The sequence below is a fragment of the Triturus cristatus genome, chromosome 5_2, assembly GCF_964204655.1.
Source record: "Triturus cristatus chromosome 5_2, aTriCri1.1, whole genome shotgun sequence".
NCBI lineage: Eukaryota > Metazoa > Chordata > Amphibia > Caudata > Salamandridae > Triturus > Triturus cristatus.
In genome coordinates this window covers 1,002,228,321-1,002,516,678 of record NC_140588.1, presented here as the reverse complement: position 1 = coordinate 1,002,516,678, position 288,358 = coordinate 1,002,228,321, and the positions used below count along the sequence as shown (strand labels likewise).

Here is a 288,358-nt window from a genome sequence, read left to right as displayed (position 1 = left end):
CCGACAAGAAATGCCGCTACTCGGCCAAGTTGCTGAACTCTGACATTTTTAAGCACAGGCTCTATAGAGCGGAGTTAAATATTATTATGAGTGGGGATCAGGTTGTTGGTAGTGATTACAGACCTTCTGACATGCCACTTCTCCCCACTTTCAAGGGGAATAGTAGATGTAGCAATATAGATCAGGTGCTCTTGTCTTCTGACTTAGCCCCCTTTTTACTGGAATTTAATGTTTTAGCAATTTGCAGAAGTGATCATATTTCATTCAGAGATCTTTTTAACATTAACTTAAGGGGTGGAAATAATCAAGTGATAGTCAGGAGATTGAATACGAGCGGAATAAATGAGTTAAGGTTAAGTAGGAGAAATTAAATAAAGAAGATTTCTTGCAAGAGTTACTTAGAACATCACTGGTGGTGTACCTCGAAGCTCATATCTCTGTCCGACCGTCTTCACTGTATACATGACACTCCTGGCCATGATCGTCAGGAGCCATGGACTCAACAACATCCCCCACGCCGACAACACCCAATTAATCCTCTCCCTGACTAACTACCCAACGACCATCAAAGATCAATTCAAAAGATGCATGAAAGATGTGGCCGTGTGGATGAACAGCATCTGTCTCAAACTCAACACAGACAAGACAGATGTTTTAATCTTTGGAAAAGGCAAGGACATGCTTTGGAACAACAATTGGTGGTCATCTGAGGCGGACCAAACCCCCAAACCCACCGAACACACTGCAACCTCGGCAACAACCTCAACAGCCAGCTTTCCATGAAGACGTAGATCAGCGCCGTTTCCTCTGCTTGCTCCTCACCCTACATATGCTTAGGAAGGTCTTCAGATCGCTCCCACCCAGCACCAGGTGTACTGTCATGCAAGCTCTAATCCCCAGCAGACTAGTCTACGGCAACTCTCTCTACATTGGAACCACCGCCCAACTCATGAGGAAACTCCAGACAATCCAGAACACAGCAGCCAGAATCATCCCTGATCTCCCCAGACAGACGCACATCACCCCCCACCTCATGAAACTACATTGGCTACCAGTCGAAAAGAGATGCCAGTTTAAGCAGCTCACAAACGCTTGCAATGCACTACACAACGAAGGACAGGCCTACCTCAACAAATGAATGAATTTTTAACAAACTGCCAGAGAACTACATTCCAGCTCTCTCCCTAGCAGCTACCCAACACATTCACCGAGCAAACTGCGGAGGCCGCTCCTTCTCCCACCTGTTGGCCAAGGCCTGGACCTCAGAGCCTCACCTTCACTCCAGAAGTTCAGGAATAACCTCAAGATCTGGTTGTTCGACCAATAGTAACAGGCAGCGTGATCCCTCAGCATGATCCCACAGCACATCAAGACCCTCACGGGTAAAGCAGCTGAGCTTTACAAATTCTGATTGATTGATTGATTGATTAATTGATTGATTATGGAGAATCAGAATCTCTTCACTGTTCTGACGAAACACGAGGAAGAAGCGGCCACCATTTTAGTTGCTTTTATCCTATTATCTGCATCTATCTTCTCAAAATAGACTATAAAGAAGCAGGCTAAGAGCCAACCACCTCAAGGTTGGTTTAATCATGCATGTACTTCTGCGCATCAAGATCTTAAAGTGGCACTAGGAAAACACCTACAAGATCAGGCTGAGATTATCAGGGCAAGGTAAGATTTCAAGGCAGTCTTGGAGGGGAGGAAGTCGGAGATTAAAGTAAATGCATGAGCACACCTCAATTGGCAGGGAACCTTAAAGATAGTTCTGCCCTCTGGAAGGTAGTCAATAATTATTTTCTTTATGGACCACCACAGTCCTAAGATTGAGTGCCGTATTCCTATACAAAGGTGGGTTGAGCATTTTACAAAAAATGTTTGACCCTGATCATTCTGTCCCTTTGGCTAATGATTTGGATGAGGTGACTTTGTACTAGGGAGAAGCTCTTCTTTTTTGCAGTTTTATTAGCTCCGTGTGCCTGTAGTTAGGAGAAAACTGGGTAGGAAAGCCTCAGGCTCGTATGGAGTTCCTACGGACCTTTTTAAGGAGAATTTACCACTTCGGGCCCCTCTGATTGAAAACGTGATAAGAGCAGCAATTGTAGGCCCTTTTGTTCCATCTTGGAAAGAGGCCATTGAGGTTCCTATTTTTTTTTAAAGATGAATAAAATGTCCCAGGATGCTATCAGCCTATTTCTGGGAAGAATTTTAATTTCCAAGCTGGAAGATTGGGCAGTGGAAAATCGACTGTTGTCAGATGTACAGATTTGCCTTCGGCCAGGTATAGACACTGTCGAGGAGTGCCTTAACTTTCATCTGATAATCAGGAAGTAAGTCAAAGCCAGGGAAGGGAATATCCAAATGGGGTTTGTGGGCGATTATGGAAGGGATGGGTATTGACAAGACCTTGATACACTTGCTGCATCAGGTATATTGGGACAATTCAGCTAAAATTCACTTTGGCACAAAGCAAGAACTTTCCCACGTTATTAGAGCAACTCAGGGGTTTCGTCAGGGTTTCATGATAGCCCTTTTTTGTTTTTATTATACATAAAATCTTCGACCTCATCCATTACAATGAGATAGATATCATCATCCTCACTGAAACCTGGTTAAATCCCTCTTCCACTCCTTTCCTAGACCTCCTAGTGCCTCCTTCCCATGACATAATTTGTCTCAACAGCAAAGAAGCTGGGCAGTGGCCTAGCATGTATACATCAGAATATACTCTCGGTCTCTCTACGCCTTCCTCCAGTGAATACCTCTGTCTCAACATTTCAAGTAACCAGCTCCCGGTATGTAAACTGCATACATTCTATCACCCCCCAGGTGACAATCTCTCCTTCATCAAACAATTAATGGAAATACTCTCCTGCAATGTCCGTAGTGTCCCAAATCTTCCTCGGTTATTTCAACCTTCACTGGTCTAACCCCAATGACCAAGCTGTCACTTGCCTTAAATCTTTCCTAGATGATCACGAGCTGATTCAATACTGTGACTGGCCAACGCATAAAAAAGGAGAAATCCTGGATCTCATCATCTCCAAAAGAAATACCATCTCACTGGACAACATCTCCCCTTGTGACTGGTCCGACCATCACATCATCCTCTTTTATATTAACCGGGAGGTGTCCCTGAGGAAGGCTCAACCGAAGAAGTTAAAGATATGGAAAAGGAACCTTAGACATATCAACACAGCTGAACAAGCAACCCAATGTAAATCTGCCCTTTTCTCCCAAGCTGACTTGTCTGAGGTTCATGTACTTACAGACTTTTACAACTCTACAATCTCATGTATCATGGATTCCATGGCACCACTCCAAAAAAATAATGCCTCACCAAAAATCTCCAAACCATGGTTCAATGACAACCTAAATTCTGAACGACGCAACCTAAGGGCAATTGAACGATCTTGGAGGTCCAAACCATCCTTGGATCAGCTAAAAGTCCTTAGATCATTAAGGAGCTCCGATAAAAAATAAATCAAGAGAGCCAAGGCCGACTACTTCAGATCCCAAGTTAACCAAGCCGCTAATCGCCCCAAGAAACTTTTTGAAATTGTTAAAAAACAATTGGTGGATACACCCATTCGCTCTGACCCAGGTCTCAGCCCACCCTCATGTGATGCTCTGGCTGCTTTCTTTACCGAGAAAGCAAGACTCATCAATATCGAACTGGATTCTAAGAAAGCTTCTTTGCCATCCCATTTGCTTGTGCACCTTCTGTCCCTCTCTGAACAGCTTGAACCAGCTAGTCTGAGCACCAAGAACAATGCCTCATGGGGCACCTTTACTCCTTTCAGCGAAAGAGACATTAACAAGATTCTTGAGAGTATCAACCCATCCAATCATTTTAGCGACCCGTTACCACCCTCCGTCTTCAAAGAAATCAAGGAAGTCGTCACTCCTCTGTGGACAAAGATTATCAATGCCTCACTGTCTCAAGGCACGATCTGTAAAAGCAGCTCAGGTTTCACCTATTCTAAAAAAAAACTAATGCTGTTAGTGCCGACCTTAATAACTTCCGCCCTATCTCCAACATCACTACTCTGGCCAAACTCCTTGAAAAATGCGTCCACTCTCAACTCTGCGCTCACATTGAGAAATTTCCAACTCCTAGACCAAAACCAATCTGGCTTTCGGAGTGGACACAGCACGGAATCGGCCCTCATTCACGTTATCGATGACATTTTAAAAATGCTCAACCACAATGAATCTTGCCTTCTTATCCTGCTTGACCTTTCCTCTGCATTTGACACTGTAAATCACGACAACCTCTTGTCTATTTTGGAGCACAGGATGGGCCTCTCCGGTCTGGTATTGCAATGGTTCTCGTCCTTCCTCCACCACAGATCACAAAGAATAAAGGTGAATCACTCCCTATCCCAGCCCATGCCAGTATCCATGGGGTTTTCACAAGGGTCCGCCTTATCCCCCATAATATTCAACCTATTCTTGGAACCACTAGCTAATGCACTAAACTCAATTAACATTTTCTTCCATATATACGCGAATGGCACACAACTCTCCCTAAAACCTCCTCCCCGGAAAATCTTACAACACTCAACACTACCCTCATGAATACCCAAAACTGGCTAACCGAGAACCACCTCCTACTCAACACCTCCAAAACGAATTTCTGCTCATTTCCCCCCCTTATTATTGACTCTGCCAAATCTCTCGGAATCACCCTGTACAAACATTTAAATATGAAGAATCATATTAGCAAGGTGTGCAAGGGAGCGAATCACCAGATGAGATTACTCAGGTATCTCAAACCCTTCCTTCCACAAGCTGACTTCAAGCAGGTTGTCCAAGCGCTGGTTTTGCCGAGGCTAGACTATGGCAGTGCTACGCTCTGTGGCCTCCCTAAATATACCTTGGCCCCACTGAGGGCTACATTGAATGCTGCAGCCAGACTGACCACGGGCACAAAAAGAAATGCGCATGTTTTCCCAGTCTTAAAATCTCTAAATTGGCTGCCTTTTGAAGCAAGAATACAGCTAAAGGAGTGCCTGCCTGTCCCACAAAGCTCTCCATTTCCAAACCCCCAAGTATCTTGTCCAAAAGCTAGAATTATCTGGAGGTGGTAGACCCTCAAGAAGCGCTAACTCCTTCCTCCTGAAACCACAGATATCTCGCAAAAACAGAACTTGTCAAAGAGCTTTCTCCAGCTCTGCCCCGAGGATCTGGAACTCCCTCCCTCCTGAAGTTTGCAGACTCACCTCCACGGTTGCTTTCAAACTGGAAGTAAAACGATTCCTTATGAGCAAGTTCTTACCTTAATTGGTTTGATTCTTCTGCTAAACGATACTGGATGTATAACTTCATGTCTTGTATTGATTTTTTTTTATATCTATCTATATGTATATATATATATATATATATATATATATATATATATATATATATATATGCAGGAAACGATCTCTTCACGAAGAAAATATCGGAGGGACACACCAGGGAGGTCAGGAAACGACGTTTATTTCAGCAATGGCATGACGCGTTTCAGCGAGTATGCCTTTATCAAATGCCCTTGTGAACACGGTTTCTCCCATTGGTGGCAGTCCAGGTGGGGCGTGTTAGAAGTCCAATTAGCACTGCAGCCCACATCGGTGAACTACAGCTCCCAGCAGGCATCAGTAGCCAAATAGGTGAGTGATTGAAACATCCCCATATATCCCTTCATGGGCACTGGAAAATAGTTAGGAACTTGATGACTGCAGTCCTGATGACAGCACCATGTGCCTGCCGGAACAACTTTTCCTTCCCTGACCCCCTACGCTCAAGCCACAAAGTTCCTCTTCCAGCCAAGCTCTGGAACGTAGATACAATTATCGTGTCCCTCCGTGCAGTCACGGTCTGCGGTTGCAGTTATGCTGAGCCTTCAGGGGATGCGGCGGTCACGGAGTGCATTCAATACCTTGAATCATTCCACCAGTTGCCCTTGTTGACTCCGGACACTTGTTTGAGCGGGTCCCCCAAAGCGCACCAAGGGCCAGCGCGCTAAAATATGCAGGAAACGATCTCTTCACGAAGAAAATATCGGAGGGACACACCAAGGAGGTCAGGAAACGACGTTTATTTCAGCAATGGCATGACGCGTTTCGGCGAGTATGCCTTTATCAAATGCCCTTGTGAACACGGTCTCTCTCTTCAAAGCTGCATAAAGTAACCCTTATCGTTCTCCCATTGGTGGCAGTCCAGGTGGGGCGTGTTAGAAGTCCAATTAGCACTGCAGCCCACATCGGTGAACTACAGCTCCCAGCAGGCATCAGTAGCCAAATAGGTGAGTGATTGAAACATCCCCATATATCCCTTCATGGGCACTGGAAAATAGTTAGGAACGTGATGACTGCAGTCATGATGACAGCACCGTGTGTCTGCCGGAACAACTTTTCCTTCCCTGACCCCCAATGCTCAAGCCACAAAGTTCCTCTTCCAGCCAAGCTCTGGAACGTAGATACAATTATCGTGTCCCTCCATGCAGTCACGGTCTGCGGTTGCAGTTATGCTGAGCCTTCCGGGGATGCGGCGGTCACGGAGTGCATTCAATACCTTGAATCATTCCACCAGTTGCCCTTGTTGACTCCGGACACTTGTTTGAGCGGGTCCCCCAAAGCGCACCAAGGGCCAGCGCGCTAAAATATGCAGGAAACGATCTCTTCACGAAGAAAATATCGGAGGGACACACCAAGGAGGTCAGGAAACGACGTTTATTTCAGCAATGGCATGACGCGTTTTGGCGAGTATGCCTTTATCAAATGCCCTTGTGAACACGGTCTCTCTCTTCAAAGCTGCATAAAGTAACCCTTATCGTTCTCCCATTGGTGGCAGTCCAGGTGGGGCGTGTTAGAAGTCCAATTAGCACTGCAGCCCACATCGGTGAACTACAGCTCCCAGCAGGCATCAGTAGCCAAATAGGTGAGTGATTGAAACATCCCCATATATCCCTTCATGGGCACTGGAAAATAGTTAGGAACGTGATGACTGCAAGGTCTTTACATCAAGCGCTGGTCAGCAATATGCTACCCAGCAGTACTCAAAAGAAACCATCTGGCTCCTGGTTGAGTAGAAGGGATGGGTTTATCAAATGTCTTAAATGTAAGGCGTGTGTGTTCGGAAAAAACTCCACCTGTTTTCCAGCAGGCTTTTCTCATAAGTCTACACAACAAATTAAGGGCAGGGGAAGGCGGGTGTTGCTAGTGGCATAGATTTCACAGCAGTGGTACCTAACTGCCATCCTCATTTTTCCCAGGCTACAGTTGAGCCGTCTAATCAGCTAGCTGTGACTCAGTTTGTGTCTGTGCCATCGTCGACTGGGGGCACCCAGAGAGCGCCCATTCAGGATGACATAGAGGGAGGGGGGATTAACCTTGACACAACCACTTTGCTGGACAATAGGGAAAGTTCCAGCACTGATAAGCCTGTAACAAATTACACGCCACAAGTTGATCTGCCCCCCGAAGCTGTGCCCTTGGTGGTTGTTTTGACGGGGGTCCCACCTTTAACGGATAACAAAAGAGAAGGGTATACCGAGCTAAAAAATAAAACCATGTTCTGGCTTAGTAGTTATAGACCTATTGAGGAGAACATTAACGGTGAGATTTTACATGTGAGACGTCTCCCATGGCTGGGTGGTAAGATGAAAAACATCGTGGGAGACATCGTGGTAGTACATTTTAGAGACCCACGTGTAGTTAAGTATATTCTGGACTGGCCCCCTGAAATAGGTAGCAATGGCATTATTCCACGTGCGTTAACCTACTTTTACCCCAGATCAACGGTGTTCCCCCCCTCTGGTATAACTAAGCAAGCCTCACTGTTTTCCATTCCACCAGGTACATTTATACCCAACCATTTGTCACGCACCTCACACACCACCTATGCTGCTGACTCTATAAGGTGGAACTATATTCCTCCTAGACTTACTAGGAACTACAACAGAGGATGTGGCAATGTGAAGCCTTCCACTCCTTTAGTGACAATGAATCGGTTCGAAGCCCTCTCTAGCCTGGCTGACTGTGATTGAAGGTTAAAGTCTCCCCAGGGCCGAGGGGGGCGATTAGGTTCACTTAGTCCCAAGGATGCTACTCGTGAGAGGTGTTTGGAAGACCCCGGAGCTGCTCCTGTAATTACAGGACTACCTACTATAATCGGATCTGCTAGTGGCGGGATTGTATCCACCCTCCTTTCCGTTCCTCTGGACCATAGTGCTGTAGACCTCAGGATGACAGACCCCCCCAGTCCAATTAGAACCTATAGGTGCCCAAATCATGTTGAATTTGGATATGCACGCAGGGGACCCCCTCCGATCTGCATTTAATAGATAATAAAATCTTACACCTAGTTTCATGGAATGTGGCGGGTCTGCAAAGAAAGTTGGACTTACCTGAATGGAATCTCTTCATCGATCAATTCGATGTATGTTTATTCCAAGAAACATGGAGCGTTTCCCCACTATATAAATCAGGATACACCACTTTTTCCATATCAGCTCAGAGTAATGGCAGGGGTAGACCAGCCGGGGGTCTGCATGTATGGATCAAGACTGCCCTGAACTTACGACTCCGGGTGTTGTGACATCCAACATATTTCATTTGAGGGGGTAAACAGCAGGATAGATCTATTTAATGTTTACACAAGAGGGATTACAGGGGATTTAAATTCAAGTACTATATCTATTTTAGATCAGGCATTGGCTATCTGCCCCCCCTCCTCTAAAATTATAGTGGGAGGGGATTTTAACTGTACTTTCGAACCACTAGAAGGTGACGATCCCCTGGGTATAGAGGAGGTGGACTCTAGATGGTCAATTCCGACCTTGTCTTTGGCCCCAATCAAAAAATGGTCATCTAAGGTTATACAGATTAATTCCCTTACTGTGGAATATAACCTTAGAGCTCTTAATGGTAGGACTCTTTCTGACCCTGACGGTGCGATGACCTTTAATAGGTTAAGCAGCCCGTCAAGAATCGATTACATCTTATTAGATGTGACACTGTGGTGTGATTTAGTAGATATGGAGGTGACTCCTTCACAGGACAGTGATCACAACCCTTTATGCATGTCGATAAGATGGGGGCAGCGGAATAACATCCGGAGGTTATCACACCTGAGGTCCACTAAGGAGGTGACACCTTTTCAGGGAAACCGTAGACTGAAATGGGAGAAGGTTCAATCACAGGCTCACAACTTGACAAAGATCAGGGCGCATGTTGAAGACCTGAGTACAGAATTGGTGGTGCTTGATCAGGATCTAGCGTCTGTACAGGGTACGCTTTTCGCTCAGGCGTATAATAACTTAACAGAGAAAGAATTTTTTCTTTTAAAAGGAAACAATAAGGGCAAGAGAGGTGGTAGGGATAATAACACAGCTATAGCAAGTAACCCTTGGTACACGGCCCACTGTAAGGATATAAGAAATGAGATCAGAATTGCCTTGCGTCAAAAGAACCAATCCCGGGTTAGTGTAGCCAGGAAAGACTACGCAAGGGCTTTGGAGCAAGCAAAACGTGAGTGGGAAGAACAACGCTGGCAAGACCTCAAGACAGCTTCCAAAGGAAAGAATTCTTCGCTGTTTTGGGATCTGATTAACAAAGCCAGGTTGACTAGTTCTCGACCTTTAGATAGTCACATAACAGGCCAGCAATGGCAATCCCATTTTTCCTCCATTTATGGTGGGTCAGAAACGCCCCTCTCTCCTTCTGTTCATGCCCTCAGCGTCCCTCCCATGCTCCCGGTCAGGGAACCCTTTTTGCCCTCTGAGGTGGTGCTAGCCATCAGTCATCTCACCCCAAAGAAAGCAGCAGGCCCAGACGGGATCCCTGGAGACCTCCTTATGGAGGCCCCAGAGCTATGGGCCAAACTTATTGCAAAAATAATGAACCTCATTTCTCACGGATACCCCGTTCCAGACTCGTGGAAGGGAGCGGAGGTAATCACGGTCTTTAAGAAGGGTGCCAGAGACGACCCTGCCAACTATAGACCAATCAGTTTGATTGATGTGTTACAGAAGGTGGTTGGCAGGGTAATTATATCAAGGGTTGGCACCTGGATGGAAGAGATGCATGTGTTGTCCCATTTGCAAGCGGGGTTCCGCCAAAAGGTGGGTACGATGGACCAGGTCTTTCGCTTCTTTGCGATCTATTGGAAGTCGGTCACCATCAACAAAGGTAGCTTATACCTGGCTTTCATAGATCTCAGGATGGCCTTCGACCTGGTCCCACGTGAGAGGCTGTGGGAAGTTTTGGAGAACATGGGGTTCCCTGGTCCCCTCTTGAGTTTAATTGTGCATCTCCATGAGGGGAACTATGCCAGGATCAGGTGGGGTACTCAAGGTGAATTAACTGAGAAGATTCCCGTGAAGAGGGGGGTACGCCAGGGATGTGTTATGGCTCCAACGCTGTTCTCTCTTTTTGTGAACGGAGTGGTGGATTACTTGAGAGGAGAACCAGCTGATGCTCCATCCCTGGCAGGTGAAAAAATCCCCACACTCCTCTTCGCGGACGACACTATTTTGATCTCTAAGTCCCCGTCTGGCCTACAAAAGCTCTTGAATCGCTTTAGCGCATTTTGCACTGATAGAGGTCTTACCATCAACACTCTAAAAACTAAGCTCATGGCTTTAGCTCCATCACCCAGATTTAGAAATAATTTTTTACTTAATGGAGAGCCCTTGGAGTTGGTAGACTCCTATGACTATTTGGGCATTAGGGTTAATAATCGCATGAGCTGGAAGGATCACTTGGCTAAAATGATGTTAAATTATAAAAGAACTTCTGGGGCGGTTATGAGAGAACACCGGAAATCTAAGAGCAAGCCCCTTTTACCGCTCCTAACTATCTATGATGGCCAAGTTCTCCCATCTGCCCTATATGGCTCAGAATTATGGGGGTTTGAAAACACTGTAGAGCTGGACAGAGATGAAAATAAGTTTTTGAGAGATGCGGTAGCCCTTCCAGTCTCTACCCCCTTAATTCCTCTTCGGGCTGACATGGGTAGGCGCCCTCTCAAGGACCTAGTGCGCTTAGGCCCGTTACTTTTTTGGGTTCGCATGCGTAGGACAAGGGAGCTTCAGGATTATGCCGCCGCCCTAGACGAATTAATCCAGCTTAATTCCAATAATAAGATTAAGTGGCTGAGCAACCTGAAGCGGTTGGTAGTTCTCTTGGGTTTGAGTGACTCCTGGGAAAGCCAATCACCCCCACCCAAGATGGTGATTAAACAGCTATATTGGGATCTAGTCCAGCAGGAGACACTCTCTAGTAGTTCTGTGGGCTCCCTTACTGAGCGATTCTTGTCCTTCAAATGGATTAGGAGCTTTGAACCATTCTTGGACTACATCGATCTGCCTTTGGATAGAGCTCTTTACTTGAAGGTTAGGTTCGGGATCCTCCCAGTAAATGATTTCACCTCGGGGTGGGAAAAGCATGTCGGTAAAGTGAATCCATGTCCGGGCTGTGCAGCCCCTACAGAGTCCGTGGCACATTTCTTCTTTGCTTGCCCAGCTTATAGGGTTGCCAGGAGGATCTGGTTAAAGCCGTTATGCAGGAGTTTGGGCCTTAGATGTCATAAAATGGCCCTGCGGATACTCAGCACTGATACTTCCTCGATTGCTATGGTTTGTGGAGTTGCAAAATTTTTGGGCAGTGCTTGGCGATCCCGTATGAGGCATTGTAAAACCTACCCTGGTCCACCTACTAGTTAAAAGTACTTGGTTAGGATTTCCACTATGTTGATATGTGACTTGTGTTTATCTTTTAGTGGTGTATTGGTCAATTGTTGCTTTTATTTAAATTTATGTTTGGTATTTTATATTGTATTGTGCTGCTATATTGCTCTTTTATGATGAAATTTCATCGAATAAAGAATATTTGACAATTAAGGGCCAATACTCGTGTAAGACGGAGTATGCAGTTTACGTGCTACAGTGCCCATGTGGCCTAAAGTACGTAGGTTCCACCATTCTGCCTGTACATAAGAGAGTACTACAGCACCTACGTGCCATTAAAAATGGGGATAAATCTTACCCCGTGGCACGACATTTTGATAAATACCACAACAAAAAGGCTGAGGGTCTTCTTTATTTTGTTATTGATGCTATCCCAGTAAGCAGCCGGGGAGGCAACCGGGAAAAGAAATTACGTAAACTAGAATCATGCTACATTATTAGACTAAATACCAAAATCCCACATGGTCTTAACATGGAAGAAGATTTACATACCCATTTGTAGGTTCCTCTCGCTCTTTATCAATTCAGTTTTCTCTCAGGTTTTGTCTTAAGTTTTATTTTATAATTCTGTTTTGATTTTGTCACCTATTTGGACAATGAGTATTTACAGATGGACCGTTGCGCATACATTCCTGCTGTACACTTTGGCCCACTGGGGCAGTACCTGTTTGTTTGTTTGCTGCTTATTTTAGCCTATTTTGGCTAAAATTGCATTGAGTGTTTGATCACCTGATCAACCCAGTGTAATGCCTATGGTATTTAGGTCAACCACATATTTATTTGGCTGACAGTTACGGGCCATTGATGAAGGCGGCACCACTATGGTGGAAAGCCTACGTCATTTTGTTGTGAACAACAAACTTTACGCTAACGTGTACATGTTGAATTGAAGATTTAGAAAAGCAATTAATACTGTTTCATTTTGTAACAACTCTAATGAATTGTGCTTGTTAATAATGTGACATTGGTCTTTTATTCATATGTTTATGACGCACGATGTTAAACTACGAGTCTGTCGTCCATTTTTACCTTTGTAGTTCACCATGTGACCTGATCACATTCACAGTTTTAAATAGCCATGAAAACTTTATCAAACTGCTAGTGAACAAGCCTGCAGGTCAGGCGAAACGCGTCTAGCATTTTCAGCTGGCTTTAAACAATTCTGCACAGACACGGCGTCGATTGGTTTTTCTTGAAGAAGTTTGGTGAATATATATATATCTATATATTTTTCACCAAGAGAAGAAATACTCGCACTCCAGGAGATAAATCAAAAGCTTCTTTTACTTTTTTCAAATCAGCCCAAGCACCATCGAATTCCCTTAATTAACCAACGCGTTTCGACCACTCTGGTCTTGCTCACGGTTAGCTGTGTTCTACAAATAATGTCTTTATATATACAATTGCCCATATAGCCATTATGATGCATCATAGGACATGTAGTACAAATCGTGAAAAGGTAATTGATTTTTACAGTGTAATTTATATGATTATTTTACAATTTTGAATGATGAACCAATTCTTCTGTTATATATAGTATATACATATTTGTGTTGGCAATTCGGTAGTGGCTTAGTGCCCTAATCGTATGGTATAGTACCACATATATTTATATTTCATACATCGTTGCCAATTTGTACATGATTTTTTGCTTAGACTTTTGAGTCTCTTGTATTTCAGATGTCTCATGCATGAGCAGGTTATTTACAAGTGACAATGGAGTTCCTCATCACCATTTAGTCCTCTCGGCTGTTTAGTTTGAAATCTGATTATTATTTTTGATTCCAATTGTCTCAGTTTTTTTGTTCTATCTCCTCCTCTCTCATTGCAAGTCCCCAATAGTTCATTTGCTGCCAGCCATATTCATGATGTAATTTCATATGTTTTGTCATTGCATAGGTTTGGTCATCGTTTTGGATTGCGCGGATATGTTCTAGTATTCGCTTTTTTAGTAGACATATTGTACTCCCAATATATCTGCTTCCGCAATTGCATTTCAACATATATACAGCATATGTGCTTTCACAGTTGATTTTTTCTTTAATTATATATTCATTTCCTTTTGGACCCATGATTTCTTTTTTGTTTATTCCAATTTTGCAAGCCTGGCATTTTTCACATTTTTTAAAACCTCTTTGATGATCCGAAAGCCAGGTTTTCTTTTTTATTCCTGTAAAATGGCTATGCACAATTTTATCTTGAATTGATGGTGCTTTTTTATAGACTATATTCGGTTTTTCTTTGAGAATTTTTCTCATGTCTGGATCTCTCAATAAAATGTGCCAATGTTTGTTCATGATTTCTGAAATGGCATGATTTTCTTTGCTGTATGACAGGATCATTCTAATTTCTGATGTTTCATTTTTTTGTTGTTCATGCATGGCTTGTAAAGTGGATTCTCTTGGAATTTGTTCTGTCTTTGTTCTTCCCGGTCTTATATCTGTAGGTTTATAGCCTCTTTCTAAGCATTTATTCGTTGTTTCATCCATTTTTTGTTTTAGTTCATCCTCATCTGAGCAATTGCGTTTCATTCGTAGAAATTCCCCAAAGGGTATGCTTTTAATCAATGATTTTGGATGGAAGCTGGTTCCATGGAGTAGGCTGTTTGTGGCTGTAGGCTTTCGATATGTTGTGGTTTTTAATTGACCATTTTCCTGGTACACTTCAATATCCAAGAATTGGATTTTTGTTGTGTTTACATTGTGTGTAAACTGTAAGCCTTCCTTGTTGATGTTTAACATGTTTACATATGTGTTAAATTCTTCTGATGTTCCATTCCAGATAATAAACAGATCGTCTATAAATCTGAGCCACAACACAATTTTTTCCGTGTATATTTCCATGTCTTCATTCCATGCAATTGATTTTTCCCAAAATGAAACGCCCATGGCGGTACCGCACATTTGGCAGTAAATTTGTTGATCAAATATGAATATGTTGTTTCGTAAGCATATTTCCACCATCTCCAAAATCATTTTGGAATGTTCAAGATATTTGATGTCTTTGGCCTAGAAAGTATTTCAATGCTCTGAGTCCTGTATCATGATTTATCAATGTATAGAGTGACACTACATCTATTGTTGCTAGTAAGTAGTCTTCTTGCCAATGGATTTCATTCAGGATTCTTAGGGAGTCACCCGTGTCTTTGATATAAGAGCTTAATGTGGTTACCATGGGTGCCAAAAAAGAATCAATGTATTTTGAGAGGGGTTCATAGAGACTGTCACAGCTAGATATTATAGGTCTTCCGGGTGGATCTATTAAAGTTTTATGAATATTTGGTAGGAAGTACATCGTTGGTGTTGTAGGATTGTCCTTTCTCAGATATTTCACTTCATCAGTGGGTAATAGACCATTTTCTGACCATGTTATCAATTTGAGTTGTAATTCAATTGTCAACTGATTTATGGGATTTGTTTTTAACTTTTTATAATTTTTAGTCTCATTTAGTTGTCTTGTGGCCTCTTTTTTATATTGAGTTTTATCCATCACCACAATATTTCCCCCTTTATCTGCAGGTTTTATTTCAAGATTTTCATTTTCCATCAATTCTTTCAAAGCTTCTCTCTCTGTTTTTGTCAGATTTTCATTTTTCTTTGTTTGTTTGTTTGGTAAGTTTTCTAAATCTGCTATTACGAGATCATAGTAGAGGTCAATCTTGTTGCCTTGTGTGAGGATTGGACAGAATTTAGATTTAGGTTTGAAGGATGTTTTTTCTCTTCCAGATGTTTCAAAGCCTAATTGTTTTATAATCTCTAATTCTTGTAATTCTTCATCCCTTAAATTGTGTGTTAGGTCATATACTACTTTTATTTCAGGTATTTGATCTATTGCAATGTTGGGTAATGGGTTGGTTGTGTTACTTGTTTCTGTTGACATTGCAGCCTTTGGAAATTTTCAAAGTGTTTCGCCAATTTCAACTTTCGAACGAATTTGTAAGTTTCAATTTTAGTTCCCACTATATCATGATGAGTTTCTGGACAGAAATTTAGGCCTTTATTGAGTACTGAGCATTGATTTTTCGTAAGTTTGGGCTTTGACAGATTTACAATGAGGTTGTTTTCTGCTTCTAGATTATATTTGTTGTTTATTTCTTTGATTTGCTGCGTAATCGGTATTGATTTGTATTTCCTGAGGCTTCTCCTTGTTTTTCTATGCTTGATGATTCCATTGGGTTGCCTCTTCCACGTCCGCGTCCTCGATTCTGTGTCTGGCTCCTTCCTCTTCCTCGATTTTTTTTCCCGGCCTCTGGTCTATGTACATCAGTCTCATTTCGTCTAAAAAAGACGTTTTTTCTGGAATAAATTGATTTTCTCCTTCACTTGCTTCTACATCTGATTCACTCACAGTGGTATGTTTTTAACTGTTTTCTTATTTGTATGAACCGTTTAGCAAAAGTGAAGATCGTTCCCATTTGGTAATCTCTTTCATCTCTACGAAACTTCCTTTGTTTTCTTTCTTCAATCTCTTTTTCATATTTTTCTAGTATTGACTCCATTTCTATTCTGTAACGTCCACTTTCCTCTTGTTTTTTGAAAGATTGTATATCTTTTTCCAAATTTTCAATTGCTTTATGTAGTTCCTCCAGGTCTTTCTTATCATATTTAATGATTATCTCCATCATATTGCGGGAACATAACATGTTCTTTCTCCCCCATTCCTCAAGCATTTCTGGAATTGTTTCGGGATGATTTGGTAGAGTGAAAATCCTCAAACCCCTTGGTACTCTATCAACTTCCAGATATTTTTCCATCGTTATTATTTTCCATCCTTTTGATATTTCTTTTTTTAGGACTTTTTCTATTTTGAAAAAGGTATTTTTGAGGGTTTTTCCACTGTCCTCGTTTCCATTGGGTTCACATAATTCATTGGTGCTATATATATATATATATATATATATATATATATTCACTGAAAAAACCATAGGTTTCACACACGTTATAGTTAGGAATTAGCATTTAAAAAACCTTGCAAATTCACTGAAAAAACCATAGGTTTCACACATGTTATAGTTAGCGGAAATTTTACTGATAAAAAACCAATGAAATTCCCCCGTTATAGTTAGTGCAGGCAACTATAACTCACGCGACCGCAATCCTCTGCTGATGCTAATACTGTATTTAGACACTTATTTGCCCATGTCTTCTTCCATACATTTTTAGCTATACATATATTACAAATATTTTTTTTTCATAAACATATGTCATCAGCAGAAGATTGCGATCGCGTGAGTTATAGTTGCCTGCACTAACTATAACGGGGGAATTTCATTGGTTTTTTATCAGTAAAATTTCCGCTAACTATAACATGTGTGAAACCTATGGTTTTTTCAGTGAATTTGCAAGGTTTTTTAAATGCTAATTCCTAACTATAACGTGTGTGAAACCTATGGTTTTTTCAGTGAATTTGTACGTTTTTTTAAATGCTAAGTTACTTTACGCCATTCGTGGCGTGCGCGCCCACTTAACGCAGTTCGTTCCGTGCGCGCACGGTGCGCTTCGCGCACCGTGCGCGCACAGTGAGCACGCGGTGCGCTTCGCGCACCGCGTGCCCATTTTACGCAGTTAGTGCCGTGCACACACGGTGGGCACGCGGTGCGATGACAAAGCAAGAAAGCACGTCAACAAATCTGTTTCTGCTTTCCTCCGTGACTATGGTATGGGTGCCATTTACCACAACAACTTGCGTTATGACATGCAAGACATTTATAGAGGAGATGGTGTGCACTTCAATGATGAAGGGAACAGAGTCTTCCTCTTGAACCTTAGAGTCTGCATCGGTACTTACTTGTAGGTACCACTAAAAAATCATTTCATAAACACAACGGCTCTTTTTAGAGCCCCCTAATATCTAAACACTTAAATCTGATTTTCATTTTTTTTTTTTTTTTCGACCGTACGCTTACCGTAAGCTTACCGTACGCGTACCCCGTGATTTTTTTTAAAATCAATAAATGTTTTTTTTGTACTTTACAGTCCTTCTTTGACCCCCTCACAAATGTAAGGGGGTCTGTAACTCTCCTCATTGCCCCCTTTCCTTGTTTTCACTCTTTTTTTTCAGAGTGAAATACACAAAATGGCGGCCGCCGCTTCCTGGTTTCGGCCGATTCGAATGTTTACTAAGATCTAAGAGCCAATCAGAATCGCGCTCGCGCACGCCACCGTACGCTTACCGTAAGCGTACGGTAAGCGTACCGTAAGCGGGCTCAGATATATATATTGATTTAAAGGCTATTTTCTCAGAATCTACTGAACAGATTTACACCAAACCTACAAAAGGCACTTCCTTGACCTAGGGACTACCTCTCTGCCAAATTTTGAGTAATTCTGTTCAGCCGTTCGGGCTGTAGCTCGTTCTAAAGGTCCTATGGAAAAATGCATGGGAAAAACGCGTTTTGGGACCCCCCTTTTATCTCAGCCCCCGCTTGACGGATCCCCCCGAGACTTTCAGGGTAGGAGCGGAGCGTAGCGCCCCACCTATTTTGAGAAATTCGCGAGGATTCGTCGACCGGCGCCAAAGTTATTCAAAATAGAATGTTGAGGTTTTCCTATGGAAACGTGGTCCTAACTATAACTACCTACTACTGGCGACCGCCAGTAGGTAATATACATATATATATATATATATTTTTTTTTTACTTAATCTTTTCTTCCCCTCCCAGATCCGCTATTTTTAGCCACTGTGTTGCTTTCATGCACCCTTGTAACTGTCTTGTGGATTTGTATTTGACTCCTGTACATCCCTGATCAGCTGTAAATTGGCACCCTTTGTAACGGTCTAGTTGACTTGTATTTTACGTATGTAAATCCCTGATCATCTTTATTGAGAAGCGCTCTTATATCCCTTGGGATCTTGTTCGCGCTATATAGAACTTTATACATAAAATAAATAAATAAAAATAAATGGGCTAGACAAGTATTTATGCCAGAAGGGCAAGGATCTGTGAAATCTAGGAAAGTGTTCTAACCAAGTGCTTTTATATGCAGATGATGCAGTTTTAATAGCCAGAAAAGCAAATGGGTTGCATATTCTGTTGGATGCTTTTTGCTACTTTGTGAATGATCTGGGATTAAAAACAAATTTAAATAAGTCCTTTGTAATAAATTGCAGACCCAACAATGCTAAATGTAAGACTTTCTTAATAAATGGCACAGAGGTGATTAAGTTACACAAATTCAACTACCTTGGTATCCCATTTGATTCAGAAATAAGCTGAGACTCCTTACTCAAGCTCAGGGCTCAGTATATGTAAAGAGCAATTACATCTGTTTTTTGTTTTGCTTCCAGATTGGGCAACAAACCGATAAGGGAAATTCTGCATATTTATCAATGTAAATGTGTGCCAAGTGGCTCATATGGTGTTGGGGTATGGAAATATATTTAAAAAAAGCAGGGTTCAAAAAGTGGAAAATAAATTCTTGTGTAGGGTCATGGCTGTCCCCCAATCAACTTCTGCCTTTATTTGTCACAAAGAGGGCGGGCTGGAGTATGTAGAGGACAGTATTAAGCTTAGCCCATTGCTGCTCTGCTTAAGGGTCTGGACAACGCCAGAAGCAGAAATCACAAGGATGATTATCAGTGATTGTCTGTCCCTTGATAGGTCGGCCGCTATTTTTTGTCTGGTATACGTTAAGGCAGCTTTTACTAATCTGGGGCTCAGTGAGTTGTTTGATAGGTCCAAAAGCATATCATGAGAGTCTAAGGGGTTCCGCCCGCCACCATAACGGTATACGGGACCGACCGCCAGAGGTGCGGTGGTCCCGCTATGGCAATTAGGATGCGACCATTATTGGAAAAGGTGCCCTTCACTCGGGAAGAACCAGACCTATAGCACTCCTGAGCGACCCTCTTGCTTTTTACAAATTGCTTCACATAATTCTTGAATTTCAAAATGAATTCATTCTGTCGTTGTTCAGATCATAAAGTGTCGATTTTTTTTATATAACTTCATTACGATGTAACTCATATCATAAGTCCATCCTAGTGCATTGATGAGGAATATGTATTGACTGTTGTGACTTCACAGAAATTTTATATAGCCCCAATGCATTTCGGGACCATCCCTTCGTCAGATGGTAATCACTGGAAAAAACAAAAACTGGTGTAAATCCAAGAACTTTACGAATGCGAAAAAAGTGAAGGTGCTGTGCGCTTAGTGATAGAAAGCATGGAGAAAAGAAACGAGTGAAAGGAAAACCATTTATTCAACAACACCGGGTGCCGGGTTATGTACGTGCATGATGAACAAGGTACTCGTGTGGAGATGTTGGTTGATTTCTCTCTTGGCTGTAAAAAGTAGCTGTCTAGTGTTATATTGTACTGATCCTGTGCTTGAGGAGATGCATTCTGGTTCTTGGATTAATGAGTAAATCCGGTTTGTGTCATCCAGTGAAAAGCCGAATGTGTTGGCTTTGTTGCCCGTGAGATTAGCTATATCTTCGTATGACATGTTCCTTAGGTGGGGGCCGACTGGTTTGAACAGAGAGAGTATAATGTCAATATGGAGAAATTAGTCACACTCCTTTTTCTTTAGAGTGAATTAAACTGTTTATAAGAAAATTAATCTTGAGGTTTGGGTGCTACGGGTTGTCGCCTCTTGTCCTTGTGGCGAATACTCAATTATTGTTAAAGGAGCCCTTCACTCGGGAAGAGCCAGACCTATAGCACTCCTGAGCGAGCCTGTCGCATTGTACAAATTGCTACACATAATCCTTGAATTTCAAAATGAATTTATTTTTTCGTTGTTCGGATCAAGAAGTGTCCAAGTTTTTGATAAAACTTCATTACGATGTAACTCGTATCATAAGTACATCCTAGTGCATTAATGAGGCATATGTATTGACTGTTGTACCTTCACAGAAATTTTATATAGCCCCAATGCATTTTTGGGACCAGCCCTTCGTCAGGGGATAATCCCTGGAAAAAAACAAAACGGGTGTAAATCCAAGAACATTATGACTGCGAAAAGAGTGAGGGTGCTGTGTCCTTAGTGATGGAAAGCGTGGAGAAAAGAAACGAGTGAAAGGAAAACCATTTCCGGGTGCCGGGTGATGTACGTGCATGATGAACAATGTACTCGCGTGGAGACGTTGGTTGATTTCTCTCTTGGCTGTAAAAAGTAGCTGTCTAATGTTTGATTGTACTGATCATGTGCTTGAGGGGACGCATTCTGGTTCTTGATAGGTCCAAAAGCATATCATGTGAGTCTAAGAGGTCTATTACGAAGCTGCCCGCCGCCGTAATGGTACACGGGACCGACCGCCAAAGGTGCGGTGGTCCCGCTATGGCAATTAGGATGTGAACGCCACCCTGGCGGTCGCATCCCGCATTTCTCATATTGCGGCGGGCGGTGCTGTCAGCAGCACCCGCCGCAATGTAAGAAATGCATGTTGTGCATCGGCATGCACAATGTGATGGGCAGCGCGCGGTGCCTGCCACCTTATGCATGCCAATGTAGGGGGTACCATAGTTACCCCCCAAAAGCAGCCACCCAGCCCCCCACTCCCCTGGGGGCCCACAACGGGTCCCCACAGTTTCCACCGCATGCCTTTCCATGGCGGATGCCACCCGCAGGCATCATATTATGGATGGCGGTGGCACCGCCACCAAATTGCGTCCCTTTTTCCGACCAGTGGAAAAGCGGCGGATGGTCTTTCCATCCGCCGCATTGCCCCTCGCCATGCTAATATAGCTGGGGGTGAACCGGGGACATTTGGCGGGGGATCCACCCGATATTATAATGGGCCCCTAAGTCCCTAGTTCAAAATGCCTTTTTAAATCTCAAAAAGAGAATTGCATTATGGCATCATGTAAATGAAGATAAGAAGTCATTGGTCGATCAAAGCGATGCCTGGTTTAGAATTATATTTGACCCCAACCCTCACTTTAGATTTTGTTTGATTTTTTTTTCCGCTTTTATACATTTATGTTTTTTAATGGCCTTATCCTACACAAGATCTATGGTTTGCAGATTTACCAAAATGTCATTGTGACAATGTTTTTGATCAGACCACAACTCATTTTACTCTTTTTTGCACTTTATACTCGTTTTATTTGGAAAAGTTTTCTATTGCCGATTTTAAAAGTGGCCAACATCAGAGAGCATAAAGCAACTATGGCTCAGCTGCAACAATTAGGTTCAGCCAGAACTTGTCTAGGTATAATTAACTACTTTAGAGACCATTTATTGATGAGGAAGTTATATTGTCTGAATTGTTTAGGTCGTTTTATCAATTGTTTGTTGCAGACAACTGATTAATTAGTTTTATAGGAGGATCTCGTTAACCACCTGTGATATGAAATGAGTTTATTTTTACCTTTCTATGCTTTTATATTTAATTTTAAACCAAATAAAGCTAATTTGACTGACTGACTGACCAATTGACTGCATATGTATTGTGTGTACATTTCTTCACTCCTTAGCTGAAAAAGGTTCTACTTATTTCCAACTACAATTGTTCTACAGTTTATTGTGTAATACTTTTGGTTTATTGTTTTCCATAAGCAAGAGATTTTTTCGCCTTCTCTTTCAGAATTCAACACTTCACTGAAAGAACTTTCCTTCTCCCGAGATTTAGGGAATCATTTGACTTATTTAAAATATTTCATGAAGATTGCACACACTAATTTTAAAGTTATTAAGACTAAAAAGGGGCATGCATGTAGTCTGAGTGAAGAGGAACGGGAATTTGCTGTGGATTATAATGGGTGCAGAGTGAAAATCTTGATCAATTGAAAAGATACAAGTGAGATTAGAGAACAAATTGAAGCTGAAGAGCAATTTAGAAATTTGAATGTGCGTTTAACATTGGGAATGGAGAATGAAAGGTAGGAATGCTGTGTATGTTGTGACAAGGGTCAAAGGGAACTAGATTAATGGAAGTTGTGGGAGTGAGTAAGGGGTCGATTCCGATTCGGGTCGGACAGCCCTCCGAGAGCTGTTCGTAGCCTTACCTTGCGACCGACTCGTCCCGGGAGCCGGTCCGTCCGGGCAAAGAAGTACGATGCGCATAACTGACACAATTTCGTCCGACACGTAGGCTGCGATTCCAGCAGCATTTCCCGTACGAGCCGTACCTCTGAACACCAATTCGAGTCACCCGGAAGCAGTTCCCACAGCAGTTTCCGGCCGGACAAGTAAGATGCGCAAATCATACGCGCCGGAGGGGTCGCCATTAGCAGCACGTCACAGCATCCGGGAGAGCTGCATATCAGTTCCGATTCGCGCCACAACACAATCCATGGCTACGAGACGGACCAATTCTCAACGTGTACGAGACGGAGCAAAGAGCAGCAAGTACGAGATGAACCAACGATGAATCCCATCGCGCAGGTCATCCCAGTACTGTACATCTATGACCGGATCAGGAACAGACGTGCACAACACAGACGGTCAGTCAGACACCACCACAAATAAACGTCACGAACACGCGAAATGCTACACACACATAGGGGGGGTGACATCCCTTCCACCAGCAACAGCAAAACCACAGGGGTAGCATGGTCCCCACCACCAGCAGTCACTACATCTGGGGGGGTGCCCATCACCACTCCCCTCCCCACTCTTAGGGGGCTGTATGTCCTGCACTACTCCCCACAACTCATAGGCGGTTGTATGTCCTGCACTACTCCCCAAAACTCATAGGGGGCTGTATGCCCTGCACCACTCCCCACAACTCATAGGTGAATGTGTGCTCTGCACCACCACCCTCCCCACTCATAGGGGGCTGTATGTCCTGCACCACTACCCTCCCCACTCATAGGGGGATGTATGCCCTGCACCACTCCCCACAACTCATAGGGGGCTGTATGCCCTGCACCACCACCCTCCCCACTCGTAGGGAGCTGTATGCCCTGCACCACTACCCTCACCAATCATAGGGGGCTGTATGTCCTGCACCACTCCCCACAACTCATAGGGGGCTGAATGGCCTGCACCACTACCCTCCCCACTCATAGAGGGATGTATGACCTGCACCACTACCCTCCCCACTCATAGGGGTCTGTATGCCCTGCACCATCACGCTCCCCACTCATAGGGGCTGTATGCCCTGCACCACTACCCTCCCCACTCATAGGGGCATGTATGCCCTGCACCACTACCCTCCCCACTCATAGGGGGCTGTATGCCCTGCACCACTCCCCACAACTCATAGGGGGCTGTATGCCCTGCACCACTACCCTCCCCACTCATAGGGGGATGTATGCCCTGCACCACTACCCTCCCCACTCATAGGGGCTGTATGCCCTGCACCACCACCACCCTCCCCACTCATAGGGGGCTGTATACCCTGCATCACTACCCTCCCCACTCATAGGGGGATATATGCCCTGCACCACTCCCTACAACTCATAGGGGGGATGTATGCCCTGCACCACCACCCTCCCCACTCATAGGGAGCTGTATGTCCTGCACCACTACCCTCCCCACTCATAGGGGGATGTATGCCCTGCACCACTACCCTCCCCACTCATAGGGGGATGTATGCCCTGCACCACCACCCTTCCCACTAATAGGGGGCTGTATGTCCTACACCACTACCCTCCCCACTCATAGGGGGGTGTATGCCCTGCACCACCACCCTCCCCACAACTCCTAGGGGGATGTATGCCCTGCACCACCACCCTCCCCACTAATAGGGGGCTGTATGTCCTGCACCACTACCCTCCCCACTCATAGGGGGATGTATGCCCTGTACCACCACCCTCCCCATTCATAGGGGGCTATATGTCCTGCACCACTACCCTCCCCACTTATAGGGGGATATATGCCCTGCACCACCACCCTCCCCACTCATAGGGGGCTGTATGTCCCGCACCCTACCCTCCCTACTCATAGGCGGATGTATTTCCTGCACCACTACCCTCCCCACTCATAGGGGGCTGTATGCCCTGCACCACACCACTCCCCACTCATAGGGGGATGAATGCCCTGCACCACTCCCCACAACTCATAGGTGGATGTATGCCCTGCACCACCACCCTCCCCACTCAAAGGGGACTGTATGTCCTGCACCACTACCCTCCCCACTCATAAGGGGATGTGTGCCCTGCACCACTCCCCACAACTCATAGGGGACTGTATGCTCTGCACCACTACCCTCCCCACTCATAGAGGGATGTATGCCCTGCACCACTACCCTCCTCACTCACAGGGGGATGTATGCCCTGCACCACTACCCTCCCCACTCATAGGGGCTGTATGCCCTGCACCACTACCCTCCCCACTCATAGGGGGCTGTATATCCTGCACCACTCCCCACAACTCATAGGGGGCTGTATGCCCTGCACCACTACCCTCACCAATCATAGGGGGCTGTATGTCCTGCACCACTACCCTCCCCACTCATAGAGGGATGTATGCCCTGCACCACTACCCTCCCCACTCACAGGGGGATGTATGCCCTGCACCACTACCCTCCCCACTCATAGGGGCTGTATGCCCTGCACCACTACCCTCCCCACTCATTGGGGGATGTATGCCCTGCACCACCACCTTCCCCACTCATAGGGGGCTGTATGTCCTGCACCACTACCATCCCCACTCATAGGAAGATGTATGCCCTGCACCACTCCCCACAACTCATAGGGGGCTGTATGCCCTGCACCACCACCCTCCCCACTCATATGGAGCTGTATGCCCTGCACCACTACCCTCACCAATCATAGGGGGCTGTATGTCCTGCACCACTCCCCACAACTCATAGGGGGCTGTATGCCCTGCACCACTACCCTCCCCACTCATAGAGGGATGTATGCCCTGCACCACTACCCTCCCCACTCATAGGGAGATGTATGCCCTGCACCATCACGCTCCCCACTCATAGGGGCTGTATGCCCTGCACCACTACCCTCCCCACTCATAGGGGGATGTATGCCCGGCACCACTCCCCACAACTCATAGGGGGCTGTATGCCCTGCACCACAACCCTCCCCACTCATAGGGGGATGTATGCCCTGCACCACTACCCTCCCCACTCATAGGGGCTGTATGCCCTGCACCACCACCACCCTCCCCACTCATAGGGGGCTGTATACCCTGCATCACTACCCTCCCCACTCATAGGGGGATATATGCCCTGCACCACTCCCTACAACTCATAGGGGGGATGTATGCCCTGCACCACCACCCTCCCCACTCATAGGGGGCTGTATGTCCTGCACCACTACCCTCCCCACTCATAGGGGGATGTATGCCCTGCACCACTACCCTCCCCACTCATAGGGGGATGTATGCCCTGCACCACCACCCTTCCCACTAATAGGGGGCTGTATGTCCTACACCACTACCCTCCCCACTCATAGGGGGATGTATGCCCTGCACCACCACCCTCCCCACAACTCCTAGGGGGATGTATGCCCTGCACCACCACCCTCCCCACTAATAGGGGGCTGTATGTCCTGCACCACTACCCTCCCCACTCATAGGGGGATGTAAGCCCTTTACCACCACCCTCCCCATTCATAGGGGGCTATATGTCCTGCACCACTACCCTCCCCACTTATAGGGGGATATATGCCCTGCACCACCACCCTCCCCACTCATAGGGGGCTGTATGTCCTGCACCACTACCCTCCCCACTCATAGGGGGATGTATGCCCTGCACCACCACCCTCCCCACTCATAGGGGGATGTATGCCCTGCACCACCACCCTCCCCACTCATAGGGGGCTGTATGTCCCGCACCCTACCCTCCCTACTCATAGGCGGATGTATTTCCTGCACCACCACCCTCCCAACTCATAGGGGGCTGTATGCCCTGCACCACACCACTCCCCACTCATAGGGGGATGAATGCCCTGCACCACTCCCCACAACTCATAGGTGGATGTATGCCCTGCACCACCACCCTCCCCACTCAAAGGGGACTGTATGTCCTGCACCACTACCCTCCCCACTCATAAGGGGATGTGTGCCCTGCACCACTCCCAACAACTCATAGGGGCTGTATGCCCTGCACCACTACCCTCCCCACTCGTAGAGGGATGTATGCCCTGCACCACTACCCTCCTCACTCACAGGGGGATGTATGCCCTGCACCACTACCCTCCCCACTCATAGGGGCTGTATGCCCTGCACCACTACCCTCCCCACTCATAGGGGGCTGTATATCCTGCACCACTCCCCACAACTCATAGGGGGCTGTATGCCCTGCACCACTACCCTCACCAATCATAGGGGACTGTATGTCCTGCACCACTCCCCACAACTAATATGGGGCTGTATGCCCTGCACCACTACCCTCCCCACTCATAGAGGGATGTATGCCCTGCTCCACTACCCTCCCCACTCACAGGGGGATGTATGCCCTGCACCACTACCCTCCCCACTCATAGGGGCTGTATGCCCTGCACCACTACCCTCCCCACTCATTGGGGGATGTATGCCCTGCACCACCACCTTCCCCACTCATAGGGGGCTGTATGTCCTGCACCACTACCCTCCCCACTCATAGGGAGATGTATGCCCTGCACCACTCCCCACAACTCATAGGGGGCTGTATGCCCTGCACCACCACCCTCCCCACTCATATGGAGCTGTATGCCCTGCACCACTACCCTCACCAATCATAGGGGGCTGTATGTCCTGCACCACTCCCCACAACTCATAGGGGGCTGTATGCCCTGCACCACTACCCTCCCCACTCATAGAGGGATGTATGCCCTGCACCACTACCCTCCCCACTCATAGGGAGATGTATGCCCTGCACCATCACGCTCCCCACTCATAGGGGCTGTATGCCCTGCACCACTACCCTCCCCACTCATAGGGGGATGTATGCCCGGCACCACTCCCCACAACTCATAGGGGGCTGTATGCCCTACACCACCACCCTCCCCACTCATAGGGGGCTGTGTGCCCTCCATCACTACCCTCCCCACTCGTTGGGGGATGTATGCCCTGCACCACTCCCCACAACTCATAGGGGGCTGTATGCCCTGCACCGCTCCCCACAACTCATAGGGGGCTGTATGCCCTGCACCACTACCCTCCCCACTCATAGGGTGATGTATGCCCTGCACCACTACCCTCCCCACTCATAGGGGGCTGTATGTCCTGCACCACACCCCACAACTCATAGGGGGCTGTATGCCCTGCACCACTACCCTCCCCACTCATAGGGGGATGTATGCCCTGCACCACTGCCCTCCCCACTCATAGGGGGCTGTATGCCCTGCACCACCACCCTCCCCACTCATAGGGGTCTGTATGCCCTGCATCACTACCCTCCCCACTCATAGGGGGATATATGCCCTGCACCACTCCCTACAACTCATAGGTGGATGTATGCCCTGCACCACCACCCTCCCCACTCATAGGGGGCTGTATGTCCTGCACCACTACCCTCCCCACTCATAGGGGGATGTATCCTGCACCACTACCCTCCCCACTCATAGGGGGATGTATGCCCTGCACCACCACCCTCCCCACTCATAGGGGGCTGTATGTCCTACACCACTACCCTCCCCACTCATAGGGGGATGTATGCCCTGCACCACCACCCTCCCCACAACTCATAGGGGGATGTATGCCCTGCACCACCACCCTCCCCACTCATAGGGAGCTGTATGTCCTGCACCACTACCCTCCCCACTCATAGGGGGATGTATGTCCTGCACCACTCCCCACAACTCATAGGGGGCTGAATGGCCTGCACCACTACCCTCCCCACTCATAGAGGGATGTATGACCTGCACCACTACCCTCCCCACTCATAGGGGTCTGTATGCCCTGCACCATCACGCTCCCCACTCATAGGGGCTGTATGCCCTGCACCACTACCCTCCCCACTCATAGGGGCATGTATGCCCTGCACCACTACCCTCCCCACTCATAGGGGGCTGTATGCCCTGCACCACTCCCCACAACTCATAGGGGGCTGTATGCCCTGCACCACTACCCTCCCCACTCATAGGGGGATGTATGCCCTGCACCACTACCCTCCCCACTCATAGGGGCTGTATGCCCTGCACCACCACCACCCTCCCCACTCATAGGGGGCTGTATACCCTGCATCACTACCCTCCCCACTCATAGGGGGATATATGCCCTGCACCACTCCCTACAACTCATAGGGGGGATGTATGCCCTGCACCACCACCCTCCCCACTCATAGGGGGCTGTATGTCCTGCACCACTACCCTCCCCACTCATAGGGGGATGTATGCCCTGCACCACTACCCTCCCCACTCATAGGGGGATGTATGCCCTGCACCACCACCCTTCCCACTAATAGGGGGCTGTATGTCCTACACCACTACCCTCCCCACTCATAGGGGGATGTATGCCCTGCACCACCACCCTCCCCACAACTCCTAGGGGGATGTATGCCCTGCACCACCACCCTCCCCACTAATAGGGGGCTGTATGTCCTGCACCACTACCCTCCCCACTCATAGGGGGATGTAAGCCCTTTACCACCACCCTCCCCATTCATAGGGGGCTATATGTCCTGCACCACTACCCTCCCCACTTATAGGGGGATATATGCCCTGCACCACCACCCTCCCCACTCATAGGGGGCTGTATGTCCTGCACCACTACCCTCCCCACTCATAGGGGGATGTATGCCCTGCACCACCACCCTCCCCACTCATAGGGGGATGTATGCCCTGCACCACCACCCTCCCCACTCATAGGGGGCTGTATGTCCCGCACCCTACCCTCCCTACTCATAGGCGGATGTATTTCCTGCACCACCACCCTCCCAACTCATAGGGGGCTGTATGCCCTGCACCACACCACTCCCCACTCATAGGGGGATGAATGCCCTGCACCACTCCCCACAACTCATAGGTGGATGTATGCCCTGCACCACCACCCTCCCCACTCAAAGGGGACTGTATGTCCTGCACCACTACCCTCCCCACTCATAAGGGGATGTGTGCCCTGCACCACTCCCCACAACTCATAGGGGCTGTATGCCCTGCACCACTACCCTCCCCACTCGTAGAGGGATGTATGCCCTGCACCACTACCCTCCTCACTCACAGGGGGATGTATGCCCTGCACCACTACCCTCCCCACTCATAGGGGCTGTATGCCCTGCACCACTACCCTCCCCACTCATAGGGGGCTGTATATCCTGCACCACTCCCCACAACTCATAGGGGGCTGTATGCCCTGCACCACTACCCTCACCAATCATAGGGGACTGTATGTCCTGCACCACTCCCCACAACTAATATGGGGCTGTATGCCCTGCACCACTACCCTCCCCACTCATAGAGGGATGTATGCCCTGCTCCACTACCCTCCCCACTCACAGGGGGATGTATGCCCTGCACCACTACCCTCCCCACTCATAGGGGCTGTATGCCCTGCACCACTACCCTCCCCACTCATTGGGGGATGTATGCCCTGCACCACCACCTTCCCCACTCATAGGGGGCTGTATGTCCTGCACCACTACCCTCCCCACTCATAGGGAGATGTATGCCCTGCACCACTCCCCACAACTCATAGGGGGCTGTATGCCCTGCACCACCACCCTCCCCACTCATATGGAGCTGTATGCCCTGCACCACTACCCTCACCAATCATAGGGGGCTGTATGTCCTGCACCACTCCCCACAACTCATAGGGGGCTGTATGCCCTGCACCACTACCCTCCCCACTCATAGAGGGATGTATGCCCTGCACCACTACCCTCCCCACTCATAGGGAGATGTATGCCCTGCACCATCACGCTCCCCACTCATAGGGGCTGTATGCCCTGCACCACTACCCTCCCCACTCATAGGGGGATGTATGCCCGGCACCACTCCCCACAACTCATAGGGGGCTGTATGCCCTACACCACCACCCTCCCCACTCATAGGGGGCTGTGTGCCCTCCATCACTACCCTCCCCACTCGTTGGGGGATGTATGCCCTGCACCACTCCCCACAACTCATAGGGGGCTGTATGCCCTGCACCGCTCCCCACAACTCATAGGGGGCTGTATGCCCTGCACCACTACCCTCCCCACTCATAGGGTGATGTATGCCCTGCACCACTACCCTCCCCACTCATAGGGGGCTGTATGTCCTGCACCACACCCCACAACTCATAGGGGGCTGTATGCCCTGCACCACTACCCTCCCCACTCATAGGGGGATGTATGCCCTGCACCACTGCCCTCCCCACTCATAGGGGGCTGTATGCCCTGCACCACCACCCTCCCCACTCATAGGGGTCTGTATGCCCTGCATCACTACCCTCCCCACTCATAGGGGGATATATGCCCTGCACCACTCCCTACAACTCATAGGTGGATGTATGCCCTGCACCACCACCCTCCCCACTCATAGGGGGCTGTATGTCCTGCACCACTACCCTCCCCACTCATAGGGGGATGTATCCTGCACCACTACCCTCCCCACTCATAGGGGGATGTATGCCCTGCACCACCACCCTCCCCACTCATAGGGGGCTGTATGTCCTACACCACTACCCTCCCCACTCATAGGGGGATGTATGCCCTGCACCACCACCCTCCCCACAACTCATAGGGGGATGTATGCCCTGCACCACCACCCTCCCCACTCATAGGGAGCTGTATGTCCTGCACCACTACCCTCCCCACTCATAGGGGGATGTATGCCCTGTACCACCACCCTCCCCACTCATAGGGGGCTATATGTCCTGCACCACTACCCTCCCCACTCATAGGGGGATATATGCCCTGCACCACCACCCTCCCCACTCATAGGGGGATGTATGCCCTGCACCACCACCCTCCCCACTCATAGGGGGCTGAATGTCCTGCACCCTACCCTCCCTACTCATAGGCGGATGTATTTCCTGCACCACCACCCTCCCCACTCATCGGGGGCTGTATGTCCTGCACCACTACCCTCCCCACTCATAGGGGGATGTATGTCCTGCACCACTACCCACAACTCATAGGGGGCTGTATCACCAGACCAGCATCTGTGACTACTGCACCCAACACCACAACCAATGTAGTGGCAAAGTGGTGGTTGTGTCACTTACAAACATAGACATGAGAGGCAAAGAATGCTGTGTATCACAAGAACTCCCTCTGCCATATGCAGATAACCATTGGCTATGACCCCTTACAATGCCAACAGTGTACAATTAGACTGTGTGAAAAGTGAGCATCATGATGCATACACACATATCTCTACACACAGACACACAAACTGCGGAATCCTGTGGAGACTTTCGATGTTAGGTGACAAAGTCACATCCCATGGCAGCAATGGGACATACCAAACATGATCAATGTGCAGGATGATGACCTACAAGACGCGTGGACAATAGGGACAATCACACAAACAACATCCCCCCCAATGGAACGCTGAAGCCACACCAATGCAGAGGCACAGATGCACAAAAACAGACAGGCAGCCACACACTGCATATCATACACAACACATGTGTGTCACAGTGTCCCCAGGCTAATGCAGAACGCATGACGGTGGGCTAAACTACAATGACACTCATGTGTGCACTGTGCCATACAAAAGTAAGTATTTGACTGGGCACACCTGGGGGGGCAAGCAGGCATTGTCAGGTAAGCGGGATCACAAAGGATTCATGTGACACAAGGTGGGTGGAACAGTTACCAACACAGCAAGAGACAGACCCAACACAGCACTACCCTCTAGTACCCTATATTTGTGCTGACATTAGCCTGTACGCCAATCCCACTGTGATGACAAAGCTAGGTTTTCAACATACTGCGTAGCACAGTCAGATGTGCGTCCTGGGTCATGTGTCCAGGACCACAAAGTCACATCACACCTCCATAAACACAAATCATTGGCAATGGCTTGCAAACAATGGGCAAAAAGTAGTTATGGGCCTAGACATGAAACAACTCCCATTTTGCCCACATCAACACCCCACACCTTGATCTGCAACAATGTGCATCAGCTAGGCACACAGGGACCGGTGATATTGCTCATGCACACATGGCAATCCCAGGGGTGGTGGGGGCATCAAAGGTAGCCACAAATCCTCACACATGGGCTGACAACAACACCTGTGAAGGTCTGCCACACTGCACAGCATGCGGCACATCGACACTACGTGAAAACTACACAATTCATTCGGAACCCTGCAAGACACCTACACCAATGATGAACCACAGGAGAGCCACAACACACAAATGTCGACACCTTCCAACATAGCAGCAATGACCCTGATGATAGGGAGTCGTCATACACACACACATACACACACAAGTGAGCTTGTCAATGACAGATACCACATAGGGAAAACAACAGGATGCTGGTAACACATAAGTGCCAATGGTAATCCAGAATGTGTCCCACCTGCGTTGGACAACAACCCTGGAATTTACTAATGAAACAGCCAGGGATGAAAGCCTAATTACCAGTAGTGTGTCATGCACCTACATCCCAGAAAAGTCAGGGCAAAGAAGTTACATGAACACAGGCCAAGTCAGCAAGTCTACAAAAGAGGTACATCTGTCTGGAACACCGGCTGCGTCCAGAAAAGAGAAGGGAACACACACAGACATGCTCACACAACACACACCATGTGCCTAGGCAATGTCACGGAATGACACAATGCCATGAGGGGACTCCACTCCTGGGGAAGGTCAGCTGTGCCACATTTTGTCTGTGAAGGCTCCTGTCATGCCAGCACAAGACTTGCCCAGTGGTCCAACTATTACAACTCAAGAAAAGCAATGGTCAAAGAAGCTTGTGTACGGGAGTCCTCCCTCAGTCATCTGCACATATGCAATACACATGTAGACCAAGTTGGACTGGTGACACAGATGACTTGTGTAACATGGATGCACAAACATGACAGTCCAGTGGAGATTGTCCAAGTCAGGGAATCTTTCCATGTGCCCAAATGTAAGCACAACCTATGTGCAACTGTGTATGCCAAAGATGTCAAGTAGCAAACACAAAGATAAAATCCTGGTCACAACATTATGCCATCTTTACACCATGAAATTGCAGCTAAGGATGTCATAGATACATAGCAGAAAAGTATACATATCCCATAGACCACATGGAGTACATCACATCAACAACTCATTCTGTTATACCTTTAAAACACCTGTACAACAACAAGTCCATGACACTCATCATCAACATCATGTACATTTGAATCAACAACACCGGATAACAACAATTGGCTTTATTAAGCACATAACTCATTGAAACTGTTAAGTCCACAATGTCAAAAGACCAATGGCCAGTCCATGTCAGGAGTCCTCCCAGGGTGAAATGTGACAAGTTGTCACCCATTGCTTGCCTGCACTGCTACGGGCAGGGGACATCTTCCCTTGGAGGGGCATACACAGGGGCAGGCCAGGCACCGCAGGGACAGGATCAGGGGACAGCAGAATGGGGCAGGAGAGGGCTGGTGGGTGCAGGAGTGTCTGACACTGTTGTTGCCATCACCACGGCAGGACCCAAGTCCAATGGGGTATGTTCTGACATCAATGCAGGGCCCAAGTCAGACGGGGTTGTTACCGGCAGCACTGCAGTGGGCAGGTCAGATGGTTAAGACAGGGCCTCCACTGCAGTGCAAAACTCCAAGGGAGTGTCATGGGGCTCAGGTGAGGTTGGCAGGACATGGGGGGGCACGGTCCTTACATCAGTGGCAGGAACAGGCTGAGCATGTGAGGTAGGGGTGGAAGTGGATGTGGTAGGAGGGGATGGCCTAGTCATTTTGGTGATGCGGTATTGGTGTGTGGGGGAACCAGGAGCAGGGTGTGGCGGGTGACCTGTGGAGTGGTGGCCTGGGGGCTGAAGGAAGGAGATTGTGACTTTGACCTGCGGGATTGGGGGGGTCTTGCTCTTCCTGCTCCGGGGGACTTGCGGATGGGGGTCTCAGTGTCTGGGCGCCAGGGCTCCCCCACTGAGACCGCCACCCCCTGTGCGTGGTGACTTCCTCTTCCCCTTGTGCGTCTGAGCAGATGGATCAATGGGGAAGAGGCCAAGGTCACAGAGGAAGAGCTTCTTGGAAGGGGGGTTGGCAGGTGAGGCAGGGGAAGTGCTTTTGGAGGGAGAGGCATCTGAGGTCTGAGGAGTGCTCGTGGATGCCTGTTTGTGCATCTGTGACCCATCCCCTGTGTGTGTGTGCCATCAGTCCCTGGAGTGTGCGTGCCTGTGGATTTTATTTTGGACTTGCGTGATTGTGTGCTGCCTGGGTCTGTTGTGGTGCGTGCTGGTGCCGGTGTGTGTGTGCGTTGGTAAGGTAGGGTAGTGGGGACTGTGGGAGGTGCAGAGGTAGGAGGGGTGAGGGACTGTTGAAGGAGGGACACTGCTGCCGTCTGTGTGGAGGCCATGGACTGATTGGTCTGATGTAGGGCAGACAGGTTGGATGAAATGCCCTCCATGAAGGACACCAGTTGAGTTAATAGAGTGGTGTGGGAATGGAGGACACTCAGCCCTACATGGATCTGGTTCAGTAAGTCCACAGACTCCACACTGAGGGCAGCAGGGGAGACAGGGGCCGGGGGTGTGGTGCCTGGACCAAAGGAGACATGTTCCCTCACACGGGGGCCTCCACGGACATCTGGGATGGTGGCAGATGGGAGGGTGGAGATGGTGGTGGTGGCGGGGACAGACTCGCTAGGTGTTGTCTGGGGTCTACTGACACCCGCCTCCACAAGGGAGTCCTCACTGGAGATGCTATGTTCCTCAGCAGAGGTGTTCGTAGCTGAGGGCTCCTCTGTGTGGCTCCCCTCACCCTCTGTGCCACTGGGTCCCTCCAACTCCTCTGAAGCTGACCCAGTCTGGCTCTGCGGCTCCTCTTGGTCCGTGGAGCTGTCTCCTCCAGTAGCCGTTGATGTATCTGCAATCAATCGGGATAAACAGATCCACATCAGTCACCTGTTTCACCTGACACATCACAGTCAGTACAGCACATCCCGGAGTACGGCTTTGCATAAAGTGCCAGATATTGCGAAAAGTGGAGACATCATTTGAAAATGACACCTGTCAATCTGCCAGTAAACCATGCCCCTCATATCCTGCCCCTCCATGGACCCATCTGCCTGGGACATGTTGTCTGCCACTTCTCATATGTGTGCACAAGCACCACATAGACATATCTCAGAACTGCAGGACTCGTGATTTAAATCTGCCTGGACTAACACATGCCATCTCCTGCCACTGACTCAGTACATGTTTCATGAGTAGGGATGGCAAAAATCATTGTCAGTAAAATGGGTATGCTTCACTCACAAGACACCACGATGTGCACATGTCTTGATGGTCAATGCCACAATAGAGTGCATGCTGTACAACTCACATCACTGCGGGATACACATCAGCAAGTGGGATACCATGTTACGGCCCAGTATGGCTAAGCAGCCAGCACTGGCTTCAGTCTCAGGGGCAGTGCATCGAAAATTAAACATTCTGCACTGTGTCGCAACCATTAACATGTATGAGAATTTAAGCCCTGCACATGTCAAGTGCACAGGTACACCCAATGCTAACCACATCTTCAGGCATCTGATGATCACACGTAATAAAAATGCAACAGTTGACTGACTGACTGTACCAATCTGTAAGCATGATGGCATCACAGCATGATGGGAATGAATTTAGACTGCCTGCACTGTGATGTACAATACAACATTATGCACCGTCAAGTGATTCGACACCTATGCATGAACCCATTGTGGTGATCTATTTCCCACACCCCAGCTAGCTGCACAAACCAAAATAACCAACACCACAGGAGTCGAAGAGGCTAGGCCACCTCACAATGACACAGATGCAGACACCATTTAGCACACTTCACAATGCACTAATGTGAGGGTGATACCCAGGAGTAGAAGAACAGAGTGTACTTCGTGTCCGGAGTAGGGATACCTGTCCAGGAACATGTGCAACATGGGATTACCCTGGACACCAGACATGTGTCCATGCATGTGTGAAACACATGATGTACATTTTCCTGAGGCCCATAAATTCTCGTTGCTGCTACATGTCGGTGTGTCAAATACCCCTGGCACATACGGTGTGCCAAAACATCAATTGGAACACATATCACTTGCCCACACAGAGTACATGTCTTTTTTTCAGGCAATGTGCAGACACATGGAAATCATGTGCCTCACTCATGAAGACAAAACAATGCACCGGTCGCAGATGCTGTTCACAACGTTAAGTTTGTACAACAGCAGGGACACACAACCCACGTTACACAAGTCACAGCCTGAAAGGGGCACACCTGTGTATCAGACGAGGATGGGCCATGATGTAGTTTTGCCACATGACTCCTGTACAAGCAGACAGGAGATCTGTGGAAGTGTAACCAGGATGTGGGCGTGCAAAGAGCATGTGATACATTGGACACAGAGGATGCATGCACTTACCCCCTCCTTGCTGCTGTCTGGCCTTTAACCGCCCATTCAGGTCCGGGAAGACCACCGCCAGAATCCTGAGCATGTGGGGGTCAGTGTCCGTTATCCGCCCCTTCTGCGAGGAGGCGACAGCTTCAGCTGAACTCTGGCAATCCTCCGGGTCCAGCCACGAAGGTCCTGCCACCTTTTCTGGCAGTTGCGGATGCGGCGTCTGTGGCCCCCCACCGCACGAACAGCCCGGGCAATGGTCAGCCAGATCTCTTGCTTCTGGTGGGCATTAACCTGTGAAGATGACAAGGGTAGGAAAAGTCCTTTACCACACAAGCCACATGTTTGTGCATCACAGATTTGGATATACATGTCTTTCTCGCAAGGGAATATGATGGACACAGGTAGTGCAGATATGGTGATTGACAGTTGTCCTGATTTTTCAACAGGGAAATATTGCCTGAGTATTACAACCATGGGAAAATGCACTTTTCATGCACAGTACCTGTTCACTACAGGGACCTACACACCATGGGGGTATGAGCTACTCAGTGAGCATGCTAGACACTGTTGAACACAATTTCATTGGTGCCAGACAATATACACAATGAATAAGGGATGTGGAGTGCACACTCACCTGCTCCCCTGGTGTCCCATACAGCTTGCTGTACTGTGGAAGGAGGCTGTCCAGCAGGGTCTTGTTCTCCTCCTCTGTGAAGGCTGGGGCCCTCTCCACAGTACGTGCCATTCTTGGAGCCAGAGGATGCAGAGACAGCATCAGTGGTAGCAGAGATCTCAATCTTGATCATGTAGTGCAGGCAAGTGAGCTACCAGGTGAACAGACAGACTTATATCTGTGCTGCAGAGGCAGATTCAGTCCCATGTGTCAAAAGCGATCGGTCCGACACATTTGCATCCTATGAATCCGGTCAATCCATCGCATTGCACGCCTCGTACACGCCTTCCGCATCGTTTGAAATATTCAAAAGCATTGCAATGACGAGTCTGAAACATTGTTGCAGGCAGCCAATGGATTTTCAAGAAACCGATTCGTACCAGGCTCAAATCCCCGTCTGTTCCCATTGGAGACATTGTGCAAGGCGTGCGTGCGGCACGGTTCACCCGCATCAGTCCACATTGGTGACATTGTGCAAGGCGTGCGTGCGGCTCGGTCCACCCGCATCAGTCCACGTTGGTGACATTGTGCAAGGCGTGCGTGCGGCTCGGTCCACCCGCCTCAGTCCACATTGGTGACATTGTGCAAGGCATGCATGCAAGGCGTGCGTGCAAGGCGTGCGTGAGGCTTGGTCCACCTGCATCAGTCTACATTGGTGACATTGTGCAAGGCGTGCATGCGTGTGACTCGGTCCACCCGCGTCAGTCCACATTGGTGACATGGTGCAAGGCATGTGTGCGGATCGGTCCACCCGTGTCAGTTCACATTGGTAACATTGTGGAAGGCATGCGTGCAAGGCGTGTGTGCGGATTGGTCCACCCGCGCCAGTCCATATTGGTGATATTGTGCAAGGCATGCAGCTTGATCCACCCTCGTCAGTCTACATTGGTGACATTGTGCAAAGCGTGCGTGTGGATCGTTCCAACCGTGTCAGTCCACATTGGTGATATTGTGCAAGGCGTGTGTGCAAGGCGTGCGTGCGGCTCGGTCCACCCGTGTCAGTCCACATTGGTGACATTGTGCAAGGTGTGCGTGCAAGGCGTGCGTGCGGCTCCTTCCCTAGGTGTTTAACGCGTCTTTCACATTGGTCACCTGCGTCAGTCACCATAGAAGTAACTGTTTAAGGCGTGCAACACACCATAGCTTGCCGTTGACCCATGGGCACAACAACAATACAGTCTGTGACACAGTAATTCAAAGTGCATGTCAGGCTGCATTACCTGTGTGTGTATGTGGGTAAACATGTGCATTTGTATGTTTCACTTAGTGGCACCCACTCCCAGGCAGGGCAGGTTGTCATGGGGACAGATGCAATTGTTGGCTGGACACATAACTACTGTGATTGACAACAGTACATTTTAGTGCATGAGGCATGTACACAGTTCCCGGTGTAAATTGTGTATTTCATGTGACTTACACCCTGACTCTTCAGTGGAATGGTACGTGCCTCACAGGGTGTCACAGTGCCAAATATGTGAGCTTCATCCACAGTATGTGTGCATTTCCATGCAGAGATGATTCAGATTTCATGTGCTCAATGTCAAATGTTCACAACATCCCAGTCTAATGTCAATGTGAGTTAACATTGCGTCTGTGTGTCACAGAAATCCATGTGTGAGCTGGCATGAAATCAGGGGTCACTTCATGTGTGTGTCATGTGTGCATTGTGTTGTGCACATGGTACGCCACATGATGATGGTGTCCATGTACCGACACAAGGTCCTGTGTGTGTCTGTCACGAACCTGTGATGTGGGGTAGACGTCTGTCCTCACTAGTCACTGTGGTGTGTGTCTGGTATGTGACACTCGTACTGATGTACTGTGACGGAGCCCATTGATTGCTCACAGCACAACAGGGACCTTGTTGTGTGACCCTGTAGAGCTCAGATGTCAGATGATGGGCATGTATCTGATATGTGTGTCCATACCCAACAGCACACACATCATTTTCTTGTGTCCTGTAATGTGGTACCATGTGCTATTTGTCATGTACACTGGCACATAGATAGGGGGAATGACAAACTGTCTTTGCTCTCCTATGTACTGCAGGAGACCAAATGTCTACAGACCGTTCCGTGATCCGGAAACCATGGTTGAACGTGACTGTATGCAATGGTACCGCTTCACCAGGCCACTGATCGAAGAATTGGCGGAGCAGTTGGCTCCACATCTGCAACCTGGCCGGACATACCCTACAGCGCTGACTCCCAAGGTGAAGGTGATGGCAGCCCTACACTTTTTTGCCACAGGTACTTTCCAGCACACTGTTGCTACTGCTGGTGGGATGTCACAGACTATGTTCAGCCGTGTGCTTCTGGATGTGTTGGAGGCAATGTTGCAGTTCCTCGACCAGTACATCCATTTCCCCAAAGCACAACAGCTAGCTGACATCAAGGGGGACTTCTATGCCCTGGGCAGGATGCCACATGTCATTGGCTCCATCGATGGGACATATGTGGCTTTGGTACCACTGCAGGCACATGAGCAGACGTACCGGAACAGGAAGCATTTCCACTCTATAAATGCTCTTGTGGTTTGCTTGGCGGACATGACCATTTCCCATGTGTGTGCAAGGTTCCCGGGCTCAGCGCACGACACCTACATAATGAGGAGTAGTCGCATCCCAACGATGATGGCACAGATGCAGTACCAGCGTTCCTGGCTTGTTGGTGTGTACTGACTGCTTAGCATTGTGTGTGTTTGCTAAAGTTGATTTGCACCCTATTTTCATGCTCAACTAATGTGCAATTGTCTCCCTGTAGGTGACTCCGGATACCCCAACAAGCCGTGGTTGCTGATACCCCTCCGGAACCCTGTGACACCAGCAGAGATGTGCTACAATGAGGCACATGGTCAGACCAGGAGAGTGATTGAGCGGACATTTGGCCTCCTGAAAAGCAGATTCCGCTGCCTGGACAAGACAGGAGGGGCCCTCCCATATGCACCTGCGAAGGTGTGCAGGATCATCATTGTGTGCTGCATGCTACACAACCTGGCAGTGCGGAAGCGGTTGCCTCTCATCCAGGATGACGATGACCAACCTCCGCCAGCCGTGGAGGATCCTGGTATGGGGCATGATGCCAGTGATGGTGCTGGTGATGGTGATATCCGGAGCCAGCTGATCCAGAACTTCTTCTCATGAATGTCAGTATACAGGTATGTGTTGTCAAAGTATTGTGTTTGCATGTCCTATGTTGGTGGTGCACTGGTGCTGATTTAGTGTGGCTGTATGCTACTTGTCAGTATGCTTGCTGTGATGTGTCCTTTCTGGTAGTCTGTACTCTCAGTGTTTACCTGATTGTTAGGTTGTGTCTGGGTAGTTAGTGTTTTGTTTTGGGCATGTATATTGTTGTTGTTTGCTGTAAATCTGTGTTTTTTTTTTGTTTTGTTTTTTGTTTTTTTTGTTGAAAAACCTTTATTGACATTTCAACCAATAACAAGTATGGGCCTACAACCCCCGGGGCCGGCCGCTAAGCAGTCAAAGTAACAAAAATCAATATTTATCACAGGCAGCACCTCGGGGAGCAGAATCTCCATGCTGGTATCCTCTCGGCCACTAAACAGCCCAAGTAGGAGACCATGATACAAAAGGTTTTCATTTTATAATAAGGGAGAATGGAAGGATCAGGTGCCAAACAGTTTCCCGGCAGCAAGAAATGGCAGGCAGAATAATAAACGTCCACAATAAACAGCAATTTATCTAGTCAATGGCGCTGAAACAAGAAGTTCAGGATGTGGAGGAATATCACGGCCATTTACACCTGCAGTCCCCTGCCCTAAAACCCAGAAAACACCACGGAAATTGTGGCACACATGAAAGCGCAGCGATTAACGACGAAGGAGTTTTACCATGCTGATCCCAGAAAAGAAAGACAAAGAAGAATAAGAGAAGAAAAAGGAGGCCATGGAAAAAAGGAGGTTAAAGACTAAAAGATCCCCTCCCCCAACCCCCCACCCTGCACCTCTGCAGATGAGTACGGCCCCCCCCCCCCAGCAGCGTGCCTGTCGCCCCGGAACCAGACCCCGAAATATAGAAGAAACAGAGAAAGAGGAGTAGGAAAAGAAACCCCACCAGACGGGGGGTAGAGAGAATATTAATAAACTGGAGGAGGGCCTTCAAAACATGCCCCCGGCTTCTCCTTCCCGCACAATTTGTTTTCCTCTAAAGCAGACATTAAGCAACACAGAATCGACCAAATCAAAGAAGAATGGGGAGCATTATGCGCCTAATACACTAACAGTTATGCCGTGAGAGCACGCAACCCCTGAGCCCGCCCGCCTATTAGATGACTACCTCTGAAGGATCAGCCTTATCCTTGGCCACTCTTTGCGAATCTACCCATGCATACCCATCGACCCAGTGCCATGTCCAATGCTACAAAGAAGAGGAGCGTCCAAAGGAGAACAGGAAGCGACACACACAGGTAGGGTGGAAGTCTCTGATCACCGACACAGTCAGCAGTATGGAGAGTCATCTTTCCCAGTGCTGCCCCAGGATCTGCACCGCACACAAGGTCCAAGAAAGCGAAATCAGCCAGAGCAGGCGACCGTTGCTTGAATGTTGCCTGGGTTGCCGGAGGCCGCGCACGGGACAAGGCCACCACCCCCCACTCATGTCCAATACCTCCGGAACAGATCAGACCCACAGCCAGCCGATCACACGTTAAGATACTGTCCGGAGTTTCCAGCTGGTCACTATCCACAGGGGCGGCCACGACACTGTCCTCTTGTGTGCGGTGTAGGAATTCCCCGTGTACCTGGGGACAGGCAGGCAGCAACTGTTCCAACGCTGATGTCACCCAATCAAGCTTACTCCCCAATACCCAGGCGCCGTGAACCAAGATGGAATGGAGGGCACCGAGAGCCTCGAGAAGATCACCATACCCCAGCACAGCTCTCGGCGCTCGCACCGCGACGCTCCTCATAGTCGCACACTTCCAATCGTGCTGCGACCCAGTGTACAGGATAGTAGACTTCGTCCTGTCAAGATGGCCGCCGGGTAGGGCCAACCCAGATTGGGACCAGGACTCAGGGACAAGCGCCTCAGGTTCCATGTCACTGGAATCAGGGTTTCGGGGGCAGGCAAAAAATATATCCGGCGTGTGGTCACGGGCAACAGTCATCCCCTCCACGGACCTGCGCCCGCGAAAATCCGGGAGCAGTCCGCAAAAATCCGGGCGAGTTACGGGCGGCGGCCGGGCGGCTCACCGGCGAAGGCTGAGACAATCACCGGGGAATCTTGGATTAGTCACCTCGGGCATGCACTCGTTCCGCTACGCTTAGTGGTAGGAATGACCACGGCGAAATGTAGGTCGATATTCGCACCGCTCCGGCTAGGCCGACTCCACCCAGTCATCAAAGGCCGCTGTTGTTGAACTGCCGCCCGGCCATGTTGTCGACTCGAGGTCCCGGTTCCAGGGTTGCACAGGCCGCAAACTTCAACTGGACATTTCTCCGGCGATACCGCCGCCAGAAACTTCGGAGTCACACGATCGGTTGCCGCTATCATTCACCAACACGGACATATAGCGCAGGCTAAGGATCTCATGCAGGATATCTGTGCGGGACGCGGAGGTTCACAGAGCCGGGAGCCTACGCTGCCGTCCCGGTCGCCATCTTGGCTCCTCCCCCCTAAATCTGTGTTTTTGATTGTGTTTTCTGTATGTCCTTCACAGGGTACTTTGGATGCTGTGTGGTGCGGTCTGAACCACAAGACACAGATCCTTGTTCCAGAGTGCAAGTACTTGTTGTCCCAACCAATGATGTGCCACACACCCCTGGACTTTCATCGTTCACCACATGTTTAATTTTCTGCTCACTGTCACGTGAGGTTAACGTGCATCAGTTGTGGAATTCTCACAATTTGAATATTTAATAAAACTGCCCTTCACTTTGATATGTGCTCCATGTGTGTCCACACATCCAACAGTAATTCGCATCCTGTACCTGTGGGCTGCTTTCCAATGACCCAGGATGGGTGTTGTGTGTGCATTCCACTGTATTTCCTGTTGACATCAGTGTTGACGAGGAGTTAGGGGCCCTGGTGAGTATGTGTTGTGTTGTCCTAGTGGTGTGTCTCCCCTCATATGTGTCACATTCACATGATTCACATTACGGTGTTCACATTGCTGTATTAGTTTGCATGCACAGTGTTCCTTAGCACCTCATCATCGTCATGGCACAAAGCAAGTAGGAATCACGACAGAGGCAAGTATTGTGTGATTGTGAATTTATTTACAAACATGTGTAAGGATGGTGAACGGATTTTGCAGTGCTGTACAATGTGATGGTAATCCAAAGTTCACAGGTGAGTTGGTAGTCTTGGTAATTGAAATGTCCAGAGTAGAATCCACAGTCATTTGGTGCATTGTCACAACTTTGACCCTCCATTGCAAGTGGGTGATTTTGATGTAGGTCGACAAGGTCAACTGGTTTGCACACAAAGGACGTTAACAGGAGCGGTTTTGGGTGACTGGGGGATATGCATGGCCATCAGCATCTCAATTGCCCTTCTTCGGACGACCCCTCTTCTTTCTCGGGGAACGCTCATGTGCAGGCTGCTGCGTTGCCGAGGACTCTCCACCAGAGTCCTCCTCCCTCCCTGTGGCTGTTGCGGATGTTGTGGCAACAGATGTTGTGAGCGCACAGGGAGGTGTGGTCAGGTTGGTGCTGATCTGGCAGAGGCATGTCAGTATGTCCCTATGCACCGCTGTTAGTTCACCCAATTTGTCCCACTTGGACGCCACCCGGGCCATGTGGGAGTCCAAGCGGGCATGATGGGCAGCCTGCTGTTCTTTGAGTTCCTTGAGGATCCCCACGATCTGTCCAAACCTTCCGATGCTTTCCTGGTACGCATCTATGATGCGTTCCAGGTGTGGCACATCATGCAGTCCTTCCCCTCTGCAGGCCGTGTCCTCTGCCTGCCCACCCTCCCACCGGCCCGACCCACACGGGCATGCCCTGCCAAGGCTGGCCCAGCCGACACTGGGCCCCCTTGAGTGTTAGCGCTGGTGGTGTTGTCCCTTGCGTCCGGGGAGCCCTGTGTACCTGTTCCGTTGTTCTGGGGCATGGGCCTGTACGTGTCGGCATGAGGACTTTGTCTGGTGTCCGATGTGGCAGGAGTGGTTGAGGGAGGTGCTGATGTTACTGCTGCTGGGGCTGCATGATGGCTCATGCCGGAGGTGCCAGGTCGCTCAGGGTCCGCCAGAGTCTGGGACTGGGACTGTTCCTCAGGACCTGATGTGTCTCCAGCATCCCCTGTGTTTGGAGGAGACACACAATGTATGTTATGTTTCTACACACCTCAATGTTTCACACACATGATATTTGACACTGAACATCATTATGAGGGTCTGTACATTGCATTGTCCTAAGTTGTGACAGACAGAGGTTGATATTGTTGGAGCACTTTGTAATGGCAACCTGGAGCATTTCGATGTGCACGTCAAGCTGTGTGCATGACCAGCTCCTGTATTGATCAATTGTCTGTAGCTGCCCATTGCCACTCAGGTTCCATCACATGCCTGACACTGTTGTATTATCCCTGTCCACATTTGTGCTTCAACAATGACATACGTACAATTACACTTGGGGTATGTTGCGAAGTTAGGGCATGTGTTGTGTGATTCTTTTCTTTCCTCTGTGCGTCACATTTGTGTGTCTGTGCAACATGGTTGCAGTACGGTATGACTGAGATCCATTGTGAGATACTAATTTGTTGTCTGTGTTTCTAGTTCACATCTCTTCATACTAGTCATGGGGTTAGCATAGCTTATGAAGTTGGTGCTGAGTTTTGTATGTGCTAACGCCTTCTATCTTGTCAAATTCCTCCACACTGAGAGGGATTGGGCACAGAAGCTGTCTTGCTTTTCAATGCTCATTACAGTGATGGGCAGAGGTGTGTGTGTTACAGTTCAGCTTCTGTGAGTTGCATGCCTCCTCAGATGCAGTCCAGGTTAGTCATTGTGTTTGGGGTCTCCATGACAGTGAATGATGTGTTGTATGAATGATGCGTACAACGCAGACCGATGTGGGATTGAACTGCAGCTCACAACTGTACATTTTTAGGTTGACACCATGCTACAGTGTCAGCTATGTGTATGTACATTCTAGTCACCGTCAGGTGTCCACTGTCAATGATGTATGGGTGACATTGTGTGTGCTTGTTGCTATGTACTATGTCTACATCTCCCCAATTTTCATCTACAAGACACACCTTCACAGCCAGGTTAGGGGACACCACTGGGACACTGCATCTTCAGGAAGTGGGAGGATACCTACAGTTCCAATGGCTGTGAGTGTAGATGTGTTTGAGTTGGCCAGTGCATAGGTGTGACTTGTAGACAATTCATACATCATGACCATGTGTCATACATCTTACCAAGGCATTTACTTTTGGAGTGACTGGTCCCAAGGGTGCACTTTGGTCTGGCTGAGAAAGTGTGCTTTGAAGCGGCATTGATGGTATTTGGAGTCATTGCAGGACCTCCTTCACCCACAGAGGCCAGCGAATCCCCCATGTGTCATACTTCCATTGCAGGGAGTCATAATTTACGTTCAGGATGTCTGGCATTGGTGTCCTGTAGTCAGGTAGAGGCCAGGGCCCAGCATGGCCCTGTGCTCCCCACAGCAGGGCCTAGTGTCAGGCATCTTGGCAGTACTTTTGCACTCCCTGTGAGGTGAGCATGGTTCAGTGTGAGCTTGCAGGGAGTGGTGGCTGTGACTGCATCTCCCATCATGCTTTTGGCTCCACCCACCTTCCCACAATACCTGAGCTTCCTTCCTGTGGATCTTTTTCCCTATGTGGTGGTGTGCCTGTGCTGACAGTTTGGCAGGCAGTGGTGTCCTGGTGTTTGTTTGCACTCAAGTCCTGAAAGGCCCATGTCCTTCACACAGCAGTACCCAGTGTGGTCATTCATTGTGGGATATTCAAATGGATTCTGAGGGGATGCATTGGACAAGGTGGGTTGCGTGTAGTTTGTGTTGAGGTGTGTGTGTGTGTGTGTGTGTGTGTGTGTGTGCAAGTGCCTGCTGTTAGTTGTAGTCAGAGCTGGCAGTCCTCCTCCCCCATTCCAGACCTCCCACCATGCTGCATGCTTCCATTACAGGGAGTAGAAGTTATCTTTAAGGCTGTCAGGCATTGGTGTCTTGTTGTTTGTTTGAGCCCAATACCCAGCAGGGCCTTGTGCTCCCCACAGCAGGGCCTAGTGTCAGCCATCTTGGCAGTACTTTTGCACTCCCTGTGAGGTGAGCTTGGTTCAGTGTGAGCTTGCTGGGACATGTGGATGGGAGACTGTTGGCTGTGACTGCAACTCCCGTCATGCTTTTGGCTCCACCCACCTTCCCACAACACCTGAACTTCCTTCCTGTGACTCTGTGGCTCTACCCTGAGTATTTCATCAATCATGACTTCCAACTCACTATCTGTGAACTTTGGATTCTTCTTGGGGGGCATGGTGCTGGGTGCTTGTGGGGATTGATGGGAGGGGTGCATGTGAGTGTGGTGGGTGTGAGTTTGTCAGTGAATATGTGATTTAGTTTTTAAGTGGTGCAAATGGTGTAGTTGTTGTGTGTTGTGTGAGTTGTGGTGTGTCTCTGCAATGTGGTGGTGGTGTCTGCTGTCCTATGCCTGTAGTTTGCAAAGGATCATGGTAGGGCTTTCTTGCCATTATATAGGTGGAGTTGTGGGTGTGTCTTTGTTATTTTTTTTATTTTTTATTTATTGGCTTTGTCATTTGTTTTTTGGGCTTTTTTTCTGACTTTTCCTTTGCTTTTGTTGTGCATGATGGAGACGTTTGTTTGAGCGTGTCGGCCGCTGGATGTGGCTTGCGCAGGCTAACTCGAGTCTGTCACACTGCCATTCTGCTGTTTTTGATGTTGTCGTACGCGTCAGACGCAGAGGGGTCTGTTATTTGCTAGGCACTATTTGCTGTGCGTCTCGGTTTTCATGATCGTGCTCCATGCGAGCCGGTCTCAATTCAGACGTTTGGCATCGTACTGCGCGGCTCGTGCAACGCGGGTACGTTTCGGGCGTGGCAATTCCTGGTATGTGTCGGTCGGTACGATTCCCGGTCACTTTACGGGCGACTCACTGATTTTTGTACGGGTCGGTCGTTCGGCTCGTGTTCCGTGCGAGTGGGTTGTAATTCACACGCGTTGCATCGTACTGCACAGGTCGTACGGCGCCGGTCCGTGTTGGCCGGTCTCCGTCCCCAGTCCGTGTCGGTCAGTACGTTTTACGTCCGGAATCGGCCCCTATGTGTAAAAGGAGTTATGTTTTTGGTTGGGGAACAGCCATTATTTAGAGAAATTTATTATGTGTGTGGTTAGACAGATGTTTTTAACCTGCCATATAATTGGGTGGGTAGTTGCTACCTTGATTTAGTAATCCCAAGGGTTTATCATGTAAATGAGAGAACTAATGCTGTTGGTTTGAGGAGAGTGAAGAGTGGATTTGGACAAATTGTGTTAGATATGGTGAGCACTATGATTCCATCTATTGGTGTGGCTATGAATGATGTAAAAATTAGAAGCAATCAATCACAACAAGAGGGGACCAAGAGTGCATGAACGTCCAGCATACGTGCTCTGGGGTAAATATGTTAAATTAAGGTTATGCAGTTCCATGGAGGGAGGGTATGAGGTCAGACACATAGAAACCAAAGGTAGGGGGATGGTTCCTTTTGGGACTAGAGCCCTCACACACTCATGTAGTCAGAGCTTTTTTGTCCCAGTGCCATATGTGAAGTGCAAGTAGGCGAGCAGTCAAAATATTGATTTTTTTATATTGACCTACACTAATATTGAGTTTTTAATATCGTAGGGACAGAAAATTGATGTCAAGAATATGGGTGACCAGAATATCGACCTTAAGGTAAGAAGTATTGTTTTTTTTTATATCGAAGTAAGTAATATCGAAGTAAGTACTATCGTTAGCAAAAATATCGTTGTTAATAATATTGATATTTATATTAGTGTTATGTATTTTAGTATGTATTTTATATGTGGTTTTTTTTTGTAATGTATTTTTATTATTTTTAAATATATGTATTAAATGTTTAGAAATTAGTAATTGTTTTTAAGTAAATTTTGCGTTTCAGTATAAGAGCGGGTTGTGGGTTTATAAGGGAATAAGGTGGGAAGTAATTTAATTATAATTAATTAATTAAGATCTTTTTATTTATTGGTATTGATGATTAATTTATTGCTAATTAATTATTAATTGGTCATTATTTTTATTAATTGATTAACTTTTATTATATTAATTATCATAAATGTATTATTATTTTTAATTATTGTTAATTAATTTATTGTTAATTTATTATTTATTGGTAATTTGTATTAATTGATTAATTGACAATTACATTAATTGTGATCTTTTTTATGTGTAACGGTTTGTGTGTTTATGGGGGAATAGGGTGGAAAGTAATTTAATGTTTAAGTAAATATTAATTTAAGTTTATTGGTATTTAATATTAATTTTTTCGTTAATTAATTTTTAATATGTTATTTATTTTACCAAAATTATTTAATTAATAAGTATGTTAATTTAACCCGCATGCTATCCTACATTTTCCACACTGTTACATTCACTGGAGTTAGAAAAATAATTTTAACCCCTACGCTATCTAACACTTTCCCTACTGTTGCACTCACTGGAGTGGGAATAGTAATTTTTACCCCTACGCTATCCAACACTTTCCCTACTGTTGCACTTCCTGGAGTGGGAATAGAATTTTAACCCCTACGCTATCCAACACTTTCTCTACTGTTGCACTCACTGGAGTGGGAATAGTAACTTTTACCCCTACGATATCCAACACTTTCCCTACTGTTGCACTCCCTGGAGTGGGAATAGTAATTTTAACTTCTACGCTATCCAACACTTTCCCTACTGTTACACTCACTGGAGTGGGAATAGTAATTTTAACCCCTATGCTATCCAACACTTTCCCTACTGTTGCACTCACTGAAGTGGGAATAGTAATTTTTACCCCTACGCTAGCCAACACTTTCCCTACTGTTGCACTCCCTGGAGTGGGAATAGTAATTTTAACCCCTACGCTATCCAACACTTTCCCTACTGTTGCACTCGCTGGAGTGGGAATAGTAATTTTTACCCCTACGCTATCCAACACTTTCCCTACTGTTGCACTCACTGGAGTGGGAATAGTACTTTTTACCCCTATGCTATCCAACATTTTCCCCACTGTTGCACTGTTTGGAGTTGGAATAGTAATTTTATTACCTCTGCTGTCTAATATTTTTTGTATTATTTTAGTTAATGTAGTATATAATTAATATTAAAAATATATTTTTTTTAAATTTGTTATATATTTGATTTAATTTTAATTTATATTATTTTATTGTATAGATGCATTTATAATGTATGTGATTTTTTTATGATAAGTTATTAAAATAATTATTAAAAATTATTAGTAAGTATATATATTATATATTAATGTATATGTTTAATTTATTTTCCCTATATATATATACATATTATTTACAATTTTTAAACATTTAAAAATATTTTGAACTGTTTATTTTAATTATATGTATTATTTACTTTATTTTACATTATTTTTTTAACTTAAATAAAAAACAATATTTTTAATAACGATATTTTTGACATCGATATTTTTTCTCTCGATATTTTTGTACTTACCATAATGTAGCTAGGATGTTGATATTATTGACTTCGATATTCTTGCGTCTATATTTCTTTAGGTCGATATTCTGACCTTCGATATTCTGTCAGTGATTTGTGCAAGTATATGGCCCTGGGTGTAGATTGGTGAAAATAGGTTTAAGTGTATAGTGGGTAGTGAATTAAAATCACAAAGCAAATCTCTGAAAATGTTAATCAGTGAGTATGCTTTTCCAGTTATAAAGGTGGTTGCCGCCAGTAGAGACAATTATCCCTGGTGGTCAAAAAGAAAAGAGTTAAAAGGTCAACAAGTTTCTTGCCATCATGGAGTCAACAATGATCATGGGGAAATTCTTTAGGACCAGTTGAATCTCATCTACACAGCGTTTGGAACCAGTGGTGAAATATACGGAATCCAAACACTCCGTACCCTGCATCGGTGTACCTTGAAATAGATGCCTAAAGGCTGACCCAATTTGAGTAGTATCACTGCCTCCTCAAGTAAGCACTGAGGCCAAGCTACATTTTAGCGTGATAGTCCTGGTGAGAGTACACCAACGGCCTACCCCGTCTTAAGTGCCTAGTGAAGTTTAGAAGATCATCTACGCTTGAAGATCATCATGCTTCTAATAATGTTGGAGCATTAACCCAGATAAATACGAGTTAATATCTATGCGGTCTATGATTATGCAAAATTGTCTTGGGCTAGACATCCTTATCGCGAAGGAGGGTGGAGTCTGTTGAGTTTTGAAGGTAAGAGCATGCAGTGCCTTCATCCCAGATAACAGTAAGCTTATTATTGCCTTTGTTAATAATATGACCAATATTACTCATGAAGTCAAAGCTTTTGATGAATATGGTTGGTAGGAATCACTGGGTTTCTGGTTTGGTGATATTAGAAAGGGTTTTTAGAAATGTTGGTTATGGTTTGAGGGTTTGGCGGTGCATGATGGATGTTCTACTAACCTCTGTATTCACAGGGTTAATTTGTGCAATAGTTCCCTTCCTTTTGTTCAGATTCTCTAAACTAGTTACTTCTAAGATGATGTTAACCTGTGGGTGCAAAGAGAACAAGATGGTGATGTTCAAAAGAAACCACAGTGAGTTGGAGATGGAAGCTGTCAAAGAGCGAGCACTTAAGATGTTGAAAGAATTGAGATGAAAGAGACAGAAAGTGATGCATGCGATATTGTATATAGTTTGGGGTTTTGTGCATTGAATTAAAACGTGCAGTAATATTAGTTACTCTACACTTGAATTAACCCGAGAATATTGACTTGGAGCCAGTGCAATTGGAACAAAATCATTATGATGTGCTTATGTCTGTCTTTATGCTTTAAACTAACTAGGCCTCAACTAGGCCTCAAAGCCATTGTGCTTAAAATGGTCTTCATTCTGTGTTTATATTTGTTGTTTAGCACTACATGCAGCAAGACATAAACTGTTTATTTCTGTAAGACGTTTTTCTTTGAGAACTTGCTACAGCAGTGCTTCCTAATTTTTTAAAACCACAACCCAATTTTTTAATACGACACACTTTCGCAACTCACCTCTAATTGACATGAAGCGGCTGATTTTTTTATGTAACTAAAGCTTGTGTTCATGCCACTGGAGCATAACTTTTTTGACGCTCCGGTGGCACAGTGTGCTGGCCCATATTTACAAGGCCACGCAAAGCCACCCAGCGTGACTGTTTTTGGCCTTGTAAATATGGCCTCCTTTCATGCATTACTCTACGTGGAAGGGGCGTTCCATGAGTGTTGCTGTGGGTGTTCCCACGTAACACCTATGGATTCTGACGCATTCCCAGACTTACAAGGTTTTGTAAATCTGGGAATGCATCAGATTCTAACACCTCCCCAGGAGAGGCTTAAAAGTGGTGCACCAAGGAGAAATAACTTTATTTCTCCTTGTTTTTCCCACTCTCTAAGTGTGCTCCATGCTGCAGTACACATATAGAAGGAGGAAAACACAATCAATGATTGTTTGTGTGCAGGAAGGTGTCCCTTCCTGCACAAAAACAATCGTCCCTGCAAACCAGGCACCCTTGCACCATGGTGCAAGCGAGGCTGCTTTGGCGCTAGGTAGCCTATTGTGCGTCAGTGCAGAAAAAAGCAGAAGTATGTGTCATATTGTTGTAAATACGACTCATCCCGGCACTTTTCTATGAAGCAGCTCGGCACAGCAAAATGGCTTGCATTGCCGTGCCATTATCTTGTAAATATGCCCCATTGTGTGGTAGCACATTGTCATTTACAGCCAGCAAATTTTTCTACAACATGGCCACTAAATTTGAAAGTTTTACTGATGTAACTATATAGCGCACACACACACACACACATATATATATATATTTAATTAAAAAAAGATTTGAATTTCGTTGTGTGTTTCAAAAATTATATTCTACTCTCACACTCCCTGTACTACAGCAAGAGTTGTATATCATTCACTTTAAAAACTGGCAATGTTTGAGGTTTGCAGCGCATTGTAAGACAATGTTAGGGGATCCATGCAAGACATACACTACCCTGAACTCCCCTCTAAGTCTAGTTTTCAGAAATGTCAGGGTCTGGTGGGTTTCCCATGTGGCAACATACCTAAGCCTGAAAAGTGCAGCCACTCACCATAGCAAGTAGGACGATATTGGTATTTAGCCCCACTCTCCTGTAAAAACAACACCCAAAAGAGTCAAATGTGCTCTCCCTTGCCATAAGGATGGGATGTTTTAGTCCACAGGAGACCAGAAACACTGTTAAGGATTTAGAGGTGAGGGTGGGGCCTGAGGTCAGGATGGGCCAAACCCACCAAATTATTTTATCCTAAACAAATATTCCGACATTCAGTGGGCTTTCTGCCCCCACCAGAGACAAATTGGTGGCAACCCCTCTCTCTGCCCCACCGAGATGCCTTTTTGGGGTAGGAGTATGGGCCAATGCCAGAGTGAGACACCAGCACCCCTTCATTGCCCAAGTACAAAATCCCTGGGGGCTTATTTATAAGCCCCTTGCGCCGCCGGTGTATCACTTTTTGTGACGCTCTAGTGGCACCGGAGCCTTCTCCATATTTACCAGGTAGCACTGAGACACTTTTTTCCCTTTAACACAGTTTTCTGCGTCAAAGGGGTGTGCAATGGGTGTTGCTGGGGGCGTTTCCAGCAACCTAGATGGTGTTTTGACACCGCCCAGATTTTCGAGAAATCGTAACTCTGAAGCTGTGCCACAAACTCACGCCTCTTCAGGGGAGGCATATGCTTGAGATCTTTCAGCTTTTAATGGCGAAAAATATTCATATTATGCCAAGAACTTTTTCAAGCTATAGCTCGGCACAGCCCAGCTCTGTCTGATATCCAGCAGGGGCCCTACCGTGAAGAGCTGTGCTAGCACAGAGCTGAGTGCCTTTTTATGCGCATGGAGAGGTATATGCAGTGCTTAATTTGTGCCGGTGCTTTCCGGTGCTTAGCACCGGCACCTAATTATCAGGGCCGGGTCTACAGTACACACGCTGATGCTGGTGCACGTAATTGATTTAAATACAAGTAATTATTACTTGCTTCGCTATCGCTACGGGACTTGGCAGTGGCACAGACAGTGAGTGATGGTGTTACTGCTGTTGAACAACTTTCAAGTGTTACTTCTCGTCCGACTCCGGAGACACTATAATCACTTCACTTCTTCATCTCACTGACTGGGTGCTCGCGCGCGGCTCTAAATGTTGCAGTGTCGCCGCCGGGCGCCGGCCCAGTGGGTGGGACACTGTTGGGCAGGGCAGGTTGGATTTTGGTTCTCGGGGTTGGGGCTGAGCGCTGCGCAGATTTTAAAAGATTATTGTGGAGGATTGATTGCGCAAGCGCATTCTCCAATGAGCCACGCCCCAGCATACCCCACCTAGTCATCGTGGTGGTGGTTGAGGTTCGTTCAACGCCAAGGCCGTGCATTCACTTCACTCACTGGCTCCGCTCAATTAACCCGGCCGGACGACGTGAGCCTTGAGTTAGCCAGGGTGGCAACAGCTGCACCAGGTGAGACAGGGCCTCCTGGCAGGCCTAAGGCAAGCCCTAATCAATCAGACAGACACAGACAATTAGCTGCGCAGCCGCCAGCAGTGCACAGAGAGAGTCCCAGCCTGTCCCGAGTCCCATGGCCACCCACGTCCACTCAACTGGTCGCCGGCGTCACTGTACCCGGCGCCCGGCCGGCCCTTTCCACGGTCCCAGCTATCCCCATCCGATCCATCCACTCCCCAACCAGCCCAGTTCGCGAAGTGTGTTGCGGGCGCGGCTCTGAGCGAGTCTGTCTCTAGGCCCTGTACAGTAAATCCTTGGCAATCTGCGTAGGATGCGTTTCTTCTGGGTGCTGCTCGTCTCCAAGCACGTTTGTTCAGAACAGTGTTAAGTGAGTGACAAGTAAGCATATGCTCGATGAGCAGTGTTGTGCTTTAAAAGTTTTCTGGCGCACTCAAAAATGATTTTATTTGCACAGTGCATTAATATAAAGCTCGCCTTCATACGCTGTGCACTTGTGTTTCCTTGTCACTAATTTAACAATGTCCTCTACAAACGGGCGAGAATACTGGTAGCACCAGAAAGCTTAGCAAACTAAAGCGGTCAACCATGGATTTACAGCTCCTAGGCTCAGCCTGACTTGTCCCTGCCATGTGGAAGCTTTCGGTCCTACGCAGTGGCATGGGTGCAAGATGTGCTTGCAGGCAGGGCCACTGACAAAATTGGAAAAAATGGTTCCGTGTGTTTTTTTTCAGTCAAAATATCGACACATACATAGAATGAAAGCACACAAGGCCTCTCTGGAAGAAAAAAGTACATAGTTGTTATTTCCATTTAGTTGATAACTCCATCAATTAAGGTTAAATTCGTGGCTCCCCCTTACATTTTAGTGAGCTTTGAGGCAATGAATGATTCTCAGTGGAAACAGTGGAGCCAAAACCATCTTTGGCGACATTGTAAAAAAACGCAAGAGTCCATCAAAGTCCGGGATTTTTAGCCTTCGAAAATGAAGGTTAAGTTCCTCAAAAACTGAAACATTCCCTGTCTTTTCCTTAAAGAATCAGGGACCCACCTAGCTATCTGTGGTGCGGCTGGTGCAGAGGCACCGAGACATGGAGGTGGGTGAGGTGTGCCCATTCTGCCCTGCACCAGCTGAAGTTATTTTAAAGGCCTCCCGCTCAGATTTTCTTTTTTTTTTTTTTAACGCAGCCCGACTGTGGCCTTGTTAGTTCCGTGTTTACATTTCATTTCCAGGGGAAATGGAACCAGAGGAAAAACGAAAAATAGAGAAGAGAAAAGATGAAGGAAAATGAGGGGGTGAAATATAGAAACGAGAGGAGGAGCGGAATAAGTGACTGAATGGAAAAAGGAGATACTGGGTGGGAGGGATCAGAAGTATGATAAGGACGAGGAAAAGGGGCAAAGAACGACCAAGAGAATGAGTCCAGAAATAAGGATGTCATATTGAACGGAGATGAATGAGAACCTAGTAAGAGAGAGAGGAGGGAAGTGAGAGACGGAAAAAGAGGATAGGATGGAGAGAGTGAAAAGGAGGAAGAAGTTGAGAGGGTGGAGGTATAAAGATAGGCAGGAGAGAGGAAATGACGGGCAAAATGAGGACCTTGACAATCGATAAGCAGGGACACATCTGTTACATAATTTAACATGTGTATTTGTAAAGCGCACGCTCACCCAAGGGCATCTTGGAGCTGAATAACAGATGTTTATTGTTACCAACTCAATGGTACTCATTTTATCGACCTTGGAAGGATGAAAGGAGTGGGGTTTGAAGCTGTGGCCATGTGGTTGAACACAGGCCCCTATAGTGGACGCATTAGTCCACTAAGCTACCAGACCCGGCATTACTAGTGCACAGACACCTGGTCTAGGTGTGAGGGGCCCAATGCACATCAACTATGTCTGTTTTTTTTTTTATATCAAGCCGGCATCAGCAAGGGGTCCATTTCCTTACCTGTATTATATTCGGACAACATATTCTGTTACCATACCATAGTGTTCAGCTTCCCACTACGAACTCGCCGGGTGGTAGGCATGGACTATTAAAAAGGGCAAACCCTACCCAAGTATTGTCCTTTCCCCAAATCAGCACATAGAGCACTGGAATTATAGTCCCTTTTCAATGCATTAGTGATTTTATCTAATTTATTCCAAAATTGTGCTTTAAATGCACTTTTGATTTAATCTTTTTCAAAATGTTCACAGGGCAGGGGAACCTCCTATCAAAACCTTATTATGAGGAAGGCAGGCTCCCTTGCTGAAATTCATCTGACGTTTCACAGTGCCAGTTGAGTATGTGGGTGGAGCTAATAGAGGAAGTAGGTGGAGCCAGCGGAGGAAGTGGGTGGGCCAAAGGAAAGTAGGTGTGGCCTCCGACAAAGATTTGAGCACCTGCACTTCAAATTTTACAAATTAAGCACTGGGTATATGTATTAGAATTGTCATGCAGAGCAGTGCAGCAGGTCACGTTGCTGCGCTGTACTGCGTCACAGGTGAAGGACAGGAATACACCGCATTTAAAAGAATAGGATGCACAGCCCAGCTCTGTCTGATATCCAGCAGGGGCCCTACCGTGAAGAGCTGTGCTAGCACAGAGCTGAGTTCCTTTTTATGTGCATGGAGAGGTATATGTATTAGAATTGTCACGCAGAGCAGTGCAGCAGGTTACGTTGCTGCGCTGTACTGCGTGACAGGTGAAGGACAGGAATACACCGCATTTAAAAGAATAGGATGCATTCCTGCGTTTTCCTCCGTGTTGGCGCCATTTTGGCTGCCTAGCGCTCATGCGGGCCCCCTTGCACCATGGTGCAAGGGTACCTGCGTTGCATACAGGATTTTTTGGGGGGCAGAAGAGGCCCCTTTCTGCAAAAAAACAATCCTGAGAGGCATATTCCTCTATGTGTGCTGCACAATACAGCACACATAGAAAGAGGAAGTAACCAGGAGAAATAAGAATATTGTTCCTCGTTATGCTTCTCCTGAGGAGGCATATCTTATTGGCGCATTCTCAGGTTTACCAGTCCTGGTAAATCGGGTACTGCGTAAAAAATGATGGGAGTTGCAGGAGAACACCCATGCAACGGTCATGGAATGCCTCGCAATGCAGAGTAAGACAAGATAGCGATTTGCGCTGCGTTGCTTTTCTTGAGATTTATGAAGCCACTCGGGGTCATGCAAAGTGGCCTTGGGTGGCTTCATAAATCGCATTTTTCAGTTTTGTCATGCATGTATCATGTTGTCTGGTGCCAGTGTGACGCAACTGGGGTCATAGATATGGTCCGCAGTGCATAAATGAGTTCATGTAACCCCATGATTCTCTGGGAGCTTTATTTTGAGACAGTATACCTCAGAAACAGAAAGAGGCAAACCTTGTGCACTGTTTGTGAGCTGTGCTGTCTGGAAATTCACTACACGCACTGCAGGCGCATTGAAACAGGCGCTCGGCTCTGCGCCCGAGCAGCCCATCATGATAGAACCCCAGGAAGGCGTTGGTAAATTCAATATACTAGCACGAACGGCACAATATACTTAATATCACAACACGAAAACACAGTATATATGAAACAAATGCCACTTTATTCCAATCGTGCTTCAGAGCGCATCCGCCTTAGTCGAACATATACAAAATATAGCTAACGCTAAGTAATTCATCCAGTTGTGTATAATAAAACACATTTTAAATATAAGCGCAAAATCAATTTATACATACACCATTGTAATAAAAAACGCAGCCAAATTTACTTTCTCCTCGCAACATTTTCTATCTACACAATCGCAACTCTTTTAAAACTTATCTCTAAAACAAAGGATCTCTGGTCAACTTTTTCATTTTTTGAAGGTATGGTTGTATTTTTTTCTCCAATGCGTGAACTTTTTGTCTCTGCCGTGAACTTCTTTAGCCACTAGGTGCCCTCGTTGACCCATGTTTGCTCGGAGATTGTTTGCTGCGAGGCGCACGCACGACGCACGACGCTCCAGCCGTATGTAGGGAACACTTCCCGCCCGGAGCGCTCTCCTCTCCCGAGGAACGCTGCTGTGATGCCCCGCCAGCGCGTGCGACTGTGCGCGCATCCCTCCCAGAGTCCATGATGTAACTCATTTCCGTTAGCAATAGCAAGTGAATGAGATGCTGTGCGTCACTATGCAGTGGAATTTGCAAAAAAAATGCATAAGTCAACGCTGCAATGGTAGCTCAGAAGGTACGTGCACCGGTCGTAGAAATTCATTGCATAATGTTTCAACAGAAATATGTGTTGGGGGTCCAAAGATTTTTATGGGGGACAAGAACCACTGGAGCTGCTGACACCGCCTTCTAAGTTCTACCTTTCCACTCCAGCAGCCGGGCAGCATGCGTGGCACCAGCACCACTGGCTTTGTGGCTGGCGCTGAGTCACCCGTGCATGCAAGTGTCCAGAAGGGTGAGCCGGCCCGGCAGGGGAGATCGAAGCGGTACTTTGTATTTACATTTTTAGGTTGTAGTCCTGGGCCACCTTTAGCGCGGGTGGCGCCCTGTGCGACAATCTTTGTTTGCACCCTCGATTACCTCCGGAACGGATTCCTCCACGGGCACACCAGACAGTGCCCCTCCTCTCTCCATATCTCCTCACCCACATTTATTTAATTTGTCTTTTAGCGCTACTTATACCAGTATAGGGAGTCAGAGCACTTTACATATCACACGTTAAAAAGAGACAATGATTACTAGATTGTAAATCAGTACAGGGCCAGCTTTAGGGCGGTGCGACCAGTGCCACCGCACCGGGTGCTGGCTTCCTGGGGGCGCCGTGCTTCAAAGTTTATTATGCTTTTGAAGCACCTGCTGCAGCGTTTCTTTCCCCCAACAATTACCAGGCCTCACATAAATGTCACAATAACTCGTGATTAATTATCTTCCTGGAGAGAGATCAGCATTTTGCATACTTGATGATTTGACTTATGTGAAGTTAGTGCAGAGGGTTAATGTGCCTGCTGCAAAGAACGTGGACCAAGTAGATTACAGAGTGCGTATGATGTAAACAGATCAGCAGATTACTGCTTTCAAAAGAGACATCTTTTTGTTACTTGCAATTTATAACTTAAAGTCCTAATATAGAATAGTGAACTATTAACTTTCTTCCTAGAACTGCATACACAATGCAAAGTATATAGTAGAACATTGATTAATATTGCAAAAAGGATTAATTTGGCTAGAAATTGATTCTTATTATTAAAGAGAACTCCCAACTATGCTGTTTCTTTTTCAACTCTGAGTTTGTGCTTCTCCACACCAAGCACTCTTAAACTATACTGCCTACCAGTATGGATGATATGTGACTCCTGCACTTTTAGTCCTTTGGCTTGTGTAACATTTCCTATACACTGATTTACACACGTATTGTTGATTGTCTCTGTGTAATGTGTCTGTGATGTAAAGTGCTCGGACACCCTACACTGGTATGAGTGGCGCTATATAACTAATTCAATGCATCTGAGAGAGTGTGGTTATGGAGACTTCGTCACTGTTAAAGGGTGCTAGTGAGAGAATCCGTGGTGGAGGTAGTCATTGGGGGGCACCAACAAACATTGTCGCACAGGGCACCACCAGCACTAAAGCCGGCCCTGAATCAGTATATAGGAAATGTTCGATTGAGAACTACATACAAGGTTTAGTAGTCACAGGTCATATACTGGTAGAGAGTATTTTCTAAAGGATGCTTGGTCTGGGGGACAGCAGGGGCTCCTCGGTTAAGGTGATGGAGCGCTGCTCCACTGCTTTCCAGCAGTGAAAAAAAGAAAAATAACATGATAATAAAACAGGCTATTATCATTTTATTTTCCCTTGCTAGGCTGATTCAAGGGCGGGGCAGGCCGGGCCATCCTGGTTGTCACTGTGGGAGGAGGTGTGGTGGGCCCTGCTACAAGTGAATGAAGATAAGTAGTGAGGCACACAGGTAGACGAAAGTCAATCACGACGTTGTCAAGTTGTAATGTAGATTTGGGTGCAAGTGAGGTATATCCCTCTGACCGGAAGGGATTGAGTCAAAACTGATGTATAGCACAAGGATAGAGTGCCTGGCGTCCCTCAGATGCACTCCGTATAGGTCTGCGGAGGGCCTTAGGATTGTTTAAATGCATTTCACAATTCTTATAGGGTTGGTACCCAAAAACGCTTTGTTTATTTATGAAGTATTTATTCAATGTATCAATAAAGTAAATTTCATCCTTATTGGGTAGGGAACAATGAGTCTGTTGTTGAAAGTCACATAATAATCCCAATGCATTTCGAGTCTGAACGACTCTTCATCAGGGGATAATGATCCTAAAAATGAACGAATGAGTTATAATCATTATCAAGACACAAGACCAAGCGTTGCAAATAATATGTTAGTGAGACTTCATGTTGTGAAACAAAGTGTGACCAGATTTAATGTGCAGCCACGGAATAGAAAAGAACGTGTGGGGAAATATGGTGAAATCATGATGTTAGTGAATAAGATATGAAAAAAAGAGCGTGCAATTCGTATCACAGGAGAGAAAGCAAACCAGTGCATCGGTGATTAAGAGCCGTGCTCACGTGGAATCTTGAGCGTGCATACGAACATGTGAGACTAAATACACAAAGTGAATCAGAAGGGATCGTATCGCGGTGAGCAAATACTGCTGGTGGTTTATACTCCAGGTGAAATCATGGGCATGAATATTGCGTAAAAATTTTGAAAGACAAGTCAAGATAGCACGAAAAACCAATATAGGGGAGGGTGAAAACAAACCAGTGATACGGTAAATAGGAACCGTACATGCTACAGATAACATCAATATATCGGGAGTAACAAAATAACTCGTGTCCCGTTCAAATGGTAATCCCGATATTATGTACCCGGCGTGAAACCGTGGGGGTGACTATTTAGTGGGGCTTCAAAAAACGCCCTGCTACAAGTGCACATGTTGGTTTGGCCGTCCTGTGCACATGTCGGTTTGACCGTCCTGTGCACATGTCGGTTTGGCCGGCTGTCTTAGGACAGCCAAACTGACATGCGCACTTAGGTTTCTCCAACCTAACAGCCAGACGGAGAAATGGCACAGACTCCCTGTGCCCGAGCGTGCGTCAAACCAGCCCGTTCAGGCCATTCCCGGCGCTGCTCTCATGCCTGGTAATAGCATGAGAGCAGTGTCTGGACTGGTTGGAGAGTCTGTGTATGGACTTCCGTAGTCGAGAGGAGCAGAAGACCATCGAGGCAGCGGCCGCAGATAAGCACTATTTTGATTTTTGCTCCCCCACCACTCACTGCTCTCCCACTTTTCTTGCCCAGCAGCTACCACTGCTGGAGAAGCCCAGTGGTGTGGGTGGCTTTACTGAGAATAATGTATTATTAACCAAGAAACCCCTTTTTTAGGTCTCGGGACCATCCGGTCGGCAGACCGGAAGTCCGGAGATTTAATGACTTGGGAGAAGAGGGGCTTGAACCCGCCCCTCTTCTGCCCTGTTCTCCATTGGCTGGCCTCGTAAATGCTGGCCAGCCATTGGAGAAGAGGTCCCGTCACTCCAATCATGCCCCGTCCTTTTCGGATCGGGGGGCGTGTTTTTTGCGAAAAGTCTCAAGGAGGAGACAACAGCAAAACACGCCCCCGAATCCGAAAAGGAGGCTGCCTTTCTCCGAGGCATTTCTGCTCTGCCTCGGAGAAAGGCGGTGGTGTCCAGCATCAGGTTCGTGCAGCTCGCAGCTTCCTCCTTGTTTATAATCTGTCCCTTTCCTGGAAGAGGAGGGTTTATTGAAAAGGCTCTCTGGCAGCGAAGCTGCAGTGTCTCTCGGGTCTGGCAGTGATCTCAGCGCTCTCCCGTAATCCCAGCGCTCGCCGGTGATCTCAGGCAGTTCTCTGGTGCTTGGCATATGGTGTATATAATGACGAGTGCGTTAAGGGAAAATCAGATGTCTTTAAATGTAACAGCACTGTATTTTTCAGCTTCACGTGAACTTGTTTGTGCGCGTTTGGTAAACCACCAATTGTACAAACACACGCATACGTGCGCCTAAAATTCAAAAGCTTGCAGAGTTCACACTGAAAGGCTTGCTGAATTCACAGACAAGCCTCCACAAACAAATGTTAGGTTTTTAAAATGATAACCTCCTATTTATCATGAGTTATATGAATACCGTTTGGCATTGCCCGCTACAAGCAGCACAACCTCCTCGTGAGAGTTGAGGCGCCATTTGCAACGGTTTAAACAAGAGATGAACGTGCTGGTGATAGATGGTGGCAGTGGCAGCCCACTCCCCCCTCACAGCAGCCTGCTCGAGTCCAGCGGACAAGAGTACGTGAGAGGAGCGGAAAGCTAGCTACGGAAAGAAAACATTAGGAAACCACAATAAACCACTGTTTTTAAGAAGCTTCCCATAAGCGAGCTGCCTAGGCTCGACGTAAACATGACCCATGCAGTAAGATTTATGATAGAACTGTTAATTTCTTCAATACTAGAGAACATTGAAGAGAGCGACATTCCATATGAAAAATCAGCAATGATTTAATGCTGTGCTAAACGCACATTGTGCGCCCCATGTGTATTTTTTTTATTATGATGCTAGGGGGCCCGTTTATTTAATAAAGACGTTCATTGTAGTAAGAAAACAAAAAACTTTAGGATTATTTCTAAAGTAGCGAACAGCAGATGGGTGAATGTTAAAATTGGGAGAAGCACAGGTTTGACCAATGAGATTGGGTGTGGCACAGCCATCCCCTCCCTGCAGGGCTTCAGCAGCTGCAGAAGCAGAGGCTGGCAAACAACCGGTGCTCCGGAGCGGCCCAGACTAAGAGATAGATGTGCCCTGAGGCCACTGTAGAGTGGTTAGCAGCGCTTTACAACAACCCAGCATAAAACAATTTAAACTTAAATAAAGGGATGGGGAGATGAATGGTTGAATTGGCGCCCTCTTTAAAGCACTGCATATCTTCTGAAAAAACAGGATTAAGGTATAGAAAACCCAGTAAAATAGCAAGAGGCGCAATCAGAGCGATAGACAAAATATGTCGACAGTCAGGGAATTAAGTATACGGCAAGAAGAATGACTTATTTTAAAACGCAGTACAGGATACGTGTAGCCCTTAAATTGTGTATATTATTTTTATAAAGCGCTGACGCTACCCGGGACGCACATAAATCACTGAATTTTCAGCCTGTTACTCTGCTCCTCCACTCAGACTGAGTCCTGGTGAGGTGCCTCAGTTCAACGCCTTGAGGGCGTACACGCAGTGCATCAGAAATCAGTGGAGAAAAGTGGCAGGTTCCTTCAGAAAAGCGGAGACCCCCGTTTGCAGTCGAGAGATATACAGTAAAAAAGAAAGGTGGGTAGCCGCCATGAAGATCAAACGCGCCGTGCTGCACCGCAATAAAATATATATATATATATATATATATATATATTTTTTTTAAAGGGATTTGGGTGAGTCTCGCTATAAGAAAGTTGCGCGGCCAACATTATTCAAGCTCAAATGTAGCATGCCAGTCCGCTTCAAAAAGTTTGGTGAGCTGCGTGTAAGAAAAAAAAAATGCAGTGGCCGCCATGGTTAAAGGTGAAGCATGGCGTGACCCGCTGCTTTGCTTGGATAATGTAATTAGCAAAATAATGCTCACAAACTGTAAATAACAGATCCTGAGTAACAACACATGAAACAGAGGCAGTCTTTTTGGAAGGGTACAACAAGCATGCATGTTCACAAAAGGACTCTAGCACATTCTTTTCTTTGTTGTTTACTGATCTGAGTTGGATAGGGAAACAAAAAGAGAAAAACAAGCATTTACAATGCAACGGTCTCGGCATTGTTAAAGTTAGAGCTATTGGCATTGCTCATGACAATGCCGTTTCGTTAAATGTTTTAAAAACAAAAACATAAACAAAAATAATGTCATGAGCAATGCCAATAGCTCTAACTTTACCAATGCCGAGACCATTGCATTGTAAATGCTTGTTAATATTAAGATAATGAAAGACTGTGGAAAGAACATAAGGTTATAACCTATACCTTGCAGTCTGAAAGCAGCTTTTTGATGACCGTTCATAGCTCCCTGTGCCATATTAAGATTGTAACTTATGAACTGCAAGTAACTAAAGATGTCTGTATTAAAATCAGTAACTCACTGAGCTATCTAAAAAAATACAATCCTGTGATCTGCATATGTAGACGTTCTTTGCAGCAGGCATATTAACCCTCTGCGCTACTTTATTAGCAGTCAAAACAACCACCAGACAAAACTCCAAACTCTCCAGCAGGTACATTAGTCACCAGAGTTATCTTGGCATGTTTATTGTTGCCTAAAAATTGTTGGAGGGACAAGGAACTCCACAGTGGGTGCTTTTAAACATATAAGATATTTCAAAGCACAGCACCCTCTGCCCCCCAAGCTCCACGCCTAGTGCAATGGCACCGGCGCACCCCCCCCTAAAGTTGGCCCTGGTATAGTCTTAGGTGTGGTGCCACTGAATTGCAAGGGATTAAAAAAGCAAAAGCGTCCAGAAATCTTTGAAAGTGGTTATTTTCCAGAAACTGAAGCGGATTAGTTGAGGGAACTACTTCCTCAAGTGGGTTCAGATGGAGGCCCTTGAAGTGAGAGGAGAATCTCCCCCAAGAAAGATTTGGAAACAAGCATTGGCAAAGGCAGTAGGTGGTGATTTAACGTTCAAATGCATGCAACCTACATTTGTGCAGGGCTGTACTATCCTGCATTACCACAGTAAAGCAAACCTTTTGGCTTTGCCAATGCTTTTTTACTTTGAGCAGCACATACCCTTATATATGTATGTATGGAAACATGGGTGTGAATGTGACTAGGAGGGAATTCCTGTTTAAAACATTAAAAAAGTGTGTTTTGTTAATGTATTTCTCATTTCTAAAAATGTATTTCTTTCTGTATACAGTTCGACGATGTGATAAAGAATTTAGAAGCAGAATTACTATTGTTTCACGCAATGCAGCGTAGCAAGGGAATTTATTGCTCTGTGTTGCATGAAAGGGAGGGAGCAGAATGGCTCCATATTTAGTAACGTATGGAGCATTTCTGCTCCCTCCTTGTGCTGGCACACCGCAAGCTGTCTAACGCCAACGCTAATGCCTGTGTTATGGGCAGGATTGCTTTTCTGCACCTTCCTGCACAAAACAATCCTTAGGCTGACTGTGTAATGGTACAATAAAAAGGGTGTTATTTTAAGTAAGACATACTTACTGACTTTGTCGAAGGGTCACAACATCAAAATATGAAAAGTGGGCCTACTGGATATATCGAGGGGTCAGCATATCAATATATATTGTTAAGCAGACCTATCATCTTTGTCCAAAAAATCACCAATACCTATAATAATGTACATTTATATATTTCACAAAATGCAATGTATAATAGAAGTGACAGTCATAAAAATGTTTTAATAAAGTTTTATTAACTTTAACATGAGTGAGTATTTTTTTCATATTTTTCAGCCCACAAACTGCAGTCATAAAAACAACCATGCGAGGTGAAAAAATATAATAAGCTTACTGTTTTTTATGTTGCTGGGGGCTGCTGCACTTCTTGCAGCCCCCACAACGTTAAACTAAATGCTTGGGAGTGCCACTGCACCTTCTAGGGGCACCACCAGGATGAAACAATGTAAATACCAAACCTTTGCAGGGCCATATGGGTCGCTCCATGCTGGAGCAGTGAATAATAAATATTTTATTATTAATTTAGTTTATTTAAATTATTTTTTGGGGGTGTCCCGTGCCCACCTGAGACACCCATTTGTTCGTTGGGGGTTATGGGAAGAGCCCAGAGCCCCTTCGCCCCACCTGCTCCTTACAAGCAGCCCTATGGGATGCGCAGGAGCCAGCGAAAGGTTTTTAAAAATAAATAAATGAAACAAGTGGGATGGCTCGGTGCTCACCTAGGGCATACCACATCATTTTTCATATTGAGCACAGTGTGTGGAGCCCCAGTGCCTACGCGGCCCCTGTCGGCTCTCCGGTCAGCACCATACTGGGTGCTGGTGGGAGCAGGCCCCTTTACTTTGCTCCCACCCGGGTGGGAGCAGCATTTTTCACGGATCCCACCAGGACAGGAACAAAACTTTGCACCCTGCCTGGGTGAGTGCAGGCAAGGTATGCCCTCAATCTCCCCAGCAGGTAACTACAGTGTCCCACGGAATGAGGTCACAGGGTCTTATCATCTGCATGTGGAGTGAGGCTACACTCCCCTCTCCTTAATATTTTTTATTGCCCCCTAGGGATGCGGTTCACAGGGCCTCTTCAAGGCATGGGTAGAGGGCCATGTGCCCCCTTCTCCATTTTAATAATATTGGCCAGAGGGGATGAGGTCCACAGGGCCTCTTTAAGGCTCAGGAAGAGGGCCACATTCCCTCCGGCCCTAGGAAATGGTGTCCCCAGAGCATCTCAGAAGTTTGGCGAGGGGGTCCCTAGCCCCCCTCCACTTAATTTTAAATACAGCCCTGAGGGTACTGGGTCCCAGGGCACCTCTGAGGCTCATGGAGGGGGATTATGCGCCCTTTCCTCAAAAATCAGATTGCCCTGCCCGCGGTCCCTAGCCTACCTGGGGGGGGGGGATATTTTAAAAAGAGACTGGAGGCCTCCATTTTTTTATTGAAGTCACAGATGTGCAGGTCCCCCGTAGATCCACAGTCTTTTTGGCCGGGGGGGGTGCCATCTGCAATCCCTCCACCAGGGCTTGGGTGGTAGCGTATACCTCTCTTGCTGACATATATTTTTTAACTCACTTCCAGCACAGGGAACTCCGTCCCCAAGTCTTTAAATGGCATACATCACATTGTTTTTGTCTGTCAGCCTTACGGATCCACCGCAGCGCTACATAGCTATATATGTTTTTTAACCTTAATGTCTCAAAAAATACTGAGCGGATGTACACCAAATTACAAAAACCACACTTTCTGAACCAAGTTCTAGCTTTCTGCTTAATGTCTTGTAATTCTTTTGAGCAGTATTTGAAGTTACATTTTCCTATGGAAAAATTACTTGGGAAAACATATTCTGGGACCCCCCCCTTTTTTCCACTGCTTGACGGATCACCCCAAAACTTTACAGGAAAGAGCATCGGTAGAGGAGAGTTCTTTTGGAAAGTTTTGTGAAGTCGTCAAATGGCGCCAAAGATATAAGGAAACCAAAAAGATGCTTTTCCTCTGGAAATTTGGTTAAAGTAGCATTATAGTTAAGTTAGAAATTCACTGACAACTTAACATTTTAAACATACAAAGCAACTAAAATTCACCAGTTATAGATAACCATGTTAACTATAACTCGTGCCCTAAGGTAACAATTTCTCGCGCCTCCACAATGGACAGTTTTCCTATCAATAATTTCATTGCAAATGTTGCTGTGATATTATCAATGATGTCATGAGTGATGTAATATGTGTGGTAATTAGATGTGCATGGCGAGGGCACAAGTTATAGTTAGCTTAAGGCACGTTAATTAAACCCATAGATTTTTCACTGAATTTCTAGGGTTTTCTTTAACATAAAGTAATATTTTGTTACATAATGTAAAGCCAACCCCCGCCGCACACAGCTTTTGGCTGTGTGAGGCAGGGGTTTGGCCAGGCCATCTGGCCAACCCCACCACAGCCAGCCAACCCCATGCTGCATAGAACTAGGCATAAGGGGTTAAGCCACAGGTGCACACTGAGGCCATACACAGCAGGGGGTTGGCCACAGGCGCACACTGAGGCCATACACAGCAGGGGGTTGGCCTGAGGCCCAGCCCTGCGTTCAACCCACTGGAGGCAGCCAACCCCACTCTGCACACAGCTTTTGGCCGTGTGATGCAGGGGGTTGGCCAGATTTGGCCAACCCCTGCAGGCAGCCAACACCAAGCTGCACACAAACTTCAGTCATGCACATCAGGGGGTTGGCCACAGTATCTGGCCTGCGGCCAGCATGGTGGATAACCCCCTTGCAGGCAGTCACCCCCACACTGTGCACAGCCTTTGGCCATGCACAGCAATGGGTTGGCCGAAGGCACTGGCCTGACATCTGGCCCTGAATTCAACCTACAAACTACAAGTTGGGGGTTGCAGAGAGAGCACCAGGGCCCCGCTGCCCCAGCTGGCTCACCACATAGGGCGGGAGCCGGCATTGCTCCCACTTGCAAGGAGCAGCTCTTTCTGCATACTTCCTCCAGGCTGGAGCAATATCCGCATCGGTGCGAGCATCGAAACAGAAGTCTGCTCCCACCTTGTGGGAGCATATTTGAATCTCCTGCTGGTTGGGACCAGACATGCCTTCCCTGCCTGCGCTGCTGCATGCTGGGAAGGCATGTTTGCTCCCACGTGGCCTGAGATTTTAAAATGCTCCTGTCCAGTGGGTGCAAACATATGTTTTACTGCCCTCATTAATGCAGGCATGGAAACTACTTTGTACTGGGGTGGGCTACCTGGAACAGAGTAAATGAACAGGTCCCAGGTGTGGGGGACTCCGTGAGAAGCACCCGTATGGATTCAGCTCAGGAGGATGGGGTCCCTGGGGCCTTTAAAAAACCAGGAAGGGAGCCATGTGACCTCCCCTCCTGCTTTAAAATATGGAATTGGGAGGGGCGTGGCTAGCAGCCAGCGAGAATGGCTGCTGCCTAAGTGTGCTCCGGTTCCCCGCATGCGATCCTGCCCTATCCTGTGCCATCCAAGTCCCTAAACCAGCGGCGATTGTGCGGAGCTGAGCTTTCTACCTGGCGTGAGGGAAATTTAAACCGCTTTTGGGCCAGAAGTCGCGATCGTGCACCCTCCCCAGAGATGGAGCCGGAGTGGTAATGGCGGCGCTCCGAAGTCTGGAGGCGGGTAACGACGTAGAGAGATGATGGCAGCGGCGACATCGAGGTCCTGCGGCGCCCGCTGGGCTTCATTGGTGCCTTGGACTGTGAGCGGGACTCGACAGCCACGTACATGGTGACCACATCAGACCACACGAGACGTCGGAACCCGGGAGGTGAGAGCCCTGCGGCCGGCGCTCCTACTTGAGGTCCCAGCTCCGGGGCCTGTGAGCAAAAGACTGCCCCTGGCCTGCGAATACTCAGCGCTGGAGCGAGGGACACTGCGCCGACCGTGAACCCCTATGGTCCGGATGCGGTGGCGTGGGACGGGGCTAGGAGACACTGTACACTGGCCTGGTGTGCCTCCGGAGGCGGAGTGAGGCCGCAGCTGTGGGCCAGAGGCCAACCGCGAGAAAGGCGGTGGTCTTGTTTACTGGGGGCCCCGGCCTGAGACACTGATCAGGCCCAAGCGGTCGGACTACAACTGAGGGGTGCAGGCGGCACCTGGACTAGAGGTGAAGGTCTGGACACAACCAATGCCTATACACGCCGATGTCACCACTACCATATGAGTGACCTACGACCCCACACATTATGCACGAGATACCTGCTGGAGCTGGGGGTTGGGCAGAGTAAACCAAAAAAACACCCGGTGTCTGTCACTGTTTGGCCTGGCACTACCTGCCTGACTGACTCTGTGGGGCTGGTCACTGGCCTGCGCGCCCCGGAATCACGACACCTCAGCAGTGGCAGTAATACTTCAAGCCAACAGCGGGCAGCATATCTTACTATATGGCAAGAAAAACCCCACTGAGAGTACTGGGTAATAGACTGCTAATTTGTGCATGAAGCTTGGCCAGAGTAGAGACTGTAGAACTTAACTTGCCACGAGTGTTTGGGAGGTACCGCTGCGCAGCCCTTACCAGACGGTGAGCTACGTGTACAGGGGATGTGAGAATCAAGGGGCGCTGATCGGCAGGAGTCGTCGTTGTGGATGAAACTTTACCCCCGGTGTAAATTGGGCCAAAGGTGAGTCCCTACTGAGATCTCCTCCGATCACATAAGGCGAAAGAGACACCGCCTGGGCAGATCTCGTGTGTGGGTGTCCTGAACTCAGTAATGCTACAGGGAGCCGCAAGTTCCCACGGAAGGTTCTCTGAGTCAACGAGTCGGCGAAGACACCTCTGCCCTCCCTATAAGGGTGATAGATACCACCCCACATAGAATTGGATTCTCTCTTGACTCTGGAGGCAGCGCTCTGCACCCATGGCGACGGGAGGCAGGGGGACTAAGGCTAATGCACAGAAACAATTGGCTAAATTTGATTGGTCCAAGACAGGCGACATGACTGAGCCACTACCAATGGAGAAAGAACTGACACAAACTGCTTCCAAGCAGGGGACAGAGCCGACCCTACATGATGTTATGGCGGTGATCAATGGAGTGCGTGCTTCGCTAGACTCTGCAACAGTGGAAGTATCCGTCATTAGGACAGACCTTCGGAAGATGGATGAGAAGGTTCAAGAGCTTAAAATAGTGACTAGCGCTCTGCAAACAGACACGTCGGAGCTCCAAACGCAAATGGCCGAAATGCAAAAGAAACCAGAGCGGATGGCGCAACAACTTGATGACTATGAAGGGCGCGCACGTCACAATAATGTACGCATTTTGGGAGTTCCGGAGAGGGCGGAGGGGCCAGCGGCGGACCTCTACGTGGAGGAACTCATCACCAAGCACCTTAAACCCAAGGCCTTATCCAGTTACTTTTCAATTGAGAGAGCTCACAGAGTGCCCTGGGGTCAGACCAAACCTGGGGCTCCCCCGAGGCCGCTTATCGCCCGGGTATTTAACTACCACGATAGAGACATTATCCTACAGGTGGCCAGATCTAGTCCCCCACTGATAATAGGCAACATTGAAGTGGCCTTCTTCCCGGACTTCACGGCTAAGGTTCAGGCCCAGTGCCGCAGCTTTCAGGCAGTGAAAAAGGAACTTCGGGACCGGGAAATCACATACGCTATGCTATTCCCGGCGAAACTGAGAGTGGAATCGGGCGGGAAGCCATGGTTCTTTGAGTCTCCAGAGGAAGTGTGGGACTTGATGGAAGGATGGACCAGAGCTGGGAGCCAGAGACGAGATCGCAGTGGCAGATGGAGCCAACAGAATGGAGGCCGCCCGAAAGCACTTGTGAACAACTCCGCAGAGGTAGAAGGCCAGAAGAAGGAGTCGGGGTGACAAATCGTCAGCAGGACCCGAAGAGTGTGGGAACCCCGCCGGACACGCAAGTATGGTGGGGGGAAAAGAGATACAGAGCATTACTCTGCACAAGACATTGAAGTTGGATGCTGGTAATCTGGGTTACAAAGGCGGGCCTTGTAGATGGGAGTCCACCCGAGACTTGACCGTTACAGACAGTGGATGGCAGAACTCATACTAATGTGATATGAACATGCGGGAATGGAACTGACTAACCCAGTGCATTTTCCGCAACCTGGGGGGGGGGAGAGAGGCACTCTGCCATGTTTGGGAGTGGGTAGTTCTAAATCCACGGGCAGGGGGGCAGGGAGGGGGGAGGACAGTGGGGGGAGGGATCGAGGGGGGTGTTCACAGGTTCATGGGTTCATTGGTTTGCACTGTGATATTTCATCATTGGGTAGCTTCGCACAGAGGAGATGGCCGTTATGTGTTACCTATCCGTTTGAGCTGATCCATGGGCTGGGTAACCTAGCTACGGATGGACAGCTGCTATGTTTGGTGGGTTGCTGCTGTTTTGATCAAGGATTGCCACGTACCGAGTTTTTTGCTGCAGTGGGGTTCGAGGGGGACCGGAAGAGCGAGGTAGCGCTAGGACACTTCGTGCCAACTATACTACGCACACCGCTGTTGATCTGTTGGACTATGCCTTTCCACCTGTTCGATGATGGGGGATGACAGGGATGTATCGCTTTCTATCCTTACCTGGAATGTAAATGGGATGGGTGATAAATTCAAGCGTGGAGTTGTTCAGCAGTACTTGAAACGCCAATCTCCGGATATGGTGTTGCTACAAGAGACATTCAATTGGCACTACAATGGAAAATATGGGGCTTACGTATACTGATGCAGAGGTTGACGCTCTTTTAGCTGATTCCTCACTTTTTGCTGACTCCTCGATAGCGCAAACAATTTCACAGACGAGTGAGTGGGATAAACTGACTGAACAAAAACGATGCCGCATTCGTACCATCCTACATGGTACTATATTAACTGAGTACCTACGAAATAATGTGGCTCCTAAGGGTTTGTTGGTCACCAATGCTCCTCGTATTTTTCTTGAAGATCCAGTTTTTCGAAGGGACTGGGCCCAAATCACGTGGCACTGTACCCGCGATTGGCTTGTACTAATTATTAAAACAGCTCTTAGACTCTCAGAGGCGCTAATGGTTGAAATTCAATTAACAGAAACGCACTTTCGGACAACTTTGACTGGTTATAAAAATAAATTGGATGAGCTAAATAAAGAAATTAATGAATATAAAGACACCTTGACACAGTCTAAAGCTCAAAAATTTCAAAAAGATCTGAAACGTTTCTCGTTCATTAAAGTATACCCTTATGCAAACCCTGATTATGTTCCTCCAACTGATAATAATGATCAGGCGGATACCACAGATGAGAACGACTCCTTTTCCAGTGGCTCAAGTAATGAGAGTACGAAATCTAGACAGCGAGGTAGAGGCAGGAATAGATCCTATCAATACCAACCTAACTGGCAACCCTTTCCCAACCAAGTGAGTCTAGGTTACCATAACCAGTTCCAACCCCCTCAGTTCCCTATGATGGGCTGGAATCCTGGTTTTGTCCAGGTGCCTTCCTTTCAACACAATACGTTCCACCCTCCTTTTTTAGACAGAGGCCGGCGAGGACGGGGGCGAAGGAGAGGAAACAATCAAGTCCACTGGGAGCAGGAGGAAGGGATAGGGAACCACACACGCAGCAAGGCAGGAACCAGCAATCAGAGAGTCTAGTCCTTAACCTTTCTTCGGTCACTTTGACACAGACAGAAAGTGAAGTACTTGAAAGGGGACTAGGTTTTGTGCCTACTGCACGGTTGGATCGCTTCCGATTACACTGTGAACTTTCTGAATTTTTCAGAAAATTGAAACTAAAGTCCTTTTTTGAGAAAAATAAATCAGATGTCCCTGTAGATCAACCCAGTGACACCACCTTACGTTTAAAATCTACATTTACACCTCCCCCACATCTGGTTCCAGCAGAAATTACTGCATTTGAACAAGCAGTTTTTAATGATGTTGAAGCCTTTCAGGACCAAGGAGCTTACAAGAACATGAGTGCCCTTGAGTTTCAAGCTCTTCAATCATTACAAACCAATCCGTCAATTGTGATAAAACCAGCTGACAAAGGGGGAGGGATCGTCATCCAGAATGCCAGAGATTATGACTTGGAATGCAGACGTCTTTTAAACAACTTGAAGAACTACATTCCTCTAACTACCGATCCCTCTCCAATTTTGAAAACTACAATATGTAATCTTGTTGAACATGCTGAGAACAGTGGATTCATTAGCAAGCATGAAGCAGATTTTTTGACTAAGGGAAAAGGCATAATTCCATACTTTTATACATTGCCGAAAATTCACAAAAATAAGTCACCCCCTCCGGGCCGCCCAATAGTATCGGGCATAGGCTCCCTTTTAGAGCCTCTCTCTATTTTTTGTGATTTCTTTCTAAAACCCATAATTCAGGATACCCCTACCTACCTTAAAGATACCAAAAGTTTTTGGGCATCTTTACAAGAGCTTAGGGTAGATCATGACAACACTATCCTTGTTTCTCTGGGTATCAAGAGTCTTTATACGAGCATTCCCCAGGACGATACGATCAAGGTCATTGGGGAAGCTCTGGACTCCATAAACTGGTCTTTCCAAACACCGAAAGGATTTATCATTGATTGTGCTACTCTGGCACTCAAGAAGAATTTTTTTGAATATCAAGGCACACTGTAACTCCAGTCCACCGGTACTTCGATGGGCAGTACTTTTGCGCCCAGTGTGGCAGGACTTTATTTTTTTGATTTTGAACGAAAATTTATCTTGAGTCAAGTCAATCCCTTTTCCTCTTACCTCTCCTTTTGGAAGAGGTATATCGATGATATTTTTATCATCTGGCAGGGTCCCGAGAGTATTCTACTTGATTTTCTGGCATGGATCAATACTTGTGACCCTCATCTGCTATTTACCCATGCTTTCCACAACTATGAGATGATTTTCCTGGATGTAGTTGTTACTAAAATTGATGGTGTATTATCGACTAAAACACACTACAAACCTACAGCCAAAAACAATCTTTTGGCCTTTTCCAGCTTTCACCCTCGACCACTATGGGAAAATCTCCCCTATGGTCAGTATTTACGAATCAGACGGAATTACAGCAAAGTGGAGAATTTTCGTAAACAGTCTAAAGATCTTACACATAAACTGAAACAGAGGGGTTATCCTGACACTATTTTGGCCAAAAGTTGCAAACGAGCAAGAAACCAACCTAGAGAGGTCCTCTTACAAGATTCTCTAAGACAGTCCACAGACATCCCATTAACGTGTGTAACCACTTACAACGTTGCCTCCAATGCTATTTCAAAATCCATTAAAAAACATTGGCGAATTTTGGAGAGCAATAACATTAAATGGGAAAAACCTTTATTCTCTTATAAGAAAGCTATGAGTATCAAAGACTCGCTTGTTCATACGAGACCGAGGATCCGTAACAAGCGAACTGCAATCTCTATCCTTGACACCTGGGGCCTACCACCTATTCTTGGCCATTATCCTTGTGGGTCATGTAGTGTTTGCCACCTCACGTCCCCCACAAAAACTTTAACTTTGGAAACCGGTAAAACTTGGATTCAACGCAGTCACACGAATTGCAATACGATTGATGTGGTCTACCTAATCACTTGTCCATGTGATCTAAAATACGTGGGCATGACCACACGGAAGATCAAGTTACGCATCGGCGAACATCGGAGTAACGTCCGATGCAAAAGAAGTGCGACGAAACTGACTGAACATTTCGTACGTTTTAATCATACTGCGGATGATCTACAGTGGACCATCATTGAACAAGTGAAATCATCTTCACTGTTCGAAAAGGGACAGCGTTGGGTATATCGGTTATCAACACACTTGTTGGGTCTTAACAATAATATCCCTTGGGGAACAGATTTGAGGCGCGGAAACTAGTGTTCTCTGTTCTGTGGGGTTCCAATTTTGAGAAATACCCTCTACCTCTAAAACTGCTTATTATTAAGGTCTTTGATTGGCTTCACAAAAAATTCTTGGGTTCATAAATGTATAATATAGCTAGTTTTACATAACTTAAAACCCTTGTGTTCCCATTATTAATTTTTGTTTTCCGAGGCCTGTAATTAACATCTGGCCTTTGACTGCATCGGCCATTTGTGGTGGTTTGGAATTTTACCTACCTTTCCACCCCCACCCCCCCCCCTTCTTGGTAATGTTTGTGCTGGACAATACTCTTCAATAAAGTTTGGACGAAGAGAGTTTGAGGTTTCAGCTTTTTTCTGAGGGCCAGCGGCTTAGCCCTTTCTCTCTGCCTCTACTGACGATGTGCGCACAGACCGACAGATGAGTTGTTTTTTGGACTCTTTACGCTGGCCGCTTTCACTTAATGCTTTGTGCTGGACAATACTCCTCAATAAAGTTTTTATGAGAAAAGAGAGTTTGAAGTTTCAGCCTTCTTTTTGAATGGCCAGCGACTTAGTCCTTCCTCTCTGTCTCTGCGGATGATGCGCACGCAGACCGGCAGACGAGCTGACTTCCGGATTTTCAGCGTTTGGCTGTCTTCATTTAAACATGAATGTTTCACTCCTTGATTGACTCCGGCCTCGGCGGTCTTTCTAGGTGAAATCTCCTGGCTGAGGACTTGGACGACGTGAGTACCGCCCTTTAGAAAGACTTAATGTTTGTTCTATGCTGAACGGTACATCGTGGTATTTTTTGAATAACGGGCTGCATCACAGTGAAACTTTCCCGTTTTTCTTTCTTTGCCACAGTTGTTCTGTAGTCCCGCAACCCGCCTTCTTGCCTAAGGAGCACGTTTTTATCTACATATACGTAAGCTCTTAGTGTTTTTCATTGTTATTTCTTCTATCTCGGGCTAATCTGTTGCCCCATTGAAGACGTATATCATTTTAGAGTGCCTTTTCCTAACGTGATCCACACTTACTCTATAAGATCATTCCATGCCCGATTATTGATTAAATGGCTCAATTATCTTATTCATATAGATTTTGGCATGCTTGTAACATTAAAATTAAATACAGCTTTCTAACTTACACGGAAGCTGTTGGATATTACCATGGGTCATGTTAATTACAGGGACCTCATCGTTGAGTTTATTTTTGTGCTACGTTGGATACTCGATCTGTCTTTTGATGAATACAACTTAGTGAGTATTATGTATGCTGATTAAACACATGTATTTCTTCACAGATATACGAGGTTTCTTTCGGAATAGTGGAAGACCTTTACTGTAACCGTGAGTGTATCGGTTCATTGCACCTGAGGTTAGGGTAAGCCTTAGCGAGCTTATACCGCCAAGGTGCATTTCTTTTTTTCTTGATTAGGTCCTGATGAAAGCTTAGTGAATAACATTGATAAGCTGAAACATGTCGAACATTTGACCACTTATAGGATAAGTCTGAACAAGTTAAAGTCAGGAATAACTATCCTTCACTACCTTTTAACCTGTTCATGTCTCGTCACTATTAAAATGTTCTGATGTACGACACATAATTTTTAATCATTTTTGTAAATTTCACCCACTTATCACCTCACTTTTTCTAGTCTTAAGTTGCTGCTCCGCCCTAACATAAGCGTTGAAGCACACCGGAGGTGCACAAGGCACCCCTGGCTAAACCCCATGATGAAGCATGTCACCAACTATGTTGGTGAGTGAGGGTTTTATTTTACATCAGACTGATTTTGTCTCTCTGGCACTTCGTCCAATCACACAGAGAATCACCGGTCGTGTGACTCTCTCCCTCTTATCGCACTCTTTTGTTGTTATTACATTAAACTCTGTGGGACTAAGAGTGTGGATTAACCCTCTCTCTCTTGTTGTTTCTAGTGCTACAAGAGACACATCTAGCGGGGAATAAAAGTAAAGCCCTCACAATGTGGGGATATAAACTCTTAGTACACGCAGACTACACTACAGGCTCACGAGGAACCAGTATTTTGGTTAAGAAAAACTTGGCCCTTATTGCACACCGAACCTGGGCCGACCCCGGGGGAAGATTTGCTGTTTTGGAGGCTCAGTGGGAGGGAAGAGCGCTCAACATAATTTCATTATACTTGCCACCGGCACTAGGTAAAGAAGCCTTAGCGGACCTTGGCAAGATACTAACTGGCCTTCCCGTAGGCACGTTGGTTATGGGAGGGCACTATAACCTAACCATTGATGATACAATTGATAGGCACCCACAACGACCGGGGGCTAAGCCGAACGGGCTTATGGCAGAATTTACAATGGCTATGGGTCTCATGGATATAGGACGCGCAGTACACCTAAACACGCCGCAATTTACCTACTTTTCTAATGCACATAGGATCTCATCCCGCATTGATTACTTCCTGACTCATGCGGCCACAATAGGTGGTTTCAAACACCCCCGGGTTCTGCCGAGAGGGATCTCAGATCACTCATCGGTATGGATCGAATACACACACTGGGAGCAACAGCCTTGCACAACGATTGTGCTAGACCCGTGGTTGCTGAAAATACCGGATATTAAAGAGGAGCTGTGCACGCACACCAGGAACTACTTTGAAGATAATTTAGGGTTGGTTGATTCGGCGCTTACTATTTGGGAAGCATTTAAGGTGGTATTGAAGGGGCGGGCCCTGTCTCTAAAAACTGGCTATATACAGAATAAACGTCGAGTACTACTCCAGCTGGAGGATGAGCTTAAGCAATTGGAATTAGATAGTGCCAGCAGGCCAACAGACGACACACAGCACCATCTCATACTCAAACAAGAAGAGTACAAACTAAAAGCGAGGGAACATATGATGGCCAAACATCTTAATATGCAGCATAGGCTATAAGAATTGGTAGATAGGGCAGGGAAGACACTAGCGTGGTTAGAGAAAAGGGACCAAGAGGATAGATGGGTGCAACGGCTAGTACTGCCTGATGGTGCGACGGTCACACATCCCAAAGCTATAGCGGAGGCATTCGCAAGTTATTTCGAGAAAATCTATTCTCCCTTTACCACCTACACTGCAGAGGATTACCGCCAATTCCTCTCTGACAGTGACCTACCCACACTCTCCGAATCGGAAAGAGACACCCTTGATAGCGACCCCTCTGATGAGGAAATTCAGAAAGCCATTACTCAAATCCGATCGGGTAAGGCGATGGGGCCCAACGTCACCCCTATTGAGTTCCTGAAAGTGACGGCCTCCCAGGTCACCCCACACCTCCGGGCCATGTACAACGAAGGCTATGAGACCGGACGACTCCCACAAGATCAACGTCTAGCTACCATAGTAGTTATCCGCAAACCTGGAAAACCCGGGGATAACTGCGGGTCATATAGACCAATCTCCTTGATTAATGTAGAGGCTAAGGTATTGGCAAAAGTACTTGCCACTAGGCTGGTTGCAGTTATCTCCTCCTTAGTTCACCCGGACCAGTCGGGCTTTATGCCCGGTAAGAACACGATACTCAATATCCGTCGTCTACATAACGTACTGGCACGTAGAGTATATTTTGAGGAAGATGCAGTGGTCCTTTCACTGGATGCCTCTATGGCGTTTGACTCTATAGAATGCCCATACTTATTTGAGGTCCTCGCGAGGTTCGGGTTTGGTCTGAGGTTTCTGAGGTGGGTACAGCTGCTCTATACAGATATTGAGGGTCAAATACGAGTTAACAACTGTACGTCCCGTGCTTTTACGCTGAGAAGGGGTACCCGACAGGGTTGCCCACTGTCGCCACTGATATTTTCCCTCATGCTAGAGCCACTCGCGGCGTGGATACGGCGGAATACAATGGTGCGGGGGTTGAAATGGACACTGGACCAGGAGGATAGAATATCATTATACGCAGATGATATATTGCTCTATCTTGCCTCCCCCTATAAGTCCATCCGTGCTGTCCTGAACATCTTCACAAACTTTGGAAAGTATTCTGGCTATGCCATTAACTGGAACAAATCTGTACTGTTTATGCTTCGAGGGCAGGTTCCTCCCCTTCCGGCGAATTGCACATTAGAGGTGGCTAGGGATGGTTTTCCATATTTGGGGATATATGTCACAGCAGATCCGGCCCTGTTTCATAGCCATAATCTGGCCCCTCCACTGGCCCGGTTGCGAGCCGATGTGAAGCACTGGAGGTCTCTGCCGCTATCCCTGGTGGGCAAGCCGCCCTCTTTAAGATGCTTGCTCTCCCGAGGTTTCTATATATTCTCCAGAACCGTCCGAACCATGTTCCAGATACATATTTTGCGGCGGTGGAGAGTGAGGTCCGTACCTTGTTGTGGGATGGCGGGGCCCCTCGTGTATCACTGAAAAACTAACCAAGCGATGGTACGATGGTGGCATAGCCCTTCCAGACCTAAAATTATACTACTGGGCCCCGCAGCTGGTGGCGGTGAATCATTGGATATACCACCCTCCTAATGATCCGGCATATGTGCTGGACAGTTACCAAACTGGACGAGCCGGGTACCTGGGCGCACTCTATTCCAAAGTAAAAAAACAAAAGTTTATTGGGCCCACGTCTCACACGATAGACATCTGGCGCCAGGCGAACTCCCGGTTGGGTTGGGCAAACACCCTCACAAAAGCGACACCCTTTTGGCAGACCCAGAGACTAGGTACCCTATGTCACCAACCGGGGTTTGACAAATGGGACCTGATTGGAATCACAAAGGTTGGGGATTTGATCAAAAAAGGTTCCATTCTTAGCTTTGGGGAACTCAAAGAGACCTACTACATGGCACAAGGGGAATTGTTTAGCTTCTTGCAGATTAGACACGCCCTTCTGACTGCTTTCACTGACTTCAAAGACATACCAGAGTCGTCGCCACTAGAGGACCGGTTATTAGATGGGCCGATACACTCGAAGGCCATTTCCCTAACCTAAAAGAAGTTATGTAATAACCTACCCGACACTTTCGAGCCACTGTGAGAGAAGTGGTAAAGCGACATTGGACCCATTGAGGAAGAGGACTGGAGGGAGGCCCTGATGTCTCCTAGAGAGGCGGCTATTACCCTCCGCTTCCGGTTGATTCAACTCCTGATCCTACACCGGTCCTACACGACCGGGGTCGTCCTGGCTAAGATAGGTGCTAGAAAGGATGCGCTCTGTCTTAGGGGGTGCCAACAGGTGGCCCCTTTTTACCACATGATATGGGACTGCCCTGCTGTGAAACCGATATGGGAGGGAGCCACAACTAAACTTCAAACCGCACTGGGGAAAAAGTTAGTTCTTACGCCTCAGTTGGGTTTACTTAATATATGGGTAGCCACAGACCTCACGGAGATTGAGCAACAGACGGCAACACTAGGCTTTACCTTAGTTAAACGTGAAATAGCACGTCACTGGGGGACTGCAGACGCACCATCTGTACGGATATGGGTACAGGAGCTTGATAGATGTATGGTAGCAGAAAAGGAAGTGTTCATAATTCGTGGCTGCCCCAAGAAGTGGGATAAGAAATGAAAGGCATGGAATGTATATTGAGGAAATATATGGATATCACCGATGGTGGAATTGGGAATGAGAAAAAAATTAAGAGAAGTGCTGCAACAGTAACTGCAATTCAATATCCCTTACCTATGTATAATGTGGTCGACAAATATGCTAACAAAGAAGATACTCTGTGTGTGATTATTGTAAAATTTCAATAAAATGTTATAAAAAAAAAAAAAAAAGTCAAAATATGGAATTGGGCCCCTGGGAAGGGGATCCCCAGGGCCTCTTACAGGCTTGGGAACGGGGCCAAGTCCCCCTTCCGTTTTTAAACATAATGGCTCCAGGGGATGGGGTACCTATGGCTTTTTTAGGCTCATGAAGGAGGGCTCTCAGCCCCTAATGTCTTTTTTTGCATTTTATTAAGAATCAGGAGTAAGTCCTGAGTGCTAAGATGGCTGCTGCAACATCATTATTGATGTGGTGGCAGCCAATCAGATCTTTCCAAGAGATCTCTTTGCTCAGCAGATCCTAAGTGAAATATATAAACTTTTTTGCCTTAATTGCTCAAAAAATACTGAATGGATTTACACCAAATCACAAAAAGCACTCTTTCTGAGTGCTAAATGAAAAAAGGTTTTTTCAGTCACAAAAAACCCGCACATACCACAGTATTCTCTGGCACTGAAGGGCACTACTTAACAAGTCAATCAGTCTTGGAATTGGCTACAATCATCTTGCTTTTGGGAAAGAAAGAAAGTAATAAAAAAAGTCCAAAGCCAAGAATCAGGAAAAAATGAAGGAAAGAGAAAGAAAGAAATAAGGAAGGAAGGAAAGAAAGAGAAAGTTAGAAAAAAAGAAGGAAAGAAAGAAAGAGTAGGACAAGAAGGAAAAGGAAAAAGAGAAAGTAGGAAAGAAGACAGAAGGACACATAGAAGGGAAGAATGAAGGAACATAAGAAAGAAGGAAAAATAGGAGGAAAGAAAGTAAAGGAATGAAAGGAGGCAAAAATGAAAGAAGGCAAATGAAAGAAATACAGAAAGAAAGAGAAATAAATATGGCAAGATATAGAAAGAAAAAGAGGAGAGAAAGAAAGAAAGAAAAGTAAAAGAAAGAGAAAGGAAGAGAGGAGGAAAGAGAGAAAGACAAAGAAAAAAGAATGAAAGGAAGCAAGCATGAAAGAAAGAAAAAAAATGAACAGTACAACTTAATACAGAGGACCCGATTACGAGTCTGGCAGTCTGAAGATGGCCAAACTTGTGGTGGCACGGCAGTGGCCGGCCAGCCACAGCTGCACTGGCAGTCTGACCACCCAATTACAACTTGGGCATTTGGACCACCCTGGGATCGATGATGCCGTCAGGGAACCGCTGTTCCCTGGAGGTAGCACGGCAGTCCTGAGGCCGCAATATGTGGTCCCTCCAAGCATATAACAAGTGTCCTCTCTTCCAGGGCTTTCATGGCGATTACACCGTCATGAAAACCCTGGCAGAAAGGAAACAAAGGGAGGCCCTACAGAGCTGCTTGTGCCTCCATCGCATGTGGATGCACACAGGGGCATTACATGTGCCCCCCTGTGTGCATGCACATAGGTTCCTGTACGGCATGGACTTTCAAGTCCACGCCGTGCAGGAACCTTGTTGTGCAGTCCCATTGCGGTGGCACCGTCACCTTTGAAAGAGGCACCGCCGCGGGACAGCCATGCCGCCCGCCTGCCAGACCAATTAAAAGACTTAATCTGGCAGGCGGGCGGGCAGCGGCGACCTTCGGCAGAATGGTGGCACGGCGGTTTGCACCACCGCGCTACGTGTCCTCCAAAAGTCTTAATCAGGCCCAGAACAGTTTCAAATGGTCATAATCTGGCATGTTGTGTAATAGCGACAGTCAGAAAAGCAAAACACCCTAAAATGAATTTACAACAGCATTGGCAGGAGATGAGATCTGATAAAGATGGAATGTGCATCAGAGGTGTTCTGCTAACACTCATGCTCTAAACAGAGGCAATAAATACTAAAGCAATTGCATAGTAAAAACACTGACACTGAAGGGAACTAGCTTGTGTGCAGATGTGCTGCTTCTCAGAGAGCAAAATGTAATCACTCAAAGTGAAGTTAACAATCTAGGCTTACCCATTGCCCCATGCTATATACTGCAGTGGGTGGAAGCAAAATGTGAATGACACAACACAGACCAATGCATCAAGAAAGATGGCAGAAAGCCCTACATCTAAGTATATTGTACATATTTTATAAAAATCAAAAGGCCTTGACTAATGTCAGACCTAAAGAGAAGTAAAACAATTTCCTAAAAACGTTGGTGTCTTTAATGAATATGAATGAAATTAGGCAGGCTGTTGGCACATTAAACTCAGTTCCAGAATCTCAAGTTTAATGTGAATCTGACAGGGAGGGGGTAAAGTTAAATGTTGGTCGGTTGTTTTGAAAAATAATTTATTTGCTAATAAGTTTTGTGCCATTGTATGGATTTGCATAACACATGGCAGACATTGTGCCTGATTCACAAAAGTAAACTTAGACCAAAACTCTAAATTTAGACCTGAAGTTAAGTTTAGACCTAAAGTCTAACTTTACTACTACTAAAGTTAGACTTTTGGTCTAAGTTTAGACCAAAAGTCAAAGTTTAGACCTAAAGTCTAACTTTAGTAGTAGTAAAGTTAGACTTTTGGTCTAAACTTAGACTTCAGGTCTAAATCATGCCCACCATGTTTACCTTATTCTTGATATATTGAGCTTTAAGCATTCCGTCAAGGGGGGTGGGGGAAAGTACTTAATGGAGTGATACTAAAGCAACATTCCCCATTTTAACTTTGATAGAAATCTGTGGATGGATGTGCATAAAACTTGAGATTTCTGAACTGGGTTTAACTTGCTAACATCCTGTCAAAAATCATTCAGCTTCATTAACCATTTGCAAAGTTATTACCTCTCAGGCCCGACGGCCAACCTGTTAGACTTGGCATCTTTGGCCTGGTTTCCCCTGACTTTTTGCCTCTACCTCCTGTATTTTTGATGCTGGGCTGGATTTTGTTTTGGCTGGCTTAAATGCTTTCGGCACTTTGCCACTGCTGATCAGTGTCAAAGTGCAAGTGCTCCCTGTGTAAATTGTTGCTACAATTATTTCTCCCTGATTGGCATATTTGATTAACTGTGAAGTCCCTTGTAAAGTGCACTGAAGTGTGCCAGGGACTGTAAATCAAATGCTACTAGTGGGCCTGCAGCACTGATTGTCTCACCCACATGAGTAGCGTTGGAAAGGTATCTATAGTGCTTATCCACCTTAACCTTACTAGAAGCAAGGGTCCCTATTTGGACAAAGGTACTTACCTTTGCCAACTAGAGACCCCCACTTCTAACTCAACCCGTACTAGTCACGGCTGAAGGATGGCAGCTCAGTGCAGGTTGGCAGCTTATGCAGGTTTGCTGCAAAGCCTGGCCAAAGGCCAAGCCCTACACCCAAATTTCACTGTGCAGCCTTCATTGCCCTGGGTGTAACTCACCTACAGCCTTTCAAATACCATGCACTATCAATAACCAGCACCAAAGCTATTAGCAAACTAACACTTTATTGCCCCATTGTCTGTGCTCCTCTTTGATGGATTTGCATGCAACTTAATTTAATAACAGTAAGCTAATCATGCTATGAGTCTGCCAAATTTTGTATAGGTCCATGATTTGGTAGAAAACATATTCATTCAATTCTTTATTTCGGTTATAATAACCATAAAAGAGTACCGTACAATATAAAAACAATCATTATGACAAAGTGCAGCATTTCTAGTGGGTGCAAATAATCCATACATAAATACAATATACAATATAAATTTTTTTAAATATTAATTTATACACAATGTTGGTTTACCAACCTTTTAAAGTAAGAGTAAAAAATTTTAAAACATTTTTAAGAACCAGGCTTAGTGATGATACCATTACATTTGTTGACCATTCCTTTTCCTAATTATCGCAACATTAAATAAAAAACGACTCAGGCTAAATACTATCCTCTGTGATGTGTCGCCCTTAAATATTCTTTCCCCATCCTGGACACGACGAAGACCCAAGTTTAGACAAATAGGTTTGATCCATTTTATCCTTGGCCGCATATATGCAGGGCATATAAATAGGACATGGGTCTCATCCTCCTTTGCGTCCATATCGCACAATTTGCACAGGTCAGATTTATTATTATTATTATTGGGCACCCACTTAGATGTTCTAGAACTGAGTTGCAAAATACCATAGCGATACTTTAAATACAGTGATTTAGTCAAAGGGGGTTCAATTTCATCCATAAAATATTTGAATTTGCTTCCACATTTAAAATTCAAAAATTTAAGGGTCAATGGTCCAAGTTTGGGTTTATGTAATACAGAGTTATAAATATAATCCCAATATGTGTCCTTCAGCAATTTTTTGGAAGAATTGGTAAGTGAATCAGGATCTGTCCAAAAGTTGCGTAAGCCCAGCTTTGTGAACCAGTTTTCAATATACGCTAACCAAACCAACTGAGTAGCATTCTTTATTTGAATTATTTCCTTCAATGCATCTCTGTAGTCTGCAAGCTCATCAGTTGACCACAGGCGCACCCAGTACAGTAATGGGCGTAAATGAGCTTGATCGTCCAAGTGGCGTATATTCAAATCCCAAAATAACGGGACAAGAGGGGTACAGCCCGGGATCGCTAAGAGTTGTCTGAAAAAACTGTTTTCTTGGGCTGAAAAAGAATCTCGTGGTACATGGCCCCATAGTTCTGCCCCATATAGGGTAGCTGATTGAACTTTATATTTAAAAAGTTCAATAGCAGGTGATATTGCTTTAATAGGGCTACTTTTAAACTTCCTAATTATAGGGGCTTTATTTTGTATTAGTGTTAACCTCGATTTTTCTATTTGCGGTTTCCAGTTCATTTTAGTGTCGAGGGTGATACCCAAATATTTAAAATTATTCACTTGTTCAATCTTTTCCTTGTTTACATTAAAGACTTTGTTAAACCCTCTATGGGGGTTAATCGTCATAACTTTCGTTTTGGAAGCATTAATTTCAAGATTTTTATCCAAGCAGTAGGCCCGAAATTTATTCAAGAGATTTTGTAGTCCATTAGGTGTCTGGGAGATTAAAATCGTGTCATCCGCACATAATAGGGCCGGAACGGCTTGACCACACAACTTGGGAGAGTCATGCTCGCAGCCCAAGAGGGTGTCAGGGATGTCATTTACGTAGAGAGAGAAAAGGGTTGGTGCCAAAACGCAGCCTTGTCGGACACCTCTCTTTATATTTATTCTCTCCGATAGCTCTCCATTTGGCCCCCACCTTACTCTTGCATAGTTACCCTCGTGTAGCCTAATCAATTGTTGGCAGATGTCCCCAGGGGCGCCCATATCCCTCAACCTTTTCCATAACTGCCCCCTGGGAACCAAATCGAAGGCCGCTTTAAGGTCCACGAAGGCTACGTATAGATGGGATTTCCTTATATTGATGTATTTCCATGTTAAACATAAGAATCTAAAAACCTGGTCTACTGTACTAATTTTGGCTCTAAAACCTGCCTGGTATTTGGTAAAAATAGAGTGATCCTCAATCCACATATTCAATTTATTGAGAAGTTGACGCGCATAAATTTTTTGTAAGACATCTATCAAACTGATAGGTCTATAGTTTGATGGATTGGATCTATCCCCCTTCTTAAAAATGGTCACAATTTCTGCACCCTGCCAGGTTTCTGGAATTGGGGCACCTCTTGCAATGTCGTTGCTAAGTAGATTAATATAGGGTGCCCACAGATTGTTCTCGTGTTTCCAGAGGTCCCCAGGGATTTTGTCTGGTCCTGGGGCTTTACCTTGTTTAACTGAATTAATGGCTAGTATGGTATCTGCCAGGCTAAATATTAGCGTTGTATCACAAGTGTTTTGCCCTAGGTATTCATTTGTTATTACTTCCTCCTCCCCTTCACATGAGTATAATGTGGAGAAGTGTTTAACCCAGACCTTTTCTTCTAGAAACCTGTCTCTGGATTGCACACCTTCTTTGGTGCCCTTTGCTATAAGGTTCCAGAACAACGTTTGATCTTTTGATTTACAAGCTTGAAGTAAGTCTACCCAAACTTGTTCATCCCATGATCTTTTTGCAAATAAAATAGTGTTTTTATAAAATGTTCTTTTTTCTCTCAAAATATTTATTTGCTTCCCTTTTATAGCCTTTATTAGTTCTAATTTAGCCTGCCGGCAGGCTTTGTTATACCAAAGGCTCTCCTTAGGCCGGTTAATCCGACAGGCTTGGCCTTTGTTGACCTCTTTTGAGAGGATTTTCCTAAGTTGCTGCATCAGATTCCTATGTACTAATGATACCGAGTGTTCCTCAGTATTGATGTTATCTAAGGACGACATAAGTTTTACATAAAGTACATAGATTTCTCTAATTGTATCGACATTACCCATTACAGCAGGCCATTTTAAAGACCTGCAATTGTTGGACTCCAAGGGCTCATGAATGGAAATATAATCACTAGGTATCAATACCTTAGGGAACATAAACAATGAGCCAGTGATAGTCAAAGAAAGAGGAAAGTGGTCACTTTCAATACGGTTATCCACATTCAGATCTATGAGCATTGGCCATAGATTCAAGGAAACCAATATGTAATCAAGATGGCTAGTAGAACAACCTCTTTCAAAGGTCGGTTTACTTGGGCAATCAGAAGGGAGTCGACCATTACAGGAGCGTAGGCCATGTTCCATAATCAATCTTAATATCTGCAATGAACTATTTGTGCAAGGTGTTATATAATTTGCGTCAATGCTAGGGATATTATAGGCCTTGTCTTCTTCTCCATGGATATCATCTAACCCCGTAATGGGTTCAAAACTCCTATTAAGGTCTCCTCCTATAATCAGCATAGTTTTATGATCTAAACTGCGGATAAAACCATCTAGTTGGGCTATTGTATCTGATTCTTTATTTGACGGATGGGGTCTGTTGTAAATATTAATAATACAGATTGCCCGTCCTTTAGCGTCATTAAATTTTATAGCCAAAATATCAGGGCTATTAGAATCCACTTGTGTAAAGTCGATGCCCAGCGTGATTCTTGCCCAGATTATCAACCCACCAGATGGTCTACCTTTATTTAAGTGTGATGCTGCTATATGGAATGACCTGTAACCTACTTTAAAAGAGTGTTCTACTCCCCATGTTTCTTGGAACAAAATGAGGTCCGCTTTGCTGATATAATTATGCCATGCAGGATCAGACAGATTTTTCTTTATACCAGCAATATTCCAAGAAACTAATTTGACCACAGCTTCCTTAGTACTGTCAGATTGTCTCAAGTCTATATTTGTTACGTCACCAGTTCTTGTTATTGGTGGACTAATATTCCCCACTTCTGCTTGCAGGATTAGGTTATTATCCTGTTTGGCTGTGTCCCTAGTAATACATCCATCCATAGTTGCCTTAATGGGTTTGACAATTATATCATCCTCTTTATCATAACTTTCTTCAAGTCAATTTGCCTCGTCTAACCCATATAGCTCTGAAAAGCGATTATTTGTGGGTATCTGGAAAAAATTGTCGGGCCCCCACGGCATAACTTCATATGCCGTGTTTGCCCGGCATTTATATGTACGGGTAGCCTTCTCACTGTAGAAATAATTAAGATTTTTAATTCTATTCGGGCCCTTGTCATTATAATATTCATCATTACAAACTAGTGCCACTACATTTCTATCCCTGAAATTGACTATAATCGTGTCTCCTTGTATGTCTTTTACCTTCCTACCTATCCAGCCAACCCTTCTGACAAACAATATCTCCCCATTTAAGTATCTAGGGATCGGCCTGTTCATATTCAACCAGAATAACACTTTATTCTTTAACTCTTGGTAGGATTCTGCTTTCCCATTCTTCAGTTCAGGAACGCCAGTGAGTACAATTGTTTAGGGTAGTGAATCTGGTGGTAGGTCAATTGTTATCAAAGGAGTTTTTATACTTCCTTCGTGCTTATGTGTTGTTTTTTCTGTGCTTTGTGGTATAACAGCTTTTCCCTTCGTAAGCTTCCCTGCACTAGGTGTTGGACTTTTAGCACGTTTTTCTAACTTTTGTTGATTACAATTCAGACCTTTGCAATTTAGTACCTTTGTTGATTGTACTGTCAATCCTGCACTTACAGCACTTCCAGCACTTATGGTGCTTTCAGAATCAACATTGGATAGTGGTAAGTTCTCTGGTCTCCCTCTAACTTCTACCTTTATCAGGTTCTTTAGGGAAGTAAAATTATCCAGAGTTAACTGTTCCAATTTCTCCAGCTTTTCATCTACCAATTTGATCCTTTCAAGGACTGGCAAAATCATTGACCTAACAATGTGCTCTATATGTGCCAGTGACCCATAGACACCCTCATTAGAAGCAGGAGTTATGGTTCCAGTAGGACTACCTGTAGTGATGATTTGAGTAGAGTGCCCTTGGTTATCATTGGGCCTTACAGGTATCCTTTTTATGGAAGGTCTTTGCTTAGGGATTTCCAAATCTTGGGTTTTAAATAACTTTGGTTCCCTCCCTTTTTGTACTGCTTCTATTATTTTCCTCTTCGAAGCCCCACCAGTTCTTACTCGATTAGCAATACGTCTATTAGTTGTTTTGGACAGTGGGGTTTTGCTCGTTAAGGGTGGCTCTCTATATGGCCTCATGTCATTGTGATTAGGGTGACAGATATTCTCATTTGCTAGCAAGGGTTGTGGAAATATGGATTTTTCTGATCAGTTATGTCCCCTATCTTGGACCCCAACGGTTCCATGTATGAATCACAAGTACATGTATGTTCCCTCCAGTTCCAGTTATGAAGACGCAAATACATGTGCGTCCACCGTCAACATGTCCTCTGTCAGATCCGCCATGAATAGGCCGGATATTCCATTCCTAAGTATGAAAGGCCACCGGCTTTATATGGTTCACTTATGCCATTTTACAGTCCAGGCAAGTAGGCCCTGATTCTGTCATCAAACTCTTCTTGCCTTCTGCCTCTGAAAGCTCCAGTCTGAGCCTGCATCTGTGACCATGAACTTTGTCTCATTCTCTGCGCGGCTCACGAAGCCTGTCATCAGCCTGCTGCCTGCCAAAAACTGTATTTCACCTCCGAGTTATCTGTTTCGTTCTCTGCCCGATGCATTCCTGTCTAGCAGTTTAAGTAAACATTCTTCCAACTACCGAGCAAAGGCTCGGCTTCTCTGTCTTTATGAAAGTAATTCATAGCCCTGTTACCATGGAATATTCCTACCCCCTCGCATTTAGTGTAGACACTTAGACGCTTGTACACGCACTAATGGTCAGTATAGTCAGTATAGAATAAGATTCTACTCGAAGAGACCTCTCTTTTGGATAACTTAGTTCTTTAAACATAGGATGTTAGATATGATTTGGGATTAGGTTGACTTGACCCTCCAGACTTCTGTCGCCACATGTAGAGCTAAATGTCAAGTCCCCTTCACCCCCTAGTTGCACGTCAATGACACGTCATGCTGCTGCGCGCGCATCTATGCCAAGTATAATCTTATAGATCCACCTATATATGACGTCATAACCAATTATGTTCCTTTTTACTCCTCATTACGCCCATTTTCGGTTACGCATGTGAATTATTATCTTCCTTATCAATTGTTACGCCTCCCGCATTTGTTTCATTGTAATGTATGTTCTATAAAAACGATTTCTTGTCAATAATGTATGTACTTCACTTCCTGAACCTTCGTGGTGACGGAACTTGGAGCAACCGATTATAATCGACCATTGGAATAAAGTCCATTCCGAACCTCTAATACCACGGATTCTGCCTCTTATTTACTGAGCTATTTTATTATGTTTCTGTATCAAATTAAGTCCCGGTAATTAAATTATTTACCACATGAATGGCGCCCGAATAGGGACACTTTCTCATCTCACGCGCCGGCGGTGAGTTGCAGGCCCGGTCTCCTGCCACAGCTGGACGGACAATAACGCGTACCAGCAGGATTTCCTGTATCTCCCTCCGGTCAAGCGGGGGCGACTGAGGCTGCGATCAACACCCAGACGAGGCGGTGAGAAGTGCGAAGTATCCCGACCAGAGCCTAGCTGAGAGAGCAAGATCCGAGGTATACAGAGGCCCACCAGTTTCCGAAGTCCCAAGTCGAGTCCAGTCTCCGCAGTGTTCGAGTCGAGTCCAGTCCGGTTCAAGTTCAGTTCAGTTTCCGAGGCCTTCCGTTTCCGAGCTACCCGGTGAGTACCATTACTGGGGAGGCATTCTGACGTGCACATAGGTTGTGCCGGTCAAGACGGGTTTGGGTACACAAATCCGGTCTGCACTGTTTCAGCAGTGTATCTGTACTGTTTAGCAGTATATCAAGTATATAATTCAGAATGATTCAGTTAATGTCGAATATTATGTTTAGTGATTAAGTTTTCCTAAGATCGTCATCATCATCGTTGCTCAGTTAAATGTTAAATGTTAAATGTTTTAAGTACGTTCTGCATATTGTGGTGTGAATGACTGTTCATTATCGTGTTTACTGTATTAAGTTTGTTTAAAACCAAGTATCAGATCAGTTCTCAATATGCCGCTCTTCTCGAAATTAAGACAGATCACAACAAGAAAAGGGGTACTCGAAGAAGCCGTTCCTATTCCTCCTAGGGACACTCCAGGGTACTTCATGTATCATAAACATGGCTTAGACGCTATATTATTTCTTGATTTATGGGTAGACTACACCAAGGAATTACCAGAAAGTCAGAGGTGGCCCACAGCGGGGACCTGGGATGCAGAGTGCATCATGAAAGTCGAGGAAGAGTTATGGAAAAGGAAAGTCAGACAGTCACAGAAAGACGCCGTTGAGTTATGGCGTAAAGAATCTCATAGACGTACAGAAAAAGCACTCCGACAGGAAGAGAGAAATAGAGAGAATTCAAATAAAGTTCGAGAAAATCTATTAATTGAAGAAGGTACCCGAGTGAAATCAGAACAAGTAGACAGACAAAGAAATGCCCTTATGAATGGTATGTATCCCCTTCTGGCCGAAGGATTACCTAAGGCTACTCCAGAGATACCAAAAGACTTGCCACCCCCATTGTTTCCAATAAAGGTACATCCTAAGGGGCATCCTAGAACCGCAGAAGATGTTTTTCTTTCCTCATATTTAGATGACGCAGCTCCCGAGTATGCTAATTCCGCCCCACATAGACCGCCTGCCAGGGAGGTTCAACGCCAAGACCCAGTACCGGTATCTCTACAGCAACAAATTCCGGCAAGCACATCTGTTTCTGCATCTGTTCCTACAGCTACTTCTATAGCTGTGTCCACACCTATAGTTGCTGTGTCGCGTTCAACGAATCCTTTCACGCCCGATACCCCAGACGGGGCTACGGGAGGTGCTAGCAACATTTTTTCTACGCCACCCAGAATAAATAAACTTACCTTTCAAGAGTCAGCACATTCACGTACCCCCAAACTCATAAATGCCCGTACGCTTAAGGAACTTCTTGTAGATTGTAGATATGACCCTGTGCCCGGCAAAGAGGACGAAATGATCATGGCATCATTACGTATCAGACGAGCCGCGGTGTATTTAGGGAAATTACCAGGAATGACTGCACATCTAGATAATATATATCATTTTGTTCAAACAGGGCGAGATTCTGAAAGTATTAACAGAGCTATGGAATACCAGAAAGTGGAGATACAGGGGGAACTGTTACGTTTCCTCATAAATTGTGTGATCAGAAATCAAGACCGACCGGGGGTAGACCCGGAAGCAATGCAAATTCTTACCAGATGGAGCCAGAATATATCAGAAGGGAGACATGATAAGCAAAATTGTATAGTAGCCATGTGCCGAAAGATCCGTAAAGAAATAGAACGCCTACACGAAGAAAGATTAGCGGTAGACCAGTTCGAACAAAGCGAGGAAGAAGGATCAGGACTGTCCACAGGACAGTCAGACACCATAGCCTATGTAGGTAGAGGAAGATCTTGTAATAGTAATAGATGTCTTATTGACCCGATACGTCCGATATGTCCAGATAATAACAGGAATTTCCAAACACCTATAATTAATATAAGGTCTAACGAGCATTCATTCCAAGCAGCTGACAAATTACTCCGAGAACGAAGGGGTTATCATTTTCTCGATTCTATGGATGAACAAGATTTAGCCAGGTCAGCTGTCCATTGGGTTGACAGTCCCGGAAAGTATAGTGATGATACAGTAGCACGCACATTTTTGAATCTCACCCCAGATGAACAGCGTTTAGCTGGGATTTATATGATTCAACAACTCCTTATACTATATCAGAGTCAGCATTCGGACCCTGGTCCCTTACCTGACATATTGACTGAATTGCTCATGAATAGATGGAGAGGTTCAGGTACTAAATTAATTAAAGAAATTCTAGAATCAAGAAAGCAGTATATTCTTTTTGTATGTTCAGAACATGTCTCATTGCCCATCAAGGAAAGAACAACGTATTACATGGATAAACAGAATCCCTTACGAGAAGTGCACCCAATAAAAGGCGAGGACAATGAGTTTAAACGCGTATTTGTATATACGCCCATATCGAAAATAGAATTGTTAGAAATGAAGAAAGTGGTACCCAGTCATGACAAAGATCCAGCGGGTTTTCACCGAGAAATTAAAGACATGTTACTCATGGGAGAGTATACCTATCCCGACATTATGACAATATTAAAGGTATTAATGCCTGCTGGCATTTATGAGAAACTCAGGGAAAAAGAGTGGGAGGTAGGAGACCAAAAGATAGAATGGTCAGTATTAGAAGCAGAAGAAAAGGCCCGAACTGCAGGAGCAGGACTTGGGGATAAAACTAAGGCGCTACCAGGTTTATTAGTACAGGTACTGCCACGTTTATTAACTACGAAAAAGGAAGACTGGGGTACAATTTCAGCCTGTAAACAGAAGCAAGATGAAGACACTAGCGATTACTATGCCCGATTTGAAAAATGTTTTGGTATAAATAGTGGCATAAAAGCAAGTAGCGAATCATACCCACATCTGTTTGTAACAAAATTAGTAGAAAATGCCCTGCCTCAAGTGAAGAACAGAGTATTAAAATTCGAGAGTACCTGGCAAGGTAACACTCCATCACAAATGTTACAAATGTTACAGTACCATCACAATAGAATTAGAGAGGAACAAGAACATGAACACAGACGCATGAAAGACACGAAAATGAAAATGCTAGTTTCCCAGACAGTTCCAGCTGAAGGACATAAAAAGGGTACGACACATTCCAGTGATTCAACAGGACCTGTAAAAGGGACATGCAACTATTGTAAAAAGCCAGGTCATTACGTACACGATTGTCCAGTTTTGAAACATAATATCGCCATAGGTAATACAAAAGAAAGACCACGGCCACCTAGACAGGATCAGAATGAACAAGGAGCCCCGCAGCATGCACAGTCCATGCCAGCTCCACCACAGTCTATACAGTTTGTGCCAGCTGCACCAGCGCTGCCCGTTGCTGCCACACAAACCACGACACAACAACTGTACCAGACCGCACAGTACGACTATCCTGATTACCAGCGATACGCATGAACCAGCCTAGAGAGGGAAGTTGACTTACCCCTTATCGAGATCCCTGTAGATCAAGAAGGACCTTATGTACATAGTGAATTATTAGGCCAAGACAGAAAATTTTTACTCGATACAGGGGCAAGTCGAACAACCATAAAACGTAGTGAAGTTCCAGGGGCACCCCTCTCAGGCTCTCAGAATATTTCCCTTGGTTTTTCAGGAAAACCTATTGTTAATGAAGTGTCACAGCCTCTTCCACTTACGATAGGACCTTTGACCAGAACTACAGATTTATTGCTTACTAAATCATGTCCAGAAAACTTGTTAGGAATAAAAACACTGAAAGCTCTAGGAGCTATAATATGTTGCTCTCCGGAAGGAGTAAGATTGTTTTTACGTGATTTTAAAGGTCACTATGTGTCTAGAGACATGGATCCCCGACTGCAGACTTTACCTGCACATCTATGGGCACAAGGCCCTACGGATGTTGGTTGCATGAATATTACACCATATCGAGTCACACTAAAGGCAGGAGTGGTACTACCACGAATGCGACAATACAAGTTACCACCAGATGCTGTAGTGGCTTTACTACAAATCATTGACGAGCTCATTGCCCAAGGAGTGGTTGTGGAAACAGACTCCAATGTATGTAATTCACCGATAATTCCGATTCTTAAACGAACAGATCCAAAGGCCCCGCCAGTATATCGACTGGTTATTGATCTGCGCGAATTAAACAAATGCATTTTGCCACAATTCCCTGTGGTCCCAGATATCTCGTCATTACTGACAGCTATTGATTCCGAAGCAACATTCTTTACTGTAATTGATCTCAAGAATGCCTTTTTCAGCGTCCCAATAGATCCGGAAAGCCAATATTTGTTCGGATTTAGTTTAAATGGACGTAGCTTTAAATTCTCACGCGCACCTCAAGGATTTACGGAAAGCCCCAGCATCTATAGCCAAGCACTGAAACGAGAACTCGACAGTATCCACATGCCAGTTAACACTGCTCTGCTTCAATATGTCGATGATCTGCTGATCACCGCGAGAAGCGAACCCGAATGTGAGAAAGCATCACTGACAGTTTTACAATTTCTAGCCGAAAAGGGGCACAAGGTGTCCCCTTCTAAGCTGCAATTCTGTGTCCAGCGAGTTGTTTATCTTGGACACTCGCTGTCCAAGGAGGGAAGGCAGCTTACACCTGACCGCATTCAGTTAATAGCTAACATGCCAATACCCAAGACACAAAAGGAGGTACGGGCTTTCATAGGCCTCACTTCATATTGTAGGCAGTGGATCCCTCAGTATGCATTTCTAGCAAAACCACTCATTCAATTGACAACACAGGAGGCAGCCACATCGACTGTTCTCCCTTGGACACAGGAACATACACAAGCTTTTGAAAGCTTAAAGAAAGCTTTATGTCAAGCACCTGTTTTAGCAACGCCATGTTACAATAAACAGTTTACACTCTTTGTTACAGAACGCGAAGGTACTGCCTTGTCAGTACTCACACAGGAACAAGCAGGAGCACACAAACCATGTGCTTATTTTTCTAGTACATTAGATCCCGTAGCTCAGGCTTTGCCTGCGTGTCTGAAATCAGTGGCAGCGACAGCTTTAGCAATCAGACAAAGCGATGCCATAGTGTTAGGACATCCATTAACAGTTCAAGTACCACATGCAGTAGAGGTTCTTGTGAATAGAACACAAACACAACACTTGACTATTGCGCGACTCACTGGGTACGAACTGACATTGTTTCAGCCACATATAGAAATCAGACGTTGTAACACATTGAATCCTGCCACACTTTTACCTGTAATCGGAACAGACCCACTAGCCCATGACTGTATTGAAGTTATTACAATAACGACGAAACCCAGACAAGACTTAACCGATGTTCCATTGTCAGACCCAGACCTGACGTTGTATGTAGATGGTTCATGTATGAGAACTAGTACAGGAGAGTTAGTGGCCGCTTACGCAGTCACAACAGATACTGAAGTCATTGAAACTAATCGCATAAATACCTTGTCAGCTCAAGCCGCAGAGCTCATCGCTCTGACACAAGCCTGTATTCAAGCCACAAATAAAAAAGTCAACATATACACTGATTCACGTTATGCATTCGGAGTTGTACATGACTTCGGCGTGCTGTGGCGAGAGAGAGGTTATTTAACTTCCCACGGTGCCCACATTCAGCACGGATCCCTTATCCATGCCTTACTGGATGCGATACATCTACCCACTGCAATATCAATTATGAAATGTAAGGCTCATACGAAAGTTACTGATGTCATTTCTCAAGGCAATGATCTAGCCGACAGAACAGCTAAACAGACCGCTCAAACTCAAACATCCGACATGACAAAGACAATAGTTCCGACGCTGACACATTGTATGACAGTTAAAGATCCTACTCTTGACGTAATTGACATACAGACACATGCTACACCAGATGAAATAAAGAAATGGACCGAATTAGGAGGGATCCAAACGGACCAAGGATGGATGATGAAGGAAAAGTCTGTGTGGTTCCTTCCTGATTCAATGGTCCAAGTTATAATTAACACTATACATAGTCCAGCACATCTAGGAGAAAAAGCTATGCTAGACAGCATTCAACACATTTGGTTCAATAAACATTTGCGAGCAGCAGCCAAACAAAAAGTTTGTACCTGTATGATCTGTTGCCAGTTCAACCCAGGAAAAAGCGTTCCCGTAGAACAGGGTGGATTTCATCCTCCTGATCACCCTTTTGAAGTCCTCCAGATGGATTATATCCAGATGGAACGATGTCGAGGATTCAAATATGTTCTCGTAGTTGTTTGTGCTCTTTCCCGTTGGACGGAGGCATACCCGGTTTCAGATTACACTGCCCCGACTACTGCCAAACAGTTGGTTCGAGAATTCTTCCCACGATACGGTTTACCACGTGTTGTTCACTCAGATAACGGCCAGCCGTTCTCATCCGAATTAATGAAACATGTTTCACTTTTGTTAGGCTATCAGTGGAAGTTCCACTGTGTCCGACACCCCGAGGCAGCAGGTCTCGTAGAAAGACATAATCAGATACTGAAAATCAGATTGTCCAAAATATGCAGAGAGAAAGGTGTCGACTGGGTAGTAGCATTACCAGTTGCACTCTTTTACATGAGAATGGTAGCACATTCTCGAACAGGGCTATCCCCGTATGAAGTGATCTTCGGCAGACCACCAAATATGTGGGGGACGCCTATACCACGCAAAATAACGGATGTTGACTGTAATATGCTGACAGATTACTTGGCTTCCTTGATGTCTGCACTACAATCTTGTCGTTCACAGGTAGCTGCAGCTTTTCCTGACAACACTGAGGTGAAACCCCATGACGTGGTTCCGGGAGACTTGGTCCTCGTGAGGAACTTTGATCGAAAGACTCAGCTGGAACCTAGGTGGAGGTCACCTCAGCTGGTCTTGCTCACCACAAGAACAGCCGTGAAGATCGAGGGCAGAAAAGGATGGATTCATTCAAGTCATATCAAGAAATTTCATGGACTACCAGCAGATGTGAATACCCCACCTCGTGTGACTTCACCCATTGACTCAAAACTTCCTTTTGTTGAACAAAGTAATTCCGAACACTATAAACTAAAGCTTAGGCCCAATCAGTCAAGCAATTTGATTGTTTAAGTCCTCTCCAAGGTGAAGCGGTTGAATTGTCTCTGACATGTATCCCTTGGACCTGAGTAGAGAAAACACCCGGAAAATGTTGAAACGACAGGCGTACTGTAAATCACTGCGTAGTCATTGCATAGTGACATTATTAATCTTGTTTTTCTTAAGTCTTTTAATAATTACTGCAAGTATATTGCTGCACATATATTATCCTATTTCTAGACATGTTTACAATGTTACTGCTGAACATTCTTTTAGTGAATTACCTCCGCTTGAGTTGTCTTATAGAATTGCGCTGCGCAATAACACGTTTATCAGTATGTTACATCATTCCCATCAGGTTAGCAATGCTACAAATTGTTGGATATGTGGCCGACTCCCTCCCTATCAGAATTATAAAGGAATTCTACCTCTCTTTCCATACCCGTTCACACACAACGGCTCCTGTGGAGCATGGTTTAGTTTAATTAATTCTCTAGATTCGAATTCTGCAGTTTACCAAGATAACTGGGTATGGGGAAATTTGAACCTAGTTTTGCTTAAGGTCTGCTACCCTAACAAGGAGGGACTTCCCCAGAGAACAGGAACGGATCTAGAAAACGAAGTGTATGGATTAGGTAATTTTACACTTAATCTTATGATCCTAAATGTCGAGTCCGAAGCTACTCCAATCTTGCCCGCCATGTCCGTATTCCCAGTAAAAGGGGAATTATGTATAAGAAAGAATGGTTCCATACATATGGGCCATAGTAGATGCACCACTGTAGTAGAATTTAGTGATCAAGGCAAGTCTACATTTAGAGCTTCCCGCCATTCTTATTTCATATGTGGTCAGACGGCATATGTACGTTTACCTCTAGATTGGGATGGTACTTGCTATATTGGATTCCTTTTGCCACCTGTTTTTCTAGCTCCTCCTGATTATCACAGAAACACTCATTTAGTAAATAATAGAGTAAGGAGAGATCTCCCAATAGTCGATTACACTGAAACAGCATGGGAAAAATACACAGATTTCAATAAAGGCCTCTTCCCCTATATAGGTACCGTTACTAATAGTAAGCTGATACGTAGATTAACTAGAACCCTTGAAGCAGTAGTGAACGAAACTATTTCCGCCTTAGGCAATTTAACAGAAGAGCAGTCTGCTATGCGGATTGTTGTGCTTCAAAATCGTCTTGTCCTTGACGTCATCCTGGCCGATAGGGGCGGAGCTTGTAGGGTCATCGGATCAAGCTGTTGCATTTTCATACCAGAAAATTCGCCATCTGTATATAAAGCCATAACTCGCCTTCATAAGATTGTAAGCCAGATACATCAGAACCCAGGCACCTGGACTTGGTCCGGTTGGTTTTGGAGTGTATTATCTACCTTTGGATGGAAGGTCCTATCTTTCCTAGGTATTGGCCTTCTCATACTATTCAGTTGCTGTCTATGTCTACAATGTGGACCAGCGATCTGTGGTCTGTGTGCCACATCGTGTATTCCACCACCAAGATTTCATTCGTCACGGAAGAAGATAGAAGAACAAATGATGTTATATGAACAGATCAATGGATTGATGAAGATTGATATCTCTTAACGGGCAAGTAGGGGACAAGGAGGGAATGTGGAAATATGGATTTTTCTGATCAGTTATGTCCCCTATCTTGGACCCCAACGGTTCCATGTATGAATCACAAGTACATGTATGTTCCCTCCAGTTCCAGTTATGAAGACGCAAATACATGTGCGTCCACCGTCAACATGTCCTCTGTCAGATCCGCCATGAATAGGCCGGATATTCCATTCCTAAGTATGAAAGGCCACCGGCTTTATATGGTTCACTTATGCCATTTTACAGTCCAGGCAAGTAGGCCCTGATTCTGTCATCAAACTCTTCTTGCCTTCTGCCTCTGAAAGCTCCAGTCTGAGCCTGCATCTGTGACCATGAACTTTGTCTCATTCTCTGCGCGGCTCACGAAGCCTGACATCAGCCTGCTGCCTGCCAAAAACTGTATTTCACCTCCGAGTTATCTGTTTCGTTCTCTGCCCGATGCATTCCTGTCTAGCAGTTTAAGTAAACATTCTTCCAACTACCGAGCAAAGGCTCGGCTTCTCTGTCTTTATGAAAGTAATTCATAGCCCTGTTACCATGGAATATTCCTACCCCCTCGCATTTAGTGTAGACACTTAGACGCTTGTACACGCACTAATGGTCAGTATAGTCAGTATAGAATAAGATTCTACTCGAAGAGACCTCTCTTTTGGATAACTTAGTTCTTTAAACATAGGATGTTAGATATGATTTGGGATTAGGTTGACTTGACCCTCCAGACTTCTGTCGCCACATGTAGAGCTAAATGTCAAGTCCCCTTCACCCCCTAGTTGCACGTCAATGACACGTCATGCTGCTGCGCGCGCATCTATGCCAAGTATAATCTTATAGATCCACCTATATATGACGTCATAACCAATTATGTTCCTTTTTACTCCTCATTACGCCCATTTTCGGTTACGCATGTGAATTATTATCTTCCTTATCAATTGTTACGCCTCCCGCATTTGTTTCATTGTAATGTATGTTCTATAAAAACGATTTCTTGTCAATAATGTATGTACTTCACTTCCTGAACCTTCGTGGTGACGGAACTTGGAGCAACCGATTATAATCGACCATTGGAATAAAGCCCATTCCGAACCTCTAATACCACGGATTCTGCCTCTTATTTACTGAGCTATTTTATTATGTTTCTGTATCAAATTAAGTCCCGGTAATTAAATTATTTACCACAGGGTGGGGACCTATCTAAAGCAGTAAGGCTCCCACTCTTGTTCAATGACGTACAGAGGGAGAGGGCTGGGTCCTCCATGGCCACTGGATCAGTTGCTGGATCATATATCTCTACAGATGTATCCTGGTGCTGTGCAATTGATATGTGTGGCGCACTAATTGCACTTGTTGCAGAGAGTGATATTACGGGAGGAGGATTTTTTGACAATAGGCTATTGTGGCTACCCTCAACTCCTGGAAGTCCTACATAAGAGTCCAGAAATGTGGTTCCAGGTGAGACTATTGGCTGTTCATTGGAGGAAGGGTTTAGAGAAGCTAGGCGCATGTTAGGGGGAAGTGATAAGCGCCTCTCTGTGCTCTCTATGGCAGTTACAACGACGCCTATGGTTTTCTGCAGCATCCTATCGATCGCAGTCAGGCTCGGCAAGGGGACCTTAGTGCCTTTGGTCTGCATTTCCATAGATCGTTTCTTCGTGATGGCTTTTTTTCCCATAATACAGGTGCCAAGTCAGTCTCCTAGACAGTACAACAGTGATACCTTGTCAGTAGGGTCCTGGATGAGCAGGGACGCGCCTCGATAGACTTTAGGGAGTGGGCCCAGCCCAGCCTCCTCCGGACGGCCACAGACGGTCCCGCCCTTGTCCCGGGCTTCTCCCGGCGCAACCCGCGCGCGATCCCGCGACGCGGGAGCAGCCCCGTGATTTGAAGCGCCTCCTGGCGCGCAACGCTCGGTCACGTGGTTCGTGACCGCTGGGGCACCTGGGTCTTGTAGTTTTTGTGAACCGGTCTCCCCACTGCGGCCGCGCGAGATGGAAGTGCGGCGGCGGGAGACCGGGACAGCAACAGGTGACAGGCAGCAAGGAAACCATGTCAGGCAGGCAGCGGGATCCTCAGGGCCAGCCAAGTACGAAAAAGCAGGAACAGGGAAAACATATTAGCAAACCAAAGATTTTTTGACCCCCTTTAACTTTGCATATGTTGTCAGATCTGCTTTTTTAAGCATCATGATTATGGTATGCATTGTGAGTTTCACACTATAGCTATTGAATTCTTTTGAACATTATGGTTATGGTATAAATTGTGTGTTTCATGCTATGTCGTGTAAATTCAATTTCTTTCCAGTTTTGTGTTTGCTGAACCATAACAGACCTTTAATTATGCTTTTTTCAGTGAGTTTCATGGGGTTGGTTATGATGTACTACATTCACCTGCCATGCTCCCGGCCTTTGACCAAACCCTGTGTCCAGCCCTCTTTAGCTGTGCACAGTGAGGTGCAGGGTGCCTCTTTGCAGGGCCTGCCTGGCCTTGCAATCGACTTAGGGGCATATTTACAACGAAGTGACAGAGTGCGGTGTTAGCCTTCTTGGCTTAACGCCACACTTTACCACTTCAGAAACGCAGGGCTGCACCATATTTACAACAATATGGTGCGGCCCTGCATTTCCCCCTGCACTGGCGCTGAACTTAGCAGCCTAGCGCCAACACAGGCACCCTTGCGCCATAGTGCAAGGGTGTCTGCGTTGAGGAGAAGATTGTTTATGTGCAGGAAGGTGTGCTGGAGGAAGGTCAGAGCTTCTCTACCTATTTCAGTATTTCCAAAATGGCTTTTAAGCAGAGCTATCATTTCCACTGCTATGATATCTGGATTAGTTGAAGATTAAATCTTGTAGCAGGTCCTACATGGCTTTCTGTTTTTTGTTTTCATTTCTTTTGATTTCTTCAATCTGAATGGTCAGGTCTTTAAGGTCTCAAAACTGTATTTTCCCCATGGAATAGGAACATCACCCAAGAAAGGCCATACTCTTGAGTACTGTTCACTTTCTGTATGTTATTTTACAGTTTTCATTCAAAACTCTGCAAGGAATTTCAGCACAGGGATCCATTTCACTTTTATTGCACGTGTGGACTTTGATGGATATATCGGCTTTTAGTTGGCAGTATCAGCTTTGATGGAAATATTAGCTTTTTCTTTAGCAGTGTCAGCTATGATGGAAATATTAGCTTTTTGTTGTAAGTGTCAGCTTTGATGGTAATATTGGCTTCCACAGGGTTATCTATATTGGTTAAAGAATAACTTGGCTGTGAAACACCTGAGTCTGTTGTACAAAATATTATTATTTCTTCTTCAGGGGTAATATTCTCTATTGTATTAAGTACTACATGTAGGGAACTGAATATACAAGCTTGTTTATCTTATGGCCATATCTTTCTTTCAGTACCTTTTTTGTAATCTCTACAGCCTCTTAAACTTATAAATAAACATTTTAGCTACTATTTGGTGTGCCAGCTAGACTTATCTGATGATCTGATTTTAGTGTTGGGAGCAACTATATCTGCAATTATGCATTTTTATGGCACCACCTTTTCTTGGTTGAAAGCTTTGCTTGTCTTGTTAGTTAGTTTTTCATGACCCATTACTAACAAGTGTTATTTTCTGAAATGCCTAAGATCAAACAAATAAAATAAGTGTCCAGTCTGGTGGCAGCATGGCAGATAAGGCCAATTTTTGACATTCTAAGCAACTTGTCTTCTGTTCTGTGTATTTTTGCAGTCAAGCTCTCCCTCATCTGGTTTGGTAATGCGTAATGGTTGATCTTTTCATCTTCTTCCCACCTGCAGTCCCTATTTGTTGCCTGTTTTCCCTTTGCATAGGGATAAAGAACTCTCTTGACCTCAACTTTTTGACGTATAATCATGTATCAATATGCAACAACATTAAACAGATATTATGTAACTATTAGCAGTACCTCTGCTGCACCCAATTCCTTCTAAACACTATGGGCCCGATTACGATGTTAGGCGGACCGCAAGCGACCGACCATCCGTTACTGTCTGCCCATCTGCCCCTGCGTTCCGCACGCCGCATTACAATGCAGTGGGCAGAGGCATCAGGAGGAGGGACTGTCCACTACTGTTCTGACAGGCTCAAGGAGCCTGTTTGAGCATCGGAAAGAATTTTACAATCCCATAATGACGGCAGAGGCAACCTCGGCTCCGCCGTCGGGATTATGGTGTCACTTTCTGACAGCCTTTCCATGTCGCCTGGTTTCCAGTCTGCAACAGTGTCATCCGCCTGACATCGTAATCAGGCCCTAAGTGCAATGGGCTCAGTCATTCTGTAGAAAATAAATGAAAACATATAAATAAATGAAGCTAATAATTATGCACAACCTTCATAAAGAACGAAAGCATAAACGCTCATTAGATTAAAGCTGAACTTTAAATGAAAGAGTACATTTAAACTCAATAGCAATTTTAAAATCTATGAAGACAAATATTCATTTAAATAAACTATTGCTTCTTAAAATAAATAGTACTTTTTGTGTGAAAATTTCACACAAGATACAAGCAAACTACATTTCCTTCCATTTGGTTAATTTTCACAACATTTTGGGAAATTTCACAAAAAAGTCACTATTAACAATGTAAAAATCCTTATTGCATTTGTCAGAAAGTTAACCAACTAAAGCCACTTCGTACTGTACTTGCCACATGGTCACACCATTCAGAGCCCTTTCCTGCCACACATTGTGTGCATAAACAGTGTATCAGTTAAGAGCATGTCACTATTTTGTAGGTGAGCAATCTCAAGGGCTGCCCAATCAAATGCCCATAAAGAAGAGGATCAACAAAGGATGTAGTCACAGCCCTGGGGGCACCTTACTGTCCATAACTGAGCACCACGTACACACCTTTAGTACTTATAAATCAATGTCCATCCATGCTTTTTTTCAAAATGAAAATGTAGTCACAGCCCTGGGGGCACCTTACTGTCCATAACTGAGCATCAAGTACACACATTTAGTACTTATAAATCAATGTCCATCCATGCTTTTTTTCAAAATGAAAAGTCTTTTCAGGCATGCACAACTAAACAACAAATATATAATTAAATGTATGAATTGAAAATCCAATCTCTCTAGCCCTTCTTCATCTAGAGATGTAGGTAAGAATGTCTCTCGGTGTTATTCAATGTAAACCTTATTCCTATGGTGTTTGTCAAAGAGTTTCCAATAAGAAAGACAAAATATCTTTGCAAGAGACATTTATTGTTCAAACTAGTTTCCTACTGGAATCTTGTGTGACTTATGCTCTTGCTTCAAATTTCAAACAAGATTCCATCAAACCACATTTTGTTCCATCCATATATAATTGTGTATACATTTTTGTGAAACTATGCAACAGTTTATAAAAAATACTGGATTCTATATACCCTTATACCCAAAGTAAAACCCATTCCTAATCTATTTGTCAAAGAGATCATAATGTGAAAATACTTTTTATTGCATTGTCAGCGAGTTCACATTGTAGGTGCCCTTCCAGTTGGATTTGTCGATAAGTTCACAATGTAAAACCCCTTCCTATTACACAATGCACATCTGCTACCTTCTGTATTCATCACAAGATTATACTATGCATAGTCTCTTCCTACACTATCGGATACAGTCTATAACAAATGGCGAACCGAAGGTTGAGGCACAAGCAAACAACCGCACCTGACAAAATCCAAGTCTAGGGAAGTAGTACTGGTGCATGAAGACCAGGGAGTCCACCCCTCTCTACTCCCTATTTGGAAGACCCAAAAACAAATACAATAATGAAGGAATTCCGCACACATAAAGAAATTCTCTTGAACAACTATAAAGAGTCCATCAAATAACAGTCACTTCTGGCGATCAAGTTTGATGTATCATCATTGTCAATAAAGAGAGATATCTGGAAGAAAATATCAATACAACGACTGTGAATTTCTTCTTATCGACAGAAATGACTGTTACTTGATGGACTCTTTATAGTTGTTCGAGAGAATTACTTAATGTGTGCGGAACTGCTTCATTATACTATCAGATACAAGATTGCACCATTCCAAAGATTCCACCTTTCCAAAGACACAGGGTCTTCAATAACCTATTGGCTGCCCTATTGACTTTATGAAAGGGTGTGACCAGGATTTGTTTGTGACATCTACTCATGTCAAATGCGGCAAGGCCCCCTCTCGTGCTTGGCCTGCAGCTTTGCACTATTTGTTTGCACTCCTCATGGGTGCAAACCTTCTCCAGGGTCCTGGGGATGGGGGAATCAATCAATCAATCAAAACATTTGTAAAGCGCACTACATACCCGCAAGTGTCTCAAGGCGCTGGAGGGGGGCTGCTACTGATCGAACAGCCAGGTCTTGAGGGTTCTCCTGAAGGTCAGCAGGTCTTGGGTCTGTTGTAGGCTCAGTGGAAGGGTGTTCCATGTTTTGGTGGCGAGGTGGGAGAAGGATCTCCTGCCGGTGGTAGTTCTTCGGATGCGCAAAACAGTGGCTAGTGAGAGGTCGGCAGAGAGTAGCTGGCGGTTGGGGATGTAGAAGGAGAGACGACTGTTGAGGTAGGCGGTGCTGGTCTTGTGGAGTGCCTTGTGTGCGTGGATGAGGATCTTGAAGGATATCCTCTTGTTGACGGGGAGCCAGTGCAGGTTTCTCAGGTGGGGGGTGATGTGGCTGTGGCGTGGTATGTCGAGGATCAGTCATGTCGAGGCGTTTTGGATGCGTTGCAGTCGTTTGGTGAGCTTGGTCGGGGCTCCCGCGTAGAGGGCGTGACCGTAGTCGAGTCTGCTGCTGATGAGGGCCTGGGGGACTGTCTTTCTTGTATCTGTTGGGATCTATTTGTAGATCTTGCGGAGCATGCGGAGGGTGTTGAAGCAGGAGGAGGAGACGGCGTTGACTTGCTTGGTCATTGAGAGCGTTGAGTCTAGGATGATTCCCAGGTTAAGTGCATGGTCTGTGGGTGTTGGGGCTGTCCCCAGTGCTGTCGGCCACCAGGAGTCATCCCAGGCTGAAGGGTTGGAGCCGAGGATGAGGACCTCCGTCTTGTCCGAGTTCAGCTTCAGGCGGCTGGCCCTCATCCAGTCTGCGACGGCCTTCATTCCTTCGTGGAGGTTGGCTTTGGCGGTGATGGGGTCCTTGGTGAGGGAGAGGATCAGTTGAGTGTCGTTGGCGTAGGAGATTATGTTGAGATCGTGCTGTAGGGCGACGTGTGCAAGCTGGGTCATGTAGATGTTGAACAGTGTTGGGCTGAGGGAGGAGCCCCGGGGTACGCCGCAGATGATCTCAGAGGCTTTGGATCGGAATGGGGGGAGGCAGATGCTCTGGGTTCTGCCTGTGAGGAAGGATGTGGTCCATTCCAGAGCCTTGTCTTGGATCCCTGCGGTGTGGAGGCGTGCGTTTAGTGTGCGGTGGCAGACGGTGTCGAAGGCGTCAGAGAGGTCTAGGAGGATGAGTGCTGCGGTCTCACCGTTGTCCAGCAGGGTCCTGATGTCGTCAGTGGCGGCGATGAGGGCGGTCTCGGTGCTGTGGTTGCTGCGGAACCCTGACTGGGAAGGGTCCAGGATTCTGTTTTCTTCAAGGTATTGGGTTAGGTGTTTATTGACGATTTTCTAGATTACTTTGGCCGGGAAGGGGAGCAGAGAGATGGGCTGGAAGTTCTTGAGGTCTCTTGGGTCTGCCTTGGGTTTCTTGAGTAGAGCGTTGATCTCGGCGTGTTTCCAGCTCTTTGGGAAGGTCGCGTTTTTGAGGGAGAGGTTGATGACGTTGCGCAGGTGGGGTGCGATGGAGCTGCTTGCTTTGTTGAAGACGTGGTGCAGGAAAGGGTCTGACGGAGAGCCGGAGTGGATTGTGCTCATGGTCTTGATGGTGTCATCGATGCTGACCCAGGCTGGAAGGGGGTCGTGGTCGATGATGTGAGGAGAGTCTGTTGTGTTGCTGTCTGTTGGGGCTGTCTGGGTGTTGAAGCTGTCATGGATGTCTGCTATATTGCGGTGGAAGAAGGTGGCGAGGGAGTCGCAGAGGGCTTGCGGCGGCAGGATGTCGTTGGTGTTGGAGCTGGGGTTGGAGAGTTCCTTCACAATGTTGAAGAGCTCCTTGCTGTTGTGTGCGTTGTTGTCGAGGTGGTCTTTGAAGGAGGTCCTCTTGGCAGCCTTGATGATGCGGTGGTGGTTGCGGATGGCGTCCTTGTGTGCTGCGAGGCTGTCCGGGGTCTGTTCATTGTGCCGTTTCTTCTCTAGCTTCCGGCAGGCTTGCTTGGAGGCTAGGAGTTCTGGGGTGAGCCAGCTGGCCCTCTTGTTGGTGTCTCTGTGGGGGGGTTTCTTCAGCGAGGAGAGGGTGTTGGCGCAGTCCTCGATCCAGCATCTGAGGCTGTGGGCAGCGTTGTCGGTGTTGGAGGGTAAGGTGGGTGGGCTGAGAGCGAGGTTGGCATGAAGTTGATCTTCGGTGATTTTCCTCCAGCAGCGGCGGGGGATCTGTTGGGTGCGGTGGTGTGTGGTTGTTTTCTGGAATGTGAAGTAGATGCAGCGGTGGTAGGTCCAGAGGAGTTCGGTGGTGTGGCTGAAGGATACGTGCGGGCTTGAGGAGAAGACGGGGTCGAGTGTGTGGCTGGCAGAGTGGGTGGGCGTGGTGACGAGTTGTCTCATTCCGAGGTTGGCGAGGTTGGCGATCAGGGTTGTGGTGTTGCTGTTGTTGTTGTTCTCAAGGTGAAAGTTCAGGTCTCTGAGGAGGATGTAGTTGGTGGAGGTCAGGGCGTGCGTGCTGATGAAGTCGGCGATGGAGTCGCTGAACTAGGGCAGGTTACGGGGGGTCGGTAGACGAAGTGGTTTGCCAGTGTCTTATCCTTGCTGGGCTCCTGCAAACTTCCAAATGAGGTGGACCAATGCTTACTTCTGGGCACCTCATAATTATGTAGGTGACATCACTAGTGACATCAAACATCAGAGGGATTCTCTAGCCTCTCACAGGTCCATACAGGGATCGAGATGGTGGGTGGAGCTACGGATGGGGTTACGGAAGTCCCTGAGGGCAGTTGTTACCTATTGCCCCAGCTCCTCCCGAGCGATGCCAACTAGCATGATACACTTTTCTGTTGGTGAGTCGGATGGAGGTGGGAGAGATGGTGGGTGAAGCACCCCAGTTTTACCACTGATCCTCACATCACCCTTCCACTCTATCAACAAAAAAACCAGGAGGTGAAATGTGGAGGAAAGCAAATGGTCTCAGATTATTCCCAGTTAATCTGCATTCAATGCCTAGTTCCTGATCTAGTTTCACATACCTCCTTCCTCTCCCAATGATGCTCTGCTTAAGAGAAGCATTGAGAGAGGAAGGAGCTGTGTATCTGTTCTTTGCCACAGCTGGGGAGCCAGATGCTGTTTGGATTTTTCTTTAGCCTAAGAATAAATCAAAAGAGCCTTGCTTGGGCACAGAAACACGTGTCTACACACCAATGAGAAGCTGAATGGTTTTAGGATTTTTCCATATGCTAAGAAAAACATCCAAAGATCATCTGGGTCTACGATAGGGAATCCTGCTCTAACCCTGCAATTGCGATGGCTCTCCCAGAAGGCTATCGCATTCAAAAATTAGATAGACACCACAGGGTGGGAGGGGGAATAGCTATTATCTATAAAGACCCCATCAGAATCTCCATCCTAGACCAATTATGTAACAACATAAGGGAAACTCTAGTCTTTAGAGTTGACCTACACCGTCAACTCAGCTGGAAAGGAGCTCTTGTATATAGACCCCGGGACCACTCTCTAACTTTACCCCACAACTGATGGAACTTATTTCCCCGCTTGTCATCTCAACAAGAAACTTCTTACTATTAGGAGATTTTAATGTGCATAGTGACCAACGGCCCCACTCACTCGGCAGGGCATACGTTAGATCTAATTTTAATAAACTCCCCCCAACATTTCTTGTGGAGCAACCCGCCCCCTGACTTGGTCAGACGATTCACCGATCGAGTTTCAAATCAGTGACGCTAAGGAACATACTGTTCCCAAATCACATCCTAAAAGGTGGTACAGACAGTGGCATAAACTCACGTCCAACCAGTTTCTAGATCTTTTCATACCTCCACAGAATTCCGACTCCAATAGTGTGGACGAGCGCTTAGTAGCCTTTAACGCCAGTATGCAAACCACTGTTAATTGGCTAGCCCCCTTAAAGTAGTGCTCAATATCTGCCAAACGCCACCAGACTACGTGGTACTCTGCCAAACTCCGGACTGAAAAAAATAATTGCAAAAAACTGGAACGCCAATGGCGCATCTCACATGACCTACAAGACAAAGAAAGATTTAAACTAGCACTGACCCAATACCATAAAAATCTGAAATCCGCCCGTAAAATGCATATTGCGTTGCAACTTGAACAGGCAGGGAACACCCCTTAGAACACTCTATCAGATTTGAAAAACTTTCACCAACCCTAAGGCATGCGACACTGAAGAGGCTCCAACCCAAGCCCTATGCGATAATCTAGCAAATCATCTCATCCAGAAATTTGAAACAATCTACAACAAAATCACTTCGACTAGTGACTCCCAGGAAGGCACTAAAATAGATTATCCACCATCTACTCCAAATGCCGTAACTCTGGAGAATTTGCCGGCACTTAAACCGGATAAGGTAGAATCCCTTTTAAAAATAGTTTAATCTGGTTCCCCATTAGACCGTATCCCTGTCAAAACTACTTCCGTGCTATCCAAGCAAGTCACTGCCCCATCAGCTCAATTCTTAATAGCTCCTTGAAGGAAGGCAGCCGCCCTCCAGAGTGGAAAGCTGCACAGATTACCCCCATCAGGAAAAATCCTAAAGCCCCCTTGGACGATGCATCCAACTATCGTCCGATCTCCCTGCTCCCTTTACAGAGCAAATTCCTAGAAAAGCACATCAATAAGCACCTATATGAATTTGTCGAAATCTCAAACTGCCTTGATCCCTCTCAGTCGGGGTTTCGACCCAAACATAGTACAGAGTCTGCACTGGTGGCAGTCACTGATAACATCAGAATGTCCTTGGATAATGGTCAAGCAGTACTTCTGGTGCTGCTTGACCTATCTGCAGCCTTCAATACCATCTCTCACCAGACCCTTCTCAGGAGACTTAGGGACAGTGGTCTCAAAGGGAATGCTTTAAAATGGTTGTCCAATTTCCTGGCGGATAGAACCCAGACTATTAACTTGAGCCCTTTTCATTCCCAGACCCCAAAAGTGACCAAGGGAGTATCACAGGGCTCCTGTTTGAGCCCTACTTTATTTTACATTTATTTACTTCCTTGGCAAAATTACTGAAGAAATTAGGATTCTGTCCTATCTCCTATGCTGATGACACTCAGCTTATACTCTCCTTCGACAAAACTAACCCTAACACTCAGACAACCTTTAAGGAGGGTATGAGGGTCATCGCTGACTGGATGAGAGATAACTTCCTCCAGCTTAACGCAGGAAAATCAGAGATAATGTTGTTCGGAGACGCTGTGACAAGGTGGTCCACTGGATGGTGGCCAGAGGAACTAGGTTCTGCCCCAATCCCAAAACAGGTGGTTAAAAATCTAGGCGTTCATATAGATCAAAAACGAACACTAGAGGAGCACGCCACCACTACGGCTGGGGCTTGCTTCCACACACTTAGTCTCCTATGAAGAGTTTTCCCTTTTTACCATCCTCCACGCAGAAAACTTTGATCCAGACATTAGTGCTAAGCCGCCTGGACTACTGCAATGCTCTGCTGATTTCAGCCAAAGAAGTTTCCTTGAATAAATTGCAGGTTGTCCAGAACACTGCGGTCCGCCTGGGTGCCAATGCCCCTCCTAGAACAGCTTCTCTTCCCTTACTTCAAAAGCTCCACTGGCTCCCGGTTCGGAAGAGGATTAAATTCAAGATCTGCTGCATTGCTTACAAATCTTTAAACTACCTGGGTCCTAGCTATCTATCAGACAAATGCATCAGATACCAGCCATCCAGGTCCCTCCGGTCAGGGTCCAAAGCACTTCTACACATCCCACGCTTTAAAAAAGCGTGCATGGGTGGCAATGCTTTCTTCCATCTAGCTCCCCTTTATTGGAACCAACATCCTATCCACCTACGTCTATGTACTGTCTTCCTGGTATTTAGAACTGTCACGCCTTACTGGGGGGGGGTGGGGGGGGGGGGGAATTGTCCCTTAATGAAGCTCAGGAAAGTAAAGGATGGGAGACTTTATAGCCAATGATCCATTCACCAAAATGAAAGAGAACACAACGCAAGTACAAGGTCCGGTTAAAGAATATCCTTCTTGATTTTACCGGTTCCAGAACAGTAAGGAGGGCGGTTCCAGCTTCAAAGCTCCAGGCTGGGTTCCAGGTTGGCTCCGGAAGCCAAGGAAGACCCAAGACAAAAGAAACAAAAAATCAGTGGATGGCTTTATTGAGAACCAAACTGAGGGTGGGGGGAGACAATGTGAGGGAAAACACTGTTCCTACTACATGGGTGGAAACCAAAGGAAGCTAAGAAAGCAGCGGTGACCTCCCGCTTACTACCCGTTCCCTCCCGGTGTTTTAACGAACCCCAGGACACGCTGACGTACCTGTTCCAGCCACCCTCCTCCTGGAGAGTGGCGGGTCGTAGCGCGGTGTCGGACTCTGCTGACGCTTTCTCCTGGTTCACGGGATATTGCAGCGTCCTCCAGTGTATGGCTGGGCAGGCGGTTCACAGCGGTCTGCTGATCCAGCGTTTTCTCCCTTCCCGCAACGTGTCTCAGCTCTTCCGTGGGTCTCCAGGTTGTTCCAAGCTCCTCCTCCTTCAATCCGCCAGTGTTGCCGGATAGGGTCCACAGGGCTGACGTCACGCCTCCTAACTCCTCCTCCTGCCGGCTTCCTGGCTTGTTAAAGGGACCGAGCTCGTCCCGTACCTGCATTATCAGGATATCGGTATGAACAAGGGATTCCGAGTCCTGCTCCCCAGGCTCCTCCCGACAAGAACGCTGCTGAAAACCCTATTGTACTGAGTTGTCCCTCCCTAGTTCGCTACAGCAGTCATAGCGTGGAGATGCCCCTGATGAGGTGATTTGGGCGCTTTATAAATCAATAAATCAAATCAAACTGACACGCAGCTAATTTGTGGAATAACCTGCCGGAGAACCTTAGACAGATCCCTGAAGAAGCGAGATTCAAAAATGAGCTGAAAACGTTTTTATTCAGACTCTAATGGGGAGTATGGGCAACAATCTCGTGTTTATCCACCTTTTGCAAACCTAAAAGCTCCGGGACACTCTCCTGAGTAGCTGTGCACTATAAAAATGCTTCATTCATGCCTGAAGCAGCTAGATGCTGTTTGGATTTTTTCTCAGGTTCAGAAAAAAATCCTAAAAGCGTGCACCTATTGCTGGGGCACATACACACACACGTCTGCTCCCCAGCAAAAAGCTGAACACTGTTAGCATTTTTTCATAGACCGAGAAAAAAATCAACACAGTGTCCAAACGCTTGCTGGAGCACATATATGTTTTGTCTCTGGTGAGGAGCCAGGTAGTGTATCGATTTTTTTTACCTAAACAAAATCAGAGCACAAACAGCAACCAGCTCCTTGCCTAGCACAGAAAGACATATCTGCACCTCAGTGAGGAGCTGGACACTGTTTGGAGTTTTTCTTCGGTAAAGAAAAAATGTAAACACTGTCTGGTTCCTTGCTGAGGCACAGACCCACATGTCTTCACCCCATAGAGGGGCTGAATGATGCTTGAATTGTTCTTTGCCTAAAAAAGAAATCCAAACAGCACCCAACCCGTTGCTGAGGCACAGACATACAAGTCTGTGCCCCAGTAATGAATGAGCTGTTTGGATTTTTTGTAACCTAAGAAAATATCCAAAGAGCTCCCGGCTCCGGGCTGGGCCACAAAAACACCCCTTGGGGTATTGTCAGGTTTCAACAAAAAGATCATTAATGACCCCATCGTGTGAGATGGAAGCCTCCCACTTTTACATATACCTTATGGAACACAATGAAGAGGGTGAGTGCTAGAACCTGTGTGCATGATAAGTCAAATTCAGCTCGCAGCCTGGCTACTCAGCCATTTCCTGATCTTAATATTCTATATTGAAATGCCACTTGGAGTTCCTAATTTCGGCCCAAGCTTTGAATTTACCTTTTTTCATTCTGTCAACAGTCTTAGAAGTTCAGTATATGCCAGAATCGCCAAACCCCTTTCCTCTCTAGTCACTAATTTCTTGCCTCATAATCTGTGTACACGTCTACTGTGTCGTGATGTTTCACTGATTTTAGCCGCACCATGTTCTGTTTTTTTAAGTTCCTGTGCTTGATCTTGCTACACTGTATCATCCTCTTGAAGCCGTCTCACTTTAGACGTCAGCTATTGTTAATTCTTCTCTCTTGCAAAGCTGTATTATTTTACTCTCTTGACAGAACACCATTGTTCCTGCTCATCACTACTGAAAGTTAGAGCGTCGGGGGTAGCGGATGTGACATCACACGACATTTGACCTTCACGTTTCTTCACACACACACAAATGCTTACATATTCATACACAATCACACATACACGCACTCACTATCACATAAACACACTCTAACCTACAATCATGCACACAACATACATTTAAAAGTATTTTTTACTTACCTCTGCTGGGAGGGTTATATTCCAGCTAATTGTACTCCATTTTTTATTACACTTATAGTGAATAATATTGTATTATTCACTATAATAGTAGTATTAAAATTGTCAAAAAACAAGGAGATTAGACCCCAATCTGATGTCCACAAAGACGAGCTGCCTCTGCAATTATTTTGCTCCTTCTGAGGCCAGGAGTCGCAAGGGACAAGTCAGGGGTTGCAGCAGCGACCTCTAGTGACCCCTAAATGATGTCCCTGAGTGAAGGTGTCCAGATATTACCTTATGTGCACCAAACTACATTACATTTGAGGGGGAGGGGTATCATGTCTTGCCTTTTGCGTGTTGGTGTCTACCCACATGCAACAATGGTAATAAATAGCTTATTAAACATGCATAGCCGCACAATGGTTTTAATTGATTACTCTGAGTCTAGGTCTTCATTGTCACTCTACAAAAAACAAAAGTTATGTTCTTTTTTAATTATAGCCCCATCTCTTTTTGTTTCTGTAAGAATCTTTAGTACTAACCTGACATCCTGATCATTACCCGGAAGTAAATTGGAAATTTGGGAGAGGAAAAATACAGTCCTTGGGAAAGGAAGGGAATCCAAGGACTATGACAAGTAAGACCTGGTCTCAGAGTAATGAAGTTTACCTGCAAAAAAACAAACTTTCTGGGGGAAAGTATTTTTTTTTTTTTCTAATTGGACAAGGGCTTACCTGTCTCCGGGGTGAGTACTGATTTCATTATGTATGAACTGTGACAAGGAAGACGGACGGGGTCGCAAAGAATTCTCTGACATAAATATGAAGATTTTTTTTCTATCTATCATCATTTGTTATAAGTCTTGGGGTAGAATTAAAAACTATATTTGAGAAGGAGCTGTAATGGGAGTTTTTTGTAGGGTGACATGGTAGCAATAGTTCATAATATGTCCAAATTAGATTCTGAATGACATATCTAGCTTGCCCACAATTCTGATTGCACAAACAAGGTCTCTGCACCATGTCTACAACCTTTCACAAAGCTGGAACAGTTCACAAGCAGACCTCCATACACTTTTTTTATGAGCTCAATGTCTGTGCTGTTTAAATATAATAAGCATGTTCTGGTTTAATGTTATATGCAGCTCTGCCATGTTTCGTAGGCTCATGCATGACTAGCTTCTTTAGTCCATTCTTCTGTTGGTTTATAGGACTTGTAGTATTTTGATCCCACTATGAAATCAGGGCCACAAGCTCCAGAATACAAAGGATTTAACCTCGACTAGAGCAATTAGTCATGCATGTACCCGGGAAATGCTGTGGAAATGTGTAATATTTTACTTAGCATAAGCAACAGTAATTTTGGCTGTGGTGTTCATTTCGTTTCTTTCGTAATCCTTTCATCCTCTGCTGCTCGTCTTTTCACTCTGCTTGTGTTATCTATTTTAGTTGACTTCCTGACTTAGCTAAAGCAATGTACGTGCTGGGGGTTTGTAGCTGCCAGTGCACCTGGTCAAAGATGTTAACTATCAACCATTTACTGCTGCCATAAGCATTTCTGCTCCCCCTCCAACTTTGCTGACTATGTGGTTATTTATCTGCCCTTGTTTGCTGATAACTATTTCTAAAACTTGTTCTTCCTATTTCTGTTCACATGCTTACAGTGCAGAAAACTGGTATAAAAGGGACACAGTTTGTAAATTCAGTGTACTACCTCCTTGCAGCACTTGAGAGTGCTGTGTGGACGTGGTCCCTTTCATGAGTGATTAAAAACTTGTTATTTATTCCAACTCCAGTGCTGATCTCTATTTTGTTGGTCTTTGAACCCGTGGACAAAAGGGTGACCCTGCACCAGTGTACCCCTAAAAATGTACATTTTCACAATGCAACAGCTATGTATATACCTACAGCTATAACAGATTATCCTGATGGATCGTTTGAGGCAGTGGTGTCCAATCTAGGTCCACTAGGGCAAATCCCAGGCCAGAAGTTTCAAATAATTCCTGACTATGTAAATAATTGCCATTATCATTTACTGGCTGTACATTTATCTCACATGGTTGTGATAAAAATCAGGCCTGTATTTGTCTATCCTGCATCTGTGTTGGACACCAATTGTTTAACACATTACGTTTACCTAAATTGGCATTCATTGCCAATCTGAATCTATAGAGCACAAAGGGGCATTTGAAACATTACTAAAATGGCTGACCTTCTTTCCATCTTAGCTTAGTACGTCCTGAGGCTGTCAAGTGTGTGCTCCTCATATAGGTGATGTCGGCCTTACGTCTTCTCATGAAGGAGATCATTTTCTATCCTTTCCTTTAAGAATACATCCTCAGATTAGAGGAAAAATGAATCATAGGTCCTGGTTGATGCTCCTACTGAGAGCCTGCTTTCTTGGGTTATCTTGTTGACACTTAGGCTGTGGATTGAGGTGTCACATATGTTACAAAAAAACCTTGAGTTTAAGAGGGGGACAGTGGTGCTGTGAGCATCAGGTATTGAAAACAAAATATTTCTGTTTTTCAGAGATATTCAGAAAATGACTATGTGGAGGCTATTCACAAAGGTAAACTTACCCATGAGAAAATCTACATGTGTAGGTTTACTCTTATATCTTGTAGTAAATTTACTACTTTTAGCTAATCACATTTAACGAGTGTAAATTTACAACAAAGGACCGATTACAAGTCCAGGGCAAAATTCCAATGCCTGTGCAAACCTGTTTGCAACAGAATCGGAAATACAAGTTGTGCGATACTGATCACACCTCCCCAGATCAACACCTGTGGTGCAGGGAATAGCATTTTACCCTACATTGTATTGTATATTAGAACATTGGAATGTTGGGAGCTCCACTAAAGACAATGGAGTGCTCCCTGCTTCTATGGGCCGGTAAAGGCCCGCAGAGCAACATTCCAATGTTTTACAAAGGCCTCTCGGAGCTCGAGGGGATTTAAATCCCCTCAAGCTTCGAGAAGCCTTTGTTTTATTTGTTAGAACATTCTGCCCTCTGGTAGCAGAATGTTCTAATAGCCTTATAGCCCTTTGTAGCAGGGCTATACCGGTTATTAAAGTCGGCTCGGGCCTTTAACGCAGGAGCGGGCCTTTAAGAGCCGGTATAGCCCGCCCGCTACAGCGGGCTATAAGGCTATATTAGAACATTGGAATGTTGGAAGCTCCATTGAAAACAATGGAGTAGCTCTGGGCTTATAATGGCTGGTATAAGCCCGGAGCTCCAACATTCCAATGCTTCTTTGTTCACAGCTGTGAACAAAGGCTTCAGGGAGCCTGCGGGGATTTCAATCTCCTTGTGCTCCCTAAAGCCTTTGTTTAATTTGTTAGAACATTCTGCCCTTAGTGGCAGAATGTTCTAATAGCCTTATAGCCCTTCGTAGCTGGGCTATACCGGCTATTAAAGTCCCGTTCCCTTATTAGAGTCCCTCACCTTCGGCCCGGGCCTTTAACGCTGGATTGGGCCTTTAATAGCGGGTATAGCCCGCTACGACGGGCTATAAGGGTATATTAGAATCCTAGTAGGGCAAGGTCACAATTTCATCATTCTGTGATTGATAAACGGAATAACATAGAGCAAGACTGGTAGACATGGGGAACGTGTCAAAATGCTAAGCCTTCCTAGGGGAGGCGCCGTGAGGAGAAATGTTGTTATTTCTCCTTGTTGTTTTCTCCTTCTACGTGTCCTGCACCATAGTGCAAGTATGTCTGCATTAGCCCTAGTCAGCAGATTGTGCACCAGCTCAGCAGAGAGCAGGAATGCTGGTAAATATGGCACATTCCTGCCCTCTCCCTTTCACGCAGTGCAGTGACGCAAGTTGTCTTACTGCATTGCGCTGTGTGAAATAATGATGTCCGGCCTCTAATATCCTCTGAATATCTTGTTTTGAATTTGCTTATTTTTGTTTCGTAGAGTCTTGCACACACTTCAATAATTTTATACATTTCATATGACCTTTCACAAAATCTTTCTCCCTTGCCTTAAACTGTCATTTCCTTGCAAGTGTGAGTTTTCTGACATTGCTCAGGTTAAATGCCAACAGGTCAAAATTCGCTTCCAATTGACTGAGTCTTTACTGTAATTGGAAATTCTGACTCCTTAGGTCAAGACCATGAGCTTGGAGGTCTTTCTCTGTGAGCATCTTTATATTTCAAACATGGGAATGGTCATCACAGCCCCCCACCTGCTTCAGTTTGAGAGGCATAATGTTCTACCAGTTCAATCCAAGCTGGTAATTATCTCGAGCTGTCAGCGACCTGGTCCTTAATGCTAACATAATATTCCGAATTTACAAAACATAGTGCACATCTTAACAGTGTGCTTGGAATATAAACACAGTAGTGACACATTGACATTATTAAATCTGTTCATCACCATGATATGGCACAATAATCTAGTTTATTATCCATACCCCTGGAAATCTTTGCATTTCCATTGCAATACTTCCACATTGCTTAAGCCATTTAGGACTAAATCCACAAATCTTTTTCTATGACCTATTTTGTATTACTTCTGTCAAACTGTTGAAATTTAGTAGAAAGGTGGGAGTACTACAAAATAAATCTCACCTATTCATAACAACTACATATTTGTGAATCAGCTCCAAATGCTGCAGTTTAGCCTCCATGGTGTTATTTCTGTATCACTTGATTTTGAGTTCTCTGTTATAATATCCTCTAACTTTTCTGCCTGGTCTATAACTCATTTCAGAAAAAAGAAGATCTGACCACCTTGTTTTGGTTCCTGCTATTTATTTCAGCAGATTATGGGCCAATGGAAATATTTTTTCTCTTGGTCCTGGCTATTTCTTTGCCATTACCTGAACAGATTTTACACATGTTATCTAGGGATTTTCCTCAGGGCAAATTGACTCAGTGTAATCTGCAAAATTAAAAAGAAGGGAATTTTGCTGATTGCACCGCGTCAATTTGCCCTGAGGAAAATCCCTAGATAACACAGGGATTTGAAATGCGTCGGCACTTTACCATATAAGAATCCATGAGGGTGGAATATGAAATGTAGCCCAAAGGCAAGATAGGGATAATGAACTAATATTATATCCCACAAGACCTCGAGCTTTACCCCATGGTTTAAGGAACTCTACTAAAGTTAGTGAAATGGTTGTTGAGAATAGAGTTCCTGTAGGATATTGATTTTGACAAACTGTAGGTGTAATATTTTTGATTAATGTGATGAATGCACTTGTTGACAAGCTTTATAACAGCAAAGGTGTAACATTTGTACAAAAATTTGATTTATGCACTTATTGTTAAGCTTTATTAACAGTAATAATTGTTTTTATCTTGTGTTTTGATTTGTTATTACCATTAAGTGCATCGTTTTTTGTTTAGGTAAGCATTCAAATATAATGAAATACGTGGAAAAAAATTTCAAGTAATGGCAAAGAAATAGCCAGGACCAAGAGAAAAAATATTTCCATTGGCCCATAATCTGCTGAAATAAATAGCAGGAACCAAAAGAAGGTGGTCAGATCTTCTTTTTTTCTAAAACGTTTCCTGCGTCCTATCTGGCCATCAATATTGGATGTAACCCTATATTGCAATAATGGTCTATAACTCAGACATTGAAAGATACCAGTTACTTATTTTGCTACTCTGCTAAACTGATCTAGAGAAGGCTGCCTGTTGGAAATGTCCCTTTTTGCAGGGGTATCCCTAAACTTTTTGCTTTTTCCTCCTATTTTTTCCTGACCTGTGTGTGTTGGTTTTAGGATGATCAGTGCTAAAGTGCATATGCTCTCCGTGTAAACTGTGTTATGGATTGGTGTTTCCATGATTGGCCTATTTGATTTATGTGTCAGTCCCTAGTAAAGTGTACTGCGAGTGCCAGGGCCCATAAATCAAATGCTGTTGGTGGGCTGCAGCACTGGATTGTGCCACCTACGCAAACAGCCTGTAAAGTGTAACTCTGGCCTGCCATTGCAGAGCCTGTGTGCAGCCTGGGGCTGCCATGTCGACTGGGCAAGTGCACACACTTGCCAGTCTCTGAACGTTCCCTTTTATACATGTTAGTCACCCCTAAGGTAGGCCCAAGGTACCCCTGTGGGCAGGGTGCATTGTATGTGAAAGGTAGGACATGCCCTGGGGTGTGTGGCATGTCCTGATAGTGAATTACAGCATACTTCGTTCTTCACTATTGCAAGGCTACCTGTTCCCCATAGGCCAGGATGGGCATTTTGATTATAGCATCCTATAATTCTAACTGACCCAGGGAGCATGGTAGAAATTCGAGTTTAGTATGCCTGAACTCAGAATGATAAAATACACCTTTTAGTGAAGTAGCTTTTAACATTCTGTGTTTGAAAATACCACTTTTAGAAAGTAGGTATTTTCTTACCTAAACCATCCAGCCTGCCTCTGCTAGCTTGTGTATTGTATGTCTGGTTTGTGAGTGACAGGGGCTGGGGGAGACTCCAGGAGACAGGGTGAGTCAGCAGAGGGCTGAATAGACCTATCTGCACATAGATGAGTGGGAGGAGTCGCACCTGGGTCTGAATAGGGCTCGGCCTGCCTTCCACAATGCTGGCTCCACCTCCTGTGGTGCGTCTGATGACCCTGGCCTACACTGACAAAGGAAGAAGGTGCATACTGGCAGTATGCACCTGGAACTGGTTTGAACTAGGTACAGGACCCTCTGTCTTCAGAGGGCAAACGGTTTGGTGGTATAAATATTGGGGCCCAGACCCCAGAATTTTAGATTACTTCTGAACTAAGGAACCTGCCAGGAAGAAGAACCGGGAAAGCTGGAGGAGGAGTACTGCCCCTATGCTGCGTGTTGAGGGGTTGGCCTGCAGTGGTTGCTTCTGTCTTGGGTAGGGAAAGGACTGGACTGTGCTTTCATCATCCTGCTGTTAGAATTTTCTCCAAGGGCTTGAAGTAGAGCTTGCCTCCTGTTGGAAGTCTCAGGGATAGCAAAGACTTCAAAGAACTCTTTTGGGATCAAGAAGACTGCCAAGAAGAAGATGTGAGGAGCAACAACCACTTTGCAGTGTGCTTTGCTGTGTTGGCCTGCAGAGGCTGCTTCTGTCTTGGGCAGTGAAAGGACTGGACTGAACTTTCTGCAATCTACTTTTGTAGTTTCTCCAAGGGCTTGAGGTAGAGCTTGCCCCCTGTTCAAGAAGTCTCAGGAACAGCAAACACTTCAAGCTCGACGCCGTCTACGTCTACGACGCCGCTGCCAACTCCGTGTCCTGAAGGCACCGCAGAGGGCACCGGCGCACCGCGACCCTGGTCTCACCGACGACGCCTGCTGACGCTGCCACCGAGCCATTGCTCGCACTGCGACCTGTGGGCACCGCACTCCGCACCGCCTCACTTCACGATGACGCCTTGGTATCCCCGATGACTCCGCTCCGCCACCGAGCCTCTGTTCTCACCGCACGCCGCACCGCTGCACTTCGCACCGCAGCACCCGACACCGGTCGACGCCAGCGCTCCTGACTTCAACAAAGAGGAGATCGATCTGCAACGCGTGTGACTTTGAGGGCCCCAATGAGTCCTGCACCGACCTCCGGAACCGACGCCTGCAGACGCCATGTCTTCGGAAGCTCAACGAGAGGTCATCGACACCCTGCATTTCTGAAAGGTACTGTTTGCGGGTCTTCCCGACACTGTAGCTGGCCCGTGACGCTGCGGTCAGTCAGAACTGTTTGGATTTGTTTGCTCACGATGCCGTGATAGCCCCGGACGGAGCTATCGACATCAAGGAACTGTTTTACAAAGTTATTTTGATAACTGAAGATTTTTCTGTACGGTATTGTGGATTTTTATCGTTTTGGGCCTGTCTTAAGTATATAAAAATATTGGATATTTTTCTATACTGGTGTGGTATCCGTTTGTAGTGCTTACACTGTATTACTGTTGGTTATGTGCAAATGCTTTACACACTGCCTCTAAGACAGGGGTCTTCAAACTGTTGGGCGCGACCCCCAGGGGGTCCGTGGAGCGATGCAAAGGGAGTCGCGCCTTCCCAGTCACACTTCTGCCCAGGCCCAAGGGCTTCAGCCCCCCCGCTTCCCCCGTCCTGTGTCTCAGCCCGGGCTGCTGCAGTGCAACTCGAGCTGCTGTGGGCTCGGGCAGTGTCTGGAGTCTTATCTCCGGCACGCCCATGTTTTTCACAGGTCTTTAAAGACCATTTGCATTTTTACATGCCTTTGTAAACTGGTTACAGAGGCTTAGTTTTTTCCTGGTTCCAGTACTCCCTGGGTCCCCACTCGGCCTATTCCTTACATTTGTATTTTACATTTACTGCTGTGGTGTGAGAATGCATTTAATGAAAAGGAATATAAAGTAGGGTTGCCAAAAGAAAAATGCCTGCTGTGTTTTGTTTAAAGAGCCTGTAAAGATCTCCTCTTGACACTAAGGTGCCGATCACGATCCGGTAAAAACCGGGTACGAACCGTCGGACGGAGCATATTCTCCGTCCGACGCGTACCCGGTCGTCAATTTCTACAAACAAGGAATTACGATTCGCACGGGTACACCATGACCGTACGATTCGTAAAAAAGTCCGACCGAACAAAAAAACACCTACCAATGCGATCCGGGAAAGTGCCGACCTGACGTCGGGACGCTCGCAGCCAGCCATTCACGACCCAGGAATCACGATTCGCACCGACGTCACCCCGCACGGTGAATATTTTGCGGCAGCCAAAAACTGCCGGGAAATCAGGACGACGCGAACAAGGACCACCAGTACGCGACGGACAGACGACGACGCGAACAAGGAGGACCAGTACGTGACGGACACACAGGACGACGCCACCAAGGAGGACCCGTACGCGACAGGACGACGCGATTGGAGTACCAGTACGTGACGGACAGACATGGACCCGAACCTACGAGTCATCCCTGCCCTCATAGCAGTCCACCTGCTCTACAGGCACCGACGCAGACGCCGCAGAAGGTCAGAATAACTAAGGGAGGGGGGAAAGTGGGGTGGGGTGGGGGTGGCACGACCAGGGCAGACCACAAAACAACCACATAAGTCACACATGGCCTGGACATACCTGACTCCCATGCCCTGGTCACCACGAGGGGGTGGGGGTGTGTCCTGATAAGCCAGCGACCGCCACAACGGAAGTCCGTCACCACGCGAACCGGCAACACAACCAGACAGGTACGTCCCGTACCCACGCCTCAAGAGCGTGGGTACGAGTCGTACCACGCCCACACACACGTCACCCCAACAATGGCGGGACGGATCGTACCCACGTGGCAAAGGCCTGGGTACGGCCCGCACAAGCATCACATAGCGTGGGGACGGATATGTACGGACCCTACCCCCACCCGCGTATGCATGGAGCGTACCCCCACCCCAACAGTGTAAGTACGACTCGAACCCTCACCCGCGGTCGTACGGACCGTACCCCCCATGCCAACAGTGGAAGTACGACCCGTACCCCCACCCACGTATGCATGGAGGGTACCCCCCATGCCAACAGTGTAAGTACGACCCGTACCCCCACCCGCGTATGCATGGAGCGTACCCCCCATGCCAACAGTGTAAGTACGACCCGTACCCCCACCCGCGTATGCATGGAGCGTACCCCCCACCCCAACAGTGTAAGTACGACTCGAACACTCACCCGCGGACGTACGGACCGTACCCCCACCCCCACCAGTGTAAGTACGACCCGTACCCCCACCCGCGTATGCATGGAGCGTACCCCCCATGCCAACAGTGTAAGTACGACCCGTACCCTCACCCGCGTATGCATGGAGCGTAACCCCCATGCCAACAGTGTAAGTACGACCCGTACCCCCACCCGCGTATGCATGGAGCGTGCCCCCCACCCCAACAGTGTAAGTACGACTCGAACCCTCACCCGCGGACGTACGGACCGTACCCCCACCCCCACCAGTGTAAGTACGACCCGTACCCCCACCCGCGTATGCATGGAGCGTACCCCCCATGCCAACAGTGTAAGTACGACACGAACCCTCACCCGCGTATGCATGGAGCGTACCCCCCACCCCAACAGTGTAAGTACGACTCGAACCCTCACCCGCGGACGTACGGACCGTACCCCCACCCCCACCAGTGTAAGTACGACCCGTACCCCCACCCGCGTATGCATGGAGCGTACCCCCCATGCCAACAGTGTAAGTACGACACGAACCCTCACCCGCGTATGCATGGAGCGTACCCCCCACCCCAACAGTGTAAGTACGACCCGTACCCTCACCTCGAATGCATGGAGCGCACCCACACCGTGTATGTCCCAAGCGTACATATCCAGAAATTGGAGGTGTGTGTGCAGAGTCCTCCCAGCAGTGCCCAGAGACAGGAGGGTGTGTGCAGAGTCCTCCCAGCAGTGCCCTGAGACAGGAGGGGTGGGTGCAGAGTCCTCCCAGCAGTGTCCAGACCCAGGAGGGGTGTGTGCAGAGTCCCCCCAGCAGTGTCCAGACCCAGGAGGGGTGTGTGCAGAGTCCTCCCAGCAGTGCCCAGAGACAGGAGGGGTGGGTGTGGAGTCCTCCCAGCAGTGCCCTGAGACAGGAGGGGTGGGTGCAGAGTCCTCCCAGCAGTGCCCTGAGACAGGAGGGGTGGGTGTGGAGTCCTCCCAGCAGTGTCCAGACCCAGGAGGGGTGTGTGCAGAGTCCCCCCAGCAGTGTCCAGACCCAGGAGGGGTGTGTGCAGAGTCCTCCCAGCAGTGCCCAGAGACAGGAGGGGTGGGTGTGGAGTCCTCCCAGCAGTGCCCTGAGACAGGAGGGGTGGGTGCAGAGTCCTCCCAGCAGTGCCCTGAGACAGGAGGGGTGGGTGTGGAGTCCTCCCAGCAGTGTCCAGACCCAGGAGGGGTGTGTGCAGAGTCCCCCCAGCAGTGTCCAGACCCAGGAGGGGTGTGTGCAGAGTCCTCCCAGCAGTGCCCAGAGACAGGAGGGGTGGGTGTGGAGTCCTCCCAGCAGTGCCCTGAGACAGGAGGGGTGGGTGCAGAGTCCTCCCAGCAGTGCCCTGAGACAGGAGGGGTGGGTGTGGAGTCCTCCCAGCAGTGTCCAGACCCAGGAGGGGTGTGTGCAGAGTCCTCCCAGCAGTGCCCTGAGACAGGAGGGGTGTGTGCAGAGTCCTCCCAGCAGTGTCCAGACCCAGGAGGGGTGTGTGCAGAGTCCCCCCAGCAGTGTCCAGACACAGGAGGGGTGTGTGCAGAGTCCTCCCAGCAGTGCCCTGAGACAGGAGGGGTGGGTGTGGAGTCCTCCCAGCAGTGCCCTGAGACAGGAGGTGTGTGTGCAGAGCCCTCCCAGCAGTGCCCTGAGACAGGAGGGGTGGGTGTGGAGTCCTCCCAGCAGTGCCCAGAGACAGGAGGTGTGTGTGCAGAGCCCTCCCAGCAGTGCCCTGAGACAGGAGGGGTGGGTGTGGAGTCCTCCCAGCAGTGCCCAGAGACAGGAGGTGTGTGTGCAGAGCCCTCCCAGCAGTGCCCTGAGACAGGAGGGGTGGGTGTGGAGTCCCCCCAGCAGTGCCCTGAGACAGGAGGGGTGGGTGTGGAGTCCTCCCAGCAGTGCCCTGAGACAGGAGGGGTGGGTGTGGAGTCCTCCCAGCAGTGCCCTGAGACAGGAGGGGTGGGTGCAGAGTCCTCCCAGCAGTGCCCTGAGACAGGAGGGGTGGGTGTGGAGTCCTCCCAGCAGTGCCCTGAGACAGGAGGTGTGTGTGCAGAGCCCTCCCAGCAGTGCCCTGAGACAGGAGGGGTGGGTGTGGAGTCCTCCCAGCAGTGCCCAGAGACAGGAGGTGTGTGTGCAGAGCCCTCCCAGCAGTGCCCTGAGACAGGAGGGGTGGGTGTGGAGTCCTCCCAGCAGTGCCCTGAGACAGGAGGGGTGGGTGTGGAGTCCTCCCAGCAGTGCCCTGAGACAGGAGGGGTGGGTGTGGAGTCCTCCCAGCAGTGCCCTGAGACAGGAGGGGTGGGTGCAGAGTCCTCCCAGCAGTGCCCTGAGACAGGAGGGGTGGGTGTGGAGTCCTCCCAGCAGTGCCCTGAGACAGGAGGGGTGGGTGCCCATCACTCCCAGCAGTGCCCTGATACAGGAGGGGTGTAACACATGTGTGTGAGGCCAGAATTATCCACATGCATACTGGCTACAAGGGAACATGTCCCCATGAACTCATGTCAACAGACTCCACACACAAGTACAGTGATCACCAAGGATGCCACGATTGTCGCAGGTGGAGACATGGCCCTGCATGCATGGCCAAAGTAGAAGGGCTCCGTCACACACACAGCTCATGTAGACACAGCTCTGCGCTAAACATTGGGAACACCCTGCAGGGAAGAAAGCTGGGTACACAGAGGAAGGAATACACCCTGGGACAAGTGCACCATGCAGTAACTGCTTACATGAACAAAGAAAGTTAGCCAACACCTTGTGATGGCACACAGATCACAGGGTCCCACCAATGAGCAGTACACTACTACACATCCCACACACCCAAACCCTTACACACCACCCAAAACCATGTAGCAGCCCCACCAACACCAATACCAGCATAGCAGTAGTGTGATAATGAAAACAAAATTAAGCTTTATTCAGCATGAGCACAATGTCCGTGGATCGCAGGCAGTTCAATCTTCACAAAGCCCATAGGGCAGTCAATGATTCTCAGCTGGATGGGGGACACAGTGGGATGCGTGTCCCCTACATTGCCTGCACAGTCAAATGGCATCGTCTTCCACACTGGTGAGGGCATCAGGGGGGGGGGAAGCAACAGGCACCGCAGGGACATCAGGGCAAAGGGGCGGCGTTGTGGGTGCAGGGATGGAGGACTCCACCACAGGGGGTGGGTCAGTGCCAAAGGCGGAGGCCAGGATGGCACTACACACCTTTGCAAGGTCCTCCAGGGAGTCCCCTGCACCCGAAGGGACCTCAGGCCCCAAGGAGGGGGGGGGGTCAGAGGGATGGGTCGCAGCGCCACCGGGGGAGGGTGGAGACAGGGGGGGAGACTCAACCACCCTGACCGGGGACCTCCTTGACCGCTTGCGTGGTGGTGTAACTGTGGGGCTCAGGGACAGAGCGGCCATGAAGGTGTCCTTGGGGGAGATGTGGCCAGGAGAGCTGAGGGGAGGGGATTTGGAGGGAGTGGACTGGGTGGAATGCGGACTCCCACTATGGCTGCGTGTCACACGTTTGCCCCCCGACCCAGTGGGTGTGCCTACCTCACCCTGTGTGTGCGTGTCAGGAGGAGTGCGGTGGACCTTCCCTGCTGGTGTGGTGCCCGTGTCTGTTGATGTGGGTGCATGCCGACGTCTGGGTGTACGTGTGACAGGCATGGGAGTGGGAAGTGTGGATGGGGCAGGGGTAGGTGGGGGGAGGTCGCGCTGCAGGAGACCCACTGCTGCAGTCAGTGTGGAGTCGATGGACCTCAGCAAGTTGCGTTGGTCAGCCTGCGATGAATGAATGCCCTCCAAGAAAGCCTCGATGTTGGTGAGGGTTTTGCCGTGGGCATGGAGGACATTAAGGATCGCAGCCTGACCAACCTGCAGTTGCCGCTGGATGTCCACAGACTCTGCATTGGCGGCAGCAGTGGAGACAGGGGCAGGGGGTGCGGTGCCTGGCAGGAAGGAGACATGCTGTGACCGGGCACGCTGGGAAGGGACACGAGCAAGTGGGAGGCGGCTGGTGGAAACTGAGGGGGCGGTGCGAGGTGTTGTTCCGCTGTCAGCTGCTGGTGCAGCCTCCGCCCACTCGGAGACATCGTCCCCGGACCTGTCAGCTTCGTAGTCTGATGTGCCAGTCGACAGGTCCTCGGCCACACTCTCCTCCGCCTCTGTACCACTCGATGTGCCAGACCCGATGTCACGGCTGGCACTGGTGCTCGGTCCCTCCGCCTGGTCTGTGTCCATGTCTCCCTCTGTGTCCCCCGACGATGCTGTGGGCAGGGTGGAGAGACAGAAATAATTAGACATCTGTACACATCTGTCACATGAGTCCAATCCACATAGGTAACATTGCATGGCCTGAAAAGGAAGATCCCTAACATCTACTGAACAGGGTACCGATGTAGGGCATGAAACACACAGTTGGTTGAGCCACCATGCCACTGAAATACCATGGAGAGCATGAGACAATAGCTAAACACAGGAAAAGGAGTCTGACATAGCACCCAGGCCCTGGGGACAATCCAGCACTGCATCTGCACCACACAGCGTTGGCGAAAATACCGATGACCAGGGACCATATCCATGAACTTGAGACACATGCTGCATAGGTAATGCTGAAAACATGCACAACATGACTCTGTCACTGCACATTGCGTGTGTGTCCAGACACATCACACACTGCCCAGACCCAGCAAGTGGTAATCAGGATTTAACACATAGGCATTGCCCGCCCCAACAAGACCCTACACGAGGCAAATTGTTGAGACACAGGTGGCACCAACATCTCATAGTCTGGGTGATACACACAGGGGCAGGCAAAAAGCGAGATTGAACGCCAAACAGCCAAGGTGCGCCTGTACAAATAATGTGGTACCAGTGCCCATCCTCAGATGAGTATAGCAAGACACACAGGCACTGGCAACTGTGAGTATGAAGAAGGACAATCAGGTCAGGCTGCACAGTGGACACCTGTACAAAATAGCACGTCTATATACATGGTGACAGGGGACAATGGCAGAGAGCACAACTTACGCTGTAGACACTGACAGTGGCCACGTTTATGATGACACATACACCACTGAGGAAAAGGTGCCCCAGGGGACAGTAGTGGGCACGCAACTACATGCTACTGAATGGTAATGACTGCAACACACGTCACCATCCCTGCACTATGTGTATCGCACACTCATGCACATCATGTCACAGGCCACTACATGGGACATGCGCGCTGTAAGGCATGACACATGAGAGACCAACTCCCATGTCTGGAGTCAGCATCAGTGCCAACTGATATGGAACCCACATGCAGTGAACTTGACAGTGCACAGGCAATGTCCCACAACCTGTTACACACCACCCCCACACATGATGCTACAGACATTGTTCCCGTGGACAAAGCGCCAGCCTACATTACCCTGTGGAGGAGTGACTACACACAGACCAGGGAACACATTGCAAGGAGGGGAAGGGTGGCAGGGGCACAGCGCTATACTGGGGCAAACAGGATCTGCACAGCACCTTTAAACCCTGCCAGTGAATTCATGCTACTGTGCCCTTACAAATGCCGGTGACACACAACAAACACACATGTACCTACCCCCTTCCGGCTGCTGCATCGCCTGTAAGCGCCTCTCCAGGTCTGGAAAGACCACCGGCAGCACACGCCTGTGGAGGTGGCTCAGACGGCGGCGGCCGCGGTTCTTGTGGCTCTCAGGTGAGTCCCCCAGCAGGAGCCGTGCAATCCTCCGCGTCCAGCACCGGATATCCTGCCAGCGTTTCCTCACCTGGGGCAGGCTCCGCCTCCGACCATCCACACGCCTCACGGCACTGACGGCGGTCAGCCAGATCTGCTCCTTGGCAGTGGCGCCCACCTGTGAGGTAGAACAAGTGACACCACATCAATACACCAGCCACATGTCACAGAGAGACATATGGGTACAAATTAGCTGGTTACAACAAGGCATGTCATGCAGCCAACGCATTGCACCTTTGTCATAGGGACATCATCCCCTGTTGAGGGGAAAAAGCACTACGTGCCACAGTGGGTACACAGGTGGAATGATGGCAATGTCACAATCAATGATCAAGGCTCACACTGTGCATCACACCCACCCCTCCTGTCTCAGGGCACTGCTGTTAGTGATAGGCACACACCCCTCCTGTCTCAGGGCACTGCTGGGAGCACACTGTACCCACCCCTCCTGTCTCAGGGCACTGCTGGGAGCACACTGTACCCACCCCTCCTGTCTCAGGGCACTGCTGGGAGCACTCTGTACCCACCCCTCCTGTCTCAGGGCACTGCTGTTAGTGATAGGCACACACCCCTCCTGTCTCAGGGCACTGCTGGGAGCACACTGTACCCACCCCTCCTGTCTCAGGGCACTGCTGGGAGCACACTGTACCCACCCCTCCTGTCTCAGGGCACTGCTGGGAGCACTCTGTACCCACCCCTCCTGTCTCAGGGCACTGCTGTTAGTGATAGGCACACACCCCTCCTGTCTCAGGGCACTGCTGGGAGCACACTGTACCCACCCCTCCTGTCTCAGGGCACTGCTGGGAGCACTCTGTACCCACCCCTCCTGTCTCAGGGCACTGCTGTGAGTGATAGGCCCCCACCCCTCCTGTCTCAGGGCACTGCTGGGAGACATCAGGCACCCCCCCCCCTGGGACCCCCCCGACAGTACATGGCATGTGTGTTACACCTGGACGCAATGGCAGAAGTCACAGTCACAACATAGGGACAGTCTGTGGCAGTGGCCTATGCACTCACCTGATACCCTGGTCGCCCATACAGCATGGGGTACTGTGGGAGGATCACATCCAGCAGAGCCATGTTCTCCTCCAGGGTGAATGGCTGTGTCCTCTCCACAGCCCTTGACATGGTTCCAGGGAATCAGTAGCAGCAGCTGGGTCGACGAATGCAAAGATGTGCAGGCAAGTGCTCCCTCATGGGACCTGGCTGCCTTATATGTGCCCTTCTGCCCAGTCTCATGCACAGGAGTACAGAGAGATTGGTCACTCACATTTGCATCCTATGTTTCCACCAATCCCTACAAACCTAGCAGTCTGTGTGTTCTCTATCGGTTTCATTCTCCTGCATGATGTCAGCCCCACAAACACATTGCAACAAAGTAGACAAATTCCAACTGACTTCTGCTGTGCACCTTCCAGAACAATTTCGAATTTTGAACTTGGTCTCCATGACAACCAGCATGCATGTAGGCCTTAATACTTGTCCCCTATGTAATTTGGAGCATCACACACAGGTACGGTGCATGTGGGGGCCCTAGGGCACCCCAAATGCATGGCAACGGCCCGTACATGCATGCCTACCCTCTCCATCACTATGGGTCTGCACGCGTATGCGTACCCGTAGTGGTACGGACCGTACACTCGCATCTACGCTCTCTATCACTATGGGTCTGCACGCGTATGCGTACCCGTAGTGGTACGGACCGTACACTCACATTTACGCTCTCCATCACTATGGGTCTGCACGCGTATGCGTACCCGTAGTGGTACGGACCGTACACTCGCATCTACGCTCTCCATCAATATGGGTCTGCACGCGTATGCGTACTCGTAGTGACAGTGAGCGTAGATGCGAGTGTACGGTCCGTACCACTACGGGTACGCATACGCGTGCAGACCCATAGTGATAGTGAGCGTAGATGCGAGTGTACGGTCCGTACCACTACGGGTACGCATACGCGTGCAGACCCATAGTGATAGTGAGCGTAGATGCGAGTGTACGGTCCGTACCACTACGGGTACGCATACGCGTGCAGACCCATAGTGATAGTGAGCATAGATGCGAGTGTACGGTCCGTACCACTACGGGTACGCATACGCGTGCAGACCCATAGTGATAGTGAGCGTAGATGCGAGTGTACGGTCCGTACCACTACGGGTACGCATACGCGTGCAGACCCATAGTGATAGTGGGCGTAGATGCGAGTGTACGGTCCGTACCACTACGGGTACGCATACGCGTGCAGACCCATAGTGATAGGGCCGTACACTCGCATCTACGCTCTCTATCACTATGGGTCTGCACACGTATGCGTACCCGTAGTGGTACGGACCGTACACTCACATTTACGCTCTCCATCACTATGGGTCTGCACGCGTATGCGTACCCGTAGTGGTACGGACCGTACACTCACATTTACGCTCTCCATCACTATGGGTCTGCACGCGTATGCGTACCCGTAGTGACACGGACCGTACACTCGCATCTACGCTCGCCATCACGATGGGTACACATACGGCAGCACTCCCACAGTGATTTGGGAACATGCACAGGCCCTCTCAGCAGCAGTACGGCGGATTTTACACATCACTGTGGTGATAGGCGACACACATGTAGGAATAGGGCGGACATACTTGTCCATGGATGGACATACTTGTCCAGGAATGGACATCAAGGCATCGTCTGTGCATTACCACATGTGTGGGGCACAGCTGTCACAGGCTGTGATGTGGAACATGCCTCCTGAGTGGAGAAGGCACCAGATGTATGATGAGATGTGTACATGTGTACTGTGTGAGGGTGCAATGTGTGCCAGGCATGCCCTTGACTCCTTTGACATGTGTGCATGTGGGACTGCGCACTTGGGGTGAGCGTCACTGGCATGGCACCGACACCAACACTCGGAAGTGTCCCATGATGCCAGGTACAGGGGTCATGACACATGACTTATCACTACCCACAGTGCACAATGTGACTATGCCATATATGTGTCCGGGATTTACATCAGGTTGATGTTGTAGCACCCTCAAAAGCTGCAGCCGTTGCAGCAACCAACATGTGGCTGTGTGTAGATTGTCATTGCACACTGTTCCCAACACCATGCCACATGTGTTCTCGGATGTGAGGTGCACATGTATGCAAGGGACACGGAGTAGCGTGACAAGGCCATGTCAGCAAACTCACAAGGAATGTGTGGTGAGTCATGACATGTGCACCTTCATGGCAAGGTGTGTGGGCTGGACTAGTGTAATGTCATGTGACCTGTGGCTCAAGTGTTCCGCTGCCAGTCTCTGCAATCGGCATCACACTTCTGCTGATGTGTGGGTGTATGTCACTCCTGTCTTGCGTCGGGCAGTGCACTTGCACTGGGACACAGCTATTTCCATGGCGTGGCATGGGGAGGTTCTCAATCACCGTGTGTAGCTGGGTCTTGGAAGGAGTGTCACCTTGCATCCATACGTGTCCTGGGCATGTAGCACATGCCTGACTCCCTATGTGGCATGTGTGTATTGCCAGATTTACATGTGCTCAGTAGACATGAGTTGTTCTCGTAGTGCACTCACTCTTCCTTGTCACTTCCAAATTACTGCAGAGCGCCTCCTGTTGCCCGAAGAATTCCAGACTTGGCCACCATGCAGGAGAATGACAGGATCCGGCTCTACCGCTTCACCCAACCGTTGATTCTGGAGCTGACGGCGAGACTGGCACCACACCTGCAACCGCAGCACAGGTATCCTACGGCACTGACACCCCAGCTGAAGGTAATGGCTGCCCTACATTTCCTTGCCACGGGTACCTTCCAAAATACCATAGCTCATGTTGGTGGCATGTCCCAGAGCATGTTCAGCGGTGTGCTGCATGATTTCTTGGAGGCCATGTTGATTCACCTGGATGACTTCATCAAGTTCCCAACCCCTGAACAGATGACTGAGGTCAAGCGTGGTTTCTATGCCCTGGGAGGGATGCCCCATGTCATTGGGTCCATAGATGGGACACATGTAGGTTTGGTACCACCACACGCACGGGAGGTGGCGTACCGCAATCGGAAGCACTACCACTCCATCAATGCCCTTGTGGTGTGTCTGTCCAACATGGTGATTTCACATGTCTGTGCTCGTTTCCCAGGATCAGCACACGATGCCTACATCATGAGGCGTAGCGGGATGCCTGATATGATGATGCAGCTGCGCAACGAACGAGCATGTGTTGTTGGTGGGTACAGTCTGTCTGTCCTGTATTCTGTTTGGCCGAGCAGCACTACCGCTTCGCCAGTTCTAACGATATCCATGTGCTTTCCATTTAGGGGACGCTGGCTATCCCAACATGCCTTGGCTGCTGACACCTCTCCGCAACCCCATCACGCCGGCCCATCTCCGCTACAACACCGCCCATGGCCGGACAAGGCGAGTGATAGAGAGGACGTTTGGCATGCTGAAGAGCCGATTCCGGTGCCTCCACAAGACCGGCGGCGCACTCCCATATGCCCCGGCAAAGGTTTGCAAGATCTTCATGGTCTGCTGCATGCTGCACAACATGGCAGTTGAAAGAGCTGTGCCACTCATCCTGAATCAACATGACGAGGACCATCCACCCGTGGAGGACGAAGGGCTTGGCAATGGGGCTAGTGATGTGGAGGATGTGGAGCCGCAAGAGGACATCCGGACTCGGCTCATACGCGACTTCTTTGCTTAGTGGTGAGTACCAGTGTCTGAGTGTGCACGCCTTGGTCCCCGTGTGGCATGTGTTGTGATGTGTGTGTCCACCTGCATGTATGGCACGTGAGTCAGAGGTGTGTGTGGGTGTGTCACTGGAGTGATGGTGGCAGTGATGGTAGTATTTCCCCAGTCATAATTGTGACCTAGCATGTTGTCATCCATACATGTGTCGAGTCAATGCACATGCAAGTGGCAGTGCTTTTTGTGGCTGACTTCTTGTGTGTCTCTCTTCCCCAGGTACCTGCGCATGCCATCTGCTGGTTGCATTGTTGTGGCACTGCTATTCCTCATGGACATGGCATCGTGGGCTGACTCAGCGTTACAGGCACGGACACGTTTGGAAGTCTCCATGGGGTAAGGGATGCATCTGGGGTGTATTGGGTGTGGCAGTTGTTCACGATGTGTGCACACTGCCCAGGTCGGGGTTTGGTTCCTCTGCAGTCATGTGGCATCCCCATGGGACACGACATGCAGCTGGGTACACCAGAATAGATGGGCTGCCTGGTTGTCAGTCATCAGTGATGGGATGGTGGATTGTGATGATGGCATCAATGTGTGTGACACTGCCCTCGGACACATACGGTTGACATTGGCTTGACATGGCGTGGGACTTCCACATCAGCGGATCTATGGTGTATGGCAGGCTCTCCGTGTGCAGCTGTGGGTATTTAGCTGTTAGCCGACGCTTGTGTGCCAGTACCATGGCTATCACGCATTTGTGCTGCAGAAGGGGGGTGCCAGTGTTTGAGCCACATGTTACTCCACATGATGTGTTCATGTGTACTTCAAGTTGCCTCTGCAATCCCAAAAACATGACTATTAAAGGTGTCCCTATGCCTCCAAGGTGCCTCTGCTCAGTCAATGCTGGTGTGTTGGCACGGTGCATCCTGCATGTCTGGCATGGTATTCCCAGATTGTGGCTATGTGTCAATGTGTCGAGTGGCAAGATGCAAGCTGTGTGTGTGTGCTGAGACTGTGTATTGGGCATGATGTCCATGACTGTGTGGGTAGTGTGACATGTGCCATCCCCATGCATCCAACGTTGTCCAGGCCCCCATTCTCTGCATCCACCGGACTCAAGCTTGCAGGACATGGTTCTGCCACCTGTCTACACGTACCTGGGTGCCCCCCAGGACACGGGCCAGGTTCCCTGACCTCTGCGCATGACTGTTGCTGTACTCAATGTGTCTGTCAGCACGGTTGTTCGGCCACCCCCTCAGCTGGTTCTGCACATCACGGGTGTGTATGGTGCTCCATGTCTGTCTTGCCTAATAAACTGTGACCCATGTGTCCTGTGCCAGACTCAGGCCCCAGGGTGTGGATGGTTGAAGTGAACAGATGACTCAGGCATGTTTAGACTGTACAAGACACATGTTAGGTAATAATGCTACCAGCAGGCATCTACTCTTAATAGTGTGATTTATTAGGGGGGGGGGGGGACAAAGTGGGGGGCTTTCCGGGATTAGGGAATCCAAAGTTCAGTAGGGGAGTTGGTGTCCTTGCCATTGGTAATCCTCAGAGTCCATGCCACAGTCTTTGTCAACATTGGTCAGCCAGTGACCAGCAGGGCCATGTGGCAGAGAATGTCTCTTGATGCTGTGATGCTGTTGCTCCAGTGGGCCAGGTGCCAGGCCAGGTGTCCTGGGAGATGGTGATGTAGCAGCCACCCTCACGGTCCTTTCCGTGGACGACCCGGCTTCCTGCGGGGAACCTCAGCAGCAGGCCGTGACGACGTCTGGGATGCTCCGTCGGATGTTTCCTCCTCCTCCTCATGATCCCTCCCTGTGGGTGGTGATGTTCTCCGCCTTCTGGCACAGGGAGGGTCGGCCATGGTGTCGGCCATCCGACGGAGTTCAGCGTGAATCCCCTGGGACGCCGTCACTTGCTCAGCCTGTCTGTCCTCCATCCTCCGTTGGTGTAGCTGTAGACAGGCTATTAGCTCCGCATGTTGCTGGGCCTGCTGGACCTTGATCCCCTCGAGGACGGACACAACCTGGGCCATGCCCGTGGTGTCCTGCCGGTATGAGTCCAGGATGTTACGGACATGTGAAAATACCGGATCCCCAGCCAACTGGTCAGGCTCGCGCCTCCGCCGTCCTCCACTCCCACCACCCCTGCCCACTTGCGTCTGGCCTGCACTTGTGGGCACATCGGGTCTCCGGGACCCCTGAGGGGTGGCATTGGCGTTGTCGCCTGCCTCCTCCTGGGTGCCCGGGACACCGTGTCCCTCCTGGCGAGCCTGGCTGCATTGTGGTGTTGGGGCAGGGATCCTGGGTGTCTCCTGGGATGTGGCAGGAGTGGGGGTGGTGGTTGGCACGGTTGTACCTGACGCAGGTGCTGTAGGTGGTTGGACACCAGAGGGGCCAGGTCGGTCGGGGTCGTCCGCAGAGTGGTGAGAGTGGTCGCTGCCGGTGGGATCGGTCTCCTGCAGATCCGGGTCCTGTGAGTGTTCCCCCCCAGTGTTGGGGGGTGCAGCACGACGTTGACCTGTGTGTGAGAGAGAAAATGTTAATTTTGATCCATGCAACATCCATGTTTCATCCGTTACAAAGTTGGCACATTTCCTCTTGGAATTAGGATCTGTCTTGCATTCCACTCACAGTGCACTTGTGCATGTGTGTGTCCCTTGGGCACCAATTTGGATGTGTGCCGAGCTATGCATTTGCGCCTTCCTTGTAGCACTGTACATGTGCACATGGAGTGGATCCACACACTCATATGATGCAGGTGGCTGTCCTTGTGCTCGTGTACAGGTTGTGACATGGCCCTGCGTTTTGCCATGATGAAGAGGGGGGGTTCTGGCACTGGCCACCCTTGTCTACATGCACGCAGTCCACCTGCTGACGAGCAGACATTCCCACACACCACAGGACTGATTTGCTCTCCCTGTGTCTCCCTCCTTCTCTGTCCCCCTCTCCCTCCCTCTCTGTCCCCCTCTCCCTCCCTCTGTGTCCCCCTCTCCCTCCCTCTGTGTCCCCCTCTCCCTCCCTCTGTGTCCCCCTCTCCCTCCCTCTGTGTGTCAGCCTCCTCCCTCTGTCCATCTTCCTGTGTCTCCCTCCCTCTGTGTCCCCCTCTCCCTCCCTCTGTGTGTCAGCCTCCTCCCTCTGTCCATCTTCCTGTGTCTCCCTCCCTCTCTGTCCCCCTCTCCCTCCCTCTCTGTCCCCCTCTCCCTCCCTCTGTGTGTCAGCCTCCTCCCTCTGTCCGTCTCCCTCCCTCTCAGTCCCCCTCTCCCTCCCTCTGTGTCCCCCTCTCCCTCCCTCTCTGTCCCCCTCTCCCTCCCTCTGTGTGTCAGCCTCCTCCCTCTGTCCGTCTCCCTCCCTCTCAGTCCCCCTCTCCCTCCCTCTGTGTCCCCCTCTCCCTCCCTCCGTGTGTCACCCTCTGTCACCTTGGCCCAGCTTCCTGGGCACACACTGTTAGCAGATCTTTGAGTGGCCCTTGGCCTGTTGATGTGAGTTTGTTTCTGATCTCCAGGCACCCATTTTGTCTGCTGTGTGTCTGTGCGCTGCTGCTGTGGTGGTGTGTGCTGCCACTCTTTCACACTGTTGGCTGTTCATTAGCTGCTGGCATGTGCAAAACAGTGCCTTCACCCCCATGTGTTGATGCAAGGCATCCGCCATTTGCTGGCAAGTCATTCCTGTGTTGGGACACAGTGTTTGTCTGGCTGTGACCTAGGCCATATGGGCAGAGGGCATTGTTGTCTGCTTTGGAGTCGCACTATGTGATTCTTGGTGCCCAGCCTCCCGCCATCCGGGTTACCGTGTCATGTGTTGTTGTCTTCTGTGGCCTGTGACTTGACATTGTCCAGCTGGGTGCATGGGGCATGGTGGCAGCAGTGGCATGTGCCTGCTCATGGAGTGTGGTTGAGTAATGCGATGGCTTGTGGTGGTTGCGTGCCTGTTATTAATTTTGGTTGTGGTTGCAGTTCCCCCCATGTGAGGTGCGTTGTTTGTGTACTCACCCGGGTCTCGGAGTCCTTCTACTCCTTCAACTGCCTCCACCGGCAGTATGGCCATCACCCTCTCCTCCCAGGGATGGTACTGTACGGGTCTGCGGGAGGGCCCTCCTCCGGTGGCGTTGGCCTGGTCGTGTTCCTCCTGTCTCTTGGCTCTGACCCTCCTCCGCAGATCGTACCACCTGTTCTGGCAATCCTGCTTGGTCCTCCTGGTGTCCGCAACAGCATTCACAGCATCGACGATGGTCTGCCACATGGCTGTTTTGGCTGCCTGGCTGGTGCTTCTGACCAATGTTCCAAAGATCTGTGGCTCGACTCTGAGGATTTGATCAACAAGGACCTCCAACTCTCGGTGACTGAACTTTGGATTCTTGGTAGTGGGCATGGTGAGGGGTGTGGGTGGGGATGGTGTGGGTGTGGGGGGTGTGTGGATGTTGGGGGGGGGTGTGGATGGTTGTGTGTGTGTGTGAATGTGATGAGAGGGTGTTTGTGAGGGTGGTCGTGTGAAGGTGTGCAAGTGTAAGATGTGGTGTCGCTTGTAGTCTGGTTCTGTGGTGTCTGGCAGCAGTGGGTCTGTTGCAAAGGCTCATGGTTTGTGTGTGTGGGCCCTTTTTATTGGTCCATGGGTGGGTGTGGCAGTGTTTGAATTTTGGGTGGGTGTGTTATAAGGAGTGGTGGTGTATTGGGCCTCTGTTTGTTTTTGACAGTTGCAGGTCAGTGATTGTGTTATTTTAGTGGTTGTTGGCCATGTTTAGTGGCTGTGTGCCTTTCGAATGGTGTATTGTTGAGTTGTTTTGTTTTGTCCTTGTTGTGTACGTGCGTTTTGAGCGTGTGTACGGTGTGTACATGGGCCATTTGGTTGTACGATTTGGTCCTTGTGTGTGGCTTTGTACGACTCGTACATGCGGTTGTGATGTTGGGGCATGGGGTGCGCTCCGTACTTAGGAGGTTGTGTTGGGGGTGCGCCAGGAACGTACTGGGGTGGGGGTACGACTGGAACGTACTGGGGTGTACATAGACGGTGGTACGACACGTACAGGGGTGGGGGGGTGTACATAGACGGTGGTACGACACGTACAGGGGTGGGGGGGTGTATATTGACGGTGGTACGACACGTACTGGGGTGGGGGTACGACTGGAACGTACTGGGGTGTACATAGACGGTGGTACGACACGTACAGGGGTGGGGGGGTGTACATAGACGGTGTTACGACACGTACAGGGGTGGGGGGGTGTACATTGACGGTGGTACGACACGTACTGGGGTGGGGGTACGACTGGAACGTACTGGGGTGTACATAGACGGTGGTACGACACGTACAGGGGTGGGGGGGTGTACATAGACGGTGGTACGACACGTACAGGGGTGGGGGGGTGTACATTGACGGTGGTACGACACGTACTGGGGTGGGGGTACGACTGGAACGTACTGGGGTGTACATAGACGGTGGTACGACACGTACAGGGGTGGGGGGGTGTACATAGACGGTGGTACGACACGTACAGGGGTGGGGGGGTGTACATTGACGGTGGTACGACACGTACTGGGGTGGGGGTACGACTGGAACGTACTGGGGTGTACATAGACGGTGGTACGACACGTACAGGGGTGGGGGGGTGTACATTGACGGTGGTACGACACGTACTGGGGTGGGGGTACGACTGGAACGTACTGGGGTGTACATAGACGGTGGTACGACACGTACAGGGGTGGGGGGGTGTACATTGACGGTGTTACGACACGTACAGGGGTGGGGGGGTGTACATTGACGGTGGTACGACACGTACTGGGGTGGGGGTACGACTGGAACGTACTGGGGTGTACATAGACGGTGGTACGACACGTACAGGGGTGGGGGGGTGTACATAGACGGTGGTACGACACGTACAGGGGTGGGGGGGTGTACATTGATGGTGGTACGACACGTACTGGGGTGGGGGTACGACTGGAACGTACTGGGGTGTACATAGACGGTGGTACGACACGTACAGGGGTGGGGGGGTGTACATAGACGGTGGTACGACACGTACAGGGGTGGGGGGGTGTACATTGACGGTGGTACGACACGTACTGGGGTGGGGGTACGACTGGAACGTACTGGGGTGTACATAGACGGTGGTACGACACGTACAGGGGTGGGGGGGTGTACATTGACGGTGGTACGACACGTACTGGGGTGGGGGTACGACTGGAACGTACTGGGGTGTACATAGACGGTGGTACGACACGTACAGGGGTGGGGGGGTGTACATTGACGGTGTTACGACACGTACAGGGGTGGGGGGGTGTACATTGACGGTGGTACGACACGTACTGGGGTGGGGGTACGACTGGAACGTACTGGGGTGTACATAGACGGTGGTACGACACGTACAGGGGTGGGGGGGTGTACATAGACGGTGGTACGACACGTACAGGGGTGGGGGGGTGTACATTGACGGTGGTACGACACGTACTGGGGTGGGGGTACGACTGGAACGTACTGGGGTGTACATAGACGGTGGTACGACACGTACAGGGGTGGGGGGGTGTACATTGACGGTGGTACGACACGTACTGGGGTGGGGGTACGACTGGAACGTACTGGGGTGTACATAGACGGTGGTACGACACGTACAGGGGTGGGGGGTGTACATTGACGGTGGTACGACACGTACAGGGGTGGGGGGGTGTACATTGACGGTGGTACGACACGTACTGGGGTGGGGGTACGACTGGAACGTACTGGGGTGTACATAGACGGTGGTACGACACGTACAGGGGTGGGGGGGTGTACATTGACGGTGGTACGACACGTACAGGGGTGGGGGGGTGTACATTGACGGTGGTACGACACGTACTGGGGTGGGGGTACGACTGGAACGTACTGGGGTGTAGGTAGACGGGGCTATGACACGTACTGGGGTGGGGGTGTGGCTCGAACGTACTGGGGTGTAGGTACACGGGGGGTACGACACGTACTGGGGTGGGGGTACGACTGGAACGTACTGGGGTGTAGGTAGACGGGGCTGTGACACGTACTGGGGTGGGGGTGTGGCTCGAACGTACTGGGGTGTAGGTACACGGGGGGTACGACACGTACTGGGGTGGGGGTGCGACTGGAACGTACTGGGGTGTACATAGACGGTGGTACGACACGTACAGGGGTGGGGGGGTGTACATAGACGGTGGTACGACACGTACAGGGGTGGGGGGGTGTACATTGACGGTGGTACGACACGTACTGGGGTGGGGGTACGACTGGAACGTACTGGGGTGTACATAGACGGTGGTACGACACGTACAGGGGTGGGGGGGTGTACATTGACGGTGGTACGACACGTACTGGGGTGGGGGTACGACTGGAACGTACTGGGGTGTACATAGACGGTGGTACGACACGTACAGGGGTGGGGGGGTGTACATTGACGGTGTTACGACACGTACAGGGGTGGGGGTGGGGGTGTGGCTCGAACGTACTGGGGTGTAGGTACACGGGGGGTACGACACGTACTGGGGTGGGGGTACGACTGGAACGTACTGGGGTGTAGGTAGACGGGGCTGTGACACGTACTGGGGTGGGGGTGTGGCTCGAACGTACTGGGGTGTAGGTACACGGGGGGTACGACACGTACTGGGGTGGGGGTGCGACTGGAACGTACTGGGGTGTACATAGACGGTGGTACGACACGTACAGGGGTGGGGGGGTGTACATTGACGGTGGTACGACACGTACTGGGGTGGGGGTACGACTGGTACGTACTGGGGTGTACATAGACGGGTGGGGGTATACATATACGGGGGGTACGTGTCGGACGTACGGGGGCTGGGGGGAGTGTTGGGCGCGTATGCGGGCACATGTCTCCATGGTTGCTATTGGTGTTCGGTGCGGACGGTGTTTTTTCCATACGGTTGTAGGCTCGGACGCACGGGATGGATCGTGATTCCTCGGTCGGACTTGGATTTTTACGTTTGTAAGGTAAATCGTCCGAGGACGTGTCGGACACATTTTCCGACCCGAGGACGTGTGGGGAATGATTCCCGGTGCGGTTCGTATGGACTTTTTACCATGCGAATCGTGATTGCCAGTTCGTACGGCACTTGTACGATTCGTACGGTAAAAAGACCCGATACGAGTCGCACGGGGGAATTTTTTACCGGATCGTGATCGGCACCTAAATAGACTAAAAGTATGTATGCATTCGTTATGTGACTTTTCTGTCTTTGTTCTGTTTAATTATCAGTATCATTGAGGCAGCCCTAGAACACAATTAAAAGTGCTTTCTATTTATATTTGCTGTTTGAAGTATGCACAGATAAGTGCTGAAAATACAGCTTTAGGTGACTGCTTATTTTTGTACTGACTGGGCCATCAAAATAATCTGCTGGCAACCCTAACCATAGGACTGTAAGTTTGTTGCAGGATCAGCACATTATTTATTTCCTTCACCCTCGATCCCCGATTAATGCTGCAATAGTTTAACTTAGATCTCACACTCTATGCCGCCGTCAATAACATGCTGAGTTACTTCATGGGTCTGGGAATGCACCCTGCATTCAGACAACTCATTCCTCATTCTCGCTCTTCACTTTCACGCTCACCCTGCACTCACAGCGATCAAAATGCACTCACACTGATCAACATGCACTCACACTATTCACTAGCTCACCCTGCACTCACAGTGATCACTCTACACTCACAATGCACTTGCGCTGTTCACCCTATACCTCACCTGGCAGTCACACAAGTACACTACTCATCCTGCACTTATGTGACACTTCACTCACCTGTCCCCCCTCTCTGCTCAATATGCAACTCACTCAAACAAGCCCATCAGTAATCATACATTCATTCATCCCATTCTGAACTTGCATCCGCACGTAAATTCATATGCCACCTCACTCACCCTGCAGTCACTCCTCTTGGCCTACTCTCACACTGTTGCATCGCTCACCGTGCACTCACATGGGCACTCCTGTCACCCACATAGTGCAGAGGGTTAATGTGCCTGCTACAAAGAATATGTACCATGCAGATCACAGAAATGAGTGTGAGTAAACTATGAGTAGCGCTATAAAAAAATGAAATGTTTGTCAGAAAGGTGCTATAGAGAGATGAGGTGCATTGTTGGTGAGTGACAGTGAAGGAATTCATGGAGAAGGAGGAAACGGGGGTGGGGAATCAAAAAAGTCTGTTGCGCCGGGTGCGACCAGTGTAAGGACCAGCCCTGACTGGGAGTGTTAGCCCCCCACCCTACGAAGTTCTGGTCTAGTGACTCCCCTGCTTCTGCCTATTATTATTATTTACATTTGTAGTGCGCTACTGTTACCAAAAGATGTCTTGGGGCTAATAACCATCTGCTACCTGAAGGCAAATGAGAAACACACAGAAGGAGAACCAGCCAAATGGGGTAACCTATAGAGCATAGAGAAAGGATTTTATATCTTCCTAAAGGATAATAGATTCTTGGTGGAGCGAAGCAAAGGAGGGTGCACGTTCCATAACTGCGCTGCCTGCATCAAAACAGCGAGACAGACAACTCATGTCTTCTTGAATTATGGAACAATAAGCAGAGTGCCACAGGCCGAGAGGAGCATACGGGTCCGACCCGTATGCTTGGTGAGGAGAGATGAGAGGATGAGAGAGGACAGCAAGGGAGTGAGAGAATTTGATTGAAGAGGTCAGGGATGAGGAGAAATGTGGATTGCTGAAGAGAAGTGGACATGCAAGAAGTGAGTGTGAGCCAAAGGGGAGGGCTTCTGTTAGAACAAAGGGGAGATGTGAAAGACAAATGGGGGAATTGGAGAGGTGTAAGATACAAATAGACAAAAATTTGAATGGAGAGACGAGGTGAATGAGAAGTGCTGAGGGTCACGGGAGGTGACATGGCCAGAGAGGCCATGAGATAAATGCGAAGAGATGAGGGCAGTGAAAAGACAGAATGGCAAGAGGCGATTAAAGGTAAAGTGAGGATTGTATGACATAATTTCGAAAGACAAAAATTCGACCTACAAAAATATCGCAGCAAAAATATCGTGGTCAAGAATATCGACATCCTATCTACAACATGGTAAGTACACAAATATCGATAATTTAATATCGATGTCAAAAATATCGTAATTCAAAAATATCGTTTTTTTTTAACTTTAAAAATATATGTAAAATAAACCAAATAATACTTATAAATCAAAGAAACATAATTAAATATATTTAATAATATGTAAAATGTATAATAAATATATATAATTAAATGAAACTTTAATTAAACATATATATATAATATATAATATATACACTTACTTAATAATTACTTTTAATAATCATTTCAGTAACATATAAATTATTAAATATTTATTTAAATTACCAATACATCTATACACATAAAACAATAACATTAATACATATTAAATAATTACATATAGCAAATAATAATCAATATTTTTCATTTGAATAATTTTTATTATTAATTATATATTACAATAGCTAAAATATTACAAAACATATTCAATATCAGACACAATAAAACTACTAGTCCAACACTAAGGAAAATGTTGGATAGCGTAGGGGTAAAAATAACTATTCCAACTCCCGAGACTGCAACAGTAGGGAAAACATTGGATAGCGTAGGGGTAAAAATTACTATTCCAACTCCAAAGAGTGCAACAGTTGGGAAAGCGTTAGATAGCGTAGGGGTAAAAATTACTATTCCAACTCCAGAGAGTGCAATAGTAGGGAAAGTGTTGGATAGCGTAATGGTAAAAATTACTATTCCCACTCCAGAGAGTGCAATGGTAGGGAAAGTGTTGGATAGCGTAAGGGTAAAAATTACTATTCCCACTCCAGACAGTGCAACAGTAGGGAAAACGTTGGATAGCGTAGGGGTACAAATAACTATTCCAACTCCAAAGAGTGCAACAGTAGGGAAAACGTTGGATAGCGTAGGGGTAAAAATTACTATTCCAACTCCAGAGAGTGCAATAGTAGGGAAAGTGTTGGATAGCGTAAGGGTAAAATTTACTATTCCCACTCCAGAGAGTGCAACAGTAGGGAAAGTGTTGGATAGCGTAAGGGTAAAAATTACTATTTCCACTCCAGACAGTGCAACAGTAGAGAAAACGTTGGATAGCGTAGGGGTAAAAATAACTATTCCAACTCCAAAGAGTGCAACAGTAGGGAAAACGTTGGATAGCGTAGGGGTAAAAATTACTATTCCAACTCCAGAGAGTGCAATAGTAGGGAAAGTGTTGGATAGCGTAAGGGTAAAATTTACTATTCCCACTCCAGAAAATGCAATAGTAGGGAAAGTGTTGGATAGCATAAGGGTAAAAATTACTCTTCCCACTCCAGACAGTGCAACAGTAGAGAAAAGGTTGGATAGCGTAGGGGTAAAAATTACTATTCCAAATCCAAAGAGTGCAACAGTAGGGAAAGCGCTGGATAGCGTAGGGGTAAAAATTACTATTCCAACTCCAGAGAGTGCAACAGTAGGGAAAGCGCTGGATAGCGTAGGGGTAAAAATTACTATTCCCACTCCAGATAGTAAAACAGTTGGGAAAGCACTAGATAGCATAGTGAGTCTATGAACATTATAACCAATTCAATAATTTCTTATAAAAAAATTAACAATGTTTAAAAAAAATATATATTATTAAATACCAATTATGTAAAATAAATATTTAAATAAATAAATTTAAATTACATCCCACACTATTCCCCCTTTAACACACAACACACTACACATACAAAATACACAATAGATTTAAATATCAATGTATCTCTTATTTACAATTAATAATACATTCTTTATAATTAATATAGTTATTAATTGACTAATTAAAACATATTAACTACGAAATTACAAATATTCACCTATTAATTATTAATTAACAATACATTAATTAGCAATAACAACAAATAAAATACAATAATAAATTATTTATATTTACTATATTTAACTAACTAATAACAATTAATTAATAATAATTACAAATAAATAAAATATATCATTATTTATTTTATTTTAATTACATCCCACCCTATTCCCCTATAAACCCGCAACCCACTACACATAAAAATTCACATAATTAATTTAATTATGAATTAATCACTTAATAAAATTAAATCACCAATTAATTACTAATTAACAATTAATTAACTATAACAATAAATAAATATTATAAATAAACTAATTATAATGTATATAATTAACCAAATAATAAAATAATTTTACAATTAATAATTAATTAACAATTAATTAATCTATTAATCAAATTAATTACCAATTATTAATTAATTACCAATTAATTAATCATAAATACCAATTAAACAATACATATTAATTCATTAATTATAATTAAATTACTTCCCACCCTATTCCCCTATAAACCCACAACCCGCTCTGATACTAAAACGCTAAATTAAATTTAAAATAATTATTAATCTCTAAACATTTATTTTTAAATGTATTAAAATACATTACAGTAATCTTTAACATACAAATAAAATACATATTAAATGACATTACACTAAATAAATATCGATATTATTGACATCGAAATTTTTACTTACGATATTACTTACATCGATATTAATTACTTCGATATTATTAACTTCGATATTACTTACCTTGGGATCGATATTCTGTCCGTCGATATTCTTGACTTCGATATTCTGTACCTACGATATTAAAAACACGATATTATTGTAGGTCGAAATTTAAAACTCGATATTTTGGCTAAACACCGAAGTGAGAGATTGAATGGGGAGAGTCAAGAAGTTGTAAAAAGAGGTGAAAGAAAATGGCCGGCAAAGTGAGAGAGGGATCCGGGGTTAGGAGAGGAGAGAGGGATGGAAGGGAGGGGGTGAGAGGAAAGCTGCATGGGTAAGCTGCTTAACTCTACACAAAACCGCCAGGGTTAAAAGGGACCCTGCTTCTCCCGGCCAGGGCCAGGTGAGCTTTTAATGTGGCAGCACGTATTCCTGCAGAGTGGAAGGCCCTTCACAAAGTTTGACTAGTAATCCTTCTGATGATAATTGCTGTATTTTGGTTTAAACAGGTGCTGATTAATGAAATCTTTCCTCAGTGTTACTGTGTGTAAAAAATGCCAAAATAATGAAGCAATGCTATCCCAAAATACGCGGCATCACAAAACCTAATTTACATTTTCTTCCCACACAATTTAGTCAAGCCTGTCACGTAGTTTGGTCCTCACCTGCCTCATAATTCTAATAGCCCAGCTACAGGTTTAGAAATAGTTGTCAGGAGGGGGTCCTTACACCTCAAAATGTTGACAGGGGGGTCTTGGCATCCAAATGTTGGAAGATCTCTGCTCTAAGATAAGCCTGACTGCTCGTGCCAAGCTTCCAAGGGGGTGAGCAGGGGTTATTTTAGGAGTGTAACTCCCTTATCCTGACTAGGAAGAAGGGTCCCTACTTTGATAAAAGTGCAAGCCCTTGCCAACTAGAGACCCCCATTTCTAACACTGCCTTTTTACACAAACTCATCCTGCAGCAAAGCCTCCTGAGGTACAGTTTTGGGTGATCTAAATTTTGGGATGTCTTATTTATTGGGGTACGAGGTTCTGCTTCCACACCCCACTATGTATCCTCCTTCATTGGCTCTTCTTTTTCTATTCAAGCATCGCACTGCCTACCCTACGAACAATTGTGTCCTGTGGTCCCGTGAATTGCTTGCTTCCTTCATAGCGGAGTCTGCACTATGTAAGTCTGATAGCTAAATACATACAGGCATGCAAGATGCTAATAACTTTACTTAATAACTAAGAGGTCAAGTATTTTAGCTAAACATATAGACTTAAGCTATGCATGTGATTTGTTCATCCATGGCATTTCTCGTGAATCTGGCAGGTCTTCTGAAGTCACAGCTGTTACCTTATCATACATCGTGATTGGGTGTATTGGTTAGCCTACATCTTGTGAAAAGGCCTTGGTATTGCTGTAACATAGCATTGTAACTAGTTACCCAGTTAAGGTGTTGTAGAGTGCTGTGATGGTGTTCTAGACAGCAAAGCTCTCCATGATCAGACCTTCATCAGACCGAAACCTGCACTCACCTCTGACCTGAAAAGGGAATTACCCTGAGAGGTTAGTTAAGAATTTGTGTGTGCAGGCTGTAAGGCTCAGATATAGGTAATTTTGCTTAGTTGTTGTATTCATGAGTGTGGACTTTCTGGAACTATCGCTACAGATGGAGTGAACTCTGGTAGAGCATGTTAGGTTAAAGAGAAGCACTTGGGGGCATATGTATCAACATCACCATTTGCGATTCTCAAATAGCGATTTTTAAGGAATCTCTATTTGAGAATTGCAAAACGGGATGTATTTTAAAAATTGCAAACTTTTTGCGATTTCTTAAAATTCCTTAATTGCGATTAGCAAATTGCGAAATAGCAATTAAGGAATACCTGCCCATTCATTCCTATGGGCCAGGAGACCCATAGGAATGTATGGGAAGTAATTCTCAAATTGCGAATCTCAATTTGCTAATCGCAATTTGAGAATAATTTCAAAGGTGCAAGGGTGTCAAGATGACACCCTGATACTCCCCTGAAATTAGCATGTGTGGTCATATGGCGCACATACATGCCCTAAGGGCATGTATGTGCGTCACGTGGCACTTTGTAAAATTACAAAACGTGCATTTTTAAAAGAAATCGCAAATTAACACCAACTAGTAGTTGGTGGTAATTTGCGATTTCTTAAGGATTAATCGCAATCCTTTGGTGAGTGTTACATTTCATTTAAGAAATCGCAATTTGCGATTTCTTAAATGCTTACGCAAACTTAAGAAATCGCTAAATTAGCGATTCCTTAAATTTGCGTTGGGAATTTGCCTAATACATCCCGTTTTGCGAATTTTTTATCGCAAACGCTGTATTTTGCGAATCGCAGCGTTTGCGACTAAAAATTCGCTTGATACATATGCCCCTTGGTGAAGTAAGATGGCTGGTTAGCTAGTTGATCTAGACACACAGGAAATTCCCATTCCATCAGAAACAATTACACTATGTGCTGTGTGGAATTATTTTTCCAAGAATGGAAGAAATGGAAGTATTAGTTAATGGGGATTGACAACCCAACTCCATTAATAATCACACTCCTTGTCAGGCTGAACCTCTAAAGTCACTGAATAAACCTGTGCTCAACCCTCTGGTAGCTTGGCACCAAGCAGTCAGGATTAACGTAGAGGCAAAATGTTTAGTACTTGTGCAGTATTCAAACAGTAATGAAGTAAAAACACAACACAACATAAATTGCAAACTAAATAAAAAAAATAGAGAATATTTTAATCAATAAAATGACACCAAAACAACAAAGATCCAATAAGTTGAACAGAAAATATTAATTTCTACAGTTTGAATTAAGAATAGCAACAAAAACCACTAAGTACCAACCACTGTTATCTGGCTATGCTAGACCGGGTCAAAGTCATAAGTTATGGCTGAACACAATGGGGCATGGGTCAGATGCAACGACCAAGGGTTTACCTTCTGACTTAAAAATGTTTGTGGAGAAAAAGTGGTATTCGACGAGTCGTTGGTGGGGGCAAGCTCCAAGCTGGATCCAAAGTCGAGCTTGACGACGGTTGGTTACTGAAGAGTGGGGTCCCAATGCGGTCCTCAATGAAGGCAGGAAATCTCTGAGTGGGCGAAGTACAAAGTCCATGCTCAAGAAGGCTTTGATGTCGGTCAGCTTCAACTTGGTGTTGGTCTTGGTGAAGTCCTCTACTTTGGACTTCGAAACTTTTCTTGAAGTTGGATTTCCTTCAGCGTGACAAAACCAGCAAGTTGAGGCTGATTGGCCATTCAACATCGATGGCAGCGGCTTTCACAGAACCCTGGTCTCCAAAGATTCTCCGTCAGTTGTCTGGGCAGACAGTTGGCAAAACGTTTCTCAGTCCTTCTTGCAGTTTAGGGACAGGAGGAATACACTCTAATTCCAACCAAGAATCCAGGACCAGGAGGGCAGGGGTTGCCACTTGGGGTTAGGACTCACTTCAGCAGAGACCAGCAGCTGTTCTAGAGCAGGTTCAGTTGAAATTGGTCAGCTGTGCAGTTGCAGGGAGAGAGGCTTTCCGAAGCTTAATTTGATTGTGTAGATCAAACTGACCTTTGGACTCACTTCTGGCGTCCTGGATTCAAGGGAAGCAGGTCCAGTCTTCCTTCAGGTTCTTCAAACAGCAGGGCAGTCCTTCTGATTCATCACAGGTGCAGGAGTGTTCTGAGGAGATATCTGAGGGGTCCACTTTTATGAATAGTGCTAGCCTGTGGGTGCAGGGCAAGCCTTTGTCCCCACCCCAAACCAGTTCTAGCCAGTCCCTCTACTCCCACTGTGTGTGGTGCCACCCTGACTAGAGAAGCAAAGGGGAGGCCTGCCTAGGTGTGAGCTTCATCTGCCAGTGACAAGGTAGGCATTCTTTGAAGTTCAGGAAGGGGCTGAGTACAGCCCCACAGTCTATCCTGTCAAAAAAGGAGCCCCCTACCCATGCCCAAAGCCTGTTGACCACTGTATGAGAGTAATACCCATCTCATCACAGGTGAGCCCCCAAAGGTCAGCTGGACACTGCCAGGAAAGCTTTTTCGTTTTAGGCAGAAAAATGACAACTTTCAGAAAGTGTAATTTTCAAAATAATAATATAAAATCAAACATGAGCATTAAGTTGGATTATAAATTATTATTAAAATGAACCCTTCAACCATTTTTCTAGCAATTGCCAAACTGACGTTATTACTTATTAAAGGTAATGGGGTAAACCACTAAAGACAGTCTTTCCACTGTGACTTTGGGGGTTGTTCACTGCTAGGACATGTAAAACATTAAACATGCATGTCTTGCTTTTTTAAATACCACTGCCCTAAATGTTTTAAGGCCTACCTGGGGGTGACTTGTAAGTATTTAAAAGAAAGCTTTAGGCCTTGCAAAAAGGCATATTTTGAGAGGTCGATTGGCACCAAGAATACAGTTGCAGGCCAAGAGACATGTCTTACAGTGCTACACTAGTGGGTGGCCCAATGAGTGCCGTAGCTCACTAGTAGCATTTAATTTACAGACCGTGGGTACATGTGGTACCACTTACTAGGGTCTTAAAAGCAAATTAAATGTGCCAATTGAGGGTATATCAGTTCTAACATGTTTAGAAAGAAGAGCACAAGCACGTCACCACTGGGTAAGAAGAGTAAAGTGCGCAGAGTGCTATGGCCAGCAAAAATGGATTCAGCATAAGAGGGTAAACATCTGGGAGAATATCACACAAAAGATGGTAGAAAGAATGATGAGTGTTGTCCATCCTGGCTGAATATAAAATGGTAACTTGACTTTAGGTGTAGGTGCTTCACCCACCTTACACTCATCTCCCAGCAAAAACACCCGACTTGGTTTTCATTTCTTCAAAAGCTTGTTCACCGCTGGAATTTCCATGTCCACCTCCACATCTGACTAAGCAGTAAACAGAACTATTCGCTCCACATGTCTGACATCTTCCTAATTTCTATCAATTTGTATCACTTTCATAAATCCTAGGTCAGTATCCTGAACCAATCAATTTTCCCTAAGGTATTGTTGCACTGTAGTAGTGCTGGTATAACATGCACCCCATTTCATTCTTCAGCTAAATATGCATAAGCATTAACTATGCCGAAAGGAGTCACTTCTGCCACATCTGGGAGAGGGCGTGGGGAAGTAAGGTTGACCATATAAACAACATTTCTGCCACATCAGCATCTGTGCTTCCTGTGAGGTGACGTGAACTTTCATGGTGAAAGCTGCTTGGGGACAATATCCACAATGTCCATTTAGCATTGCAGTATTGGTGGCCTTGCATGTACCAAGCGCTGATCCCACACTGTTTCCACCTTTTGCTGCCCATGCGATGGTCTCAATGGCAGAACCAGAGGAGGCACCACCAATGGGAAGACCACTTTTTCCCACCCTCTTAAAAGATCCGGGAATGCAGGAGTCCTTCTATCATCCTCATCCCAATCAGCCCCTTAGTTACATATTACACCTCAACTTCTCACTCCAGCTTTGGCGAACGTAGCCCTGATCCCATAAATCTCCACGGACTTGCTCTCATAATGTCCCCATCACGCCTTCAGTTTCCATGCCCACCCACATTTTAAATGAATGTCATCTGTGACCCTATCCTCATTCTCTTCAAGGAACTTTCATTGGGAAATTACATCCTGTTATCCTTTGTTGTTGAGAAGTATACAGCGCTCACCGCAGGTTAGGCTAACACATTCTGGGAACTCTGCATTACAGTAAGGGCCCGGAACACTCGTGCAAATCAGCCATTGGGGTGAGAGCGTGTTTTGGACCGTCAGACAGCAGCTTCTTGCTCTGTATCCTTGCCACTCCTGGCTGGCATATGCAGCCAAGGAGGTGAGTGCTTAATGTAAGATTACTGGAGGCCCAGCCATGCAGTGTGCCTGAGATTGTGATTGGGACACCTCGGTCTCTTTCTCCTGGCAAGCAATCTAATTGAAGGAATCTGAAGCAGCTCTTTATGTGCTGTGCAGTGTGGTAGGTGCCCCCAATTGCCTTGCTGAAGCAGATTGTGAGTCATGGAGAAAAGTGGAGTTAACAAAAAGCCATGGACAGTCCGAGGACCTGGTCCTGTCCTGATCAGGTGTATCATGATGCACCTGGTACAACTGAAAAATGTCAATATCGCACAAAAGGCAAACAGTATACATAGAAATGCTTTACATAAGCTTCTCAACTATGGGTGGCCCACACATCATTTCTTGATATGTGTGTCCCACTTCCCAGCTGAGGCCCATTCTAACCTCAGTTTGTCAATCAAAGCCCCTCTTTAGTTGTTGGTGGTGCCTGTGAGCTCGTGCAGTCTTTCTTCTATTTCTTTCCCTGGCCTAAGTGTCACCAACCTTCTCTTCCTTTTCCTGATTCTCTCGTCATTGCACGTGCTCCGTCTCATGAGGTGCAATGGTGGCTCGACAACAGATGGCCCAGCATGCTTTTTGACTTAATTATGTTGTGACTGAAAGCTTCAGTGACTCGCAGACCTGTATGATGGTGTGACAGCCACATTACATGTAGTCGGTTTGTCAGCAGATTTCTGGCAGGCATCCATGTGAATGTTGTTATACATTGAAGTCTGTGAAAATGTATTTGCATATTTACGGTAGGTATATCCGTTCTCAATTCAGATGTTATGCCGATATTCAGTAGCCAATCAAACTTTGGGAAATGGAGGAATAGCAGTCTTGAACTGTTTTACTGGCCCAGACCAGCCCTCAGCCTTGGCACACGGGAAGCCTGTAATGCTCAACTCCTCGCAAATATCTTTCCACGCTGGAAAGCGTTATTTACTCCTGAGAAAGGCAGGAGTAAACGGTTTTTTCATGGTGAGATAAAGGGGCTGGGTGTAGTGAAACTGAATTTGCAGGTGCACCGCAGATTTTCACCTGAGCAAATATATGAATGCATATATGCCCATGAGAAAATAAATGTCACAAACGTTTTCCAGGATTACATTTTTCAAGCCTACGTCTATGAACACTTGTACACTCCTGAAAGTCGTAAACCTGTCCTAATGCAATGATGTATGCTTGCGGGTGTAGTAGGTGGCATTTTTTCAAGAATTGGCATTGAACAGTTGTACTGAAGAATGCCTTAGATACATTGTATTTAAAGTTGCACAAAACTTTTTTTCAGTTGCAATTATTTTGTGGCAATTTTATTTTGATAGCAGTCATCAGTCTTGCTTTCATGCTTCTGCGTGTATTTGCATATACTCGGGGAGTCTTAACATTGTTATAGTTTAAAAAGATGGCTACCTATTTTTATACTAAAACCACTGTCAGTGATGCAGGGTGAGATCACAGCTCCATGTATTTCCTTTGAGCACTCACCTTAATAATGAAGGCTTTTGCATTAATGAATCATATATACATGTTTGAATAATTTATACCTAGGAATCCACATCTTGCCAGAGTCCACACAGTTCTCTTTTGCATAATTATACTGTGGTCGTGTAAACTAGCTCATAGTTAGGCTGAAGGGGATTGGGCCTACTTTTCCATTGGACAATATAAACCTGAAAACTTGCTGTCTTTGACACCAAACAAAATATCCTGGGCATCGGGCAATATGAATTCCACACCCCTGTCCTTTGCATAGAAGTCATGTATGCAAAATATTTTGGGCCCTATCACAAGTTGCACAATACCAAAGGCATGATAAAATTGCACGCAATTCGCTGGTACAGTGCAGTGACTCAACAACAGTACCATGCAATTCAGAGTAAAACCCCATGGATTTGGGAATTAATGTGTGGGACCAACTTTGTCATAAAACCAGACATGGAAATAATTTTGGATTCCTCTGCAGCCAAACCTCATGAGATGTTTCGAGCCGGAATTACCAGCCAGAAAAACAGGCATGGCTCTCCCATGCCTGGAAATCAGGCAAGGATAAATTTGGTAAGGTAATTTTGCTCCATCTGCCCAAAATTGGAGCCTTAATCTCTTAGTGAGTCTTTTCTGGTGTACTAGTTTATGAAGTATTCCAGTTTAGGAACTACTTCATGTAAAAGAGAAAAGGGATGATCTAAAATCGCCTCTTGATTCAAATTTACCGTTGCTACGATTGAAGCTCTCCCCACATCTAGATTTTGCGTAAAGGGACATATTGACACATTTAGAATTAAGTGTCCCAGAGAGTTTGTCAAATATCTAGGGATTAAAATAACCATCGGCCAAGGTTAATCTTCTGAAAATGCGTGATCTATATGGGTGAAATTTTAAAATTTTAGAACAAACGGTGAAAAGGATAAAATAGGTGTAAAGAGAGAAAGAAATGGTGTGAACGGAAAAGAAAGCAACCAAGAAGTAAAATGAAAGTAGACAACAAAGCTGAGGTCAAAGTAAAAAATAAACAAAGTGGGAAGAAATAGAGAAGAGATCGTACAAAAAGGAAATAAGAAAGAAAAACCACAAGAAGTTTGTAAAAAAGATGTGGAGGGGTGAATGACTGGGGAAAGAGGAGGCTGGAAAGAATGGTGCAGATAAAAACTGAAACACAACAGAAATAAAGACGAGTGGAAGAATGATCAAATGGATAAAGAGAAAGAATGAAGAAATGAAGGTTGAAGATGAAAAAACACACAAAGCGTAAAGAGAGAAATAAAGAAACAAAGAAAGGAGAGACAAGTGGGTCTATAGAAAATTAGTGGGACCGGTAAAGATATTAAGTTAGGTAGATGGAGTGAGAAGGGTTGACTGAGACAAGTTTAGAGGAGTGGACCAGGTGTGATGAGGGAGGTGGATGAGAAGGAGACCATGTGAAAGAAAATTGGAAGAAAAAGGAAATGTGAAAGATTGAAATTGTAGTGTAATGAGACACATAAGGAAAGGAAGGCAATTAGTGGGACAGCAAAATTCATTTGGAAGCAATACAAGGGAAACATATGTGGTGGCACACGCATAAGGAAACCTACCTTGACTTACTGGTGCCCATAGGAAATGGCAGCCATCATTGATCTGTTGTGAGCATTCTTGACATTGTGGTAGCCACCCATGGCACAATTGCAGACTTGGCATACGGTGACTATCTTCATCATATTATAATCACCCTTGGCATTACTATGGACATTCCAGGCATTGTGGTGTACCTGCCTCTCAAATGTGGGCGTGCATGACTTCTAAGCAAAATGTGGGCCTTTGTGAAATGTGGTGGGTATCAGTAACATTTCATGAGCATCTACCAAATGTGTCTGTGATTCATGGGCATGAGAGGCACATCTGGTCTCTGTGGGCCGGTAAAAACAGAGCTGGTATGTGAGTGTGAGGGTCAAACTTATGGATTTACTAAAAATTAAGAATATTTTTTTGCCAAGACAAAAAGTTTGCATTGAGGAACAAGACAAGACATTTTTATCAAGCTGATGACTGGAGATGAAAATATTGCATTTTTCTAATATACGTTGAACTAATCTTTGAGTGATAATTCATGCTCAGGTGGGAGATTGTGTTGCTGTTACTGTTTCCTCGGTGCCTGAGGGCACCTGCTGGATTGGCTGTTATTTTATAAATCACATAGAGGCACCTCAGCATCTGTTCTGCTGAAGGCTGCTATGGAATCCTCATCAGTACTGCTGTGGGAGACCAGAATCCCAAACACAAGTGCATCCTTGAGCATCTGCCTAAACCTTTCGATTGAGCCCTCACACCTATAGAAAGTTACTATAAATGGGTTCAATTAGTTCTCCCTCACCATGAATCGTTTCATCCCAGGGAGCCAACTGTTAGGAGGAGGCAATGTGCTGCAATGAAGACGTTTTCAAACTCAAAGAGATAGACTGTGTGTTTGGTCTTCAGGTGTAGAATGGTTTTTGTTGCTGCTTGCCCTAAATCAGTTTTATTTTGTTGTTTTATTTTGAATCTGTTGCACAAAAGGCAGCAGAAAGCGCTCTTAAAAATTGAGCTTAAAAACTTGAACTACAATCTTAAGAATATTGGCAGTCGACGGTTCGACTGGTGCCAATGCACCAGGAGATGACTTCAAGGGGTCCTGTGTATGCAAGTTTATTTTAGTTTTACAAGCACTGGCTGCCTCGTTCCTGGCCTCCAGAAATTTGTAGGCAACAATAAAAATGTCCAAAGAACTCTGGCGATTAATGTTCTTCCTGGAGAGAGTTTTGTCTATTTGAGGTCTTGAGTGATCATAAAATAGCCCAGAGAATTAGTTTGCATGCTGCAAATAACTTGTACCATGCTGATCACAAAGTGCATATAATGTAAATAGCTCAGTGGTATACTGCTTTTCTAAGAGACATCCTCTTTTACTTGCAGTTTATAAGTTAAAATCCAAATATAGAACAGTAAGTTTTTAACTGTCATTAAAGAGCTGCATGCACACTGCAAAGTATAGATTAGAGCATAGATGATTCATGTTGCAAAAAGGGTTCATTTGGGTAGAATTTGATTCTTATTATTAAAGAGACCCCAAACTATGGTGTTCCGTTTTCTTATTTGCTTCTCCAGACCAGGCACTCTTAAACTATGTTGTCTACCACTATGGATGACGTAAATCCTACACCTTGTAGTCCTTTGGCTTATGTAACTTTTTCTTTAAGCTGATTTACACATGTGTGATTGATTGTCTCTGTGTAATGTGTGTGATGCAAAGTGCTCTGACACACTACACTGGCATGAGTGGCGCTATATAACTAATTAAATGCATCTGAAAGAGTGGCAATGGAGACTTGAGCGCACTGTTAGAAGGTGGTGGTGAGGGGATTCGTGGTGGAGGTGGTCTCCACCTCCACCACTGATGGGGCGGCACCAACAAACATTGACGCACCGGGCGCCACCAGCGCTAAAGCCGGTGCTGTAGGCAGTGTAAAAAGTTACAAGGTTATGAATAAATTATATTATGCATTCTTGCATAAAATACATTTTGGTTGCATAATGCTGCAGAACATGTATCATATAGTGCAGTCAATCCAGAGCAGCGCTGATTCGTTAAAGGGAAATTACCATATCATATTTATTTTGAGTCAATGCCTGTCCAGCAAACGTTCCTAGGAACTGAGATTGATTATGAAACCATTGTGTAACTGGTATCAGTTGGCAATAGAAATTATAGCTGGTGACTGGATTCATGCCAGGCCGCTGTACTACCATCCACCCCAGAATATGAGCCTGCACTTTTTCCTAGGAGCTGTTAATGTTTCTGAAATAGGTTGTTTATTTTTTTATCACTTGGCTACCACAGTGAATGGTTTACTAGTACATTCTGAACACTCCTGTCATGAGATGTGGTTCTGGATATGTGTTTTGCCTGGTTTAACTCTAGTCAATGTACTCTGACTTCACAGTTGTCTATTATGCTGCTTTGTAGAGATGCAATGAATATTGGTAAAACCGGATTAGTTATAAAAACCTATAAAAGCCTGCCTGGTACATTACATGAATGGGTGTGCGAGTAGCAAAGCCTTTGCTCTTCAAATGTTAATAATGAGAAAAAAAACTCTGTAAAAGGAGTTTTTTCCGAAAACATCATAGCAGTTTTAAGCCCCTTCGCCAAACCCTGTTTGTGCATGAACTGGAATATGAATACATGGAGGGTACCCCACAGGGTAGTTATACTCCATTTTTAAGCGTTAAACTCAAAAAATGGTTGAATTTAAATTTCATCCACCCCCTCATTGCGTTGCATACCAATTAATGATACAAATTGGCCAAAGGGCGCAATTGTGTTAACCACTGTTGAAGGGTGACAAGATTTTGAAAATCAAAAACTGGGACATTTAGCAAACATAGAAGAATTAGACTCTTACAGAAGCCGAGGGGCACAGAAGGTCTTAAATGACAGCCCACATCAACATAGAACCTTAGACAACGAGCTACTAACCATCTAATTTAAAATCAGCTTCTAAACTCCGTCTTATGGCTGATAATTAAACTGTGTTCTGATAAGAGCTGCTAACTCGTCCTGCCTTTTAGCCTCCCTCTGTTTTCAGTCGATCCTCTCTAAAAACTGAGACATGAGCTAAATTTGTCCAAATCGGGGGGACAGCCGGTGAAAAAACAGGACTTTCCTACACTGTTTACATTAGTGAATTTTACTCAAGAGGAAGTGCTCCATTAGCCAAGTTGCCTGGAACCATGGGCAGCATGCTTGATAACTCGATGGATCTGATTCACGTGTGTAAATCTACTCCTGCACCCATGAGCAACTTTACTCTTTTTTTTGCAGTTCACCGCTTCTGAGTGTAAAGTAATTTCTAGGTGCAGTCTTACATTTCTCTACCCGCTGCAAAGCCTCCGTGAGCAGGATTTACAAATGTAAAGTTACTACTTATAACTTTTCAGACATAGGCAGAGGTCTCTGCCATATGGACAGAGATTTTCTTATAGGAAAGTATAGGAAAAGGTTTTAAAGTTTATCAAACATAAATAAAATAATAAAAATATTCTATTAACAATTATGAATGTAAAATAATTGTTTGGATTTACTTTAAATCGAGAATTAATCAAATAAAATGTTACTGCACATTAATTTATATTTGTATTAACTAATTAACTACTAAAGAAATATGTATTTAATTATTTAAAAAATCCCTGAAGAATAATTTTAAAAAACCTATATTACCTTTTTATGTTATATAATATGCATTAACATGTATTATTAATTAAGTTTAGGATTAATTGTACATGCTAATAATTTAATAAAAATGTTAAAGTTTACTGTAGTTTTAGTATTAACGTTTCTCACATTGCATTTTTTATACCATATATGTATATATATATATATATATATATCACTGAAAAAACCATAGGTTTCACACATGTTATAGTTAGCTGGACATTTTACTGATAAAAAAACCAATGAAATTCCCCCGTTATAGTTACTGCAGGCAACTATAACTCACGCGACCGCAATCTTCTGCTGATGCTAATACTGTATTTAGACACTTATTTGCCCATGTCTTCTTCCATTAAATTTTAGCTTTACATATATTACAAATATTTTTTTTTCATAAAGACACATATGTCATCAGCAGAAGATTGCGGTCGCGTGAGTTATAGTTGCCTGCAGTAACTATAACGGGGGAATTTCATTGGTTTTTTATCAGTAAAATGTCCAGCTAACTATAACATGTGTGAAACCTATGGTTTTTTCAGTGAATTTGCAAGGTTTTTTAAATGCTAAGTTACTTTACGCCATTCGTGGCGTGCGCGCCCAGTTAACGCAGTTCGTTCCGTGAGCGCACGGTGCGCTTCGCGCACCGTGCGTGCACAGTGAGCACGCGGTGCGCTTCGCGCACCACGCGCCCACTTTACTCAGTTAGTGCCGTGCACGCACAGTGGTCACGCGGTGCGCTGCGCGCACCGCGTGCCCACGTTAAGCGGGATGGGCCATGTACGCACGATGCGCTTCGCGCACCGTGCACACATGGGGGACATATTTTGCGCATCTTTGTGAAATGTATTCTTTGTTAACTTCTTAGATGTTATAAGCCATGCACAAATGTTGCCCTTCCGGCAACCATTCGCACACGGGGTGGGGAGAATGTGGATAATTTTTTTTTTTTTTTAAATTTTTACCGTAAGCGTAATCGGCGATTTTCCGAAAAAATAATTTTATTTTTTTTTGGGCTTGGGGGTGGTTTGGGGACCCCTGTATCAATGCTGGGTGGTTAGGATCTCATGAAACTGCCTCTTTACACATTTTTGGGGTTCGTTTTTGCTGCCCAACTCAGGAAGCGAGAGAGAAAATGGCGGCCGCCGCTTCCTGGTTTCGATCGATTCGAATGTTTACTAAGATCTAAGAGCCAATCAGAATCGCGCTCGCACACGCCACTGTACGCGTACGGTAAGCTTACGGTAAGCGCACCGTAAGCGCACCGTAAGCTGCCACAGATATATATATTGATTTAAAGGCTATTTTCTCAGAATCTACTGAACAGATTTACACCAAACCTACAAAAGGCACTTCCTTGACCTGGGGACTACCTCTCTGCCAAATTTCATTAAATTCTGTTCAGCCGTTCGGGCTGTAGCCCTGTCTAAAGGTCCTATGGAAAAATGCATGGGAAAAACGCGTTTTAGGACCCCCCTTTTATCTCAGCCCCCGCTTGACGAATCCCCCCGAGACTTTCAGGGTAGGAGCGGAGCGTAGCGCCCCACCTATTTTGAAAAATTCGCGAGGATTCGTCGACCGGCGCCAAAGTTATTCAAAATAGAATGTTGCGGATTTCCTATGGAAACGTGGTCCTAACTATAACTACCTACTGGCGACCGCCAGTAGGTAATATATATATATATATATCCACACGAGAAGCACCAGACTAGGGAGAGCCAAACACTTCGTGTAATACTTTATTTCCGCCAGGCAGCTTAGCTCCGAGACAGCCGATGCACAAAAAGTTCACTGCCAAGAGTTACGACTCCTTACGCGTTTCAGGCGCCTTGCGCCCTTGTTCACAGGTTTCTTGGCCAAAGTCGGAACAGCAGAATACCGCCTCTCCCAAATGTCACTTTATTCAATCACCCCACCTGGGCGTGTCCGCTCGTTGCATTGTGGTTTTGGGAGTTCTTTAACAAGGTAAATCTTTCGTCGTATGGCTGCTTATTTCCATATTTGAAATTGAATTCCCTTCGTAGGGTTTTTGTGTCTGTCAGCGGTTTCGGCAAAGCTGTTATTGATCCTGGATTTGCAGAAACCACAAATCTCCGTCTTGCTGAGTTTGATAACCAGCTGGACACCGCTGTATTCGCGGGGGGCTCTTCCGCGACCCGGGCAGGCCGCAATTTATATCCACACGAGAAGCACCAGACTTGGGAGAGCCAAACACTTCGTGTAATACTTTATTTCCGCCAGGCAGCTTAGCTCCGAGACAGCCGATGCACATAAAGTTCACTGCCAAGAGTTACGACTCCTTACGCGTTTCAGGCGCCTTGCGCCCTTGTTCACAGGTTTCTTGGCCAAAGTCGGAACAGCAGGATACCGCCTCTCCCAAAAGTCACTTTATTCAATCACCCCACCTAGGCGTGTCCGCTCGTTGCATTGTGGTATTGGGCGTTCTTTAACAAGGTAAATCTTTCGTCGTACGGCTGCTTATTTCCATATTTGAAATTGAATTCCCTTCGTAGGGTTTTTGTGTCTGTCAGCGGTTTCGGCAAAGCTGTTATTGATCCTGGATTTGCAGAAACCACAAAGCTCCGTCTTGCTGAGTTTGATAACCAGCTGGACACCGCTGTATTCGCGGGGGGCTCTTCTGCGACCCGGGCAGGCCGCAATTAATATCCACACGAGAAGCACCAGACTTGGGAGAGCCAAACACTTCGTGTAATACTTTATTTCTGCCAGGCAGCTTAGCTCCGAGACAGCCGATGCACAAAAAGTTCACTGCCAAGAGTTACGACTCCTTACGCGTTTCAGGCGCCTTGCGCCCTTGTTCACAGGTTTCTTGGCCAAAGTCGGAACAGCAGAATACCGCCTCTCCCAAATGTCACTTTATTCAATCACCCCACCTGGGCGTGTCCGCTCGTTGCATTGTGGTATTGGGAGTTCTTTAACAAGGTAAATCTTTCGTCGTACGGCTGCTTATTTCCATATTTGAAATTGAATTCCCTTCGTAGGGTTTTTGTGTCTGTCAGCGGTTTCGGCAAAGCTGTTATTGATCCTGGATTTGCAGAAACAACAAAGCTCCGTCTTGCTGAGTTTGATAACCAGCTGGACACCGCTGTATTCGCGGGGGGCTCTTCCGCGACCCGGGCAGGCCGCAATTAATATCCACACGAGAAGCACCAGACTTGGGAGAGCCAAACACTTCGTGTAATACTTTATTTCCGCCAGGCAGCTTAGCTCCGAGACAGCCAATGCACAAAAAGTTCACTGCCAAGAGTTACGACTCCTTACGCGTTTCAGGCGCCTTGCGCCCTTGTTCACAGGTTTCTTGGCCAAAGTCGGAACAGCAGGATACCGCCTCTCCCAAAAGTCACTTTATTCAATCACCCCACCTGGGCGTGTCCGCTCGTTGCATTGTGGTGTTGGGAGTTCTTTAACAAGGTAAATCTTTCGTCGTACGGCTGCTTATTTCCATATTTGAAATTGAATTCCCTTCGTAGGGTTTTTGTGTCTGTCAGCGGTTTCGGCAAAGCTGTTATTGATCCTGGATTTGCAGAAACCACAAAGCTCCGTCTTGCTGAGTTTGATAACCAGCTGGACACCGCTGTATTCGCGGGGGGCTCTTCCGCGACCCGGGCAGGCCGCAATTAATATCCACACGAGAAGCACCAGACTTGGGAGAGCCAAACACTTCGTGTAATACTTTATTTCCGCCAGGCAGCTTAGCTCCGAGACAGCCGCTGCACAAAAAGTTCACTGCCAAGAGTTACGACTCCTTACGCGTTTCAGGCGCCTTGCGCCCTTGTTCACAGGTTTCTTGGCCAAAGTCGGAACAGCAGGATACCGCCTCTCCCAAAAGTCACTTTGTTCAATCACCCCACCTGGGCGTGTCCGCTCGTTGCAGCCGTACGACGAAAGATTTACCTTGTTAAAGAACTCCCAATACCACAATGCAACGAGCGGACACGCCCAGGTGGGGTGATTGAATAAAGTGACTTTTGGGAGAGGCGGTATCCTGCTGTTCCGACTTTGGCCAAGAAACCTGTGAACAAGGGCGCAAGGCGCCTGAAACGCGTAAGGAGTCGTAACTCTTGGCAGTGAACTTTTTGTGCATCGGCTGTCTCGGAGCTAAGCTGCCTGGCGGAAATAAAGTATTACACGAAGTGTTTGGCTCTCCCAAGTCTGGTGCTTCTCGTGTGGATATATATATATATATATATATATATATATATATATATATATATATATATATATATTTATTCACTGATAAAACCGAAAGTTACAGGGTTATTCTAGTTAAGCTGACTTTTTACCCATACAAAACCATAGAAATCCAGCAGTTGTAGATATACTTATGTTAAGAGACGATACCTCAATGCCTTAAGTTACTCAATGGCAAAAGTTATAGTTTCTTCAGATAAGTCTAGCTACAAGTATAACTATAACTGCTGAATCTCTATGGTTTTGTATGGGTAAAAGGTCGGCGTAACTATAACTACCCTGTAACCTTTGGTTTTATCAGTGAATTTCAATGTTTTTTTCTCTGCTGAGGCCAAATTTTGCAGAGGATCCGCGGATAGTTGTGGTGGAAATAAAAATGAAATTTTAGGGTCATGTGCCCTCTGAGGTCAGGATGTCTGTATCCTGCCTCCTTCTGTTTTACAGTGTATTTTTACCACAACAAGTCGATCCGAGGAAACAAAATGCTGGCTGCAACTTTTCTTTGAAGCTGACGCCAGCCAATCAGGGCCTTCCTTTCACCTTCAGATATGTGGATAATTCGCAGGTAGATCCGCAAATTCTCAGCGTCCCCACATATACAAATTTGTCTTCTATTTAATATCTCCAAAACTACTGAACATATTATTTACACCAAATCACAAAAAGCACGATGTGCATACCAAGATCCTCCCAAACTTGGTGTAATTCCGTCCGGCGGTTCGGGCGGTAGGCTTGTTCAAACGTCGTATGGGAATTAACATGGGAAATTATCACAGGGGAGATGCTTTTTGGGACCGCCTTTTTCTCGGCCCCCGTTTGATGGATCACCCCAAAACGTCCCAGACTCCATCTGAAGTACCAGGCAAATTGTTTTTGAAAATGTCATGGAGATGCTTCAAGCAGCGCCAAGGATAGCAGCACCAAAGATATAGGTACCTAAAAATGACCTCTTCCTATTGAAATTAGGTTGTAACTATAACTACCTACTGGCGACCGCCTGTCGATAATATATATATATATCTCTCTCTCTCTCTCTATATATATATATATATATATATATATATATATATATGTTACCTACTGGCAGTCGCCAATAGGTAGTTATAGTTAGGACCAAGTTTCCATAGGAAGAGCATGTTTAGTTTTGCTTATAATTTTGGCGTTGTTTGATGAATCTTCCTGAAAGTTTCCAAACTAATTCTTTGTTCATATCAGCTCCTATGTTGAAAGGTTGGGGGTGATTTGTCAAGGGGGGCCAAGAAAAAAGGGGGGTCCCAAAACGTGTTTTCTCCATGCAATTTCCATCGGAAACTTTAGACAAGGCTACAGGTCGAATGGGTGAACAGAATTACCCCCAAATTTGGCAGGGAGAAGGGTCTTGGTCTAGAAAGCACACTTTTGTTTATTTGGTGTAAATCCGTTCAGTAGTTTTGGAAAAATATCAAAATTTACAGATATCGATATTTGGGAATTCTGCCATCTGATTGGCTGAGGCGTTACGAGCACGAGCTTGCTGCTTATTGGCTGCGAGCGGTGCGAGAGGTTGCAAGTAGGAAGTGTTGGCAGCCATTTTGTGATTCTGTCGAATCGAGTAAGGGGAAAAAAGTGTGAACAAAGTAGGAAAGAGGAGGGTAGGAGCACTGTAACCTCTGTGGGGTGTTTAGGGTGTTTAGGGTGTGCAATACAGGGGTGCGAAGCAAATTACTCATCCCTACAGGTCTGAAAGTGCTGGGCTACGGAAATTAGGTGAGGTATTGCCTAGAGTCTGATGCTGCTAAGGTGAGCTGCTGCGGGACTCGGGGAGTAAAGCATGAGCCCAAACTGTGTGTCTTATGCTGTAAAGTCATGTGCCCTCTCCATTGCACCACACTGTGGAAGTAGTGTCAGCATGTGTTTATGGTGCATGGTGCAATGAGCCGGGTCTATGTGCAATGGGTGCAGGGCAGGGTTGTGGTGGGAGTACGTGTGAAGGCCATTTCATGCACGCTAACTACGACGAAGGACTTTTGAGTGTGGGATGTCCACTCGTTCTCAAATCGAGCAGTGCGTAGTGTGGGAGACGGATGCAAATATTATCGTATCTGTCAGGGGGGGCTGGCCACTTGCAAGTTTGTTCTCGGAGCAGCAGATGTGTTAGCGCAAGATGTCGCCCCATAGTATCAACCTGTGGCAGCATACAGGAACCTATTGGCAAACTAATCGACAAATACCTCCAACCTTACGTCATCAACATGAACTCTTTCATTAAAGACACTACAGATTTTTTAAATAAGTTGGATAACGTGAAATTGGACTCCAACGAAAAGATACTCATGTGTACCATTGATGTACAAGCACTGTACACTTCTATACCCCACACATTAGGGATAGAGGCCGTGGAAACTGCCTTACTTCAGATGGAATATGACGAAAATATGAAAATATTTCTACTGGAATTACTCAATTTCACATTGATGCACAGCTTCTTTAAATGGGAGGATAAATGGTTCCTACAAAAGTCTGGCACCGCCATGGGAAATCCAGCAGCCCCAGCATACGCGAACATTTTCATGCACCAGTATGAGAATAAATACATTCTACAAAATCCCCAATGGCAACAAGGGTTACGTCTATATCTGCGATATATAGACGATATCTTTATCTTGTGGAAAGATACAGAAGACCAATTGATCAACAACATCCAACTATTAAACCTGATTGATCCAAGGATTCAATTTACTCATGTAGTACATGAGAAACAAATTAATTACCTGGATGTAACCATCCTTAAAATAGGTGATAAGTTTGAAACTACTCTATACACCAAGACAACTGATCGAAACAATTTGCTTGCCTACCAAAGTTTCCACCCTACCCCTCTCAAACAACACTTACCATATTCACAATTACTCCGCATACAAAGGATTGTCTCAGACCCGAAGGAATCCAAGACACAAGCACTAATCATGATTGACAAATTTAAGAAACGAGGATACCCAAATGAGGTGTTACAGGATGCCCACAAAAGAGCCACAGCCAAGAACAGGCAGATGTTACTCTCTTCTCAAAAAAGTGTAAAAACAACTAAAATTACATGCGTGAGTAAATATTCTACTATCACTCCACAATTCAAGAAAATCATCAAAAGACATTGGTGTATGCTCAAAACAGAACTGGACTTCAATAACATCTTCCAGGATGAACCCACATTTGCATTTACCAGAGCTAAAAATCTCGGTGAAATCATAAAGAAACCTACTCTCACAAAACCTTTAATAACCTTTAAAGGCACTATCCCATGCAGAAACTGTAGTAATTGCAACAATATCATGGAGGGTAACACCATCACTCACCCCATGCGGGGCAACAAAATCAAGCTACAGGTTAATGGTACCTGCGACACAAACATTATTTATATGCTAAAATGCCCATGCGGAAAAGCCTATGTGGGACAAACTGAACGTAAACTAAAAACAAGATTAACTGAACACAAAAGTAATATAAGAACAAAAGTGTTTAAATCAGCGGTTGCCAACCATTTCATTGAACAAAATCATCAGATTAACCAGATCAGAGCATGTATATTGGAAATTGTGGAAAAAAATGAAGAGAGAGATAATAGAAAGACTTTATTGACACGTGAAAATCACTGGATATTCCACTTGCAAACCCTGCGTCCTCAGGGGATAAATGAAAGAACTGAATTTAGTTGTTATTTATAAATCTATTAATATTCTGTCATGATTATGTTAATTGTACATTATGATACACTGTTTCCGTGGTATAATATATTGTAACTATCAATAGCCATTAAGTGTTAGTATTGCTTAGTATGAAACACACATATAGACACTGGCCCTTTAACTGATACATGCGCGACTTTAAAACATCGTAGTACAGCCCACACGCGTCACACGCCAACTTACATCGCGCTGAGAACGTTCTGCTTACAGCGCTGATAGAATTCAGTCTCCTGCATATTCGGTAAGAAGGAATTACGTTTAAATGCTTATAACCCACCCGAAGCAGCTTGCACTCATTTAATATCGGAACCGCGAACATTTGCTTTAAGCGCTTACAAACATTTGTCGGCTAATGTGCCACGCCACTTAACCTGTCTGTAAGTTGAAATAGTAACGTTACCACGTTACGTTTAATGCTTGCAGCCCACTCGAGGCAACTTGAACCTTTTTAACATTAGAACTGTTAACATTGGTTTAAAGCGTCAACGAATGCTTGTTAGTTAACGCGCTGCGCTAGCCAATCTGACTGCGAGATTAGTTTGTAATGTTACTAGGCTCCAGTTAACAGCAGAAAAAACACGCATGCATTTGGTTTTAACATCGGAAAATAATCCGTACGCGTAAATGTAAATGGCTACTTCAATTGTCGAACGAAGCATAGTATGTATATCACTTGATGGTGCCAGATAATATGTGACAAAGATTTAGTGAGTTAAACATTGTTTGTTTTTGAAGAATTATTAGTGATAGATACCACTCTTTGTTTCATAGATTTCCCAGATGAAGGCCAGCAGGCCGAAATGCATTGGAATAGGAATATAAGGATTGTTGGGAACATATGGATTGTTGTAAAAGGAATTGAATACCAAGTATAAACTATTGAATACTTCCATGAATATATCTTCATAAGTATGAATAAAATACTGCAATGAAGAGCAACTTCAAGTTTGGAAAACTTTATTGATCAAAATTTGCTGGTGAATCCAGCACACCAAAAATCAGTGCCCTTTGTGACACTAGCACTGATCAGCGCTAGTGCTTTCCTCAGTTCATAGCACATACTCCAAAGCAGGGAGTAAACGAAGGAGCACGATTTACGCCTTTAACCTAAAGATTACCTTGGAGCTGTGCACGACTATCATCTAAATCATTAGCGCAAGATAGCTCAGACAAAGAACCTTTCATCCTTACAGTAACTTCTCCAGCTGCATTCATACAGGATGTGTACAAAGGCCGGTCGTGGGTGTTGTGGGATGTCTGCGACCTTGATCATCATGGATGAGATGCCCAGTACGTGGCACATGGGCGGGTTCACTGTGTGTTACATTGCCAACCAGCTGCTCCTCCCTCCCACGAGCCCCCACACTTTTGTGCACTACGCTGTTGTATCCCATGCACTCCTTCTGCACACCTTTGTAATGGCTATTCGCGCATGTCGTGCGGGATTCCAATCACACCATGACACTGCCGTTTAGAGGTGGTTCATGCCACTTTACAACAACGACTGCTGCAGCCCTTGTGGCGGCCACACCAGAACACAGAGACACACTTACCGCACTTCTTGCACATGGACACGTGTGAGACACCCCGTTCCCTTTGCCGCTTGTGCATGCAGGAGGATGCGTGCGTAGCTAAATCTCCAGGCTCACTTCCAATGCTGAGGTGACATGGTAACGTCCGCTGAAGACAGTACACTGATGTTGCAGGGCTCGTGCCTATCATGCTAACTCAATGACCACATGGACATACTTGCTTAGATGCAGGTTCGGGGGCGTTGGCGGTCCTGGGGATGTAGCGATGAGTGTTAGGGCCCTCATGGGTATCCGTGTATCATGCTCATTGACTCTATGACACCTGTTGGTGTTCAGGTGTGGCTCTTGGCTGTGTTCCCTTTCATGCTGCAGGTAGTGGGCCTGCTTGACATCAGCAGAAAGCAGGTGTAAAATCTCTGGTGCTAACGTTGCTTATCGCAAGAATTTTTTTCACATCGCAGTTTTTGCCTTTTGTTGTGAAAGTTGTGATGTGGTTTTTTCATGTACAGAAAAATAAATGAACTGAGCAGTGTATCCCGTCAAGATCCAGCACCTGACCCACTATTCACAGTCAATATAAATACAATGAGATTTCTTCATTGCTTTTGTGTGTACACTGTAAATGCACCCACTACCACAGTGCAATTCAAACAGAATTTTAGTATTTCGAATAAATCGCAAAGGTGCACCTCGTGTGTTTTTGCACGGGAACGCATACTCTGCATCTCATTATCAGCACTTTAATGCAACTACAGTTGAGATAAATCTAACACACTATTCAGAAGCTGGTGCAAACTGCAGACATCACCAGTATTCCCGCGATAACTGCCCCAAAATTTAACACCATGGTGGACACCACCAAAGAACAGTAATAAGAACGAGAAAGAGTCACACAGCAGTTAAGTAACATCCAAAAACGTTATTGATTTTTTTTTTCCAAACTTTTTTTTTTTCGTAAACGTATATATAAAGAATAAAGTAAATTTAACAAAATGAACACAAAACAACAAGGCGGAAGACTCTTGTCGGGAACATGAATGTCGACGACACAGCCTGGAAAATAAAGCACAAAATAAGGACGTGTGTAATGCTCATATCAAAGGAGCAAGACACAGAGAAGGAAATAAAAGCCAGAGAGAAAAAGAGAGGGAAGAAAAGAAAGGCAGTGAGAAAGGGAGACGGGAGATAGAGAAAGAGAAGAGAAGGAAAGGAAGGAAGAGAGTGAGAGAGAGAGTGAAAAGAGGAAGTGGGAGAGAGAGAGATACTGCCGCCCCTGCGCATCAATGACCAAATAATTACTTGCTGCCACCGGAGTGTGTACCAGTGGGCACTCCACGTGCCCATCAAAGCTCTGCAGCCCGGCAGTTCTCACAGATGTTGCTGAGTCCTGACTCATGAATGGCGGAGACCACATCAGCTTTTCCGTGGCCCGGCAGATCCCACACATGTCTCTGAGTCGTGAGTCATCAATGGCGGAGACCACATCAGCTTTGGGTGCCGCTAACCCTGTGCAACGAAAGTCAGCGCCACGTGGTGGTAGGCCACTGACAGCCATACAACTTAGGGTGCGACTAACCCTGTGTAACTCAAGTCCGTGTCATGTGGTGGTAGGCCCCTGACGGCCACATCAGTTTCGGGTGGCACTAACCCTGTGCAAGTCAAGTCCGCGCCACGTGGTAGTAGGCCCCTGACGGCCATACAGCTCAGGGTGCGACTAACCCTCTGCGCAACTTTTCATGGACTCTTTATGATTGAGACCCGTGGAGCATCTGCCATCCAGTCACCACCGGCAATAAAGGATGTAACGTTGTCGATGCATTATATTTGCGTGGTCACATGGCCTGTGATGTATGTGCCGGATGGGTGTGGTGTGTGTGCAAACCTGCCCTCAGTGAGTGGCCATGACATGTTGACAACTAGAGCACTGAACTCCACACCAACAGCGAGTACGCCTGCGTCAGGTAGCTATGTGGGGGTGGTAGGGAGAAAGGTCATGGTCCAGAAAGCGCGCTTTCTTGCATCGAGTGAAAATATAAAAGGAATGTCCCGTGGGCAATTTAATATACCGGAGCTCTGTCTGTGCGAGGTAACCCTTTCACGCTCCCTCTTCCCAACATCACCACTTCGCAGCTATAGCGTTAGAAGCCAGTCCGTCGGCTCGCAGCTCTCTACCTTTGCGAGCTAGTACGCTTTTGTGCTTGTACCTCTGCGAGCTACTATGCTGCTGTTCCTTTGGGAGCGGACAGCTCGTAGTACTGCATCTGTGAGTCGACCGGATGGGCCGCAGTTGTCCCTCTGCAAGCCTGGGTGCAAACTGTTCATAAGTCACACTAAATAAGCATTGAAAAGCCATTTTGTGATTCAGTCCGTCAGCTGGCATCTGTCCGAGGCATTTCTGAAAACATACCGGAGTTATTTCTGTGAGAGATACCCCTTTCACACTGCCTCTCCCCACATCAGCAGGTAACGCACCCTCTTCCCACATTACCAACATACCCCCCAACAACCTTCTTGGGCCCAGAATTATCCCTGTGCGGTTGGACAAACAAGAATCTTAGTCATGTATAGATTTACCTATAAAATATTTTATTTAAACAAAACAACAGCAAATAAAACTGAAGGGAGTCTGGTGCTTTGGTCGTTGCCACAAAGTTGGGGTTAATGTCATTCAGGACTCAGGACACAGTTCCACATATGGGATCGGCTTGTATTGAACAGGGTTAGTGGCACCACGTGTCGCGCCTTGTGTTGTACAGGGTTAGTGGCACCACGTGTCGCCGGCCTTGCATATGGAAATATGCCTGACTGATCAAAGGGAGTCTGGTGCTGTGGTCGCTGCCACGAAGTTGGGGTCACTGCCATTCAGGACTCAGGACACAGGTCCACGTGTGGGATCGGCTTGTGTTGAACAGGGTTAGTGGCACCACGTGTCAAAAATTTGAATTGCGAGCTCTGTTGCCCGCAGTGTAGAGTGTTATTGAGTGTTTGTTGGCGCTTGAAGATGATTTTGTTGATTGTTCTAAAGCTATCACTGATATAAAAAAAGTTCTTGAAGCAAGGTTACCTGCCTAGTTGACTCTGTAATTAATTAATCATGATTTAATTTTAATTGTGAGCCCTACTGACCGCATTGTAGGCGTATCATGAAAAGATTAAATATGTATAGAATACACTGTCGAAGTGTATGAGCCTGTGATGCTGCTTGGTGCGGATGGGCCGCAGTGGGAGCTAAGTCTGTTGCCTACTGTGTCATCTGCAATCACGACTGTATCTGAATTGTGAGCCCTGGTGACTGCAGTGTAGGCCAGAGGTAGCGGTAAGCAAGGGCCCACAGCCACATGCATAGGTTGGTGGCCCCACCACCCTGCGTAGTTTGTTCAGTGGCACAACATGGCGCCGGCCTTCCATATGCAAGTACGCGTCTCTAATCGAAGGGAATCTGATGTTGTGGTCGCTGCCACGAAGTTGAGGTCACTGCCATTCAGGACTCAGGACACAGTTCCACATGTGGGATCGGCTTGTATTGAACAGGGTTAGTGGCACCATGTGTCGTCAGCCTTGCATATGGAAATATGCCTAACTGATCAAAGGGAGTATGCTGCTGTCGTCGCTGCCACAGACTTGGGGTCACTGCCATTCAGGACTCAGGACACAGTTCCACATGTGGGATCGGCTTGTGTTGAACATGGTTAGTGGCACCATGTGTCGCCGGCCTTGCATATGGAAATATGCCTAACTGATCAAAGGGAGTATGCTGCTGTGGTCGCTGCCACGGACTTGGGGTCACTGCCATTCAGGACTTAGGACACAGTTCCACATGTGGGATCGGCTCGCGTGGAACAGGGTTAGTGGCACCATGTGTCGTGCCTTGTGTTGTACAGGGTTAGTGGCACCACGTGTCACCGGCCTTGCATATGGAAATATGCCTTACTGATCGAAGGGAGTCTGGTGCTGTGGTCGCTGCCACGGACTTGGGGTCACTGCCACTCAGGCCTCAGGACACAGTTCCATATGTGGGATTGTTCTGCTTGTGTTGAACAGGGTTAGTGGCACCACGTGTCGCCGGCCTTGCATATGGAAATATGCCTAACTGATCAAAGGGAGTATGCTGCTGTGGTCGCTGCCACGAATGTGAGGTCACTGCCATTCAGGACTCAGGACACCGTTCCACATGTGAGATTGGCTTGTGTTGAACAGGGTTAGTGGCACCATGTGTCGCGCTTTGTGTTGTACAGTGTTAGTGGCACTACGTGTCGCCAGCCTTTCATATGGAAATATGCCTAACTGATCAAAGGGAGTCTGGTGCTGTGGTCGCTGCCACGGACTTGGGGTCACTGCCATTCAGGACACAGTTCCACATGTGGGATCAGCTTGAGTTGAACATGGTTAGTGGCACCATGTGTCGCCGGCCTTGCATATGGAAATATGCCTAACTGATCAAAGGGAGTATGCTGCTGTGGTCGCTGCCACGGACTTGGCGTCACTGCCATTCAGGACTCAGGACACAGTTCCACATGTGGGATCAGCTTGTGTTGAACAGAGTTAGTCCACGTGTCACGCCTTGTGTTGTACAGGGTTAGTAGCACCACGTGTTGCCGGCCTTGCATATGGAAATATGCCTAACTGATTAAAGGGAGTATGCTGCTGTGGTCGCTGCCACGGACTTGGGTCACTGCCATTCAGGACTCAGGACACAGTTCCACATGTGGGATCATTTGGCTTGTGTTGAACAGGGTTAGTGGCACCATGTGTTGCCGGCTTCTGTTGAACAGGGTTAGTGGCACCATGTGTTGCGGCTTGCGTTGAATTCTGCCTCACGTGGCGATGACTTGTGGTGCAGTGAGTTAGTGGCACCTGAAGCACTCAGCATGTGCGCACCCTTCGATGATGCGTGGTCCGGGCGGGCCTCACTGGTAGCAATGTCTTTACATGCTTTGAAAGAATCTTCATAGCAGACAAAATCTCCAAGTAATTCCATTTCAGTACTCCAAGGTTTGAAGAGTTGCAGAAGAGCTAAATAGAAAAACTCTCTCTTATCTGGAGTATCACAACTTAATTTCCTGTCAATAATCAAATTTCCTTTGGCATTCATTAAGAAACATCCTTAAGATCCAATTATAGGATATTTCCCTTCATTTATTTTTTATGTAACATTTTTTCTAAAACTATAATGTTGCAGTATTTCATATAGACATATGTTTTCCAGGTATGGACTTCTATTTGGATAGTATGCGAGGAACAGTAATTGAGTTATCTGCAACATATTGTATGTCCATATTTGCATTCCACATCTTCAAAATTACTGGATTTTAATCATTAATGTACTTCAATTCTTGTGTTCTTTTTATATTATATTATATTATATTATAAGTATTTTGGGGTGATTTTTGAGTGATAGTATGCCTCACTGCTGACATAAAACTGTTCACTCTTCCTTGCGATGACTGATGGTGCACTGAGTTAGTAGTACCTTTGGCGCTCAGTGTGTATGTACCCTGAGATGATGCGTGGTCCGGGGGTGCCGCACATGGAGCAATGTCTTTTGTCTATTGAATTCTGCCTCAGTAAGGCCACGTGTCGATAACTTGTGGTGCACTGAGTAGGTGGTACTTTTGGCGCTCAGCGTGTGCACACCCTGGCATGATGCGTGGTCCGAGAGGGCCGTACTGGGAGGAATGTATCTTGCGTACTGGACTGCGTCATCTGCAATCGCTACTCCATCTGAATTGTGATGCCCGCTGTCTGCAGTGTAGATCGAAGGCAGGAGTCTGTACACACATAAGTCTGCGGTGCTGTGCCGTTGGGTTCTCAGGGGGCCTGTGTCGAGTAAACCCGCGGTCATGGCGGCAGCCTCGTGGCAGGGTGAGGCTCGCTGATCTGGCACAGTCGTTGGTCTTCACAGTTCACAAGTGAACCACGCCCAGAGCCCTGGCCTATTTATTCACATTCCTACGCTGAAGTGGCGTACGTCGGACCAGCCCACTCCGGTTATGCTTATGCTTACAGGGGGGGATGAAACAGCTACATGACTGAGATCATTCCTAGTGCTTGATGTAACATGGTTGGGTCCACTGTCCACAACACTACAAGCACCAGTAGTATTTGTGCACATGGAGAGGTGTGTGTTCTGCATACTGAGATGTGTCCAACACATCACTGCTACACTTTGCATTGTGTGCATTGTTATTCATGGGTGAATTTCTTCCTTCACATATAGTTTGTTCACACCTGTCCCAATAGTCAGCTATTGTGTGGCTGAGGGGCCATGCTGTTTTCAGAAAGTTTGCTGTCTTGTTCTGCGCTGCCTCAGTGGTGGGGGGGGCTCCTGGGGGTGGTGGTGGGTGTTGTGGCCTTCTTGGCTGTCGGAGATGCTTGATCAGTAGGTCTATGACATGTGTTAGTCTTCAGATGTGGCTCTGGGCTGGGCTCCCTTTCATACTGTATGTAGTTGTTTAATATTTAAAAAAACAACAAGACATTATATAATAAACAATTTTTAGGGTATTAAAGTTACAAACTATTTAAAAGAAATCAAAATTACTGAGAAAAACAGGTTTTATTAATATTATAATTGGAAATTAGTATTTAAATAACCTTTGAAATTCACAAAAAACATAGGTCTCAGGAAGATTAAAGTTAGAAATTAGTATTTAAAAAATAATTCAAATTTACTGAAAAAACGATTGCCACATTTCCCAACATTGACCTATTATATGGCTAAGGGACCATAACGTTTTTGGAGGGTTCACTGTCCTGTTCTGCACTGCCTTGGTGGTAGTAGGGAGAGGGGTTGTACGGGGGGGAGGTCCTGAGGGTTGTGGCAGAGGTGTGGCTCACTGGTTAGAGGCGGCAGACCCGTAAGCAGAGAATCGGCCAGAGACCAGGGTTCAATTCCCGACGCGGCAGGGTCGTGGACCAGGGTCAAAACGGACTCGATAATTCTCGCCTCGGTACCTACTCTAACCAGGAACACACTCGGCAACTCTGGGCATTAAGCTTGCCTCATCTCTACAACGGCCCCCCACAGATGCCGGGGATGCCTGGTTTCACCTTGGAGATACCCAGAAAGGGACCATCTCACAGGGATAGCCAGGACGGGTTCCCCAGCGGTCTAGAGCGCCGGGACGCCCCGTTGCTGGGGCAGCTGTGCGCTTTACAAGTCTACAACATTTACATTTACATTTACATTTCTTGGGTGTCGGAAAAAACTATAGGTTAAATGAACATTATAATTAGAAGTTAGCATTGAAATTCACTGAAAAAAAAAGGTTTCAGGCACGTTATAGATAGAAATTAGCATTTAAAAAAAACTTAGAAATTCACTGAAAAAACCATAGGTTTCAGGGACAGGATAGTTAGAAATTTGCATTTAAAAAACCTTAGAAATTCACTGAAAAAACTATAGGTTTCAGGGACGTTAAAGTTACTTGGACATTTGACTCATATAAAACCAGAGGAATTTGCCAGTTATAGTTAGTTGAGCTAACTATAACTCACGCGCCCGCAATGCACTGGTGATGACATCACATATTACACCACTCATGACATGGTCAGTGAAATCACTCATGACATCATTGATGACATCCCAAATGACATCACTGTTGACATCATCCACGTGATAGTCTGACACACCTCCTCACACTCTAATATAACCTTTGATACACGTACTCTAAAATACAGACTACCATTGTCGAAACCATGGACACATCAATACCAGATACTAGATACCCATTCACTGATTCCTATCTATATATTGTAAGCTAGACATACACTCATACAGTCACTCATACATGCTGTCACTCATCATTACATCAGTATAATATCCACTCGTACACATATACATACATTCACACAGTGCTACTGATCCATAGAGTTACTCACACATCTACTCAGTCATGCTAAAAATCAATCACACCCATGTACTCACCTATGCAGATATATACACACCACCTGACTTATTTATCCACACACCACCTCCCTTATTTATATAGATACTAACACATGCTTACTCTCTTATACAATCACTAATACAAGTACACATTCATGTATGTAGACACTCTTGCAATCACTGTCTCTCACGTATAGTCAATTATACACCCCAACACTCACATATACTGTCTAAAAACATATATAGTTACTCACATATATATAACTGAGACATCAATTCACTAATCAACACACCTGTACACACAGTCAGCTACCCATACAGCTCTTCCGAGATGCACTTTTGAATCTATACAACCAGTATATCAGCCATTCAGACATATATGCACAGAGTTAGACACCCCCACCCACCCACATAGACACTCAGACACCCATACAGATACTCATACAATCAATCAATAACCCATATAGACACTGATGTAGCTACTAATCAACCCATGCACCTGCTTACACACCAACTGAGAGACTAATATAGACATTCACACAGTTTAGTCACTAACCCATGCATTCAGTAACATACGATCTATCAGTGACTTATACAGTCAGTCATGCATCTACCAAATAATCCATTCAGGCACTTCTACATCCACTCATTCTTCAATAGACCTTGGCATAGATATATATGAAAAATATTTAAACTTTACAGAAACACACATTCACTGAATGATGTCATCAGTGATGTCATCAGTGATGTCATTTGAGATGTCATCAGTGATGTCACTGACCATGTCATGAGTGATGTAATATGTGACGTCATCACCAGTGCATTGCGGGTGCGCGAGTTATAGTTAGCTCAACTAACTATAACGGGCGAATTTCTCTGGTTTTATATGAGTCAAATGTCCAAGTAACTATAATATCCCTGAAACCTAGGGTTTTTTCAGTGAATTTCTAAGGTTTTTTAAATGCTAATTTCTAACTATAACGTCCCTGAAACCTATGGTTTTTTCAGTGAATATATATATATATATACATATATATATATATAGATATATATCTGAAAGCACTCTTCTTTCTCGTGGTTTCCACAACTGGAGCAGAAAGAGAACGGACCACAGGGTTCTTGTTCAATACCCGTTTGTTTTATTCAGGAGACTCTCACAGACAAACGGCAGCCATAACGCGTTTCATCCCTCCTTAGGGACTTGATCACATGACGCGGTTCTACCAATGGCATTTCATTTTAAAGGTTACACTTTTTTTCGTTTTTTGTTGTTCGTTGTGATTGGGCAAATATGCTTCGTGTGATTATCGTGCAAAAAGTGCTATGTGTTTACTGAGTCACATTAAAAATACATTTCGACATCCATACATTTCTGTCATGGTTCCTCTTTTATACCAGGATAATTCCCAATATACAAATGTTATATATTTATTTTAAAAGTAAATATTATCTCCTGCAGGGTTTTAACTTAAGAACCTTTCTCAATTAGTTTCCATTGGAGTGTGTTGAAGAACCTGTTAGTGGTTATGTGTGGTGCTGGTATACTCAAAGGCTGGGTTGGAGTACATTTATGACTGTTTTGGGGCCTTTTTAGCTGTAGTAACTTTAGAACTGCAGATTGTGGGTAGCAATGAGTTTGTGTGGGTGGGTGTTTTAAATTTGAATGTCCCTCCTTAAACCCCCCTTCCACTCCCTAGACCCCTACCATATGAGCCTTCCCCTTTTTTGAGCCACTCCCATTATCCCTCCCATTATCCCTCCCACATTCACTACTAAAACATAGACCTACTTGTGTGGTGCTCTCTGGAGCTCTCTGCATAGAAAGGGTAGAAAAGGTGGAGTTGCAGATCTCCACACTTAGGGGGTCATTATGATGGCTGGCGGACCTAAGTCCGCCTGCCATTGTGGTGGTGTTAGGGTCCACCCACCTTTATAGCGGCAGTCGCACACGTACAATCACGATGCGACCACCACCGTGGTGTTCGCATCTTGCATCGGCACCATTTCGGCGGGTGCTGCTAGCGGCAGCACTCCCCGCACTGTGTGAAATGCATTTAGTGCGTTTCCCTGCACTATGTGACAGGCACCACGCGGTTCCTGCCACTTAGTGTAGGGAAATATACGTGGGTACCATAGGTTCCCCCTAGTGAACCACCACCTCCCCCAATACAAGGGGGCCCGCAACGGGCCCCCAAAACCAACCCCCTCCAGCCTTTCAATGGCGGTTTTGCCACCATGGAAAGACTGGCAACAGCCAGCATCGTAATTTGGCGGACAGTGCCTGCTAGGCATTCACGCCATTTTATGCATGCTAACCACTCCGCCAGGCAATCGGTACGATTGCCTGTGGCAGATCCGTGGCGGGCGGTCGTTGTGCCCGCCACGGTCGGAAAGCGGTTTCCTCCGCTATCCTAATTTGGCGGGGGTAAAATTGCTGTACGATGGCGGAGGGCCAGCTACCGCACAGCTGGTGGACCCTCCACCATCATAATCACCCCCAAACTTTTTTGATCTGCATACTACTATAATACTGATTAAGACAAATGTTGGCAGCCAGGGAATATTCCACTGCACCACCTGAAGTAATCACCAATTTTTTATGACAAATTGCCAACCTCAAGATAGCCAGCTACCAATTGGACACACGTTAAATACTTTAGCACATAGAATGAGAGACAACTATAGTCCAAAGTGTTACAAGCAACAATTAAAGCCCAGTACTACAGCCAGAAACACGACAAGTCAATCACTGCTGGTGATCTTTTCTATTTTATGCCATTTCTTTTCAGCTTGCGCACCCAAAGCATTTTGCCTAAATTTAGGCTTCCTCAGTGTGAAATTGTGCAAATTATGGTCTATTTTTATTAGCTGTACTACACCATCGCAGTCTGTCAGAACATTCCATCAATCTAACCAGCGTAATTTGTTTTACAAGAAAAGATCTCAAAGACGTTTCCATCCAGATGCACCGTAAGCAGTTAGGTACAGTATCGTAAGCAGAGGGTATCCACGATATACTGAGTTTGGCAAACAATGTCATTCGGACTGCAGCGTCTCATATAGTGCGAGTGCAAAACTCTACTTCACGGACTACAAAATGCAGTTTGTGAATCGGGCCACAGTGTCTAAAAGTTGAAAATACTTTAAAAATAATAAAACCGTATATATGTCTTATGTACTTGGTAATGTTACAACCCCAATTAGATGTACAGAATGTTCTATTGTCTCACATCACCATTAACATATCATGGCCTCTTCTCCCCAGCTACTTACATGCTGCATAGATATCAATGCATGTTTACCCAGTTCAGATGTGCTAATTTTTAATCTGTTTCTTGCATCAGTTATTCCCATACCCTAGCCCTTACAAGCACATCTTCATCATATACTCATAGCATCTCATCAACTAGTAAAATAGCCAATAGGAAGAGAATATAAAATGTTTCCAACCTCTGCATGAACTAGAGATTGAGTTTATAGTATTTGTGAAAACAACGTACTGCTGTTATTAAGTACTTTTACACGACAAGCTGAATGATATTGCTATGGCAAAAAAAGAAAATTTTCACTTTGGTGACTAAGTTTTACAAATACCAAACATTCATAGCTTATATGATGCCTAGTAACATTTTTGTGTTTTGCAGATTAACTAAAACTAAATAGGAAGGAATGCTGATCACTGTTTATCTAGGTCATAATGTGTTTTTTGTAATATATCTTTTGTATATTATGCAAAACGCTTTACATTTGATGTATAGTTTTAAGGAGAAAACCGGAATAAATCATTGAATGGTACTAGTAGGTTGATATATAACTGGACAAATAAACCATGCAAAAGAAATATGTATTCCACACAACAAGAAATCATTTCTATCTGTGGATTTTAGCACATAAGCAATTGAGTTCAATTTAAGCATCTGCTAAAGATTTCCCTCACCAAAAAAAAAAAAAAAATCTCACCTAAGTAGAAGGTAGATTTATTAAAGCTGAAATATTTATATTCTGCCTCCAAATTCATTAGTAACTTGGTGCCTGTAGTGACAATACATTCATCTATTCATGTATACTAGTATGCTATTAAAATAACTGCTTACTTAAACATTTTGGCCTAAGTATCAGAACGTTGTGATAACAAGTGTAGTATTTACCCAAAGCAACTGTACTCATTAACTTTGCTTTGAAATAATGAGCTGCTGAGTGTTTCCAGCAGTAGCTGAACCCTTAACAAGCGGGTTAAAAACAGACCTCTGGAGTCAATATACTAGTTCATTTAGAAATCTTTGCGGCTCTGAGAACTCCTCAGGACAATATTAGAAATGTGATAATGCAGCAAAAACATCAAATTCTGCTGGTAACTCGTTAAAATGGCCACTGGATTCTGCTGGACCCGCTGAATCCTGCTGTGACATATGCACAAGGGCCAATATTTTGTAGCAATTATTGGGATAAGAAATAATTGAAAAAAAACAGTGAGTGATTGGTCTTAGACTTTAAATCATTTCATGCCAAATATTATTCAATGACCTATTCGAAAAATTATTAGAGACCAAACCAGGGTAGAAATAAAAAAAATATTTATTTGCAGGATGACCAAAATCTTCATGGAATTGGAAATCAAAAAAGCATTTCTAGAATCAATAATGCAATGATGAATGGATCAAATAAGTCTCTGTGGCGCCGATCAGTTACTAAATTACAAATGACGTCAGTAAAACACAGAGAATGGATTTATGTGCTAATTAAGTTATTAGAAAACAACATACTTATAAAGTTCATGGAGTTTACTTTCGCCAATTCCACAACTTCTGTTTTTTAACTTGCCAACTTAAGGAGATTCGCGTTACCCAGAAAACTTTTTTATTTTTTTTAAACGGTTAAAAAAACTCATGCAAAAAAGTAAAATTTGCCAAGAAAAGACAAGTGGAACCTAGTTTTTTGAGACAAGAAAAGTTTTCCACAAAAAGTCTTCGTTGTTTGGAATTGGTATCACTTGGTGAAGTTGACAAACTTTACAACTTCGCAAAGAGGGAGAGAGACATTTTATTTACAAAGACCATATGGGCTTTCAATTAGAAGTTTTCTTCTTGACTGGACTTTGCACTGGATTTGGTTGTAAACACTCAGCTAAACCTGGATCCACTTCAACCGAAGAATGCCACAAGTTCTTGGATGCGTGACATCTTTTCCCATGTCTGTCTGGGACTGTCTCTGCCATTAGTGACAGGACTGCTGCAGGATGTGATGTCATGGTGGGAGACTGCAATAGATTAGACCTTCAAAAGAGCACTACATTGCCCTGGCATGTCTGACTCCAAAATTGTTAAACTTCTTCCTTCTTTGAATCAGCTCAAATCAATTCTGGGTCACACGTCAAATTTCCAGGTACGCTTCCTACAAAACTGTGTTTATTTTATCCTGTTCTAGATGTTTAGTACAGAGCACAATTCTATAAACAAACCCAGTAGCTTCACTTCCTTCCGATCCCTCCCTATTGACTGTCCTATCCAAAAACATATTGGTGTCTTCCTGCTGTATGTCCTTAGTCTAAAAGTAGCAAAGATAGCTATTTATGTACCAACTTCCTGTTTCTGTCTCTACTGAACTTTACCCTTTTGTTCAGTGCCGAGTTGGAAGCAACCTATTTTTCTCATTACTTAGAATTATCAATGAGCCAATGTAGGGTCAGAATTATAGGGAGTGGGGTGGTGATGGGAAATCTTCCAATTACTAGAGGATCTGCGTGATATGGAGAACACACTCAGGGAATTTAACATACCTGGTCATGGATTGGTAAAGAATATTTTGTCAATGACTTCTCCTCCAGATGACAGAAACTGGGTGAGTTTGCTTTATCGCTCCTCTGTAAATGAGCCCCTTAAGGCCCCGTTCTGAATCCCAGGAGACTTTGCACCAAGATGGGGATTCCAAGATGTGTATTAATTACCATATCCCTTCTGGTTTTCCACACATGACTTTCACATTGTCTTGCATTATGAAATAAAAAACAATATTTCAGAACCCAATGGCGTTGGTTCTTACCAGGTGTGGTATTACTGCAGCAAATTGCACTAGTAATGAGGCCTTAGTCTCATGTAAATTCTGTTTGACAGCAAATGTGGCCCACCCAGTGCTTAGTGTACATGAATGGTGAGGTAGCTTGCACTGCCATGGAGGATTCACCACCATTTCCCTCAGCCGGTCACTCGTGCCCAGTGGCACACAGGCAGTCCTGCTAAAAATGTGTGCTATGGTTGCAGTAAGGTTTGCTTTTGGTGCAATGTCACCACTAGTGTGCAACATACACGTCATAAAACAACAATACAAAACAACAAATTAACATACATAACTTCAGCCACCCTCCTTACATCCCCCATCTGACAGATGTCTTTGCAAATTCCCAACATGCTAAGCATGAACCAAATCTTAACATCATTTATCTGATCACTTTCTTGTTCACTCACTCAATCACTCACTCAATCACGTACTCCCTCACCCACTCACTGGCTCATTCACATACTCACACTCTCAACCCCCCACTTGATCACTCACTCATTGAATCACTCAAACACTCACACTGACTCACTCCCTGACCCATCTTCTCTCCCTTGCTCAATCATTCACTCCCTGAGGCACTCACTCAGTCATTCACACGCTACCTCAATCATTCCCTTTCTCACTACAACCCACAATCACTATGTCAATCAGCCACTGTCACACTGAGCTAACCACCCTCATCCTCACTGACTAAGCCACACACTTACTATTTCTCATAGTTAATCACTCACTCACTGGGTCGGTGGTTCCCTTGCCTACTAAATCACTCCTCACTCACAAGCCTAGTCTATCGCCCAATCACTGATTTAATCAATGAGTCCCTCACTCACACATTAACTCACGCAATCAATTCAGTCACTCACTCAGTAATTCAATTATTCACTCTGTATTTATGCCCTCGCTCACTCTTTCAGTCATCTACACCACACCCTCAAGGCTACATGCTTATCACACACCGTGAACATAAGATGCCACACTAGGATTCAATTTAGTTAGAGTTTTAATTTTGCTCACTTCCTTGGTAGACACTTTTTGTCCTACCTGGTTGTGAGTTTTAACTTCCGGTGTCCTGTCATTATTCCTCTGATATATAAAGTCGTCTTGTGCCGAGAGCCTGCCTTCTCAGAGACTTTTCTGCGCCCTGAAGTCTTGTTTACTGGCAGGGACATTTTAAGGATTTTGGAGGCCCTGGGCTAAATGTATTTTGGGGGCCCACTGCTTGGAACAGCTTTGATTTTCTGATCCAGTTTCAGCGATTTCATGCCCTCTGGTCTAATCCTAAATGTGAGTACATCTGATATTCAGGGATAGTGATGTGTGTTTTCAGTCTTGTAACACAGCACCAACTCACTAATATTACTGCAAATAATATCTGTGACACCCTAGTATTTGTCACATACGAGGTCCTGTATTGATCTAAAAGAAACTTTTAATATGGATGTTGCATGAAACAAACATTTTGTCTGCAAAATGTCTGTAATAGACTCTAACACATTAAAAACAAATGATGGGAACACGCTATTTTACAACAATCTGTTTAAAAACTATTCAAGGTGTTCAGGGCAAGACTCTCTGCAGAACAGAGCTGTCTCTTTCAGGGCCCCCCCTGAAAGGCTGGGGCCCTGGGCCAGAGCCCACTATGCCCATGCTAGTTTAAAGCGTCTCTGTTTACTGGCACGGAGCACTGTATGGACCCTGCTCAAAATGAATATCTTCTGGCCGGGGTAAAATGAGAATTTAGGGGAACTAGAGCACAGGAGAAAAGTGCGTGTTTGCCATTGATTGCGCGCCGTCCCATTGTGTGAGTGCAAGAAATACAAGCGCTTTCATATCTGCCACTGTTCGAACAGCCAGAGCTCACTCAGGCGATGGCTCATTGTGCACGTACGCCACATCCTATGCCATACCTGGCTGATTCACTCTAGCACCGTGCATAATCACGCCATCTTCAGCGACCTTGGCTTCAGTGCAACACGTTCTGACTTGACAGGTTTGTCATCTTCGCAGAACTTTACGCCCCACCCCCAAAAGTTGTTTTTGCAGAGGAAATTTCATGCAGAGACATTTTTTACAAGACAATTGTCCAGCTAACAGTTTGTTTTTGCATGCATTTTATCCTAAACAATCTACTTTTATGAGCTCTGTTTACCCGCACTTTGTGTTTTTTTAAATGTGAAAACTTCATCGACTTTAAGTACACAGCTAATTCTGACAGGAAGTAATCCTCTCCTTTAACTCATAGAGCAGAGAACAGGAAAAACACACACACCCTCTGTAAAAAAAGCTTCTGAAAACCTAGATTTCCAATTATAAATGCAACTGCATACAACAAGAAGCAGACTCTAAAAAGGGAGTTCCTCCCAGAACTAAGGCAAGATATAATATGCATAAAAGCAAATGTTCACTTGGAAAAACCAACTTGCTAGTTTCAGTGAGTCATGGAAATGCCCACTAGAAAGTGCAAAGGGAAAAATGTAGGATGCACACTTTAGACTTTGAAAACACTAGTCGATTTGGAACAGCCGGCCAATAAATAGTTAACATTTTTAATATGTGGTGCCAAACTTGTGGAAATTAAATTTCCCTTATATGTGACATGTATTGGTTTTTATCAACCATTGTGTTTCACATGGCAAGTGCATTGGTTTATCTATAAAAAAAAATAATGGCAGCACTTTTGTGCACACTGAATTGGGTTCACACAAGTCATATTGCCTTTTCTGTGTTATGTTGGTTTTTATAAAATACCATGGGTTTTTGGGATGAGGGAAACTATTGGTACACATATCAAGCACATTGGGTTATGTGAGAAAGCATATGGCATAAGGTGGCTAATTTCTAACCACATTATATCGCTTTATGTTCCCAGAACGGTTGTATATCAACAGACCGCCACTGTATCCTGTTAGTGCAACGGTGATTATAAGGTAAATACTGTTGTGTGTGTGCCACATAATGCTGTGCTTGCACAGATTAATTGGCTTGTAAACATACTTGTTTGGTTTGTTTAATAATGTGCTGCTTCACTGATATGACAGCTCAATTTTAAGGCATAGGAAATATTTTTAGGTATTGTCAAAAAAAAACACAAAGCCATGATGACATTCTCTTATATTTGGCCAAACCCCTATCTTCACTTCACACGCTGCTCCATATTCTCACTCTCTTCCGGAAATATTCGGGCTACACCATCAACTGGGACAAGTCATTGATCTATGTCCTCAGTAGGGACCCCCCACGGCTTCCTCCGGGCTGCACGGCTAGCATAGTCACGGACGGCTTTCGCTACCTGGGCATCTATGCAAAGAGAGATGTGGATGTCTTTCATGGGAGAAACCTCCTCCCTCCCCTGCATCGCCTCTGGCCTGACGTACAGCATTGGAAGACTGCCCCTTACACTACTAGGTAGATCCGCCCTCTTCAAAATAATGGCACTTCCCCGTTTCCTATATGCCCTACAGAACACACCCTACCCGTCTCAACACAATATTTTCAAACAATTGATTCTGAGGTCCGTTCACTACTATGGAATGGTGGCACTCCCCAAATCGTCCTGACAAAACTCACGTGCAGCTGGTATGACGGGGGTATTGCTCTTCCTGCAATCAAAACATATTACTGGGCCTCACAGTTGGTGGTCCTCAACCATTGGGCCCACCGTCCCATGACAGACCCAGCGTACAGAATGGATAGGTTCAATATGGCGGTGGGCAATTATATGAGGGCCTTGTATGGGGGGCCCAAGCAACTACCCATCTATACCCCTACCTCCACTGCAGTTTCGCTCTGGCACGTGGCCACTGCCGCGATGGGCTGGAAGGGCAAAATGACGTGAGTTACTCCATTGCTGGAATCCTGCCACTTGGGTATGCTATTGAGTCTACCTGGTTTTGATAAATGGGACCTGATTGGTCTTCCCGCAATGGGGGACATGTGGGCAAAGGGTGCTGTGGCTCTATTCGGTGAATTGAAAGTAAAATACCAGCTACATGAGGGGGAAACGTTCCGATACCTGCAAGCACGTAGTGCGTTAAATAAAGCCATCCCCAAGGGTTCCGATCTGCCCGTCTCTTCACCTCTAGAAGACAGGCTTCTCGACGACTACCTCCCAGATAAGGCCATTTCCCTGACCTACCATAAGATACTTAATAACGTACCAGAACCATTCGATAAACTCCTCATGAAATGGTCAGACGACGTAGGGGATATACCTGATGAAGATTGGAGGGAGGCCCTGGCATCTCCCAGGGAGGTGGCGATCCGGTCCTGCTTTAAGCTTATACAACTTAAAATACTTCACAGGGCTTACTACACCAGCACAGCACTTGTTAAAATGGGTCTCACGACCTCCCCACTCTGTCCCCGGGATTGTGGCTCCTTGGGTACTTTCTTACACCAGTGGTGGGTCTGTCCAATTCTCCAACATTATTGGAAAGAGATTTTGTCCACCATGTCCCGAATATGCCAGAAATCAATAGAACCCTCTCTTAGACTCTGTATTTGAAACATTTGGGACGCCACCGACCTCAACCGCACCGAACAATTATGGGTCTCCTTGAGCTGTATCATAGCAAAACGTAATATTGCCAGAACATGGAAAGGGGGAGTTGTGCCCTGGCGCATAGATTGGGCGGAGGACATGGACTGGTGCATGCAGGCCGAGAGGGTGATATACAAGAGCAGAGGCTGCCCAGGCAAATGGTCTAAAAAATGGGGCCCCTGGAACGAAAGCAGAGGGTTTTTGTGTACCCCCTTTGTGGATAAGGAGTCACTTTAAGGATCTAATGTCATTGTGTGCCCGTATCATTATCTGTAATGTCTCTTTTGAGTTTATTGATCATATGTATGATGTGTCTAATTTATGTGATATGCTCATCTTGACGATTACTCTTTTTCTTTACGTTGATGTTTTTGTTGTACTGTTGTCTTGTGTTCCATTAATAAAAATATATATTTTTTTAAACTCACAAAGCCATATCAGAAATCTCTCCCACCCGAGCCATAAATATCCAGGTAGAACGTGCTCCTCTGGGTAGTGGGCCCCAGATTATGTGGGCCCAGTGGTGCAGTTTCTCTATTCTGCCCTCTCTGAGGGAAAAGCTAAGCATTATTGGGGTGCGAAAGGAGTTGAGCCATGTGCTGTTTGGGGTACGTCCCTCATTTAATACCCCCTGCAGTCCACTGGACTATCCTGACCCCTAGGGTGGTCGATCAGAGGAGTAACCCCATATAGTTAATGGGATGTCTTGGAGTAAATTTGCCCTTAAGAAAATCTCCTCCTATGTCAGGGCGACATTTCACCCCATGTATTCTTTCATTAAGCCCAGTTGGGTTTCTCCACCCTCGTGAGGCTGATCAGGTTATCCCGTCTGAGTGCCCCAGTGAGGGAAAAGTCTGCAGGTAATTCTTTCTCTGCTGGGAGAGTTAGCCCACATGCTTGGTGCTTAATGAGCTTTCCCCACTTCTTAACCCAGTCCTTTGCACTGAGGCAACATCTTTAGCATCAGAGTAATTATTTTGACAGCTAATGCACATTGCCACTGGGGGGCTGCCTTGCAGATAAACTTTAAAGGCTCCACTGGGAAGATCTGACTAGATCAGAACTGCCTCAGGAGAATCCAAAAAGGCTGTGGGGCTATAGTAGTTTCGGGTGTTAATAGTACATCCACATATTTGTGGATGATATGATATATCGTGCTTTGAAAGATTTTCAGCTGGTGGAGATTCTGCAAGTTACAGCCCCATCAAACTTGCCATTCTTCTGCTCTATCTCTTGCCTCAATGAAAGCACTGTTTCCAGACAGGAGAACCCCAGATGGCTCCATCATAGGAAAACTCTGACTTGACAGCCTGTTGAATACTGCCTGTCAGGCCGTAGTGATGGCCGCCCCACAGTTTTAAGGTGGTCGGTTTCTCCCTGTGGTATTCTTTACTGATCCACTTCAGAATACAAAATTACTCTCTTAAGTTCAGAAAGTCCTTAAATACTTACCTCTTATATATCATGTTCGAATATCAACTCTCCCCATGATTACTCATGTGACTACCACCATCCCACCATGTTGTGCTGTTGATAAGATGCCTAACACCAGTTATTGTATCAAGATCCCGTGACACAAATGCCATTGCTGTAATATGTAAGGCTTTAACATCATATTCCGGCATATAGGATCAGAGCTCCTAATGACCGAAGACATTATGAGGACCCTGGTAATTCCGATGTGCTGGTATAAATATCCAACGTGGCTGGTATAAATAGTCACCGGCCACATCGCAATTACAAGGTACTTGGTCACACCGCTTACCTGTTGTTTTTTATCTGGTGAGATATGAAAAATGCCATCAGAACTGGACCCAGATTACAGATTCACACAGTAATTCCTCTTTTCTCATTTGTAATATACATTAGTTCCGCCCCCAGAGGCACTGATGGTGGAGTTACTGGGCTTTACAATAGGGGCAGGCTTGGTGAGGCCCTCTTTGCTGGTTAACTGATTGCCTTCTTCCCTAAAGACTTTACCATTTTCTCTCCCTTTTTTTCCACCTTTCTAATCACCATGAGGATACCATATGACGGCATACAGTGCTTCATAATTAAAAAAGAATATTTCAAAAATGCATAGATTTTTACAATCTCAGGTTGTAATACAGTTTCTCTGTGACTAGTGAAACACCTTATTTTGAATTTTCAACATCATGAATAAACAATTTCTACTACATTATTACAGTGGTATGGTCAGACCATTTCACACATTAAGGTACGTTATAGGTGGGTGTCAGAATGAGGCACGAGGTTGTCAGTTACATTTCTAATAAACGTGATATCTTAAACACTAACCCTCTTAGTCCTAAATTAGTCACTCCGAATAGACGTGAGTGCGGCCTATTTAGGATTATAATGCACCCCTAAAGAAACCTTTTTAGGAGAAGCTTGAAGTAAAACATAAAGGGCCTCATGTAGGTAAATAAATTTTACCGTTTCTTAAATACCGAGCCGTACCGAATCGGTAAATTAGAATCGGTAAGTTATATGTAGGTAAAAATTCGGTAACAGTTACCGATTCGGTAACATTCGGTAATCACGAATCGGAATTCACCGAATCGGTAAATACCGAGGTGGTATTTACCGAATCGGAAAATACCGAGGATACTACCACCTTCCCTTTACTAAGAAGCTAATATTATTATTATGCTAATAGAAGGTCTCTTAGGCTTGAATAGGGGACCCCATACCTCAAAGATCAGCTTAGTGAAATCACATCACAGGAGCATCAGGAGTCTTCTCGCAGGAAGGCTCGTCTTCGGTCTGAATAATAAACATGATGTCTGTGATATTAAAAGCAACAACTTTTTGTTTCCCTTCCCCTCTTGGGGGTTTTCAGTGGATGGTTTGGGGTCCCCCATTTGAGGAGCACGTGCTGTCACTCTCGATCGTGGGTTGCCTTGCGGGTGTGTGTTTACTTATGTTGTTGTGTTGTAGAAAATGAAACCGTATTGCGGGCTCTGAGCCATATGGCCTGCGTTGTTGATACCTCCTGCCTTAGTGTCTATGCAAAGCTAAGTGCCTCATTGTATGTTTCTCATTTGTTATCGTCACTTTAGCGGCCGGCCGGAAGGTTGTAGGCCCATACCTGTATATATTTGAGATTGCAATAAACGGTTTCAAAAAAAAAAAAAAAAAAAAAAAGCAACAACTTTCAGGTATTTGCAGCTGCGCGTGTGTTATGGCTAAATAGTGGGTCGATCAACCTAGAGTGGAAAACATGCATTGTGTAATATTCCAGACTGTTTGTCACACCATGTACAGACCAAGGTCGCTGCGCAGAGCTTGGGATGGTAACAACAGATTGCTCTCGTGTGAAGCAAGTCTCGAGTCAGCAGTTTATTTAAGAAATAACATGTAAACGCAGTGTCGTGTGCAAAGACAAAAAGATGGCTTTCTAACATTTAACGTGGTTATGCTAACTTAACAATGTATGTACGTATTCAGGGAGAACTCACTACACGCCCCCTTGATCGAAGCACTATTTAATAGGCAAGAAAAGAGAGAACGCAGAGTTCAGTTTCGTCAGAGCAGAACAAGGCGTAACCAATGCTGCGCCAAAGTCCGAAACTACAAAAAATAGCAGCATAGAATTCTTAAAAAAAATGCAAGTATATAAAAAAACTCAAAACGACCATCAGGAAGAGAAAAAAGAGAAATAAAAGAAATAAACGTTGCGCCAGGGTGCTGTCCAGTAGCACAGGCGCAATGGACGACAGTCCAGTTAATCCATGAATGTATAGGCAGCATATGTGGCCACTGCTTCCAACAAAAAATCGTTTGCAGGGCCATTAAAAGTCTCAGCCATCCAATTAAGTAAAGAAAAGGAACATACGTGTTCTCCAACCATCGGAGCCTCTAGCACAATCAGAGGGCACCCGGAATGTTCCTCCAAATAGCTCATAGCCAAGAAGTCGTAGGCGGCCGCAGAGATGTCCCAATTACCCAGGATACCATGCGCCGCACCACAGGCCATAATCCGGACACCAGAACAGGCCAACTCGTGAGACACTAAGGGCCTCATCAGTCGATCGAAATCCGGCACCGGAGACACCATGTTGGTCAAGCACAAATCCAGAGGCCATTCAAAGGGACAATCCAGGCAGTGAAATACAGGTTGTACGCAGGTGAAGTAGGAATACCTGAAGGATAATCCATAAGCCAGGCTCAAAGTCGCCAATGGCAAAGTACCATAAAAGTCAAGCATCCTATCACGAAGAAGATGCAGACGGGACAGGTGCTCGTGTGGCACAGAAGGAGCAGCCATTCCGGAGTATAGAAAGGAAAAGCAGCACACCTGCCACTAGCGCCAGAAGCAGCGGGACACCTCCAAAGATGCTCGAGAAAAGTGAATGAAAAAATGCCGGAATCACACCAAAAATAGTTTGGAAAGAGGTCACGAGACCCGAGCCCACAAGTTTAAAAAAATGAGCCAGGCCGGTCGTGGACGAGGCATTGAAAATAGTTTGGATCAAAGAGCCGAAATGCCGGGGGAGGTCAGTATTCAGAAGCGCCTGTACCTCAGTGCGCGTATTAGCAACGTGAAGGACAAATGTTTCACGAGAGGAAGTCAAAGGCACCTCTTTTTGGGACAATAGCGCTCTTATTCTGCACAACTTGTTGAACTCTGCTTTCAAGGTTGGAATCGAAGGCCAGATGGAAACATCCAGCCGCCCATGCGGGGGTGGAAAAAGAACATTATTGCAGCAGACAACTTTCTGCGAGACAGTTACTATGTACGGGATTCCCACTAACATCCCGCAGCAAGCTTCATTATTCAAAATTAAATAACTACCGTTTGCAAGCAGCGTGAAAGAAGGTGTAATCACAGGCACTGGGATACCTCGTAGGACGCACGCCAAAATCGGGGCTTGTACATTGCATGCGCCGTGTAATTGAATGTGCCTACATACCAAGGAATGGTCTGGTGTTGTGGTACATTCCTCGCCTTTCAAATAAACCTCAGTTCCGTCCCTAGTACATCTATACATAAAGGGGAGGGACCAAACCTCATGTATGAAAGCGGTGCCCAGCGGTTCATACCTACCCAAAGCATAATGTTTCATACAAGACGTAAACTTAAAAAGCGCGAAAGGGAGAGTTTTCAATCCGTGTACTAACCACGTAGCTGAATTGATCTCGGCTACAGAGAAAGGCAACGGTTCTAACTTTTCAATATGTAACAATGAATATGTAGCATCCTTCATGGACATAAATCGCTGCTTGTCAGTAAGGTTAAAGGGAAGGAATAACGATGTAGTGTTCAGATAGTCCCAAGGGACCCTCCCTGCCTTTAACGTCTGCAACGTCCATGCAAACTGCATGACAGAACGCAACTGGTTTTGACCATGATATAACACAGACATATCATCATGCACAATATCAACAACCGAAGAAACAATAGTGTCTAATGTATAAATCCTAGAAGAGAGAGTGCTAATGCTATTATCTATAACGGCTAAAACCTTCTCCATGTTTGCTTGGTCAATAGCTCTCAATCTGGAAGCCGCCTCAATCTGCGACAACTTCCAGACGTCGTTGTAAATAGCATACGCCCACCTTTTGGTTCTGCCACCCACAGGACCCTTAACAAAATCATTCAAATCGGTATGCACATTGATGGAGTGGGTGGACTTCCTGTTCCTGTAGATGTGCTCTGTGTCAGCTGGTGGACAGATTGGGATGTGTGTACCATCAATACAGCCGATGACATGGGGGAACTGTGCCATGTGATAAAAGTCTGTGTTTGTTTTCTGCAGTGCAGCCTGTGTGTTGGGGAAGCTGATGTAGTGGTGCATTCTCTGCATCATGGCATCCAGGAACTTCCTGAAGCAACGTGACAGGCAACTCTGGGATACACCACCCACCGCAGCTATCACCACCTGATAACTGCCGGATGCCAGCAGATGTAGGCTGCAGAGCACCTGCACATGTGGGGGTATGGCGTGCGCCCTTCTTATTGGCTGGTCCAGGAGTGGGTGAAGGTCCCTGATTAAGTCCATGATGGTTTCGGGGTGTAGCCTGTACCTCTCATGTATCTCTGCATCAGTCAGCTGGAATAGTGTGATGCGCTGTCTGTAGATGCGTTCCTCCCGTCGCAAAACCCTCAGTCCTGCTGCCTGTAGACGTAGGCGCCTTGCAATGACATACATAGCGGCCATGTTGTCCACGCAGTTGCATTTTGGGATTGCTTATATGCACTGTTGATGGTTACCACCTGCTTTCAATCCGTGTTAATTACCGACTCTTATTTACCGATTTTCTTGGATTTCTTAATTACCGAGTGCTCCTACATGTCATTTTAATTTTTACCACTTCATATTTACCACTTCATATTTACCGATTCGTTAAGTATGTATTCGGTAAATCTGATTCGGTATTTTAGAATTCGGTAAATATGATTCGGTATTTACCGCCTCATATTTACCGAAAAGTCGTTTTTGGACTCCTACATCTCACTTGTCTGAATACCGGTCGGTAACGGCATATTTACCGAAAATCGGCCGTTACCGACCGGTATTTGGCTACCTACATGAGGCCCAAAGTGTAAACTACGCTTCTCCAGCTTCATCGTAGTAAGCTTGGGTATGACACTCAGGAGTTGGGAAGGTATAACCCTCGCTTATAATCTCTGGGGTGGAGCCTCCCTCTGGGTAGTGTCAAGGTAGATTATCATTGTATGTGGACCGCAGGGTGCCTGTCTGGGAGGTGCCTACAACTCACTTCTGTAAGGACTGAGATAAAGAAGGTGGAGTGGATGTAACAGGAATTAAGAAATCAAGGCCAAGCATCCTTGTATCGGACACCCCCCATATTCGGTAGTGCGGAAACGGACTCCTACAAAAAATTGCCCCCCTCAAAATGTTTTTTTTTTTTATTTTACAAACTGCACTGAACTGTGCCAAGCTATTTTGCAGGGGTTAAATAGGGTTGATTTGCAACATAAAGTATCACACAAATCAGAGTTTCCATACAAAAGAAAAGCTTTGCAACCTTCAGGAATTTGAGACGTTTTTCATACACCTTGGCAAAGGTTATTGGAAAATTGTGCATACTCCTGTAATAATAAATGCATTTTGTGGGTAAACTGCAGAGATAAGAGCCTGGAGACAGGCTGAACAAACCGAGCTTCCCCAATTGAGTACATTGTATGATCCCATGCAGTTCACTTTATATCCCTGCACCAGACTTCACTTACCAAGATTTGTATATGTAGATATGTTTATCTTTGTATCTCTTTTCTGCATTTGCGTTTTATAGGCATGCACTATTTATATAACGAAGCTTAAGATGCCTACCTATTTTAATCAAAGTGTGTGGCAAGTTAGTAACTGTTCCCGAGAGGCCATTTTTGCAAAACATCTCTTTCTTAACTCCTTTTAGGCACGATACCATATTAAAGATGATAGTTTTAGTTCTAAAATACTAATGATTTTGGTTTCCTGCATGGTCAGGCATCTCTTTCATGAATCAGGAATACTTCCCTTTTGAGCTAAATGTCCCTTTTATTAACTTTAATGTTTGTTTGCTTCTTCGACCAAAGCATGCTGACATCAAAGGGCCCTTATCCTAGCATCTTGCATGCCTGCTTTACAGGATGCTGTCTTTCTGTGGTTGCCGCCATTGTTTAGTTGTTTTTGTTTTTCTATGGTCCAAGTGGAGTTATTTCATTTTGCACGAGTCACGAATCTAAATTGGCGAGAGTAATTTTTTTTATGGGAGTTTTATATAACAACTGGATCTCGAAAATATCCGAGCGCTTTACATGAGCACCACAAGCCGTTAGTGACGGACATATCTATTTTATTAGACACGGGGAGATTAAGGGATTTGCCCAGAATCACACGATGTTGAGCATCTCTGCCGAGACTCGAACCCGGTTCCCCAGCTAAAAGGTCGCCATTACGCCACCTCTTCTCTACCTTCCTCATACCAGTCTTCACATCATGAAGTGTCCCTCTTTATACAGACAGGAGTTACCTACCTTATTCCTAAAAGAGATCTACACAAATTCTCATACCGAGCCTGTAGGCTCCATTTCCTCCTGGAAGAAGGGGCTTAAGGGAAACCACGCAGCGCACGCGGTGCAAAGACCCCCAGGCTTCTATACATAACGGCGCCCCTGCCCCCCCCCCCCCCCCGCTCGGCAGATCGAGGAGTGTATGGGTATGGCTGGAGGCCCTCTCGCCATCCCTTGCAGGCAGCCTTCAAAGGTTTCCTTACTCACTGCGTCGGATTCATAAAGAGGGGCTCAATGTGCTGTACTTCTTGTTTGTGTATGTTTCACAACACAGGATTCTGACCTTCCCTTTAGTTTTTTTATTTTAGTTTTATATTCTCACCCTTCACATTCTTGGTACCAGCGGCAATGGACCTCACCTTTGGAACCCTATCCTCTGGTTTGGTGGTAAAGTTCAACCATAATTGCGGGCAGTGGGACCCTTAAATCTCTGGGTTCTGATGCCACAGCACCGGTTGCCCTATTTATATCTTTTACCCTGCCCTGTTCTGCCCCATGGCGGTGCCCCCTAGGGTTTTCGGTCAGTTACAGTATATGAGTTTATTCAATAGAACGGGTCCTGCTCTGGGGTCCTCTCTACCTCCCCCATGCTCCTGCGCCTTCCCACCTCCTGCCCTGCTGTGTTCCATCCACGTGTCCGCTCAGGCTCTGCGGCTGCTGGTGGTAATGTGAGGATGTGGGGAGTGCCCTCTGGTAGAGCTCAGCTCATGGGGAGTGGAGGATCTGCTGGGCTGGAGAATCTACGCCTCTCTCTTCCATGTGGTGAGTGTCCTACCCTCTACTCAGCCGTCTCCCTGGCTGTGGTATGGCCTTCAGCTCCTGGGGGCGGGGACAGAGTGGGGGCTCCTGGCCATTCAACTAGGCCTCCCTTAACAGGTGGGCACCTAGCTCCATGTTGTCGCAGGTACTGGCTGGTACTGGATTTTCATGTGTCAACCAAAAATATTCTGGTTGATGTAGTTCTGGTGTGCTTCCATTGAAATAATGAAGCTAGTATGCTTGATAGAAATTATTTATGGGTTAAAGGCTCAGGCCTTAGGCAGTGTCCGAGTGGCATAGGATGGGGTAGTCAGCCTATGCCTGTGTGCTGCAGTCTTGTCTTGTTTGTATGCTAATCACCAATCAATGTCCTTCCTCTGCACACAGGGTGTAGAGGAGGAAGGAAGATACACAGCTAGGGATGCAGTTGGTCAAGTGCGTTCTCTCCGGCATCGAGTCGGCGTATTTTGAATTTCACTGATCGCTCTTTGTTAAATCCATATATCATTCGGGTGTTTTCAACCTGAATATTGAGACAAGTGTCTTAAACAAATAGGAAAAGCATTGGCAATGCCAATCGTTCTCACTTTGTTAAGCCAGACCTACAAATCCGTGTATGACTGCCTTCCTCCATCTGCTGCTTGAGAAAAATGCCAACATCTGTCAACTTCTTAATAATGTCCTATATATTTATTTTAAACCTGAAATTAATGAAATAAAGTTTTACAGCACTTTTTTCTGCAAGCGCACAACATCTGCCCAATCAAAATATGTACTCTTGGCTTCCAACATGTGGGTGGAGCCAAAGCCCCTCTCTGTGATTCTCACATAATTATCTGAGGACCCCTGTGCTACCAAGCCAAACCTTAAAAATGACCTGGGTTTGTTTAATTTATTGAGAGAAGCTGCTTATTGCGGTCTTTCATGTTTTTTTCATGCAGGAGACTTCAATTTAGCGCAGGTTTTAAAGCAGTATAAACAGTGCCTAATTTGAGCTGGTGGTCTCTGGTGCTCAGCACCTGCACTTAATTGTCGACACCTGCACTTATGACAGTCTGCCACATGGTGGCGCTGGCTGTCTAATTTATAGATGAGCACAACAACAGTTGTTTATTATTTTAATATACATTAAAATTGGCTAATACCTGTTTCCAAAGTCTTTCTTATAGCTCTGGGGGCCTGGAATAGTCTGAATTCTTACACTTGTAGGAGTGATGGTTAGTAGTCACACTGGTACTGTCACTTGCAGAGATGGCAGGGGCAATGGGTAGTGCAAGTTGCAGAGGCTCCCGAAGATGGGCATGGCACTTATTCTTTTACAAATTAAGCACTGAGTACAAAATTGCTCGCGGAGTACAAAGAGCACACTCAATAACAACATTAATTCAAGCTATGAACCATGCCAACACATAAAAGCACCCTAGAGTCGGTTGTAAATGTTGAGAACTACTCAGAATATCACAATATGCCGCATAGGCTGGAACCATGAAAGCATAAAGACTGCGAGGATACAAGAGTCATAAATACAACACGATTTCATCAAGATTCTGCTACATTTATCGAGAAGGTTGTTTGGCCCTGGAGATGATTAAGGGATTGGAACTGATTGGCAGCAGCTACAATCAAATTCTATTCCAAGCTTGCATTGAAATTTGACTTTCCTGTACTTTGCTGAAGCTAATTGAATTTTGGAACTGTTCATATTTTACTAAGAGACATCTACTATTTTTGGAGACCTAGGAAGAAGTGTGCTGAGATTTGCCAGTAAGAATCCTTACGGAAGACATTTTTGTTGCCTTGTTGGACGGATTGTGGTGGTTTGATCCCTCAGCAGCGCGGGCACCTTGGTTTACGTAATTCCGGGTTTGGACTGAGGGGCACATTGACAAGGGCATGGCGAAGTGTGGCATTAAGCAAACATTGCTATTCACAAGAATGTGGCGCACCCCTGTGTTTCCCTTGGCACAGGCGCTGAATCTAGCTGCCTAGCGCCAAAGCAGGCACCCTCGCACCATAGTACAAGGGTGCCTGCATTGAGGGAATGATAATTTATGTGCAGGAAGGGGCACCTTCCTGCACATAAACAATCCAGAATGGTGAATTGTAACTTCTGTGTGTGCTGCATTTTGCAGCACACATAGAAGTTGCAAATCATAATTTCTTTAAATTATTATTTATGTGCGGGAAGGGACACCTTCCTGCACATGAACAATCATTCATGGCGATTTGTTGTTTCGCACACATAGAAACAGCAAAAACTAGGAGAAATAAATATTTTCTCCTCGTTTCGTCATGTTGATACCAGGTTTTCCCTGGTCTTAATTTTGGCGCTGCCTCCTATTTACGGCACACTTGTAAATAGGGGGCAACATCAAAATCAATGGGTGCTGCGGCCCACCGTAACACCCATTGCATGCACCTTTCACTCTAAGTGTAGTGTGAAAGAGGTCCTTATTTACAAGGCGGCGTTAAGTCACGTTAAGTGGGTTAACGCCGCCTTGTAAATAAGGCGAAGAGTTTATCGCCTCAGGAACGTCATAAAAAGTGGCGTTCTGGTGGCGATAGGGGCTTGTAAATATGCCCCTACTTTTGGTATTAATGATATGTGCGGTGCTGTATTAGTGCCTCAACCGCCACTTGGAAATCATTCTTATGGGATGGATGGCTACTGAGTTGGGGTAGATGCCCACTGTCCTAAGCTTCACCTAATCTTTCTTCAAAGTATGTTAGCTATGCACTTTGCATAGCTTCTGCATTTAATAGTCTGGTGGCTTAGTAGGCTAATTCCTCCACTGTGGGGGGCCTGTGTTTGACCTCGTGGTCACAGGCTGAAATCCCAGCAAGTCCACTCAGGCTTTCATCCTTCTGAGGTCGATAACATGAGTACCATTGAGTTGGATAACAATAAACATCTGTTATTAAGCACCAAGATACCCTTCTGGGTGAATGTGCGCTTTACAAATACACATGTTATATTAAAAATGTGCAGAGTTGGTAGTCAAGACTTTGTATACACAGCTAATTAATACCCTTTTAAAAAGTTATTAGCATCACTAGAATTGTGCCAGGAGGCTTGCTAAATGTTTTGGAATGAAAAAAAGAATCTATTCTGCACATTATATGAATAAAAGGCAACTTATTGGGTACATTGTGCTGTATTATTTGCATGTTCCAACATTTTAATCAGCCTGTGATCCAGTGTGCTGGAGAATGCACGTCTCATAATGCACATTAGAAGCTTTGTTGTCATGGTTAGATAACTTCGGTTATAGGTAAATTTTACTTTGCAAATAACTTTTGAAATAATTGATAAATCATCACAAATATTTCAAAATAAAATGTAATCCACTCTTGTTAGGTCATGAAAACGTATCTGTGATTTGAGCAAGTGAATCAAAGGTTGTTGGAAGGGTGTGTAAAATCTACGTGTTAATTTTGTGAGATGGTGCAGTGCAAAAAAGCAGCTGAGTAGAATGGCATGCAGTGGACACTGCCCTGTGTGTGCTCTTCCAAATTTGGTTGAGTCCTGCCTGTAGTTTTAAAAGTAATATTTATAGACTGCTGAGAAAAATGTGCAAGAAATCCGCAGATGTTTGAGGACTGGGAGGCTGATTTTTATGTCATGTACATTTCACAAAAGCCTGTGAACCCCTGTAGGTGAGGGACTTCTAGGGGAATGTCCTCATCTGTAATGCAAAGTGTCTGCTTTTGGTGCCAAGATTACAGGAATTACAAGCACTGTCCTTAGATGTTAACGATTACTGCAAAATAGGACACTACTTTAAAAAACAAAAAAGCCTCTATTTTTAATTTGTGCATGTGTATAATTTTGAAACTCCCAGCATTATGAGACAAAACCTCTAGGGTTTTGTTTGTTTGTGCGGGTGCTTCGGTTATGTCACCTGAAATGAACCCAGCAATGTTCAGGTGATGTATGGGAGCCATGGAACTATGATCTTTGTGTCAGACCTCCCCAACCAGACATTTACCCTTGGTGTCAGACCAGCATGCATGTCAGTGGCGTAACAAAACTGGAGGGGGCCCCCTGCAAAGTACATGGAGGAAGATCCCCACACTCCAGACCCAGTCAGGAGCTGTCCGGCCAGGGGACCACTGCCCATGCACAGTGCCGGAGGGCACCCCGTGGAGCTCAGGCTCCCCGCACCACAGGAGCTGCGGGAGCTATTGGTATGCTTATGCATACATTGTATGCATTTGAACCTAGAATATCTTCCTCACTGTCCAATGTGTGATCTTCAAAACCAGTCCATCTCATCCTCCACTGAGACTCAACCCTGGTGTGCCTATGTTAACAAGAGTAGGTGGAAACGTCAAGCCAGAAGGATAGTGCAAGCGATGCTTATCCAAGAATTTGTATTCTAGACTTCAGCCTTAACGAAGTCTAGACTTTACGAAGTCTAAAGCCCTCCTCTATAGAGTGACAGCTGGGACTGACTCTGGGCCCAATGGCCAGGCATGCCGGGTCACAGTGACATTACTGCTTCATGGCCCTCTTCTGACTGTCAATAGTAATGAGGAAGCCTACAAACAACATTTGAGCTGAACCCCAGGACAGTTCGAAGAGGTTTGGGTCAAGAGCTGGCATGGAGCGACAGCACGAGACAGGGAAAGAGAAATGATGAGATTTGGAGAGAGAGAGAAAGAAAAGCGAACTAAGAGAGCAAGGGAGGGATAGAAAAGAAGCGAACATATAAAGGTGAGGTAAAGAAAATAGGAGGAAAGAGCATCTTAACACCCTAAGTGTAGGTCAGCCTCAAAACATTGGAAATACTGTGGTAAATAAAAATACCGGACTGAATTTCATACGGGATCTTAAATAAAGTAAAATAGCTCAAAATAACAAGAGGCAGAATCCGTGGTATAAGAGGTTTTCTAATGGGCTTTATTCCATTCAAAATGGCCGACTCGAGTCGCGGCCTTCAGGTTCCGTCACCACGAGGGTTCAGGAAGTGAAGTACAATACTTTATTGACAGACATGCATTTTTATAATAACTGCATTACAATGAAACGAATGTAGAAGGCGTAACATTTGATAAGAAAAGTGACAAAACAGGTACGTAATCGAAACTAGGCGTAATAAGGAATAAAAGAAACATGATTGGTTAGAATTATCAGACATAGGTGGATCTATAAGATAATACTTGGCATAGATGCGCGCGCAGCAGCATGACGTGTAATTGACGTGCAACTAGGGGGTGAAGGGGACTTGACATTTAGCTCTACATGTGGAGACGAGAAGTCTGGGGGGTCAAGTCAACCTAATTCCAAATCATATCTACCATCCTATGTTTGGAGAACTATGTTATCCACAAGGAAGGACTCTCGGACAGAATCTAGTCTATACTGACTGTGTGCGTGCACAAACGTCTAAGTGTCTATATGAGATGCGAGGGGCAGAAAACTTTCCATGGCAGCAGGGCTATGAATCACTTGCAGGAGGACGGAAAGGCTGAGTCCTTTGCTTGTGAGCTAAAGGAAATGTTTACCTAAATCACTAGACAGGAATGCATCGGCTGGAGAGCAAAATAGATAATTCGAAGGTGAAATACAGCTTCTTGGCAGGCATGCGAAAACTGGCCGAGGCAGGCACCGTTAGCTGCACAGGGAGTAGGACAAAGTTCATGGATACAGATGCGAGCTCAAGCTGAAGCTGTCAGAGACAGAGAGCAGGGAAAGGCTTTGAGGACAGAATCGGGCCTACTTGCCTGAACTGTAAAAATGGAGTAATTTAGCCATATAAAGTCGGTGGCCTTTTATACTTATGAATCGAATATCCAGCCCTTTGATGGCGGATCTGACAGAGAACATGTTGACGGTAGACACACATATGTTTGCGTCTTAGAAACTGGAACTGGAGGGAACATACATGTACTTGTAACATGCATATAGAACCGTTGGGGTCCAAGATAGGGGACATAACTGACCAGGAAAATCCACATTTCCACATTCCCTCCTTGTCCCCTTCTTGCCCTTCAAGAGATATCAATCTTCATCATTCCATCGATTTGCTCATGGAGCATCATTTCTTCTTCCTTCTTCTTCCGGCATTTTGAACGAGAACTTTGATATGGAATGCATGATGTGGCACACAGACCACAAATCACTGGTCCACATTGTAGGCATAAACAACAACTGAAGAGCATAAGAAGGCCAATACCTAGGAAGGATAGAACTCTCCATCCCCAGGCTGATATCACACTCCAAAACCACCCGGACCACGTCCAAGTGCCTGGATTTTCGTGTATCTGGCTTACAATCTTATGAAGGCGTGTTATAGCTTTATATACAGATGGCGAATTTTCTGGTATGAATATGCAGCAGCTGGATCCGATGACCCTGCAAGCTCCGCCCCTATCGGCCAGGATGACGTCAAGGACAAGACGATTCTGGAGAACAACAATTCTCATCACTGATTGTTCCTCTGTCAGATTGCCTAGGGCGGCTATAGTCTCGTTTACTACAGCTTCAAGAGTCTTGGTGAGTCTGCGTATCAGCTTACTATTTGATATGGTACCTATATAGGGAAAGATACCTTTATTGAAATCTACATACTTGTCCCATGCCGTCTCAGTATAATCGACAACTGGGAGATCTCTCCGCTCTCTTTTATGTACTAAATGAACATTTCGATAATAATCAGGGGGAGCTAGGAAAACAGGTGGCAAAAGGAATGCTATGTAACAGGTACCATCCCAATCTAGAGGCAGACGCATATATGCCGTCTGACCACATATAAAGTAAGAATGGCGAGAAGCTCTAAATGAAGATTTACCTTGATCACTATATTCTATTGTAGTAACGCATTGGCTATGGCCCATATGTATGGAACCAACTTTTCTTACACATAATTCACCCTTAACTGGAAATACTGACATAGTGGGCAGAATTAGTTCAACTTCGGATTTGACATTCAGAATCATAAGATTAGGCGTAAAATTACCTAATTTATACACTTCATTCTCTAAATCAGTTCCTGTTCTACTGGGGTGACCCTCCTTATTAGGGTGACAGACTTTGAATAAAACTAGATTCAGATTTCCCCATATCCAATGTTGTTGATAAACTGCTGTGTCTGGGTCTATGGAATTTAATAAACTAAACCATGCTCCACAGGAGCCATTGTGTGTGAATGGATGTGGAAAGAAAGGCAGAACTCCTTTGTTATTCTGATAGGGAGGAAGTCGGCCACACACCCAACAATTGGTCGCATTACTAGTCTGATGGGAATGATGTAACATACTAATGAAGGTGTTATTGCGCAGCGCAAGTCTATAAGATAATTCATGTGGCGGTAGGTCACTAAAAGAATGTTCTGCAGCAACATTATAAACATGTCTAGAGATAGGATGATATATGTGCAAAATCACACTCGTAATAATTACTAAAATACTCAATAAAAACAAAATTAATAATGTCCTCATACAGTAGCTACGCAGTGATTTACAATACGCCTGTCGTTTCAACATTTCTCGGGTATTTTCTCTACTCAGGTCCAAGGGATACATGTCGGAGACAATTCAACCGCTTCACCTTGGAGAGGACTTAAACAATCAAATTGCTCGACTGTTTGGGCCTAAGCTTTAATTTATAGCACTGAGAGTCATTCTGTTCAACAAAAGGAAGTTTTGAATCAGTCTGTGAGGGAGTGCAGGGCACAGTGTCTATATCTGAAGGTAGTCCATGAAATTTTTTTATGTGACTTGAATGAATCCACCCTTTGCGTCCCTCGATCTTCACGGCTGTTCTTGTGGTCAACAGGACCAACTTGGGTGCTTTCCACCTGGGCTCCAGTTGATTTTTCCTGTCGAAATTTCTCACAAAGACAAGATTACCCGGAACAACGTCATGGGGTTTCGCCTCAGTGTTGTCGGGAAAGGCTGCAGCTACCTGTGAACGAGAAGATTGTAGTGCAGACATCAAGGAAGCCAAGTAATCTGTCAGCATGTTACAGTCAATGTCAGTTATTTTGCGTGGTATAGGCGTCCCCCACATATTCGGCGGTCTACCGAAGATCACCTCATACGGGGATAGCCCTGTTCTAGAGTGTGCTACCATTCTCATGTAAAAGAGTGCAACTGGTAATGCTACTATCCAGTCGACACCTTTCTCTCTACATATTTTGGACAGTCTGATTTTCAGTGTCTGGTTATGTCTTTCTACGAGACCTGCTGCCTCGGGGTGTCGGACACAGTGGAATTTCCACTGATATCCCAACAAGAGTGAGACATGTTTCATTAATTCGGATGAGAAAGGCTGACCGTTATCTGAATATACAACACGTGGTAAACCGTACCGTGGGAAGAATTCTCGAACTAGCTGCTTGGCAGTAGTCGGGGCAGTGTAATCTGATACGGGATACGCCTCTGTCCAACGGGAGAGAGCGCAGACAACTACGAGAACATATTTGAATCCTCGACAACGTTCCATCTGAATATAATCCATCTGGAGGACTTCAAAAGGATGGTCAGGAGGCTGAAATCCACCCTGCTCTACGGGAACACTCTTTCCTGGATTAAACTGACAACATATCATACAGGTACGAACTTTTTGTTTAGCTGCTGCTCGTAAATGTTTGTTGAACCAAATGTGCTGAATGCTGTCTAGCATAGCCTTCTCTCCTAAATGTGCTGGACTGTGAACTGTAGCTATAATGGCTTGAACCATGGAATCAGGGAGAAACCATACAGATTTCTCCTTCGTCATCCATCCTTGATCTGTCTGGATCCCTCCTAGTTCAGTCCACTTCTTTATTTCTTCTGCTGTGGCATGTGTCTGTATGTCAATTACGTCAAGTGTGGGATCCTTAATTGTCATACACTGTGTTGGTGTCTGAACTATTGGCTTTGTCATGTCTAATGTGCGATTCTGAGCAGTCTGTTTAGCTGTTCTGTCAGCTAAATCATTGCCTTGAGAAATGGTATCAGTAACCTTCGTGTGTGCTTTACATTTCATAATCGATATAGCAGTGGGTAGATGTATTGCGTCTAACAAAGCATGAATGAGGGGTCCGTGCTGAATGTGGGCACCATGGGAGGTTAAATAACCTCTCTCTCGCCACAGCACGCCGAAGTCGTGTACAACTCCGAATGCATAACGTGAGTCAGTGTATATATTAACTTTCTTATATGTGGCTTGAATACAGGCTTGTGTTAGGGCAATAAGTTCTGCTGCTTGGGCTGACAAAGTATCTATACAATTTGTCTCAATAACTTCAGTGTCTGTTGTGACTGCATACGCGGCCACTAAATCTCCTGTACTTGCTCTCATGCATGATCCGTCTACATACAACGTCAGGTCTGGATCTAACAATGGAACGTCTGTCAAGTCTTGTCTAGGTTTCGTCTTTATTTCAATGATTTCAACACAATCATGAGCTAGTGGGTCTGTTCCAATTACAGGTAATAGTGTAGCAGGATTCAATGTATTACACCGTCGGATCTCTATGTGTGGTTGAAACAATGTCAGTTCATAACCGGTAAGTCTTGCTATGGTCAAGTGTTGTGTTTGTGTTCGGTTCACAAGAACCTCTACTGCATGTGGTACTTGAACTGTCAATGGGTGTCCTAATACTATGGCATCGCTTTGTCTGATTGCTAAAGCTGTCGCTGCCACTGATTTCAGGCATGCAGGCAAAGCCTGAGCTACGGGATCTAATGTACTGGAAAAATAAGCACATGGCTTGCGTGATCCTGCTTGATCCTGAGTGAGTACTGACAAGGCAGTACCTTCGCGTTCTGTAACAAAGAGTGTAAAATGTTTGCTATAACATGGTGTTGCTAAAACAGGTGCTTGACATAAAGCTTCCTTTAGGCTTTCAAAAGCTTGTGTATGTTCCTGAGTCCAAGGGAGAACAGTCGATGTGGCTGCCTCCTGTGTGGTTAACTGAATGAGTGGTTTTGCTAGAAATGCGTACTGAGGGATCCACTGCCTACAATATGAAGTGAGGCCTATGAAAGCTCGCACCTCCTTTTGTGTCTGGGGTATTGACATGTTAGCAATTAACTGGATGCGATCTGGTGTAAGCTGCCTTCCCTCCTTGGACAGCGAGTGACCAAGATAAATAACTCGCTGAACACAGAATTGCAGCTTAGAAGGGGACACCTTGTGCCCCTTGTCGGCTAGGAAATGTAAAACTGTCAGAGAAGCTTTTTCACATTCTGACTCGCTTCTCGCGGTGATCAGCAGATCATCGACATATTGAAGCAGTGCAGTATTGACTGGCATGTGGATACTGTCAAGTTCTCGTTTCAATGCTTGGCTGTAGATGCTGGGGCTTTCTGTGAATCCTTGGGGAGCGCGTGAGAATTTAAAGCTGCGCCCATTTAAACTGAATCCGAACAAGTATTGGCTTTCCGGATCTATTGGGACGCTGAAAAAGGCATTCTTGAGATCGATTACAGTAAAGAATGTTGCTTCGGAATCAATTGCTGTCAACAATGATGATATATCAGGGACCACAGGGAATTGTGGTACAATACACTTGTTTAGTTCACGCAAATCAATAACCAATCGGTATACTGGCGGAGCAGTAGGATCAGTTCGTTTAAGAATCGGAATTATCGGTGAATTACATACATTGGAGTCTGTTTCTACAACTACTCCCTGGGCAATCAGCTCATCAATGATTTTCAGCAAAGCCACTACAGCATCATGCGGTAACTTGTATTGTCGCATTCGTGGTAGTACCACTCCTGCTTTCAATGTAACTCGATAGGGTGTAATGTTCATGCAGCCAACATCCGTAGGGCCTTGTGCCCATAGATGTACTGGTAAAGTCTGTAGTCGGGGATCCATGTCTCTAGACACATAGTGACCTTTAAAATCCCGCAAAAACAACCTTACTCCTTCCGGAGAACAACATATTATGGCTCCTAGTGCTTTCAGAGTTTTAATTCCTAACAGATTTTCTGGGCATGATTTAGTAAGCAATAAATCTGTAGTTCGTGTCAAAGGTCCTATCGTAAGTGGTAGAGGCTGTGATACTTCATTAACAATAGGTTTTCCCGAAAAACCAAGGGAAACATTTTGAGAGCCTGAGAGGGGTGCCCCCGGAACTTCACTTCGTTTTATAGTTGTTCGACTTGCCCCTGTATCGAGTAAGAATTTTCTATCTTGACCTAATAATTCACTATGTACATAAGGTCCTTCTTGATCTACAGGAATCTCGATAAGCGGTAAGTCAACTTCCCTCTCTAGGCTGGTTCATGCGTAGCGCTGATATTCAGGGTATTCATACTGTGCAGTCTGATACATTTGTCGTGTTGTGGTTTGTGTGGCAGTAGCAGGCAACGGTGGTGCAGCTGGCACAAACTGTATGGGTTGCTGTGAGGCTGGCATGGACTGTTGCTGAACTGGCATGGACTGTCCATGCTGCATAGCTCCTTGTTCATTCTGATCTTGTCTAACTAATCGTGGTCTCTCCTTTGCAATACCTGTAGCTATATTACGTTTCAGGACTGGACAATCGTGTACATAATGGCCTAGTTGTTTACAGTAATTGCAGGTTCCTTTTACAGGAACTGCAGAATCACCAGAATGTGTCACACCCTTTTTGTGACCATCTGCTGGTACTGTCTGAGAAACTAGCATTTTCATTTTTGTATCCTTCATGCGTCTATGCTCGTGTTCTTGTTCATCCCTAATTCTATTGTGATGATACTGTAACATTTGTAGCATTTGCGACGGAGTGTTACTTTGCCAGGTACTCTCGAATTTCAATATTCTATTCTTTACTGGAGGTAATGCATTTTCCACTAATTTTGTCACAAATAAATGTGGATATGAATCACTACTTGCTTTTATACCACTATTTATACCAAAACATTTTTCAAATCGAGCATAATAATCGCTTGTGTCTTCATCTTGCTTTTGTTTGCAGGCTGTGATTGCACCCCAATCTTCCTTTTTTGTAGTTAATAAACGTGGCAGTACCTGTACTAGTAAACCTGGTAACAGTTTAACTTTATCCCCGAGCCCTGAACCTGCAGTTCGGCCCCTTTCTTCCTCTGCTAATGCTGTCCAGTCTATCTTTTGGTCTCCCACTTCCCACTCTTTTTCTTTCAGTTTTTCATAAATGCCAGCAGGCAAAAGCACCTTTAATATCGTCATAATATCAGGAAAGGTGTACTCTCCCATCAGTAACATGTCTTTAATTTCTCGGTGGAAACCCGCTGGGTCCTTGTCGTGACTAGGTACTACTTTCTTCATTTCTAATAATTCCATTTTTGATATGGGTGTGTAAACAAATACACGGTGAAACTCATTGTCTTCGCCTTTTATTGGGTGCACTTCCCGTAAAGGATTTTGTCTATCCATATAGTACGGCGTTCTTTCTCTGTGGGGCAGCGAGAGAGAATCCGGACTTACAAAAAGGACATACTGTTTACGTGACACTAATATCTCTTTAATTAGCTTGTTACTAGAACCTCTCCATCTGTTCGTGAGTAGTTCCGTTAATATATCAGGTAAAGGACCAGGGTCAGCATGTTGGCTCTTATATAATATGAGGAGTTGCTGAATCATATAGATTCCAGCTAAACGTTGTTCATCTGTACTGAGATTAAAAAACGTGTGTGCTACGGTCTCATCACCGTATTTTTCAGGACTGTCAATCCAGTGAACGGCTGATCTGGCTAATTCTTGCTCATCCATGGAATCGAGGAGGTGGTAACCTCTTCGTTCTCGTAGTATTTTATCTGCGGCTTGAAACGAATGTTCAGGAGATTTCAGATTTATTACAGGCGTCGGATACGTTCTGCTATTATTTGGACATACAGAGTGTATGGGATCAGAAAAACATCTAGTATTTTCACAGGATCTTCCTCTGCCTACATAGGCTATGGTCTCTGACTGTCTTGCGGAATTCCCTGATTCGGACACTTCATCTTGCTCAAACTCGTCTGTTCCCAATCTTTCTTCATGAATACGCTCTATTTCTTTACGTATTTTTCGGCACATGGCTATTATACAATTTTGCTTATCGTGTCTCCCTTCTGATATATTCTGACTCCATCTTGTAAGAATAAGCATTGCATTCGGGTCTACCCCCGGACGATCTTGATTTCTGATTACACAGTTTATGAGGAAACGTAACAGTTCCCCCTGTATCTCTACTTTCTGGAATTCCATAGCTCTGTTAATACATCCTGGATCTCGTCCTGTTTGAACAAAATGATATATGTTATCTAGATGCGTAATCATCCCTGGTAACCTCGCTAAATACTCTGCGGCTCGCCTGATACGTAATGATGCCAGGACCATTTCATCCTCTTTACCAACCACCGGGTCATATCTACAATTTACAAGGAGTTCTTTAAGCGTACGTTCACTTACGAATTTAGGTGTACGTGAATGCGCTGACTCTTGAAAAACAAGTTTATTTATTCTGGGTGGTGTAAAGGTATTGCTAGCCCCTCCCGTGGCCCCATCTGGGGCGTCGGGTGTGAATGGGATCGTCGAACGTGACACAGCAACTATGGGCGTCGATGCCCCTGTAGAATCGACTGCGGAGACAGATGCGGAAACAGATGTGCTTGCCGAAGCTTGCGTCGGGACTTGCTGTTGCACGGGTACAGATACCTGATCCTGACGTTGAACCCCTCCGCCAGACGGTCTATGTGGTGTGGCGTTAGCATACTCGGGGGCTGCATCGTCTAGATATGAGGAAAGAAAAACATCTTCTGCGGTTCTGGGATGCCCTTTTGGATGTACCTTAATTGGAAATAATGGGGGTGGCAAGTCTTTTGGCATCTCTGGATCAGCCTTAGGTAGTCCTTCGGCTAGAAGGGGATACATACCATTCATAAGAGCATTTCTTTGTCTATTTACTTGTTCTGATTTCACTCGGATACCTTCCTTAATTAATAGATTTTCTTCAACTTTATTTGAACTTTCTTTACTCCTCTCTTCTTGTCTACGTGCTTTTTCTGTTCGTCTATGAGATTCTTTACGCCATAACTCAACAGCGTCTTTCTGTGACTGTCTGACCTTTCTTTTCCATAACTCTTCCTCCACTTTCATGATGCACTCTGCATCCCAGGTTCCCGCTACGGGCCACCTTTGACTTTCCGGCAATCCCTTGGTATAATCTACCCATAGATCAAGAAACAATATGGCATCTAAGCCATGTTTATGGTACATAAAATGCCCTGGAGTGTCCCTAGGAGGAATAGGAACTGCTTCTTCAAGCACCCCTTTTCTAGTAGTAATCTGTCTTAACTTCGAGAAGAGCGGCATATTTACAACTGATCTGATACTTACTCTTGAATTTTCTTAATACGAAAAACACCATAAATGAACAGTGAACAATGAACAGTCATTCATACCACAATATGCAAGACATTTCTGAATACTTTAAACATTAAACATTAAACATTATAACAATGATCGACAATGATGACAGTCTGCCTAACTAATCACCACGCTGAATTCTTGACAATAACTGAATACTTCGGAATACTTGATATACTGCTAAACAGTACATATACACTGCTAAACAGTGCAGACCGGATTTGTGTACCCAAATCCGTCTTGACCGGCACAACCTATGTGCGCGTCAACACGCCTCCCCGGCGATGGTACTCACCGAGTAGCTCCTTGAAACGGAAGGCCTCAGAGAATGGACAGGACTCGATAACTGCGGACAGCGGACCCTCTGGACGTCGGAATTTCGGAAAACCTGGTGGGCCTCAGTATACCTCGGATCTTGCTCTCTCAGCTAGGCTCTGGTCGGGATACTTCGCACTTCTCACCGCCTCGTCTGGGTTGATCGCAGCCTCAGTCGCCCCCGCTTGACCGGAGGGAGCTTACAGGAAATCCTGCTGGTACGCGTTTATGGTCCGTCCAGCTGTGGCAGGAGACCGGGCCTGCAACGCACCGCCGGCGCGTGAGATGAGAAAGTGTCCCTGTTCGGGCGCCATTATGTGGTAAATAAAAATACCGGACTGAATTTCATACGGGATCTTAAATAAAGTAAAATAGCTCAAAATAACAAGAGGCAGAATCCGTGGTATAAGAGGTTTTCTAATGGGCTTTATTCCATTCAAAATGGCCGACTCGAGTCGCGGCCTTCAGGTTCCGTCACCACGAGGGTTCAGGAAGTGAAGTACAATACTTTATTGACAGACATGCATTTTTATAATAACTGCATTACAATGAAACGAATGTAGAAGGCGTAACATTTGATAAGAAAAGTGACAAAACAGGTACGTAATCGAAACTAGGCGTAATAAGGAATAAAAGAAACATGATTGGTTAGAATTATCAGACATAGGTGGATCTATAAGATAATACTTGGCATAGATGCGCGCGCAGCAGCATGACGTGTAATTGACGTGCAACTAGGGGGTGAAGGGGACTTGACATTTAGCTCTACATGTGGAGACGAGAAGTCTGGGGGGTCAAGTCAACCTAATTCCAAATAATATCTACCATCCTATGTTTGGAGAACTATGTTATCCACAAGGAAGGACTCTCGGACAGAATCTAGTCTATACTGACTGTGTGCGTGCACAAACGTCTAAGTGTCTATATGAGATGCGAGGGGCAGAAAACTTTCCATGGCAGCAGGGCTATGAATCACTTGCAGGAGGACGGAAAGGCTGAGTCCTTTGCTTGTGAGCTAAAGGAAATGTTTACCTAAATCACTAGACAGGAATGCATCGGCTGGAGAGCAAAATAGATAATTCGAAGGTGAAATACAGCTTCTTGGCAGGCATGCGAAAACTGGCCGAGGCAGGCACCGTTAGCTGCACAGGGAGTAGGACAAAGTTCATGGATACAGATGCGAGCTCAAGCTGAAGCTGTCAGAGACAGAGAGCAGGGAAAGGCTTTGAGGACAGAATCGGGCCTACTTGCCTGAACTGTAAAAATGGAGTAATTTAGCCATATAAAGTCGGTGGCCTTTTATACTTATGAATCGAATATCCAGCCCTTTGATGGCGGATCTGACAGAGAACATGTTGACGGTAGACACACATATGTTTGCGTCTTAGAAACTGGAACTGGAGGGAACATACATGTACTTGTAACATGCATATAGAACCGTTGGGGTCCAAGATAGGGGACATAACTGACCAGGAAAATCCACATTTCCACAATACAATGGTGCTGTAAAATGTACTAATTGGCCCTTTTTGGAAGAGAGATTCTTAGGGACTGATTATGACTTATGGTGCTATTTATTGCACCTGATATGTTACTATACCACAGGGTACGTTATTTATCGGGTGTGATAAATAGCGCCTATAACGACTTTGTGAGGAACACCACACGGATTTTGGAGATTAAAGCACCAAAATGTGTATGATGGGGTAAATACAATATGCTTTTCCCACATCAAATTTCATCAGGTTTGTTCTCCTGAAATTTAATGAAGGTCAGTTATTTCACACATACAATAATTATTGGATGTGTTAAATACCTTCAAACTTTAATTGCGACCCATGCGTAAACAGGGGTTTATGCACAGATTGGAATGAACTAACTCACTTGTATTCAGGCCCAGAGAAGCAGAACACCCATTCACCACCAACACCCTTTCCTGAAAACGTATAGGGATGGGTGAACTCACTCACTGCACTCACTCAGTGGGTGCCTTCGAGGTATGGTGGAGGTTGGGATATATGGATTTTTTTAGTCAATTTCCTTGGTCGAGGTAGTCAAAGCTGTATCACTGGACTAGTTGGAGAATCTAGCAAATCTTTTTAGTGTTAAAAGAAGACTTGTTTACATAGTCCGACAGTACGTGCCTAATCTGCGTCTGCAATAACATTGAAAAGTTAACAGGAAACACCACCACCCAAGGCAGCTTGCACCGAGGCCAGCCTCCGGTCGCCCCGCCCACTTCCTCTTCGTGCAGTTAAAGCTTCCTGAACCCAGACAGAGGAAGTTATAAGCGTTCCTAGTGCTACTGTGGGAACCAGGGAGGAAGGGGGCTTTTGAAAACGAGTGGAAACTGACAGCAATGCTATGGCCATGCACTATCAGAAAGCCACAGGTCACTGATCCTAGCTCCCGGGTCCCTTGTTTACTCTGTCTGCTATGGCCATGCAGCATCACTGAGCCACAGGCCACTGATCCTAGCTCCCGGGTCCATTGTTTACTCTGTCTGCCATGGCCATGCAGCATCACAGAGCCACAGGCCACTGATCCTAGCTCCCGGGTCCCTTGTTTACTCTGTCTGCCATGGCCATGCAGCATCACTGAGCCACAAGCCACTGATCCTAGCTCCCGGGTCCCTTGTTTACTCTGTCTGCTATGGCCATGCAGCATCACAGAGCCACAGGCCACTGATCCTAGCTCCCGGGTCTATTGTTTACTCTGTCTGCTATGGCCGTGCAGCATCACAGAGCCACAGGCCACTGATCCTAGCTGCGGGGCCCATTGTTTACTCTGTCTGCTATGGCCATGCAGCATCACAGAGCCACACGTCACTGATCCTAGCTCCGGGGTCCATTGTTTACTCTGTCCGCTATGGCCATGCAGCATCACAGAGCCACAGGCCACTGATCCTAGCTGCGGGGCCCATTGTTTACTCTGTCTGCTATGGCCATGCAGCATCACAGAGCCACAGGCCACTGATCCTAGCTGCGCGGCCCATTGTTTACTCTGTCCGCTATGGCCATGCAGCATCACAGAGCCACAGGCCACTGATCCTAACTCCGGGGTCCATTGTTTACTCTGTCTGCTATGGCCATGCAGCATCACAGAGCCACAGGCCACTGGTCCTAGCTCCGGGGTCCATTGTTTACTCTGTCTGCTATGGCCATGCACCATCACAGAGCCACAGGCCACTGATCCTAGCTCCGGGGTCCATTGTTTACTCTGTCTGCTATGGCCATGCACTATCAGAGAGCCACAGGTCACTGATCCTAGCTCCCGGGTCCCTTGTTTACTCTGTCTGCTATGGCCATGCAGCATCACAGAGCCACAGGCCACTGATCCTAGCTCCGGGGTCTATTGTTTACTCTGTCTGGATTACACTGATGCACAGAAGCTGATGAGGTGAACATAGGACATCTCAGGAGGTAGCGTCAAGAGTTCCCAACCTTTCAATCAATCAGGGGTTTGTAAAGCGTGGTACTCACCCGTAAGGGTCTCAAGGTGCTGAGGGGGGTGGGCTGCTGACCCGTCTGGGTGTGGAGGTTCAGTCGAAGAGCCAGGTCTTGAGGTCCTTTCTGAACTGGGTCAACATCACAGATTGCCTTTGATAATTCTTAGAAGTGAGAACTAATTAGCATGTTAGATGATGTCACGGGAAATGGTGTCACAGAACCACAAAGAGAAATATCAACGCAAATGGCAAATTAATACAATACTTGCAAACCTTCACTGAAGTAGACACACAGATTAAAGAAGCAGTTGAGGAACATTATGAAGTATCCAAAGCGCCTTTTCCCTTTAACTAAGGGGGTCTGGAGATGACCTCTCCCGCGGGGGTACAGCTTCCGGAAACCTCTACTACCCCCAGGAGCTGCACACAGCAGAGCTTCAAGGAGAGTCTCATTTAGAATTCAGGTTTCAGGTTCCAGCTCTTCTTTCCAGGTGTGACGTTAGCCTTCTGGGGATGAGAGCTGAACCCAGACTACAAATGTGAGACCCCACCTGGCAGCAAGAGAGGCGTGATGCTTCTGGGGGCACCTTTCCTGCTCCATAACTTCCTCTGGGCTGCTGTGTGCCCTCCTCCTGCCACCAGAAGTTGCTCAACCCCGGGACACGAGTCACAAATTATGTTTCCAGGACGCCTTGGTGGGATAACACCAGTGGCAGCTCGCCAAGGAAGTGCTGCGGGGCGGGGGAGGGCCAGGGTGGGGGTAGTAGACTCCAACATGTGACGGACAGGAATAAAGTAAGTAATTACATAAATAAAACTATTTACCTTGCGCTCACTGTATCGCTGAGTCGGCGATGCAGCTCGCGCAAGGTAAATAGTTTTATTTATTTAATTACTTACCTTACTCCTGTCCGTTGTACGTTCGAGTCCACTACCACCCCACCCTGCCCCTCCCCCGCCCCACCACCCCGCAGCACAGCCACCACTGGAAAACACTTCTCTTGTAAGTAAAAGAAAATTCCTCCTGGGGTGCATATTAGAGTTCGGTTGACTTGGCAAACAAAGGCAATACTCTGGCCCACCTTCAGCAGGGGTGCACTGTCTAACTGGATCAGAGTACTTGGCCCTTTGGGTTTGTTAGGCATCTTAGTGCCATGAGGTGGTCGTCAGGGTCCACTGGCAATGCAGGCGCTTTACAAACTAATTTCTACTACTCTAAGCAGAGAGGCCATGGATAAGGTGTGAGGCACTTACTCACCTCAGAGAAGGGTGGAGGCACACTGGGCATTGGGGCGGAGGTAAACCCCAGGCTTTGAGGTGTAGCCTTCCAGTCCCTTGGAGTGGAGGTTTACAGTTCCCACTGTTATGTTAAGTTATGTTATGTTATGTGTATTTGCTCTCACTGAAGTATGTTTCGTAAAAATACTTTTACACTAGTCCTGTGATATTCCTTCTGACTTCAGTCTTCAGTAAAGGGTGGTTGTCAGACGTCGATGCAGGTGGGCTGGACCATGACAGATTTTCAGGACAAACACTGAATGATATTCTTTATTTAGATCAGCTATAGGTGCAGTTATTGTTAGGAGATATCCAGAAAATCTTGCATCCACGCGGCCCCTCCTGCTTAGAGCCTGCTTCTCGCCAGAGTTGCATGATAACCACTGCCTAGATACTTTCAATTGTGATTCATTGTTTTTATATTTATCTATGTGGAGTTCCTAAAAGACTTGCATGGATGCGGCCCTTCTGAGTCTATGTTGGACACCGTGTGTCTGATGCTCCTCGAGTTGTGCAGGGCAGTGTGGGAGCTGGATGCAAGCAGGACCAGTGAGGTGCGTGCAAGCTTTTATACCGAAACATGTCGAAGGCTGCTTCTTGTCCTCCACCTAGCTGCACCGACTTACAACCCTACTTTCAGGTTGTCCAGAAAGCAGTGTAAAGCCCTGTAATATTAACATTCTGCTTGGCTAGCACTGGTGTTTAATTTATTTTAAAGCCGTGGAATATTAGTATTCGACTTCACTAGCACAGGTGTTTAATTTTTTAAAAATAATAATCTTTATTCGTTCATTTTAACATAAGAGCGTACTGCCATCCCATAAAGCATACATCTTCCAACCCAAATGGAGAACAGATGTGAACTGTACTTGAGAGTCATCATGAGGTGTCCAGGTGAACAAACCAACCGTAGTAAGAATGTTCCAATGGGAGGATAATGGATATGTGTAGCAATATGTAACAAGAACTAAAAATAAAGGTAACCAGAACCCCCCTCCCCACAAGCCTCCTAGCGAGCCCCGCTGCTCATAGTAGAGCCCACCTTAAGAAAGGGGGTATGATCAGGGCCACTGCAATTATGCAATTGTGCAGCGATTTTTGCAGAATTATAGGTTTGTTGCATCTTCCACATAATCCATCATCTGACACTGAATCTGCAGATTATAACAAAAATAAACAAAAACTCTAGCTCAAATGGTTCCAAAGTTACTAAAAAAGGCAGTGACACGTGTTGCCACTCAGTGGAAGGCGCTGTGCGAAGCTGGACTGGTCAACTTTTTGCTGCTTATTGCTATGTTTGGGTGTTGAACTGGTACTAATGAGGTGCAACCAATGCCCAGTTTTGCTAAATTTAAAAATGAGGACATAATGAACTAATCCTGGTCGCTATTTCTGCCCGTTAAGAAATGCAAAATGCCCTTGTCAGATGTACAAAGGGTCAAAACAGGTCGTAAATTGCGACCTCGATTTAGGAAACGCAAGTAGGGATTACCTAAGTGTGATTCCTAAAGCACATGTACAATGCATTTCCTAGATGCGAATTGGGCATTTAGGAAATGCAATTACCCTGGACTCAAGGTCAATGATAACCATGTGCAAAATAAAGAAAATGCATAAAAAAGGCTTTTTGTTATTGTGACATGAATTGCACATATGCCCTTAGCGCATATGTGCCAATACATGTACACTCGGATATTCAGGGTGCCTCTGAGGGTCATTAAGCCCAGAGGCTCCCTTGGCTGTGCAATTCTTAGGAAATGCAAACCATTTCCTACTTTGCCCATAAGCGGGAATGCAATGGCAGTTCCTATCTGAGATTCCCTAATAGGAATTCCTAATCTGTAGGAATCGCTATTAGGGAAACACAAATTTTGTACATATCCTTTTGCATTTCTTAAATGGAGATTCCCACAAAGTCACTGTTTAAGAAATGCAAATGGGAACCTTAGTGCATCTGTCCCACTATTACAAAATGTGCCAAATTATGCAGCATAATCTCCCTTTTCTTGCTGCATAATTTACTCAATTCGCCTATTTTTGCCCTCTCCTGCCGCATGATTCCAGTGGCCCGGGGTATGATATGGCGCATCGTGAAAACTAAACTTATTGCTTGAATGGAGCAAATGTGAGTTGGAGGGTATAGTGAGAGGAGTACTTGAGTGTAGAAGCCTGAAAGGACAGATTTAGGGCTAGGGAAAAGAGTTTGTGTTATCAACTCTGATGGATAACCTTAGGGTTCCTGATGAGAAATATGCCTTTAGTCAAGACAAGTATGAGTGTGCTTTGATTATTGGCAAGGTGGGTTAGTGTCATCCCAATGCGCTCACTTAGTGTTTGCAAAACTTCTCCCAGTAGCCCGAGATCGGCCTCGATAGGGAGGCCCCTTTATTTTTCACTGCGCAGAGTGGAGCCCCTGTCAGAATACTGAATTTGCGATCTCCTCAGAAGCCGATGACTGTTCCGCAAATCCCCAACTCTGTAGCCAGCAGTAGTCTAACAAAGAACTACTACCGTATCCAGCTTAGGGGAAAGGGGAAGTGGAAGAAAAATAAGAGAGACTCCCTCAGGCTATGGCCCTCCTTCTGTGGTTCTGCTCTGGGACCTGCAAAAAGCACAAACAATTAATACTGTCCCTAACCTGAAGGCTAAACATGTATTACCTAATTTGTCCCTAATTACCTGTTTAATTCTGAGGGGTAGCCACTCTCTTGTGAATTGATGTATTATGATCGATTGGAAGAACTTCCTGTCAATTCACTCTGCGCACTTTTAGAAACCACCAGTCTCTGATATATATACTTAATTATGCGCAGTAAGGTAAAGCTGTTAAAGAGATGTTGGACAAATGGAATCTTTCCTTTTAGATTAAGTTCTCCAGAAACTAAATTCTCTTCAAAACTCTGTCTCTCAAGTTCCTCTCTGAATTAGCGCGGCCCGCTAACTCTCTATAACATGTGGCTTTTCAAGTCTCAGTTCTTTACAAGGAAAACTTCAGAACTGGCATCAGATAATCCTGTCAGGCTGCTTACCAAACTGACAGCGCTGCTTTCGAACGTGCTGACAGAAAATTGCCTTGCGCTAGGATGGTTCAAAATGTCCTTACTTGAATTCTGGAGATTGCTTCTCTTCACAGAAGCCTACTCCCTCACCATACTCCGGTTCTGTAACTCTTCCTCACTGTTATGCTGAAAAGGCGGCGACAATCCTGTAGATAGAAGAAGTCACCTCTTGACAGACCTGGCATCTGAAAATGTCACAAATATCAATTGCATAAGGAGCTCTTATACTGGAATCACAATATTATCCAAGAATCCAACTATAAATTTGAATTCCAGTCAGAGCGGCAGGAAACAGCCGCTCCAGTCAGAAAGACGGTTGAAGTGCGCCGCGCGTGGCTCGCGCAGGCGCTTTGTTCCTGATTGGGAATCTCGAGTCAAAACAACTAGACCGAGAACCCAATCAGGAAGTGAACTAATTTCTTTTGCTGCATGAACGAAGCGGAACTCGTGTTTTCCGCAAAATCAATCGTAACGCTGCCTTCCAAACTGGACTTCGCCTCCGCCATTGTGGGTACTTATTCATGTTCCTTCTTCTTCTTGAATTGACACAGGAGCTTACTACGGAGGTCATGACAGTATCCCCCTCCAAGAAGCTTCCCTTCTTCAAAGAGGGTTTCATTGGGTTGGCCTTGTGAAAGGCTTGAGTTAGTCTTGGAGCATGAACATTACTGTGAAGTTCCCAAGACCTTTCTTCTGGACCAAAGTTCTTCCAGTCGATCAGATAATACAATTTGCCTCTGCTAATTTTGGAGTCTAAAATCTTATTTACCTCAAACTCCTCAACTGAATCCACTAACACTGGTCTTGGTGTAGCTAGAGGGCGTAAATCTGGTGGGCTTCTTTTTAAAAGAGACACATGAAATACGGGATGCACTTTTAAGTAAGGGGGCAAGTGCAGTTTCACAGTGACAGGATTTATTGTACGGTCCACTGTAAAAGGACCAATAAATCTTGGCTGAAATTTTCGATTTTCTTTTAGCCTTAAGTTCTTCGTTGACAGCCAAACCTTATCTCCAGTTTTAAATGTCTGGGCCTCCCTTCTTTTTTTGTCTGCCTGATTTTTATAAGAACTCTTAGCCTTGACTAAATTTTCATTTGCTTTCACTAAGGTGTCTTGTAGCTCTTTTGCAAATTCTGCTACCGCTGGAACTGACTTTTCTTCTTTTTCGAAGATTAAACTAGGGTGTCTTCCATAGTTTAAATAAAAAGGGGTATAACCAGTAGAGGAATGTTTGGCGTTATTATAAGCAAATTCTGCTGCCCAAACTAACTCTGGCCATTCTAGTTTTTGATCCCGCAAATAGAGTCTTAAATATTGCTCTAAATCTTGATTTACTCTTTCCGTTTGTCCATCAGTCTCCGGGTGGAAACTGGTGGAGTAACGGGAGTCGATTCCTAATGTCTTTGTGAAGGCCCTCCAGAAGTGTGAGACAAATTGTGATCCACGATCTGACACTAAGACCTTTGGAATTCCGTGTAACCTAACTATTTGTTGGGAGAATATCTGTGCTAACTGAGAAGCTCGTGGAATTCTCTTTAAGGGAACAAAGTGTGCCATTTTGGAGAACATGTCTACCATAACCAGGATGGTGTTAAACCCTTGACTTGTAGGAAGATCCACAATTAAGTCCATAGAGACAGTATGCCAGGGATGAGGGGGGGTAGGCATGGGCATTAAAAGGCCTTGTGGAGCGAAGTGATCTGATTTTCCCTCAAAACATCTCTCACAGGTGGAAACATACTGTCTTATCTGAGCTTTCATCTCAGGCCACCAAAAATTTCTCTCCACCAATTCTGAGGTCTTATGAATTCCTTTATGACCAGCAAGCAACTCATCATGACAGGACTTGAGAGCCTTTTCTTGTAATGGTTTTGTGGGAAGATACAGTCTATGGCTCTGATATGGAAGACCTTCTCGAATTACTCTTCCTGGTTCCTCTTTGGTCCATTCTCTCATCTCATCTTCTGTCATTGAATTCTTGATCTCCTGCCTTAAGTCTACACTGGAGATTGTGGCTATTATTTTCTCGGCAGGAATGATGTTCTGCTTTATTTCTTGAGTTCCTGAAAAGTCGGCATTTATTCTGGACAAGGCGTCCGCCTTAGCATTACTGATTCCAGGTCTGAAAGTGAGTACAAAATCAAAATCTGCAAAAAACAATGACCAACGTAATTGTCGCGCCGTCAGAGTTTGAACTGATTTTAAAAATTGTAAGTTTCGGTGATCTGTATAAACAGTGACCTTGTGTTTTGCTCCGAGTAAATAGTGCCTCCACTCCAAAAATGCACACTTGACAGCCAACAGCTCCTTGTCAGCAATTGAGTAATTGCATTCCGGAGGAGTTAGCTTCCAGGAATAATAGGCCACTGGATGCAATTGGTTCGGTATTACAGTGCCGCTGAGATAAAATTCCTCCAACTGCAAAATCAGAAGCATCCGCTTCAACAAAAAATGGTTCCTCAATTCTGGGATGCAACAAAATTGGGGCCTGCGTAAAAGATCTCTTCAAAAATTGAAAGGCTTCCTCAGCTTCCTTTGGCCAATCAAATTTGACTCCCTTCTTCAGAAGTCGAGTGAGGGGACTGACTTTGAGTGAAAAGTCAGGGATGAATCTTCGATAAAAATTTGAAAATCCAATAAAACTCTGGATCTCCTTCACATTTTTTGGAGGCGGCCATTCCTGCACTGCTTTGATCTTGGCGGTATCCATGCTAACTCCTTCGGGAGAAAGAACAAATCCCAAGAACTCCACCTTATCCACATGAAAAGCGCATTTCTCAAGTTTTACATAAAGATGATTTTCCAACAGCTTAGTCAAAATGGTTTTCACATGGGAAACATGTTCATCTACTGTATTGGAGAAGATCAATATGTCGTCAATGTAAACTACTGCAATTCTGTCCAAATACTCTCTGAGCACATCGTTAACAAAATGTTGAAATGCTGCTGGGGCATTACACAACCCGTATGGCATTACTTGGTATTCAAAAAGACCGTATCGAGTGCGAAAGGCTGTCTTCCACTCGTCCCCCGGGGCAATACGAATTAAATGATATGCCCCTCGCAAATCCAACTTAGTATAGACCTTTGCGTTCTTGACTTGATCCAACAGAACAGAAATCAAAGGTAAGGGGTAACGATTTTTTATAGTCACCCGATTTAAGGCTCTATAATCGATGCAGGTTCTGAGATCTCCATCCTTTTTAGGAATGAAGAATAAAGGGGAGGAGACCGGAGATTGAGAAGGGCGGATGAAGCCATTCGCTAATTACTGATCCAGATAGGTCTTGAGGTATTGGTTTTCAGTTTCGGTTAGCGCGTAAATTCTGCTACATGGCAATATGGCTCCTGGCTCAATCTCTATCTTGCAATCATAGGGACGGTGAGGGGGAAGTTTTTCTGCTTCTTTCTTATCAAACACCGCAGCTAGTTCTTGATATTCAGATGGGATTTCTTGAGTTGCCAAAGAGCAAATGATGGCGGGACGACGAACTAACTCCTTAACCGGTGATTCTTTGTGTTAATGGGTGGATTCTTTGAAACAATTCTCTTTGCAATAAGATGAATTCATTTGCACAGTTCTTTGATTCCAGTCAATGCTGGGGTTGTGTTCTGTGAGCAATGGTAAGCCCAGTATCAACTGGAATTGCGGAGCATTGATGAGATTGAATGTAATTAACTCAGAGTGTCCATTCAACCCTGACAAACGAAGCAATTCTGTCTGGTGCGTGATTGGCCCAGAGGACAAATTGGTTCCATCTACTGCCCGAACTGCTTCTAAAATTTGTTTCTTGACGAATTTAATTCCCACTCGTTGAGCATATTTAATATCGCAGAAGTTCCCTGTTGCACCAGAGTCTAACATTACAGAGACTCCATGTAACTCCAAGTTTCGAACCTTAACTGTGAATGTAATCACTAGGTGAGGTGCGGATGACTGTAGCGTATTTGCTATTTGCTGGGAATCTGGAGCTGACTCGAAATTCGCTTCCACCTGTGCAACCCCTTCTACAGATGGAGCCGGCCTTTTAACGGCTGTGAGGTCTTTGGTTTCTTTGTACACTCTTTTACAAAATGTCCAGCTTGTCCGCAATACAAACACAATTGACTAGATCTGCGTCTTTCTTTCTCTTCTTTTGTTAAGGGACCACGAATAGATCCAATCTGCATTGGTTCTTCATTACTTTGTGACTCAGAAGAGCGATGAGTTTCTGTTCTTGCCCGGTCTAATCGAGGCGGAAATGGTCGAACGTCTCTTCTTTTCTCATGACGTCGCTCACTAATCCGATGGTCCAATTGCAACACCAAATCTATTAGTTCAGACACTTCAGAGGGTCTACTGGGGATCTGAGCCAAAACATCTTTTAGTTCATCTTTTAACCCTCGATAAAAGATTGCTGCTCGTTTAGATTCTGGCCAATTAGTTTCTACTATTAGCTTATTGAAGTGTGCTATGTATCCCACCAAATCTCTGTTGCCTTGCTTCAATTCCAGTAATTCATTATCTGTGGCCTGAGATGCAGATCGGCGATCCAAAATTCTTAAAAATTCAACCTTGAAGTTCTCAAAATTAAACAACAAGGGGTCATTCTGGGTTACCAAGGACATCGACCATGCAGCCGCATCGCCAGTCAGATAAGACAGCATGAATGCCACCTTAGATTGATCCTCCGAAAAAATTATGGGTCTACACAAAAAATGCAGTGAACATTGAGTTAAGAATACTTAAGCTTTCTGAGGGTCCCCACTGAATCTTTCTGGGGGGGCCAAAGGAATGATTGGGGAAACTGCGTGTAAGACTTGTGTGGCCACTTCAGAAGCGGACTGATTACCTGAAAAAACTTGGGAACCCTTCACCCCTGTCCCAGGCATTCCCCCAATAGTTATCTCCTCTAATCTTTGTCTAATCTGAATTGACTCTTGACTTGTTCTTCTAACCTCTGCTCTTAAAGCCTTGTTTTCTTCTACAGAATCATTTAATTGCTTCTGCATCCCATCTAAAATGGTGGCTAAAGCCTTCAAATCTATCCCTTCAGCCATCGTGCTCGGGAGGAGATCTAATTCCTCAATAAAGAGGCAGGCACTTCAATCTGTCAGAATACTGAATTTGCGATCTCCTCAGAAGCCGATGACTGTTCCGCAAATCCCCAACTCTGTAGCCAGCAGTAGTCTAACAAAGAACTACTACCGTATCCAGCTTAGGGGAAAGGGGAAGTGGAAGAAAAATAAGAGAGACTCCCTCAGGTTATGGCCCTCCTTCTGTGGTTCTGCTCTGGGACCTGCAAAAAGCACAAACAATTAATACTGTCCCTAACCTGAAGGCTAAACATGTATTACCTAATTTGTCCCTAAATACCTGTTTAATTCTGAGGGGTAGCCACTCTCTTGTGAATTGATGTATTATGATCGATTGGAAGAACTTCCTATCAATTCACTCTGCGCACTTTTAGAAACCATCAGTCTCTGATATATATACTTAATTATGCGCAGTAAGGTAAAGCTGTTAAAGAGATGTTGGACAAATGGAATCTTTCCTTTTAGATTAAGTTCTCCAGAAACTAAATTCTCTTCAAAACTCTGTCTCTCAAGTTCCTCTCTGAATTAGCGCGGCCCGCTAACTCTCTATAACATGTGGCTTTTCAAGTCTCAGTTCTTTACAAGGAAAACTTCAGAACTGGCATCAGATAATCCTGTCAGGCTGCTTACCAAACTGACAGCGCTGCTTTCGAACGTGCTGACAGAAAATTGCCTTGCGCTAGGATGGTTCAAAATGTCCTTACTTGAATTCTGGAGATTGCTTCTCTTCACAGAAGCCTACTCCCTCACCATACTCCGGTTCTGTAACTCTTCCTCACTGTTATGCTGAAAAGGCGGCGACAATCCTGTAGATAGAAGAAGTCACCTCTTGACAGACCTGGCATCTGAAAATGTCACAAATATCAATTGCATAAGGAGCTCTTATACTGGAATCACAATATTATCCAAGAATCCAACTATAAATTTGAATTCCAGTCAGAGCGGCAGGAAACAGCCGCTCCAGTCAGAAAGACGGTTGAAGTGCGCCGCGCGTGGCTCGCGCAGGCGCTTTGTTCCTGATTGGGAATCTCGAGTCAAAACAACTAGACCGAGAACCCAATCAGGAAGTGAACTAATTTCTTTTGCTGCATGAACGAAGCGGAACTCGTGTTTTCCGCAAAATCAATCGTAACGCTGCCTTCCAAACTGGACTTCGCCTCCGCCATTGTGAGTACTTATTCATGTTCCTTCTTCTTCTTGAATTGACACAGGAGCTTACTACGGAGGTCATGACAGCCCTTGACCAGTGCCTATCGCTCGAGTTCCCTCCTCCAGGCAGCCATGATGGCAGGAGAGAGGACGTCTCCTGCACTGCTATAGCACAGTTGGCTATAATAAGTACCAGGTGCACAGTCACATTGTAACCCTCTTCGTTTTCGGCCTGGGGAAAAGACCAAGTAGTTTATAATGAAGTGTGTGTATATATATATTCACTGAAAAAACCATAGGTTTTACAGACATTATAATTAGGAATTAGCATTTTAAAAACCTTTGAAATTCAATAAAAAACTATAGGTTTCAGGGACGTTATAGTTAGTTGGACATTTGACATTTGTTTCTGCTCTTGTAAGGAGTATGGGACACTGTTCGGTTTATACGTTGTTTGGGTAAACTCGTATGCTGTTTTGTACCGTAATAACGCATCAGACCATTAAGCATTGCCAATCTCTAATTAATGCTACTGGCTGGTGTGCTATATAGGGGACTGCCAATGAGATGCTTTAGGACCTTAATAACATGAGATACCGTTAGGCTGTACTTTCAAATTCGGGTGAATTGGTCTCGCTTTCTAGCGTATTAACGTACCATATTTGCAATGATTAGCAATTGCTATTAGCATACGTTCCGGTATCTCAGCTAATCTATTAACTTATTAAATTTCTTGTATTTGTAATGCGGTAATAACGTGACACTACGTCTTACTTACGTTATTAACCTACCCACCTTAAATCTTTTAAATTGCCCGAGTGTTAGTTAATGACAGGGAATAGCCACACTACCATTCCCTTTCATTTTGCTCCTTAATGACGTTCCTTGCTCCATGCTCTATCTTTATATTTTAATGTTAGAAATGAGAAGGAGTAGTTGCATTCTCATTTGAGAATCCTGGTGTATTCATCTGACATTTGAAAATACATTCTTATCTGTTGCATCGTTTTGATAAAAAACATTCTTTTCATATCGAGAAAACTTGTACAGAAGTCAATCATAGTTGTTTAGATTGATATTTTGTACCCTGGCTCTTTAAAGAAACATCTATTTCTTGCTTCTAAGCTTTTCTTCGTTGTTTTCTGTCTTATTAGGTTCTATTTTGAAAATTAGCACGTTTACACAATTCTGCTCATCTTTGCAACGTTCAACTATGCAAATACTTTTTAACTTGGTCCAGAACTGGACTGGTTCTTAATAAGGACAGGCTTCTTCACCTTAATATATACAGGTATGAGGTACTCATTTAAGCAGTTTTTGGATTACAGGTTATCGAAATGCTATAGGTCTAATGCCTCTCTTTTTCTGTATCCATTACTCATCTTTGATATGTTTTTTCATCTAATATTTAGTGAGCACCTCCTCTTGCCTCTGTAATTTCCACAAGAATAGGACCTATCCACTTCTTGGAAGAATTTCAAAGACTTGGATGGTAAGTAGAACTCTTTCTGTGTTCGTGATGGATCGGACCATTACATGCAAACTATTTCTCTTCTCCTTAACGTGTATAAATTAGGTGCTATCCAGTTTTCTGATAATTAACATCATGGTTTTACTTCACTTGTTCTTGTCTATTATATGTTGTTTTATCAGACACCTATGACAAGAAATGAATTATATATATCTAAGATTGCTTCATGTTTTGTGTATTTATTTCCCTTGAATTGTCTGACATAATTTTGTTTATACTGGCATTTCCAAACACTGCTATATTTACTCTTTGTGTTTTCTCCCATCCTTTGTATAAATTTTGTAAGACGTTGACATTGATGTGTTGAACAATATGTTTTCTAAAAATCTTCCTTATAAGCTGTTTTTTTGTAGTCTTTCCTGGTTTTTAAACATACTTTGTTTTAGAACACACGTTGTAATATTTATCTGTATTCGTTGAGAATTTATGTTTGTGTATTTATGTGTGTTGCAGCCCTGAAGAAGCCCGCAACGGGTGAAACGCGTTGGCTGTATCTATTTAACTGCACTTGTTCCTTGGAATCTTAAACCATTGAAATAAAGGATAAAGAAAATTCAAGATCTCCACTCGCTTAATATCGTCATTGCTAGGCATTTATGCCATGTACTTTGTTTAAATGCTTACATTGCCTCTCAGATTCCTTTTGTGCATAATTTAATATTTGTGGTTTAGTGGTGGAAAACCATATTCTGAGGTGGGCATATGTAAACTAGTTTGTTTGTGTCTCCACATTCTAGCATAACTACACGAATCGGTGCTTTAGTACACTTCCCTGGCCATCATTGTTCATTTAATCTCTGCATATTATAGTACTGTATTGATGAGTAACTGCATGTATAAGTGACTGGATGTGTGTGTAGACCTAGGAAATAGTGGGTGGTATGTAGTATCTGGCATTGTTGTGTGTATGGTTTAAAAAATAGTAGTCTGTATTTTAGAGTGTGTGTATCAAAGTTTATATTAGGGCATCAGTATGTGCATCAGATTATCACGTAGATGATGTCATCAGTGATGTCATCAGTGGACTCATTTGAGATGTCATCAGTGATGTCATCAGTGATGTCACTGACCATGTCATGAGTGATGTAATATGTGACGTCATCACCAGTGCATTGCGGGTGCGCAAGTTATAGTTAGCTCAACTAACTATAACGGGCAAATTTCTCTGGTTTTATATGAGTCAAATGTCCAACTAACTATAACGTCCCTGAAGCCTATGTTTTTCTTAGTGAATTTCAAAGGTTTTTTAAATGCTAATTCCTAACTATAACGTCTGTAAAAACTATGGTTTTTTCAGTGAATTTTATATTTTAATATTTATAAAACCTATATTTTTTCAATTTTTGTTGGTAATATTTTAGAACTCTATTATCCTTTTTTTTATTTTAAAAATTATGTAATGTTTTATATCTTCAAAAAAAAGTATGCATATCTTTTGGGAGAAAACTGGAGTCCTGTACCGGTAGTGTACCAAGCTCCATCAGCACGCGAATCCTATCCGCCATATTGCTAAACTCGTAAAGGATGCGCATTTTCTATCCGATGGGTTTGTGGCACCGCGTCCCGCCTAACATCATATACGTATGAGGTCGCAACAGCTGCTAGTTTGGTATGCGACGGGTGCGCGGTATCAAGCCACGCATTACGTCATATATGTATGGGGTCACGCCGGCTGCGCGTTCCGTATGCTACGAGTGCACACTGCCAGGCCCTGTGTTATGTCATAGACGTGTGGTGTCGCGCCGGGTACGCCATTCCCTCATTTTTAGGTTTCGCCTAGGCAGCGCATGTGCTGTCTCGGTGAGAGATGCTGTATACAGTATTGTGGGGGAAGCTCTGCCCACTTTCTGCCCATGCTTTTGATTGGCTGAAATCTGAAATGCTGCATTCTCATTGTTTGCCGGCGTATTAGTCCCGCCTCCGTACTGCCATGACATTACATTTATCCTTCGATGGCTATCAGCCCCTTTACTTCAGCAACTCTTTTGTTCCCCTGCCTCCCCCTGTTCCCTCCCAAAGTCCGTGACTTCTCTGACCACCACCACCCCCCCACCCACTCCCGTTCCTGCCTTCTTCGGCGCCCGCATTTTTGTTTACAATGCAATAGGACTCGTGTAAATACGAGTCCTATTGCATTTGTAAATGCTTTTTTTTCATATGATTGGCTGCCTGCATTCGCACTTTCTTTTGCCTGACGTGTATAGACTCTCGCATGCGCGCGATGCTTTACATCATGCGCGCCAAAAGTGTTACTCTGTAGTGCAGCGGCTGCCTCCGGCTCGGTACGCAGTGACTCGAACCACACTCGGCTGGCTGGCTGCAGGATGCAGGCGTGTTTGCCTAACTTCTCTTCAAAGCGGGTGGTGAGGCCCTGTGAACGAGCCCCTGTATAACCAGCTGTCCTTTGACACCAGACACTCGGCCCGACTGTGCAAACAGAGGTTTAATGTCTCTCGCATGGGCGGAGGCCGCTGGTGATGGATAAGAGATCTGAAAAGGTGGCTGGAGGGGTTAGTTGGGGGACAGCGGGGCCCGGCTTTTGTGATAAGAGAGGTAAATAGTTCCAGCGAAAGGGGTCGCCTCTTCAAACAAGTGTTAGCTGCCATCTATTATTGGGTCTTCAGTTAAAGGACGGGCCCCCACCTCTGAACAGAATAACAAAGTTAACAGCCCCCATATATTTATTTATGTAAAATCTTATGTAGCTTCGACTCCACCCAGCGGGGCTTCATAGCGCAGTACGACGCACTGTTAAACACGGGCGGTCAACAATTTATTGATTGCTGTAAACACGCTCCTAATGCAGTTGAAATCAGTTTTGCCTTTCTTTTAAGAAATACGTCCTAAACGCTGACAGTGTGCTAGTTTCTTTATGTCTCAAAACTCTATCTAAATAACATTAAAGTGTATATGAGAGCAAGCGATAATCTAAAATATTTTAAAAATTTATATATTTCTAACTGTAATAAACGTATATTATGGTAAATATATTTTCTCAAAATCACGTGGGGTGCGGTTTCCTTGCGCGCTGAGTGCGTGATTGAAATGTGACCTTAAAAAAAAGCATTTGATTAGTTCATAACATTTCCCATTGTAGCAGTTGGAGAACGCCACCCATTTTAGTCATTCTCTCTACAGCATTTGATGAGACACACCTCTTCTGCTTAAGAGTGCTTTTTTGAAAACATTTTGCTATGTACACATATCTTACACTACACACAACATGCAACCATCATCTTCATCAATATTCATGGTCGGTAAAGTAGCCTTCCACCTGTGATAGCCATGCACCTAAAAGTTACATAACCAAAATTTTCCCACTGTCAGAGGTAACATGGTTGCATACGCTGTCCACAGCACAATGTAATGTGGTACGGCCCAGGGGCAGTATCATGCATAGATAATGAACACACGGACACAGATAGATAGTGGAAGTGGGAACGGGCAAGTGCGCTCTACTCCTTTTTATTACTAGTGTCACATATCCAGTGACGTCTGTGCTGAATGCGTGTGGGGTGAGTGTAAACCAGCCCTCAGGGAATGGTTGCTGCTAGTATCAACTACAACAGTAATCATTGGATCACACACAGAGATTCAATAATAAAAGGGTCCATAGTTTGTGCTGCAGTAAGGTAGGGACAGTGAAATAATACACAAAAGATTCTATCGTAAAAGAACCATAACTTGTGGTATACTGAGATATAGGCAGTAGATCTGAAATAATACACAAAAAGATTGTATCATAAAGGGTCTATCAATTCTAGTGCACTCAGATAGCCACATCAAAAGCATTCAGCATGTGCACAGCCAGCGATGATCCGTGCTGTTGGCGGGCCGTACTAGGAGCAATGTCTGTTGCCCACAGGACTGCATCATCTGCAATAGCAACTCGATCTGAATTGTGAACACTGCTGTCTACAGTGTAGGCCAGAGACAGCGGTCAGCAAGGGCCCACAGCCACGTGGCGTTGACTTGAGCTGTCCTGTTTGTAGTACACAAAGCAACAAAAAGCGTATGCAGAGCCTGTGATGATGCATATGCGTAGTGCGGACAGAGCGCAATGGACCAATGTCTTTTGCCTACAGGACTGCGTCATCTACAATAGCGACTCGATCTGAATTGTGAACACTGCTATCTGCAGTGTAAATTGAAGGCAGTAGTCAGCACAGACATCCATGAATACTTTTTCTCACTTCCTCTTCACAAAATACAACAACATAACTTACAAAAAACTCAGCAATAAATAAATCAAAACAATTCGAATTGCGATCTCTGCTGTCCACAGTGTAGACTGCTATTCAGTGTTCTTTTCCACTACCAAGAAGAATTTGGTAATTGTACTAAACCTATAACTCATCTAAAAAAAGTTCTTCAAGCAAGTATACGAAAAGGATATTGTGTATATTTCAATAGACGTTGTAGTTAGTTGCCTACTGGATTCCGTTAATTAACAATCACCACTCGATCTGAATTGTGAGCCCTGCTGACCGCAGACCTGCTGACCGTAGGCCAGAGGCAGTGGTCAATAATGCCTCACAGCCACGGGCCGTTGGATTCGGAAGCACGGAGTTGATTGCACCTGATCGGAGGGGGTACTCAGAAATCACAGACTTTAACTTCTGACATCCTCAATCATAGAATCAAGACCCCGTTTCACTGTTCGGACCTGCTGCTCTGCCGTGTAGTCCAGCGCCTACAGTCAACCAAGCCCAATAATCATGTGCAGCAGTTAGCTACGGAAGCACCGAGTGTGATGCACCTCAACGGAGGGAGTTCTGTGAAAACCAAGAAGCAGGTAATATCAGACATCGTCCATTGTGGGATCAAGACACCGTTCCACTGTTGGGACCTAGAGTTGGTTGCACCTGGTCGAAGGGAGTACCTTCATCACCACTCTCAGATGCAATTCTAACATCGTCCATTGTGGGATCAAGACATTGTTCCACTGTTGGGACCTAGAGTTGGTTGCACCTGGTCAAAGGCAGTACCTTCATCTCCACTCTCAGATGCAGTTCTAACATCGTCCATTGTGGGATCAAGACACATTTCCACTGTTGGTACTTGTTGGACTACTGTGTTAGTAGTATACAGAGCACTCCACGGTGCTGGGCCTCAGGCTGGGCGCTGTGTGCCTGTGTCACGGTAGCCAGCGTTGATCTCAGAAGCCTTCCCAGCTCGCAGACCTTGGCCCAGGAGCTTTCGCCGGCACGTGGTGGGCCCTCTTTCACACATGACGGTGTCAAAAGGTGAACTGTGGTGCATATGTGCGTCGCAGCGGCCATGACGGTTTCTGGGTACCAGCAGGCTGAGAGCATCATTCATGCACCAACCGTCGCTCACGGCGTCAGCCTTGTGGCGGGGTAAGCTGCGCAGACCTGGCAGACACGTTCGCCATTCTGGAAGAGAACCACACCCAGAAAAACGTGCCTTTTATTCATACCCCTACGCTAGCCTTGCGTACGCCGAGCCAGCCCACTATGCTAAAGATTTGGGTAGGGGGCACGTACGCGCTATTCCCTACTGACTGTACAATCATGGTTGCGTCTACTGTGCACTTCACTCAATAGACCATCAGTGTATGTTGACATGTACATGTCTGTGCTCTGCATACACAAGTCTCTCCGGCACATCCCCTCAACACTTTGCATAGTATACTTTTATAACCAAGAATCACTTGCCACCTTCGCACATACTTTGCTCCCATCTCTCCCCGCATTCTGCATTGTGTGGCAGAGGTGCCATGCCATGTTTGGTTTGTGTACATGGCTAGCCAAGGTTCCCACAGTACGTAGTGATTTTGTGTCTGCTAGGTGTACATGTTGTTTGTCATGTTGTATGTGATTATCTAAAGTAGCGCGTTTTTTCATGAGCAGTGGTTTCTCCCATTTACATATCGCTGTCTTAAAGAGGATACAGAAGGTGAAATGTGCGACCACAATGGCAGTCATTCCTTACTATGCAAGAATGTCCAACTGCACGACGCTTCTAAGCTTACTGCCCCCAATCTTGCTTGCTTTCTTAAAAGCACGCCAACTCCCACAATCAGACCAACATTCACACAGCTTTCTAACAGCAGTTATCTGGTTCTTAATAACATGGACTTCTATGGAAAGTGAGCTGGCATACCGTATGTGCTTACTGTTTCAAACCGAGTAACTTCCTGTGGCAATGTCTGTTCCCACCCACAGTTCAACTTGGCCTTCAATACCTACTTTGAAAACAGATTTCATTAAACTGAGCAAACTGAAAGCGCTTTTGTCCCTCACTTCTGCAAAAGAAATTTATCGACTGCAGATAGCACGAACTTCAAGTAAAATACAGTCCCTTTTAAATACGAACCTCCCATTACACTTTGTGAATTGTTACACAATTTTCAACACATCTGACACTCAAGGTCGGGCACATTTTTTTAACACTGTCTCCTCCGGCCTTGTCACAGGCTTTCAAACTGTTTTTGGTATAATACCAGACTTCATTCATTCGATCATCTCTGGAATAACAGGAACAGTGCCCATAATTCTCGCTCTGTTTGCGGCCATCCTACTACTATTTTTGCTTGTAAAAAATGTCTGCGCTCCCGGTGGTAACAATCATTTCTGACAGAATACGCCTCTACATGAAGCTACATCAATACCGTGAAAAAATGGAACAACTTTTCGGCTGCCTGCCTCTATCTATTATCGGAGCCAGCTACAACATGACATTTATTTACACATATACAATCTGCGTGCAACCATCTTTTTATTGCAAAAATTGCCCATTCGACTGCCGAATGGATCTATGCCTTGCCAACATTCCAACATCCGCTCCCGATATCCAGCAGGTAATGGAGTATCTTGAAAACCATGAACTTGATTGTTCGGCCAGTGGAGCAATGGCGGATGCAACGCAAAAAGGTATACTGGCGGAATGGGATTTCTGCGCAGCCGGAAAGATCTCCTGCAACGTGCAACCTTTGACAACATCGCAGATTGCCTGCCAATTCAAATTGCCGCTCCAACATTCGAAGAACATTACTGGCCTTTCGAGGATATGAATTGGATCGCTCCGCTTTTCTCGATGGCAACAATCGCCTCTTGGAACATTACGCATCTCAAGCTGCTGAAGAACTTCCGGACTGCAATCTCCAAGACTTGTAAGAAATTCACGTTATCCTTGGCTTTAATTTTTGCCAACTTTTTTGACTTTTTCCTATACATTTTTTTAATACACTTCAATTGAACTATTTTCATATAATAACTTTCTAAGTATACTCAGGCATTTGAACTCTGTTTTCATTATTGCCCCTTACGTCTCCAGCCTAACCAGGGATGGGTGATGTATGGCCTAGGCCATGGGTACTCACAAACTTTCTGTCGGGGGCCAAAATTGCAGTGTGGTTAGTGGCCGAGGGCTGCACTGGTAGGGGTGGAGTCAGTGGGGGTGGGATCAGTGGGGGCGGAGCTAGAGTAAAAAAAAAACCTTTCAAAACATCTGTCTCCCTCTCTCTCTGTCTCCCTCCCTCTCTGTCTCCCTCACTCTCTGTCCCCCTCCACCTCTCTCCCTCTCCCTCCCTCTCTCCCTCTCTCCCCGTCTCTCTCCGTCTACCTCCATCTCCCTCCCTCTCCCTCTGTCCTCCGTCTCCCTCCCTCCTCCGTCTCCCTCCCTCCTCCGTCTCCCTCCCTCCCTCCTCCGTCTCCCTCCCTCTCTCCCTCTCCTTCCCTCTCAGTCTCTCTCCGTCTCCCTCCGTCCACTGTCTCCCTCCGTCTCCCTCTGTCCTCCGTCTCCCCTCTCTCTCTCTCCCTCCCTCTCTCTCCCTCCCTGTCTCCCTCCCTACCTGTCTCCCTCCCTCCCTCCCTGTCTCCCCCCCTCCCTGTCTCCCTTCCTCCCTCCTCCGTCTCCCCCCCTCCCTGTCTCCCTTCCTCCCTCCTCCGTCTCCCTCCCTCCTCCGTCTCCCTCCCTCCCTCCTCCGTCTCCCTCCCTCCCTCTCTCTCTCTCCCTCCCTCCCTCCCTCTCTCCCTCTCCTTCCCTCTCAGTCTCTCTCCGTCTCCCTCTGTCCTCTGTCTCCCTCCCTCCCTGTCTCCCTCCCTCCCTGTCTCCCTCCCTCCCTCCTCTGTCTCCCTCCCTCCTCTGTCTCCCTCCCTCCTCCGTCTCCCTCCCTCCCTCCTCCCTCCCTCCCTCCTCCGTCTCCTTCCCTCCCTCCTCTGTCTCCCTCCCTCCCTCCTCCGTCTCCCTCCCTCCCTCTCTCCCTCTCCTTCCCTCTCAGTCTCTCTCCGTCTCTCTCCGTCTCCCTCCGTCCTCCGTCTCCCTCTGTCCTCCGTCTCCCCTCCGTCTCCCTCCCTCCTCCGTCTCCCTCCCTCCTCCGTCTCCCTCCCTCCCTCTCTCTCCCTCCCTCTCCCTCCCTCCCTCCCTGTCTCCCTCCCTCCCTGTCTCCCTCCCTCCCCCATCTCCCTCCCTCCTCCCTCCTTCCCTCTCCGTCTCTCTCCGTCTCACTCCGTCTCCCTCCGTCCTCCGTCTCCCTCGGGTTACGGTCATGTATGGGCGTTGGAGGTGTGCTGCTGCAGAATCCGACATTTGAAACGCAAAATGCACGGTTTTTTTCCTTACCTTTCAGAAGCATTGAGCGCAGTGGCAGGCAGAGAGAGGGTGATGCAAGTGTTGTGCACTGGCCTGGCAGGTTGCTGGCAGTGCATACAACCTCCCCCCCCCCGTGTGGCAGCCCAGCGGGCTGAAACAGCTTCCAGGTACACACACAGCCACCCCCGAGTACTTCATAGGTCTTTAAAAGACCATTAGCTTGTTGATGAGGCTTTGTTTTGCTTTTTCACCCTTTCTAGAGCCCCTGCTTCGCCACTCTGATTATTGCTGGAAGAATTAGCACTCTACACAATACAAGCCCTGTCAGCTGAAACCCCCCGAGGAATCGGGTTTTTGCTTGCAGGAATCGGGAGGCGGGAGACTAGCCTTGAAATCGGTAGTCTCCCGCCTACATGGGGAGGGTTGGCATGTCTGCGTACGATGTCTGCAAGGTCCGCGGGCCGCCAAGAAAGGCTTGCCGGGCCGCTGGAGGCCCGCGGGCCGTACTATGAGTATCCCTGGCCTAGGCAAATACGTTTTTTACTTGCTAAATTAGCCTAAACCCGACATTTTGAAACCATGTCTTGTAGTGAGGGCTGCGATTTAGATACATACATTGCTATGTTGGCATAAGCGCGTTAGATGTTAGAAAGCCATCTTGCCCCTTTTGCTGCCTTTGCACACAACACTGCAGATACCTGTTATTATTTGAAAACTGCTTGCTCGCCTTTTTCTTCACATGAGAACTGTCTGTTGTTCATATCCCTAGACGTGCGCTGCGACCTTGGTCTGAACATTGTGTAAAGAAACAGTCTGGGTCGCCAGACAATGCATGTTTTTGAGTTCAGGTTGATCGGCCCACTATTTAGCCATAACACGCACGCAGCTGCAAATACCTGAAAGTCGAGTGCTTTTAATATTGCAAACTGCATGCTTTACACACATTCGGAAGAAGAGCTTTCCCAGGAGCAGAGTACACCTGATCCTGTGATGTGATTTCACTAAGTTGATATTTACGGTATGGGGTTCCCTATTCAAGCCTAGAGACCTTCTACTAGTCTAATAATATTAGTTTACTAGCGAAAGGAAGGTGGCTGTATTCCACTGTCATTATATTATGATTTTTCCTTTCATTTTCTATGGTATTGTAACAATGCTGATGGTTTTGATTTTAATCATTTGTCTGCTTATGTTAGCCAAAGTACTGCATCTTAGGACACGTAGTTTATAAAATAAACCTTTTAAACTTTACCGTGTCCCTGATTACTCTTGTTGTGGACTGATATGAGAATAATTACGAACAGGTATTTCTGATTCCCACCATTCCTGAGATTACTCTAAGTCGCTTGTTCTGGGTTGTCTATACATTGGGACCTCCGAGATAATACGGATAACGAATGGGACACTGATGCTGGTCGGATAGGGGTTCTGGGTTCTGAGGTGAGTTTTTGGTACACCACAATTCACTGAGGTCCTGGTTTCCTGCGCGTAGTTCTGTGCATGAGCAGAATCCCTGCAACATGGCGCACCTAACGTTTGGTCTTTTGATTTGAAATGCCTTAGTAGTGCTTATATTAGTCCACGACACCCTCACTCTTGTTTCCGGATAACAGGAGTGACGGATTTTACCTACCTATTGGTAGCCTAATAGGTTCTTTCAAGCTTGTTAATTAAAAAGGTTTCTTATATTTCTGAACCCTTGTGCTACTGTAAAAACCGTTGTTGTTTTTCTCTGTGTCCTTATGGCGGTCAAAATTGCAGCACATAGCCGTGCACCTCTGCGACGTCATTTGACTCAGTATGGGGTGCCGGACGATGGGATGGCCATTATTTTTGTGGTGAGTGCAGATGGCTCCAACCCTTATGAGTTGTTTTACTCTTGGGTGACGCTGCCAGCAGTGAATGCGGATGATAAAACGTTTCACTTGTTTACTCACACACGGGTCCCAGCAAATTATACGCCATACAGGACGCTAGAGATTCCCCTTTCAGCCTGGCAGCATAGCATTTGGTTTAATGGCGCCCTTCCCCATGCGGTTGCACCGGCTAGACTTGGCCCTTTGTCAATTCCAGGGGCCACGTGGCCGGTGCTGGCCGGATTTATGCCTCACCCCCGATATTTGACTCTTCGGTGGATGAGTTGCGTACGCTCCATACAACACTCATTTCAGTATATAGGGCTTTGGTGCAATACGTCTCGCGCAATGTGCAGGTGGGGGCACCTGCTGTTGCGGGCCTACCAGCTGGTCATCCTGCGGTTGTTATTAGCCCTGTCATAGTTAATTCGGTGATGGGCAAGCGCCCCCAGAATAAGGATGATTTACCTTATTGGCTTGCCAAGAAATTTGACCAACTGGAGGCAGTTTTTCCACACTCTACCGCTGTGGAGAAACACAGAATCCTCACCATTAGTTTGCCGAAAGACTTAGTCCCAGAAGTGTCCGATTGTGACAACTGGGGTAAGGTTTTTGCCGTGGTCTATTCGAAGTGCTTTGGCACTCCGTCTATGGCTGTGCTTCCCTCCGTCATTAAACGTGTTCAAGATAACCACGGTCCGGAGGCGGCTGTAGAGTTGGGAATGCGGCTTGTCGGAGTGTTCGACGTAGTTGCCTCTCTAGTCCTTGGTAATCTCAAGGGAGATGCGGTACAATTTCAAGTGGCTAATGGCTTAGCCCGCGTCGATGAACTCGATAAGCCCAATGAGTTGCCTAAAATTATTGCGGAGGCTTATAGAACTATAGGCCGCAGTAGTTTAGGGGTTAAACTATTATCATTCCTGACTTGATACAACAAACCAAGGTGAGTTCGTCTGTCAAAGACGATCGTCCAAATTTTTCAAATGCAAAATTGGCGACAAAAGAAACAGGGAAAGCAGCAACAGAAACAGGGGTCTCGACCTGCATTTCCCACACAGTCGACTAGTGAGAGCACATACGATTTGCGCGATCGCACTAGTATTAAGTCACCTGATAGATTTCAGGTTACTGAACGCTCTCCTCGTTCTTCACAGGAGACATCGTCCTCACAGTCCGGTGGAGGAGAACGTGGCAAGGGTCGGGTTGCCCAACAAGGACGTGAGCAACCCCGTCAGGCTGACGGTAAAGGCAAGCAAGACGAGTTGCACGTCAATGTCCCCCGTTTCAGAAGAAGAAAGTTGCTGCTATATCAGCAAGGTATGCCACAGATAGTGCAGACGCAGCTTCGGAACCTGACATGGGCGCTAACGCTGCTCGACAGCGCAGCGGAGGTTACAGTAGTGCGGCAAGCACTACGTCCATATCTGGAGGCTGCAGCAACTGACACGTTCATTACTGTAGAAACTGCGGACACTAGAGTGGCTCTCTCTGACAGACTATATAATATAGTCCTCTTAATTGAAGGTGACATACAAAGTACTATTCAAGGGATTTTTTGGGATAATCTGACCTCTTCCTATGACATTCTTTTGGCGGAGGCAGACTGGCCCCTGGCTTTCATTTTAGATACTCCGAGAGGGGAGGAGGTAATCCTCCCTTCCTTTGTGCACACAGTGCCAAAGGAACACGCTAAAAAGTTTGCCGAGGAGTGTGCACAGGTGCCTACTCTGGCTTTGTATCGCACTCAGGTAGGCTGGGATAAATTATCCCCCAGCCATGAGATTCCATTACGGTCTATGCCCCATCCACAGCCCCAATATCCCATGCGTCGTGAAGCTAGACCCCACGTCGCGGAAATCCTTGATCAATTGGAATATCAGGGTGTTATTGAAACATGTGTGTCACCGATGAATAATCCTTTATTCACTGTAACGAAGCCTGATGGGTCGTACCGCCTAGTTTTGGATTACCGGCACCTAAACTCTGCCGGACGTGTGCGGTACAGAATACCCACAGTTCTGCCCTCGTGGATAGTCTTGTGCGTAAACGGTTTAAAACCACACTTGACATATCCAATGGCTTTTACAGTCACAACCTGTCCTCTATTAGTAGTCAGTGGACAGCGTTTACTTCAGGCGGCAAACAGAAACAGTTTAAGAGATTAGCCATGGGCTATAAAAACAGCCCTGGCGTCTTTGCCGCTCGTGTTGTCTCTCTGTTAGAGAGCATAGACCCTGATGCGTACTCGTATGTTGATGATATCTATCTCACCGACGACGAGTTGTGGCCGCATCTGTGTCGCGTTGATCGCATTATTGTTATGTTTGCAGACTTCGGTTACAAATTCAACTTTGCGAAGTCTCACATTGCAGAGTATACAGTGTTGTTTTTGGGCTACGAGCTCAACAATGAGGGTCGAGGATTGGCTCCTCACTTTCTGGAGAAGTGCGCATGCTTGCGTGCTCCAACAACATTGAAAAAATTACAGTCTTTGCTGGGCTTTCTGAATTTCGGTCGCACGTACATTCCTGATTATGCCCAGCGTATCAAGCCGCTTTATGCCTTGGTACAACCTACTTTTTCCAAAACGAGCTTGCTGCCAGAGCATTCAGCAATTTTGCAATCTTTGCAAGCTGATCTTCTTGCTTCAAAATACTTACTGACACGTGATAACCGCACTAACCTGGTAATAAGAATTGTGCCAGGCGCGTTGGGTTTCACGTACTTAATGTTCAATGAGGGCGACACCGTCCCCATTGCATACAAATCCCACCTGTACACTTCGGCTGAACTGCGCTTTTCCTCTGTCAAAAAAGTTTTGACTGCGGTGAAGATGACCATTCTTAAAGAACGAGCGCTATCGCAAGGAAAACGCATGTTGGTGGTCACACCGTATCCTGCCCTAGAGGCAGTTACGAAGGCCAGTGTACCCAATTCAAAAGCTTTGCATCCACGTTGGATACAATGGGCCACTTCTCTGACATCGCCAGATGTCACTTACATCTTTGATGCCTCATTACAGACGCAGGAGTACTTGCAATATGAATTTGTTCATCCGGCTCCTCTGTCTTTGCACTCGCTCAAAGATTACCATTGTGTCCTTTACACTGACGGTTCGGTGCAACCGGCGTCTAGATAGAAGCATGCCTATTCAGCGGCCTGCGCAATTGTTTCAGGTACTTTCGTTAATGGTGAATTCCAATCTGATGTCGTGCATACGCAGTCATTGGGCGATTGTACCGCACAGTTGGCAGAACTCCGTGCTTTATTGCTTGCACTGGAGTTTGCTGATCCTCGAGTCACTACTCTTATAGTCAGTGACTCGTTTTACTGAGTTCAATCCTTCAACGACAATCTATTCTTTTGGTCTCAAAATGAATATCGTGATTCCAAAGGTAGCACAATTAAGCATAAAATGCTTTGGGTTCGAGTGGCAGAACTTAAAGAACATCTGCCTCTCGTGAATGTAATTCACACTCTTGGGCACTAGCGAGTTGGTGTCCAGCTTAGCTGACGAAGCAGCGAAAACAGCAGTGGCGACATATCTAGTAGCAGCAGTTACAAGATCTAAAATTAAGATCGATGATGACATCTTGGCAGCTATTGCTGCTACAGAGAAGGGAAGTAATTACCCGAGAGGTTTCCCTTCTCGCTACCATTATCACTTAAGTCCTGATAACGTCCCATTAGTGAGAATTAACGACGTTGGTGACAGATTGATTCCCAACGCGGACTGCAGGCCATCCTTGATAACAGCAGCTCACGAGGGTATGGCCTCTGCCCATGCCGGCATGGCAGCTACTGTTAATCTGTTACAACAACGTTACTGGTGGCGCGGGTTATATAAACAGGCTCGCACTTATGTTCTTGATTGTGACATTTGCCAGCAGATTAAACCTTCAACTGCTGCGCGTCCACCACAAACTCAGTTGTACATATCCAATAAACCACTTGGGTGTGTTTATTTGGATCACTGCGGTCCTTTCTCCTCTGATACTGCGTACAAGTATATCTTAGTTGCAGTGGATTCGTGCACACGTTTTCTGTGGGTATGGCCACAAAGGAGTGCTGATGCCTGGACTGTCATCAAGGATTTGCGTGTCTTTGTGGGAAGTTTTGCGTGTGGTACCTTTCATTCTGATCAGGGCCTTGCGTTCGCCTCTAAGGCGTACAAAGAAGCCATGAAAAATTTGGGGGTCCAAGTCAAATTTTCGTCTCCCTACCGACCTGAGGGTAAGAGTGTGGTGGAGCGAATGAACCGTGACTTAAAGCAATCCTTGACAGCTAGGGTTTTAGGCACTGGCCGAAACTGGTTAACCCATTTGTATGACGTCCAACGTGCACTTAATAATCTCCCTAGAAGGTCTCTGGGTGGGCGGACCCCATACATGATGCTCTTTGGCATAAAAATTTTGTCCCGGACCTTGACGGTCTAGACATGGCGGCACCTGCCGCACCCTTTGACGTAGATGATCACTGTGCTGTATTGCAGACTCTACAAGAAGCCAGAGACAGTCTCACGAAGGAACATATGCCCTCCACATCTGATGCTGCGCTTCAGATTCCGGTAGTCGGCTGGCTACCTCGAGTTGGTGACCTGGTCCGTGAGAAGGTGGAGAAGAAGAAGGAGTTCGGCCCCTCTTATCGAGCCCCGGTTCCAGTGCTTGGCGTGCAGGGTACAAGAACAGTCATTTTACCTCCACTTCCTGGTCGCAAGGATAACAGGTACATCTCCATTGACAATGTCAAACTACAGCGAGTGGCCGATTCTTCTTAGTGTGACTCCAGCGGTTTCTTGCCCTGCGATGGTGAGAAATTCTGTTTTGGCTCCGGCATCTACCACCATGTCTGATATTGCCATTGAGATGCATACGGTTACTGATCTTTTGTTACTACCACCGGCAGGTGGTCCACCTGAAGATACTGAGTATGCTTATCCTGCAGATGTAACATTGCCTGTTTTACAATCAACCAGTCCCGTTTTTCCTTTGACACTAACTCAATGACTTCCAATGCCCCGTCAAAGGTTTCCATTTTTGCTGTTAGGTTCAAACGTCATTTTTTAATTCCCCCTTGGACTTACATTTGGCTGATGCTCATATGTATTTTTTTGTTCATGTCCATTGGATTTGTAGTGGTATTTTTCCGTCTTGTGAATGGACACTACCTTAAAGAAAGATCTAAAATTAGACTAATTGATGGAACTTTGGCCCCCCACTCCTCATCACACATCATGAAAAGGGACCAGACTTTTGTGAATATTACTGCCTGGCCAGTGTTAGATGGGATTGCGTGGGATGCTGTTACATTTCAGATTCATGGTCCAACTGAGGATATCAATGTACCAAATGTATTTCGTGTTTCTATGGGTGATGTAGTTAAACAAAACATCCGTTCTGATGATTGGGACGTTCAGGCCATAGAAGCACTGTTTTCTGATTTGAAATATTATGCCGCATTTGCTGAGGATTTGTATTTAGATACTGCTAATTATGGTGAGCAGTTTTGCTATCAACATTATGGCAATCATTTCCTACATAAAGCCAATACGTTTCGAAATTTTGTAAATTATACCCAGTGGGAACATTGTCCAATGCCAATCCTAGGTAGCTCCACCATGTTGGTGGAAAAATTCACATATTTTTCAGATTTTAGTGTTTCAAATCCTGCCTCCTTTTATTTTAAGGTGGTGTCTAAGTCTCCCTCAAAAGTCAGGCTGACACACACTAAATTGTTATATTCCAAGTCCTTTATGGATGATTTGTCAATCAGCGGTTATGATCTGTGGAAGGCTACTATTAATCTTAAATCGGTTTGGGGTTCCAAACCGTGGCAGGTACAAGGAACAGAAGCTTTGCATCGTGCCTGTCTCATCCCGAGCCACATGTTGTTCTTAAACTCAACAATCTTCCAGACCACCTGCTTTGGATTGGCTACTTTGAAAAAACTAAATTCTCCCTCTACTCCGGATCTGGGTGCTTATCCAAATTGGGATAATCATACAGATCTGTCCCTTGATGTGTTGCAGTCATACATTACTAATACAACCTTCAATATTTCCAAGTTGCATTCTGAGGGATGTTTGACTTGGCAGACAAGTTCTGATTCCTGTCAACATCGTTTTCTAGGTTTGGCACCTGGGTATGCACAGGTTCACGTGGACCCTCGTTTTGAATCTTCTCATACTGTAACTACCTACTCTGTAGGGAAGTTATGCCAATCTTGGCTCCAACATTCCACCTTGGCATCTGTTAAATTTAATTTATCTAAATGAATAGATTTGAATGATTTTGTTAAGGGCCCTATAGGTGGCAGGTCCAAAAGATGGGTGTATGCTATTTATAAAGAAATTTGGAAGTTATCACAGATTGAAGCTGCTTCCAGATTGAGGGCTAGTGATCAAGCCAATATGGAAAAAGTACTAGCTGTTATAGATAATAGCATTAACACATTTTCTTCCAGAATTTACACTTTAGACAATATTGTTTCTTCTGTTGTTGATATTGTGCAGAATGATATGTCTGTTTTGTATCATGGTCAAAACCAGTTACGTTCCATAATGCAATTTGCATGGACATTGCAAACGTTAAAGGCTGGGAAAGTCCCCTGGGATTATATGAATACATCATCTTTGTTCCTTCCCTTTAATCTCACTGCAAAACAACAATTCATGTCCATGAAAGATGCGACATACTCATTACTGCATATTGAAAAGTTAGAACCTTTGCCTTTCTCTGTGGCCGAATTGAATTCCGCTGTGTGGCTTATCCACGGGTTAATCACATTGCCAATTCCTTTGTTTAAATTCAATTCATGCATGAAACATTATGCCCTGGGTAGATATGAACAGCTGGGTACTGCTTTCCTGCATGAAGTTTGGTCACTCCCATTTACGTACAGGTGCATGAGGGACGGTAAAGAGGTCTATTTGAAAGGTGAGGAAGGCACTTCCACACCTGATCACTCTGTAGTCTGTAGGCACATTCAATTGCATGGCGCATGCAATGTGCACGCTCCTAATTTAGCTTGCGTCCTTAAAGGGATTCCAGTGCCAGCTATTATACCCTCTTTTACGCTGCTGGCTAACGGTAGTTATTTGCTTTTAAATAATGAGGCTTGCTGCGGGATGCTAGTGGGAATTCCCTACATAGTGACTGTATCACAGAGAGTAGTCTGCTGTAAGAATGTCCTTTTCCCACCCCCGCATGGGCGGCTAGATGTATCCATCTGACCTTCCATTCCAACCTTGAAAGCGGTGTTCAACAAGATGAGCAGAATAAGGGCTCTATTGTCTCAAAAAGAAGTCGCACTGACTTCTTCCCGGTAAACATTTGTCCTTCACGTAGCAAATACGCGCACCGAGGTGCAAGTGCTTTTGAATACTGACCTCCCACTTCATTTTGGTGCCCTGATTCAAACTATCTTTAATGCCTCGTCAACAACTGGCTTGGCACATTTTTTCAAAATTGTGGGCTCCGGCCTCGTGACCTCCTTCCAAACTATTTTTGGTGTGATACCGGCATTTTTTCATTCTATTTTTTCTAGCGTCTTTGGCGGTCTGGCGTTGATTCTCGCCCTTGTGGCTGGGGTGCTGTTGTTGGTCTGCTTACTACGCAATGGCTGCACAGTTTGTATCACACGACAGCCTGGCCCGGCTGCTCCATCTTCGTAACCGGATGCTTGAATATTATGGAACATTGCCACTGGCAACCTTAAGCATAGCCTATGGATTGTCCTTCCGTTTTTCCTACTTTACATGCGTAAAACCTGTTTTTCATTGCCTAGATTGACCATTCGAATGGGCTCTGGATTTGTGCTTGTCGAACTCGGCGTCTCCTGCCCCGGATTATGATCGACTAATGAGTCCCTTAGTGGCTCATGAGTTGGACTATTCTGGCGTCAGGATTATGGCCTGTGGAGCGGCACATGGAGTCCTAGGGAATTGGGACTTCGTTACGGCTGCATATGACTTCCTGGCACGAAGTTATCTTGAAGAACACGCCAGTTGCCCTCTGATTGTACTAGAGGCCCCAGTTGTTGAAGTACATGTATGTTCATTTGCTTTACTAAACTGGGTGGCGGACACTTTTACAGGACACTCCAATGACTTCCTCTTGGAAGCTGTTGCTACTTACTGTGCCTATACATTGATGGATTAACTTGGATGTCGTCCAACTTTCCTTTGCACAAACATTTTGGTTTTTTATTCAACATTCGGGCTCCCAGAGCCTTGCCGTTAATTTTTCCATTCAAATTTTTTTTCCTTTTTTCGTTTTATTTTCCTTCGAACCTTCACTGACTTTTATATGGATTTCCAATTCGTGCCCTTAGCTCTGTTCTATCGAACTTAAACTCTGCGTCCCTTATTATATCCCTATTTTGCCGATCAAGGGGGGGTGTAGTGAGGGCTGCGATTTAGATACATACATTGCTATGTTGGCATAAGCGCGTTGGATGTTAGAAAGCCATCTTGCCCCTGTTGCTGCCTTTGCACACGACACTGCAGATACATGTTAATATTTGAAAACTGCTTGCTCGCCTTTTTCTTCACATGAGAACTGTCTGTTGTTCACATCCGTAGATGTGCGCTGCGACCTTGGTCTGAACATTGTGTATAGAAACAGTCTGGGTCGCCAGACAATGCATGTTTTTGAGTGCAGGTTGATCGGCCCACTATTTAGCCATAACACGCACGCAGCTGCAAATACCTGAATGTCGAGTGCTTTTAATATTGCAGACTGCATGCTTTACACACATTCGGAAGAAGAGCTTTCCCAGGAGCAGAGTACACCTGATCCTGTGATGTGATTCCACTAAGCTGCTCTTTACGGTATGGGGTTCCCCATTCAAGCCTAGAGACCTTCTACTAGTCTAATAATATTAGTTTAGTAGCGAAAGGAAGGTGGCTGTATTCCACTGTCATTATATTATGATTTTTCCTTTAATTTTCTATGGTATTGTAACAATGCTGATGGTTTTGATTTTAATAATTTGTCTGCTTATGTTAGCCAAAGTACTGCATCTTAGGACACGTAGTTTATAAAATAAACCTTTTAAACTTTACCGTGTCTCTGATTACTCTTGTTGTGGACTGATATGAGAATAATTACTAACAGGTATTTCTGATTCCCACCATTCCTGAGAGTACTCTAAGTCGCTTGTTCTGGGTTGTCTATACATTGGGACCGCCGAGATAATAAGGATAACGAATGGGACACTGATGCTGGTCGGATAGGTGTTCTGGGTTCTGAGGTACACCACAATTCACTGAGGTCCTGGTTTCCTGCGCATAGTTATGTGCATGAGCAGAATCCCTGCAACAGTCTATTCTTTGTGCACACGTCTGTCTGCCTGCCTGTCATCCACAAAGCCCTTCCACACAAATTAGCTCATCCTCTGCTCACAAGCTGGTGATCAACATAAAAAAACACGACATTGTTTAGGAACTAGTTGGCACAGTCTGGTAATCGTATCCTACCTTTATTTTCATTATAGAATTTACTCATTCATGTCTAATAGCTATTGTTCATGTCACATGGAACCGTAACATGTAATGTGAAATTCACTGATGCAGCAGCTTAGGTTTGAATACAGCAGAAGCGGTTGGAGTTTGCCTCAGCTCGATGCCTTAGCTCTTGCACAAGAATGTTTTTTTGACAGGGCTGAAGACAATAATGTATGGTTTGACGAGAAGGGTACCGAATGTGCTTCTGAGAAGCGCAATGTTTGTGTTCCTCCTCAAAGTTCTGATGTCAGTAGAACTATTACCAATTCTGACAGGCACCAGATTGAATCTACTGTAGAAGAGATTGCTGACTGTTCTGCTGTTGATAATTTTGTGTTACAAAAAATTTGTATCAGGGTACATAAGAAGTTTGATGATTACATTTTGGAATATTTCTTTTTTTTGTTTGTTTTCTTAAAGGATACATGTGGTAATCGTACCCTACCTTTATTTTCATTATAGAATTTAGAGTCATTCATGTCTAATAGGTATTTTTTATGTCATATAATGTGGAATTCACTGATGCAGGAGCTTAGGTTTGAATACAGCATAAGCGGTTGAATTTGCCTCAGCTGGATGCCTTAGCTCTTGCACCAGTGGGTCCATAACTTGCAGACTCCATCACTTTATTACACACAGCCACTTTCTTCGACACACCTAATTTCACCATTTATCTTCTGTGGCATTGCAACATTCTGCATTATATTCTTCACGATTATTTCTTTATTCCTGCTTGCTAAATCACTGCATTTGAGTCTTCACACCGGTCGGGGTGAGTAGTTCGCTTCCCACTCCCTGTATATTATAAACGCATACTAACACTACTTACACAGGTATGCTACTTCGGCCAGTATCCTACAGCACCCACAGCACTTCACTTTACAGCAATCCACTCACAGCTTAGGCTCACGGTTTGATCCCCGAGTCTTCAGACCGGTAGGAGTGAGTAGTTTGCTTCCCACGCCCGCTATAGTCTAAACGCATACTAACACCACTTGCACAGCTATGCTACAGAGCCCAGAGCACATCAGTTTACAGCAATCAGCTCACGGTTTAGGCGCACGGTTTCATCTCCGAGTGTACTGGCACCTCACCTCAGCACCATCTCACTCTTGGCAAAACAGCACTTTCACACTGGTAGGGGTGAATAGTTCGCATCACACTCCCTGTAAAGCACACCCTAACCACCCCACAGAGCTCACAGCGCTCCTACCCTCGTCTTTCATACTTTGTTTGCCCTTTTTTCCCCTTACTCGCTTCAACGGAATCACAAAATGTCTGCCAACACTTCTACAGTGATGTCATCAGTGATGTCATTTGAGATGTCATCAGTGAAGTCATCAGTGATGTCACTGACCATGTCATGAATGATGTAATAAGTGACGTCATCAGAAGTGCATTGCGGGTGCGCAAGTTATAGTTAGCTGAACTAACTATAATGGGGCAATTTCTATGGTTTTGTACAAGAGAAATATCCAACTAACTATAACGTCCCTGAGACTTATGGTTTTTTCAGTGAATTTCTAAGGTTTTTTAAATGCTAATTTCTAACTATAACGTGCCTGAAACTAATGTTTTTTTCAGTGAATTTCAATGGTTTTTTAAATGCTAATTTCTAACTATAACGTCCCTGAAACCTATGTTTTTTTTCAGTGAATTTCAAAGGTATTTTAAATGCTAATTTCTAACTATAACATACCAGTCGTGTTTCCAGTATGGTGGAGAAAGGTGAGCGTGGCCTCCAAAACACCACTTAGCAATCCCACTGTGTGGTATTTACTGGAGTATTTAGCCCCCAATGTCAGACTTGGGGGCCAACTATCCCTTTTATTACCACCAGTAAGTCACACACAGCAAAATTGCTAACTTCTTACACCAGGCCCGCCCCCTCCATGCACCACTGTACAAATGTGCCCCCTAGCACGTTGTAAGTTGGGGGATTAAGTCCCCTTGAATCCTGAGGGTCCCTGGGGGCCTACTAGGTCCTTGTGGGACCCCCTGAGCAGGCCTAGGGGGTCAGGGGGTTTCTACCCAGCCCCCTTTTCGTGTTTTTTAATATTTTTTCTACTGTTTTCTTGTGACTCGGTTCTACCGAGTCACAAGATGGTGGCCAACAGTTCCTGGTTTGAAGTGTTGGCAGCCAATGAGAATGAAGCTCGTGCTCTGGAGGGTTTGAGAACCCACCACGGCCATAGATATCGAAACTTTTTCTTTTTTTTATTTCTCAGGAACTACTTAAAGGATATAAATCATTTAACAAAAAGGACTCTTTCTGAACAAAAGGCTCCCTTTTTGCCAAATTTGGTGTAATTCCGTTCGGCAGTTCGGGCTGTAGGTTTGTCTAAAGTTTCCTATGGAAAATAACATGGGAAAAACGCATTTGGGGACCCCCCTTTTTTCTCAACTCCCGCTTGGCGAATCACCCCGAAACTTTCAAGACAGGAGCTGACCGGAGCGCCCCACTAGTTTTGAAACTTTCACGATGATTCATCAACCGGCGCCAAAGTTATTGGGAAAACAAAAAATGCTTTCCCTATGGAAACTAGGTCCTAACTATAGCTACCTACCGGCGAACGCCAGTAGGTAATATATAAAATGTGTAAATCTTATGTTTTGTTATTGTATGGCTTTATTGCACAGCTGGTTCAATAAAATTGACTTGACTTGACCAAGGAGGCAACCTTGAAGATTGTCATTGCCTGGGCATTCTGTGATTAGTGTGGTGTGCTCGGGAACACCTGCACCAGAAGGACCTCAGTGAAAGGCAGGGCCAAAATTTGTACAATGACTGCCGGGTGCTCCAACACTTGGGAGAAACATCTGATACTGTGAGATCTATGACAAGAAACATAAGCGGTGTGAGGTATGGCCTATATAGGAGTTGAAACTGTATACATGTGAATTTGGCATTCCAGATGACCTGGTAGGGGAGCTCCAGGATTCGCTGCTAGCCTGTTGTGAAACAGGAGATCAATCAATTTAATTTTCCCATTTCTCTTTTTAAAGCGGGAAAGCTCATGCCAGTGTGAGGGCTTTGTAAAGCTGTGTGAGTTTGGAGTACTGTGTTCATCTTGGGTTCAGTGTGATGGATGTCCCAGTATTTCTGAGGGTTACCCTCAAAGTGCCAACAGGGGGAAGCCATATCACAGGTTTTTACATACACCAACGGAGTACCTCAAGGTTCATCGCTCAGGCCCATACTCATCACTGGATACATTATCCCTCTGGCCAATGTCATCTGTGCACACAACATCAACATCCTCTCCTATGCTGTTGACATGCAACTAATACTCTACCTCTCAGACAAGACCCCCAACACAAGAAACCCGTTCACTGCCTGCATGACTGAAGTTGCTCAATGAATTAAAGACAACTATCTCAAGCTCAATACATGCAAGATAGAAGTAGTGGTATTCAGCAAGAACATCTTGCCATGTTTTGGGATATGATCTGGGGCAAGGTGCATGCTCATTGAATGGTGGGGTTTGGACTGTTTAGAGAGTTCCTCATGTGAAACATTGAGAGGGTTGGGGTCTTGTGGCAGTAGCTGCTGGGGCATTGGAGTTCACTGTCAGTAAAGACGTTGCTCTTACCTGTTGAGTCCAGGTGCTTCTTTTCACCATGCTACTCGAACCGGTTTTCAACCAAACTTGGACCCACACCCAGTACCCACCCCAATAATCTCAGAATGATCATTGACAGAAAAGTGGACATGACTGCACATGTCAGCACTATCACTGCATCCTGTCTCCACACCCTGAAGATGCTGTGGAAGATATTGAAATGGCTCTCAAGTAACATCAGAAACAATGTCACCCATGCCCTAGTCACCAGCAAGGTAGACTATAGGAACACCGTCTATGCAGGGATCACCATGCAATTCACCAGAAGACTACAGACCACCCAGAACTTGGGAGCCAGGCTCATCCTCAACCTCACATGTGAAACTCACATCACACCACATCTCAGGGAACTCCACTTCCTCTCGGTACACAAACACAATCACACATGTTCAAGGCACTAAACAACTTGGGCCCCAAATACCTGAACAGTTGCATCTCTTTCCGCCAACCACCCAGACACCTCTGCCCTGCAGTTCTCCTACTTGCACACATCCCATGCATTCACACTACCAGACCTGAAGGATTGGCGTTATTTTACATCACTCCTAAAGCATGGAACGACCTCCCACTACACCTCAGAGCTTCCTCCTATCATCTTGCTTCTACAAGAAGCTGAAGATCTGCCTTTCGATTAACCAAACTACCATAGGCAGGGCTAGGAACACACACCTGCTCAGCACCAGAATACCCTCGCAGGTGAGAGTGCACTTTACAAATACACATTTGGGACCAGATTACAGAAAACATCAATGCATTGGGTGCCCAAAGCAACTGGGACAGCCCTAGACAACACACTGTTTTCATATTTACGTTGCACATATTTAGTTTGAGCCACCTACAAATTATTGAGTGATTTGTCAAGAGCCACACAAATTGCCACTTAAGTGGTAAAGATAAGGTTAAAAAAAAAATTGTTTTTTTTAGCAATCTACTTGCTAGAACACATCCCAACAACAAACTATTAACTCTTTGATTGCTGAGGCTTATCGAGCTTCAGTGTGGAGTCCTTTTGTAATGTTTGCGAAACTAAGGTCTTCAGCGTCATTACTTTTTTTCTACAAAAGGTATCCATGCCAAATTTATGTCTTTAGACAGACAGATGTACCCCAGCACTCAATAAAATTACTGCAACATTGATTTTTTTTAATTGAAACACAAGATCTATGTATTCTATTGATGTCACTGTTTTTCCAATTCTTGGGGATTCTAAAGTGGCTCAGAGTTTGTGGAATCCCCTAGCGGGAACTCAGAAAATAGCAAAAATTTAAAGAGTTATACATTACTGAAAAGTACACAAAATTTGGACTTCAACAAGGGGTTATTTGTGTAGTTTGCTCATGGTTTTCTCAAACAAACTATTTGTTGAAATCAAAAAGAATGTAAAAAAAAAAGGAAATTTTTTTTTTCCTCAGTATTATTTTTCTTCAGTGTTCAATTTACAAAAGCAATATACTGTTACGTGTGTCAGACCCTTGTGGTCACATGGATATATAATATTTGTTGGTTGTCAGAAAACACACACTTTCCAGGGACAACAACAGAGCTGCAGATAACATTGATATTTCATTGTGTACTGGCCATTGATCAATTCATATGGTACAATTTGATGAAGGAAAAATGGGTATGAAGGTAAGCTATGTTTTCATATATAATTTTCCTAAAATACGGAGTTTAGGAATAGTGTTTATTTGCGCAACTGATTTTGGGCTTACCCGTACAATCGTACGATTCAGACGGCATTTTGAAAAATGTGTTCTTTCTTGCACAATGACTCATAATTGGAAGTCCAAAGTAGAGAAAAACGTAATTGATAATAACAAATGTTCTACTATTCTGTGTTTCCACACTTTTCCTGATTAAAATGGCATACCATTTGTGTGCATGAGCCTACTGTCTATAGCAGGAAAGGGTCCAAGATGCAACATGGAGACATCAAAATTTCACATTCCAATGATATGCGTAACTGCAGTACTTGGGCAGGGCTCAACCCCCTCCAAATCCAACCTACCAAACCCAAACATTTCTGAAAACTAGACACTCTTGCATGTGAAAATAATGTCGTTGGTCAAACTCCTGTGATGAAAAAAATATCCTGGGGCACAATATCGAAGCTAAGAATATGTTTTTTATTCTTGTTGGAAATAGTATAAAGGTTTAAAATATAATATACAAAAATAGTGTGTATTTTAAATATTATATTAATCTCCTAATATGTTGTGTGTTAATTTTAAATGTATTTATTTGAGTTTTTCTTAGTATTTAGAATGTTTCCCTATGATTTCTTTGTGGGTTGTTTTGGGAATTTCAGTAGCAAGTGTTTTAGAGTTTATATTTTTACATATTTTTGTGGTAGATTGTTTAATAATTCCATGCTTGTTGAGAAGTTATCTTTGTAAATCATTTGTTAATTTATTTTGAGATCTTAAGAACATGGTATTTAATTTTATTTAATGTGTTGCGGGAATTATTGGGTGGGTAGTGGTTTAATTTGGAGTTAATTTATTATTATAAAGTTAATAATGTATAATGTTGCCTTCTTCATAATTTGACATTAAAATATTAAATGTATAAAAATAATTTTAAATGGTAATTTTGGGGCTTAATGAATTCTAAAGGCTTGTTGGAGGTGTATGACTGCACACCAGGGGTCTTCGATAGCACACCAAAGTTGTTTGAGTACCAGATTGTAATGTCTTAAGCCAGGCTGAGCGGCTACTGTGTGTGCCTCAGTGGCAGAAGGAGGTGTCTAAGGGGCAGAATAAAATCCTGCTGGGGTTGCTGAGAGTTAGTTTTTTGGGATCAGAGTGGCCTGCAGTCATATGCAGGTAAGTGAAGGTGAATTGTGGCTGGCTAAGTGTCACGAAAGGTTGCCTGGAAATGTCTAACTGCAGGCAGAGGTTCTCAGAAGGACATCTGAATGCATCCAATGAGCATCTGGGTTTAATTGAAAGTGGGGCAATGGCTAAACACAGTATTAATGACAAATTAAGAGCATCTGAAGCCTGACTGAACCTTATGGTCTCTTAGGGTATGCTAATGTTCACTGATGACCGGTTCAGGGAATATTAGGGTTCGTCCGTAGATGTATGAGAATGGGATGAAGGTGTCTCAAGGCAGACAAAATATTTCTAAGGCTTGAATGAGGGCCCTTGCAGACTTCCTGGTGGTGAGTGAGGGCATGACGAGTTCTCTGAGGTTCATCAGGGTGTGAGGAATGGCAAGGTGGAACGGTCTGATAGAAAGACATGAGCAGCTGTGGCTATAGTAAGGTTTATGAGGGTTTTTAAGGGCTAGATAGTTGTGTATGAATCTGAGCTGAGGGTCACTGGTAGTCTTCAGAGGTTGCTGGAATACGAACCAGAGGCCAGAGACAATATGTGAGCTTTCAGAGCCTATGGGACACCTGGGGATCTCGAAGTCCATCTAGTTGAGTGCAAGGACTGATTAGGGGGCACTGGGAGCAGGCTGATGGTCTCTTATGGCTCTTCAGAGTTCTCTGAAGGCAAGCAGGAGTTTTCTGAGCACATGAAACATCTCTGAGGGAAGGCTTGTGGTGTTGCAGTAACAAGCGTGGGTAATTGAGGCCGGGCAAGGCTGTTTGATGATGTGCTGTGTGTCTCCAAGAGCCCACTGGTGGTGGTTACATTGTGCTGGTATTTGGCAGTGGACCTGCTGGTGCTTATTTTAGGGAACTGGGACTCTTTCAGTGCATCTTGCAGGCAGCAAGCCTGTCCAAATCCAAGCATTTGTAGCATGTTAGCCATGCACGGTGATGTCATGCTTGGCATGCAATTGTTGAGGACAGTCCGACCGCCCATCCGTCACTAATCCAAAGCCATTGTTTAGAAACTGGGATGTCTCAGCTGGGGTGGGGACAGACAGCACACAATGTGTGCAGTTTGAGCCATATGCAGTCGGGGCACAAATAGACCAAAACTTTAGAGGGGCTGAAACACCCAGCAATGGAAACGGAGCTAATACTTCAAACAACTGGAACAGAGAAATGCTCAGAGTCAATAAAACAAAACAGAGGGACAAACAGTGCATTTTAAATATATTATACAACCCCCAATACTATTACAACAAACATATTTTTATGAAGTCATTAATCTTCACAGGCTACTTACAGAGACCTTTAAAGGAGGGGTTGAGAGAAATGAAGTAACAAGCATTCTGGGCAGATTTCAGTAAAAATCACATTGCACCAGTTTTGGTACACTTTTTCAAAATGATGGCCCTTTTGCTGAGGCAGGATAACATGCTCATTAAGTATTTATAATTGCATGTCAATTAAGATGCTCTTGCATGATTGTTGATCGAAGGTATGTTTACAGTGTGTGCAACATATGCTTGTTTGAGGTTGCACTCAATCACAGGTCTCAAACAAACCTGAGCTTAGTGGGTTAACATACCTTGTTGGGGTGTATGACTAGCAAGTAACAGGTATGATTCCTGCTTAATCTTTTATTCCTCCTGAGATACTCTGAATACTACTGACAATATGACAACTTGTTAAATGCTCAGTTGGCAATATTACGTGTTATATCTGTGCAATCTTAAAAATAACATTGTTTTTGTTAGTGCCCACAGTTGAGCAGTTGTCATGTGCAATGCCCAGTTAAACTACATCCATGAAGGAATCCCCCAATCCTAAAGAGTTGATGCTTTGACCTGTGAGGACCTCACTCCAAAAAAAACCCAGAAATAATATCTCATAATAACATACATTAAAACAACCAGCTTTCAATTCTCTGCTGAGACCCACACTGTGCTTAATTTGTAAAAGAAAGAGTGCCGGTGCCCAAAGCACTGCCAAGAAGCCCGCAGTTGGAGCAATTAAACACAGATGGGTCGAACACCATGGCTGGTAGCCTTCAGTCCACCTGATGCCTCTTTATCTTTTTTTATTTATTTATTTTTTATTTAGTTTATTAGTCAATTAAAACCATAAACAAAATCACACGGTTAAAAGTACATAAGGAATAAAAAGGTAAATAGATAAAAAGCAAGTATGTCATACAACTAATACAACCTCAACTCTTCACACTACATACCCTTTGCTTTCTTACCTTTCCTTCCTAGAGATTTTAATCGGGATACCAAACACTAATTTATGTTAGATAAAAAGTGACTAAACAGGAATCGTTCATTAACTTGATAACTAAAAAAGCAAGCCTTCCGCACAGATTACTTAAAAAAGCCCCTTAAGTAGTTTAATACATATAATTAAAAATGGCTATAAGCAGAACTAAGAGAAATATAAATGCGGGCCAGGTGGACTGTAAGACCCACTATTAAGAACAATTTTGCAAGAATTCAGATCATTAAAAAAATAGTTATCTGAGTTTAACGGGATAGAGAACTGCTAGTTTCAGACCCTAGCAGACCGTCCTTCACAGTTACTGGGCGTGCTTGGTTAAGATAACAAAATTCCAAGTTATTACAATTTAAAGTTACATTCAGAAACCGCCTCCAGATTACATATCACATATCCTATTAACTGATCATTTTCTTAAAACAGATCAATAACTGAGTCAGTCTAATGTTCAGCATGATGTTGATTGGGTCCATGGACTCCACCAGTGCATGCCTGCACGATCTGATACCCCGTTCAAGGAACTCTCGCCTTAATAAGGCTCTTTGTTGAATCATCAAAGCAGGACAAACACAGACAATGTGAAGCAGAGATTCAGGCCCCTGGCGGCATAGACGGCAGGACTGGTCTTCACTTTGACCGGACATCCTCCATTTTGGCATGAGGTCTAGTGTGGGTATTTCTCCGAATCTTAGAGCCAAAAACAACTGTTTAATCTTGCGGTGGTAAGGAGCAGCTAGCAAGGCTGATTCTCTTAGAGTGGAATACGATTTCAACACCAGCCACCATGGTTTCTTTGTCTGCCAACCAACTTTGCAGTTTTGTAGATTTATTTACAAGCATCTTAAAGATTTTCCCCGAGATATTAGAATTCCAAAGGTCACCCAGTTCAAGCATCGTTATGCTGTTTTCTAAAAATGACTTGTAAGCACTGTTGTCCCTTTGCAAGTTAATTTCAATCCAGACTAGATTTGCCAGAGTGTTTTCCGCTGCTGCTCGCAGGTTATAACAAAGCTTTACAAACGCAGCTGGCCTAGCGAGTGTCTGTTTTGTGAGCAGAAAGTCTAGCCGGATTTGCTCTGGAGAAGCAGACTTGGTGAGCCTAAAGATTTGTTTATAGGATCTTATCATCACTTTTTCTAACAAAAGAGCATCATCGCCCAACATAATCTCCATTCCATATGCAAGGTTTGGCGACAATTTAGCTTTCAAAACATGGGCTTTAGATTGTGACCTTTAATAGATCTGGCCAGTGACGAGAAGCCAAAATGTAGAGCCTGCGTTTTCGCCCTAATTGCCTTCTTCTGGGAAACAAAGGTGGAATTAGCACCAATTTTCACTCCTAGGTATACATAGAGTTTGACCTCCTCAATTTTGTTTCCATTAATAGACCATTTTTGATTTATCTTCAAGGGACAATTGCACACCATCACACTTGTTTTTGAAAAATGTATTTCCAGGCCGTTCTTTTTGGTGTAAGCTCCCAGAGTGTTGAGCAGCCTTCGAAATCCTATTTGCGTGTTGCTGAACAACACCAGGTCATCTGCATAGAGGATATGTGACAATTGTTTACCTCCAACAGACGGCACGTGGGTCAACTGTTCGTCTGACTCCTGCAGGTTCCTGCTTTCTGCCTTCGTGACGGTTATCCCATGACTCTCTTCCTTCAACTTTCCGACTTTTGTGTTTTTGCTCTCAGTGAATATCTGAAGCAGAAAAAGTGCTGCTCCCCAAATAGAAGTGGCTGTGGCCCCCACCAGCAACCAACGTCTCAAATTAAGCACTGGACCCTCAGCATATATAGTGTCAAAACCACCTAAATATTAATGTTAAAACTGAGATGGGCAATGTGCTTTATAAATGACTTGTTTCAAATTTCTTCAGAAAGCCGCCTTTTTTTACATAAAAAAAACATGGGTGATTGCATTGGAATGCATGCTCCCATTGTAAAATAGGAGGTGCAGTTCATCCCTGCACCCAGTGGCAGGCACTTCAAGGTGCACGGAGTGCCCCCCTCGGTCTCCAACAGGAAGCCGTGCACCCAAGGAGGCCCTGCTGGAGTCCCCCAAAGTCGAGTCCCATCAGCCTTTCTGTGTCGGAAAGACTAGCAAGAAAAGGCTGCCGAAACCTGACATCGTAATCCCAAGGGGGGAAAGAGCCACCCTTGGGATTACTGGCTGCATTCCGACTGGCAGACAGGCTCTCTCAGCCAATCGGGGATCGGAAAGGAATCCTACCGGCATATTATGATGCAATTGAAAAGGCTCTGATTTACTGCCGGAGCTGTTTCCGACGCATCGTAATCAGGCCCTTAATCCCCCCATCAAAAACGAACGTGACCTTTTGTAATGTATCTGGCGCTCATGTAAAGCGCTCCAATACCTTCGGGTCTTATTTGCGCTATATAAAATCTGCAACATCAAAAAAAGGCTCATTGGAAGAGCACACATCTCACGTGATTCCTCCTTCTCGTCCATGGGCTGGAGACATTTGTGTGCAGATCCCTTTATTGCCTGTTGCCACTCTTACCTAACAAAAATCTCAAAGTTAGTTTGCAACAAATGTTTAGTAAAAACGGATTCCTCTGCTCTGGTGAAACTAATCTGCGTTTTGAGTTGTGCATGGCATGTAATCCAGTTCTCAAAATGTAAAATTACCCATAAATATGTGGCACCCCATCTCTTCAGAAAAGTGGCAATATGCTTTAAATATTTAACTCATTACCTCCTCGCCAGTCTTCCTCGTTACCTTCGTTAGATGATGAAGTGTAGCTCTCGCTACAGAACCCTCCAATTCAGATTCTAGACATTCTCATCCCTCCCCAATATGGCTGAATTCCTCTTCCTTTGTTTCAGGACACAAAATGAAGTCACAGCCTCCCCACTTCCTGCTTTTTTAAATTTTGTAGTGCAGATTCTTCAAGCAAGTTATAGATAAGAGGGTTGAGGTCGCATTATAGCAGACCCAGAGACCCTGTGTTAGGTTCAGCTGTGGTGGACTCATAAAGAGCAAAGGGCTTTGATAATAGAGGCCCAGCTGCAGCAGGCTCTTACTGGGCTGTCAAGCATGTCGATTGGGTGCATTCTTAGGAATGCTCTGCAGTAGTGGGCTCTCAGTGAGCTCTTAACTGGGAATTAGGGGGGTAGCTTGACTCTTTTTTCCCTCAGGTCTGCTTCAGGAGGGGCCCTGTTGTTGTGGCCCTTGCCAAGGAGTAGGGTTTGTTGCTTGGGCTAGCGTCGAGCCGCTAGTGGCAGGAACACTAGCGGCTTCCTGAGCCCTTTTGAGGTTGTTGACCAACAGGGCCAACTGTGGGATTCCTGTCATCCTCATTGCTTAGCAACTATAAATAGCAAGAACATTGAAGTGTTCCTGTCTTCTTCTGCACAATGAAGGGTCCAGGCAAAGTGGTAAAAAAGACCCACAATATCGAGTCTGAGCCAACTGCTCCTCTTAGAACCTATTCAGCAGATGATTCGAGCTGCTGTAGCTGCTGCGTTTAAGGAGACAGACGGTCCATCCTCACCTAAGAAACAACACATGGAGCCCTCTACCAGTACTGATCCAGAAGGGGGAGGAGGAGGATTTAAGAGGCAGATGTGTGCAGGGTCAGGACTCAGGAGTTGAAGGATGTCCTTCAGCATATTAAAGGTTTGGCATTTACTGATACTCCAGTGGCAGAGGACTGAGAGCATGTTTCTCTGCAGTATCAAAAGAAAGAGCCTGAGCTGCTACCTATTTATGCATCCATTGAGAGGGTAGTTGGGAATGAGTGGCAGGACATTTATAAATCCACTTTTCCTAGATTTCTGGGGAGGAGGTATCCTATGCAGGAATTTCCAAAGGATGTTCTGCTGTCAGTTAAGGTAGAGTCTTTGATGGCAGGGTTGTTGCCCAAAGGTACCATTATTTCAGAGTATGCTTCCCCTTCAGATCTTGTGGGCAAAAGAGTGAACGCTGCAGTCAAACAGTCACATGCAACTGCTATACCATTGAGTCTCTTCTTAAAGACTTTCAGGGTCTGGCCCAGAGGCCAGATCTTCAATCAAAGAAGAACATACCAGGATGTTGCTTGGCGTCTCCTATGATACTTTGAATGCAGCAGCGGGAACAGCGGATGCTGCTGTTCACGCCAGAAGGCAAGCATGGTTAAGGAATTGGAAGGCAGATGCCATACAGAAGGCCCTGGTTATTAAAATCCCCTTTTCAGGCATGACATTGTTTGTTTCTCCCTTGAAGGAGATGGTTAAAAATTCAGTAGAGGATAAGAAGCTTGTAGCCCCAAGAAGTCCATCTTAAGGGAAGGTTTTTTGGTGGTAAAACAGCTTTTTGTTTGCTCAGACGGATGTGGCCAGGGTGTTCCTTCCACAGAAAAATCCCGGTTCCAGAAGCCAGGTGGAGATGCTACACAACAGGCGAAGTCCTGACTACCTTTGAAACAACCGCTGGAAAATTCCAGCTGGGGGTCGCTTGCTGTTGGTTCTAAAGGATTAGAAAGCTTCAGACCAGTGGGTATTGAGGATCATAGAGGAAGGTTACACAATAACTTTTTACTCTACAACCCCAGAGCATTTTTGGCACGCTCCTTTTCCATCGGATCGAGTAAAACAAGCTGCTCTGCTGGATGGTATTCAAAACCTGCTTTCCAAAAAGGCAATAAGGGTCGTTCCTCATCATCAAAGAGGTCAAGGAGTGTTCTCTATTCTATTCCTGGTCAGGAGGGCATCAGGCAACTTCAGACCAGTGTTGGATTTGAAGGAAGTCACCACATACATCCCCTCTTCAAGATTAGATAATTACAAGAGATCCTTCCTTTCTTGAACCAGAGGGAGGTAGTAGCATCCCTGGATCTGTTGGATGCATATCTACATGTACCAGTACATCACACACCCAGCAGTTTTTCAGATTCTGTGTGAACAATCAGCGCTACCATTTCCAGGTACTTACTTTTGGGCTATCATCTTCTACAAGAGTTGTTATGAAGGTATCAGCACCTTTGATTGGTGCCCTTCTGTCATAATCGCGTGGACCAGGCAGGTCGGAACGCGGGCCGAGGGAGCTCCACGCCGGGACTACATCGCCCACAAGGCGCAGCAACCGCACTCCCCCACGTGACCGGGAGAGCGGCGGTTCAAAAGACTGCACAACGCAGAGAGGCGGGGCCACTGATTCGTTCCGAACCAGAAGCTGATCAACGGCCCGCCACCCGTCTCTTCGAAAACCCCGACGAGTTCCCGACCCTCGGTCCGCCCGGACCCGCATCCAGAGACTCCACGACTCTAGAAGCGCCGGACAGCCTGTATCACCAGTCCGACGTTTCCCCCGCCTCTGGAGCTGCCCTCGACCACCGCCAGCGCTATCTCCCAACAGAGGTGAGAACTGCGCTAATCCCTTCACCCGACGAGGCACCGGAGGTCCCGGATCCCGCTCCTTCACCATACCCGGTACGGAGGGGTAACAAGTGCCCTCCGTCTCCTTTCTTTCCTTTGCTCCCGCTGTTTTGGTTCCTTGCCTCAGCGCCCCGCCACACGTTTCCCACCGTAACCGCACCCCCGGCGCTCCTCGGCCCCTCGGATACCTGGGCCTTGAGTGGAAGCGCCACCAGCGGTTATCGGTGGACGTTGACCTCCTTTGATCCTCCTTGCCTGCTCCCTTAGTCTCGGCGCTCCTCGACCCCTCGGATTCCCGGGTCTAGAGTGGTAGCGCCCTCGACGGCTCCTGTGAGGTTCTACAGACGTATTTTGGATCCTTCACGGCTAGAGCCAGAAAAGCTGTTGTCCCAGCCCCAGTACGCCCCTTGGGACCGAGACCTTGACTGGGGGCTCTGATTTCAGCTCCTTCAGAGCAGGGGAGAGAGAGAACGAGGCAAGTACTCGGGGAATACTTGGGGGACACTATTGCATCAGGGAGAGAAGGACTAGTTTCTAAACCCCCTCTCATTGTCTCGTTTCAGGTTCTATCCCAGCTGACTCCTCCCTTCCTTCCTCGCCCACCTGTCTCCCGAACCCGAGGGTCTTTCACACGAATCCGGGTTGGGGACGGATGGGAGGGGGAACCCCTATAGCATCAGCGTCATCCCGAGGAGAGGACCAAGCGTGGATCGCGACACCTTCATAAGAAGGGGATTCAAGTGTTTCCTTATTTGGACAATTCGCTGATCGCTGCTTTTTCTTTCGCTAAGGCAGGCAGTCACACCAGGAGGTGTGCAACATTCTACAGAATCACGGATTCCTCATCAATATCAAGAAGTTCTATCTGATTCCCATCCAGTACCTCAAGTTCATTGGGGTTCGCTTAAATGATCAAGGGACAGATCTTTTTGCCTGTGGACCAGAGAGAGACTATCAATAAAGGGATCTGGAGTTTCTGAGGCAGAAGGCTTCACCCTCCTCCCTGTAGCTGACAATGCAGGGTTGAATAGCGGCAGATAACAATGTTCCCCCTTGGGCACGATTGCATATGTATCTTCTGATCAATCATCTCTTGGTACATTGGCCCCCATGTTCTCAGGTGTTCGGGAATGGTGGTTAAGCTACTCAAATCTCTCCAGGGGTCTGCCCTTTCATGTGACTGCAACGCGAGTAGTAACCACAGATGGCAGCAATTTGGGGTGGGGTACAACCTTGGATTCGTGGTCCATACTAAGATGGAGCCACCTTCAGGGATGTTTTTTCTCAAACTGCAGGGAACTCAAAGAGGAAAATTTAGCTTTGTAGGAATCAGCCCCCTTCCTCATGGGTCATCGTGACTAAGTCCGAACACACAACAAGGTGGTGATGGGAATTTGAACCACTGGGGTTGCAATGTTCAGTCCCTGAGGCTATTGACTGAAGAGATCATTACTTGGGCAGAATCCAATCTGAAGTCCCAGAGGACAGTCTACGGGTTTTCCCTCCAATGAATACTATATCCTTGAAGAAGGACGTGCTCCAGCAGTAGCAGATGAGGTCTGGGTGTCCGACAGTCGATTTTTGTACATCCAGGGACAATGCTCTTCTTCCAGGGTTCTGCATTAATATTTCATGCTCAGTGGCAAGAAGAATTGATGCAATGTAGTTTAGATGGCCAGAGGAAGTGAGATGTGCATTTCCTCCATTTCCTATGATTGTCCGAGTTCTCTACAAGATCAGGGAGGACAAAGCTTGGGTGCTCTAGATAGTGGCAGGTTGGGGGAGTCACCCATTGTATCCTGTTTTGATATATTTGGCAGTTCAGCCACATTGGGACATTCCAGTGCACCACTATCCTCTGGTAGGCTTGCCCCCTCCATCAGGGATGTTACAGAGGTTTCTCCTTCAGGCTTGGCAGTTGAGAGGGTAAATCTCTTGGCTATGGGTTGTTCTGGAGTTAATTCAGAATTCCATGTGCCCGGCAACCTTGAAATCACTTCTAGGTATTAGAATTCTTTTTTACACTGGTGAAGGGAAAGAGGTCTGGAGTCTGTTTCGGTTGAACCAGTGAGGGTGCTGGATTTTTTGTATCTGATAGTTTCACATTGAGTTTGAATCCATCTACTATACCGGTGCAGCGCATTTAGAAGCTCACAATTAGGCAGTCTGGATCCATTGGGGCCATATTTATATTTTGACGCACGGCTGCGTAGCAAACCTTTCTGCTGAGCTGCTGAGCGTCAAAATAAAAGGGCAGAAATTCACCATATCTACAAGATGTAGTGCATTCCTGTCTCTCCCCTGCGCAGGCACACAAACAGCAGCCGTGCACCAGCACAGACACCCTTGCGTCAATTTACAAGGGTGCTGGCGCTGTAGGGGTGATTGTTTTTGGGCATCTTCTTCAGCATGCATAGAAAGAAAGAGGAAAAATAAAAGTATTTCTCCTTGTTGCGCCTCCTTACGCCTCCCCTGGGGAGTCATAAGATTTGGACGCATTCCCAGGTTTACAAGTCTTCTTAGCCACAGTTATTGTCCCCATCACTCACTTCCCTTTTTTTTGGCTTTATTTCTTTTTTGATTCTTGGGAAGGGGTGGGGAGGGTGCAGCTCGGTGCAGCTTCCTTCTGTTTGTTGAGAGAAAGGAAGAGGAAGTCGGCCATGTTGGACAGGGATGTCTAAAAACGGAATTTGCTTAGAGGTTTCTGTGGGGAGAGCTACAGATGAAGACTTGGACTTGGAGTAAAGAAGATTACCGGTAAGTAACCAGGGCATGATCTGACATGACGTGATCAAATCACTCCCCCCAAACTTCTTCAAATGCCTTTGACGCACACCTGAATTAACATTTTCTGGTTACGAATGTTTAGTCTTACATTGGTCTAAGGCTGGACTCGGAGTACAGTCTTAGCAAAAGGAAACGCAAGGTGGCATTACAGAGTCTAGTGCTAGTCAGCATGACAGTGAGACCATGGCCCCACTGTTTCCCACCAAGTGTAGAACTTTTCAAAACAGCTCAGTGATATTCGAGAACTTAGGCCCAAGTGCACTATTTGTAAAAAAGTGCAAATTAATTGGATAAATATGCGTTAGGATACAGTTATACTAAAAATAATCAGATTCCCAGCTGCCTAACTTATCCGTGTTTATTATTAATATGTATGGAAATGTTATTGTTCGATATAATACAACTATAATATAAAACCCCGGGCATCTTCACCTCTCAGTTTACTTTTGTCTATGTTCACTAGTCCTCATCTCTCTGAGACGTCCCTGAGGCTAGCACATGTAATGTGTAGCGTGTTGAGGGTCTAGTTGAGTGCACACCTCCAATTGTCTCCAGGGAGGAGGATGCTTTGAAAGGATTGGCAGGTTTTCACATAGAAGACATTCGAGATGAAGTGTGTTTAACCTGGTAAGGTAACACAAAAATATTCTGTGGAAAACATGGTGGAAGGGTACAAAATGGAGTCAATTGAAGAATGAGTTGAAAGACCTGTGAATATTTTTGGAATTGGAAGGGAAAATTCAGTGCAAGTAGGACAAGTCTTGTTTTTGTTTTTATTTCTGCATTCTTATAAAGCAGGAGTATCGAGGTCCAATATTTAAAAGCATTAGTTCTTCATAATTGCTTTTCTAAAATATATTGTATTGTTCAGAGGAACTCTTCAACCTTGTATCAAGTAAAATTTCAGGTGTGTCTTTTTAAAGCCTATGCCACTTTGGCTTTTTAGCATGCAGCAAACATTGAGGAAATTGGGCAGTGTCAGTGAGGCTGCAAGCGACAGCCTTCTAAGAAAGATGTGGCGCACCTGTACTTATTGTTTTACAATTTAAGGGTCTGGTTCACAAAAGTAAACTTAGACCAAAAGTCCAAGGGGCATATTCACAAGGATTTATCTCCGATTTATCTCCACCATAACGCAACAAAAGTGGAGATAGATTTAACACCCCATTCACAAGCAGGTGCAAACTGCAGACATCGCCAGTATTCCCGCGATAACTGCCCTAAAATCTAACGCCACAGCGGACACCACCAACTAACTCTAATGAGATGCAGAGTAGGCGTTCCTGTGCAAAAACACACGAAAAAACAACAACACTACTTTCACAACGAATAGACAGAACTGCAAAGCGAACAAAAAACAGGCGATAAGCTGCGGTGGCCGCAGGTATTTAACACCTGCATCGAGCAGGTGTAAAGACGGACGCCTACCTGCAGTAGGCAATGGAGCGCCGCACACAGCCATACTCGAAGAACAAATGACGCCATCATGCAACTCGGAGCCCCAACAAAGCCACAATACCCACCGCCACCACCCCCAGGACCTCTACCCCCCCCCCGGACCCGGAGACGCACCACCCCCCCCGGACCACCACAGAGGTAGCGTAGAGTAGGACAGCGGACCGACCGAAAACGCACTACCCTCACAGATCTACGCCCGCAGATGTCATTGCCCACTACAGGCTCAAAAGGGCAACCATTCTCCGCATCATGACCCACATCGCCCACAGGCTGACAGTCCCAACTCAGCGGAGAACCAACATCCCACTTCAGACAAAGCTGCTGGCTGTGCTGCACCTGTTGGCCTCTGGGACATTCCAACCAAAAACTGCCAGAGTCGGAGGAGTCTCACAGCCAGCCCTATCAAAGTTCATCACATTTGTCCTGGATGCCATCCTCAGCTTCATACCTCAGTACCTTCACTGCGCAGGAACAGCTGGAGACAAAGTAAGGCTTCTACGTCATAGCCAGATTCCCGGCCGTGTTAGGGGCAATTGACTGCACACATGTTCCACTTGTGCCCCCTGCGGATACTGCACACCACTACCGCAACAGAAAGCACATGCATTCCATCAATGTGCAGGCAATAGTGGACCACCGGGGACTCTTCACCAATGTAGTTGCAAACTACACAGGCAGTGTGCACGATTCCTTCATCTTCCGACAGTCCATCATCAACCAGCACTTCCAGGATGGTACATATGGAGCGGGACTGCTCGTTGGTAAGTACCAAATCAACACACTACACATCCCACTGCTGAAGGAGCAACGTTTTATGCAATCCTCTCAAATAACATGTAATCACGTAACCAATCTGTTTTGTAAATAATATTATTGCATTACACACGACATACTGTATCGAGGGGAAGGTTTTGTATGTGTATTACTAACAAGTAACCAGAGTGTCTTAAAATGGCTGCAAAAAAACGCGAGAACTTCACTGTGCATGCGTCTACTGCATCTACATAGTATGACGTCTTCTATGCTTGGGGGGTGGGAAACTTTGCAGCTGCGCAATAGCTCTTAATATGGCCGCTTCAAACTCACATGTTAATGCACATGCTATTGCTTAAACTAAACCTTATAAGTTCTACTAAACACTAATGCGAAAGATTAAAATAAGTAAATAGGGATAGAGTAGAGATAAGTGGTATACAGTGAAATCATTTATTTTCGTATTCTAACATGTCTTTTTCTGACTTTATTATTAGTTCATATTTGGGCCTCGGAGGGTGACTGAAATCCCTACCCCACCTGAATAGCGCGCAGGCGCACAGAAACCTACCGGAAAACATGATGGCACAGTTGAAATACAGCCAAGGCCACACTGGACAGAGACGTCTGAGAAGAGAACTCAACCTATTGACCCAGACAAAGGAAGAAACTTTAAATAATGTTTCAAATTATATTGATCATAACGTGAAATGCGGGTGGGAATAAAGCTTTGGGAAATTAAATGAAGGGGTGGAAACATTGAACAATGGTCTTTAGAAAAATATTACTTTTAGTATGGTGTGATGAACTCACCTCCTTGCCCTGTCCAATCAGAATAGGGAAAACACAATATTGAAACATTGGGGATGGTACACGAACACAGAATAGTATAACTTAGGTAAGTTAGCTAGAAACCATTGTCAGACTTCCGCAGACCTGTCACGCAGACCGCAGACTCAGACCCAACACGTATGCTGCCACAGACGCTATCCGAGACTCTGTCTCAGACTTTTCAGATGCCAGAGACCCTGCTCAAAAGACCGAAAACTGATCGATAATCCAATTATCCAGAAGGGGAGTCACGGAAGAACTATTCGAGGAGAGTAGTACCAGAGAGGGGTGCGACGCAGGCGTTGCACTTAGAAGAGGTCACCTTCCCGGTCTTGAACCTGTCTTGGTCTTCATCTCCCGTCCTGTCTGGGAGACCTTCACCCGACTCCTAGGCCAGGGGGTTCGGTCATCGCACTATCCTAGGTAATTATAAAAAATTATAAAATCTGTGTAGTATGTCCTTGTACTGCTCTCTATTTTCCTCCCTCTCCAGGTACTATCTTAATTGATCTTTTATTTGTGACTTTGCTTTGTTTGACTTTAAATTTCTTCTTGAAGAAAGAAGGTGTTGAACTGTGTTTGATTTGACTCACAAAATTATTGATAAAGATTTTAAAACTTTTTGAGTTTGTAGTTATTTCAAAAGTAAAGTTAATGTCATTTCTACTTTAAACTAACTCAGCAGCCTGATTCATTGAGCGAAGGAAAATTATTGACAAGGAGATCGAGTTGGTAAGATTTGGTGAAAGTGAATATCAAATTACAGGTAAATCACAAAATTGATGACAACAGGATTTTACTAGCTTACCTGTATGAATGTTATGGGCCCAGGTGAGTATATGGTATGTGTGAGTAACCCGAGCTGGTAACCTGCTCCATCACAGCCACCAACGCACAAGGCACATCTGTGGGGATGCACACGTGACTAAGCCACATTCAACATGTCAGACCACACGACCACTTACCAGACACGACTACACCACTTAATGGTCATCCTGGGCTACCCCCTGCACCCAATAGACATCTCATGGCACCACAGCTACACAACGGCTTGACGTGTGGAGATGCGGAATGCAGCCATGACACATGTGAGGCACTGCTGTGCCCTCATGACCCTGCCCCATTCTCCCGCAGGTCAGCGTCCCGTGGCGGTGGGCCCGTGTCGTTTGCTGTGCATCTGGGGCCACTGGCCCTGTGTGACTCGAGTCATCCCCCCTTGTGGTTCTGACATTGCATGTCTGAGTGCCTGATAACTGTTGGAGTTGTTGCCAGCACCTGCTACTCCACACACTGAATTGGTGAGCCTGCCATCACATCCTTCTGAACCAAATATTTACTCTTTTCTCCCTGCACTGTCACAGGTGATCAAGGATATGCACTCTGCCCTTGGATGATGACACCCCACCGGGACCCGAACACATCCGCACGGAGGCAGTACTATGCGGCCCACATCAGCACCAGGGGCATCGTTGAACTCACATTGGCGTGTTGAAGTCACGTTTCAGGTGCCTGGACTGCACAGGTGGGAAGCTCCTGTACAGCCCGGATATCGTGTGCAAGATGATCGTTGCATGTTGTGTGTTGCTCAACATCTGTGTTCGCACCAGGGCCCCATGGATCCCAGTTCCAGAGGTACCGGACAATGATGGTGATGGGGCAGGTGGCCCACATCCCACTGCCGCTGTGGCAGGAATGGCCCGTAGGAACTACATCATTGACACCTACTTCTCATGAGCTCGTCACATTTTGTCCGTCCATGGCAATCATGGGACAGTAGTAGATGTCCAATTGCACTGTATGTAGGAATAAAATATATTTTCAGGTTACAGGTTGGAATTGTGCATTGTCATGTTACATATCCCTGGGGTTACAGATGTGATTTGCCTGGTTGGGCACATTTGCCGATCCAGTTGTGTCCTGTGTTCAGTTGTGGAGGGGTTGCTGTTTGTACCGTCAAGTTGCCAATGTCGAGGTGCATTGCGCATGAGTTTGCTGCCCTCGCGCTGCTTATCCCTGCTTTCCTCATTTCGGAAGGGCTCATTGCAGGTTTTCTGGTGTTGTGGTTTGTGTTTTTATCTCCGTCGGGGTGGTTGTATCGCGAACATTGTCCGTGTTTTCGGCAGACTATCGCATGGTACCGCCGTGTTGTGAATTCCACGTTGACACAGGGTTATTTTCCCGCGATGGGCTGCGATATTGAAAGTTAGGTTACGCTACTCTCGTGGTAGTTATCACATATTCTTGTGAATATCCCCCTAACTTTACTACTACTAAAGTTAGACTTTAGGTCTAAACTTAGACTTTTGGTCTAAGTTTACTTTTGTGAATCAGACCCTCAGCACTGAGTTTGAGGAGGATGCAAACTCTTATTCTATTGCTAGGTTAGGAACGTCTAAAAGCCTTCAGGGTCTCTTTCATAAGATGCCCAGCTTAGAGCGGCATCAGTGGATATTCCAATTTGAAGTGATTCATGGAAAAAAGGGTTGGAAACCTAGAATCCTGTTAAATTCATGGCCCAGCTATTAGATACAGCTTTCCCTGAACTCCATATCTGGGCCTTGTCATGACATACTCGAAGAACTAACTCATTGAATTCTCCTCAGGGTCAATTGATTTCTCTTCTGTCAGTATTTCATCACAGTTGTGGAGGGGTGTCAAGATTTCCTGATGAAATTACAGAGTCCTCCAGTGGGGACAGTGCCAAGGCTGGAGATTGTGTAAAATGGGAAAGAGGCATATCAGAACACCTAGACAGCTAACTTCCGCAGGGGTGATCGTTAGAAGTGTGAGGATCGCTTCTGGGTTATCAGCGGCAGAGCGTTTTAACCCCACTTTATACTCACCTCTGCAATGCAACATTTCACAGTTGCATTGACCTTTCAGTTCCTTTAGTGTGTCCACCTGACCGAGTTCATCATATGTGTTTTGTTTAACACCATCGGTACAGTCGCCTCCAGTTCCCTTTTGGCTTTGCTTGTTTTTTGCTCCATTGGTTTTGGTGTGTCTCTGAGGTGCTGCTGCATCTGGTTAAGATTACCTGCTCTGTGGAATTCATGGGATCACAGCTGGATTCCTAGCCAACAGCTGGTCTCATCACAGTATTGTTTTTTGTGAAGCAGGGTAAGTTGACTATATCTGCTATCCATCAGCACCTGCTCAATATCTACCTGCTTCTAATACTCTGCTATTTAACATTCCTTATCAGAGCACCATGACCCTAGTCATTTCCTGAGGCAGACAACTTACATCACCTACCTCTCCGGAAGTCGTCACTGAAACTGTCCAGGCATTACCATTACAAGCCTATTGTCAAAAGAGCTCCTGTGTTTTCCTCCCATTCCCTGCTCTCCAAGCTTTCTCTATTGAGGAGTATCAATTATCAACATTGTTGGAGAGATTCAGGAAGCTGTAATTCGCAATAAGTCTATATCTCAACTCAAAGATTGAAACATTCAGAGCCAAAATAGGGAATAAAACACCCTGACTAATCTAGAACCACTTAGGCATTTTCACCACAAATAAGAAATCGTGGGAATTTCACAATCCAATGCAGTGAAATTGATGGCATGTCCAACTACTTCAGATTTGACATCAGCAAAGAACCCAGAGAAAATCTTTGGCTGCTGAAGACGTTTTCTTTACTCCTTTCAAAAACAGGGAGCTACAGTATTTCTACATAACCTGCTGAGCAGAAAATTCTATTCAATGGTAAAACATATTAATGCGTGGCACCATAAGAAACTAAAGAACCGTTAGACAAGCTGCCCAGATGGAATCAAACGGATCATGTTCAGATGTCCCATCTACCTCTGAAGCTACAAAGGTCTCCATACAATACTGAAAGGACAAACTACTCATACGTGCTATAGCCAGGGGTTTATTTCTTGTCCTGATGAGACCAATTGACTAATTCCCTCAGGGTCTAAAACATCTACAATTTTAATTCTAAGATTGAATTCAGAACAGCTTAGTAAAAATCTGAGGACTAAATCAACTGCCTTGCTCAACTGTTTTTAGGTCTCGCCTAGCAAACGCAGCACAGCTGCTTCGCTTGGCGACACTCTATTGCTGTGGCTTTTCCTAGCGAAGGTAGACAAACCATGTGCGTGCACGGACATCCGATGTGCACGAGCATGGTGTCTCCTCTGCTTCACAAGCTCCTACCGGTGCGCCCGCATGGCGTCTCGTCTCTGGCTCCCACCGTGCGCTCACAAGCGCATAGAATGCTTTCACTTTCCGTCCCCCGTCTGCTCCACGGAGGCAGCTTGTTATTTAATAGAGCGTCCGTAAAAGCGCCTCATTCCTTGCTTTTTTTGTCTTGCAGCACATATATATTGCCAATTTATCACCGGGGGAGATTACGTGATTTTCTCACAATCACAAGATGTTGCGGAGCACAGACTCGAGCCGGGATCTCCTGCTCTCGGGTCAGCAGCGCCATAGCCTCTCCACTCACTTTTCCCTGAAGAAAAGAAGTCAAACGGTGGCCAATCATAAAAAGCATCACAGTATTGGCCATAAAAATATTATCTGGGTGTATTAATGACTGTAAGCAGTCCCCGACCGTCGGTGATATTCGATCCGTGTTAACCTTTACACATAAATACAACACTTAGCTTGTGCACCTTTGCGCCACATGCAGACACTTAGTAAATAACCTGCAGTGACATATGCACGATTTCATTTACAGCTGTCAGCAGGTTTAGGGGAGAGGACAGAGTAAAAGGGTAATCCCACTGCTCCGCCATACAAAAACACATTGCTGCAAACAATGATGTATCTGTCGTTTGTGCAGTATTACTCACAGCTGCAGGACCTTCTCGGACAGGAAGCGGTAGCAGCTGTAATTCTAAGCTTCCTTCCTGTTATGTCTCACCACTGTTCACAATGCTTGATGTGGGCCATATGACAGTACCCTAAAGTAAATATGTCTGCATAAAAGTAACATATTTAGTTGTTAAAGTTATCATGGTGAATGTCTTACATTGAGCATTGTTTTTATTGCTATTCGCTCAATCTTCAATTACAGATATTAACAAGCATTTGCAATGCAATAGGTCTCGCATTCATTCGAGTTTGAGCTATTGACATTGCAAATGACAATGCCTTTTATTTGTCTTTTCGTTTTTTAAAACGTAAATAAAAGGCATTGTCATTTGCAATGTCAATAGCTCAAACTCGTTTTAATTTAGCTTAGATAACTTGTGCAGTACCATATGTGGTCTTTCATTTACTTACTATGACCTGCACCGTCTGCCCTGCGAAATTGATTTACATTCATGTATGGAACAAATATGTAAATACAATTCATTGATGTTTTAACTACTGTATAATAAACCCTGATGCGTTAAAAAAAAAAACGAATTATTAGGGTTCTATGTTGGAACAACGAGTTACTCAAAAACGACTCCCTAAACCACGCGGTCTGTAGTATGACCGCGTCTCAACCATGATTTTTTTTTTACTACACATTCTTTTACCACACATTTACATGGTAAAGGAATGCGTGGCAAACCCACCCTCTAAAATCTATACTGAACCCCCGCACTCCCTAAAAACTACCCCAAACGCCCCACCTCCCACCCCCTAAAACTTACACAAACCCCCCAACCTCATGAAAACTAACTATAACCCCTCCCACCCCTTAAAACTAACATTAACCCCTTCCACCCCCTAAAAACTAACACAAACCTCCCCACCCCTGAAAACTAATACAAACCCCTCCACCCTGAAAAACTATCACGAACCTCCCCACCCCCTAAAAACTAATACATACCCCCACTCCCTTAAAAATAACACAAACTTCTCACACCCCGTAAAAACTAACACAAACCCCTCCCACCCCCTAAAAACGACCACAAACCGCCAACCCTTAAAAATTAACACAAACCCCCACCCCAAAAAAGCTAACACGAACCCCCAGCCCTTAAGATCTACCCCATACCCCACTCCCTAAAAGCTAACACCTACTCCCGTCCCCACCGCCGTACCCATCTCATCTGTCCTTTTCCTCCGACGCTCCTCTCAACTCTGCCCATTCGGAACACTAGACCATCTTAGCCTGAACCATACACATGCGTGGTTCAGGCTAAGTCGTTGTTTGGCTTGTGCAACTCCGCAACTCTTGTTCCAGGGTTGTTGTTCAGGATGCTCCCCAATCTCTATGTTGGAGTTCCATAAAACAGACCGAAGGCATGATTTATAATATGGCAGGGAGCCCGTTCTCCACCAGGCAGTGGAGTTTATTACTCCTTCACCCTGACAGAGGTGCTGCCCCCAAGTATGAATATATCTGCTGATCTAGAGGATATTTCTACCATTGGGCCTGATTTATATGTTGGCAGAGAGGGAACTCTGTCGCAATAGTTATGGATTTCCCTCCCATCCAACATATTGGCCCAGCCGCCCTATTTTGAGTCGGTGGACCATAAGTTTGATGACGACGGAGACTATTCTGTTTCTGTTTTTGCCATGTTCAAACCCTTCCAACGGCCCAGAGGAGTAAAAGCCGTGGGAGGTTTCACTGTATGTCCACCCACCTAACTTAAAAAGGTGGGTGGACAGGAAAAATTGGGTGAATGGGTATATGTTTGGCTTGGGCAATAAACTGAGAGACAGAATGGAATCCCTTTCCAATATATATTTTAACATAATGTTTCCAGGGGATGAAATCTGAAGGAACCCCATTATCAAATGTAGCCACCCACCCTTCTTTAGAAAAAAAAACCTACAGATCATCCATTCTTACACAACAATCCTTCAGGGTTTTTGTTTCATAGACACTTGCTGACAGAATTGACAAACTATGCGATCTGCATGGCATTAGTCTAATGTCACAGCTATCCACATAAAGCACCTTTTGGGACGTATTTATGAGGCCTTGCGTCAGTTTTGCTCTTGCGTTGCGTTACTTTTTGTGACGCAACGGCGGCGTAAAACATGCCCCCTGTTGCGTCCTATTTACAAAGTGACGCATCTAAGCAGATGCGTCACTTTGTAAACTCCTGCGCTACATTATACCTGCTTCAGGTATAATGTATGCGGGGGGGGCGTTCCCACGCAAGTAAGCCTTGTAGAAGTGACACAGTGAAATCTATGAGATTTCATTGCGTCACTTCTAGGACGCCATTGCGTCAATATCTTACGCCTACCTCACAGCAGGCGTAAGACTGATGCAGGCCCATTCACAAATTGCTGGGGTTGCGTCACTTTTGTGACACACTCCAGCAATGCGTCATTTTTGCGCCTACAGATACGTCAGAAATACGGACGTATCTGTAACTCCTTGCGACATGATGCGTCATAATGTAAATATGACGCATCCAGCATGTGGCAAGGAGGGCGCACTGAAAAGTGATGCAGCGCTGTTTGCACGCAGTGATGCGTCAGTTTTCATGAGGCCCTTTGTACTTTTTAAAGAACAATATTCCACCCCAGCAACAATGTTCCTCAAATACCTGCAACTTACGTCTGGCATTATAAGTTGCCTGTTCCCCTGATCTCAGTACAGCATTTTCTTCAGGCCAAACCCCTCAAGGTTCTGTCCAAGATCATGGTCCTTATGATCGAGGGGCTGGCGGTAAAATGAACCCCCAGAGGTCCCATAGATAGCAGAGCAAGGATTATTGTCAGAATCCCTCATCTCCTGTTGTGGTTGGTTGAGTCAGTTTACAGCTGAAGGTCTGTGAACCTATATTCAAGCTTTATTATTTAGCTGCTAACCTTCAACAGATGGATTTATTAGATAATTCCAGATGCCTTCAATAGTCACAAAGAAAGTTTTGCCAATTGTCAAGCTCTTGGGATTTTATTCTTATCAAATTAGGTGAAATAACTGATGCACCTGTTGGGATTTCTATAAAAGCATTTTCTTGGAATTGCGCCTATCTTTTTTCAGTTCATACTTATATTTGGGGTTCCTTTTATGGGATTATGATTGTTAAGCTGATCCTTGATCAAGTGTGGAAGGACTATAAACCAGTTTCAGAAGAAAACTGGTTTCAAGAACTATTACATTTGTTTGCCTTACAAACGGAGGGAACTATGACTATGGGTAAAAATAAAGAAACAGACAATAGTGATACAAGTGTTATTTTAATTGGTAAAAGTATCATTTTTGTATTTATATTTTCTTTAATTAGTATTTTGTCTTATTTTTCCTTTTGTACTTCTGCATTCATATGCATTCAGCAAGTACAAACAAATGTAAAAGACAGAGATAAAATATGGAATTATAGATGGGTAACAGACTTTTTCACAGAGGGGTTTCTAAGTGACATCAAAGAGACAACGAGAGCAAAGCTTGAGTTGTCTATGATGTCACTCAGAAACCCAAGGTGAAAAACATCCCCGTAATTCACTTTTATCCATCTATAATTTTATGTTATGTATGGCTTCCCAAAAATATCTGCCCCTGCTTTCAACTACTACGAAGAGGCAGAGGAGTAATGAGGATCCATACTTAACATCGCCTCTCCCCCCTGCCCCAAACTAAACGAAAACTTTCCTGCCATCCTTAATGAATCCCCACTACCTTCCCTGCCTTCCTCTGGCCTCCTGCAGCTGTGATTCCTACATTCAGTCAAAGCAGACAAGCAGAGCTGCACTGACAGACTCTCAGAGAGCCTTGTCCGCCCTGCCTGAAAGGTACCCATGATGCAGCGACAGTGGGGAACGAGTTTTGTTATCAGCTGTTATTACGTCATCTCAGTTAGTTGCCAGACTTAGAACCTGTAGTAAATGATAGAGGCTTCAATGGAAGCCATGCATAACAGTGATGTAATGGAGTACATATCAGAGGTATTTCCACTGGTTAAGATAAATGTAATGAACACTGTACATTACATATTATCTTGTTAAATATGTAGTGAAACAGTATGAGAGGCCAGGAGTCCATATCTTGCAGCATTATATTAGCTCCAGCTGCACTTTACCAATGAGGCCCAGCATGTGAATGTGTTTCCATTTCAAGGGGAGGTGGCCTGGTAATTTGGGTTTGACTGACCCTTTCGAGAGCAGGAACAAAACTGATTCACATGTGGTTGGCCTTCTGCAACAGTGTAGTCAAGCTAAAAATAATGGAATAGAGTGCATGCCAGAGAAAGTCAAATGATTGGATTGCATATGCTTTATTTCTGTTGTAGTTTACATTTTAAATCTGACATCGTTGCATAGTTTTTTTTCTAAATCCTTGCTCATCACAGAAAATGTGCACAAATCAATTTACTCTGCAAACGTCCTGCACATAAAGGAAGACTCCGGGAACAAGTTGATGAGTCCTAAAAATGAAGCCCACTCTTTCCAGTGATTTGGAATCTGAGAGTCAACCTAGGTGGGGTCCATATAGGACTTCCTGAGGTGAATATTATATTCATAACATCCTATGACATAAATATCATATCTAAAATATTGTTTACAAAATATTTGCACTATGGGAGCTAGCAGAAAATCTACATCCAATGAAACAATATTTTTGTAGATGATAATTAGAACGCAATATTTATGCCAGGTGTTAGAAATGGGGGTCTCTAGTTGGCAAAATAGGGACCCTTGCTTCTAGTCAGGGTAAGGGGGATACACACATTAGATAACCCCTGCTCACCCCCTTGGTAGCTTGGCACGAGCAGACAGGCTTATCCCAAAGGCAATGTGTAAAGTATTCGTACCAACACTCACAGTAGCACAGTCAGAACACCACAAATGGACACCACACCAGTTTAGAAAAATAAAGTATCTTTATCTAAACTTAACAAGACCAAAACGACAAAAATCCAACATACACAGTTAAAAATATGACTTTCAAAAGGTTTCAAGAACTTATACCATAGAACTCTATGGATGCGTGATGTTTCAGCAGAGTACCCGTAGATGCGTCAAAAGTTCCCATGCCAATTTGCTGCAAATTCGGAAAACAAAGAGATGCTACCCTCTCAAGACCTGAGGAAGGCAATGCAACAGTTCTGCAGTCCACATAGGACAAGTTGCGTCAGTTCCGGTCTGTATGGGGAGTGATGCGTTAAATCTTCGTGCCTGTTCGCAGGTGATGCGTCAGGAAAGCGTGCCACACAGGTACGATGCGTGGATCTCCAGGATGAGTCGGCGATCGATGTGACGGTGTCGAGTCCATGCATCAGTCCTCTTCAGACGAGATCCCTCGATGCGTCAATTCTTGCAGCGGTGACAGGCACTGCAATGGTTTTCGCAGCGGCACGGTGATGTGTGGAAATTCTTCATGCGCTGTGGAGAGGTGTCGAGAAAACAGCCGCAAGAAGAACCATGCGTCGAGATTAGCAGTTCTTCATGTTTCTCCTTTCTTCCAGCTCCCAAACAGCTGCAACAAGCTCCAGAGGGCCACAACCGGCACATGTACCTCAAGACAGGTCAGAACTCACAACAGCAGAGTTCAAGGGAGCTGGGGGTGAAGTCTTTGTGTCCCTGAGGTTTCAGAACAGGAGGCCAGCACACACAGGCCCATGGAGATCTTTTTCAAGCAGGGGACACAGCACACAGCAAAGTCATTTTCCTTTCATTGGCAGAAACAGCAACTGCAGTCCAATCCCAGACACACAGCAAGGGCAGTACTTCTCCTCAGTTTCTCCAGCTCTTCTCCTTGGCAAAGGGTCCTCTTGAATTCCAGGAATGATCTAAAGTTCTGGGGTTTGGGCCCCAATATTTATACTACAAAATCATGTGTTCTTGATGGCAGAGAAGCTCTGTACCCAGCCAAAACCAGTTCTGTCCTCTCTGGCGCAGCTTCCTGGCAGGAGGTGGAGACAGCATTGTGGAAGGCAGACCAGGCCTATTCAGGTGAAAGGAAATCTCCTCCCCCTACTCTGAATGCAGCCCAGATCTATTCAGCCCAGGCCTGACTCATCAAGCTCTCTGGAGCTCCTGTTCCTGCCCAGCCCCTGACACTTCAAAACCCAGACAGGCAATCCACATCTCAGCAGAGGCACACTGGAAGGTTGAACAATAAAATACCTACTTTCTAAAAGGGGTATTTTCAAACACAGATTGTTATAATAACCCTTACTAAAAGATGCATCTTAGCATTCTGAGCTCAGGCATACTAAACTTTATTTTCCTACCTTGTTCCCAAGGATAGTTATGTTTATAAGATGTTATAAACAAACTCCCCATTCTGACCTATAGTAACAGATAGCCATGCAATTGGAAGTAATTCACTATCAGGCCATGTTACAAACGTCAGTACATGTCCTACCTTTCAAATACAGGGCACCCTGTCCAAGGGGGTACCTTGGGCCTCCCATAGGGGTGTCTGATATGTAAGAAAAGGGAAGGTTAGGGCCTGGCAATTGGCTGCACTTGTCAAGTCGACATGGCCATTAACAAACTGCGCACAGGCACCACGGTGGCAGGCCTGAGACATCCATTCAGGACTACTCGTGTGGGTGGCACAATCAGTGCTGCAGGCCCACTAGTAGCATTTGATTTACCAGCCCTGGCACACTTAGTGCACTTTACTAGGGACCTACTGGTAAAGCAAATATGGCAATTAGGTAGAACCAATTACATTCACAATTTACACAGGGAGCACTTGCACTTTGACACTGATCAGCAGTCAAAAAGTGAGGGAAAACCACGCCAAGGATGCCAGGTCTAACACCAGGCAATATTTTTGTATATGACATTCTGATATACATGCTTCTCTGTGAGCATTAGCAGTAAGGTTTGGTGAAGTGCAAACCAGATGTGTGTGGTTGTTCGATTCACCACTAATTTTGCTAAGAGGTCTCAAGGTTGTGGATCGGATCGTGAAATCCTTCTGGCTTGTATGGACCTTTCCTATGACTGGCTCAGGTATAGCTAACAATTTTTCATGTGAGGGCCCTCTTTTTGTTGTGCACTCCAAAGCCAGCAGAAGAACCTCTACAGGTGGCCTCACCAACAGTGAACTGTCCTGGACAGTGTAGCACCTGGAGCATGAAGACTTACCTGCAGCTCAATCCAAGGTCTAAGCATTTTACAATCCAGTGAATGAGGGTACATAGAGTGCATATTTCATCATTACGTCAGATGTGTAGCAGGAACATGTGTTTTTCAGTTTTGCCATGAAGCTCGTGAGGCTAAGGGCTTTATGTATGTTGGATAGAAATAATTCCGGAGGTCGAAACTGGCCATTTGCAAGTGTGTATCTGCTTTGCTTTTGAAATTGGACCTGTTGACATTTAGTCTGTTGGCATTGTTGAACCCCCAGGTAACAGGGAGTTGGTAGTATGTGATTTTTTTCTTAAGTTACCTGGAAGCTGAGCCTTCAAGACATTTAAGGATGAGGCAGAGTTTTAAATGTGATCTCACCTGTACCAGTACCCACAGATGTCTCCTGCTGTCTGGAATATGTGACTGTCACTTTTGAAGCCCAAAGACAAGGTAGAAGAATATCCTTGCAGTGTTTGCAGCCCATCTCCCCTCTTTTCATCCTGAATGCTGCATGGGAATCCTTTGAAGTCTAAGATACAGATGGTTCCACGATAGGTAGATTTGGAGTTAGGAATAGTAAATCTATACTTTCCTATAGGCACTTACAATTCAATATTTTGTCCCTCAGTAGTCTGTCCTTGATATTCTTGTACCACAATATTCTTGGTGTTCATATTCAGTAGTACACCCTTTCGGCATACGCTCCTGAGAGCTCTGTCAGACCTGCTACCACTCATTTAGGAAAATCTCCAGGCAATCTGAGGGTGGAAGCTTCTTCCTGACACTAAGGGCCCAATTATGAGTTTGGTGGTATGGGAGCGGGCCACCACGTCACTGTCCAAATCACACACTGCCAAACAGGGCCGCCACCCGCCTGCCAGATAATGAGTATTATTGTGGTCGGGCGGGTGGGTGGCTTGGAGGTCTTGCAGCAGTGCAGTCTAAAGGATCATATGTGAACCTTAAACTGTACCGCTGCGGGACTGCCAGTGCACATTCCTGCACTGCATGGACTGTGCAGTCCATGCCGTGCAGGAATGGGGTGCATGCATACAGAGGGGCGCAACATGTGCCCCCCTGCATGTTGCATATAGTCAAGACACAGTAGATGCAAGCATTTTTCTTTTACATTATCTCACTGAAGTGGGGCATGATCCTTGAACCGTAGCCAAAATTCAAGAAGATAACCTTTATTTCAGTTAATTAAAACCATTAAAAGGGTTCAACAGTACAATAAGTAAGTAAAAGAAAAAAACCGAAATAAAACAGAATCAAGTACAGACGTGCTTAAAAAAAAACACAAGGACATTACACAGCTTAAAGGACTCAGATAGTGCGTATCTATAAAATGAGGTGTCCTTAAAACATCAGTGTGGCCAGAATTCTCTCTGGAACGGAGCGTGCAGTAGAAAGTGTTACAAATGTTCACATGCACAGGTGATTAGCAAAATATGTGTTTTATTGCTTTCACTCAAGGTAGTGTAACTACAAAGCATTAGTTTAACACTCCAGCCACACTCTCTACCTTCCACCAGGTTCAAGTCCGGTATCTAAATGTACACTGATAGGCAAACACAGACTTGCCGGGAGGCAAGGAATGTGAGATTCAGTTTGTCAGCTTCTCTATGTACATGACTGCTTACAGGGGTGTCATTGCACTTCAGAATGTTATGGGTGGAGCGCGTAAAGCAGTATTCGTGTTGTCCTCTTTAACAAACACTAACATGCCTTTATGAATTGGCCCCAAAACATTATACTGGGAATACTCAAGGAATACTGGGGAGAGGAGTTGGCCTAACGGCTAGGGCGTTCGACCTCGGGGAACTGGGTTCGAGTCTCGGTAATGACACTGAACAGCCTGTGATTCTGGGCAAATCACTTAATCTCCCTGTGCCTAACAAAATATGAATGTGTGTCCTCATGTAACGTAACTGGTGCTATGTAAAGCGCTCTGATACCTGATTGGTTTCGGGTCAAGTTCGCGCTCTATAAAACTCTGCAAAAAAAAATACGCATATACAAATGGGACACTTAGAAAGACTTTGCCCTCTTTGCGCTTTTCCTAATAGAGATTTGGACATTTTGGTGCAGATTGACAGAGGCATTTAAAAGTACTCAAAAGAGCTTCCTAAAGTTATACATGCTTTTGTATTTCTGCCCTTTATGGTTGCCACACTGGTGGTGCACCGACAGGGGTTCAGTGCAGAATGGCCCTTGTGCACTCTTCCGTGACTACTCACAATAACAGTGCATCCTTGCAAGTTCTAGCTATAAAAGTGGTGAAGCGCTTTGAAACCCCTACCTGCAAAATGGCTGTCACAAAGTGCTCCTTGTTCAATTCATGGGTAAAGCAGCAGGTTAGAGAAGGCATAAGCAGGCGAAAGTGTGGTTGTACACTCCACACTATTTGGTTTATGCGTTTTGTAAGGTAAAACCTGCCGAAACGTTTGCAGGCGATAGGATACATTTCTGGTCTGTGGTCCTGGGAACGGGGAAACATGGACAATTTGTGCGTTATCTGTTATTGCAAGGTTCACAATTTGAACGATTTGCACAACATCTAAATGTGAAACCCTCCAGTATCGGTATTTAGTGGATGGGCAATTTCCACCTATCATGGCGCAAAGATTACAATGAGCCCTAGACATTTTGGGGCATATTTACAAGGAGTAAATGCCACCAGAACGTCCCTTTTTGTGAAGTTCTATGGCATTAACGTGGTTTAACGCCGCCTTGTAAATAATGCCCCTATTCACACAGCACTTAGCATGAAAGTGGCGTGCAATGGGCGTTGCTATGGGTGTTCAGCCGCAACACCCATTGCTTTTTGACGCTGCCACATATTTAAAAGGTATGGGGCAGCGCCAAAAATATCACCAGAAAATACCTGGCCTTAAGCAGGCGATACAAGGAGAAATGTTTCATCATTTCTCCTCGTATTTTGCTCTTTCCATGTGTGCTGCATTCTGCAACACATCATGGAAACAGCAAATTGTCTGTAAAGGAACCTTCCTGCACATAAACAATCACCACTGCCGCGCAGGCAACATGGCGCAAGTACACCTGCACTGGCGCTGGGCTGCTTCTTTAACGCCAGCGCTAGGGGAAATGCAGGGGTGCGCCATATTGTGTATATACAGCGCATCCCTGCGTTTTGAAATTGATGGGAGTGCAGCGTTACCAATTTTGGCGTAACACAGCGCTCAGCCAGTTTCTGGAAAATATGCCCCTTTCATTCTTAATAGTGTTTTCAAACTTCTGAAGTTTTTTGTACACCTCCAAGTGCCTGTTTCATTTTTCAGCTTTAATGTATTATGGAGACATGTTTAAATACAAGCATGACTTTAATGTGTACAACTAAAATTAGTGATAAAAATCAAGTATTCATATGAAAGACAAAACAGAATGTTGCACATCCGTATGAGGACTAGATGAAATTTGTGAGATGGAGGCAAGTTGTTAGAGTATAGCCTTTGCTGTACTTTGCAGTACTCGTTAAGCTACGCTGGGTACTGTAGAATATATACTTAGAAATATTGATCCCAAATTACACTATTTTCACAAATATTTCTTTTGGATGCCCCCACACTATCAGCCTTAGGGAAGTTTCACTCAGATGCTAAGCTAGCTGGTTCAGTAGCACAGGGATTTTTCAAATTTCTATGATTTGAGTGAGATGACACCACAGGCCACCACCCCCACTCTAAGTATTGGTCAAGCAAGTTGGGTGTGTGAGGGTCTCCTTTCCAAAAAGGAGGACCTTTTTCTCCTGCTCACCCTTATTATCTATGCCCCGTTACCCGTGTGTTCTTACCATTACCTGCCTCACATTATAGGAACTGCATACCATTTCTAGTTTTAATGTTTATTTGTCTCCCATCAAGTACTTGTCCGGATTGCTGTTGTCTTGCCTATATCTGTTCATGTTTTCGTGGAGATCCACGATCTTCATAGAACCTGCTTTGATAGTATTCTCTAGCGATCTAGGCAATTCTTGCGCTAATGCTTGGGGAATTTCAACTAGTCATGAAAATTCTATTGTAGTTTCACACCCATTTCTAAGAGATATCCTGTTCCTTCCAATGTTTTCACTATAGAGATAAATAGCTTGATATTGAAGTGAACAGTCCAATATCACAAAAAGAAATCTCCTGTTGCTGGTTTCTTTAACTTTATACAATTTGTGCGTTATATGCCATGATTGTGGGACCATCATTGAAGAGGAGACACGTGTGCATTTATAAGAGCATACCATTTCTAGTTTTACTGTCTTTTGGGCATGTATGCTGGACCTTAATATTTAATACCCATTATTCCCCTCCTTGGATATTTCAGACAAATAAACCTTGTCATTTATGTATATCCTATTGCACGTTGATGTACCTTGGGTACAGTTAGTAAATGCTCTCTACTGCTTTTTGTGGTTTTAATGTGGTGGCTCTTTACTCCTGCTGTCACCTCCTGGTATCTTTTTGTGCTTATTCTGTCTACTGCTGAGCCACTCTCTCATACTCTAATTTTGCAAAATTGGCCACTCATTTGCCGTATGAGCTTGGACATTCCATTGCAGCTGTGTGTAATATAAGAAATATCTTACTAGAGGTGCTATTTGAATTGAGGGGTAGTGGAACCCCACTTTCCCCGAGGTTAACGGATCCATTTCACCTGCTGCTGCAGACAAACCATCCACATCATTTTGACTCATCATGAAAGATGATGGTCGGTGGGATCCACAGCCGTTCTGCGGGGAGCCGACAGAGCTCCTGTCCCAGATACGCTGTCCTGCTGAGGCTCACTGACTGCACAATACATTACATAGAACCCAAGACTATGCACTAAACTGGTCACACACACATGCTCAAACATACACACACAGCCCCCTTTACTCCCCCCATACAAAATGCACCTGTATCCTCAAAAGAAACTCTCATTCACTTGTGATGAAAAGGTGCTGCAGGTACTATTTCTTAGATTTGTGTATGAATGCATGTTGCATGTGCTCTGACTTGAAGTTCTGTACACAGCAGATTACATCTCCAAGTTTAAAGACAGCCAGCAACAAGCATCCCATCAACAACAATTACCATTCTGTGGTCTCATTGTGCACCCTCCTAATTGAGATGAATAAATGCTCTTCGGGAAGCTGCAACACTCCTTTCATTACCATTTTTTAAGGAGTGTGTTATATAGCACAGCATTGCTTTGATGCCCTCCAAATATCAGTTTGGTTCACAATAAGGCTTTAGAATTGCATGCTTCAGTAAAACATGATCAGGATCACAACTCTGAAAATGTACATGCTGGGAGATTTGCACAACAATATGTAGAGTACATCACTAAAGGAATGTCGTGGGACAAGCGTCAAAGTGCTTCAGCATACACCTTCCCTCTCTGTTACTTTATTTTGCTGTCTCGGCCCTCCCTCCTATTAACTGTAGGACAGCTTTGAAAAGCAGTGCTGGCCCCTTTATCATCCACCACAATTTCCAAAAGCCACGCAACCAATATGGTCATGCTGAGGGCATCAGTACCATTAGATCTGATGTCCAGCACATATTTCTAGTTTGTGGCATCCCAACTTTAGGCTGTGGTCAAAGATGTCAAGCTACCAAAATGTTATATAGTAGCAAAAGTATGCAAGAAGAATAATTATGCCAAATTGATTGATTATTAATTTTATTTGTTAATATCAGATGCATCATTTGGTCCTCTTTTCCCTACCAGACAGGAACAGTGATCAGCATTTAACACAGATGAGATCACCAAGGTGATCATCACAAGGTGCTATGGTGGGCATGTTAAATAAGCAGAAGGGCTTGGGTTCAAACTGTGGTTTTCCTCCTCTCTTTTAAAAGCGATAACCAGTAACTGTCTGTATTGATTAGTACATATTATACACAGACATGTTTGGCAAAATATGTTATCAAGTGCACCAATAGATACTCATGGTATTTACTTTTGTCCAGTGCCCTGACAGACAATTGACCATTTGACCCTGATGCAGACCTCCTTGAACCTGGCCTCATCAGCAAAGTCGAAACGTGTATGCAATATTTATGAGGACCATTTTAGGACATTGATTTTTTGTCATCTGATTGATGTCTATTTGAACTGATTTCATGAACAGTCGAGGGAGGAAATAGGACTCCACTATCAGGTATCAAGACTGTGCCCTCATGTGGGTCAATAGTCTTTTTTTCACCTAAACGGGCTCAGGAAGCATGGACAGCCCAAGGACTGTTTATGAGATTGTAATCTAAGTTTTAAAACAATGACAGGCATCTGAAATATTATTTGTATATGCACGATGTATATTTATAAATACATGACAATATGTGAATAGTCCAATTTGTTTTATAAGAAAGAGTCTAAATTGTATTTCTTTAAAGGACTGGTGCTGAATTTGTCTCTTGGAATGGGCCAATTTGAGACATTCGAAAAACATTTTTAATGATTTAAATTCAATACAACACCTAGCACACAGTCCAGTGTTGTGGTTACGAACACAGCTATGTTTGTATTCTTCTTACATATTATGTAGTGTCTCTACTTTGCAGACCACAATAGAATTCCCCATTCTTGCACAAAAAGTGGCAGCAAAAAAGCGACACCAGGCACTCATTGTCCCACAATGATATCAAAGGGGATACCCCTTGTCCCGCGGTTAGTCCTTTATCTTTGGTCATGTCCTTTCCAGAGGACCCATGAAAACGAGGCCTGCACACATCAGAAGCAATAGAACTCAAACACATTAATATAACATGGGTATGCAAAATGGCCGCGGATTAATCAACATGGCAGTTGACTGGTTGGTATTGGGTCATTATAAAACAGCAAAAACGAGTTCATAGTGGGAACTAAGCAACTATGGAATACTGGGTAACTGAATGGTGTACTGTCCAACATCAACTGGTTTGTTTTATAAATACCTTATTACCCCCTATGTTTAATAGGGGGTATTAAGGTATTTATAAAACAAACAAGTAATGGCAAAGTAGCAAAACCAATAAAATATAAGCATCAAAGAGATATGTTATCTCACAAATCATCCTTAAATATGAAGTGATGCTGCAACAGCTTTCACCACTAGTATACCGGGGACTTTCCTTGGTACCCTAAAGTTTCAGTTTCTGATAAGGATATACTGCTTTAACTGCCGGTGGGAAGAAAATGTATAAATGTTGGGTAAATGTTGTGAAGCGTTACTATTAGATGTGCAACTGCTTGGTGAGGTCAAGCTCAATTTGTCTGGGCTCTTTTTGCTTATTTTGAGTAATAGACATGTTTTAGACTTCAGGTGGGCTTGGAGCTTTTGTGTTCTTTCAGTATAAATTTGTGAATTTAGAACTTAGGCGTATAATGGTATTATGTCATATATTATGTCCTTTTTTTCTCTTGTTCCATACTTAATTTCTGTAAGTGAATCGAAGGTGCCTGAAAGTATTGTATATTTGGTTGCTATATGAAGGACAAAGGGGGAAGGAGCTTATGTCCAGCGCTAGGTGTTCTCTAAATTATAGTTACCCGACTAGTATTGCACATGAAACATTTATAAAAAACCTGCAAGAGGCACATCAGAAAATCTAGAATACAATTCTGTATTCTTAAATTTGATGTGAGGAGTTAGGTACATTATATCATTATATTTAATATCAAACCAATGTTTGTGTAATCATCAACATGCAATAAACATTTGAAGTCTCTTACCATTATTCTTTGTCTACAATTACCAAACCAATGTTTGTTTCATCATAAACATGTAGCAAATATTTGAATCATGTTTATCACTGGTATTTGAGTACCATTACATGTATTAATTTGATTAAGGAAATATTTGGACATAAATCATGAAAAGAACAAACAAAAAACACAGCCAATACATGTAAGGCTGTAACGAAAAAGAAAATAAAGACATAATTGCAGCAAAATCTATCACCAAATCAAATACTACACTCACAATAAAGTGGGCAGGCCCAACAAAAACACTAATATTTATACCAGTAATAGAGAATGCAAAAAGAACTGTTCAGAGTTTGAACAAAAGACTGTTCAGAGTTTCGAAGTGGAATGCCTTTGCTAAGTTACTTAGGATCTCTAGGCATAGACATTTTTTACAATATAGTGAAATAAATATCACAACTTGAATATATAGCATTCTTACCAACTGGACCGAAAAACAGTACCATTTAGTGACAAAATTCTCATATGTACAAGCCCCTATCGCCACCACAACGTCACTATTTACGTCGTGCTGGCGATAGGGGCCTCGCCTTATTTACAAGGCAGTGTTAAGCCACTTAATGTGGGGTAATGCTGCCTTGTAAATATGGCCCCCTTTCACGCTATGGTTAGCGTGAAAGGGGTGGGCAGTGGGTGTTGTGGTGGCGTTCCACCGCAATACCCAGTGATTTTGACGCTGCCCCCTATGTACAATTGCAGCGTACATAGAAGACAGCGCCAAAATTAAGACCAGGTAGAACCTGGTCTTAACTTGCCAAAACTAGGAGAAATGTATTATTTCTCCTCACTTTTGCTTCTTCCATGTGTGCTGCCTTGTGCAGCACACATGGAAAAAGCAAACTGCCATGGATTGTTTATGTACAGGACGGTCCCCCTTCCTGTACATAAACAATCTGTAAAAAAAAAAGCCATTTTGTGACTTTAAAATTATTCATATCATTATGAAAAAGCAGTGTAGCTTTCAGGCATCAGAATACTATGTTACAAGACAATGTTAAAATGCTGTTAATACAATATAGTATTAGGCATAGTGCTGCCAGGATTTATGCCATTAGAGTGTTGACGTAGTCCATGTTTTTAATGAAGAATGCATCTGTTATGCTGTAAGCTTGCTATCCTAATACAGCATACAGCACCTCCCAGCCACTGCTCTTCCTCTGCCTCACACTGCTGCTTGGACGTGTATCTGCTGGGCTGTTGGCTTTATAACATGCTGAATTTATGCTTGGATTTATTTCTCTCGCAATATTTGCACATGCAACTAATCCAGATTCCGTGTTACCCCAGCCCCTGCTTCTGCACGCCCTGATTGTACCTAAAATTGAGTGTACAGATATATTACTTTCAGGCAGGATTTCCAACTGCAGTGTTTTTCAGGGAACAACACACACATACCTGTAAATAAAGGTGTCAATTAGAGAAGTCGCCAAGTTGGAGAGGTATTTACTTGGAAACTTTGTGAAGTTTGCAAAGTTTTTGTTTTGCCATTTTTGTAAGAAATTACTACTTTGTGATACTTTTTGTTGCATATTTTATCTAACACTATCAATCAATCAATCAATCCATTATACTTTATTATAATATATAATCAGAAAAGTGGAAAAGTGGAAAAGACTAATTTAAAAACACCAGGTTACATTCATCATAAAATTTGAATAAAACAAACAAAAAAAAATTTACTCATACCCAACAAAAATAGTAAGTATAAAAACAGTCTAGTCCGCTTAAAAAGTCAGAAAAAGTAATAGAGTTACACCAATAAAGTGCATGTTTCAAAAAGGCGCCCACCGAGTAACACTAATGAAATTGTTATTGAACGAGATTTTTACTATTAGTTTTTATGCAATTCACAAAATTTCCAGTGCTATGCCTGCATAGAATTTGCCATCGCAGCTTTTCAGCTATACTTTTAGGAACGGCGTGTGATAGTTTTTGTGCAGGCATTTCTCCCATGGAGAATTTTACACACAGTGGTCAAAGGCAGTGTACAAATACACGTTTTGTTTTCTATTTTATGAATTCAGCCTTCAGTGTTCTTTTACTGAGCAATGCAAATGTGAATAGAAAATGTCTCAAGTATTATAAATCCTGCTTCTCATTATATTATACTCCAAAAAGAATTGCGAAATGGGGGACAGGGAAGGGGACTCTCTGCCCTAGATGTTCATTGTACCAGGCAGATCTCAGTCACATGTTTGCTTCATGTAATAAATTAAGTAATTTGAAACAAGAGATCACATATTTTGTAAAAGAAATGCTCGGAAGGGACTTTGATCTTTCACCTTCTCTGATTTGCCTTGGGGTGGTTAAGGAGAGCCGTGGAAAACCAGGAGAACAACTGGTCTTCATTTGTATGGCAATATATCGGCTTTGTTTAGCATCAGCTTGGTTAGATACATCCCCACCAGGATTTCATCAATGGTTAACACGTTTAATATCTCATTATAAATTTGAAAAAGCTATTTATCGGAATAGAGGG

General features: G+C 45.4%; 1 long non-coding RNA gene across 1 annotated transcript; it reads left to right on the top strand.

The window, feature by feature from the left end:
- The first annotated feature begins 58,409 nt into the window (after positions 1 to 58,409).
- Positions 58,410 to 226,909, top strand: LOC146829571 (uncharacterized). The gene is made up of 5 exons (XR_014962010.1): positions 58,410 to 58,580; positions 185,728 to 185,785; positions 225,972 to 226,108; positions 226,230 to 226,309; positions 226,802 to 226,909. It is a non-coding gene; the product is annotated as an uncharacterized LOC146829571 (long non-coding RNA).
- Positions 226,910 to 288,358: the final 61,449 nt, after the last annotated feature.